This window comes from Paroedura picta, chromosome 4 (genome assembly GCF_049243985.1).
Source record: "Paroedura picta isolate Pp20150507F chromosome 4, Ppicta_v3.0, whole genome shotgun sequence".
Lineage (NCBI taxonomy): Eukaryota > Metazoa > Chordata > Lepidosauria > Squamata > Gekkonidae > Paroedura > Paroedura picta.
The window spans coordinates 87787455-88026844 of NC_135372.1; the positions used below are offsets into that span (position 1 = coordinate 87787455).

At 43.8% G+C, this 239390-nt stretch overlaps 2 protein-coding genes across 5 annotated transcripts; both read left to right on the forward strand.

Annotated features, from left to right (window-relative positions):
* Positions 1 to 1728: 1728 nt before the first annotated feature.
* Positions 1729 to 139958, forward strand: EIF2B3 (eukaryotic translation initiation factor 2B subunit gamma). Of its 2 annotated transcripts, none has more exons than XM_077333936.1 (12): positions 1729 to 1897; positions 3947 to 4103; positions 15412 to 15551; positions 35030 to 35189; positions 39819 to 39930; positions 72650 to 72739; positions 102897 to 103027; positions 105625 to 105815; positions 108568 to 108645; positions 109363 to 109511; positions 132450 to 132553; positions 139754 to 139958. In XM_077333936.1, exons 2-12 carry the CDS (start codon positions 3956 to 3958, stop codon positions 139804 to 139806), a joined length of 1356 nt encoding a protein of 451 aa, XP_077190051.1. In that variant the 5' UTR covers positions 1729 to 1897; positions 3947 to 3955; the 3' UTR covers positions 139807 to 139958. The 2 variants fall into 2 exon arrangements, with proteins under 2 accessions (XP_077190051.1, XP_077190052.1); XM_077333937.1 differs by having other exon boundaries at positions 1765 to 1890.
* Positions 139959 to 176050: 36092 nt separating this feature from the next.
* PTCH2 (patched 2) lies at positions 176051 to 238949 on the forward strand. 3 transcript variants are annotated; one of them, XM_077333938.1, is made up of 23 exons: positions 176051 to 176635; positions 177704 to 177896; positions 208052 to 208241; positions 208512 to 208581; positions 210104 to 210195; positions 218460 to 218655; positions 222145 to 222266; positions 223602 to 223749; positions 224407 to 224538; positions 224645 to 224800; positions 225369 to 225461; positions 225570 to 225695; positions 226549 to 226661; positions 227015 to 227423; positions 228181 to 228493; positions 229016 to 229158; positions 229383 to 229563; positions 229774 to 230057; positions 231270 to 231407; positions 231654 to 231796; positions 232508 to 232607; positions 232908 to 233156; positions 233732 to 238949. In XM_077333938.1, the coding sequence occupies exons 1-23, from the start codon at positions 176489 to 176491 to the stop codon at positions 234143 to 234145; spliced, it is 4152 nt and encodes a 1383-aa protein (XP_077190053.1). In that variant the 5' UTR covers positions 176051 to 176488; the 3' UTR covers positions 234146 to 238949. The 3 variants fall into 3 exon arrangements, with proteins under 3 accessions (XP_077190053.1, XP_077190054.1, XP_077190055.1); XM_077333939.1 differs by lacking the exon at positions 176051 to 176635 and adding an exon at positions 176920 to 177008; XM_077333940.1 differs by lacking the exons at positions 176051 to 176635; positions 177704 to 177896 and adding an exon at positions 194377 to 194458.
* Positions 238950 to 239390: the final 441 nt, after the last annotated feature.

Below are 239390 nucleotides of genomic sequence, written 5' to 3' on the forward strand. Positions count from 1 at the left end.
AGGTGAACCTCAAAAGGAGAGACATTCTGCGGGAAAGGTACCATCACTGAAAAAGCCCTGTCACTGGTCATCAGCCCAGGAAAGCCTGCTTCTGTGTAATCAAGACTATGAAACTATAGTAAATATTGCTTCCAAATTGGGGGGGGGGGACCACTGATAATTAATTCATTTTTTGAAGATTTCCTCTAAGTCAAATTTATTCCTCTAGAATAAATCTTTGTTGGCCTTAAAGGTGATGTTGGACTCTATTTTGGTTGTGCTACTTCAGACTAACATGGCTACTCACATGAAATTATTGCCTTAAAGAACTTGTTACTATTATTAGGTCCACTGTAGAAGCCACCTTGCAAAACGGGGAACTACTGGATCCTCATTTGAACTTCAGTTGAAACTACCCTGTTGAATTGTGGCCTGAATTATTTGTTGTATCACATTTGTTGAATTGTGTTATTATACACAAATTTACAATATTGTTTGGCTATTATGATTGCCTTTATGATACTTCATGAATGACTATTTTGCACTTTTGGAAGCATCATTTACCATAGTAAGTCAGTTTGGTGTAGTGGCTAGGAGTGTGGACTTCTAATCTGGAATGCCAGGTTTGATTTTGCACTCCCCCGCATGCAGCCAGCTGGGTGACCTTGGGCTCGCCAAGCTATTCTGACGGAGCAGTGATATCAGGACTCTCTCAGCCTCACCCACCTTACAGGGTGTCTCTTGTGGGGAGAGGAAAGGGAAGGCGACTGTAAGCCACTTTGAGCCTCCTTTGGGTAGAGAAAAGCAGCATGTAAGAACCAACAATTCTTCTAATTTCAGAGTCATGATTACACAGCTCTCTTTTTTCCTGATATTTTCCATTTACTGTATACCTGTTTTTGTTTGTTGAAATCTCAGAGACTAAGCAGGGTTGGCCCTGGCTAGCATTTGGAAGATCTACCTTCATCTGCCACAACTACTTTTCATTAGATGTAACTTCCAAGTTCAGTGCTCAGAATTCCCAGGCACACAGGGTCCAATTTGGATCAGTACTGCAGCCGGTAAGCAGTAGAGATTTAGGCCTTCCCTGCCGTGCCGTTTCTCCAGCGACCCCAGGAAGCCATTATGTTGGCCAATTCTTATTGATTTTATCATATGGCATGTGTGCACTGTAGCCAGGAGATTCTAGGATTGTCTGGAAGTCAGGCAAGAGACGTTCAGAGGTGGCTTGCCTGCCTCCGCCATAACCCTAGTGTTCCTTGGAGGATCTCCCATCCAATTCGTTTCCAGGGTCGACCCTGCTTTCCCACTGGGGAAATCTACTGTAAGGACATCCAGGTTCTTCTCCCGATTTTTGTGGTAGTCACCCCCTGCACCCAGGAACCTTAAGGCTTCACATTTTTCTCCAGCTCCTCTTTGGTTGGCAATGCTAAAAAGCCTATGAATAAAGCTCTCGGTAACTTTAGTAATACAACAATTTATTTTCCTTTCTTGTAGGCTCAAAGCTTTCTTTTTATGGTATACTTTTTGGTGATAGAAGTGCCAATGATACCTGCCCTGTCTGAACCCAGCCTGGCTTAAAAAACCCCGCACAAGAACTCAAATCCATAACGGCGACATACAACTGGAGCAAATGCCCACCCAAAGACCGCCGCAGGAGCAAGCGGAATCAGATGACAGGGATAAGCGATCGATCGCTCCGGGTTCTGCTTCGTGCACTTAACAGGCAGGATCGATAGACCAGCGCTCCAGTGCTAGCTTATTCTCCACGGGAAAGGTAGGATTGGTTGTTCGGCGTTCTCCTCCAGGCTGCCCATCGACTCTCTCCAGGAGCGCCCTCAATTCCTCGTCAGCGCAAGCGTGGAAGCCCTTCTGGGGCACTGGCTTCTTGTCACAGTGTTTGGGCTTGAGGTAACAGGTAGGAAAGGGCGGGTTCTGAGGCGGGAGGGGGTTTCAGTGGGAGGCGAAGGCCGCCCCCTGCCTCGCGAGGGTGCCAGTTTGCCCTGCTTGGGGGAGGGTGACTCAGTCATCGTCAGATTCCAGCATAAAAGGGGCATCGCCCCGTCCATTTCTCCAGGGTATGCTAAACGCCTCGCCTGCTTTTGGGGTAGGGAGCTGCACTCTCTGGGCTGTGCTAGCAGAGCTTTCGTTTTTCGCTTGGTTTGATGACAGCTTCTGTTTTTAGTTGTTCGACTTTATAATCTGCCCTTTTCTAAAGGCTTTTAAGACTAAAATCCTAAACATATTTATTTGGAAATCTGCCCCACTGAGCTCCGAGGGTCTGACTCCAGAATAAATAATTTTAGGATCCCCAAGTAATAAATAAACTAAATAGGAAGTAATAAAGGGTTCCAGAGTTGTAGCCGTGTTATTGTTGCAACCAAAACTAATCGTTGTGGCACAGGTTGATGGCATGAGTACTCACATGTGCTAACATATCAGAAATTGATTTAGAACAAAAGTTCCTCAGCCCTTGTCCCCAAATGCTTTTCCTCTATTTGAGGTACAACAATGTTGGGCTTCCATCTGGACCCATGGAAAGGAAGTCCATGAAAACAACTTCAACACCATCTGGTCCTAGATCAGTCCAGGCAATAGGTTCATTTTGTGAACACTGTTGTGCAGATACACATGGGCACATAAGCACCATTTTATACCAGATGCCCATTGCACTGATCTATATGTTTCCAGTTATTAACCAGAGCCCACTGTGCAATTCACTGTTTCCTGCCAAGCTCTAAAATCAGCTAGATTTGCTACACTTCCTTGGACAGAGATGCTCACTAGAATAATTGACATAAAGTGGCCTTAAAACTATTAATGAAGTAAAGCAATGGATTAACAAGGCCAATAGGCATGGAGTAGCCAAGAATAACCTACTACAAGGCTGGTAATAGAAAACCGGTTGTAATCCCCATCACCCAACTCAAATCCCTCATGTATCACAGTCCTTTCTAGACTACAGCCATACCATCAGGAGGTCATTCATCTGCTCATTTTCCAGCATAATTTATACCATAAACTTTCAACAAGGCAATTCTGTCTGTATGAGAATGTTTCTAAGCAAAAAATAAATGGATATAGTCAGATGTCAACATGGTAGGATACTTCAGTCTATCATAACACTACTGCAGACCTAAAAGTTGCAGTTGTGCAATAAAAGGAGATTCCAGCATGAAACATCTGAGTTTAGTGTTTATCAGGAGACCTGACACTGTTGCATAAGGTCTATGATAATGGATTGCTATCATGTTATTACGATCAACTTCTCATGTCTGTAAAGATTGTGTTGCCACTTATGACTGCTTTTGTGAATAGTCACTTTTATCTAAAAATTTGCATAGAAATGTCAGACTGTACCCCTTGAATTTCATTGCTTTATGATGCCACTATTTAGATTTTTTAAAATCCAGTTTGTATGTATCTTTCCTTTGAGGAGATACTTTGTACATTTGCTAAAGTGGAGTAGTCCTGAGCCATATGGAAGGGTGCTATAAAAATCTAATAAATAAATAAAAATAAAACTTGTTACAATATATGTTACTTTAAGAAGTCTGAAGCTACCTATTTTAGTAAAGAAGAATCTTTGAACATGTGAAGAATGTCTTCCTCAACATTGACTGATCACATCTAGTCACTTCCCAGCTGGCTTGAACTGCTTTTCTAAATGTCGTCATTGTTCTTCAGGTCTCTCAAATACTGAATGTAAAGTGACAGGGACATCCTGTGGTTAGCAGCATATTCACTTTGGGAGTGAGTAAATGGTCCCACACCCAGTAAAGAGGAGCTTATATTGATATTGTTCATATTGAGTGCAGGGATAGTTGTTTCTAGGTACATTAAAGGCTGACTGTGCCTTTGGAAATCGTAAACTCTATACTTCCTTCTTTTAAGGGACTTTAGTGGGGAATGACATTGTTTGCTTGCTGATTTTGTTTTTGAATTGTTCTTGGTTTTATCTTTCCAGGTTTTTACCATGGAGTTCCAGGCAGTGGTGATGGCAGTTGGTGGTGGATCCCGTATGATGGATCTGACCTCAAGCATCCCTAAAGCTCTTCTGCCTGTGGGCAACAAGCCTTTAATATGGTATCCCCTCAATTTGCTGGAACAAGTTGGTTTTGAAGGTGAGCAACAGATGTGGTTTAACCTCTTAGGGAAAAAAATTGCTTAACCTGTAAGTCCCTGCCAGTTATTGCGCCAGTTCACATCTGGCATTTCTAGGGAAGGTGTTTGAATGGGCAGCCACAGATCAGCTACAAGCATTCCTGGAGGAAGTGTCCATTCCGGATCCCTTCCAGTCCAGATTCCGGCTTGGTCATAGGTTGGAGACAGCATTGGTCACCCTGGCAGATGACCTCTAAAGACAGCTGGAGTGAGGCAGGCTGGCACTGCTTATGTTGTTAGACATCACGGCAGTGTTCCACATAGTAGATCACAATCGTTTAGCTCACTGCTTCATTGACTTTGGGATGCAGGGGTCAGGTTTACAGTACTGGTCTCCTTTCTTCAAGAATGAGGACAGAGGGTAGCTGTTGGGGAGGAACAGTTGGACCATTTTGGACTCAAACGTGGGGTACCTCAGGGTGCACTTTTCTCCCCGATGTTATTTAACGTCTTTATGTGACCTCTAGTGCAGCTGATCTGGGGGTTTGGCCTGGATTCTCATCAATATGCTGATAACGCCCAGCTCTACCTGCTTATGGAGGGATAGCCAAATGCACCTCTTGGATCAGATGCTTGGAGATGGTAGTGGCAGGGTTCCAGCAGAGCTGCTTGAAGCTAAACTCCCAAAAGTTGGAGGTCCTGTGACTGGGTAGGAAGGGATTAGGATACTGTGAAGGACCCATATTTGACCTGTTCTCCAGCATCTGCATTGGTTGCCAGTTGAATCCCAGATTAGGTTAAAGGTTCTGGTTCTGACCTTCAAGGCCATACACGGTCTGTGCCCTTCGTATCTGAGGGACTGCCTCTTGCAATATGCACCCAGAAGAGAACTCAAGTCCAATATGCTATCGATCCCCAATTCAAAAGAAGGGTGGCTGGTCCCAGCCTGGTGGAATATGCTGCCAGCAGAGATCCATGCCCTGAAGGAACTGCCAAAGTTTTGCAGGCAACCCAAGAAAGGACCATTTTGGCCATAACACCAACCTCCAGCAGTTCCTCTCCAAGGAAATGCATTTGTGTGTGTGTCCCCACAATTGTCTTCCATTAGCTGATTAAGACTTTTTTGTTTTCTTTCATGTTCCTTTATTGATTCTCCTTCCCATTTGTTTTAATTGATGTTTTGCATGTTATGTATTTTAAAGTCTTTTAACTGTTGGCCATCTTGAGGGCCCTAACTGAGTGGAAAGGCGGGATATGGATGTTTTAAATAAAATTAATATATAATCAAATGTCTGCTAGGATAGTGGTCCGCAGGAGTGCCGTGCATGCGCGGGAGTGCAGTGCATGCGTGTTTGTGGCCACGCATGCGCGGCCCTGCTTCCCTCTCTCCCCCCCTCCCACAAAAAGAAGCTTGCTGGGCCGCAAGCTAATCGGCTGCTTTTGCGGACGATTTGCTTGCGGCCTGGGAAGTTTCTTACTGGGGAGGGGGCGGGGAGAGGGAGCCGCGGCCCGGTGCCAGGGCCTTCGCGGCCCGGCACGGGGCTGCGGCCCGGTGGTTGGGGACCACCATGCTAGGATATTTGCATTTTAGTGATTACCTTGGACTGTTTGTTTATCTGCTTCATTTATATACTGCCTTTTTCCCCAGTGGGAACCAACAAAACCAACTCAATTAACATTAGCCAAAGGAGTCACGTTCACTTTCATCTGTGGCATGAAGCATTCACAACTTACCTGTTGCTCTGGTAGCAGCTGTTTTATGGTGAGAGGCAGTTGCCAGTCACAAGCCCCATCAGGCAAGGGCATTGCCCACTTTCCTGAAAGATGGGGCAGATGTTCAAAGAAGCCACACATGACTTCTGAGTGACTGAGCATCACTGAATTATTGCTTGCTTTTATTCCAAATACTGGAAGGCTGTTAGCATGTGCTGTTTTCAAGGCCCGATTCTAACAGCGACTACTGTTCTGTGGGTCTGTGTTGCAGTACTTACATGAGTCTTGTTTTCTGCTATCATAACTGGTAACTTTTTACGGTCGCAAAGAAACCTGAAAGAAACATGCGTACAGCTACCATACCTCAACTCTCTATAAACACAAAGCTGCACTGTGGCATCTTTGTTTCTGGAACAGCAGGTAGCTGCCTGCTGGGGGATTTCTAAAATGTGACTCATAATAAGCCACTTGCTTCTCGCTTAGAAATACCAGAAGTGCAGATCAAGAATATAACTTTTATTTCTTCCTCCTCTAATTTCATTGGTAGCAAGTATTATTTATTTCCTGCTTTGAGGCCTTCTTTCTTTTGTGGTACGTTTTGGTATTTGTTGGTTTATTTTATTGGTGTAATGTTGCATGTTTTTAATTCCTATTGTTCCTTACATTGAGTCTCACATGTGTGGGAGAAAGGTGGGGTATAATATTGCTGTCCAGACATTGCTGAGTTTAGTGACAAACAGGGTTTCTTTAAAAAAAATGATTACCTGCCACTTTTCATATCTGTAACCACTCGGTGAGCGGTATAATATTTGGTTAAGGGCCTGGGGGGGGGGTGGAGAGTGGGGGGGGGCTGATCCGGGTGAGTTCTAGCTAGTTGGGTGAGGGCCCAATCAGAAGGCGTGAAGCACTCACCAGGACAGGACAGAGTTCTAGCCAGTCGGGAGGGTGGGCTCGCCTGCGGGGAGAGCTGACAACCCTGTTGGTGCTTTCTCAGTTTTGCAGGGCCAGGTCTTTAGTAGAGGCCAGGGATGTTTGATTTAGCAACCCTCCCCCCTCGATCTGGCAAGAACATCAGCCTACCCCACCAGCTGTCCCCTGAGGCGTGGGACAGTGGATAGTCATTGAGCGAGGAGGGGATAGATCAGTTTTTTGCTACCAGGGAGGGATAATTTTTCATAAATATTGTTTTATGGGGTTTTATTGTGGAATTTTTGTCATGTTACCCACTACGAGCCATCCTGTCTGGGAGTGGCAGGCTATACATTTGGAGATGGATAGATGGATAGATAGAAAAAATAAAATAAATGAAAAGGGTAAAAGAGAACAAAACCACTAAGCATTCACACCTTTGCACTTGGGACAGCCCTGCTCAGTTATTGTTTGGACACCCTTCACCCACTTCACAGTCTTCCCTTTCCCATGCAGGCAATTAGGCATGACTGACCTAAAAAGCACGTGCATTGCCTGCAGGGCACCACCTGGAACTCTGGATTGTCACAGAAAAACATACTGCAGAACCTCACATGACTCCCTCAAGCACAGGAATGCCTTGCTGCCTGAGTTGTTTGTTTAGAAGAACTTGATCTGCTTGGGCAACTTGAGTCTATCTGCTCTACCCTGGCTCCACAGTTTCCACTCAGAATAAATAGGCGAAAGCAAAGCAGCAGTTAGATTTTGAGACTGGGGTATTTATTACCCCTGTGGCTCAGCAAAGAAGTCCAGAAGGGGCTTCTGAATCTGTACCACAGTGAGATGATTTTCAGTTGGATCTCCAAAGAGATAGTCAAGAGATCCTACAACTACACTCACCTTCAGTTCCATAAAGGTACTGAACTGAAAAAAATTAAGGTTTCTAGGCATGGACTTGTAATAATTTTGGAACCCGATTTTTAATATGGCTCTAGTTTTTGTTGGTTGTTGCATTTTGTTTTGGGGGGTGGGGATAGGTGGGAGTGTTGTTACTTGTTGAGGATTTTTTTTCAGGTATTTTTTCAGTTCCTGTGGCAGTATGTGGTTTTCCTAATTCCCACCTTTCATTTTTTTTGTAAGTTACATTTTTTTAAAATGTAAGTATCTAGCTCCTTTGAGGTTTCTACTCCAGGAGAATCTACTCCTTTTGTCAAATAGCACTGCATACTTTGGTAGGTTGTTCTGATCATTGTTGATTACTGAGAAGAAGAGTTGATTCTTATATGCTGATTTTCTCTACTTGAAGGAATCTCAAAGAGGCTTAGAATCATAGAATCATAGAATCATAGAGTTGGAAGGGGCCATACAGGCCATCTAGTCCAACCCCCTGCTCAATGCAGGATTAGCCCTAAGCATCCTAAAGCATCCAAGAAAAGTGTGTATCCAACCTTTGCTTGAAGACTTCCAGTGAGGGGGCTCCTTAGGCAGCCTATTCCACTGCTGAACTACTCTGACTGTGAAAAACTTTTTCCTGATATCTAGCCTATATTGTTGTACTTGAAGTTTAAACCCATTACTGCGTGTCCTTTCCTCTGCAGCCAGCAGAAACAGCATCCTGCCCTCCTCCAAGTGACAACCTTTCAAATACTTAAAGAGGGCTATCATGTCCCCTCTCAACCTCCTTTTCTCCAGGCTGAACATTCCCAAGTCCCTCAACCTATCTTCATAGGGCTTGGTCCCTTGGCCCCAGATCATCTTCGTCGCTCTCCTCTGTACCCTTTCAATTTTATCGATGTCCTTCTTGAAGTGAGGCCTCCAGAACTGCACACAGTACTCCAGGTGTGGTCTGACCAGTGCCGTATACAATGGGACTATGACATCTTGTGATTTTGATGTGATGCCTCTGTTGATACAGCCCAAAATGGCATTTGCCTTTTTTACCGCTGCATCACACTGCCTGCTCATGTTTAGTTTACAATCCACAAGTACCCCAAGGTCTCGTTCACACACAGTGCTACCTAGAAGCGTATCCCCCATCCAGTAGGCATGCTTTTCATTTTTCTGACCCAGATACAGAACTTTACACTTATCTTTATTAAATTGCATCTTGTTCTCATTTGCCCATTTTTCCATTGTGTTCAGATCTCGTTGAACTCTGTCTCTATCTTCCGGAGTATTTGCCAGTCCTCCCAATTTGGTGTCATCTGCAAACTTGATGAGTAGTCCCTCCACCCCCTCATCTAGATCATTAATAAATATGTTAAAAAGTACCGGGCCGAGCACCGAACCCTGAGGTACCCCGCTACTCACCTCTCTCCAGTCTGATGAAACACCATTGACAACAACTCTTTGAGTGCGGTTCTCTAACCAATTCCCTATCCACCTAACGATCTGAAAATCCAGATTGCAGTCCTTCAACTTATCCATCAGAACATAATGGGGAACCTTGTCAAAAGCTTTACTAAAATCCAAGTAAATGACATCAACCAAATTTCCCCGATCCAGCAAACCTGTTACTTGGTCAAAAAAGGAAACTAGGTTGGTCTGGCAGGACCTGTTGGAGACAAATCCATGCTGACTTCCTTGGATCACCAAATTGTCCTTCAGATGTTTGCAGATCGCTCCCTTTAATATCTGCTCCATTATCTTCCCCACAACAGAGGTCAGACTCACTGGTCTGTAGTTTCCCGGGTCATCCTTCCTCCCTTTTTTGAAGATCGGAATAACGTTTGCTCTTTTCCAGTCCTCCGGGACATCTCCAGTCCTTAAAGAGGTTCCGAAGATGATGGACAAGGGCTGTGCAAGTTCTCTGGAAAGTTCTTTGAGTACTCTCGGGTGCATTTCATCCGGACCAGGGGATTTGAACTCATCCAGTGCAGCTAAATGCCTCTCGACAACCTCTCTATCCATGTTAACCTGCCACCCAGACACTATCCTTTGGCTACAGCCATCTCTAGATGTGCCTAAACACTTTGACCTGTGGGAAAAAACAGATGTAAAATAGGCACTAAGCCTTTCTGCTTTCTCTGCATCTTTCGTTAGAGTTTGTCCATCCGCACCCAACAGCGGGCCTATTGCCTCCTTTACTTTACGTTTGCTCCTCACGTAACTGAAAAATCTTTTCTTGTTACAGTGGGCTTCCCTGGCCAATCTTAGCTCACTCTCAGCTTTGGCCTTTCTGATAATTGATCTACAGTGCCTAGTAACCTGTAGGTACTCTTCTTTAGAGCTCTGTCCTTCCCTCCATTTCCTGAACATTTTCCTTTTCTTTCTTAGTTCCTCTTGAAGTTCTCTGTTCATCCAATAGGCTTCTTAGAGCTCCTGCAGTGTTTTCGTATTTCTGGAATAGTCATTGATTGAGCATGCAATAGCTCTTGTTTGAGTAGCGCCCACCCTTCACATGCTCCCTTCCTTTCCAGCATTCTCGTCCATGGTATGACACTCATCATGTCTCTGAGTTTATTAAAGTTTGCCCTACGAAAATCCAACATCCTTCATTCACCTTCATTCACCTTCCCTTTCCTTTTCCCATAAAAGACACCCTGTGAGAACCTTGATATTACCACTAGCTCAGAACAGCTTTATCAGTGTTGTGGCAAGCCAAGGTCACCCAGGTGGAGAAGTGGGGAATCAAATCTGGCTTGCCAGGGGTGTGGCTAAAGATGTCGTCCTGAGAGGGTGGCAGGGCATCTGCTCTGCTATCTCTGAAGCCTGACAGGGGTCAATTGTGCAAGCAATTGGCAGAAAAGAGGAGGGGTACGCAAACCCCACCTCACCTTTCTACCCAGGAAGTTCTTGGGGCCGTCTCCAATCCTTTAGGGAGTATATCTCCCTGGATTATAGGCTGTCAGCGTTCCAGGTCCAGAGGACGACTGCCATTTTCTACCTCGGACTTTCTTTTCTTTCTTCAATCTTAAAGTATCTGTTTCAACCCTACATGATGATTTACCACAAATGAACGCTTTGAACTGAGGGGAGGACATCGGCTGAGTTCCAAAACATCATTTACTGCAAGTATCTCTCGTGTTTTTTTTTCTTCGTCTTTCTTCTTGCATCAAAGCCCTTTGTTTCCCCCCTCCTCTTACTCTGCTCTGCCTGAAGCCACCTCGTTAAGAGGCAGGCCAATTCTCCTAACTAAGCAGAAGAAGAACTCAAATCAACTAGAATTAATTGGCAAAAGCTCTTATTGTAATTGTTTTGGTTTTCGAAGATAAGAAGATAAGAGCTGTGAATGGGAAAATCTCACGAGAACTCTGTGCCAGTACGAGAATCTCTGCCTTAACTCACTTCAATACGTCACATGCCTGTGCCGGAACATCAGAGGATAAAACAGAGGACCTCTACTGGCCACTTGTAAAACTGTTTGAGGCCGGGTTTTTTTTAAGTCAAAATCATGTCTATGTTAAAAAGATTGGCTCATCTAATAGAGATACAAACCCAAGATTACAAAGTATTCTTAGATGGATTGATCAAAAATATCTCCAAGGAGATCCAAGATGGCAAGGAAGAAGTCTTCAATAGGAATGATGGATTAATAACAGTGACTGATGACAGCTTTAAACAAGGTGGAAAACCAACAGCAGAAGAGAAATCTGAAATTCATATCTTCAAGGAGATCCAAGATGCCAAGGAAGATGTCTTTAACAGGAATAATGGATCAATAACAGTGGCTGATGACAGCTCTAAACAAGGTGGAAAACCAACAGTAGAAGAGAAATCTGAAATTCTGGAGACGGAAAATGGGATGCCGGAGTTCTGCAGCCCAGATAAGGACACCCTTTTTAAAAAGACATACAGCCATCTCAAAGCAACAGTGTACAAAAATCAATCAAAAGAAATATGGATCTGCAGTGAAAGTAACCGATTTAAAGGATCTCTCTGGGGAAAAAATTGTATTGATACTGGAGTCCAGGAGGTGCAACGGCCTCAAGATTTATCGATGCATACTCTGCGGGAAAGAGTACAACTGCACTTTCTACGCCAAAGGCCAATGGAACAGAATATAATTTTACGGGAACGACAAGATGTAGCAAGCCTCGAGATGAGACCCCCTTAAGAAGACCGAAAGCTCATATTGTTTTATGTTTAACTAGTAAACATGCCCATTGTATTCCAAATACAATGGGCCCTAGCAGGGGGGGGGAGAGCGAGGGACTGGCGAGGGCAGGGTGAGGAAAGGTAGCTTACCGGTGAGAGGGCTGTAGCGACGTCGGGCAGCTCCTTGGGTGGCTCCTTCTCGGCGGGCAGCTCCTTTGCGGTGGGCAGCTCCTTCGGCGGGCGGCTCCCTGGCGCGGTCTTCTTGCCGGCGGCCATCTTCTTGTGCCGGCGATGCGTTTTTAGAGGCCGGGGGCTCCCTGGGCGGCGGCTTGAATCGGCGAGAGGCCGCGCGGCCCGATCCACGGGCGTGGCCCGCGGGCGCGGCCCGCAGGCGTGGCCCGATCCGCGGGCGCGGCCCACGGGCGCGGCCCGATGCGTGGGCGCGGCCCCCGCGGGGGCAGCCCCCACGGGCGCGGCCCGATGCCCTGCCGGTCCCCAGCCTAATAAAGGTTGGGGACCACTGGCTTAGAGGTTCTTAGAGGCTGGCTGGCTTGGAGCAACTGCGAGCTGCGCTACGCGCGGCTCGCAGTTGTTCCGGCAAGGAATCGGAGGGACCAATCGGCAGGCGCTTCGCGCCTGCCGATTGGTCCCTCCGATAGTCTGTCATGAGGAAGGGGCCAATCGGCACCCTTCCTCATCCCGGACACAGCCCGCCTTCCAAGGGCTTACTGTTTTATTTAGTCCGTGGCGCCCACGGCGCCACGGGCGGTGTAAAGATGTTATACTGTATTCTATATTTCCATTTTTATGAAAAAGGGGAAGCAGTGTCTCTTTCTCTCTTGTTTTTTTTGTCTCTTTTCTTTTGTAGGCATATAGGTAATATAATCATTAGTGCTGAAAATGTAAAATGGGGTTCTCCCCCCTTATTTTTTCTTTCTTCTATTAGTGTATTGTCCTAGGACTAAAGCCTACACTGACTTGTAGAAAATGTTTAATGTTAAGCTTTCAACTTAAATCTGAAAATATATCTGTTAGGATGGTTCTTAGAATGGGTCAAGCATAAATTGTTTTGTAGATGTATCAGAACCAAGGATAAGGAGAAGCTATAGAAGACTGAAAGCTTATATTGTTTTATGTTTAATGTTAAGCATTTAATCTAAACCTGGAAATCTTATTATTCTCTGTATTAACAACATATACTGTATTCTACATTGCTATTTTTATGAAAAAGGGGAAGCAGTGCCTTTTTTCTCTCTTGTTTCTTTTTCTTAGTAGGCATATAGGTAATATAATCGTTAGCGTTAGAAATATAAAATGGGGCTTTCCCCCCTTATTATTATTTTTTTTATTGGTGTATTGTTATAGGGCCAAAGCCCATATTGATCTGTAGAAAATGCAAAGCTCTCAACTTATACCTGTCAGGATGGCTCTTAGAATGGGTCAAGTATAAATGGTTTGTAGATGTATCTGTATTAAGGATAAGGAGAAATTATGAAATCCTTTTGTAATTTTTTTTCTTTGTACATCTTTAAGGCAAAGCCCTACTTTCCTCTCCCTTCATCAGGGTATTGATACACGGCCAAAACTCATACTGTGCTATAAGAAATGTTTAATGTTAAGCATCTAACTCAAACCTAGAAATATCTGCTAGGATAGCTCTTAGATTGTATCAAGCAGTTAATGTGAGGTCTACGATCTCTCAAGTAAGTTGACTAATAATAACTTTTCTTTTGTATATCTAAACAGGCCTTTTTTTATTTTTTAATGTAGTGGAAATGTGGACGGCTCTTAGACTCATGGCTCTTAGAGTTTTGGGCAAAAGTTTATATCACTGTGGAGTCAATGTGGGGTCGTATATTCTCAAATGATGATTATATTTCTATCTTTATGAAAATAAAAAAATCATTATATTAAATCTGGCTTGCCAGATTAGAAGTCCACGCTCCTAACTACTACACCAAGCTGGCTTTTGGTGTGGCAGCTAGTGGTACAGAAGTATGTCTTGGAGGTGGACCAAGAATGTGCACTTGTATCTAAGGGAGATACTCCAGTAGTGGAAGCCCCATGGAGGTTATCACAAGGGAGAGTGATCTACAAGCAAAGTATAGAGCAGTGGTCCCCAACCTTTTTGAGGCTGGGGACCGGCAGGGCAACTGCCGCTCCGCGCATGCCACGCATCGCGCCTGCACAGCTGTGCAAGCGCACATGCACCATGCACGGCCGAAATAGCGCATGCGCGGCACTTTTGCGCATGCACAAAAGTGCAACGCATGTGTGATTTTGGCCGCGCATATGCGATGCGCGGGCGCGGCCCTGATTCCCTCTCCCACCCCCTCCAGCAGTAAGAAGCTTCCCGGGCCGCAAGCTTGCGGTCTGGGAAGTTTTTTACTGCGGGGGGGGGAGCCGCGGCCCGGCGCCAAGGCCTTCGCGGCCCGGCACCGGGCCGCGGCCCGCGGGTTGGGGACCACTGGTATAGAGGACTATTGTGGACAAATGTATAAGGTAAGAAGACCAATCAATTACAGCTAGCAAAATTTCTAATTACTGAAAAGTACTCATAGGAACTGAAACATGTGAACTCGTGAGGGGCATAGACATCTCTGAATCTTAAAGATGGATGGTAAGCATATCCCCCAGACCATGACAACAGCCATTGCATAATCTGATGCTCTGTGTGCCTTAGTGAAGGACTTGGAGGTGAACTTACAGTAGGCAATGGCTGCTCAGATAGTGCACCCAGAGTGCTTCATTTGTGTTATGTATGAGAGAACACCCTGTACAGTAGCAAGCCAACTAGGCCTAGGAAGAAAAGCATACCCTTTCTAGTTTGAGATGTTCCATGTGGTCCCAGTTTAGAAAAGAGTCATCATTGTTAAGTACAAGGTAGCCTTCAAAGTTTTGTAGTTGAGCAATCTGATATGGGCATCTACCATCTGCAAAATATTCTGGGAGGTGGTGTGTAGGATTAATAAACTTCTTCCACAGTCACTTATTAAAGTGAACCATGAGGACACTTCCAAAGAGTTTCAGGTTTCCTGTATCACGGTGCAGTCAACCAGTGGGTAAGGAAGCCGGTGAGGTTTAGCCCCATAATCAACTGCTGCAGAGGTTTTGCACAGAAGGGGGAGGGTAAAGGCAGAACAAACCAGAACTGAGCGACTGTGAGTCGAGTCCTGATTTCACCAAGCTATCTGCTGTTAAAATGAAATGCCTTTCCATTAGGCTGAACTGAGCCTTATGTTTAGTATCTAGCTGGCTTATTAATTTCATGGAATGCCAGACTGATCACAACCATCACTATTTCTTATTGTACTTTTGCTATCCTTTTCCTCATACTTCAGTTGTTTTGTCTTTAGAGCAAGAATTTTCTTTTTAATATCTGGTCTCATTTTGCACTAATATGAAAATAAAATGTTATAAAATATTTAACTACAGGGAATTTTAATCATATGTCTCTTGTACTTTCTGAATTTAAAAAAATCATTATGAAGTGACAGTATGTAGCTCTTTCAATATTCATCATTAATAAAAATCTTGGAGACCTGAGCAACGCAGTCTAATTACTAAACTACTGGTTATAGCTGTGGAGAGCCGGTTCAGGTAGCAAGCAGACTAAGGCATAATTGTTTCCATATTTTTACTGACCGTAGCTTTTCTTTTTCACCTCAGAGGTCATTGTGGTTACCACAAAAGAAGTTCAGAAGATGCTAAATTTGGAGACAAAGCTTAAGCTGGATATAGTGTGTATTACTGATGATGCAGATATGGGAACAGCAGACTCTTTACGGTATATTCATCAGAAAATAAAGGTAAAGCGTATGTCTTTTTAACAGCTTTTCAAAATACTCATTTTCAGTATCCCATGATTAATTATCAATAGCATTTTTGTTGTTGTTAGGTGCGAAGTCGTGTCCGACCCATCACGACCCCATGGACAATGATCCTCCAGGCCTTCCTGTCCTCTACCATTCCCCAGAGTCCATTTAAGTTCACACCCACTGCTTCAGTGACTCCATCCAGCCACCTCATTCTCTGTCGTCCCCTTTTTCTTTTGCCCTCAATCGCTCCCAGCATTAGGCTCTTCTCCAGGGAGTCCTTCCTTCTCATGAGGTGGCAAAGTATTTGAGTTTCATCTTCAGGATCTGGCCTTCTAAGGAGCAGGCAGGGCTGATCTCCTCTAGGACTGACCGGTTTGTTTGCCTTGTAGTCCAAGGGACTCGCAAGAGTCTTCTCCAGCACCAGAGTTCAAAAGCCTCAATTTTTTGACGCTCGGCCTTCCTTATGGTCCAACTTTCACAGCCATACATTGCAACTGGGAATACCATAGCCTTGACTAAATGCACATTTGTTGGCAGGGTGATGTCTCTGCTTTTTAGGATGCTGTCTAGATTTGCCATAGTATTCCTCCCCAGGAGCAAGCGTCTTTTAATTTCTTTGCTGCAGTCCCCATCTGCAGTGATCTTGGAGCCCAGGAAAATAAAATCTGTCACTATCTCCATTTCTTCCCCATCTATTTGCCAGGAATTGAGAGGGCCGGATGCCATGATCTTCGTTTTCTTGATGTTGAGTTTCAAGCCAATTTTTACCCTCTTCTCCTTCACCCGCATCAACAGGCTCTTTAGTTCCTCTTCACGTTCTGCCATTAGAGTGGTATCATCTACATATCTGAGGTTGTTGATAATTCTCCCTGCAATCTTTATCTCAATTTGTGACTTATCTAACCCCACCTTTCTCATGATGTGCTCCGCATACAAGTTAAATAGGCAAGGCAACAGTATGCAGCCTTGCTGAACTCCTTGCTGAACACGAGAGCCAGTTTGGTGTAGTGGTTAGGAGTGTGGATTTCTAATCTGGCATGCCGGGTTCGATTCTGCACTCCCCCACATGCAACCAGCTGGGTGATCTTGGGCTCGCCACGGCACTGATAAAACTGTTCTGACCGAGCAGTGATATCAGGGCTCTCTCAGCCTCACCCACCTCACAGGGTGTCTGTTGTGGGGAGAGGAATGGGAAGGCGACTGTAAGCCGCTTTGAGCCTCCTTCGGGTAGGGAAAAGCGGCATATAAGAACCAACTCTTCCTCCTCTTCTTCTTCTTTCTCAATTTTGAATCAATCAGTGATTCCATGCCCAGTTCTCACTGTTCTTCTTGACCTGCATGGGCACTCAAGAGACAGATAAGATGCTCTGGTATTCCCATCTCTTTAAGAACTTGCCACAATTTGTTGTTCTTCACATCAATAGCATACATATCAATTATAAGAAGAAAGTATACATGTAAGAGTTCAATAAAGAGGACATAAAGCAAACAAAATCAATTCAAGAATGTGAAAAATAAAAGCGTTTGAAATAATGAAGTTTAAACTTCATTATTACCGCTGAGTTATTGCTCTTAAGTTTCCTCTGTGGCATAAGTAGCTGCTTCAGGACAGGAGAAGGACGTGAGAGGAGCAACCCCTTCTCCTGGTGTGCCCAATCCAAATCGGTCCTGCGTTGGCCTGGAGAATGAGTTCTCAGAGGGGAACTCCAGATGTACAATTCATAGAAAGGATTTTATAATGTGTGAATGGGCCCTCAAGTAAGTCAGTCTTATAATTTTAGCACAGGCTTGGTAAAGCCATTCTTTGTGTTCATGGCACTTTTTCTCGTGCATTAGGGAAAGGTTTTTTTGCACCAAGGAACATCCCCCATGAACTACTTGTGGAATGGATCTGTGGGCTCATCCATTATTTCTAAAGTATCTAGCAACTGAAATCTTAGTTCCACTCCACAAAAGTGCTGTTCACTCCTGTTCATCATTGAACACAGAATATGTAGACTAAACGGCTCATTAGTACCATTATATATTTTTGACAAACAAAAACCTTATTTCAAAATCTACAGGATAAATTTACTTTCTGTGCCAACAATCTCTTTTAAGGGATTGGATCATTTTGAACCATAGCAACAAAAAGTCTTGAAAGCTTAGACTTTGAAAATGTTGATGGTCTCTAAGGTATTATGGACTCAAATCTTGTACTGGAGACTAACATGAATGTCCTCAGAAACAAAATTTTAAAATCCATTTAGATTTTATAAGTTTTCCATGATACGCATGGACAATTTTAAAATGGAGTGCCTTTCAAGTTTTTGCAAGGCAAAAGTCTATATTTCAGATTTTATACTTAACCTTCAGGCTGTTTAATGTCTTGTTTTTCTATTTCTTGTGAAAGTATTTTAGTAGGTTTTTTGTTTTAAAAATGTAACCATAGCCAACCTTGTCATTGGCAGCTTAAAGTACTGGTTAAAATGGTTGTCTAACCCAGCTTTATCTTGTTTCCTAACATAAAATAATTGATTTTGATTAATTATATTCCCGTAGCATCTTTATATGTTGCTTTTGCCAATGATGGACAACGGCTACCTCCCAATCACCAATATGAGAAACAACCCTCTGTGATGTTTTCCTGTGAAAACTTCAATGAGATGGATAGGAGCTATGCAAGGGTATCATCTGATATAGGACATGAGATTTACTTTAATCTCCATTCTGCTTCTGTTAAAATCTGCTTTAGGCAGCTGTTTCACTCCACCATATTGCAAAGTCACAGCCATAGATCAGATCATCCATCCCAATCTGACTTCCTTTCGAACAGAAATTTTGTAGGACTCAAGATGTTCTAGAGCTGATCCAATGCCCTAAATTATAGAGCCTTGTATCCTGAGCAGTGCAAGTGGAATTCATTGCCTTTCCCCTTGGATTGCAGCCTTCTATAACTTCCAGAATTATACTCTTGAGGGTTATTGTAACTCTGGGAACAATGTGGAAGTTCTCAGGGGGAACAGAAATCAGCAAACTATCATTTTTTTCTGTGCAAATGGAGTTGTTCTGTTGGAGGAGTTGCTGTTGTAGAGATGGAGCAGTCATTTCAAATCCAGCCAGCCAGTGGGGCAGCTATTTCAAATCCAAACACTTGTAAAATAGCTTTGTTCAGTTTGTTGAATTTGTACATGGCCAGTATGGCAGCTTTTGACAAAATGACTAACAAGCACCAATAAAGGCAACCTGAAATGTCAGTTTAAGAAGTCTAATTAAAATTAAAGCTAGTCCATTTCAAATTAAAAACTATGGAGTTAAAATGCCTTCAACTCTTTAATTTGTAATAAAAATGCAGGTATATTTTGTGTGATTTCTGTTCAAGGTCTGATAACAGACTGTAGCTGTTTCTGAACATTTTACCTTTCTTTATTAGTTGACCCAGCTGCAGAATTTAATATTTGAGTGATTGTAGTGCCATCTTTAATATGGCTTTTTGTAATGGTTGGAGGATGATTTGGTAGACAGCTACTCCATAGATAGTCTACTACCAGTATCTTGGAATTTACAAAGGTAGGTAAGATGGAAGTACGTAAGAAAGAAATGTTAATTTTGAAGTTTGGCACACTTATTGGTGCAATTCAGCCTGTCCATGATAGTCTCACTTGATGTAATTTTCGAGTTTTAAAGATAAGTGTTTCATCTGTTCATAGCAGATTGCTGTTTGTGATTTTTTAAAACAATTTTAGAACATTGGCTCTCATAGAATTCTAGTAGAATTGACTAAGGAGTGAAATCAGTTGTGCTTCTGTTAAAGGGAACAGGTTTTGTTTTCATACATTTCATTGTAGTCATGCTAGACAAAAGATAACAACAGCATCTTAATGCAGCTATTTTCCTGGTGGTTCTGTGGTGTTTCACTAGAGACATTTCATTATTTTATGAATTGTTTATTTAAATCTTTCCATGTCTGTCCTAGTCCTTTCTTTAACTTCCCTTCAGAGGCTTGGGGAGGAGCCACTAAAGGGAACAAGTATACTTATAAAGAGACAAATGGGAAGAAGGGGAGAAGTTCCAAAAGTGCCCTGCCACTTGTTGGTAATATGGTTCTGACAGCAATTTCTTGAATGTCTTCTCAACCTCTGCAACTAAGGTCGACACATCACTCTGGTTGTGACCCTGTTCAAATGGGACACCTGAGAAAGCTGCTGCTTATTATGGATTTTGACGGCATTACTTAGGAATCTAAATGAACAGATTCATGCACTTTGTTTGCCTGTATTTAAAAAAATAGTTCAGAGTTTTTGCCAATAATTTTGGTTAGGTAGTGGTTTAGGAAAAGGAAGGTTGGAAATCATGAGAGGTAGTGAAGAAGCCATAAGAAGGAATTGGCAACCACACTAAATGTATTTGCATGTTGTAAGGTGCTTTGAGCCCTCGAGGAAGGGCAACATAGAAATTTGAAACATAAATACATAAATATAAGTAAATATCGTTAAAGTATTTTTAACAAACCACAATGGCTCAAAGTGATGTACAAAGGCCTGCCCCAACACTGCAAAGGAGGGGAATTTGGGGAACATGTCTTCCAGTTGTTTAAAGTTTGGGTTGAGGGTTCTGTTTTGTGTTTGATTGCTGGTATTTAAGCTTGGGCATTGTAAGAGGCATGAAAGCTGAAGAACCCTTAGCTTGTAGCCTTCAGCCTTGGCACTGTATGGGCCAACTATGCGGATCCAAGACCAGACTAGGGTATGGCTTAGGGTTTTTTTGGGGGGGGGTGTTGAAAGGGGGTGCATATTCATATTAAATATTTTTGTTTATTGAAATGGTAAATTTACTTAAACTGTTTTTTATGCAGTAAACCCATAAATTAAAACAAATCAAAACTAGACTATTTCTCCAGTGCCAAACTCTCCATAATCTTTACAGTACAATAGAAAACACCCTTCTAAGATCATTGACATGAGTGGATTTAGAAAGGTGTAACTCTCCTTGGGAATAACTCTCCTTGGGAACAAATTGGGAATTGCTTTAGGATGCTTAGGGCTAATCCTGCGTTGAGCAGGGGGTTGGACTAGATGGCCTGTATGGCCCCTTCCAACTCTATGATTCTATGATTCTATATGATTGTAATTCACTGGCAGTCGTCTGCCAAATACCCTTCTGAATAGCACAGCCTTGCATCACTTCCAAAAGCAAGCTAATGTAGGGGTGGTTCATGCATGCTTTAGGAGAGTGTTCTGAAGGGCCAGTGCTGAGAGAGAACAAATCCAGGCAGTGGTCAATGAAACAATGTTAAGGAAAGCTTCTGCTAGGAGGATAAGATGATACACAGGCTTATAACAAGAGCGGGAGTCCTTTGAGCAGAGAACTTAGTTTCCTCTTGCATTTAAAAGAAGAAGAAGAGTTGGTTCTTATATGCCGCTTTTCGCTACCCGAAGGAGGCTCAAAGCGGCTTACAGTCGCCTTCCCTTTCCTCTCCGCACAACAGACACCCTGTGAGGTGGGTGAGGCTGAGAGAGCCTTGATATCACTGCTCGGTCAGAACAGTTTTTACCAGCACCCAAGGTCACCCAGCTGGCTGCATGTGGTGGAGTGCAGAATCAAACCCAGCATGCCAGATTAGAAGTCCGCACTCCTAACCACTACACCAAACTGGCTCTCTCACCAAACTGGCTCTCATATAAAAGTAACTATATGACTTTTCTGGTATCACAATACAATACAATACAAGATTGTTTAGATATGCAGAAAATACGAATATTGTTGACATGCACAGCATTTAGTTGATTATTGTTATTTCTTTCCCTGTCCTTTAAAAAAAAACTTAAGCTATTTTCTAGAATTTGCACCTTGTTTGCGTTTCTGTTTGACTAATGATCGTGCAGGCTGTAGTTGCAGCATCATGTCAGGTTGTGGGATGCTAGACTTTTCCTCTTGATTTTATTGGCAGGTGTTGAAAAGTTGTGTGTAAATATTTCAACATCCTTCTATGATCCTTTTCAAGGCAGCATGGCTAAACCCGAATGGCTCAGCTGGATTCAGTAGTTAAAAACCATTGACTCTGTATTGTTGATAATTAAGTGTGGCCACAAAATGTTTTCCAACTTGCTATTTCTTCATTGTGTGCATTGATTGCTCATTCACATACATGGAAATAGTTCAGAATGACCTAGTGTTATTTTAGTTAGGTGAATATTGGAATGTTAGTTCATAGGAGGTATAGCTTTTCCTTTGTTTTTGTCAAGGAATTCAAGACTTTGAACCATAAACTAAGAGTCGTTGCCAACATACCCAGATGCATGGGTCTGTGTGCTCATGCTTTGTAACCTTTTCAAGCATAGGAGGAGAAAGGGGCATTCAGTATCAGCCTGCATGAAAGGTTGGCAGGCAGGATGAAGCCTCTAGTTGGCCCTGGTATCAGTATTAGGAGTTTGGCCTTCCCTCTTTTCATGCTTAACGGAACAGTAATTCCTTCCTGCTACCATCCAGCCTCCAGTTTCAACAAATGGACTCTGTGATGCGAAGAATCATTTCTTCTTGGGGAAGTCACAGCAAAGTAATAGTGTGTGATAATGGGAGTGGTCCATTTGACCTTGACAATTTACCAATTGCCCAAGAATAATTCAATAGACAGTACAAGTTGCACTTCTAATATAGGAACACTAGAAGGAGCAAATATACACAGACAGGTGTGGGCCACTGCTACATTATGACCCACTCAATCCTACGTAATTCTGTATGGAGGGTACAAAATCAGTTAGATGGACCATAATAGATCTTGAATGGGGCTATGTAGGATGCCCCATGATGGGGATGAGAATGCTGAGTTAGGCTCATCTGGGAAAGGGGTTCAGCCATGGATCACACAACATAGCTATACTGGACTAAATCCAGGAAAATCCAAGGTCATGTGGAGGGAGTCCATCACAGAGCTGCTTCTTGTGTCAGCATTGCTCCTCCTGGGAATAGGAGCAATACTTGCATGACAAGGAATCCCATATCACCTCAGATATTATTGAGTAGGATACTACATTGTAGTTGTTTTCATGCCATTGAAGATGATGTTGAGAGAGGGGGCCTTTTTTCTATGTATTATGAGCTACAATGACATAGAATCTAGATGTGACCAAGAAATGCTCCTTAATAAAATAGTATTGTTAGTTTTATTCACTGTAAGATTTAGTCTACCAAAAATAACTGCCATCTTGAAACTATCTGTTCTGGTATATCAGTAATTTAATGGGACACTAAGATGTTTACGTTTTGATGCATACGTGGGTGAGATTCAGAGAGCATCTTGCATGAGCAAAATGTATTTCTGCTTGCATGGGTTGTGTGTGTATAATCCTCTGATTTTTTCAGTTCTCCCCTTACAATTGCAGCTTCTTATGGCCCATTGCCGAGGGTCCCCTAACCATTTGTAAGAGGGACATAATGGTCTACTTTGGGAAAAAGAAAAATTATTTTGAATGAGTAAAGCTCTGCTTGTATTTCTCTATATCTTACCCACTATATCCTGCCCCATATATCAAAATTTTGTCTTTTGTAAGTATTTTTCCTGCTGTTAGATTTTCCTCTGTCTTGTGCCATTGACTATAATGGATTGAGTATCAGCATTAGAACGCCAGTGAAACAATTGTACATTCTCCATCCTTGATGAGCTTTCAGTTGGGTCAATGAAAGCCTTTCCTGAGCCAGACTACATAATATAATTGTTAGTAAGATTTAACATATGAAATAATAATACCTGGAATGGCCCATCTGGTTTCTTCAAGTTTCTTTAAACTGATTTTTAAAAGGTTTGAACTAAAGATCCTTGCAAAAAAAATGGAGAGAAAAAAATAATTCCTTAGAACAGCTAAACAAAGACTGAGACTCTAGATCATATTTGGTATGTGCATCTTTTGGAGCCACATTATGGAAAGTGTGATGTCACAGCGGTGGTCTGTATGCTGCTGAGGGTCACTGATCCATGTAGTCTTGGACGGGGTGGCTTAGCGCTTCACTTCCTCTGTTGAAAAATCTCCTCTCCAAACACATGATGTAAGAAAGTTCACTGTAACGGCTGGAAGACTAAAATCTGAATCCTCATACAGTTGAAGAGAACTTGGTGACCATGGAAAGAAAAACTTCTGCACATACATATATAATATTTAGACTGTCAGAAGATTTTAAGTACTGTTAAATTCATCTAAAAGGAGACGAATGAGACCTTTCCCTCCCTCATTTAAGAGTTAATTTTGAAATAGATAAACAGAGCATTTTGTTTTCTTTTAAAAGCATATTACCAGACTCCTTTTGTGACGATGAAAGGATGTTCTCTGTATTTTTAGGGCCAGAATACGTCTCTCTGAAATACAAATAAAAACAATTTTGCTTCATTTACTCTTTTGATGGCTCCAAGGAGACTCTTATGCTTTGCATGTATTGTTAACACATTGTGAAAAAACGAAAGATAGATGGATAAATGGATGGTTGGATAGATATAGAGAGTAATGGATGGGGGTTAGGGTAATGCAATAGATTAAATTATTTATCAGAAATGCCCCTATTTAGAGCTGGTTCTAACCGAGGACCACACATGAAAGCCACTCACCGAGAATATAAGTTCCATGGACAGAAACAGGCAGAAATCTATCTCTTTGCAGATTTTACTTCTTGCATTTTCTCTTACTTTTTAACACTGGAATTAGCACATAGCAGTCAATTGCAATGTATAATTATTGAGTGGCCATCTAGGGGCTTAGTTGAACATTGGTTGATGATTGGTCAAACATTGATTTATGAGTCTCCTATGGTTCCCATGTTACTTGAATTGTGTTAATGTTTAACATTGATTTTAAATATTTATATCATGTCTCTGTAAAATTACAGTTCACAGAGAATATAAATTAATTGAATCCCAATATAAAATACCACACATAAAATCCAGTTGCAGTTCAGTGGTAGCTATCATTACAATAGTGGTAGCACCAGTCTAAAAGTGAATGGGTAATTTAAACAGTTGGGTCTTACTTGGGGGAGGGGGGGCGAATGAACAAAAATGTATGTTGACGTAGCTTGTTCCATACCATTGGGGAAAGGCTACAAGGACTTTGCTGCTAATAGATCTTATGAGACAGAAGGATATATGCAGGATCTCTCTATGAAATACGGAGGTCAAGTTCAAGTGTTGCCATGCTAATCCAGTTTTCCTTCATGAATTCTATTTTCTTTTATGGACCATTGAAAATAATACAGAAGTTCCCATCATATGTTTGCTGGGATGCGCAGTTGTTTATCTAGCTATGGGTCAGTATGTGCATTTTATCCTTCCTTCCCCAGCTATTGGCAGGGGGTTGGAGCAGAAGGGCTGACACATTCTGCCCTTTATCAGATGATGCTGAGGACCATTGGTTACATGTTAATTGTCCAGGGAGGAATGGTTGAGGCCATACTTCATAGAAGTAAAGCATGTTTTTTGTTACTGCTGTGAATCAGGGGAAACCTGAATGGTGGAAATGCATCCTTGAAGGCTGCCCTTAGAGCTCTTTATATGTCACACATATTTATTTTAGCTTTTGTCTTGCCCTATCATTAGGTCATAGATTGAACATTGAAAAACCTAACAGTGTGGCTTGTTAAGGTTGAAGGAGGAGGTAGTAGCCACCTCGAGCCTTCGGGGGGAGGCGGGGTATAAATAAAATAATAATAATAATAATAATAATAATAATAATAATAATAATAATAATAATAGTATTCATAATCAGCATTGCACAATGTACAATGTAATGTAAAAGATGGGAGGCAGCATGAGAGAAACATAGAATCATAGATTTGGAAGGTGTCTCCAAGGTTATCTAGTCCAACCCCCTGCACAGTGCAAAGAAGACTGAATGTGGTTTTACTTGTGAAATTGTAGATCACTTTTGGCTGTGGAAATAGCTGTATTAAGGATAAGGTCAAAGTTAAGCCTCACTGGCACACCAGTAAAGGTAAAGGTAAAGGTATCCCCTATGCAAGCACCGGGTCATGTCTGACCCTTGGGGTGACGCCCTCCAGCGTTTTCATGGCAGACTCAATACGGGGTGGTTTGCCAGTGCCTTCCCCAGTCATTACCGTTTACCCCCCAGCAAGCTGGGTACTCGTTTTACCAACCTTGGAAGGATGGAAGGCTGAGTCAACCTTGAGCCGGCTGCTGGGATTGAACCCCCAGCCTCATGGGCAGAGCTTCAGACTGCATGTCTGCTGCCTTACCACTCTGTGCCACAAGAGGCTCTCCAACTCATTAAGCAGAGGAGAAATGTGGGGGGGAAAGGCCCATTTCTAAAGTGCTAAGAGCATAGCAATTTACCAGAGCCCATAACAACCATTCTGCAACCTGCCAATCAAGGAGTAGTGTGCTGACTGCTCCCCTGTGACAGGCAAATGACAGGTGGAAGCAGCTAACCAGTACTCCACTCCCCCCCTCTCAACATTGTGCTGCTATCACTCACACAGAGAACACAAGAAGAGAGGTAGAAAAGGAAACAGCACCCTCCTTGGGAAGAAAGTCTGTGTTTTGACTGAGCGGAGCATGGGAGTTTTACAGACCCTTCAGGCATGGGTTCATGCTCCTTCTCAACCATGTTCCCCTTTGTCAGGCATGCACATAGGAAAGGAAGCAGGGCCAGTCCAGCCATAGAACTCATGTGGTTCTGCAGCGTGAAGGCGATCCTAATACAACATTGAAGTAGACCTTTCCCATAAGAGAGTTCAGGTCTTGGGATGCAGGAGCAACCAGTGGTAATACAGACATTGAACAATAGCAAGGGAACACACAAGCTCACATTAATAGAAGACATTATTTTCAGCTCCTCCATTCCATTATTAGGAAAAAGCACACATGCATCAATTGCAGGTCATGGGCTTGGATCTCACTAAAGGGAATTCTGACAAGAAAATAAAGCTCACCTTTTGAGTGGCAACAAGGGTGTACAGCAGCATAAAGGAAGGAAGAGACCAAGTTTCACACACTCTAGCGGAGTTTTGTAACCACATACCCAAGAAGACACACACTACAGTCTTTAGGAATTTCACAATGCATTACCGTTGATACCAGTCAATATGTAACCTGGGTTAGGAATGACTGCAAGGAATGGCATAGCACACCTAGGATCCCTGATACAAGCCTTACGTGTGACTGGAAAGCCCTAAATGCACTCCCAGCTACACCTGGGATTGTGTACCATTGGATACAATCATTTGGGATGGGCTGCTTCTGCTGACTGACTGCCTCACAAGCCTGACAGTAATTACTCATGCACCATCTCCCAACCATCAACTCCCATATATCTCAGCAACCATTGTTCTCTATCCATTCCCCCCCCCTCTATTATGTAGACTACATAGCTTTTTAACTGATTCCAGCAGTAATCTGGAAAAGTGTACTTGTCCCACTATCATAAGGTGTGCAACACTGGGGACATTTGTTTGTAAGCAAGTCAAATAATTGTAGGGTTGCCAGCTCTCTTGTTCTGATAGTGCTCCTTCCTGTGCAAGTTGCACTGGTGTACCACTGGTAGACCTGTCCCTATCACTTATTCAGTGAGAAGGACAGACATTCTGGTTGAGCAATGGTGCAAGAGCTAGGCTACAGGAGAGCTGTCAATCCCACAGGGGAGCATCTGGAAGCCCTGTGATCATTGTGGGCATTTGTTGTATTGTAGATTGGTAAATGATTGTCACTATACTGTAAAAGCATTCCATCCTAGCCTCTCTTCCTCTCGAAGAGCTGGCTGCAGAGTCCAATGAAACAAAAGAACAGCAATGCATAATACTGAGCAATAGCAATAAGTAAGAAATTGGGCCCCTACAGTAGTGTACATGGTGCTTCTTCAGTCTTTCTAGCTCCCCCTTCCTCCTTGGGTGGGTTGCATTTCTGAGGTGACATAGTATAGCCATTGTTCCCATAATTACCCATCCCTTGTTGGATATTGCTGTGAAACTCTTTCTGCACTGTCTTTTATAAGGAAACAAGCAACACAGATGCTTAGCCAGCAGTAGTAAAAATTTAAAGTGACATGACTGATCATCTAGGTTTGTATTTGTACAGAGTAGATGAATGTGAAAGGCAAGGAGAAACAGTTGCAACACATATTGAGACCGGAATTCCTTCCCCCTTGTTCACCTGCGTGGGCTGTGAAATGGAGAATCTGTAATCGATCTGAGCAGAGCTGTGTTAGCACTATACTACGATAGTGTTTCTTCTCCCTGCCTTTTTGTATAGCGCCCCCCCCCCATGCATGTTCTACAAGTGTGTAGCCCCATGCCACTAACCTTATCGTCTTGAGATATGGGTGTGCAGTGATTGGCTTAATACTGTAATCCTGGGGTTACAACTGAGGCCCTGAAAGGGTTTCCCGAATGGGTGGGAATTAATTTCTTTTAAAATATTATTTAAAAATTGTTAAACATTTATTGGATGATGTGCCCATATATAGTTATGTTGATCTGCCATCCTAAACTGCTCAGAGTGGGGACTTAGGATAGTGACCTTTGTGGTCCAGACAGTAGCATCAGCCTGGATAGTGAATCTAGGGAAAATGCCAAGTAGAGCTGAAGAAAGGAGAAATGGAACATGGGGAAACTCTCTGAAATCTTAATTTTAGCTTTGAAAGGCTCTGTGTACCCATATAAACATATGATTATAGAGATCAAGTGATTTCTCTAATATGTTTATTTGCTTAATTTATACCCCACCTTTCTTCCCGTGGGATCCCAAAGCATCATTCTCCTCTCCTCCGTTTTATCCTCTCAACAACACTGTGAGGAAGATTAGGCTTAGAGGGTGTGACTGGTGCATGGTCTCCCATAAACTTTCATGGTAAAGTGAGGATGCAAAGCAGGACCTCTCGGGATCCCAGTCCACCCTCTAAGCACTACACCACACTGGCCCCTCTACTATAGGATTCAGCAGCAAAGGTGCTTCTTCTTACTGTCCCATCTACCAATTTATTATGTGTGGCACTTCAAGAGCTGGTTAAGAGCGACAACCTTTAGTCTGGAAAACTGGTTTGATTTCCCACTCCTCTACATTAAGCCAATTGGGTGACCTTGGGCCACTCACAGTTAGTTCTCTGAGAGCTCTCTCAGCCTCACCTATCTTACAGGATGTCTGTTGTAGGGACAGGAAGGATAGGTGATCATAAGCTGTTTTGAGGCTCCTTTAGGGGCACAAAAAGTGGGGTACAAAAAACATCTCTCGTTATTGTCTGCATACAGACTTCTTCCCACCCAGAATCATCTACTCTAGGGAAAATCTGAAGAATTTGTATTTCATGTTGAATCAAAAACTCAGGAATGGACCCCTGCCCTTTCATTCATTAGCGTTCTGCTTCTATAGGACTCTGTCTTCTTTAGAATGCTCTTCTTACTTTACTACATAAAATGTCACTTTTCCAGTTGAGTCGACACACAGCTAATGGGACAGGGCTGCAGCAAGGAGGGAAATAGGGCAGAATTACCTCCTTCCTTCTTGTGTCAATGGAAAAGCTGGCAGCATCCAACCCTTAGTAAGCCGGTGGACACAACCTATGTGACGTTTAACGCCTAATGTGTTTTAGGTACTCTCAGAAATAAAAGGAATGTCTGCTTGCACAGAAGAAGACTTTTGTGTCTTCTTAATTGGGAGAGCAATTAACAGTTTAGACATTTAGCTGGCCAGTCTTCACACCAGTGCATCTTGATGTTTCTTGTTTTAATATCAGTTACCGTACATACTCGTGTATAAGCCGAGTTTTTCAGCACAGTATTCACAGTGAAAAAGTGCTCCTCGGTCTATATGCGGGTATATATGGTAATTGAAATAACAGCCTGCTCCCAGCCAACCTATCTTACATTGCTTCTGCAAGCCTCCTGCAAGCTGAAGCTTGCTTACTCTGGCTGCCTGTAGGACAGCAGTGGCTTGAGTGAAGGACTCTGATCTTTTTTTTCCTTTTGGCTTCACTTCTTCCAAACTATTCTTTTGGTTTCTGTGGGTGGGGTGGGGTGAAGTGGGTTTTGGGGGTGCTTTGGGATTTACTGCTTCTCCTAATGTTTATTTCTTCTTTCTTCTGAGGGGCAGCATTGTTTGCCTTTTCTTCTTGGGGTTGTGTTTCTTTTAAAAGTTGATTTTTACAGTTCTTTCTTTCAGTGTTGAGTTTTACAGTTCTTTATTTCAGTGTTTTGTTCTGCGGGGGGGGGGCACTGTAGCTGTAGTCCATTCTCCCAGTTTGGTAGCTGTTGTACTTGTTGTAATAGGTTGCCAACTTTGGGTAATGTTGTTCTGCTCTGGTTTGCTGGCCTTCTTTTGCACTTACAGAGCCAGTTTACTGTTTTTTCTTTGAAATAAGTATTTAAAAAGATTGAACCTACTGGTGCCGCAATTAATGTAAATTTACTAGTAACTGCTGCATTTTCCACCCTCCGCTTATATGAGAGTCAATAAGTTTGCCCATATTTTGTGGTAAAATTAGGTGCCTTGGCTTATATGCGGGTCAGCTTATATGTGAGTATATACGGTCATTTCCATCAACCTTCACATGTTCAATGTTTACAAGCTTTTGAGATTTGATTATCTGTTTTTGAAACTGTTTTGAAAGATACAATATACTGCTTTTCATATAAATGCTGATATGGTGAAAAAAGAAAAAATATATATATAAGTGTGTGTGATCTGGGAGGTCCAAAGTTTGTCCTAGGGCCATTCTCTGGGGCATCTCATGTTTGCATGGTTCTTTTGATGTTTTGAACTGGATCCCAAAGTTTATACTGCATATAATGTTTTTCCCTTCTCCAAATGGTGTAATAAATGTTATGAAATTACAATTGTTTTTGCATGATTTTTATCTCTACTTGCACTGACTAAACCTGAGGTATGTACATAAGTATGCACATACTTCAGACCATGTTGATTCTTATCATATACTTTTTAATAACTGGGGAGTGCCGCAATCATTATTGCTGCATACATTTAATTAAGATGTGCTTTATCTTTTTCATTTGCATATATTATGAAACACAGCAGGGTTACATTCCTGTCCCCCCCTTTTTTGTCACATGGACTTATTCTCTGTGTGTTGTCTCCATCAGTGGCTCATCATGAAGGTGTGCTAGCCTTACAGAGTACATATCTTTAAAAGCAAAGGCTGTACCATTTATTTTCTTTTTACAACCCCAGCCATAGAAAGTAAAGGAAAATACACCCTTCTGCTAGGTTGCTGGTGTGGTTTATTTTTTCATTCAGCCATTAGTTTATTCTTTCAGGGGTTCCACACTGGAAAAGGGGCATCCATCAGACAGTAAGGGCTTTATTTATGAGGGTGTTGGTGTTTCAAAGGGGAGGCTGTTGAGTCCCCAAAGAGCCTTTCATGGTATACTCTCAGCGTGCATCTGAGGCCGCTGCTCTGTTCATCAGGAGGAGAGGCAGAAATGTGGGCTTCACTTAGCAACCATGTGTTTCACTGGTCCCTGTGCTCTCTGACGTTTATTTACATATTGAGAGAGTAAATGGGTAGAACAGATGGCAACCAGACATTTGGTGGTTCTGTTCCCTTACACTCCTCGGGGGTCTTGCATTCAGTCTTTGCCAAAGTTCGTCCTAAAACAAGAAGCCTGTTCGCAATTATGAAGCCTTGTTGGCAGTTCACTAGGGCGACAGATTAAAGTACATAGTTAAATAATTACAAGACTGAGTTTATAAGTCCAGATAGTTGTTTCTAAAGCCCCATCCATGGGTCTGATGTGGATTTTGCCATTGATGTAAATGTGTTTCCGTTGTGAAGTTTCCTATTGGAAAAGGAACAATTTGTTATTTAAAAAGCAATTAAACTGCAATCTTTTTACTAATGCATTTTTAAAAATTGTTTTTATTAAAGATTTTCATTAATAAAATAGCAGAGTGAAACAAGGTCTTGGAAAAGAAAAAGAAACAAAATAAAGGACAAAATAGTAGCAATGAAAATTCAGTTTTCTGCAAGAGCATTATACCATAATTGTTTTCCATTATCTCCTCTGTTTTCCAGTAATACAGTACTTTAAAACATTTATATTATCTAGTTAAACTTATTAAACTTAATTTTCAAAGCCTTCAGTTAGTAAGTCACTTTTGTCTTTCTATTGCAAAAATTCCAATAGGAACTTCCAGTCTTGTATAAATAGGGCTACTGAGTTTTCTTTCAGTAAAGTAGTCAATTTTGCCATTTCAGCAAGCTCTCCTAGTTTAGGTATTTGTGGAGCTTTCCATTTCTTAACAGAAACAATCCTTGCTGCTGTTACCATAATGTTCTATATTTCTTGTCCATTTCTTCTTCCATTAATCCTAGTAATATAACTTCTGGTTTAAATTGGAATTTTAGATTTAGAATAGTTTGGATTCTGTCATAAATCTGTATCCAGAGTTTTTAAGCTTTGTCACAAGATCACCAGAGATGGACGAAAGTACCTGGAATGTCTTTACACTTCCAGCAAATATTTGTCATTCCCTTATGGATTTTGCTTAAAGTCACAGGTGTCAAATACCATCTGTACATCATCTTGTAGAAGTTTCACCAAAGCATTTTGAACAGATTTTATGTTGTCATGATGAACTTGTCAGATACAACTTTGAAAGTTTCTGGGATCCCATGTGTGCTTCAACTTGCTTAAAATTATTGACTCATTTTCATTTTCTGCTTGACATAAAACCCCAGTTACGCTGGGGTGGGGTTGCTCTGATGTTGTTGATATTTTATCTGTTATTTCCTTAGTTTGGGGAAACCATGAGGCATATTATGTTCAAGAAGTTGGACTAGAGGGGCATGTGGGTGATGTTTTCAACTTTGAAAATGTTTTATCAGTAAATAAATGTTTTTTGCACTGGAACTGGTACTGCTGGATGTGTTCCTGCTTTCATATATATCACAACAAGAGAATATAATTTACTATTAAATCAATTATTGATTTATTAGGGGAATGAAAATTCTTTATTCCTTAACTAAATGGAATAGAGCCTCTTGTGGCGCAGAGTGGTAAGGCAGCCGTCTGAAAGCTTTGCCCATAAGGCTGGGAGTTCAATCCCAGCAGCCGGCTCAAGGTTGACTCAGCCTTCCATCCTTCCGAGGTCAGTCAAATGAGTACCCAGCTTGCTGCTGGGGGGTAAACGGTCATGACTGGGGAAGGCACTGGCAAACCACCCCGTATTGAGTCTGCCATGAAAACGCTAGAGGGTGTCACCCCAAGGGTCAGACACGACTCGGTGCTTGCACAGGGGATACCTTTACCTTTACCTTAAATGGAATTCTGAACAGGATGGAAATATTTTAGTGTTTATATTAACTGGTAATAACTTACTGCTGTTTTAAAAGAGAGATATTAAAATTATGAGTTTAAAGTATTTTGTTTAAGACAAAAACTAACAATGGAGTTGTGAACATGCTAATATGATGTGAGTCTGTAGTGAAACTGAATGGGGGTGAAGTGCATTAACACACTTAAGTAAACTTCCTGTAATTATTTGTTTTATTTCTTCTAATTTTAATTGAGTTAATTTCAGTCTACTCAGAAACAAAAGGTGACCCCCTTTACCAGCTGCCCATTTATTTCTAGACACAAATCCAAGTCTTGCTTCTTACCTTTAACTGCCTAAATGTCTTAGGGCCAGGGTATTTGATGGACTGCCTCCTCCCATATTATCCAGCCCACTAGTTGAAATATGCCCACAAACTCTGTTAGATGAGTGGCAGCCAAAAAAGGGACTTTTTCAATAGTGATACTTTGCCTATGGAATGAGTATTTCCTTAAGTCTCCCTTGGCACCCATGATATTATCTTTTAATCTGAATGGAGGTTTTACTATTAGAGGTGGACAATATTCAAGGATTCCCTGTTCTCAAAGAATTTGCTTATGCTCTGGGGGAAGAATTGAGACTATAGCACATATTATATTTGATTTCCTATTGAAAGCTGAAGCTAGGAAAGGAATTCCTCCCATCATCCCTCTCCGTCTTTATTTATGGTACAGACTATGGGCAAAGCCTCTTGCATACATATGGGCAAAGCCATTGCATTGCAATGGGCACTAGATTGGGGAGTGGGGTGGAAGAACTCTGCGAATGGCCTCCCCCCTCTCCCGAACTGGAAAAGCTGCAGGCTGGAGACTCCCGGGAGGGGAAATCACCAGCAGGGGCAGCTCTCACACAGCAGGGATATGCAGCCTCCGATCCTCAGAGGCAAGTGGAAGGAGGAAGGGGTGGTCAGGGGTGGGGGACGGAACAGACACGCAACCCTGTTAGAGGAGGAGGCACTTAGAGGTGTGACAGCCGCCCTGAGTGGGTGTTAAGCGCTGAGTGGCACTTAAGCCATGAGACCAGTTTCTCCTCCAAGCCCTTACCAGAAATATTAAGTGGAACTGATGAGGTTTTCCAGAGTTTTCAGTTTTTATGTTGTAAAAATTCTGAAGACATCCCCCAGTGGTATTATCACCTCTCACAGTAGTTTTCAGTGACTCTTAGATTGATGGGGTGGAGAGAAGACATTCTTTCATATGATGGTGAAAGAGCAAATGCTAAATAAATATGTATAAACACACAGACTTTATATCTTAGTTCTACATGATTTTCCTAGAGGTTTCCCATTCAGATTTATGATGAGCTGTATCCAGGCTTAATTTCTGCAGTCATTATAGTATAAGGCAGTGGTCCCCAACCTTTCTGAGGTTGGGGACCGGCAGGGCATCGGGGCGCGGCCCGTGGCCCGCGCGGGCCGCGCCCACGCATCGGCTGCGCCCGCTGGCCGCACCCACGGGCCGCGCCCACGCATCGGGCCACGCCCCGCTGGCCGCGCCCGCACATCGGCCGCACCTGTGGTCCGCGCCCGCACATCGGGCCACGCCCGTTGGTCGCGCCCACACATCGGGCCGCGCCCGCACATCGGGCGCGGCCCGGCCCTGATTCCCTCTCCCCGCCCTGCCGCAGTAAGAAGCTTCCCGGGCCGCAAGCTTGCGGCCTGGGAAGTTTTTTACTGCGGGGGGGCGGGGAGAGGGAGCCGCGGCCCGGCGCCATGGCCTTAGCGGCCCGGCACCGGGCCGCGGCCCGCAGGTTGGGGACCACTGGTATAAGGTGTTCCTAGACAACATTAATATCCTCCCCCTTCTGATATCACTCAGTCCCATTAAGCTACAGGAGAAGTAAAATGGTGGATTTGTTATGTCTTCGTGCCTTGCTGATATGTCATGCTCATTTCTATAATATATGAAGTTAATGCCAGCATTTCTGCAATAGACTGCATACAGTGCTAATGTTGTCAAAACCCATGCACAAGGCTTAAGTTCTATTTATTTGACCCATTCTAGAGTCTGTGTTAACAGAACAAGAAAAATGTCTTGGTGAAATGACCCATATCGTAGATAAGAATGCTTTATAATAGCTGTTGGAAAGCCTTCCCATATTGATTTCATTTCATTTGCATTTCTGAAAAATATGTGTTATTCATAATATGTTATTTTCTGTTTGATAGACAGATGTGTTGGTGTTAAGTTGTGATCTAATCACAAACATTGCTCTTCATGAAGTAGTGGACTTATTCCGGGCTCATGATGCCACATTGGCCATGCTGATGAAGAAAGCTTCTGAACCAGCGGAGGTGGTACCAGGACAAAAAGGGAAGAAAAAGCTGGGTAAGCAAAAACTCTCAGATTCTGACTATAGAAATACTATAGAAATTGGGAACTAGGACACAATTTGGCAGTTTTCTAGAAATTCAGGTGGAATATGCTAATCAAAATGGTATTCCAGATAGCTTTCTGTGTTTTCCAAAAACAAAGTGTATTGTCCGTGTATTGTCCTGATAACTATCCAGTATCCAAACATAGAGGGACAGAACAAGATTCAAATTACACAAAAAGCCAAAATCAATAATAAATCCTCCAGTAAATACAGAACTCTTGCGTGTGCTATGCTTTAGTTGCAGAACCTTATGGTTTTACTATCTGAATTTGTATTCCTAATTGCAGAATGATGGAACTTTTTGAATTGTAGAATGTATAATGTTGGAACATTCATATGAACCTGATTATAGAACTCAGAGAAGGAAATATTTAAATACCAGATGTCAACTCTGTCCGTCCGTCTACGCATCCAGAGATGTGTATTTGTATTTTGCCTTGTGCTTGTGAACATGTGATTTAAAATATAATTGCTGTCCACAATGGTAGCTTAGTTCCTTACACCTATGTTGACTGTTTTTGAGCTCCTGTTGCTTAAATTTCTCTCCTTTCCTTCTTGGACTAAGAGTAAACACATGCCCTCCTGAACTAAACTGCTTCTTGCCCTGTTACTTATTTCTTCCTGTTTGCTGTGACATGGAGCAGATGCAGTCTGTCAGAAAGCTGGGTAAACTGTATCGTGCAAGATTTAAATGTGCATTGGAACTCCCACTTTCAAGGAGACCTCACTATATTTATTTAGTTTTACATTTGTATTCTACCCTTCCCAGAAGACTCAGGCTGGATCACATAAACAAAAGTACAGATCCAATAAATAATAAAAAGTAAACATTTTACAATCCTGAAATTAAACAACAATTAAAACTGGTTTACCTAAAAACCTCCTACTTCTCATGGGAAAAGGGGGGAAATAACAATAATATTATAATAATATTTAATTTCTATACTGCCCCTCCCTATATGTGCTTGGGATGGTTCACAACAATAAACTACATATGATATATATTGTGATGGTTGATCAGGTTGAGTTTGGGCAGAGAGGCCAACAGGCTGAATTGAAGTCCTCCAAGACTATCAGCCTGCGAAACTGTAAGACTCACCCATCCAGCAGCAGGGCATTTGCTGATGTATTCAGTGGTCAGTACATCAAATATTGTGATGAGCAGGGGGTTGGACTAGATGGCCTGTATGGCCCCTTCCAACTCTATGATTCTATGATTCTATGATTCAAATGGCCAGACTCGCCACTGTGTTTCTCATCAAACCTACATATTCAGTGTCCGGATGCCCTAAAGCAGCGGTGTGCAACCTTTTTCCGGTTGCGGACCGTTGCCAAGGGGTGGGGGAGAGAGTGACCCGGGGCCAGCACATGCGCAGACCTGCCGCGAATGTGCATTTGTGCTTGGCAGGGCCGCAAACACACACAAGTAGGAGTTTCGTGCATGTGTGGATCTTCCACACATGCGTGTTTGCACTCCTGGAGGGGGCGCAAATGCGCATGCGAGTTGGCTCTGTGCATGCGTGAAACTGCTGTGTGCGTGTTTGTGCCCCCATCAGGCGCAAACGCGCATGCAGGACAGGCCCGCGTTTGCGCCGCCGGCATGTCGCCGGCCACGCTTCCCTCTCCCCTCCCCTGCAGCAAGAAGCTTGCAGGGCTGCAAGCTAATCGGCCGCTTCGGCAGCCACTTTGCTTGCGGCCTAACAACGAGCTTCTCGCTGCGGGGGCGGGCGGGGAGAGGGAGCCGCAGCCAGCTGCCGAGGGGGTTGGGGAATACTGCCCTAAAGTATAAAGACTCATGGACAAGCATCACAACTCCTTCCCCCGACCTTTTGTCCAGAATTGAGGGAAGTCCAAGAAACTGGGTGGAGCCAGTTCTTTCAGGGTGATAGTTCTGCCCTCTAATGCCTAGATCTGTGAGTGTCCTGTATAGTGCAGGGGGTTGGACTAGATCCCTTCCAACTCTATGATTCTATGGTTCTATCTGTAACACATACCTGGTCCATGTTTTGCTTTATAAAAAGTTCTGTAGAACAGTAGTCTTGTTCTTTATGGACCTGGAGTTACAAAACACCAAGGGAAAAGCTATTACCCCTACCCTACCATATAATTGTCCTGGGATAGGACGAAGGTTAGACAGGATGCAAGCATTACCATATCTTCCACCACTTTGTTTACTGGGAGTGTTAGAGCTGGGGAAGACATGGTTGGGAAAGTACAAAGTTAGAGTCCAATGGCACCTTTCAAACAAAGATACAGTAACATGGAATGGAAGTAATCAGTTCATACTTATAGGCAAAGTGTCCAGATTAAGAAAAGAATGTACAAATAGATAATCAGTTGCTGACAGTAGTTAACTGACACCTTGCTTTTCGACCTCCTGCCTGTCCTCTAGCATGGAAGCATCATGGGATATCATCTTCTTTGAAGTAGAGCATTGGGCTGTCTCCGTTTGCAGATCAGAGAAAAGCATATATATATATATATATATATATATATATATATATATATATATATATATATATATGTATGTATGTATGTATGTATGTATGTATGTATGTATGTATGTATGTATATGTATATGTATATGTATATGTATATGTATATGTATATATATATATATATATATATATATATATATATATATACCATCCAAAGTACATTGCAGTAGACTTGTTATAGTCATGTTACAATCTCCTTGTTCAAATCAATTATTCCAATTAAGAGATAAACAAAAATACAAAGGATATTTGGCCCTTATGAGGGATTGTTAAGAATGTAGGTCAGCATATGTAGTGAAAGAAAGAAATCAATATCTTTCTTAAAGTTACTGTACAATATATTGCTCAAATCAATTCTTTCAAATAAGAGATAAATTAAAATATAGAGGATATTTACTCTCTATTAAAATACAGAATACTGAGGAAGAATTAGTGGCATGGTCAGGAAAGGCCATTGAGCGTATATATATGTATGTATAGAATCATAGAATCATAGAGTTGGAAGGGGCCATACAGGCCATCTAGTCCAACCCCCTGCTCAACGCAGGATCAGCCCAAAGCATCCTAAAGCATCCAAGAAAAGTGTGCATCCAACCTTTGCTTGAAGACTGCTAGTGAGGGGGAGCTCACCACCTCCTTAGGCAGCCTATTCCACTGCTGAACTACTCTGACTGTGAAAATTTTTTTCCTGATATCTAGCCTATATCATTGTACTTGCAGTTTAAACCCATTTTCCTTGGATCACCAAATTGTTCTCCAGATGTTTGCAGATCGCTCCCTTTAATATCTGCTCCATTATCTTCCCCACAACAGAGGACAGACTCACTGGTCTGTAGTTTCCTGGGTCATCCTTCCTCCCTTTTTTGAAGATCGGGATAACGTTTGCTCTCTTCCAGTCCTGTGGGAGATCTCCAGTCCTTAAAGAGGTCCCGAAGATGATGGACAAGGGTTCTGCAAGTTCTCCAGAAAGTTCTTTGAGCACTCTCAGGTGCATTTCATCCGGCCCAGGGGATTTGAACTCATCCAGTGCAGCTAAATGCCTCTCAACAACCTCTCTGTCCATGTCAACCTGCCACCCAGACACTATCCTTTGGCTACTGCCATCTCTAGATGTGCCTAAATCCTTTGACCTGTGGGAAAAAACAGATGTAAAATAGGCGCTGAGCCTTTCTGCTTTCTCTGCATCCTCCATTAGAGTTTGTCCATCCGTACCCAACAGTGGGCCTATTGCCTCCTTTACTTTACGTTTGCTCCTCACATAACTGAAAAATCTTTTCTTGTTACAGTGGGCTTCCCTGGCCAATCTTAGCTCACTCTCAGCTTTGGCCTTTCTGATGATTGATCTATAGTGCCTAGTAAAGAAGTGTAGGCAACATATTGTGTTTTAAATTTGCAGTAGACCTAACACCAGGATAGAGGTGTGTATTCATATATGTGTGAGGGGGAGGCACTAGGGATGTGGCCTGGGAACCAAGGGAGCAGAAAACCAAAAACATTGAAGAACCACTGGTTTAAACTATCTTCTCCCATCATCAGACTTTTCACATCCCCAATTATGGAGATCCCCAGTCCCTTGATGGCCTAGTTTTGGCAATTTCTTCTGGAAATCACAGCACATTAATACCAGTTAATGTTAATGAATATTCTTGTATGAAAAAATGAACCTTTCCACAACGATAAAATAAGGTTTGTAAAAAATAATTGGTTTTTTTTCTGTGCGATAGAAGGAGCAATTAGAGATGACTTCCTCATGATCATTGGTTCTTAAGAATGCAGATGTAAAGCAATAATACTGATACAGCATAAGGCATATGAAGAATTCTGTAATTCACCAGGTGTTCTGGGGCTTCCATTCGTCTTCTGTCACTTCCAGGTACAGGTAGCTGCAGCGGCCCCAAAAATATTTCTTCACCTTTCTTTGGTTCCTCCTCTGAATAGTATTTGAGAATTTTAAGGAATACTTTAAACTTTAATGAGCAAACTTAATTGACATTTATATGTTCTTGGCTGATTAGCCCTACTCTTGTTAGATTGCATTAATATAGGGCTGTAAAATAATTGTGTTATAACTTTTTATTTTAGTTGAGCAACGTGATTTCATTGGAGTGGATAGCATGGGAAAGAGGTTGCTCTTCATGGCCAATGAAGCAGATTTGGATGAAGAAATTGTCATTAAGAGATCCATCCTGCAGAAGTAAGTTTTGGTGTTCCATTTAGGTTAATTAATTTGGTTTAGAACTATGTAATCAAGAGTGCTAAAACAAATAGCTTTTTAAACAAGAAAAACAGGCAAGAAATCATTTTCCAAATTTGAAGGGTCATTTTTGTATGGCATAATTTGTTCTGTAGTTCTTGCTCGTTTGCATGATTTATTCTGGTTTTAGTAGTCAAGGAATGGCAAATGCCACTTTCTGTCACTAAAAATATTATTTAGCCCCATTCTTGCTTTCAAGGATTTCTTCAGGTATCTGGATCACAGCATAAAATTTTGCTATTTTAAAATAGAAACTGAGATTCTCCAAGAAGCTGAATTCTGTGCCCATCTCCATCCCATGATCTTGAACAACTGCACAGAATATGCAATCTTCCACAAAATCAAGAAATCTCAAAATATTTGTGGGTGTGGTCATGCAGTGAACATTGAATCTGTTGTTTTTAATCCAGGGCAAAATAATCAGATACTAATATAATAAAATAAGACTTCTTATTTCCTTGTGACAAACTATATGGGTGACTACCCCTCTGGTTTTTTTAACCTATAATATCTGCTTCCATAAGGCAAACCACTATCGTGAGAGACCAGATTTCCTCTTCAAAACTTTGTTTTAGAGACTTATGGAGAACAAGCTGCCTTATATTAATAGTTTCCAGTGTGAAGACAGCTTCCATATGGAGAGATTAAAGATGTCTTTATGTGGTAGGTATTGTGGCCACCATCTTTTAAAGACATGAAGAACAAGGCTTTGAATTTTATGACAGGAAATCATTTAAAGTCAGAAACCTAGAGTGGGGGTGGGGTGCTGGTGTGAGCTTCAGAAACTTTACTCACAGTACTTGAAATTCTTGGGACTGATGTCTCCTAGTATGCTGAGGTGGAAGACAGGTGCAATAACAGAATTGCACCTGGAGCACAGATAATGGCAGACCCCCACTGCTCAAGTGACAGAGAAGGGAGGAGGCAACTCCTTGCTGTGGAGCGGGGCTCATTTGGTCCCTCTCATCAGGACATTTAGAAGGCTTCTCTGCATGCTCATTTCTCAATCTTGAGGGAGGGCAGAAAAAGTGTCTGGGAATGTAAAGGAGGGCTCACACCTCAGAGAGCACAGTATCACTTTTGTAATACTTCTCAGGGCAAACCTGAAATCAACCTGTTTCCTCCTTTGCCATCATCTCAGAGGTTAGAGAGCAGTGGCAACTGGAGCAATCTTTAATTTTGAGAATGGTTGTAATAGATACACCTATGGGGACTCAAGGGGGGAGGGATCCTATTTCCTTCCCCACTGGCTCCTCCTTCTGTTTGCCCCTAAAACAGGGAAGGTCCAATTTCCAGTGTTCACTAGTGCATCCACCATCCACTTCTAGTTTTTTCTCCATTTTTTCTCCTTCCCACAAACTTCATCTTTTTTTCTTTCTACTTTCTACTTCCCCCATAAACTGCTACCACTTATCTTTCCTCCTCCTCCTCTCCCCTTCTCATATTCTTGCATGGCCCCATTGTGTGGTTTTTTTTATCTGTCTTCTTGGGCCAGAATTAGATATATGACATCAGCACTGAATTGCTAACATTTGGAGTAGATTGTCCAAATGGGGTAGGGCATCAGTAGCAAGTTCTGTATTCACTGCTGCCATTCACAGACTGGGTAGGGCAGGGGTAGTAGAACTATAGCCAACAGAGGATATTATGTGTTATTTTCCGTATAAAATTTAGTTGAAGTCTGAAGTAATTTGTAGTCTGATGCTGAGGCATGGATTCATGTTGATCTTCAGTCTTACAAATTCTCCCACTTCTTGCAGCTGTCATGTGCTAACTTGAGTGCGGATATCAGATATCATTCCCTTCTTACTTAATATGGTAACATCACCACTTTAACTCTTTAAAGCTCAGATGCTGGTAAAGAAGTTTTCTTTTGAACATTACAATATGTTGAGGAGGTGATTGTGTAGCCAGTGTTCCAAAAGCCACTTGTTTTGTTTATTGACCTGGTGTAGTGGTTAAAAGCAGCATCTCAACTGCTAAGCCGGGTTTGATTTCCTGTTCCTCCACATGCAGCCAGGTGGGTGACCTTGGGCTCGTCATGGTCCTGATAATGCTGTTCTGATTGAGCAGTCCTGTCAGAGTTTTCTCAGCCCCACCTACCTCACAGGGTGTTGTGGGTAGAGGAAGGGGCAGTGATTGTAAGCCACTTTGAGTTCCTTTTGGTAGCAGGAGGCGGAGTATAAAAACCAACTCTTCTTCTGTTTGTCTGCTTCATCTTGTGTTCATTTAGCCCCACAAAGGTCACACTTGATTCTCTTAGCATGTGACACTCATTTAAATGTAAAGATATAGTAGCACAGTCATCCTTAGATATTTACAAGCAGGAGAGAATCAAAGATTTATGGGGGGGGGGCATTTCATGTATTCTCCCTCTGTTTTCTCTTTCCCTTCCCTGAAAGCCCACTTATTCCCCCCTCCTTTCCTGCTTCCCTCTCTCCTTCCCATCCATTAGCCCTACCCTACCTTTATTCCTTCCCCATCTTCTCCTGGTAGCTTTTGGGAAAACTGTGGTGCCAGCTGCTGGGTTATCCGAAGCCCAATTGTGCAATGATAGGAACCCTCAAGTACTTTTATGGGGACTATACTTTCCTGTGTACCCTCTTCCCACACTATTTACTCTTTTCCCCCTCCTAACAGTCCTGATTCCTTTTCTCTTTCCAATCAACCAAACAACCTTTTATTTGTCACCCATCTTCTGCTATACATATTATTTTCTTCATTTTTACCCCACCTTTCTTCACAGCAAAGACCCAGAGGCCAGACAATGACATCATGAAATGTTGGCCTCTCCACATGAAACATCCACCCACAGAGACCTTTCCAAACTCTGACAAACCCCATAGGGAGACAACATTAAGAGGTGGTTTTTAATGAAGAATTGTTGTTCTATTGTTTACTGTTTTATATCATGATGTATGTTTTTAAAATGTTGTCAACTGCCCCAAGCTAACAGGGATGCAGAATACAAATGCAATATTTATTTATTTAAAGAAGCTTATTCTCTTTCATTTTATCCTCACAACAACTCTGCAGGGTAGTTCAGGCTGAGATTGTCCCAAGGTCATCCAGGAATATTCTGTGGCAGAGTGAGGATTCAGACCTGGGTCTCCCAGATTCTAGTCCAACACTATAAGCACTATACCATGCTTGTCCTCTTTCCATTACATGCAGACTGCAAAAAGCAATGTGACATACTATTTACACTTCTGGACCTTCTGTTCAGTCTTATTTCTTCCTTGGGGTCTTTCTCCAAGCAGCTTGCTGAGACTTTGTAAGCCACAGTGTTCACAATGCCAAAGAGGATGGAGAGAATACTTAGAAAAATTTGGAAAAAGGTTTTACCTGTTGGAAAGATTAATGATTTGGTGATGACCTTAATACAGAGGGTAGCACTAGGAGAGAGTTCATCAAGCCACCACCAGCTTGCATGTGGAGTCCCTCAGGGAGCAGTTCTCTCTCCAATCCTATTCAACATCTTTATGCGCCCTCTTGCTCAACTGGTACAGAGGTTTGGGCTGGGTTGTCACCAATATGCTGATGACACCCAGCTCTTCCTCCTGATGGATGGTCACCCTGATTCTCCCCTAGAAGCATTAGCCAGCGAGGTGGCTCAAGCAGAGTTGTCTGAAGCTCAACCCTTCAAAGACAGAGGTCCTGTGGTTGGGCTGAAGTGTCCAAGTGAGGAAGCGCGCTTACCCAACCTGGATGGAGTGCAGCTATCAGTGGCTCACTCCACCAGGAACCTGGGCATGATTCTCGATGCTTCCCATTCAATGGAGGCTCAGGTCACAAAAGTAGCATGGTGATAACCTTTGGAAGGCCAAACTACTTGACCCTACTTGGCCCCAGAACCTCTGGTTGGTCACCTCTGGGCTGGACTTCTGCAACTCTCTCTATGCAGGCCTGCCCTTAACCTTGATCTGGAACTACAGGTGGTCCAGAATGCAGCAGTCAGGATCCTCACAGAAACACTATGGAGGTCCCATATTTGGCTCATTCTTCAACAGCTACGCTGGCTTCCAGTTGAATTCCAGATCAGACTTAAGGTTCTGGTAATTACCTTTAAGGCCATATGTGGTCTGAGCCCAGTGTACCTGAGGGACTGCCTTTCTGCTCACACCCCTCAAAGAGCTTTATGCTCCGCTAACTCCAAATGTCTCGAGATCCTTGGCCCCAAGGAAGCTTGCTTGACCTCAACCAGGACCAGAGCTTTTTCCGTCCTGGTCCCTACCTTGTGGAACGAGCTCCCAGTAGAGATCAGGGTGCTAACAGAATTTGAACAATTCCACAGGCCTGCAAAAGGGATTTCCTCTGCCAGGCATTTGGTTGAGGTCGACCTGAACCAACACCTTCCACCATATAAGGTACACTGAGTTATCTGTACTGTTCCCTGTTCTGCTAAGAAAGGAAGGAAGGAAGGAAGGAAACTAAACATGCTAAATTAAAGTTTTTAAATTTCAAGAAAGTTGCATGCTTGGGGGGCAAGCTTTGTTTTAAATAGATGTAGTTGATATTTGCAGGTTTAGCTTATTCATTTTCTAACTAAATAAATAGATTGAATTGAAATATTTGCAGATTTATTGGATCTCAGTAGTATGTAGGATTAGTAACTGAGCAAAGAAATAGTATTTCAAACTGAATTATCCATATCCAAATAATCCAGAATTTCTGAATCTGAAAACAATATTTGTGCAGTGTTCAGACATAGTTCCAAAGGAAAACTTGGTCCCATATTTATACTGGTGATATTTATGTCTGTAGTTTATGTCTGTAGTTACTTGCTCAGTTTTAGATGAATACCTTAGTCTGCAGATCACAATGACTGTATCTTGGTTAATTGCCACAAAGATGTAATTTGTGCCAGCAGAGAAGAGCTGAGTATCGGAGTGAGATGGATGTTTGGGTCTGAGCAGTTAGTACAAACTTTGAAGCTTTACTTCCCCATATTTCTTCTCTTTAACCACTTGACAAGTCATATATTTAGAAAAATTATCCCTTTGCCCCCCCAGTCGCTTCAAGAGTGAGAGCTGATGTATTTGTTCTTTAGAAGTGATTACTACAGGCACGGAATTGTTTGGCTCACCTTAGACGTTTATGGTTGCACAAAGCAAGACAGTAAAAGACACCTGTTGGAGCAGGTCTAAAGTTAGAGCATTTCCTTTTTAAAATGCTGTGGGTTGTTTGAGGATGAGTTGCCCCTAATAAACCACTAGTCTTCGTGGGTGTTCCATCTGTGCAAATGCAGGTGCAGGACTGCTTGCCGAGGATATGCTAATAAATCACAGTGACAATCCAGCCTGCTCATTACCTCATTCTGAAAGGAATACCTCTTATATAAATGTATGGGCTAATTGCAAGATGGCTTTGAAGTATCAATGAAGTTTGACTTTGAAGGACTGTATTTTTACATTTTAAAAAGTATTTTTTTCTCCCTCTTCCCTTGACTCACAATTTTAAAAAAATAGTCCTCCAAAAATTCTAATTGGGTGGAGGGGCGGGAAATGCATTCAGGAGCAACTGAAATTAAAAACCAACATGTTTGGGGGCTTCCCTAAAGCACTAAAAAAAAAGCCATATTAGCTTACTTGGAACCTCTGTTTTTGTTGCCAAGATCTCTTTAAATTTCCCCTATGAATGGCAGCTTGAATCCTATTGCATATTATAATTCCTTAAGAGTGTAGATCCTATAAAATACAATTTCCAAGATAATTTTGGGGTTTATATTAGCGTTTTTACAGTTTCCTCTGATGTGCTGTAAATCACTGCAGTTGGAAAAGGGAAGATACATTAAACAGCTCAGAGAATTTTCTCTTGTCGAGACTGACTGAATCCCCCCACCCGCTACCCCATATTACTATAAGTATTATATAGAAGGAACTCTCCTTGCTGTCAGTCTAACTGTTGACTGTACAGATATTATTTTGCCTGCCAGTGTATTTATTTTATTACATTTATATACCGCTCAGTGAAAATTCATGGTACAATACAAGGAAACATCATCATAAAGAACATATAATAGTTCTAACAGTAGAACTTGTAACAGTGGAATATTTAACATTTATTATAACATAAGTTTACAACTCAGCAATTGTATATTTATCACTGCACTGTGTTTTGATATTAATATTAATATTGCCAGTATTAGAAGCAACTGCATGGTGAAATTGCTTGGATCAATTCAGTTTGCTTATTCCGGCTGGTGTAGTAGTTTTGTCATACAGGCTACAATGAAAAGCTACTATTAAAATTGTAGTATTAAAATCTCATCCTTGGGGATGAGATTCTCAGATGAGCTAGATCTAAGCATGATTGAGGAATGTCTGGCTGCTTTCCATTGTTCTACTGGTTGCGCTGTCAGTTTGAACAGAATTAGTCAGAAAAACATTTACTTCTGCTTCATTGACTATGTTAAAGCCTTTGATTGTGTGGAGCACAACAAATTGTGGCAAGTTCTTAAAGAGATGGGAATACCAGAGCATCTTATCTGTCTCTTGAGAAACCCATATGCAGGTCAAGACGTAACAGTGAGAACTGGGCATGGAATCACTGATTGGTTGAAAATTGAGAAAGGAGTTCGGCAAGGCTGTATATTGTCACCTTGCCTATTTAACTTGTATGCGGAGCACATCATGAGAAAGGCGTGGTTAGTTCAGTCACAGATTGGGATCAAGATTGCAGGGAGAAATATCAACAACCTCAGATATGCAGATGATACCACTCTAATGGCAGAAAGCGAAGAGGAACTAAAGAGCTTTTTGATGCAGGTGAAGGAGGAAAGTGGAAAAGTTGGCTTGAAACTCAACATCAAGAAAACGAAGATCATGGCATCCGGCCCTCTCAGTTCCTGGCAAATAGATGGGGGAGAAATGGAGGTAGTGACAGATTTTATTTTCCTGGGCTCCAAGATCACTGCAGATGGGGACTGCAGCAAAGAAATTAAAAGATGCTTGCTCCTGTGCGTCTAGTCAAGGCTATGGTCTTCCCAGTTGCAATGTATGGCTGTGAACGTTGGACCATAAGGAAGGCCGAGCGTCAAAGAATCGAGGCTTTTGAACTCTGGGGCTGGAGAAGACTCTTGCGAGTCCCTTGGACTGCAAGGCGAACAAACCGGTCAGTCCTAGAGGAGATCAGCCCTGACTGCTCCTTAGAAGGCCAGATCCTGAAGATGAAACTCAAATACTTTGGCCACCTCATGAGAAGGAAGGACTCCCTGGAGAAGAGCCTAATGCTGGGAGCAATTGAGGGCAAAAGAAAAAGGGGACAACAGAGAATGAGGTGGCTGAATGGAGTCACTGAATCAGTAGGTGCAAACTTAAATGGACTTCAAGGAATGGTAGAGGACAAGAAGGCCTGGAGGATCATTGTCCAAGGGGTCGCGATGGGTCGGACATGACTTCGACAACAACAACTATGGAAACATTTTCTGAAGAGATATACTTAAAATCTTCCTTTACCTCTGCTTATGCATTAATTTTGTAAACAAATGTTGTTGGGTTTAATTATTTGTTCTGTGATTCTGTGATCAAGCCTGCTCATTTTGATTAGTTTTGTAATTATCTTTAAAGAAAATTTGGTCTAGTACAGCCTTTTTCAATCTTTTGATAGTGGAGGAACACCTGAAATATTTTTCAGGCTTCAATGAGCCACGGAAGTGATTTCAGCTGGCCTCGTCCTTTGCCACACCTCTGGACACAGATTTAAAAAATAAAATTTGCAAATAAAAATAAAAGCCAGCCCCCATCTTCTCACACCACCACATTTTTAAAAATGCATTTTATTTATTATTTAAATTTATATACCACCGTTCCTGATAGGGCTCACGGCGGTTCACACAATAAAAGAATAAAAATACAATAAAACCCATAAAACCCTGTAATTACAATTACTAAGGTAACAAGACAGCATGCAAAAAACCTAACTAAACCCTCTCGACCAGCCAGGGCCAGCCTTCTGACTGTCTTACTGTCTTACTGGTGAGAGCCTACAATACCCCATAAAAATTTAAAATAAAACAAAATTATGCCTCCCCCTACTCAAGGCAACCCTAACACCCAAAATAAGACCCACTGAGCCAACTTACCCCATCCACAGGGGAAGGAGCAGCGCTGCTGGATGGTGGCTGCCAGCTCTGTGCAATCACCACCTTAGAATTCATGCTGTGTTACATCTGAGGGGCTCTCAAGGTACACTGATGTACCCCAGTACACTGGTTGAGAAATCTTGATCTAGTATTTAATCTACATTTAGAAGCTTAAGTTCTGTGGTTAGAAAGCAGTAAGAGTGAGCTTGTCTTGACTTAAGGCTAAGACTATGAGTTAGATTACAACTAACTCATTATAGGATTATTAACTATTTTATTGACAATTGGTAAACCAGAAAAATACTTTTACCTCATTTCAAAACTTAATAGGTAACAGCTCATTTTAAATCCCATATAACTCCAAACTAAAGCAAGTGGACCGGTGTGCAGATAAGCACGGTGAAAATCTTTTCATAGACTTTCAAAGATAGAATGTTAATTATGTTATTAGTAAGTTAAAAAGGTAAAGGTATCCCCTGTGCAAGCACCGAGTCATGTCTGACCCTTGGGGTGACGCCCTCTAGCGTTTTCATGGCAGACTCAATACGGGGTGGTTTGCCAGTGCCTTCCCCAGTCATTACCGTTTTAGTACCCCAAACTATATTACGGTATGCCATGATATCTGCATGCTCACCACAAGAACAGTGGGATGGTCACTGCTAACTTGGGAGAGGGTAGAATAAGTTACAAGAGCAACCTGGGGTAAAAATAGTTGAGAAACACTGTATTAACTTACTTGATCACTTATTAAACCACAAGTCAGGGCCAAGAAGATTCACTATAAAATCAGAAATAAAACAATAAATTCATTGAACAGTTTGAAATAGAATTGTAATATATAACTTATAACCAAACTAGTAATATAGCCCGCTGTACCTTGGATACAGCGGGCGCTAGCGGTGGTGCGGGGGGCTCCGCGTCATCAGGGCGGTGGTGAGGCGGCGGCGAGGGAGCACCTGGCTCCGAGTTGTCTGGGCGACGGCGAGGGAGCACCCGGCTCCGAGTCGTCAGGGCAGCGGCGAGGCGGTGGCGAGGGAGCACCTAGTTCTGAGTCTTCAGGGCGGCGGCGAGAGAGCACCCGCCAGCTGTGCTGCGCGCAGCTGGCTGGTTGCTCCCTGGCTGCCGGCCTGACACGTCGGAGGCGCTTTGCGCCTCCCAACACGTCAGGGCACTGGCAAGGGAGCAACTGCGAGCTGCGCTGCACGCAGCTCGCAATTGCTCCCTTGGCAGCATGGCGGCAATCGCAGAGGCCAATCGGCAGGCACAAAGCACCTGCCGATTGGCCCTGCGATTGTCAGTCCGGAGGAAGGGGCCAATCGGGCCCCTTCCTCATCACGAACAAAGCCCGCCCTAACTCCTCCCCCCCCAGGCCTTAGCGAATTATGCCGCGGGCGTGTTAAGGATAATAATATGAACAGACAGTTCAAAACATCAGCTGACAGTTAATAAAAACACTCCCTGTCAAAAAGAGTAGCCTTACAGGCCTTCTTGAGGGCCACCAAGATGGCCAAGCTCATGACCACTATTGGCAGACTGTTCTCTTAGATAGTGGCCATTTCTGAGCAAACTTAAGGGCCGTTCCGCATTCGTCCAAAATAGCACAATGGTTACTAATTGAAATCGCTACAGTTTTGCCGTTATGCACAACGTCGTTGACAATCTGCAACACTCCTGAAACCGATCCGCAAAAAGCACTTCGTTGTAGCGCTTTCAGGGAAATCCCAAAAAGTGGATTCACCCTCCGGAAAGCGCTACACTCCTGCAACCAATCTGCAACACTAGCGGGAAAGTTCTGTGTGTTACCATTGTTGCAGTTTCTGCAAAGTCCCTCCCCCTGGCTCTCTCCTCTGATCTTCCGGCGAAGCGATCGCCATTTTTTTTTCTCCGAGCGAGCGGAGATCAACGCACCGGCAAGCCTTCGTTTACCCAGTGAGTCTTCCCCGGCTGCAGTCCCTCTGTTTAAAGTCACCAAGCACAAGCAACACAGAGGCCCGTTTGCTGGTTTATTTTCACTTTATTTTTCACACTGTTTTCGGCCGAAAATCGCGCCCATGAGGGGGGGGGGATTTTTTTTTTCACTCGGGGGGGGGGAGCGTGGCAACGATGAAATGGCAGCTCAAACATCACCTGCTAGCTGGATGGGTCTCTCCGTTGCAACGAATCAACACATATTCGTTGCAACGGGTGTTTTTTTTTTTTTAAACCTTCCTTAAAGGGAAAGGGGCTGTTTGGGAGCATGATAACGGCCGCCCATTGGCTGCTTGATGGCCAGGGGCGGGACACAGCTCAGCAATAGCACTTCCTTTCTAGCGATTTTTGCTGAGACCGGAACTCTGTGGGAAACGATAGAAACGCAACTGGATTCCACTACAAAGGCAGGTATGCATAACGACGAATTCCACTATTTAAAATGGCGATTTTTTGTTCAGCAAACAATTTGCTACATGGATCCCGGTGCAGAATGGCCCTAAGAGTTGACTCAGGCCAGCCTGACCTTGGGTGTTCGTGCTGTGCTGATACAGCACAGGAACATACTGACCACTAGTAGAGAACTGATCATAGGCCAGGTAGTTGTGCTGGAGTAAAGAGCTTTGTCCCAAAGTCCAGGAGGTCGGGAGCCGGGAGAGACAGAGTTCATAGACATGTGGAGTGGGGAGCAAAGTCAAACTGAGCTGTAGTCAAAACCAGAGAGAGCGGAACAAAGGCAAAATGCACAATGGAATCAGGAACGGAGTTGAAAGCCAAAAGAGCCAAGGGGTCAGAGCAGGAACATCAGATAAACTAGAGGTAGAACAGCTGGGACAGGAAGATCAGAAAAGCCAGAGGTCGAAGACCCGGGAATTGCAGGAACAAAGCGTCACTGTGGTAAACCAGAACAGGAGTCTCATGAGCCAAGCAGGATAATGCACATGCTGACCCCACAAAGAGCCTTGCCTCAAGGCTCCGCTGAAATAGCTAGAAACCAGGTGGGGCAGCCCTCAGACAGAGAGCATGCAGCTGGAACTAATCCTCATCAGAGGAAGGAGCTGCAGCTGGACCCCATCTACCCTGACAGTGAGCTGCCCAATGTGTCAGGGTAGGTCGCCTCCTCCGACACTGCCATTCAGGGCTTGCTGGGACCTTTACCAGTGATCTCTGAAGATGCTTCTCCGGCGAGTCCTCTAGGCTGGAAGTTGCCTTGTCTGATGGTTTAACATAATAAATCTGGGTTTCAGCCTGGTTGGGTCCAGGCTGCTCAACCTCAGGGGAAACAGACAGGTCTCCCAGCAGCCCCCAGGGTGACCCATGGCTCTGGATTGATGGGTACGGGTATAACAATAGATTTATGCTAAAACTTATGGCAAAGCCCGTTCGTAAGAACAGGCTTTGAAAGGGTCTCACCCGGGGAGCAGCGAGGCCTTTGCAGGCCTTAGGGAAGCGCTCCCTTCCCCCCACCCTCCCTTGGCTGGATGGCTTCCCAAAGGCCTTGAAAGCACACCTGGGCCCTCTGCAAGGTCTTTCCAGGACTTTGGGAAGCGCCCCTTCTCCCCCCCACCCGCCTTCAGCCGGATGGCTTCCCAAAAGCCTTGATAGCACACCCGGGGCCTTTGCAAGGCCATTCCAAGCCTTTGGGAAGTGCTCCACCCCCACCCCCACCCCCCAGGCGGGCCTCTTACCTGGGGCCCTGCAAGTAGAGCGGAGGAGTCACTGACTGTCTGGCTGTAGCAGCCAGGCATGTCTGTGAGGCAAGAGGTGAGGGGAGGGTGGGAGCTGTAGGGGCAGGGCCAATCAGGGTGCAGCTAGCTGCACTCTGATCGGGCCTGGAGAGGCCGGACAGTACGTCCCCCAAGGTTGTTTCACAATTATTAAGAGGCACCAAATGGATAAGATATATATTTGTTAGTATACAGTGAAGACTCTAAGGCAGGGGTAATCAACCTGTGGTCCTCCAGATGTTCATGGACTATATTTCCCATGAGCCCCTGCCAGCAAATGCTGGCAGGGGCTCGTGGGAATTGTAGTCCATGAACATCTGGAGGACCACAGGTTGACTACCTCTGCTCTAAGGCACCCAACATGGCACCTGTGGGTGCCACGATGCCCGCCATTTTTTTTCTTGAAGCCTGACAAGTATTTATAGAAAGTGGGTGGGATTAGCTTAGGCTTTCGCCCAGGAAGGTTTTTGATTAGCTATCGAAGAATTGATTGGGGGTACAGTTTTTTTTTTAAATGTTGCTTTGGCAGCAACTGCCCCACAGTACAAGAATATTCAATGTGTGACCCAAGGTAAGCAGCATCAGCCATTTTGTGGCTGCCTATACCTTCTGTGGCAGCCATTTTGTTGCTGCTCCCACAACACTGTACCAGAATTTCAAAGGTGCCTACAGGTTCAAAAAGGATAGGAACTTGACAGGGGTAGTCAACCTGTGAGAATTGTAGTCCGTGAACATCTGGAGGACCACAGGTTGACTACCCCTGCTCTAAGAGATACAATTTGTTAATTGCATGTTTTAATATTGGTGGTTCTTAGATACTAGAATACTAGATACTTAGCAACTAGAATAAAAATGAAAAATCCTCTGTTCACATCAGTACCCTTACAGTATCTAAGTTCTCTTATCGTAATACAGTAAATAAAATTAAAGGGATCTACATGCAGGTACTCAATGTTTAGAAATATTTCTAGACTAATAACACTATTAGTAGTGTGTTACATTTTCCAGAAATTATCTGCCTTTCTAAATATAACACACTTAAAACAGCTTGCAAAGAGATATTAAAGCAGTAAAACCATAGTGGCATGTTCTCGTCTTCATTAACCTCTTCTCCTTCTTTGGACCAATGTCCATTATGTAGAAAAGGAGGCTGTTGGGATGGGTCCCAAGCAGACACTGTTGGATTCCCTTATCTATCTGTCTATCTATCTATCTGTCTGTCTATCTATCTATCTATCTATCTATCTATCTATCTATCTATCTATCTATCTATCTATCTATCTATCTATCTATCTATCTATCTATCTATCTATCTATCTATCTATCTATCTATCTATCTATCTATCTATCTATCTATCTATCTATCTATCTATCTATCTATCTATCTATCTATCTATCTATCTATCTATCTATCTATCTATCTATCTATCATATACCGCCCTCCCCGGAGGCCTCCCTGCTACCGCCCACGGAAGAGTTAGATCAATTAGATCAATAAAACACTGAAACAATTTCTATAAATTATAATAGCGTGATTCGGGGGAAATCCACAGCATTCTGTAAACAATTAATAAAATCTATCTTGTCTAATGGAAAGACAGGTTGAGGCCATACCATTTACTGATGTGAATTTTAATGCTAATAATTCTGAATATACTTGAGCCCCACTTTGGAAAATGTTGGTGACGTAAATGCTTGTGTGGGTATGCTAAGTATATATTATCTGCTGAAGTTGTGCAGAATCATTCTTCTTGGGCCATTCTTAAAACTGTAGAATCATTTCTGTGCTGTAGCAATGGCATAGAAGGGTGTGTATGAGGTCAGAGAAGTTATCCATGGTTGTTTGAACACAGTCTGAATGTTCTTTGCCACATGTTAGACATATGTTACTCATCAATGGACTATGGAACTCTATGACGCAAAGCAGACTGGAATGTAGACTCAGTTAACACCCCTGTCCTGGTCAGAAATGTATCGACAAATGTAAGGGAATGCAATGGAGAAAGAAATATTATATGAAGCACTGCAAGGGTAGCATGTGGAGTGTGGTTGTTTCTTCTGTAGTTCCAAATTCTAGTTCTTGCTCTAGCTTTCTTTACTGTTAAGTGAATCATGAAATTTTTCCTTTAACAGGGCATTATCCAACTAGCTACAGGGAAATACCTGTGGGATTTTTGCAGACAACTTGTGATTCGTCTCTTTCCAAAGGAACCTTGAAGAGCTGTTATTGAAATCTCATTACTTAGTTTTCAGATGCATTGAACTTTGAAAAAAATATAAAACTGAGTTCATTGTTTTTAAAATCAGCTACGTTTGGTATTGATTGAATCAGATAATGCCAGTTCAGTACACTTACTTTGTTGACTGCTGATGGAATGGTTCAATATACACTTTGGCACAACTTGACACCAACAAGTAGGGTGAAATATTTTAAACCCTCTATAGTAGACAAAGACCCAATATAAATATTTAAAAAGAATAAAGTAAATTAAAATATTAGCAAGAAGCATTGTATACTTTCCATCCTTAATTCTGCCATTATTCTCCTTGATGGCTGCCATCTTAATATTTCATGGAATTTTAATAGTCAGATAGTATAATCCAAAAGAAAATTTTGCCCAGTAGTTAAATGTACTACCTCTGTAATGTGAAAGTCTTATGAACCTTCGCAGTTGTCTGGATCTAGGCTAGTCATTTTGAGCCCAAACCTACACTACAGTAGTCTGAGCATAAAGAAGCCCTCAGCCTCTGGAAAAGGGCAGGGAATAATGCAATAATCTTTAAACCGCCTGCGGCACCGTGGACTAAATAAAGCAGTAAGGGCTGGTGGGGAGGAGTTGGGGCGGGCTCTGTCCGGGAAAAAAACTCGGAGGAGTGAATCAGGAGCCGCGAAGTGCCCTCCGAGTGGCACTCCAGGGCCAAGTGTCCAATAGGGAGGGGCCTACCCATTGGACACTTGGCCCATCTCGAGAACAGCCCACTGCTAACTCCACACTCCTCCCGAGCCGCCATCCTGCCTGGATGGCTGTCAGGGAGGAGGCTCGCCCCACTTCCCTGGCCGAGGGAAAAATAGCTTCCCCTCGGCCCAGCGACTGCCCTTCCCCGCCGACGGACCTGCCGCTGCCGCCGCCCTTCCCACCCCCTCCCTCCCCAACACCAATGATCCCCACCATCCAGTGACCACCGCCACCGCCCGCACTTCCCCCCACCAACCCACCCCCCGGAATATCGCCTCGCAGCTTCCCCGCCTGGCCCCGACCTTCCCCGCCGCCGCCGCACACACGCCCCGACATCTCACGGCCCCTTACCCGCTTGCCCTCCTCTCACGCAACTTCGCCGCCGACGTTCCGCCCCGCCCTCCGCGATTCACGCTGACACCAGGTCGCCAGTCGGGAACTGCTGCATGCTGTACACGGTCACCGCAGACTACAGGAGGCCTCCAAAATGTCCGCCGAAACCACGCAGCCCAGGACAAGCCGACGCCCACGCTCCGACATCGCCGCACCAACAGTAAGCTCCCCTCCCTCGCGCTGCCCTCGCCTCTTCTCCAGAGCCCTGCCAGCACCCAAGCAGACCCTGCTAGCGCCCATTGTATTTTGGGTACAATGGGCTTTATTCCTAGTAAATAAAATAATTTTGTTGTGCCATCTTACAATCTGAGGAGCTTCTGCTTTAGGTTCTACACCCTGCTGCTGTTTTAGGTTCTATAAAGATTCCCACAAATCTAGTTAGTATCCATCATTAGTAAGGAATATTTGCCTAACTGGTGAGGTAGTGCAATCAAATGGAAAGGAATGCTGAAACCTGGATCAAGTGAAAACAGAAATCAAGTACAAATATCTAACCTAGGAAATATCAAACATCCAGAGATATTAACCTCTGTCTCTTCTACTGAAACCAAACCAAGACTGCATGAGTTGAATCCTGTTTATCTGTGCCTCTGCCTTCTCCTTTCTCTTTGTTGTCTTCCTTGTCTTGAATTTTAGATTGTAAGTTTCTTGAGGCAGGAGCCTATCTTCTTGTGCTTTGTGAAGTGTCTTCAACATATGAGAGATATGTATACCATTATGTGCATTACAGATGCATGTAAGGAAAAGCTACTGGGCACATGCAAGAGCTTTCTGCTTCCAAACTTTCTTCCTCGCCTCCCTGTGTGAGTAATCTGAGTCCCATGAGGTACCTGAAAAGATGAATAATTGAGGCCTTGTGAACCTGCTTTCATTATGAAAAAGTAGAGTCGGATTTCTATAAAAATTATTAATATAATAGCAAAAGGACAATCTTTTTGGATACTTTGTATAGCTTCTGCTATTCATGCTAAAGATGATGCCATGCTTGTTAGGTAAGCTGCTTCTTGCTATAGCCAATTAAACAGATCATTGCTAAAAATCTGTAAATTCCCCACTTGAAACTTGGAGCCTAAGCCAGGTAGAATAATAATAACCCAAATCAGGTCAAAGTTGCTATAAATTCACCTGGAATTTAGGAATGGAAAATGCCAATTTCTTTTTGCATTTTTATAAATGCTATTTATGTAGGAAAGGTCTTTCAGGAAGCTTGAATATTTTTCATAAGGTCTTTGTCCTCTGTTCTTGCAATAGAAAGGGTTAGGGCTGCAGTTGGAAAATTTCACCCAAAGATCAACTCCCAGATAAAATGGCTAAAACCCCTTTGAGAACAGGGCCTCTTCAGACTACTTCTTTCTGCAGCCTTTGCTTTTAAGAGCACTTGAAAAATATTGTTCCTCAGGTAATGTCGTGCACTGTGCTTGGTCTGTGTCTTAGCATTTCAGTGAGCACCTTTTTCCCAGGCCAAGCAGCTATTGAAATTTTTTAAAGCTCTTCAGGAGGGAAAGTATGTGAGCACATATTTAGCAGCACCAGACACTATTGAAAGAAGAATGGATTCTTCCCACATTCAACTCCATTCTTATCCTAATGGCTGGACCACTGGATCTGGTTATGTCCGGATGATTTTATTTCTGTGTTTGGGTCTTACTTTACACTTACTCCTTCCACCCCAGTATTTTTTAACGGGATCTTTATTTCTCATTTTTAAATGTATTTTGCAATACCTTTTTATCTGTTTAAGTAGAGATTATTCTGTGATCTTTACACTCTTAATAATTATGTGGTATCTCTCCATGCAGAAAAATGTTTTTTCTCTCTCCCACTTGATGTATTAGTACAGTAGTTATTGAACTTATTTGCATTGCTATATGAAGGTTAAGAATGGAAACGTTTATGGAGTATGCTTGCATGATTCATGTTGCAGAAAAGAGGTAACAGAGAACAAAACCTAACAAGCACTGAGTGCTTGGAATTCAGTGTGAACTAGACATAAAGGACGAGGGAAATATCCCTTAATGTTCTGCCCTGATATCTCTACCTGTATGAAAGATGTATGAAAATCTTGCTGCCACTGAAACTTCCCATCAGAAATTCAACTGTTCCCTTACTTTTGAAAATCCACTCAATTTACCAAAAGGTTTTTGCCTGTGGAGTTATTGTAAACAATCACTGGAGTGAAGATGTGTTTTTGCATATTTGATCTTCCAAGCAATACTGGATGCATTACAGAATACAGGCTAATTCACGCTGCTTGCATTTGTATATGTCTGTTGTGTGTGCTGGGTCTACACTTGTGTGTATGCTCTAGGATCTGGCTCTGCTTCAGTCCTAGATGGTGCTGCATTACACTGAGTAAAAAATGCAATATCTGCAGTTTTTGTTAAGATCTGAGAATCATAGCATAATTATCTTTAAAAAAGGAAAGTATTATTCCTTGTAGGTGTTTGAAAGACTGATCTTGAAATCTGCAGATATGTGTTTAAAAAACCAGGTATTGGATGAAAAATATGAGGAATCTTTGAGCCTTAAGATTTCTAAGTGCATTTTAAAAATATTTATAAAAGTATTTTTATGTTGTTGTTAGGTGCGAAGTCATGTCCAACCCATCGCAACCCCATGGACAATAATCTTCCAGGCCTACCTGTCCTCAACCATTCCCCATAGTCCATTTAAGTTTGCACCGACTGCTTTAGTGACTCCATCCAGCCACCTCATTCTCTGTCATCCCCTTCTTTTGCCCTCAATCGCTCCCAGAATTAGGCTCTTCTCCAGGGAGTCCTTCCTTCTCATAAGGTGGCCAAAGTATTTGAGTTTCATCTTCAGCAACTGGCCTTCTAAGGAGCAGTCAGGGCTGATCTCCTCTAGGAATGACCGGTTTGCTCACCTTGCAGTTCAAGGGACTTGCAAGAGTCTTCTCCAGCACCAGAGTTCAAAAGCCTCAATTCTTTGACACTCGGCCTTACTTATGGTCCAACTTCCACAGCCATACATTGTAGCTGGGAAGACCATAGCTTTGACTAGACGCACTTTCATTGGCAGAGTGATGTCTCTGCTTTTTAGGATGCTGTCTAGATTTGCCATAGCTTTCCTCCCCAAGACCAAGCGTCTTTTAATTTCTTTGCTGCAGTCCCCATGTGCAGTGATTTTGGAGCCTAGGAAAATAAAATCTGTCATTACCTCCATTTCTCCCCCATCTATTTACCAGGAATTGAGAGGGCCGGATGCCATGATCTTCGTTTTCTTTCAAGCCAACTTTTACACTCTCCTCCTTCACCCGCATCAGCAGGCTCTTTAGTTCCTCTTCGCTTTCTGCCATTAGAGTGGTATCATCTACATATCTGAGGTTGTTGATATTTCTCCCTGCAATCTTGATCCCAATCTGTGACTCATCTAACCCCGCCTTTTTCATGATGTGCTCCGCATACAAATTAAATAGGCAAGGCGACAGTATACAGCCTTGCCGAACTCCTTTCTCAATTTTGAACCAATCAGTAATTCCATGCCCGGTTCTCACTGTTGCTTCTTGACCTGCATATAGGTTTCTCAAAAGACAGATAAGATTCTCTGGTATTCACATCTGTTTAAGAACTTGCCACAATTTGTTGTGCTCCACATAATCAAAGGCTTTAGCATAGTCAATGAAGCAGAAGTAAATGTTCTTCTGGAACTCCCTAGCTTTCTCCATGATCCAGCATATGTTGGCAATTTGATCTCTAGTTCCTCTGCCTCTTCGAAATCCAGCCTGTACTTCTGGAAGTTCTCGATCCACATATTGCTGAAGCCTAGCTTTTAGGATTTTAAGCATAACTTTGCTAGCATGAGACATGAGTGCAATGGTTTGGTAGTTTGAACATTCTTTGGCATTGCCCTTCTTTGCAATTGGAATATAAACTGACCTTTTCAATCCTGTGGCCACTGTTGGGTTTTCCAAATTTGCTGGCATATTGAGTGTAGCACTTTTATTGCATCGTCTTTTAAGAGTTTGAATAGTTCAACTGGAATGTTGTCACCTCCACTAGCTTTATTGTTGCTCAGACTTCCTAAGGCCCATTTGACTTCACATTCCAGGATGTCTGGCTCCAGGTCAGTGACTACCCCCTCGTGGTTATCAGGAATGTTAAGCTTGCTCTTGTATAGTTCTTCTGTTTTGCCACCTTTTTAAAAACTCTTCTGCTTCTGTTAGGTCCCTACCATTTTGGTCCTTTATCATATCCAGCTTCACATGAAATGTTCTCTTCAAATCTCCAATTTTTTTGAAGAGATCTCTGGTCCTCCCTATTCTATTGTTTTCTTCTGTTTGTTTGCACTGTTCATTTAAGAAGGCATTCTTATCTTTTCTAGCTATTCTCTGGAATTCAGCATTCAGTTGTGTGTATCTTTCTCTTTCTCCTTTGCCTTTCACTTCCCTTCTCTCCTGAGCTATTTGTAAAGCTTCCTCAGACAGCCATTTTGCTTTCTTGCATTTCTTTTTCTTTGGGATGGTTTTAGTTGTTACCTCTTGTATAATGTTGCGAACCTCCGTCCATAGTTCAGAGACTCTGTCTATCAGATCTAATTCCTTAAATCTATTTGTCACCTCTACTGTATATTCATCAGGGATATGATTTAGTTCATACCTGAGTGGCCTAGTGCTTTTCCCTACTTCAATTTTGCAACAATTTTGCAACAAGAAGTTGATGATCTGAACCACAACCGGCTCCTGATCTTGTTTTTACTGACTGTATAGAACTTCTCCATCTATGGCCGCAAAGCACATAGTCAATCTGATTTCTGTGTTGACCGACTGGTGTTATCCATGTGTAGAGTCGTCTCTTGGGTTGTTGGAAAAGAGTGTTTGCTATGATCATTGTATTCTCTTGACAAAATTCTACCAGCCTGTGCCCTGCTTCATTTTGTACTCCAAGGCCAAACTTGCCTGTTATCCCGGTTATCTTTTGGCTTCCTACTTTAGCATTCCAATCCCCCATGATGATAAGTACATCATTTTTTTGGCATTGCTTCTAGAAGGTGTTGTAGGGCTTCATAGAACTGGTCAACTTCATCCTCTTCAGCAGCAGTGGTTGGGGCATAGACCTGTGATGTTGAATGGTTTGCCTTGGATTCGAACTGAGATCATTCTGTCATTTTGGGGATTGTATCTGAAGACTGCTTTTCCTACTCTTTTATTGATTATGAAGGCTACTTCATTTCTTCTGAGAGATTCTTGCCCACAGTAGTAAACCTGATGGTCATCTGAATTAAATTCAGCCATTCCTGCCCATTTGAATTCACTGATTCCTAAAATGTCGATGTTCAGTCTTGTCATGTCTTGTTTAACCACGTCCAGCTTGCCTTGATTCATGGATCTGATGTTCCAAGTTCCTATGGAATAAAAGTCTTTACAGCATCGGACTGTCTTTTCGCCACCAGTTCCCTCCACAACTGAGCGTCCTTTCGGCTTTGGCCCAGTCGCTTCATTCATTCTGGTGCTACTCGTACTAGCCGTCTGCTCATCCCCAGTAGCGTATTGGACACCTTCCGACCTGAGGGGCTCATTTTCCGGCCTCATATTGTTTTGCCTTCTGAACCTGTCCATAGAGTTTTCATGGCAAAGATACTGGAGTGGTTTGCCATTTCCTTCTCCAGTGGGTCAACTTTTGTCAGAGCTCTCAGCTATGACCTGTCTGTCTTGGGTGGCCCTGCACGGTATAGCTCATAGCTTCACCGAGCTACGCAAGCCCCTTCGCCACGACAAGGCAGCGATCCTTGAAGGGGAATTTTTATATGCAGACTTAACTATTCTAAGATCTATTATAGCTTGCTATCTAAAACAGTCCTTTAAAATTAAGTTATAGAAACTTCTTATTTGGGCAGCATGGGGCTGTCAAAAGCTCTAAGTAATTCCGTTATAATATAGTTTCCTGTATCAATTCTCTATTTTCACAGAGTCATCGTGCATCATTAAGCCAGTGAAACAAAGAAGCAGGTAGTGATACTTAATATTCAGGTGGAAGACTTTCTGTTGGCAGGTGAATCATTTGTAGTACTGGTATGCATTGGGTATTCACTGCAAAATGATTAAAGCCATCTTGCAGTAGTTGATATATTTAGATTGATAATCTATTAATTTAATTTCAAGAAGACTCTGATGAGGTAACAGAATTTCTCTTAATAAATACATGAAATGCCTACAGAATGCCCTGAGCCCCCAGGGAGGGTGGCAAAATAAATGAATAAACAAACAAACATGCATTCATTTCCATAGCCACTCTCTCTTATGCATGTTCAACTTTGTCTAATCGAAGACTGGCTTCAACTGTGACATGGAAGTGCCAAAACAAACTTTGTATCCTTATGGAAATGTGCAGGTCTCTATTTTGACTGTTACCCACGGGTGTGGAATGCATATACACTCTTTAGTGCTATAATGTTTGAAGTAACTGAAAGAAGTAATGTCTAGTTAGCAGGGTCAGAGAGTAGTTCTGTGTCTTTAACCTAGAGATGCCTTTATTCCTTTGTAATTTTTTCTTCTTCACTTAATATGGATCTTCTGCCTGTCTTCCATTTGGTAGTTTTTATATTTAAGGACCAATTTCAACTTATTAAGGAATCTCTTGATAGAGTATAAGGTCATGCTCACAATAGCTAAACTTAGCTATTTTTAATTATAAAAACTGTCCCTTGAAAAAGCTGTAAGGCGAAACGCAACGGGACTTGTGTGAAATAATAAGAATAAAAGAATTACTGAAGAGAGAAGACTCTATATAAGTCCAATTTGGATATTTTATTGCCGTATTGGTTTCCCAGTGCATCTATATATATTTCTATATTTGTTTCTTCACTAGGACCCACCCTTCCCATTATTTTTGCTTCTTACTACATATGGCAAAATAACAGTTCCTGTTTAAAAACCTGAATTTTCAGCCTTGGCTCAAACATTTCAGTGAGCCTTCAAAACATCCAGATGCTTTACTCACTGGTTTATTATATACGAGTATGTTCCATGCTAGTGTGTTATTATAATTAGTACAATGTGTGTGTAATCTCCTCTTGAATTATTCTTGTATGTGCTGAATGTTCACAATAAAACTTCAAAGATGCTGTGTGAAAAACAGCAGCACTGCCTAAAAATTGGTAGCTCTTGATCTACGCCTAGCCATCTTAATATTTGATTATAGTTTGAATGGATGGCATTTTCAAAGGGTGCCTTAAACTCTAGGGCTTGGATTCTGTGGTGCTGTTCTGTCAGTGCAGCAGCAGTTCCTCCAATGGAACTTTTCATGTACAGAACAGGGAAGATGTTTTTTGCTGAAATCCCTCCTACTGCTATGGACCACCAGATCCCCCAAGCCGAAGAGCATAATTCTAGCAGACAAATAAGGCTACAGAGTGGTTGGCATCATAAGGTATGTCAAAATGCAAAACCAGATATACTCTTGAGTCAGAGTGAATGAAAGTTCTTCCATGTATGCCAGGTGAGGCAGCTAGCACCTTATCTCTCGGAGCTGGATCTAGCCAGAGTGATCCATGTGATGGTCACATTTAGATTAGCAACTCGCTTTATGCAGGGCTTCCTTTGAGACTGCTCCAGAAACTCCAACTGGTTCAAAATGCAAAGGGATTTTGACAGGGACCCAGTGGCAAGCACAGATTTAACACCAGTGCTCGCTCAGCTGCATTAGCTCCAGATCAGAGACCAAATCAGGTTCAAGGTGCTGTTCTTAACATATAAAGCCCTAAACGGTCTGGAACCAGTGTACCTACAGGACCACGTTTTCTTTTATACCCTTCAAGAGCACTACTACCTTCAAACCAACATCTCCTTGGGGACCCAAGCTGAAAAGTGGTGAAGTTGGCCTTGACCAGGACCAGTGCCTTTTCGACCCTGGCTCCAGACTGGTGGAATACGCTCCTGAGACCAAAATCAATTCCACAGACGCCTGTAAGATGGAGCTGTTCCACCAGGCTTATGGCAGAGGCCTAAAATAACATCCACCGCTGTAGAAGGAAGTGAGTAGGAAAACTGGCTCCTCACAACATCCCCCACCTGGGATCTGGGAAATTTTAGCTGGGGCATTAGGAAAAAATGTTTTTATATATAATTTTTATTTTTCCAAAAAGATAGAAATAGCATAGATACATATAATAAACATTAGCGAAGCAATTGTTTAGAATCTAAGCATATTAGAACCCGCTCCTTTCCCATCTGATTTACTTTTTTAGATAGTTCAGATAAGGAGCCCATTGTTCCTGAAAGGCTTCTTCTGATTTTCCATTAACCATTAATGTCAATTTAGCCATCTTGGCGAGATCTGCCAATTTGCTCAGCCAGTCTTCTATTGACGGTAGCTCATCCGTTTTCCAGAGTTCCTAAGAGCCTCTTGTGGCGCAGAGTGGTAAGGCAGCAGTCTGAAAGCTCTGCCCATGAGGCTGGGAGTTCGATCCCAGCAGCCGGCTGGGGAAGGCACTGGCAAACCACCCCGTATTGAGTCTGCCATGAAAACGCTAGAGGCCGTCACCCCAAGGGTCAGACATGACCCGGTGCTTGCACAGGGGATACCTTTACCTTTTACATGCGTTTTCCATTTTCTAGCCAGCACTAATCTTGCTGCCGTCGTCGCATAGAAGAATAAACTTCTTGTGTGTGTTGGGAGGCACTGCGGTGGTAAACTTAGTAGCATATATTCAGGCTTCATAGAAAAGTTCAACTCCCACATCTTCTGCATTATTGTATGAACCTTATACATTTTTTCACATTTCCACCACATGTAATAGAAAGAACCTACTTTATCTGCACATGTCCAACACTTATTATCACAACTTTTTGCAATTGCAGCAATCACTTTTGGTGTTACATACCACCTATAAAACATTTTATACCAGTTTTCTCTAAGAATTTGACTGTTAGTAAGCTTTGGAATTCTAGTCCATATGTGTTCCCATTGTTCTAAGGTCACTTGGGTCTCTAAGTTTTGCGTCCATTTGATCATGCATGATTTTATCTGTTCCGTCTCAGTTTCATATTTCAATAAGAGTTTATATATTAGTCCTTGTAGGTGTGGTTTTTCTTGGATTAATAGGTTTTCAAATTCTGGTATTGGAGCCTCTAAGTTTAATGGATGCTGGAATTCTGCTTTGAACCTAGATAGGAGTTGGCTATATTCCAGCCATTGGATTTCCACTTCTTCTTTCTCTAAAACTTGTCTTTTTTTGAACTTGCCGAATTTTGTTAAAAGTTCTTTGTATCATAGACAAGTCAATCTTTTTTGTTGTGTTTTGCTGAAATGAGCTTCGATCGGTGATTTTAATATTGATGGCGTCGGAGATAGTCTGATACCATACTTTGTCCAAATTTTTAACAATCCGTCAATCCAAGAGTTCCCAGGTGTCTTTTGTTTTTGCGTTCCTGTTGGCCAAAGTCTTTCATGAAACTGTTGCCTAAGGCCTCTTTTTCAAATATCAATTCTCTTAATTGCGGCTCTGGTAGCCAATCCACTATGTACGTAAGTGCCGCTGCGTGATAAAATAATATGGGTTGGGTCCACAAAAATGTGAGAAGAGCGGAGCTGACTGAATGTGATTTTTGCCATCTTCTTATTCATGAGGCAGATCCTGAATCACCCAAAAGCCAACCCTGAATTTTTGGGAATTTATGTGAATAGTACAATGTTCAGGGGAAGTTGTAATTGGCAGAAATCAGACTCCTTTCTGTCAGTTAATAGAAATGCCATTCTCCTTGTGGGTGCAGGATGAGAGGGTTGGCCCCAACTCTGTATACTCTCTTACCAGTACATGATGGTTTCTTTCTGTGAAATTTACACCACGCTTCTTTGAGGGTGCTCCAGGTGGAATCTGTTATGTTACCTTGCTTCATGTTATCACAACAAACCTGTGAGCTGGGTTAAGTTCAGTGATATGGTGACTGGCTCAAGGTTACCCAGCCCACGTCTGCCATGCTACTCAATACAACACACTTGTTCTCTATTTGTCTGTCTCATAGTCCCCTTCATCCTGCTCATTATGTCTTGTACCTTTCTTCAGGATTGTCAGACCTTTAAGAGAAAAATCTGACCATACTACATAATCTCCAATTTTCTCCTCATTCCCTCAGTGCTTTGCAGGCTTTCTTGTCTCCAAACCTGCACAAATCTTGGCTGCTTTACAGGCCCAAAAATAGCCTACCACCCGTCTTACTAAGAATTGGCTACCTCAGGCTAATAAGCAGAGACATTTTAACAACAACCACCCTCAACTGGGGAGGAACAAAGTCTTAAGCCTTCTCTCCCTCCTAAATCCTCAAGAGAAAAGGGCATACATATAGGTGGTGCTTCACAGGAACAAAAGCAGCAAAGAAATGTTTAGTGCTATAGTGGACGGTGGCCTCTTGCTCATACTGAAAAGATGTTGCTTGTTCATTGAATGCAGCCCCCTTGTTGCTTTTTAAACTGAGTCTCTATATTTTATGGGAATTTAATTTTTATCAGTTAGTTATGTAGTTACTCTAGATGAGTTTCATTGCTATAGATCAAACAGAAGAGGGAAACTGAAAATTTAGACTGTAATTAAGAGGTCTGAATGTTGTTCAATTAATATTTATTTGTAATATGTTCAAGCCTAGATTTAGCCTCCAACTCTGAGGATACATATTTGTTTGAACTCCATGGGGCGATATTTTTTTAATCCTGCTACTGCTGGATTTGTTTTAACACGGAATGCTGTCTTTGTTGCCAGAAACAGAGTTGCAGTGCTGCAGGGGTTGTACTTCCAAAAAATCCTTTCATGACTTTTAATTTGTATTTGATTGTTGGCAAGGTTGCAAGATTATATGATCTGATTGACTGAGTAATTTTTAAATTAAATATAGCTTGAATGCATCTCAAACATTTAGGATTTGCTTGTAAAGAGGTTTAAAATGAGTTTGAAATCTCTTCCTCGCGCTCCGTCACCTTTAAATAGTTGAGCAAGCAGTTAACGTTTATGACTCCATTTTAATAAATGTGTTGGAGGTCTTTTAACACAAACAAAATGTGCAATGCAGGCTAATTAAATCAATATTACCATGTAGGAACTTGCAGTTTCTGGAATTGGTCTTTTAAAGCTTAGATATAAACAAAAACCTCATTATTTTGTGGTGTGTAACTTAATACAAGGGAGAGATGTTTCCTGCTTTATTCTTTTAGGAGTCTGTATATGGGATTATGATTAAAGTGTGATGTATATCTGCACTGGGCTTGAACAGAGCTATGTGGATTGGCAGTGTATGAAAATGTCAGGTTCTCCATCATATTATCTCCAGATTACAGGCGTGAACCATAGATTCCTCTTCTAAGAGTCCTCTCCCAGTATGGGTAGATTTCCAGACTTGGCTGATACGCTAGGAGACATACTTTGAACATCAGTGTAAGAGTAAGCCGTAAATAACTCAAAATTATCTAAATAGAAGACAAAATTCCACATCATGGCTCTTATCCAAAATCCCCATCTCATGTGGAAGCGACACTTCAGGCTGTCCCCGCCTCTAAAGTGAACAGGAGAACCCTTGCATACACTGACTTCCAATTGCTTATTGAAACCTCTTCACATACAAGCTGTCCCTGGATTGAATTTACTCCCTGTATTCAGATGTCATGATAAACTCTAATGTGCTGAGATTGGGCACAAGCACAGTTTATTTCCTGTATTTGTACTCCCCTCGTAATCTTTCTTTCATTGAACACTTCCTTGTTTAAGCATGTTCTAGTGTGCCATGAAATCCTAATGAAGGCACCCTGACAAATTAGTGTGCCCCCCCCGATTATTGTTTGTTGTTTATGTTTATTTGGTCAATTGACCCATATAAATGATACATCTGCAGGAAAAAAACTCCGATTATAAATTGAGGTTTAATTGAGGTTTAGAATTCCAGTTTGTGGAGGGAGAAAACTCCGATTTATTGAAGCATCCGCATTCAAGCATTATGATAAATTGAACCCTGATCAAACTGGAAAGCGTTCAAACAAGATATGCATCTGAGAGGAGGTTAAATGTTGGAGTGAAGGAAATGTTCGAGCATATTAAAGAACTCTGTTTATGCATGAGGATGAGAAAACGGTTAAATTAGAGTTTGTTGTGATGTGTGAATACCATCTAAATCATGCAGTTTTGTAGATGATGAAGTAGACTTTGCTCATGGATATAAGTAGCAGAACTGGATTATTCTTTCCCTTTAACATGCTTTTATTTTGTTCTATTTTAAACCCTCCTTCTTGATACACTGTGTCATTGTGGCTCCATTGTGGTACTTATAAATCTAAGTCCGCATCCATGCCAATACTGTTTTTCTTAACATGCAAAAGACAGAGCTGGCATGAAACAATATGTAATATTGTACTTGTGTTTTGTCTTCCTGAGCTTGTGGGCTGTTTCAGAAGCTAGTAATATAGTAGCCACAGGCAAAAGGAAATGTGTCCAGAAACCTGGGTTATTTAATGAGTGCTAATAAACAACCAGTATTTAAATACAATTCTTCCTTTTAAAAAAATTCCTGTAAGTCCCAATGCATTTGAAACTCAGTACCCTAGAGACAGCTGAGAATACTGTAACCGGGCCACAAGGAAGGGTTTGGTGTCTTTGATGCTTTCAAGGGAATAGAAATTACATGGTTTTAATAAGATTTTAAATTGCCAAGCAGAATTTGATAAATTCTGAAGTTCTTAGATTTGCAGTCAGTGATTCAAGATGAGACTTCATCTGGGGCTCTGATACAGCATTTGTTGCAACCCTGGGCTTTAACACGAAGTACACCCCTCAGAAATCTCTACACTAAATACAGGTGGTTTGTTATCTGTAACATTTACTCAACTTGTGGTGTTAAGAAAAGTTCCACGTTTTTGTTGTCTTCCTGGACTTATCATGACCTGTAGCTGTCAGACTGTGTGAAGGTCTGATAACCCAGAAGAAACAGAAAGACAATCTAAGCCTTGAGCCTTTTCTCTCCCTGGCCATACACTGCTTGCTACACAACCTTTCTTTTGAACAGCATGGCTGACTTCAGATACAATTTTCAATTATATGATCGGTTGGGGTGGGGGAGTTTTCCCAACCAGTATTCTCACTGCTAAAAGGTCTACAGAGAAGAACATTACATAGTGGTTCCTTTTGTTCAGGGAGAAACATATGTCCCAGAGGATTTTAAGGGTCTTCAAGATTATATTAAAGCAAATTTAGTAATAGTACTATGTGACGTATCTCAATGGTCTGCATTTTTAAAAAATAAAAAATAAAATGGAGAAGAGGCATTACTCCTTAGTTACCTGTGTTAAGAAACTATATAGAAACTATTTGATCATCTTTTTCACTTAATACTTTTTAAACCTCTTGATAATTCCTCAAATTAAAGATAAATGCTGCTTTATCTCTGGTTATTATGCCCTCAGTATGCTTCCATGCAGTATGGATTTCTCTTAAATTCTGCATTAATCTATGAATTTAGTGCCTTGTTCTCCAAAAAAGCTTTTTTCCTTTTACAATACTGTATATTCCCTGGAAATGTATAGTTTTGACCTCAGAATAGTACTGCTTAGCTGTCTAGAAGAGTGGGAGCCAGACTAACCTTTAAGCTTTTGTTAGTTATTCATGACTGAAATGACGACTGAAAGATTTTCAAAGGATAATTTGAATTACCAGTCATTCCGTTCTGCTGTATGAGTGTGTGGGCGGGTGGGCAGGGTGTATGATGATGAGTTTTTGTTACTGGATTTTCAAAATGGCAGAATTAAAATAACAGTTTTAATTTTTTATAAAATCTTAAGGCTGTAATGCAAGGGAAATATTTGGGAAATGAGAAAAAAGGTAGCAGGAAACCTGAAGATTATATTACATCTCATTGTATGGCTGTATATGCAAAAGTCATCTGGAATAGTTTCCAAGAGCCATTCCGCACAGATTCTTTGTAGCAGGAGTGTGGCAAATTGAAATCGCTACAAAAATGCGGTTATGCACAACGTCGTTGACAATCTGCCACACTCCTGAAACCGATCCGCAAAAAGCGCTTCATTGTAGCACTTTCAGGGAAATCCCAAAAATTGGATTCACCCTCCGGAAAGCGCTACACTCTTGCAACCAATCTGCAACACTAGCGGAAAAGTTCTGTGCGTTACCATTGTTGCGGTTCCTGCAAAGTCCCTCCCCCTGGCTCTCTCCTCTGATCTTCCGGCGAAGCGATCGCCATTTTTTTTTCTCGGAGCGAGCGGAGATCAACGCAGCGGCGAGCCTTCGTTTATCCAGCGAGGCTTCCCCAGCTGCAGTCCCTCCCCAGAGCTGTTTTAAGTCACCAAGCACCACACAGCCCCATTTGCTGGTTTATTTTCCCTTTATTTTTCACTTTATTTTCGGCTGAAAATCGCGCCCGTGCAGGGGGGGGTATTTTTTTTTCACTCGGGGGGAGCGTGGCAACGATGAAATGGCAGCTCAAACACCACCTGCTAGCTAGATTGGTCTCTCTGTTGCAACGAATCAACGCAGATTCGTTCCAACGTGTGTGTGTTTTTTTTAAACCTTCCTTAAAGGGAAAGGGGCTTTTGGGGAGCATGATAACGGCCACCCATTGGCTGCTTGACAGCCAAGGGCGGGACAAAGCTCGGCAATATCGCTTCCTGGCTAGCAATTTTTGCCGAGACCGGAAACCTGTGGGAAACGATAGAAACGCAACTGGATTCCACTACAAAGGCAGGTATGCATAACAACGAATTCCACTATTTAAAATGGCGTTTTTTCGTTCCGCAACCAGTTTGCAACATAGATCCTGGTGCGGAATGGCCCCAAATGTCTAGGCAGCTGATAGCCTTTAGACCTACACAAACTCAGAGGTTTTGGGTTCCAGGAAGGGTACTGACCAAGGCCTTGTAAAGACTCAAGCAAACAAATTAGGATAAAATCCACCAGAGACATGATAGAGTCCAGGGAGAAGCAATCATAGGGGGAAGGTGCTGTGCTAGGGAGCTTAGAGTGTTAAAGCACAGTAGGTCCTCAAGATCAAATTACTAAACACAAATTGAAACAATGAAGGCAGCTCTTGTTATAGGGGCTCAACAATAATATTAACAAAACTTGGATTTTCATGGGGCTGAGAGAGGAAAAAAGTAGTTCAGTTGATGTCAAGAAGCAAGCCCCTGCATTGGCTTGTATAGGAGAACCCTTAAATCAAGAAAGAGGTGTGTCTAGGAGTTGCTTTCCAATGGACAAAGTACAGAAGGTTATGGCATCTTGTGGAATAGCCACAAATTACAGGCTGAGACCAAACTGAGACAAGATGACAGAGTATGTGCAATAAGAGCACCTTTATTGGATTGAAAGGCTGAGAATAATAATCATGGAGGCCAACAGTAATCTTTGGGCTTTTCTTTTTTCCTAAACAATGCCTTTCCATGATTGAGCTAAGTGGCCATTTTATTTCTTTATCAAAGTTCAGTCGGATAAATTCTGTCTCCTGCCTGTTTTCCTGGCTGCTATAGCCTCCTTTGTATTCCACATGCATCTTCCAACTGAAGCTTCAGTAAACCATCCCAGGTCAGGATGGACTTTTTAAAGATGGCAGGTCAGGTAGGCTGGTTACAAACCAGACCACAAAATTTAGACACAATGGTCATTGCAAAATTCTTAAGGAGGTTATGATACATGGGGCCTCTGAATACACTACCAGATTTCAGGCACACCAGGTGATCAGCAAAAAAGCAAGACAGATATTTAATCCTGATCTAAGGGTGTCTTTACTATGGAGGGGGGGGGGTTAAAGATCTGATGTTTCTCAGTACAGCTGTTAGATGCAAATTACCTGGCAATGAAAGCTACATTTACCCTTTCTACCAAGATGATTCTCATGGCAAAATTAAACCTGATGCTTAGCTAAGCTTGATTCTTTTCCAGCAAAATGTATCTTTACATCTATAAAAGAGCAAGGCAAAACCCTAGGATGAGAGCAGAAAATGAAATAGCAAATAGGACTCAACTCTGTGTTTATGTTATAGAGCAGGTATGACCAATGTTGGGCCCAACTGCCGAAAATTGCAGTATCTACCTGTGAAAATGTTGATGTACCAGCAAGCAAAAGGTGTATATGGGGGTGTAGTGTTATACTTGGAGGCACACTTGGAAAACGACAAGTCCCATCAGTGCTACAAACATCTCAGACATCCGTTTGGGACTTGGCTGGGGGCTGTGCAGCTCTGGCAGGCATCACACATTCTTCTGCACTGTTGGCCCTAGTGGAGCTGCTAGTGCCTTGGTTACTTAAGCACAGATCTAGCCCTCAGCATCAGGTAACATAGTCTGATGTGCTGTCATCATTGTGCATCTTATAGAGTCAAGAATGCCCTCAAGGCAGCAATTGGCAGAGAAAGAAAATGACCATGGGAACATTCTACTCTGGGAACACATGCTAACTTTTCTGATTAGAATGTACCCCCAAGGAGATTATCAAATAAGTCCCTTGTTTCCTCATCTGTACTCTTGCCCCACCCGCCTCATTCAGCTCCTAAAAATAGTCAGTAAGGCATCAGAATGTGGTCATTTCTAGATACTACTGAGTATTGTTATTTTTAGCAATCAGATGAGTTACATTTAAAATATCAAGGAGCAGGAGGAATCAGTATGAGTTTTGACTAATTTATTTCTGAGTATCTATGCTCAGGAGAATGTAAAGGAGCATATTAACCCCACTAGAGTTAGTGGTGAGAAGCTGGAAGGGAAAACCAAAGGGTGGGTAGGGCATATTTTAGGACTTCACTTGCAAACCTTATTCTACGCTGGCAAGTTAGGTTGGGGCTTTTTAGAAATTTTCACAAGTGACCTACAGCCTTTCCTTCTTTTAATGAGGCTTTAAATCTCCTGCTGCAATTAGCTTACTGTTTCATTTTAGTAGAGACAGAGTGTTTCTGGGTTTGCTTGCAGAGATAATTACCATGTTTGAGAAGGGATAACAGCTTTTTGTTTTCTCCGCATAATATTATGCAGAGTACACCAACTCATGGTTAGCACAATGTTTTTGGCATGCTGCAGTTCACAAGGTTTATTATGCTATATATAGAATCTATCCACTTGTGTTTGCCTCTGTTGTAGATTAAAATGGCAATAAGTAAAAAGATAATTGCCTGTGAGTTTGGTTCTTGAAATGTCTCTGTACATTTCTACACTGTGTCCCATTTAGGGATCACACTTAGCAGAAACTGAGTGTAGATTAGCTTTTTTGAGATATTAATTAAACTCAAGTAAGCAAGGTCCTAGTACTTACAGAGATACAGCTATAGGGCATGTATAAAACAGTCCTGAAGGAGACACATGGTAGTAGGTAAATGTATTCTGTGTGAAATGGAATCAACAGAAAATTCAATTAGTAGGTGTGTGTTCGTTGGCACACTATAGTTGTGGAAGCCATCACAATTCACCTCCATTAGTAAAGACATAGCAACACAGATCTCTCTTATAAAGTTTTACCATCCAATAATTTTAAAGTGGAGCTATTAAAATCGTTATGGAATATAAAGTTGAGTGACTTCACTATTTTATTCCCCTCCAAGGCATTCCAGAATGCACATCAGGACAGGACTGATGGACGCTCATCTGTATTGCTTGAAGAAATACGTGGTAGACTTCCTTGTAGAAAACAGGTAAGTAAAGCCGCTAACATAACATGTGTTGTTGAAAGTGCTATAATTATAACTCCAGAATTTTCTCCATCACTACATTTTCCTTCAGGAAAAGTCACCCCTCTCTTGGAAGATGGCCCATACTAGCTTCTGACTAGTGTCTGATGTAATCTTCTCATACCCTACAGGTATCCTTCTAGCATAGTGTGCAGTTTTAAATTGTGTGACATTTGTAGGATTTCTTTTCCATTTTCTGCTCCAGAACTTGAACACTGTTAGAGGTTGAGAGAAAATATACTTTCAAAATCTACTCCTGCTTCAGTATAATTCCTCTCCTTCATTCATGAAAGTTGTGTCTTCTGATGTTCACTGTCTACTCATTTTTGAATTGTCAAGGACTAGAGGTTGACAGGGCTCAGAAGTAGGAACTCTTAAACAATGGGACTGGGAAATGTTGTAGCTGCTGAATTAGGAAAGAAAAGGAAGTTTTGTTAATTTTATTTCAGGAGAGGGCATCAGTAAAACATCCTCTGCTGCAGATAGTTTGCCTGTGCGAACGACAGCAACCAGGCAGTATGTTAGATGCACATGTATTAATCCGGATAGCAATTTGCTCTTCTCCCTCCCTACCCCCTTTAAACAATGAAACCGCAACTAGTAGAGAGCCTTTAATTGCACACAACAGATGTACTACAGCTAACATAAGGGACCTGGTGCTTTTGAAGCTCAATTTCTGGATCTTTCCACAGCCTCTACATGTTCCTTGCAGGCTTCAGGAGTAGAAGATGCAAAGGGCTTAAGGAGACCCTAGTTCTGAATAGGTAGTTCAAACCACTTCATATACAGTGAGTTAGATCCAAGGGCTCTGCTTGCAGAACAGACCTTTCTTCCTGCTGCAGCCCATTGTTCTCCCTGAAATGCTGCCACTGAGGTTAAGGCACTCTTGGAACAATATGGAGTGTGGTGTGACTGTTTGCAGTGACAGAGGGGAAATTGCCTGCCTCCCACTAGTGGAAGACAACTTTGGGAACCCTTGCCAGCTTCAACGTCATTAACCATGCCAGCTTTTTATTATGAATTTTTTTGCATACATCATGTTTTTAGTGCTACAATTACGACCTTACAGAGATTTTTCTTCATGAAGCAGCAGCTTCATAGTTAAGACAAGCTTTTCAATTTGGTATGTGTTGTGTAGACTCTGTAGAGCGCTTAGTTAATGAACTGATTTCTCCTATGGACAATTGAGGGGGATTGAAGGAAGAGGCTGAGTGAAACTCCAAAAGAGCTCTGGTTGGGCATCCAACAGATATTTCCAGTGTGATTTTGTCTGTTAGTAACTAGCACATAGAGACTGTTTGGGCAGAAAAGGTTCTGTGGCTTCTGCCAGCAGCATTGCCCAAAGCCTCTGCTGTTTCAGCTCAATCTTCCACTTGGACTGGACAAGGAGATGAAGGACTTTTTAAGGGAGTACGTTGCTGTGGGCTGTCTCTAGGTGGTTAATGGTAGGAAAGATTGTCTCAGTTCTTCACCAATTTGAATCTAGAGAAGAGTGAAATCCAACCTATACTGGAAGCTTGTGTGAAGGGAGCAGAATAACTGTATTAGGAACCAATTGACCAGACATGAACTGAGGAGCCAACTTTAAGAAGCAGTTTAGCCAGCATATAATAGGAGAGGAAGGGGAAATGGCAGCTCAGGCTATACACATGAGAACATCTTCCCTTTTCTTTCTGCTAGCACTTTATCCAGCCTCAGTACTACAGGAGAGCTTCATTTCCCCCTGAATCTTTTATCGTTCCCAGAGGGATGGGTTATTGAGGTGAATGGAGATTCATGGGGAGATCTGAAATGCCTCCAAAGGCAGTTTCAGGAGTGGGTTATTCTCTGAGATTACTCACTTTATGATTTGTGGATTTCTTAGTCTTGATAATTCTATTGTAGGGAATTGTATATTAATGTTTTATGGGTTTTTATGGGGTATGTTTTTATTGTAAGCTGCCGCAAGACGGCTCAGTCAAGAGAGGTGGGGTGTAAATTAACTTACAAATATAATAAAAAATAAAATGAGGCATTTGAACAGAGTGTGCAGCATCAGTGAACTGAAGAAACTACCCACTCTTGAGAGTGTTCCTTTTCACATGTATGTGCCTTGTTTGTTTGTTTGTTTATTTATTTATTTATTCGTATTTATATACTGCCCTCCCCGAAAGCTCAGGGTTTACATAGAACTGAAACTATACAAGGAACCTTATATATAATAATTACTAGAAATATAGCCCATTGCAGATTGAAATGCAATGGGCGCTAGCAGTTTCCCCCCCCCCCCGCTCCGTGGAGCAGCCTACCTCCGTGGAGCAGCAGAAGCGGCTGTACTGTTGGGCTGACGGCCCCACCGGCTTCGGGGCGGTCAGCGACTCGGCGGCGGGCTGCGGGGCTCGTTGGCCGCGTCAGGCAGGGAGTCCCCGGCGTTTCCCCCCCCCCCGCTCCGTGGAGCAGCCTACCTCCGTGGAGCAGCGGAAGCGGCTGTACTGTTGGGCTGACGGCCCCAGCGGCTTCGGGGCGGTCAGCGACTCGGCGGCGGGCTGCGGGGCTCGTTGGCCGCGTCAGGCAGGGAGTCCCCGGCGTTTCCCCCCCCCCGCCCCGTGGAGCAGCCTACCTCCGTGGAGCAGCGGAAGCGGCTGTACTGTTGGGCTGACGGCCCCAGCGGCTTCGGGGCGGTCAGCGACTCGGCGGCGGGCTGCGGGGCTCGTTGGCCGCGTCAGGCAGGGAGTCCCCGGCGTTTCCCCCCCCCCCCGCTCCGTGGAGCAGCCTACCTCCGTGGAGCAGCAGAAGCGGCTGTACTGTTGGGCTGACGGCCCCAGCGGCTTCGGGGCGGTCAGCGACTCGGCGGCGGGCTGCGGGGCTCGTTGGCCGCGTCAGGCAGGGAGTCCCCGGCAGTCGCGCTGTGCGCGGCTGCCGGGGACTCCCTGCCCGGAGGCTTGACGCGGCGAGAGGCGCGAAGCGTCAGGCCTCCGGGCAGGGAGCCCCCGGCAGCCGCGCACAGCGCGACTGCCGGGGGCTCCCTCAGGCGTCAGGTCGGGAGCAACTGAGAGCCGCGCTGTTCCTGGGGCTGGGAATCGGAGGGACCAATCGGCAGGCGCTTCGCGCCTGCCGATTGGTCCCTCCGATTGTCTGTCATGAGGAAGGGTCCAATCTGGACCCTTCCTCATCCCGGACTCATCCCGCCCCAGGACCCCTTACTGCTTTATTTAGACCGTGGCGCCCGCGGCGCCACGGGCGGTTTACAGATAACATTCATATTATTAACTGATATAACCGGGTAACAGTATAACATAGAACAATATTGATTCAAACAGGTCCAGGAGTCTAGTGGGTTTCAGAGGGGGGGGGGGCAGGGGCCCTGCAGATGGTGATTGGTTGTGCCTGGCCTCAGCCAGATGCCTGGTGGAAGAGCTCCATTTTGCAGGCCCTGCGGAACTGTTTTAGTTCCGTCAGGGCCCTGATCTCCTCTGGGAGCCCATTTCACCAGGTGGGGGTCAGGACAGAGAAGGCTCTGGCCCTGGTCGAGGCCAGGTGAACTTCTTTAGGGCCAGGGACCATTAGCTGGTTGGTGGCAGTGGAGCATAAGGCTCTTTTGGGGGCATAGGCAGGAAGGAGGTCCCTCAGGTACACTGGGCCCTGACCATGTATGGCCTTGAAGGTAATTACCAGAACCTTTAACCTGATCCAGAATTCAACTGGTAACCATTGCAGTTGATGGAGGATCAGCCGGATGAGGGCTCTCCACGGTGTCGCTGTGAGAATCCTGGCTGCTGCGTTTTGGACCAGCTGTCGTTTCCAGGTCAAGGCTAAGGGCAGGCCTGCATAGAGTGAGTTACAGAAATCCAGCCTGGAGGTGACCGTTGCATGGATCACTGTGGCTAGATGTTCCAGGGCTAGATAGGGCACTAGTAGCTTGGCTTGGCAGAGATGGAAGAATGCCAGCCATGCTACCTTTGTGACCTGGGCTTCCATTGTGAGGGAAGCATCCATAATCACACCCAGGTTCCTGGCGGAGTGAGCCGTAGTGAGCTCTACGCCATCCAGGGTGGGCAGACGCACTTCCTCACATACTCCTTAACACATATAACAAATAGATTTGTTTTAAATGCACTCTAGAAACAAATTACCTGACTTTTTCATCTTTCTTACACATCTCTACTTAAGGAAGAGCCTGGTCCTCTTGGTTGGTGGATGCTGACAATTGGAGATTGTTACTTCTATTCTGCCTGCCTATCCAAAAGCCATGGAAGGTTGATGTGAGTTTAGAAATGCATTTCCTTCCATAGATATCAGGGTTTTTTTAATGAATGGATGGAAAACACATTTAAAATGACTTTTTAAATGACTTGAAGTCACACGTGTAACATTGGTCAGAGGAGCCTTTAGTGCTCAGTGCTCAGCTGGTTTTAATTGATGGATTACCAGACAATTTAACACTCATTGTCAAGATCAAAGCAAGGTCTTTAAACCCAAAACTCCAATCCTGCTTTATAAAAATAATGTAACTGTTAACTCCCCACCCAACAGCAGCTGCAGTGGAAGGTGGAAGGTTACAAGGCTGCATCAATAATCTTGCTGCCTTAACAGGTTTCTCTATACAGGTCTGTGGTTTTGCTTCCTATCTACTGGGGTTTCCTTGTTTTGTAGTGAGGAACTCATTTTTATTCATTTTGGGTTTTGGCCTTTATGTGCACTTTTGTTTTGTCCATCTGCAAATCCCTCTACTTCCCACCCCCAGCCATGCAAGTGGGCTATCTTTGCCACATCCTGTGTTTTTAACTTATGGTATTCCTACTATGAAGTGTAGACCACCCACTGAGGGGAAGAAAAACATCCATTTATGGAAGAAGTTCTAATGCTGTGCGGGAAAAACGTTAGCATATTTACCAGGAGTGGTCCACAGTTGAGCCCAAGGACATGGATTTCAGTGCTACCTGCTATACCTGCTGCAGTTACTGAAACTGATTCAGTGCTTTAGAGTAGTGATCCCCAGGGGGAGGGGGGTAGTCTTTTGCCATGGGACGTCGCCGCCTGAGCCCCTGCTCCGCTTGCTTTCTAACCAGCGCCCCTGACTTCCCACCGCCCACTGGAGGGTGCTGCCAGCAGCAGTTGCACAGTGCCACAGCAAGGGGGAGCCCCAGCTATGGCGGCCCCTGGAGAGCAGCAAAGGTGAGCCGGCGGCAGAGTGGCAGGGTAGCCCCCGAGGCAGCAACCAGGGAGGAGGACTAAGAGAAGCTGCTGCCCGGTACCGGATGATCTACGGACCGGTCCCGGTCCCCGGACCGGGGGTTGGGGACCACTGCTTTAGAGAACACTCCTAAACAGGTCTACTGAGATGAATGCCCCAATTTATTCTATGGGCTTACTGTCAAGAAAGCATTCTTGGGATTGCAGCTGGGGCAGTACAGTGCAGTGGGCCACGTCTGCCCACGTGGGTGACCACCAGCACTGCTGTGGCACCTCTAGTCCACTCCCCTTTGGGTTCTGGCGGAGACCAGGAGACAGCAAAAAGACCACAGTGCAGTTCCATATGGGCCACAATACCACTGGTATCCCTAGCAACCACACTTTTGCTAATCAAGTCATGGAGTGAAACAGCAAGGGTTGTGATGGACAGAACAGTGAAAACCTCTCACTGCTTGCCAGGAATGGGAATGCAACCCACCACACCTCACAAGTGAGGGATAGCAAAGGGGAAAGCCATGGACTGTGGGGCCATTTCCACAGCATACCCACTCACCTCTAGTAAATGCATACTCAGCAGTAAGATCAAGTTATGTGATTTGTTTTCTTATGATGTTTGGTTTAGGTCTGTGTGGTGTGAAAGGCAGAGGAAAAGCTGCTTTGTTGTTCTCATGGCATTTTGAGTTGTTCCAGAGGGGTAGCTGGGTTTAGTCTGTTGCAGCAAAAATAAATTTTCATGGACTACAATCTACTACATCATATGTACAAGGTTATAGAGGATGGAGTTGAAATCACCAGGGTCAAAGAGCCACAAAATGCAAAAAGTATGGGGTATGACATAGTTTTGGGAAATTCCAGTGTAATAAAAAAGTACTACAACAACAAAAGGAAGTACAACAACTCTTGCCTGACCAACAGGCAAGAGTTGGTGGATGAGGTGAAGGAGGTGGGGACCCTAGGGGGAAGTGACCATGTCCTCATAGATTTCCTTTTGAGATGGGGGGGGGGGCAAGGAAGCTTGTAGCCAGACACGGAAGTGGGATTTTCGTAAGGCAGACTTTAATAAACTCAGAGACATGATGAATATCATACCATGGACAAGAATGCTGGAAGGGAAGGGAGCATGTGAAGGTTGGGTGCTACTCAAACAACAACTATTGCATGCTCAATCAATGACTATCCCAGAAAGACGAAAACACTGCAGGAGCTTTAAGAAGCCTATTTGGATGAACAGAGATCTTCAAGAGGAACTAAGAAAGAAAAGGGAAATGTTCAGGAAAAAGAGGGAAGGACAGAGCTCTAAAGAACAGTACCTACAGGTTACTAGGCACTGTAGATCAATCATAAGAAAGGCCAAAGCTGAGAGCGAGCTAAGATTGGCCAGTGAAGCCCACTGTAACAAGAAACGATTTTTCAGTTATGTGAGGAGCAAACATAAAGTAAAGGAGGCAATAGGCCCACTGTTCGGTGTGGATGGACAAACTCTAATGGAGGATGCAGAGAAATCAGAAAGGTTCAGCGCCTATTTTACATCTGTTTTCTCCCACAGGTCAAAGGGTTTAGGCAGTAGCCAAGGGATAGTGTCTGGGTGGCAGGCTGACATGGACGGAGAGGTTGTCGAGAGGCATTTAGCTGCACTGGATGAGTTCAAATCCCCTGGGTCGGATGAAATGCACCAGAGAGTGCTCAAAGAACTTTCTGGAGAACTTGCAGAACCCTTGTCCTTCATCTTCGGGACCTCTTTAAGGACTGGAGATCTCCCACAGGACTGGAAGAGAGCAAACGTTATCCCGATCTTCAAAAAAGGGAGGAAGGATGACCCGGGAAACTACAGACCAGTGAGTCTGATCTCTGTTGTGGGAAAGATAATGGAGCAGATATTAAAGGGAACTATCTGCAAACATCTGGAGGACAATTTGGTGATCCTTGGATCAGTCAGCATGGATTTGTCTCCAACAGGTCCTGTCAGACCAACCTGGTTTCCTTTTTTGACCAACTATCAGGTTTGCTGGATCATGGAAATTCTGTTGATATCGTTTACTTGGATTTTAGTAAAGCTTTTGATAAGGTTCCCCATAATGTTCTGATGGATAAATTGAAGGACTGGAATCTGGATTTTCAGATAGTTAGGTGGATAGGGAATTGGTTAAAGAACCGCACTCAAAGAGTTGTTGTCAATGGTGTTTCATTAGACTGGAGGGAGGTGAGTAGTGGGGTACCTCAGGGCTCGGGGCTCGGTCCGGTACTTTTAAACATATTTATTAATGATCTAGATGAGAGGGTGGAAGGACTACTCATCAAGTTTGCAGATGACACCAAATTGGGAGGACTGGCAAATACTCCAGAAGATAGAGACAGAGTTCAACGAGATCTGAACACAATGGAAAAATTGGCAAATGAGAACAAGATGCAATTTAATAAAGATAAGTGTAAAGTTCTGCATCTGGATCAGAAAAATGAAAAGCATGCCTACTGGATGGGGGATACGCTTCTAGGCAACACTGTGTGTGAACGAGACCTCGGGATACTTGTGGATTGTAAGCTAAACACGAACAGCCAGTGTGATGCAGCGGTAAAAAAGGCAAATGTCATTTTGGGCTGTATCAACAGGGGCATCACATCAGAATGACAAGATGTCATAGTCCCATTATATACGATACTGGCCAGATCACACCTAGAGTACTGTGTGCAGTTCTGGAGGCCTCACTTCAAGAAGGACGTAGATAAAATTGAAAGGGTACAGAGGAGAGTGACGAGGATGATCTGGGGCCAAGGGACCAAGCCCTATGAAGATAGGTTGAGGGACATGGGAATGTTCAGCCTGGAGAAACGGAGGTTTAGAGGGGACATGATAGCCCTCTTTAAGTATTTGAAAGGTTGTCATTTGGAGGAGGGCAGGATTCTGTTCCCATTGGCTGCAGAGGAAAGGACGCGCAGTAATGGGTTTAAACTACAAGTACGATATAAGTTAGATATCAGGAAAAAAAATTTCACAGTCAGAGTAGTTCAGCAGTGGAATAAGTTGCCTAAGGAGGTGGTGAACTCCCCCTCACTGGCAGTCTTCAAGCAAAGGTTGGATACACACTTTTATTGGATGCTTTAGGATGCTTTGGGCTGATCCTGCACTGAGCAGGGGGTTGGACTAGATGGCCTGTATGGCCCCTTCCAACTCTATGATTCTATGATTCTAATTTGCAAGAGCAGTAATAGGTGATAACACAAACTGCCTAGTGTTATAAAAATGATTAACACCTGTAATAGCTCAAGAATCCAAGATCCTTGTAAACGTCATGAGAAACTGAGTTTCTGTTGAGCAATTTCATGCTGGAATTTGCCTTTGAACTTCTGTCACTGGAGAATGGTGACTTTTAGAGTTACCACAGAGTATCCTGGCAAATTGACATTTTCTTCTTTTGGTTTCTGGATATTGCCTTTTTAATGACAGGCTTGAGTTCATTTTTTTTTCCCATAGTGATAAAGGAGTATTGTCCCTTGTAGAGATGAGAGAGAGATTTGTTGATGTGTGTGCGTTAGTACAATGAAGTCACTTCTAACTTATGGTGATGCTATGAATTGTTGTTGTTGTTGTTATGTGCGAAGTCGTGTCCGACCCATCGCGACCCCATGGACAATGATCCTCCAGGCCTTCCTGTCCTCTACCATTCCCCGGAGTCCATTTAAGTTTGCACCTACTGCTTCAGTGACTCCATCCAGCCACCTCATTCTCTGTCGTCCCCTTCTTCTTTTGCCCTCGATCGCTCCCAGCATTAGGCTCTTCTCCAGGGAGTCCTTCCTTCTCATGAGGTGGCCAAAGTATTTGAGTTTCATCCTCAGCATCTGGCCTTCTAAAGAGCAGTCAGGGCTGATCTCCTCTAGGACTGACCGGTTTGTTCGCCTTGCAGTCCAAGGGACTCGCAAGAGCCTTCTCCAGCACCAGAGTTCAAAAGCCTCAATTCTTTGACGCTCGGCCTTCCTTATGGTCCAACTCTCGCAGCCATACATTGCAACTGGGAAGACCATAGCCTTGACTAAACGCACTTTTGTTGGCAGGGTGATGTCTCTGCTTTTTAGGATGCTGTCTAGATTTGCCATAGCTTTCCTCCCCAGGAGCAAGCGTCTTTTAATTTCTTTGCTGCAGTCCCCATCTGCAGTGATCTTGGAGCCCAGGAAAATAAAATCTGTCACTATCTCCATTTCTTCCCCATCTATTTCCCAGGAATTGAGAGGGCCGGATGCCATGATCTTTGTTTTCTTGATGTTGAGTTTCAAGCCAACTTTTGCACTCTCCTCCTTCACCCGCATCAACAGGCTCTTTAGTTCCTCTTCACTTTCTGCCATTAGAGTGGTATCATCTGCATATCTGAGGTTGTTGATATTTCTCCCTGCAATCTTGATCCCAATTTGTGACTCCTCTAATCCCGCATTTCTCATGATGTGCTCTGCATACAAGTTAAATAGGCAAGGCGACAGTATACAGCCTTGCCGAACTCCTTTCTCAATTTTGAACCAGTCAGTGATTCCATGTTCAGTTCTCACTGTTGCTTCTTGACCTACATATAAATTTCTCAAGAGACAAATAAGATGCTCTGGTATTCCCATCTCTTTAAGAACTTGCCACAATTTGTTGTGCTCCACACAATCAAAGGCTTTAGCATAGTCAATGAAGCAGAAGTAGACGTTCTTCTGGTACTCCCTAGCTTTCTCCATGATCCAGCGTATGTTGGCAATTTGATCTCTAGTTCCTCTGCCTCTTCGAAATCCTGCCTGTACTTCTGGAAGTTCTCGTTCCACATATTGCTGGAGCCTAGCTTGTAGGATTTTGAGCATAACTTTGCTAGCATGAGAAATTAGTGCAATGGTGCGGTAGTTTGAACATTCTTTGGCATTGCCCTTCTTTGGGATTGGAATGTAAACTGACCTTTTCCAATCCTGTGGCCATTGTTGAGTTTTCCAAATTTGCTGGCATATTGAGTGTAGCACTTTTACTGCATCGTCCTTTAAGATTTTGAATAGTTCAACTGGAATGCTGTCACCACCACTAGCTTTATTGTTGCTCAGACTTCCTAAGGCCCATTTGACTTCACATTCCAGGATGTCTGGCTCCAGGTCAGTAACTACCCCACTGTGGTCATCAGGGATGTTAAGCTCGCTCTTGTATAGTTGTTCTGTATAATTTTGCCACCTTTGTTTAATCTCTTCTGCTTCTGTGAGGTCCCTACCATTTTGGTCCCTTATCATACCCAACTTTGCATGAAATGTTCTCTTCATATCTCCAATTTTCTTGAAAAGATCTCTGGTCCTCCCCATTCTATTGTTTTCTTCTATTTGTTTGCACTGTTCATTTAAGAAGGCATTCTTATCTCTTCTAGCTTTTCTCTGGAATTCTGCATTCAGTTGGGTGTATCTTTCTCTTTCTCCCTTGCCTTTCACTTCCCTTCTCTCCTTAGCTATTTGTAAAGCTTCCTCAGACAGCCATTTTGATTTCTTGCATTTCTTTTTCTTTGGGATGGTTTTAGTTGCTACCTCTTGTACAATGTTGCGAACCTCCGTCCATAGTTCTTCAGGCACTCTGTCTATCAGATCTAATTCCTTAAATCTATTTGTCACCTCTACTGTGTATTCGTCGGGGATATGATTTAGTTCATACCTGAGTGGCCTAGTGCTTTTCCCTACTTTCTTCAATTTAAGCCTAAATTTTGCAACAAGAAGCTCATGATCTGAACCACAATCAGCTCCTGGTCTTGTTTTTATTGACTGGATAGAACTTTTCCATCTTTGGCTGCAGAGCACATAGTCAATCTGATTTCTGTGTTGACCATCTGGTGATGTCCATGTGTAGAGTCGTCTCTTGGGTTGTTGGAAAAGAGTGTTTGCTATGACCATTGTATTCTCTTGACAAAATTCTACCAGCCTGTGCCCTGCTTCATTTTGTACTCCAAGGCCAAACCTGCCTGTTATCCCGGTTATCTTTTGGCTTCCTACTTTAGCATTCCAATCCCCCATGATGATAAGCACATCATTTTTTGGCGTTGCTTCTAGAAGGTGTTGTAGGGCTTCATAGAACTGATCAACTTCATCCTCTTCAGCAGCAGTGGTTGGGGCATAGACCTGGATCACTGTGATGTTGAATGGTTTGCCTTGGATTCGAACTGAGATCATTCTGTCATTTTGGGGATTGTATCCCAAGACTGCTTTTCCTACTCTCTTATTGATTATGAAGGCTACTCCATTTCTTCTGCGAGATTCTTGTCCACAGTAGTATACCTGATGGTCATCTGAATTAAATTCACCCATTCCTGTCCATTTTAGTTCACTGATTCCTAAAATGTCGATGTTCAGTCTTGTCATTTCTTGTTTGACGACGTCCAGCTTACCTTGATTCATGGATCTGACGTTCCAGGTTCCTATGGAATAAAAATCTTTACAGCATCGGACTGTCTTTTCGCCACCAGTTACTTCCACAACTGAGCGTCCTTTCGGCTTTGGCCCAGTCGCTTCATTCATTCTGGCGCTACTCGTACTAGCCGTCTGCTCATCCCCAGTAGCACATTGGACACCTTCCGACCTGAGGGGCTCATCTTCCAGCGTCATATCGTTATGCCTATTGGAACTGTCCATAGAGTTTTCATGGCAAAGATACTGGAGTGGTTTGCCATTTCCTTCTCCAGTGGATCACCTTTTGTCAGAGCTCTCAGCTATGACCTGTCCGTCTTGGGTGGCCCTGCACGGCATAGCTCATAGCTTCACTGAACTATGCAAGCCCCCTTGCCACAACAAGGCAGCGATCCTTGAAGGGGGTGCTATGAATTAATTATGTCTAAAACATCCTAATGTTAACAGCCTTGCACCAGATCTTGCAAACAGAAGTCTGTGAGTTCCTTGATTGAATCAGTGAATCTCATGTTGGGTCGTCTTCTTTTTGTGCTGCCTTCAACTTTTCATAGCATTATGTTGTTTTCCAATGATTCTTGACTTCCAAAGTTTGATCTTGGTTGCCAGTGACACAACCTGTCACTTAAGAATCTTCTCTAATTCCTTCATGGTAGGCCTTCCCAGTTTGTCTCCTGATGTCTTGGTTGCAAGCTCCCGTTTAGTCAATGATGGAGCTGAGGAATAAAAAATCTTGAACAATTTCAGTTTTTTATTGGAATGATATGGTCTCTGCAACCCATTCCAGTCAGTGCTCTGGCTGCCACATTCTGTATCAATTGCGGCTTATGGACAATCTTCAATGGGATTAGGCTGGAAGAAATCTGGATCTCCTTACCTGGGACAAGTCAGATGTCCAATTTAAATATGCATTGTGTACATGCCGTTTCTCATGAAAAGGGTGCAAAGAACAAAAAGTCTATGCAACTGTATTTCATTTTGTTCCATTCCCAGAGGCAAGAGAGAAAAGGAGGCTTCCTTCCAAGTTGCTATAACAGTTTTTCTATCCACACAGGCTGCACTTCACCATCCTCCACACCCCCAGCCTATTTAGAATTCAAGCATGGATTAGTGTGTTCTTACATAGTAAATTATCCTGAGATTACAACTGAAATGAAGTAAGAGGATTTGATTATCATTTGACTTGTATTTATTTTTTTAGCAATGTCAATTTCAAATTTCCTCTTGATTGTGTTGAAGCAAGTTAAGGAACAAGCCTCTAAAAATTAAAATTGAGGTTTTCATAAAAATTAATTTCCCCAAGAGGTATTTCTGGCACAATCCCGATTGATTTTTAGAAGGATAGTTGAAACTTTTCCCTTCAGGCTTTCTCTTTGGTTTACTTATCCCTCCTTTTGGTTTACTTAATCCTGAATTGAGGTACATCTGGACTGCCATGGCTCTTTGATTATTCATACTTATTCTTTCTTTTAAAAGAAAAGGTTATTCTTTTTAAGTTATTTTCAGAATTTTCTGGGTTGATTACTCAGTGCAATGTTTGTTGAGGCCTTGGTGTTGTGTGTTCCTGACTATACATAAATTGCATATATATAAAAATATTTTTATTATGCAAGACATTAAATAATTGATACTATACCAAAAAGCTATATAGAGATATTTTAATAAATCTATATGTTAATATGAAAGGAAACTGCCCCCCCCAAAAAATTGATCCTTAGGATAGGTCTGTTTACATTTTTATTCCAAGTCAGATTCTCGGCAAACATTGAAAATATCAATTATTAGTATACTTCTGAGTTTTGTACAAAAATGTCCCTAAGTTTTCAAGTTGACCCTCATCTATCTTAACACAGGGGACTAAATAAAAGGGTAAGGCCTTGGAAGGCGGGATGTGTCCATGATGAGGAAGGGTGCCAATTGGCCCCTTCCTCTGGACAGACTCTTGGAGGGTCCCTCCAATTCCCGCTGAAGCAACTGTGAGCCACGCGCAGTGGCGGCCTGACGCGGCGAGAGGCACAAAGCGCCTCTCGCTGCGTCAGGCCGCAGCCCAAGGGAGCCCCCAGCAGCCGTGTTCTGCGCGACTGCCGGGGGCTCCCATGCCTACCGCCCGCCGCATCGCGGCCGCATCTCCTCTTCATTCCCCGCCCATTGGATTAGTCGCCTTCGGGGATCCGCCGACCCACCCGCACACAGAACAGCTCCGTGGGACGCAAGGTAGGCCGTGCCACCGGGACACGCCCCACAGCCCAAGCCGCCCCACCGCGCCTCCCCAGCCCCACTAGCGCCCACTGCATTAAGCCTGCAGCGGGCTTATTTACTAGTATGCATATATATCTACTGTGAGAAATCACATTGTGCATGATGAAGTCAGTTCTAGCTAATGAAAGCTTAACCTTTAATAAATGTTAGAAGAAGAAGAAGAAGAAGAAGAGTTGGTTCTTATATGCCGCTTCTCCCTACCCGAAGAAGGCTCAAAGCGGCTTACAGTCGCCTTCCCATTCCTCTCCCCACAACAGACACCCTGTGGGGTGGGTGAGGCTGAGAGAGCCCTGATATCACTGCCCAGTCAGAACAGTTTTATCAGTGCTGTGATTCGCCCAAGGTCACCCAGCTGGTTGCATGTGGAGGAGTGCAGAATCGAACCTGGCATGCCAGATTAGAAGTCTGCACTCCTAACCACTACACCAAGCTGTTTAAGGTACCACAAAACTCCTTTTTGTTTTAAATCACAGAGGAGCAGTACATTTAACATCAAACATCTGAATTCATATGTTTTACGGTTAATTTTTAAGGCCTGAAATTTAGCCTTGGACTTTCTCTGAGAGAGAATGCCTTAGTTAAGAAGCCAGTATAAAGAGCCAGTTAAATGCACTAGATCAGCGGTCCGCAAGCTTTCTCCCGCTGCAGACCGCTGCGGCGTAGTTGGGGGAGAGGGCGGCCCGGGGGCCCGCGCACGCTAAAGCGGCCGATTAGCTTGCGGCTCGGCAAGCTTCTCTTCCCTCCCGCTTTGGCGGCCGATTTGCTCGCGGCCTGGTGAGCTTCTGCTTCGGGGGGGGGAGAAGGAGCCGCGGCCCGGCGCCGGGCCGCGGCCCGCGGGTTGGGGACCACTGCACTAGATGTCCACATCATCAAGGCATACTTGGGCAGTTCCACAGGAATCTTCATATTCTTGTTGCTGTTCTTAGGTGCGAAGTCATGTCCAACCCATCACAACCCCATGGACAATAATCCTCAAGGCCTTCCTGTCCTCTACCATTCCCTGGAGTCCGTTTAAGTTTGCACCTACTGCTTCAGTGACTCCATCCAGCCACCTCATTCTCTGTCATCCCCTTCTTCTTTTGCCATCAATCGCTCCCAGCATTAGGCTCTTCTCCAGTTAGACTTTATGTCCAAAAAATATGACAAATTTGTTTTTCTGTCGTCAACTTCTCTCACCCCCCATCCTATTGCTCAAAAGGCAAAACCCGAAATACTTATAGAAAGGTAACATACAGCATAGTCATTCGTAGGCCTCTCTCATGTATTGATCTATTCACTATTGTGTATGCTGAAAACTAAAGCAGTTATAATTTTCAAACCAAGAAATACAACAAATAGTAAGTTATAAACGATGAGTTGGATCCAGTGCACCATTTCTGTGATGCAAGGATCTTTCTTCCTGTAGCAAATGCCTGAAATGCCCCTAAAATCCTGCTCCTGAGGGAACCAGGAAATGGGCAGGTGGGTTCAGAGTTGTGCTCCCATGTCTTTGTACCCATGGAAATGCTGCTCTGGATGCAACATGGTGCATTTTATGGTGTTGAAGCTATAAAATAACATTGATTTGAAAAAATATTGCATATATTTCAGTTTCTCTCAATGTTGCCTTTTTCCCCTAGAAACAATGTCCCACCCACCCCCACCCCCGGCTTCAAAATTTAAAGACACTTAACATCTGTAGCTAGAACTGAAGAGGATCCATCATCTCTCTTTTTAAAAGTCTTCACCCGTCAGTCCCAGCAACCATGGAATAATATCCCAAGCAGAGAATCTGCAATCTGCTTTGCAGGAAACTTGTCACATTCACACTGAGACTCTGATTAGCTTGTGTTCAGTGTAGCTGAATGACACCTTTAGCACTGCTGAAAGAAGCAGGAACGCAAGTCTGTGGGAGGCTGAAGAAGATACAAGCCTTTGATAAACTATTCCTCTGCAGTTCCCTTTCCTTGTCCCTTCACCTTTCAGGGTCTCCAGATTGACCTTTTCTGAAAAACTGGTCTAGAAAAGATAAGTTCTCCCACCTGAGCTGAAGATTGAAATCCGTCCCACAAAGAAAGAGGTGAATTATATCCTCTACCTCCTATTGAAAGTATCAAGAATAGCAGGGGTCAGAAGCTCTGCTTCAGTTGATGAGGGTGTATTTTGTTCACAGACTTCTGCTTGATTTGCTGTGTGGTATGCTGTACACAGAGGCCCCTGCAGGTTTACATTAAGATGCTGCCCAGACTAAACTAGTGCGTGGTTTTGCTTTCCCCTCTCAATGCCTTTTTATCATTCACACTGTCACCTGTGTTTCCTGGCAGGGCCTACAGACTGTGAGGGAGGTCTGGCAGAGGCAAACTCTTAGCTTAATGCAAGCTTTCTCTCTCCCTCTCTCTTCTTGCCCACTGAAAAGATGACTGCAAAACAGAGCTTGCTCTGTAGGCACCTCGGAGAGAACATATCAGCCTTATGGCTGGAATGTATTTTTCTATCCTAACAGACTGGGTTATATAATGAACATTTCCCCTGTGATTGATGCATGGAAAAAACAATTTGTGATCTTCCTAATGATTAAAATACAAAAAAGTCTAATGTGACTAATATAATAAAATTGGAAACTGAGAAACATCCATTTTAAAATAAGGATTATTGAAATTTGCTCACATTATCAAGAGCTGGGGGTGGAATAAAGGTTTTACAGCTGTCACAGAACTTTATAAGTTTAAAAAAGAGTTCTTAGTTTATACAATCTTTCCCTATGGAGGCAAATATATCATGCAATGAAACTTATTATTGTTGTTATTGTTGTTGTTGTTGTTATTAGTCCTGCCCCATTAAAATACCCATTAAAAGACTTTAAAAATCCCAACATGGTGGAGCAGCAGGAAAAAAGGAGGGAATGATGTGACTTCTATTCCCGGGGGGGGGGGGGCGGCAATGGGTCTTATTCGCTAACCCCAGCCTCAACCAGAAGCCTGGTGGAAGACCTCCATTTTACAGGCCCTGCGGAAAGCTGGTAAATCCCGCAGGGCCTGCAGCTCACCCAGGAGCTCATTCCACCAGGTAGGGGCCAGGACCGAAAAGGCCCTGACCCTGGTTGAGGCTAGACGTGCTTCCTTAGGGCCGGGAATGACCAATACATTCAGCCATTTAAACAGGTTTATATGGCTGCAGCTGTTTCAACCTATCAGTGAGGTGGGTCCACCTGTCAGATGTAAGGTGGAAATGCCTTGCAGCCATTTTACCAGTCTGTTTCCTGCCCCGCCCCCCCCCCTCCCACATACACACACTTCAAAATGAGGGGGAGCAAAATTGACTGGTGAAATGGCTCACAGCTATTTAAACCGAGCAGTTCAGTTGTAAACACCATGTCAGTCAGCTGTCCAGTAAATTCTTGGAGAATGCACCTTCCATAAACATCAGTTCTGGAGCTCCAAACCAGCCCCAGTTTTTGCCGAATTTTGTCTGAAACCCAGTTCATGTCCATCTCTATGTGATAGTCCTATATACTCAGTGTGCATATGGTATGTATTATCTGTGAAGCCATATCCAGTAGAAACTTCCTAAAATGTGACTATGCAATAAGAAACCTGTGTGTGTAGGATTGTTATATTGGAGAAACTACATGTAGCTTATCTGCATATTTGCATGTAGTTCTAGACTCTTCAGTACAGTAATAACTGTACTGGCAACATTGCCAACTGTGACATAATTGCAGCTAACCCAGTAGTTCACATCACATGTACAACTGCTATTCGGGATCTTTGGAAACTCTAGTTTGCTATGAGAAAGCATATCCAAAGACATAATTTAGAAAGCTTTCTTCAAAAGCAGAGTAGCCTTATTATTTTTCTTTTTGATGAGGGGGTATGATCTTCCAATTCAGGATTTTTCAGAAATTCGGGGGGGGGGGGAATTGAGTCCAGTAGACCCAAACCTGAAAAAATGGGGGGAATTATATATCATAAATTATATTTATGATATAGTGGGAGTTCTGCATTTCTTACACATCCGTGCACTCATCTCATTTGCTCCACATAACAAAGTTTGTCTAATCCTCTTTTCAAACCACCTGGCAGCGAATTCCACATCTTAATCACTTGTTGATTAAAGAAATATTTCCTTTTTGCCATCATGATTGTACTACCCATCACCTTCATTAGATTTCCTCAGGTTCTAATATTTTGGGAGAGACACAAAAAGCTCTCTCCACCCACTCTTCCTACCCAGAGCACAATTTTATAAACCCTTAATACTCCTAGGAAAGGTATTTGCCAATCAAATTGAAGCTGCAAGTATTTTACCTTTCCAGTGTTGTTTTTAAGGTACTGTATACAGTATTCTAAATGTGGCTGTACCATATATAGAATCATAGAGTTGGAAGGGGCCATACAGGCCATCTAGTCCAACCCCCTGCTCAACGCAGGATCAGCCCAAAGCATCCTAAATCCTACTCTGACTGTGAAAATCTTTTTCCTGATATCTAGCCTATATCATTGTACTTGTAGTTTAAACCCATTACTGCATGCCCTTTCCTCTGCAGCCAATGGGAACAGCATCCTGCCCTCCTCCAAATGACTACCTTTCAAATACTTAAAGAGGGCTCATGTTTAGTTTACAATCCACAAGTACCCCAAGGTCTCGTTCACACACAGTGTTACTTAGAAGCGTATCCCCCATCCAGTAGACATGCTTTTCATTTTTCTGACCCAGATGCAGAACTTTACACTTATCTTTATTAAATTGCATCTTGAGCTATTACAGGTGTTAATCATTTTCACAACACTAGGCAGTTTGTGTTATCACCTATTACTGCTCTTGCAAATTAAAATCATAGAATCATAGAGTTGGAAGGGGCCATACAGGCCATCTAGTCCAACCCCCTGCTCAATGCAGGATCAGCCCAAAGCACCCTAAAGCATCCAATAAAAGTGAGTATCCAACCTTTGCTTGAAGACTGCCAGTGAGGGGGAGTTCACCACCTCCTTAGGCAACTTATTCCACTGCTGAACTACTCTGACTGTGAAATTTTGTCCCCTGATATCTAACTTATATCGTACTTGTAGTTTAAACCCATTACTGCGCGTCCTTTCCTCTGCAGCCAATGGGAACAGAATCCTGCCCTCCTCCAAATGACAACCTTTCAAATACTTAAAGAGGGCTATCATGTCCCCTCTAAACCTCCGTTTCTCCAGGCTGAACATTCCCAAGTCCCTCAACCTATCTTCATAGGGCTTGGTCCCTTGGCCCCAGATCATCCTCGTCACTCTCCTCTGTACCCTTTCAATTTTATCTACGTCCTTCTTGAAGTGAGGCCTCCAGAACTGCACACAGTACCCTAGGTGTGATCTGGCCAGTGCCGTATATAATGGGAATATGACATCTTGTGATTCTGATGTGATGCCCCTGTTGATACAGCCCAAAATGACATTTGCCTTTTTTACCGCTGCATCACACTGGCTGCTCATGTTTAGCTTACAATCCACAAGTACCCCGAGGTCTTGTTAACACACAGTGTTACCTAGAAGCGTATCCCCCATCCAGTAGGCATGCTTTTCATTTTTCTGACCCAGATGCAGAACTTTACACTTATTTTTATTAAATTGCATCTTGTTCTCATTTGCCCATTTTTCCATTGTGTTCAGATCTCGTTGAACTCTGTCTCTATCTTCCGGAGTATTTGCCAGTCCTCCCAATTTGGTGTCATCTGCAAACTTGATGAGTAGTCCCTCCACCCCCTCATCTAGACCATTAATAAATATGTTAAAAAGTACCGGACCGAGCCCTGAGCCCTGAGGTATCCCGCTATTCACCTCCCTCCACTCTGATGAAACACCATTGACAACAACTCTTTGAGTGTGGTTCTCTAACCAATTCCCTATCCACCTAACTGTCTGAAAATCCAGATTGCAGTCCTTCAATTTATCCATCAGAATATCATGGGAAACCTTATCAAAAGCTTTACTAAAATCCAAGTAAACGACATCAACAGAATTTCCATGATCCAGCCTGTTACTTGGTCAAAAAAGGAAACCAGGTTGGTCTGACAGGACCTGTTGGAGACAAATCCATGCAGACTTCCTTGGATCACCAAATTGTTCTCCAGATGTTTGCAGATCGCTCCCTTTAATATCTGCTCCATTATCTTCCCCACAACAGAGGACAGACTCACTGGTCTGTAGTTTCGTGGGTCATCCTTCCTCCCTTTTTTGAAGATCGGGATAACGTTTGCTCTCTTCCAGTCCTGTGGGAGATCTCCAGTCCTTAAAGAGGTCCCGAAGATGATGGACAAGGGTTCTGCAAGTTCTCCAGAAAGTTCTTTGAGCACTCTCTGGTGCATTTCATCCGGCCCAGGGGATTTGAACTCATCCAGTACAGCTAAATGCCTCTCGACAACCTCTCTGTCCATGTCAACCTGACACCCAGTCACTATCTCTTGGCTACTGCCATCTCTAGATGTGCCTAAACCCTTTGACCTGTGGGAAAAAACAGATGCAAAATAGGCGCTAAGCCTTTCTGATTTCCCTGCATCTTCTGTTAGAGTTTGTCCATCTGCACCCAACAGTGGGCCTATTGCCTCCTTTACGTTTGCTCACGTAACTGAAAAATCTTTTCTTGTTACAGTGGGCTTCTCTGGCCAATCTTAGCTCACTCTCAGCTTTGGCCTTTCTGGTGATTGATCTACAGTGCCTAGTAGCCTGTAGGTACTCTTGTTTAGAGCTTTGTCCTTCCCTCCATTTCCTAAACATTTCCCTTTTCTTTCTTAGTTCCTCTTGAAGTTCTCTGTTCATCCAAATAGGCTTCTTAGAGCTCCTGCAGTGTTTTCGTCTTTCTGGGATAGTCATTGATTGAGCATGCAATAGCTCTTGTTTGAGTAGTGCCCACATGCTCCCTTCCCATCCAGCATTCTCGTCCATGGTATGATATTCATCATGTCTCTGAGTTTATTAAAGTTTGCCCTACGAAAATCTAACATCCGCGTCTGGCTACAAGCTTCCTTGCCTCCCCATCTCAAAAGGAATTCTATGAGGACATGGTCACTTCCCCCTAGGGTCCCCACCTCCTTCACCTCATCCACCAACTCATCAGCATGAGAAAGAGACATATCTCTACAGAGGTATTATACAATTGGCCATTTTATTTTCAGTCCCTTTTCTAATAATCACCAGCATAGAGTTTGCTTTTCATTCTTCTGTGGCACACTGGATTGACACTTTAATTGTGCTCTCTGCTATGACCCCAAGGTTTCTTTTCCTCTCAGTCTCAGCAAATTCAGACCACCTTGGAATATCATAGAATCAAGGAGTTGGAAAGGGCCAACTGGCTACTAGCAATGAAGGGAATCTGGGAGGAGGACACCATATGGAAAGGTAGTATCACACCCCCTGCTGCTGCCTCCTGGCTCCCCGGGGTTGCCAGAGCAACCAGGGTCAACAACCCAGCCAGATCGGAGTGATGAGATGGACCCGGGAGAGGGATGTTCCCGGCAGCTGGCAGATAACAGACTTCAACAGGAGTCTACCTCAGACTCAGATTCAGAGGAAGTGGCTGTACATCTCAGACGAAGCCAAAGGGTGGGGATGACAGAACGCAGAAGGAGCCAGAGGTTGCAGGCGAGCTGTCAGAAGCAATGGGGTTCAGCTGGACTCACGCAGGAGAGGAGGGCTGAGTCATCCTGCAGGTGCAGCTCATTAGATGGGCTGCATTTAGGGAGACAGAAACAGCTAGCCAGCGTGGAAGCAATTTATGCGACTACCCTCTGGACCGGCTCTGCTATCGTGACCTGCTGCTTAATCCTTGACACCCTGGCTTCGGACCTGACGACGGCTTTTGGTAAAGTGCTTTGGCTTGGTTGACTCTCGGATTTTCTGGACTCAGACCTTTGGACTGTTTGACTACTCTTTGCCTGGCTCTACGTTGTCCTTATTAACTCCCGGTGACTTGGACTGAACGTTATCTCCATCTGGGCTGGCCGCCCAGGCCTCACCGAGGCAGCTGCTACTGGGTGTGGCCAGCTAGGGCAGCATAGGTAGGGTGCTGTAGGCAAAGGTATGAGATTGTTTCCTGAAAGCTTAAGAAGGTCTGCCAGACTCCCTGGATGGCGCTCCTGTCATGGATGCAGTTATTAAACTTTTGGCGTTACCATGTCAGAACTATTTTTGTCCAGGTTTTTCATCTCATATCAAAGATTGCCTGTGCACAGGCAAGTGAAGTCATTTTGGGTGGCTGCAGCTTTACCTTTGAACATGTTTATAGTAGTTATTTTTAAGGAGACTTGTTTGTTTTCAGCCAGAAGCAACAGATATTTGGAAAAAGAAGTGTTCTGGTATAAGGAAGTCTAAGATGTGGTAAAACTGTTAATGTGGCACTCTAGGTCTACTTGAACCATGGTGAAGAATTGTGCCTGGCCCCAGAGAAGCAGGCCTGGCCTCAGCCAGGGCCCGGACATTTTTTGGTTCTAGCCCCAACCTGGTGGAATGAGCTCCCAGGAGAGCTGAGGGCCCTAACAGAGCTTTCCTAGTTCTGCAGGGCCTGCAAAACGAAGCTCTTCCACCAGGTCTTTGATTGAGGCTGGGACCAGGTACAATTAGGACCCCTCCTCCTGCCAACATGATACCATTCTGCAAACCTCTACCCTGTGATGATTGACTGTAGAATGGGGGAGGAATGGGGGCTATGCTACGTCTTGTGTGTTTTATGATAATAGGGGTTGTGACTGTCTTACTGGGGTTTTACTTGGTTTTATGTAACTTGCCACGACTCCACGGAGAGCAGCGGGATATAAATTGAAATAATAATAAATCATAGGAACCTCAAACTGAAGTTCCTGCTCTGTGGACAAGTTGCTGGACACAAACTCTGATTGCTAATAATGTTACAGGTACAAGGCAATAAATATTACTTCATTCCTTTTCAAATAACCATAAAAGTTCTAGTTGGCAGACAAAATGTTTTTTGCACCGTCAGAACATTACAGTTTGTGTGCCAAGGTTTGATTCTCCCAAAATAGAGATGTGATCTGGAAGATTTCTAGATCTATTGCAAAACCTATTATACATTTTTTAAAAGCTATGGACAGGCACATAGATGTTAACTGCCCCAACCTTCTGTATTACTGTAGGCACTGACATGAAGCCAGAAAGTGAAGATGGATCCCACAGACTACTTACCTTGCAAATACATGTTTATTAATAATTGCCAATCAAATTGAAGCTGCAAGTAGATCTCCCACAGCTTTCAAGCTCAATTCCATCAAACCTAGACTAATGATTTGGTACCTTATATTGGGGTACATTGTTTAAATCACCATAGTCATTTAACAAGTAGCCTTACATCGACTAATACCTGGCCAGATAAAAGCAGCTTTTAATATACGGTGTGAGCCATATGCACAGTAGCAGGTAACAGATATATTTAACAGAACAATAATAAATGCTTCAGTGCATTTTTTTACATTTCCAAAATATGTATTGGAGATTAGAGATTAAAAGCTTTCTCTGTAACTGGAAGGCAATTATAAACTTGTTGTTCTTCTAGCCATCTGATGAGGGTTCAAGGGGGTGGCAGGTTACGTTGGATGAGAGATAGGGTTGTGAGTGTCCTGCATAGTGCAGGGGGTTGGACTAGAAGACCCAGGAGGTCCCTTCCAACTCTATGATTCTATGATGCAGTTGTGAAGTGTTGCAGCCAAATCGCAAGAAGACAGACATGTTAACTCAGAGTCATTATTCTGTTAGCAAGGCTCAGTGTTAAGGAACTGCTTAGTAATTTATAGGTCCACCTGGCTTTCTCTGCATTTCCATGTAGTAGGTTAAAATTAGATTTTGCTTTGAGAAAGAAGAGATACGGAGGGGGACAATCTTGTCTTCAACCTGTCCAGCTAGGCTTTTAAATTCAAGTCTTTCTCCCCCACTATTGCCCGTAACATACAAGCGCTATCATTGCATTCTTTGCATGTCTCTTAAATTCCCAACTTTTAAAGCAGTAAATAAGTAAAAAGAAAGTAAAAATGTTCATAATGGATTCTTCTATTGTGCTCACTAAAGCCATATTGTGGGAAATCAGCCCAACCCCTGTCTTTTAAGGAATGTTGAGTCGGAGGCAGGTGGTATTAACTGGGGGTTGCATTAACTCTTTTCAAATCTCTTTCCTGTTTCCTTGAAGAGACATGCTTGGTGTGTATATATGGTAGGGGCTGTTTGACCGCCTCTAGCATTGACATTTTAATTTGGTCCATGATATAAATATCATTTCCCTAATCCTCCTTTCTTAGCATTGTTTTGTCTTTTTTCTTCAAAGTGAGTTGACTTTTTTTCTTTAAAGCAGTGGGGATGGGAAAGGAGAATGGGGACTGGTTGCTCCACTTTGGAGCATTAGAGATCTGGGAAAAACCTCCAAGTAACTGTTGTTTCATTATTCGTATTCACATGGAAATTTTTAATCTCCATCAAAGGATCAGGAGAAAATAATGTTAAGATCCAACAAGAGTGCGCCTGGCTTACATGGCATTTTTAAACGTTATTTGGCTTTATCCCTTAAAACGATGAGAACCATGAACTATGTACCTACAGGGCTCATAATTAACTTTTCTCTTTCTTCTGTCCCCTTTTCCCCTTTCCTTTTTCGTCTCTTCCTTCCGTTTCCCCCCTTGCATGTCTGTTGTGAGCCTGCAATACTCATCATGTCTGTGAGGATCATTTTCTTATTTAATTAACATCGGTCTCTGTGTTTAAATATCCTGTGCCCCCTGGAATGATTAGTTTAAGTCTGAACAAAGCAATAACTGCTTAATAATTATAGAGACAGGAATCTAAAGTCTCTTCCTTTGTTATAGCCAGGTATTGTAGCACAGTGCTGTAAAACAGTGGTCCGCAACCTTTTTAAGGCTGCAGACTGGTGGGGGGGAGGGCGATCTGGCGGCCACGCATGCATCAGTTTTGCACATGCACGCATTTGTGGGAGTGCCGTGCATGCACGTTTGTGGCCTCTCCCCCCCCCCGCAAAAAGAAGCTTGCCGGGTCGCAAGTTAATCGGCCTGGGAAGTTTCTGACGGGGGGGGGGGGGAGAGGGAGCCGCAGCCCGGCACTGGGGCCTTCGCAGCCCGGCACCAGGCCACGGCCTGGTGGTTGGGGACCACTGCTGTAAAAGACGTAGCATGCTACAGGGCAGGTAAACTTCTCTTAGGAGGCACAGCTAGCTGGTATAGGGAACAAAGATACATCATGGAAGGAAAGGGCTAGCAATGGACGTGGGAGGGGAGATACAGTAGATATTGAAAATGATCCTTTGTTTAAAAGTCTCAGAAAAGTAATTTAAAATAGTTATTTAGACCATTACTCAGTATGTTAATTAGTTACTAAGTATTTTATGATTTTTTTCTATCGTCCAATGAACTTTCAAATAAAATTATTAGTGTCTGTGGAGGGGGAGATTCTGAGATTTAGGAAAATATTTTTTTTCTCTGTGACTATTGTTTAGTGTTACCATTTTACCTGAGAAAATGTGTGGTAAAGTTACTTTTAATGAGAAATGCAATTTTCCTATCCTGTAACTAACTTTTAAGAAAGGAGGCCAATTTCACAGGTGGAAGCTTACATTACAACAATAGAAGATTTCATGCTTCATCACGGATCAGTAAAACCAAGGGAGCTATTAAAATGCTAATACTCATTAATACAGTTTTCTGGTGTTTAACTTTAAACATAGAAAATAAAGATGAGTGACAGCCAGTAAAATGGGAATGACACTTGTAGTAGAAACATCTCAAGCAAGCAAGAAGCATTGGAGAGAAGTATAAGCACCGGCTGCTTCCATACCTGCTGGGGGTCAGGCCAAAGAACATCCTTTGCTCACCGGTAGTTAATGTGTTTACGGGTAACAAGGTAAAGAAGAGCCATAAAAAATGGAACAGTATGTCTTTCAATTTTGCAGTAATTAGATATATTGCATCATGACACTGGAATTATATGGTTGTTAAAATCTTGTCGGGTATTTGGAGGATTTACAGTGCTGGAATCCTGTTTCTGCTGGGGTTGGCATCATGGCTTCTTATGCACGGCCGCTGAAACAGTGGCATGGACAACGAGGAGGCGGAAGAAGCTAAGCAAACCGCTTATGCGCGGGACGGGATGCAATGGTGACAAAACCCAGAGTTGCCGATTATACATATGGCCAAACCGGAGCCACTTCTGGTTGTGCCCTGGGCGCCCGGGAAGCTCCACTTTCTTCCGCATCTCACTAATGCAGCTTTTTTGGCGGCATACATCAACTCTGCACCCGGCTGCCACCTGCGACGTGCATAATTGGTGGTTTTAGCCGCCGCCATTCCACCTCAAATGTGGACCTTCCCCTCCGTGCATAATGGGCCCATTTTCCACACAAAGGACCATTTACTGTTGATTGGCATGTTCTGTTAGGATAGCAGCAATACCATCCCATTTGTGATCAGTTGATACCCATAGTCCTAGTGTCCTAGTATTAAAATCCCTCAGATGAAACTCCTTCATTCAAATAATACCTTCCAAAAGCACAGGCTTTGGAAAAATCCCAAACATAACCTGTTTAACCAGGAATCAATGACCAACATTCGGATTTGGGTTCTTTTGCAAAGTATTTAGTAATATGGAAGTAGTCAGATACTGTCATTCAACAGATTTGTCAGGGGATTGTCAATACATTTTTATTGGGACTATGTGACACTAGGTGGATGTCAGAAGAATGAAAGTGTTTGTCAAACTAAGAAAACATTTTTTACAACTGGGTACAAGTCTAATGCCTTTCAGTTTCCAATTCTTTCATTCACTCCTAGACTATGGTGTTCATTGCATCAGGCTATAGAGACCTTTGCCAAATACTGAGATTTTATATGTAATGGATCCCATAAATGTCCTGGCCAGCTTCTATGGGAAATATAACACTGTCGGTTTTAGACACAGCATAAAACCCAAGCAGGAAATCATTCCTGAATGGCACAGCTGCATGCAAACATTTTAAGCTAGTAAACTACCCATCTTAAATCTTAAATTAGCTATAATTCATGACATTAAGGACAGAATGCAAAATACAATACATAAAGGAGGTAAAATAATGAAAAAATAATGAGATTATACTTGGGATACATCAAATTGCTCTACATGCTATACCTAAAAATTTATAGGGTACAATTATGAAACTTCAGTTGAAAACCTCAGGAGTACCCATGCCAGGAAAATGCTGGGTTTAATCTTTACAGTAGGTTAGGGGATCAAAGCTGAAATATCCCATGAAAGTCTTGAGATGGAAAAAAAAATACTACTTCTGTCTTTAAATATTCAGGGGTTTGTTTTTCAGGGCTATTTTGCACGTAACTTTTTTTAAACACAGAGGTCAGTTTCTGAGTATAAAAACAGCCCTTCTGGATCAGATCAGTAGTCCATCTAGTACAGCATCCTGTCACATACCTTATCCAACCAGTTCCTCTGGAGATCCACAAACAGGGCATAGGGGCTGAGGCCTTCCCCTGATGTTGCCTCCTGACAGTGGTATTCAGTGGTTTACTACCTGTGAATATGGAGGTTCCCTTTAGTCACTGTGGCTTCCATTCACAGGAAGTTTCCCATATTATTCACTCTCTGTGTAAAGAATGATTTCCTTTTGTTCATCCTGAATCTAGTGAATCTTCAGGTGCTTTGTGAAGATGGTCTCATGTACCATCAGCAGGCTAATACAGCCCGGGCTATCTGATACATATGCCTGAGATGACAATGACATTCTTCACACACACACCATTCTGTATACCCAGGAACTAACAATTTCAAATAAGCAGAGTTAGCCTAAAGATATTAGCTTGACTTCTCTTACGTGCCTCATTTTATGAAACAAACAAATTGGCACCTCTGTCTGATTCAAGAAGGCAGCAACTCAGGTATCCTGAGTGAAAAAATGTCAAGTCCTTCAAGACAAGTGAGAAGCACTGGCAATTTGTTCTTGCTTTCCTTTGCAGAGTCTTCCATGGGTCTCCCTTTCAAGTTTCAACCTTGCTTGGCTTCTGAGATTTGACAAGATTGGGCTATATCATGCAGCTTTCTCTCCTGGGCGCAGAAATATAATGAGAAACAAACACTTCTGAAGTCTCTTTTAATTCTTGCACAATATAACGACTTACTTATCTGATACTATCAAGATGCTAGTAGCCCTTTCAATACCTGACTATGTAGATTTTTAAAACTCATTTTTCAGGCACATTCTTTGTGAAGAGCTCTGTGAATTCCCACAGTTAGATTCTCCATCTGAACAGAGTATCTCCAGGATCTTCTAGAGCTCTGAGAAGGGAGCTAGAGATCTCGTCCATTCCCTGAAGAAGAGAGAAATAGCTTCTGTGCACTTATTGTGAGAGTTCGGGAGAATGTCTTTCTGTACATTTGTCTTCTGTGTCACCACAAAAGCAGCATTACAGAAAACTTGTTCGCATTCATGCCTTGTTTGTCGGGTGTCCTCAACAACTAGTTTGCACTATGTGAAACAGGATGCTTGAATAGTTGGACCACTGATGTGATCCAAGAGGGCTGTTCTCATAGTAAAGGTAAATAATAATGGTGATGACATTGCTGCTTCAGTCAAAGTGGGTACAATAGAATCAACATACAACAATATTTTGAAGTTACGCACCTATCTCCAGCCCTGATATCAGTCCTAATACGATGCTCTTTTCTCAGCGTATATCTCATGATTCAACGAATAGAGCAGGAGACAGCTTTATCTTATTTCTCAGCATAGCAGGAATGCTAGAAAACAATTTACATTTACCAGTAAAGATGTTCTTGGTTCATTATAAAACTGTCTTACCAGATTTCACAAGTGTTTCTTCAAACCTGTGGTAATTTAGTGCATTCAAATACATGTTTCCACTCAACTCAATCATATGCCTTTTCAGCATCAGGAAAATGATTTTTTACGTTACTTTCATAAATTGTTAACTCACTTCCTAGTATTGTCTTATTACAAGTAATAAATCCAGTTTGATCTAGATTAGTATATTTTGCTATAAGCTTATATTGTGTTAGTCTGTTCTTGTTTTTAAGAAATATTGGAGGTATTTATTTTCTTACATTCTCACAAAAGGATGAATAACAATTTATTAACTATGTTAGCTTGCTTTGTAAAGTTTAAGGATTGTTCTCTGAGTGGCTCATAAGGTTTAAGGAGTTTAAGGAATTTTCTAGGTTCAGTAGTATTTTATGATTCGATAAATTCCTGTAATGGTAAGTACCTGTGCAACATCTACATTACGCTCTGCGGAGGCTACCCTGTTGGTCATTCCCGGCCCCAAGGAAGCTCGCCTGGCCTCAACAAGGGCCAGGGCCTTTTCGGTCCTGGCCCTGACTTGGTGGAATGAGCTCCCGGAAGAGCTGCGGGCCCTGCGGGAACTTTCAACATTCTGCCTGCAAGACAGAGCTCTTCTGCCAGGCTTTTAGTTGAGGCCGGGCAGCATGGGTGATCTGCCCCCTCCTCACAAATGTGGCGGTTGCGTGTGCCATCAGCCCCCCCTTTCTCCCCCCTTCCTTTTAGTGGTGTTATGGAAATTGGGTTAGTTGCATGAACCTGGCCACCATTCTTGTCTTGCCTTGTTGTGATTGGTGTACTGTGTTTTATTGTTCTTGTTACTTTTTTAGGGGATATAAATTAAATGATGATGATGATGATGATAATAATAATAATAATGGCTCCTGTCTCTGGAATTCACAAGTTTGGTGCCTCTGAATGTGGAGGTTCCCCTCAGCTACCATGGCTAGTAGCCACTGATCCATGGATCTATCTAAACCCCTTTTAAAGTGTTTATTCCTATGGCTATCATTATATCCTCTGGAAGCAAATTCACTTTGAATGGTCATCTGTGCTGTCATACAGTCTTTCCTCACAAATAGTTTATCTGAAGGATCTGTGTAGCAAACAATGCTTTGCTTTTAATGGGTATGCATGGAGGACAGGAATTGGATACAGTGGAGCATTTCTGCAGCTGGAAGGATTTGTGTCTGCAAAATGCAACTCTCTCCCTCCTTCCCTATCTGCTATTCCTGGAGGATAGGAAACCCCCGGCAGAAGGAGGGATTCCGGGAGATCATGCTTTGTGGGTGGAGGTTCAATATGCAGTGAATCCAAGCACATTTTTGCCCAAGAAGACCATCTGAAACTTCCACACCCTGACTGAATCTCTATAGACTTTTAGAAGGTGCAGGATTGCATTGTGTCACTTTCCAAATGGTCACGTGAACACCAGTTAACAGATTATCATCTGCCCTTCCTAAATATGCTGGGATTGATCTCTCTGTTTGTTTTTCCCCAGATCATTCACATCAATCAGGAGTGAGCTGATTCCATATCTAGTAAGGAAGCAATTCTCCTCACCAGCACCTTTGCAACAAGGGCAAAGCAACAAGGAGCAGGATGAAAAGAAAAAGGATCAGAAGTCATTAGGTTAGTGAAAGATACAGAATTTTAGAAAGCCTATGTGAGGAAGGAATCTGAAGCATACGGAGCAGATATAAACTGAAATTGTGTTTGGACAAATCACATTGATAATATGGCTTGGATCCTGCAGATTATTTCTGATGATGATGGAAGGGATCCCCCCCCCCCCCGAAATGCTGCTGCTGGGAGACAGGAAATTCCCAGAAAGAGCATGAAGCAGGAGTTGGGAGTCTATAGGGGGAGGAGGAATTTGCAACCATTGCCCAAATTGTGTTAAAGAAAAAACACTACATGATTTAAACCAGCCTTTTTCAATCTTTTGATTGTGGAAGTACACCTGAAATATTCTTCAGGCTTCAAGATACCCCAGAACTGATGTCAGCTGGTTATGCCTCCCTGACACAGTCAAGATCCAGGGTACTGCTTGTTGCTGCCCCACCCTCCGCCACCTTGCGTGGGGGCCAAGCACAAAGGAAGGAGACTCATTTGAGAGGAGTGCTTGGTCTCAGAATGGGGGTTGCCACTGACTGCAAGTCCTTGGCTTTTCTCATGGGCCAGCAATACTTAACCTCACTATCAGGCCTGCTTCCTCCCCAACCTCCGAATTTCACTTCTCTGAAGCGAATTCTCACTTCCAATGCCCACTGCCTCACCCCCCAAGCACTCAAGGGATCTCTCCGCTCGCCTTCTACCTTCCCACTAGCTTCTAGACTCCAAGCCCTTTCCAGGGGCCACGCCTGACCCGAGCCATTGTTCTACCTGCTGTTGGTGGCCGTTCTCTGCCAAGCTTGGTTTCTGGCCATCTGCTCTGGCCTGGCCTGCCACCTCCGAGGATTTGTTTGCTATGGCTCCTCTTGGCGGTCAGCGCTGCCCATGGTTTCTCAGGACACGGGGGTGGGGGTGGGTAGAAGTCAACGTTGCAGGTGCCGCAACCTGGAGTCAAGGCTGTTGCGGGGTGTCACTGCCTCCTGGGTGGGAGGGAACTTGGGAGAGTTGGGGCAGCCTGTCCCCTACAGCCACCCACCCCAGGAGTCACATGTTGCCTGGCAACATTAGCCAGACATGCCTGCCGAATGTGAGTAGCCACTCCCACTGCCCCATTACAGGAAGTGATGTTGCCAGGCTTCCCTCTCTCCTCCTCCCGAAAAAAAGTTCTCACTTGTTTCCCATGTGCATGGCCTCGGTAATAAAATAGAATGCTTGTTAAATAATAAATTATTTTCATTTTTGTGTGTTCAGTATGCTTGACTGAGCTGAACAGGGAAACATTCATCAGTCATAAAGCCCACCATGCAAAGTAGCAATTCTCCTCAGAGAAAGTGGTCTTTGTGATTCTGAGATCACTTGTAACTTTGGGAGATCTCCAGGCACCCCCAGGAGTTTAGAAATCCTAGCAAGGCCTGAGAATATATTTTCCCAGGTTCGGAAATGACTGCCAAGGCAAGGAGAAACCTTGGAAGATAGGAATCCTTGTGCGGGCTGGGCACAGCCCTTGCATTGGATCCAGGCCTTTATCTGTAGTAGCTCTCAACTAGAGATGCCGGCCTCCAGGTGGGGTGTGAAGATCCCCCGGAATTATAGCTCATCTCCAGATTTCAGAGATCAGTTCTTCTGAAGAAAATGACTGCTTTGAGGGTAGACTCTGTGGCATTGTACACTGCCGAGGTCCCTGTCCTCCTCAGGGCTCATCCTGAAATCTCCAGGAGTTTCCCAAGCTGGATCTGGCCACTCTACATCTCCATCCCCTGCCTGAAGCCAGGAGAGACTTAGCAATCTTAGGAGGGTGACGTTGTCAGATCCAGGCGGGGAGCTCCTGAGATTTGGGGATGGAGCTTGGGGAGAATAGAGACCTCAGTGGGGTACAGTGCCATAGAATCCATCCTTAAAGCATCTACCCACCCATCAAGCCCCAGAACTGCCCAGGGCCCTGCCTGGCCTCACACTTCTGCTGGCCTCACAGTCTGAAATCTGGGCCCTGAGAGCAGCTGGGAGCTAGGCCTAGACAGGCAACTCTCCATCCCACCTACCCCACAAAAAAAATCCCAAAGACCCTACAACTCAAGAACCAGCCCCAAGGACCTCGCTTGACTTCAGGTGCCGCCAAATGAAAGGTTAGGATAGCTGGGGAGGGGGGCACCCTCTTCTCATCCCTTCCAAGCCAATCATTGGCCATTTTGGGAGGGGGCAGATTGAAAATACTTATGTGGAAACAAATTAAAATTTGACATTCGAATGCAAGGACTGGTAGCTACATGAACTTCTGGGGTAGGCTGTGTCACTCCTGGGGAGCGCTCACATCACCCCAGGGTGACACGTCACTCCAGATGAGAATCCCTGAGTAGATCTATGCTTCTAGTGTAGTGCTTGCCTGCTATTTTGTAATTTATGCAAGGTTTGGGTCAGTAATATAATGCAGAGGCATCTGAATGCTGTGTCTTTATACCAAGGCCATAAAGTTCCACAGTTATTTTCTCCAAATCCAGTGTAGCCTGTACAGCACAAGGTATACATGCAGAAATATGCCATCCCATATCCCAGCTATTCTTTTAAAATAGCCTACAATGATGCACCATCTAATCTCACTTTTATGTGTATTTTTATAGATATCTATAGCTTCATGAAGGATGATAATCTGTTTGACTTGGATACAGAAAACTTTTGGTGGAATAATCACAGAGGAGATATGAATGAAGCATTCCATGGAGGGAAAGTTCGTTGCTATGTTCATATCATGGAAGAGGGGCTATGCTACCGAGTAAATACTCTTGGACAGTACATTGAAGCTAACAGACAGGTGAGGGCAAGAACACTTGCATACTTGGTTTTGTTTTTTTGGGGGCAATTCTGAAATTTAGCATGGCTTGACAAAGGTGAAGGGAGGTATATGCATGCAGTTACCCTGTTTTATGGTCATAGATACACAAATCCAGAGAATTGCTTTATTCTTCCTGTGAGTAACCACATAATCAGTCTGAAATCTTAAGATTTGGAGACCACTAATTATTTCCAGTCCAACAGGCTATGGTCATAGTGAGGAGCTGAGAAGTTGGATTAGAGTTTCAGGGACCATTTCCGCAAGAGGAATCTGTTCCCCCCTCCACATGACGTCGCCTGCATCCTGAGGCTGTCTAGTAGCTGGGTCAAGTCTTGGCTATTTTAAACTTGTGATTTTAGGAATTGCCAAAACTGAATTTACATCTCTAAATTGCACATTCCATCAGTGAGCAACCAGGAATAAGCCTGTATGGAGGGGGAAATGCATGATAGCTGCTTTGTCCCGCCCTCACACCCTCCCTCCCCTCTCCATTTCCTGTTCTGGATAATTTTTTTTAATGGCACAGTCTGTTGCAACATTACCGGAAACCTACATTGTCAAACCTACATTTTATTAACAATGCATCTGTGTTGTGCTATTACCGCATAGCACCTTTAAAGTGTCAACAGTCTTTTTGGGATCAGCTTGGCAAAACACAGCCCCTTTTCTGTTTTCTGGAGGTGGGGAATGAGCTGGAAAAGGGGGGGGGCAGGTGATCAGGCAGATTTCTCCCAGTCATACAAGGGTCAGAGCACCTTGTTTTTAAGCCAACCATTTACACAAAATGTCTTTTTGGGCTCCAGGGACCATATGAAGCCTTCTTACAACTCAGGCAGGCAAAACACAGCCCCATTTCTGTTTTCTGGAGATGGGAAATAAGCTGGGAAAGGGGGGGGGGGTGATTGGGCAACCTTCTCCCAACCATACAGAGGTCTGAGCACCTTTTTTTAAGCCAACCATTTATACAAAATGTTGTTTTGGGCTTCAGGAACCATGTTCAGCATCTCAGAAATCCACCCAGACAGAAATAAAGTGCAAAAGAACATTAATTACAAAAAAGGGGGAGAATGCTATATCATTCTGGCATTTCTTCATATCAATGTGACAGTGTTGATTTTTTATTAAAAATGCATCTGTGTTGTGTTATTACCGTATAGCAACGTGGAAGTGCCTTTTAAAATGTATATGTTAATTTCGGGGCTCAGGCAGGAAAAAAAGTTTCACTCCATGAGAGAACTGCTGTGCTGTGTTTGGTGGCTTGCTGTGATTGACAAGCCATGGAGCGGAGGGAACAGTTCATGTTGCTTTCCCTTGCAGCCTCATCAGGAGGAAAAAAGCTGCAACGGGGCAGAGGGAAAACTCGGAAAACTCAGGAGGAGTCTCCCCATGAGAAGGGCTGCAAATGCGAGATTTTCCATCCTGCATTTGCAAGCAGGAAGTCACTCATGTTTTACCCCTCTGTGCGGAAATGGTCAGGAGATTCATGTGCAAGAGAAGCAGTACTTGCTGCATTGTGTGTCTGTTTAATAAAGTTGCAAGAGTGAGCCAGTAACAAATGGTTGGTTTTCTGTTTTTTTTTTTCACAAACTGCCTAAATGGTTGAAGCATTTAGAGGCAGTATGGAAAAAGTGTTTGCACCTAGGTGGGTAATCCCACCTAATCTGTAAATTCTCAGAAAAGTCTTGGTGGTCAGAGAAGATATTCCTTGAATATTTAACTTTCTGGGATGGTAAGGAAACTCTGCTGAGGGGAAATGCCACAGCAAAAGTCAGTGAGTCTTTAAAAAGAGATTGCTTATTTGTGATATTCTGGAGCTTTTTCTTTTTTACTTCCAATGTAGGCAATTGCTTACATTTTAGTGTTGGGGAATTAAGGGTAAGATATAGTGCTTTGCGTTTAGGACTGAGTCAAATTATATGTGATGGGCAATTCCATGATTTTTCTGTCCATTTTTTAAAAGTGAAAAACTACTAGGAGAGGCTGAAATCAAGAAGAAGACTGGTAGGAAGAACTATTCCAGTGCTTTCCTACCATTTTTCTGTTGAAAATCACTGCATCCCATACTGATTTTTGGTATGCTTGGAAAACCCCACATCCTTTTGGTCAGAAATAGATGGTACAATATTGAGTAGATAGACAGGCCCAAAGGGATAGAGGTAAGCAGCTGGTCACCTGCTTCTGATTAATGGCACAATGTCAGTATTAAACAGCTGCTGCGAAGAACAGTCCTGGAATTGCCCACCATGTGATGTTTGGCCATGAGCTAATATTTGAATCCAGGTTTACTTTAGTCGTATAGTTTCTTACTTGTAATGTATATTGTTTACTGTGTGCAGTTAAACAGTATTCAGATTATGTTTGGAAGGGCTTCTAATTGCTGTCCTGCAGAATCTCCTGGAATCTGCCTGATTGCAGCTTATTAAAGGGTATAACAAAGTTTGAGTCCGGTGGCACCTTTAAGACTTTAATAAAGTTTAATTCTGGATATAAGCTTTTTGTGTATATGCACACTACTTCAGACACAGGATAGTCCAACATGGACTCATTGGTGCAGTTTGTGTCTTATAGATTAACCAGTGCAATTCAACTCTCTGTCTTCTTTGACTATCTGTTGATAATAATTAGTTTTCAGTGTTAGATCCAATCAATTGAGGCTCACTGTAATTTTTTATAACACATAATAGGCATAATTATCCATGGTTTACTAGTGACGTGGGATTTCATTTTCTAGGTTCCTAAATTGCTGCCTTTACTTTGTCCAGAAGAACCTCTGGTTCACAGCACTGCACAAATAATGGACAAATACTCGGTAAGTATTAACTTCTGCACATACAGGATGGCAAGACAAATTTGCACTGGGTGTTCTGCACTTTGTTTTTATTTCTATCCTCACATTAAGAGCTCGCATAATAAAATGAAATCTGTTGCTATGTCCCTTGGGATTACCCCCAAACACATTTCTGATGCTGACAGGCTTGATATGCATCTCCATTTTTATACAACTGCCATAGTCTAATGGAAGAAATTACCATTTACACCATGATGGACTGGAATTACAGTATGATGGATTTCTCATTCCTCTTGCTCTCCTTTATGGTTATTTATTATATTATTGCCAGACATTTTGTCCATTTGAATGCCTTTGTGTGGCAGCTGTAATGCAAAGGCTCCCCAGTTCTCTTCAGTGCCTCATAACTTACTTTGCAGTGAAGGGGATAAAGCAGTAATTGCTTGTATAGAAAAAAACCCTTGAAGTTTTCAATGCTTTATGGTTGTAATGGAGGATGAGACAAATAGCACATGTGGTGCTTTGTCAGAAGTCAAAGCTCTGCCTTTGTTCACACACCTAGTTCAGCTCTCAATGATCTCTCTTCAAATCTGCCCTTTCAGCATTCATCTGAATATACCTGGATCTGACTCATCTTCTCTGTATCCATCTCTCTGCTATACTAAAGTAAATAGGAAAAGGCAACTGGGGGACTTCTTTAAGCTCTGCCAATCTGACTGTTTTTATGTTCCTCTCTAGGTTGGAACTGATAGCATCGTGGGTGCATCTACACAGTGTGGAGAAAAGATTGCAATTAAACATTCGGTCATTGGCTCTGCATGCATGATCAAAGATAAAGTTAAAATCACTAACTGCATCATCATGAACTCTGTCAGAATTGAAGAGGGGTAGGTCTTCTCTCAAAATCTATGTGGTTTGCAGATATACATTGCTAGACTATCACAGGCATGCCTGATCTAGGGTGAAACCTGTTTCTCCAGTGGCCCAGGGTGGGGCAGTCCCTACATCTGGGAAGAAGCTCCTTCATGGAGGCAGAAGACAATACAGAGGGAACTCTCAGAAGAGATAACAGGAACACAAAAACAGCACTGGGATCTATTATGCACGACTGCAGCCACACCAGGCACTGAGCTTTTGTTTGGACACTTAATTCAATATCTTGCCTCTGTCAGAAGGCAGTCCTGACTGTTTTAGATTAAATATTTATTTACTTATTTGCATTATTTATAGTCCACCTTTTTCACAGGGACTCAAAGTAGGCTACACATTGCAAGTCAGCACAATTTACAAAATGGGATATTCAGTAAGCAATACATTAGGATTGTGTATGACTGTAAAGTGCCATCAAAGAATCATAGAGTTGGAAGGGGCCACACAGACCATCTAGTCCAAACCCCTGCTCAATGCAGGATCAGCCCAAAGCAACCAGGGTAAGTATCTGTCCAGCTGTTGCTTGGAGACTGCCAGTGAGGGGAAACTCACCACCTTCTTAGGCAATTGATTCCACTGCTGAACTACCCTGAATTTTTTTTTCTGATATCTAGCCAATATCGTTCTACATGTAGTTTAAACCCATTACTGCGGGTCCTATCCTCTGCTGCCAACAATCCTCTGCTGCCAACAAAAACCATAAAGACACCTATCATCTCCCTTCTCAACTTCCTCTTCTCCAGGCTGAACATTTCCAAGTCCCTCAGCCTTTCCTCATAGGGCTTGATCCTCAGACCCTGGATCATTCTCATCACTCTCCTCTGAACCCTCTCAATTTAGTCCATATGCTTTTTGAAGTGAGGCCTCCAGAACTCCAGGTGGGGTCTGACCAATGTGGTATACAGTAGGACTATGACATCTTGTGATTTTGATGTGATTCCTCTGTGATGCCCAAGACTGTATTTGCTGCTCATATTTAGCTTACAGTTCATAAGTACCCCAAGATCATACACACTGCTACCCAGAAATGTATTTCCCATCCAGTATGCATGCTTTTCATTTTTGTAACCCAGATGTAGAACTCTACACTCCTGCTTAGTGAATTGCACCTTGTTCTCATTTGCCCACTTTTCCAGCATGTTCAGATCTTTTTGAACTCTATCTTTATCTTTTGGGGTGTTCGCTACTCCTCCCAATTTGGTGTCGTCCACAGGAGTCCCCCTATCCCCTCATCCAGATCATAATTACATAATAAGATCCTACTTACAGTAGCCCAGATTTTCTCAGCAGGGTTTTCATTTACAAACACTCTTTGGGTGTGATCTGCCAACCAGTTCTTGATCCACCTAAGAGTAATAGGATCCATACTGCACTTTACCAATATCATATGGAGCCTTATCAAAAGCCTTATTGAAATCAAGGTAAAAAATGTCCACAGCAGTCTCGTGATCTAACAAGGTAGTAACTTTCTCAAAAAAAGAGAGATAAGTTTAGTCTGACATGATTTGTTTTTGAGAAAGCCATACTGACTCTTAGTAATTACAGCCATCTGTGCTAGCTGCTCAAGGAGATATCAAGCTGATAGGTTGGCAGTTACCCAGATCCTCTTTTTTCTCCTTCTTGAAGATGGGGACAACATTTGCCTGCTTCCAATCTTCTGACACTTTACTTCTTCTCCAAGAATTGTCAAGAATAATGGACAGAGGCTCAGAAATTATGTATGCATGTTCTTTTAGTACCCTTGGATGGAAACAATTCATCTGACCCAAAGGATTTGGTTTCATTTAAAGAAACTAGGTGTTTATTGTGATCCTAGGCCAAAACTCCCATCACTCACGTGAAACGATTTTGCCACATTGAGCTTGATTCCCCTCACATGAGAAGACTGAGGAGAAATCAGAATTGAGCAGTTCAGCCCTCTCTTCATTACCTGTTACAATGACACTTTCTTGTCCCCACAATAGTCCTTTCATGTCACTGTTGTTTTACTTACTTTGAATATAACTAAAGAACCCTTTTTTGTTGTTTTTAGCCATTCTTGCTAGGCTAAGTTCATACTGAGCTTTAGTATTTCTAACACTCTCCCTACATGCATTGGTTATTGTAGGTCTACTATTTTTCAATTTTCATGGGACTTCATTTTTGTATATGGATTACTGTGGAGTTCATGTTTTTGATAATATATTGTACCTCTGATAGCCACACCTGATTTTGTATTCTCAGAACGATTCCACATGAGGTGGAAAGGCTGGGCTGCACTTGCATGGCAGTGGGGCTAATCCATGCTTACGTACAACAGTGGTGCTGGCCACACCCCCTCCCAGCCCTGGCCTGCTTTAGAAAAAGAAGACAGAGGGCCATTCCGCACAAGGACCAATGTTGCCAATTGCTTTCACAAAGCGGAAACGCTATTTTAAATAGTGGAATCTTGGCGTTCCTCATACCTTCATTTGGAGTGGAATCCAGTAGCGTTTCATTCATTCCCCACAGGTTTTCGGTCTCGCAGGAATCGCTAGAAAGGAAGCGATTTTTTTCTGTGCTTGTTCCCGCCCCTGGCCGTCAATCAAACGGAACAGCCAATGGGCGGTTGTTATCATGCTCCCGAAAAGCCCCTTTCCCTTTAAGCACAGGTTTAAAACACACACACACATGTTGCAACAAATATGCAATGATTCGTTGCAACGGAGAGACCCATCTAGCTGGCAATTCATTGTTACCACGCTCCCCCGAGTAGAAAAAAGATCCCCCCCCCGCACGGGCGCGATTTTTGGCCGAAATTAAAGGGAACTGGCGAACAGGGGGCTGTGTTGTGCTTGGGGACTTAGGGGAGCTTTAAAGCACTTCTGGGGAGGGACTGTAGCCAGAGAAGCCTCGCTGGGTGAATGAAGCCTCGCTGGTTCGCTGCTTTCCCCGCTCCAAGGGGAAAAAATGGCAATCACTTAACCGGAAGTTCGGAGGAGAGAGCCAGGGGGAGGGACTTTGTTGCAACCGCTACATTGAGAACGCACAGGTCTTTTTTGCAAGTGTTGCAGGTTGTTGTCAAGAGTGTAGCGATTTTCTGAGGGTGAATCCACTTTTCCCGATTCCCCGAAAATCGCTACAACAAAGCGATTTTGGCGCTAGTGCTGCAGGAGTGTTGCAGATTGCTCACAATGTCATGCATAACGCAGTTCTAGTGGCGAAAACAAAATGTAAGACTAGAATATTTTTTTATATACAAGTTTTTTTATTTTCATAAAGATAGAAATATAGAATACAGTATAAGTTATTAATACAAAGAATAGTAAAATATTGAAAATGTACGACCCCACATTAACTACACAATGATATAAACTTTTGCCCAAAGCTTATAAACTTGTTCACATTTGAGTCTAAGAGCCATCCACTTTTCCACTACATTTAAGAAAAGAGGCCTAGTTAATTATACCAAAGAAAAGGAGGCACCTAATGGAGGAGATGTAAATGTAAATGTAACCAATGAAGACTTTATTCTATCATTTTTTGTATTAACCCAGAATATTAACAGGAGTCTTCTGCAGTGAGCATATAAAACCACTACTATATCATCTACATTGGCTTCCTGTTTATTTCTGGGTCCAGTTCAAAGTGCTACCTTGAAAACCCTGTCTTGGCTCCAAAGAAGGACTGTGGGAGCCTAAAATTTGGTTTTAATTGATAGTATATTTTTGTGACACTGTGAGTGGCCTTGGCCATTTTTTATATGGCCAGACATTATAGGACTTCTTTACATAATTAAAAATATTCCGTAGTGCCTGTATTCTCACATGTTCATAATCAATCACAATAAAAAATGTGGAGGTATTTGGAACTTTGTACAGTGTCTGCACATATTGTGATTGATGTTGCTGTGGTAGAGTTGATTATTTTATCCCTCAGTGCAAGGTAGTTGTCCTTTACATTGAGACTAGTTTACTAATATGAGTGCAAATGACCCTTAATCAAAAGATTGAAACCCAAGCCAGACTGACAATTGTCTCCTTAATGCATTTCCTACTGCTCTGCTTGTTCTTCCTTTTCAGATGACAAACTAATGCATGTTCCACAATCAGGAAGTAACCAAGCTACAGAAATACAGTTGCCAAGTAGTCTGTACGAGTGTATGTAGCCCAGTAGCCAAATGGACTCCTTCAGTCTCTATAGCGGCTGGTTTTGAGCCCTGGCTTTGTTACTTTGGTTGAGGTACAGAAAACAGTGGTCAAATGATTTATGCTCCTGAGACCCTCATGCTAAAGTCATTTGTTTTAGGCCACTTGCAACGTAAACAGCTATGACCTCTGTCAATGACTGAAGGGAGTATATTGAAGGGGGAATGTCCTGGTATAAATGCCTTATAGCTGCCTCCATTCAGCTCCCCTTGATTAGAATGTAACCAATTGACGAAATGTAGGTTACACTAACTATGTTCACTAAAGTTGTTTCACTGTACCTTATGTAGCAGTCAGAATCTTAGGACTAAACTCAGTTCTGAAAATAAGGTTTGGTTCCCTCCTCACACATAACAGAGAATTCTTAGGACAGCACTACTCATTGCATGCAACTCCGTTATCCTTTTGTACCTTAAAAAAAGGACAGATGTTATGTTAAAATATGGGTAGACAGTTTGTACCCATCCATAATCTAGAGGGAGGGTATCTAATTGTTTCCCCAGCACACTCCTCATGCTAGAAATTGCTTTGCCTCAGTGAAGCATGAAAACGAAGGGTTAAAAACTTAATAAGCCAGATTTTTTTTGGGGGGGGGGCGTCTGATGTTCAGCTGCTTTTTAATATAAAAAATACACTGGGAAAAATCTTACCTCGTTTGTCACTTTATTGTTAAATATCATGATTAAATATCATGATAAGGTGGAAACAACATTATAGCATCTGAGTGGCAAGAAAAGTATCCCTCCCTAATATAGTGTTTGTTCATATTCCCAACCTTGTCAGGTTTAGACAATGGGCTGTTCAGCAGATTTTGTCTGCAAGGGGTTCCATAATTAGTTAGGAACTTTTCTTTCTGAATTGTCTTTGGGAGTTAATCTTATATTCCTGGTCATCTTTTGTTATTGTTGTTAACTATCTGCTCTCTATTGTTCTGTATATTTTGATTATTTTTATGTTTTAGCTGAATTTTGAATTTGAATGATTGTTTTAATATAGTCATCTGCTACTTTGAAAACATTTTTAAACCCTCTAGGTAGACGCCACTTTTCTCTCCATAGTGGACCCAAAGCTTCTTAATTTGTTTTCCTCTCCTCCTTTTTATCCTCACAACAGTCCTATGAGTTAGGCTGAGTGAGTTCAGTTAGGCTGGGTCTGGCCCAGCAAACTTTCGTGGCAGAGCAGAAATATGAATCAGAACCTCCCAGCTCATAGCCTTATATAACCACACTGGCTCTCGTATATAAATGCAGCAAATAAATTACTAGAAAGATCTCAATTGTAGCTATATAATATGATTAAAGATCATATATAAAGTGTTCAAATACAATATCAGTTAAATAGGATTGGGTTTCCTGGAAGTTTTGAAGTCACAAACTAAAAACATTACAATTTTTAACATATAAATGCACATGTACAGCAAACAAATCTGGGATAGTAATTTGTATATCATCAATGCATTGTTTAGTAGTATTTATGCATTGTTGTATTTACTACTAACTAGTACTCTTTAGAACTGTTTAGTAGTAACAGTTTACTATTTACTACTGTTCAATAGTATTCATTTATTATAAAATAAATACATAATAAAATATATAATTAAAACATATAAATATAATAAATAATAAAATAGTCATATGTTCAATCATGTTCTTTAAAGAGGATTTGGTTGCTATATACTATGGTGTGTAGTATCACTACAATCCTTTTATGTTTTAAAATCTTATCATTTAGAATATTCTGTCCAGTACTTATAAAATGGGCAAATAGCACTGATATTTAATTGAGAATTTACAGCCAAGTTTGCATACCACGGAGCTGGCTTTGCATGTCTTGTGGCATGCACATATGAGAAGCACCCTTACCAGATGACAAATTCAAAGTAGCAGTGGATGCCATCAGAGTAAAACTGATGTCATTTGCAGCAAGAACATGTTTGGCAGGTTCCTTGCTTTCATTGGATGCGTTAATCGGTTTTAATTTGAGCATATTACCAAATGCTGAAAGTGCTTAGTTGTATTCTCATAAGCAGTTGGTCTGCATTTGAATACAAATGCCTCTAGGCCTCATGATGGTTCCATTTGAATGGAGACATTAAAGGACAAATTGGACCAGCAAAGAGCACTCTGGATAAGTTTATGATAAGTGAAGACCTCAGCTGGCATATGCGTGTTAGAGTAAATTGCTCTGAAAACCTAGAATTGGATGACCACATCCAAGGGGGGATTTTGTGTTTTCAAACCAGCCTTGAGAGCCCAAGATGGATCACATTGTTGTACTGAAGACCAGCAGCCAACATTCTAATTCACTCAGAACCCCCTCTCCTTCCTGGCAGTAGATTGCGGATGAATTCCTCCTCCACCATCACCTGTCTCCACCTAAATTCATAAGGTGGTAGAAGTGGCAGCTGTTGCATTTCTGGGAATGGCAGTATAGTAATTAATTAATTAAAGGAAAAGCTTTTGCAAGCCCCTGCCATCCATATATCTCTCAAAGAAGGTGCCATGAACAAATTCACATCAGTGAAGAGACCAGCAAAAGCAGAGAAAAATGAGAAAAGGGGAAAGTAGAGACTAACTCTTTGTTGATACTTTGGAGACTAACAGTGTCATGCTTAATGACAGCACCTGTTTGTGTCTGTTTCATGCAGTTTTCTCCCACCTCTTTCTTGGCACAGAAATCTCATTAATGGAATCCCGCATGTGAGTAATGTCACTGAGGAGTTATTTCTGGTTCACTCTAGAGACGATATTGAAAGATAGCAATGGTTTTTCGGTGCCATCCATTTGTGTTACATCCTTCTAAGTCCACTGAAGACAATGAATTTAGAAGGGTATAACTCTGTTCAGTGGTGCTGTTAGCCTCCATTATATCAGCCAAGGGTTATTCTGCTTTCCATTCTATTTTTTTTCTTTCACTCTCTTGCTTGTCTTCTCACTGTACACTTTTTAAGATGGCACTTCTCCACTACAAGCACAATATTATTTATTTATTGACTGCCACTTCTGGGCCAAGCCAGCATGTGGCGGTTTACAGTAAAACCCCAATAAAACATCAGTAAATAATACAATTATTAAAAAAAAAATCCGTGGTAGCATAACCCCATTCTACTCCCTCCCAACTGACCAGTCCAGCGCAGGCCGGAGTAGCCCTCCCTCTACACATACCATCGGGCAACCTCAGGGGGCCACTTCCTGCCCTAGGTTTTCAGGCCCTCATATCTTCCACAGCCTGGCCTCAACCAAATGCCTGGTGGAAGAGCTCCATCTTGTAGGCCCTGTGGAACTGTGATAGCTCCATCAGGGCCCTCAGCTCTTCCGGGAGCTCATTTAACCAGGTCGTGGCCAGGACTGAAAAGAATGGTTGGATAAGGAAGCTAAGGTGGAAAAGCCTGGTTTTGAAAATTTTGAGTGCTTTGACTCATTTGGGAAGAATAAGGAGCAGCATTTATGCACAGCCTGGATGAGATATTTGAAATTAGTTGCCAGCAAAGCGGTATGGACTTGGACACTTTTTGTTAAGTCATATATCAGAAATCCATTGCTATGTAATGTGTTTTCTAATCTTATGTTCTAGTGTACCTGTGGATGGTGCAGATGCATTTACTATTGTTCAGGCTGCAAGCCTATGTGGGAGAGAGGGAGAGCACATGTGTCTAGTTAAACCCTACTGCTGCCTACCACATGTCTCCAATTTAATGCTCTGTTCTATGAGAATATATTCATGGAACAAAACAACCAGAAAGGCAAGAGGAACTGGCCACTAACTGCAGATTGATTGTGAAGTTTATGGGTTATTTCCTCAGTAGTGCCAAATCAGCACCTGATGTACATAGTTGTGAGTGATCTGAAGAAAGTTCTAATTAGGCCTACGGTGGTATTTGGGATTTATAGGCATATAGCACAGAAGCTTTCTACCACCCTCCACCTTGTTTAACATGTACAAGAGAGCAAGTCTGCTGCCAAGGCAATATTTGTGTGGCATCATAAAATATATTTTACAATGCAGCCCCTCATGAGAAGGAATGAGAAAATGAAGTTGTTTCCAACCTCATAGTTTGCAAAGCTGCAAATAATATGGTACTCATGTGATGATCAAACATTTTATATTGCGGTGGTCTGCTTTTTGTGCATAAATGTTCACATGAGTACTGCCCCCTCCCCCAGTGTTATTCCAGCATGTTCCTTGGGCGTCTAGCCCTGTGATGATCCTGTTCTCATACAGGCCACAGTAATGTAAGCTAGTTTAGTGTGATGTTAAATGGTAGCAGTAGGATGGCTTGCAGTTTGCCAAGCAGCATGGCTCAAAGAAAATGCTTAGTCTGTAGAGTGAAAGATGATATGCTGGAGGAGTCTACATTTAGAGGTAACTGTTAGGCTGCGTAATTCGTTGTGGAGGGAATCTGCCATTTAAAAAATACAGAAAATATTCTACATATAAAATTTAAACTCAAAACAGCTTTTCCCAAGGAAAGTCAAAAAACAACCGGCAAGAGGCTTGCTTTGGCATTGAGCCTGGCCAGTTATGCCTCTGGAGCTCCAGGATGAGCTCTGCACTGCATTACAGTAACAGAGAATGCTGCTCCTTGACACCTTGCGTGTCCTTCACCATTATGGATGATCCAAGTCAGCAGACCACCCAGAAATGTTGCATAATGGCTTATAAACTCGTGGGAATTCCTATTGGAATAGGCTATTTTTGTGTGTGACATTTTCTATTACTGAGCTCTGCCAAAACATCAGGTTACAGATTGACTAGTTGAGTAATTTGGATCAGTTACCCTCATCTTTCATTTATGTAAATAGTTTAATTGTTTCAATTTTTCTTGGCCCGTTTCAAATAGAGTTCAGCACCATCTGTGTAACAGAAACTGCCCAGGTCACTTTGACAGAGAGCCCATGCTGAGAGAATGGAGGGTGCAGCACTGTCTTGTTGATTCCCCTGGATCAATCAGTGGCTTTTGATACCACTAGTCATGATCTCCTAGGGTGGGAAGATAACTGGGCTCGGGTAGGGTTCAGAAAGTAGAATCATAGAATCATAGAGTCATAGAGTTGGAAGGGGCCATACAGGCCATCTAGTCCAACCCCCTGCTCAATGCAGGATCAGCCCTAAGCATCCTAAAGCATCCAAGAAAAGTGTGTATCCAACCTTTGCTTGAAGACTGCCAGTGAGGGGGAGCTCACCACCTCCTTAGGCAGCCTATTCCACTGCTGAACTATTCTGACTGTGAAAACGTTTTTCCTGATATCTAGCCTATATCGTTGTACTTGAAGTTTAAACCCATTACTGTGTGTCCTCTCCTCTGCAGCCAACAGAAACAGCATCCTGCCCTCCTCCAAGTGACAACCTTTCAAATACTTAAAGAGGGCTATCATGTCCCCTCTCAACCTCCTTTTCTCCAGGCTGAACATTCCCAAGTCCCTCAACCTATCTTCATAGGGCTTGGTCCCTTGGCCCCAGATCATCTTCGTCGCTCTCCTCTGTACCCTTTCAATTTTATCGATGTCCTTCTTGAAGTGAGGCCTCCAGAACTGCACACAGTACTCCAGGTGTGGTCTGACCAGTGCCGTATACAATGGGACTATAACATCTTGTGATTTTGATGTGATGCCCCTGTTGATACAGCCCAAAATGGCATTTGCCTTTTTACCGCTGCATCACACTGCCTGCTCATGTTTAGTTTATAATCCACAAGTACCCCAAGGTCTCGTTCACACACAGTGTTACCTAGAAGCGTATCCCCCATCCAGTAGGCATGCTTTTTTTCTGACCCAGATGCAGTATTTCTCAGAAACTTTAGTTCTGCCCCACAACAAAGGCCTTGTGAGATTCTCTAGGGCTGTACTTTATCACCCAATATATTTAACATCTGCATGAAACCATTGGCACGTTTCTTCAGAGATATGAAGTACCCTTGTTATACTGAACCCAGTTCTGTTTCTCCTTTTCATGTCAGTCAAATAGGGCAGTGGATGTGCCTGAAAGTAGTAATGAGCCGGATGAGAGTGAATGAACTGAAACTCAATTCAAATAAGACTGTGATGCTCTTAGTTAAGAGTCGTCAGTGCTGATTGTTCTGAGTGGAGTGGTAATCCTTCCTTAAGAGAGCAGATGTGCAATTAGGAAATGCATTATCTTTGAATGATATTTTGCTAACTTCAGCAGTCTGCTAAAAAGGGATCTATTAGACTTACTCTACAAAAGTAAGCATCTGGTTACATGCAACATAAGGTGTGCATATAAAATTCCTTTCCGTCACTTACAAGGATTGCAGATAATTTGTTCCAGGGTCACATACTTGGTTTATGATAGATATGTGGCTGAATTAAATTATACATAAGTATACAGGTCCATATATAGAGAACATAAGATGTATAGGTCCTTCATGGTGGCTAGCCATGGTGGCTAAAGGTAACTTCCACATAAGACCTGTGAATGCTAATGCTAGGAGACATAATTGAGGAAGGCCTTGGACTCTGTGCCCTGTTTGTTGGCCCTCTCTAGTTGGCCAACAACTAGTTGATCCCTGTGTGAAACATTGCTAGTTGATCCCTGTGTGAAACGTTGCTAGATTAGATGGACCACTAGTCTAATCTAGCAGGATTCTCATTTTGTTCTTATAAGTCTGTTATATTAGTGAATAAATTAACTAGGCATGCTTCATATGCATAAATGCAGTAGCGACAAGCAGACTCTTCAGATATCTGTGGCTTGGATTCTGCTTCAGTAGCAGCGTATGTAGCGTTTTTTCCCCGTATAAACTTTGTACATAAATGTTATCAAGTGGCAACTGACTTATGGTGACATCAGCTAAGGGCTTTCAAAGCAAGTGAGAAGCAGATGTGGTTTGCCATTGCCTTCCTCTGCAGAGTCTTTCTTGGTGGCCTTCCAGCCAAGTACCAGCCTTCCTTAGTTTCCAAGATCAGATGAGAATGGGCTATACCATCCCCCCCAATCTACAATGTGCTTATCAAAAACTCACAGGGAGCTTCAAAAGTCATAACTGAACAAGACTGTATAAATGCTCAAAACAACTCTCCAGTCAGTGCCCTTGTTAAAACAAAAGGGGGAAAAGGTAGTAGTAATAGTCGTTGTTGTTACAGTACCAAGAGCCTTCAAGTGGGCTGTCATTTGCCTGTAGTCAGATTCAGCCAGTTTCCTATCACATGCTTTCTGTAATCCTATCTGCATCTTTACCCACTGCTCCCCAATAAACTAGGAACTTGTAAGGTTTTGTTGTGGGGAGGTGGCTAAGGATCAATCCTATTAACAGATAACAATCTTGAGGTTCCAGAAATTGGTCCAGTCTTTGACAGGAGGACTACTTTTGGAAACCGATAAAACGTACAGAATCCTTTTACGCAATCCATCTGTTCAAAGGTTAACCGTTCCTCAGATTCATGCCAGTACAAGGTAGTCAGTAGTGACATCTGTCTTGCTACACTGGTTGTGCTGTCAGTGTATTTGTTGAACCCCATTATTGGCATGGCAGCCTTGAAGACTTGAGCCAAAAGATGTTGGGCTTTTATAGGGGACATCAATATCATCCCTGAGACAGGTCAGCCCCTAAAATGAAATGTATACAATTAATATAATTGAGAGACTATGCTGGTTGTCCTGATATCTGGTGCCAGCTGGACTGGGGTGGTTCAGCCATCCTCGTACTTTTAGATCTGTCAGTTGCATTTGATGCCGTCAACCACGAGCTGTTGGCCCACCGCCTCGCCAACACCAGGATTAGGGGGACCGCACTGAAATGGCTGGCCTCCTTTTTCCAGAGCCGAACACAGAGGGTTGCTGTGGGGGAGGAGTTGTCAGCCCCCTTCATTTTCCACAGGGGGCGATTCCCCACACTTTTCAACATCTGTATGCACCCTCTGGCCCAGCTGGTCTGGGACTTTGGACAAGGTTGTCACCAACATGTGGATGACACCCAACTCTACCTCCTAATGGACGGCCGGATATCCAGAATCTCCCCCGGAAACATTTGCCAGTTGTTTGGAAGCAGTGGCTGGATGGCTCAGGCAAAGTCATCTGAAACTCAGCCCCTCCAAGACAGAGGTCCTGTGGCTGGGCAGAAGGGGACAGGATCAGGCAGCATGCTTCCTATGCCTGGACGGTGTACAATTAACACCTGCACCGGCTGCCAGGAATTTGGGAGTGATCCTTGATGCCTCCCTTCTATGGAGGCTCAGATCACTAGAGCAGTCCAAACAGCATTTTTCCATCTGTGCTAAGCATAGCTACAAGTGCCTTACCTGTACTCCATGCAGTGGTCCCTTCCAGACTAGACTTCTGTAACTCACTGTACGCGGACCTACCCTTGGCTTTTTTGCCCTGGAAATTGCAACTGGTGCAAATTGCGGCTGTAATGGTCCTCACTAGGACGTCTTGGAGGGCTCACATCCAGCTAGTGCTGTGGCAGCTGCATTGGTTACCGGTTTGCTTCCGGATCAAGTTAAAGGTCTTAGTTTTGACCTTTAAGGCTATATGTGGCCTGGATCCTGCCTATCTGAGGACCGCTTATATGCCTATGCCCCCCGTAGGGCCCTTTGCTCTGCGGGTATGAATTTGCTGGTGGTCCCAGCCTCCTCAGGACATCCACCTGGCCTCAACCAGGGCCAGGGCTTTTTCAGCCCTGGCCTCAACCTGGTGGATTGAGCTCCTGGAAGAGCTAAGGGCCCTGACAGGACTAGCCAGGTTCTGCAGGGCCTGTAAGACAGAGCTCTTCCACCAGGCATATGGTTAAGGCTGGGAAGGGGGATGACCAGGATTAAGATAACTGTGTCCCATCCTATGTTGCCCTACGGCAAACCAGTGAATTCATATTGGTGTGACTCCTGTGAGGCCATGCCATCAGCCAGGCTGGAACAGCAGAGTTGGGTTTTTGGGCCAGTAGCGTTATACCGCCATCGGGATATTCCGCACATTATTGCTTTTGTAGTTTTGTGTATTTTGTATTGTGTATACAATACTGAATTGCATTTTAGGGATTTTAATTTTTTATGGGGATTTTGTGATTGTGTTTTTTATTGTAACCCGCTGCGAGGTGACATTGTTCTGATCAGCGGGGTATAAATAAATAAATGATATCTGCCATAATTTTCTATAGTGTACAATGGGTAGGAGGAAAGTCTTCGCCATGCACCCCTTTCTCTGACTGCTTCTTTTAGTTGGTTCATGGTCATCCCTGTATCAGCTTTGATCGTGTCGAGCCAGCGGATCCTTTGGTGACCATGTTCCTTTTGCCGCTGACCATGCTGAGCATTAATGATTTTTCTAGCGAGTTTGATCCCATGATGTGTCCATAGTACATGATCTTTAGCCGTAATATCTTCTCTTCTAATGACATAGTTGGCTTGCTCCTCTCTAAAACTATCTTGTTGGTAACTTTGGCTGTCCATGGTATTTGCAGCATTCGTCTCCAACACCATAATTCGAAAGCATCTATTCTCCTGTTTTCCTTGAAGTCCTACTGTATTCCTCAACGTGGTGAGGGGGTGAACTGTGGAGCTCCCAGCCCGGAGGCCAATTGCAGAAGCACGGGGAAGGAACTGGCAAGCCACCCCGTTTTTCTTGCCAAGAAAATTCTATGGAAAGCAAACAGATAATATGGTCTAAATGTAGTGATATATCTAAAGTCCCTTTCCGAACCATTCTTAGTATATCATTACTTTAACAGAAAATCCCTCCTGAACAACTGTATTTTGCATAGTGTCTAGAATGACAAAAGCATGAAACCCCTCCCAGCATCCTCAGGCAGGCCGTTTCACAAGGTGGAGTCACAAGAGAGAAAGCACTTGTGTAGGCAGTTGTCCTTGCCCATTTGCAAGGTGGTACTTCCAGAAAGCTCTGAACTGATGAGCAAAAACATTGTGGTGGAACATGTGCCCACATACTAGTCTCATCCAATACCATATGATGGCTAGCTATTGATTTGCTAATCATCAGCCAGGCATTTAAAAGAACCAACTAAAGGTATGGATCTGTTATGCCCTTCCAGGGTGGCTGCAGAGCAAGTATGTGTCTTTTATTTCTGGCTTGGTGAGTCTTAGGCCAGGGCTCTACTTGAGGACTTGACCTCAGTCATCTAAGCTCCTTTTCCTCCATGACCATTCATTATTTTAATTATTTTAATCACCAAGTCCTAAATAATCAGAGGGTAGCCAGAAATTATGGGCTGTGTTTTGGATTTCTGTGGACTGTTCCTTGTGTGCTGAACACTGCAGATTTTGATCTCCCTTTCATGTCACTCCCTGCTCTCCATAGTATGTTTGATTTCACTCATTTGTGTTTTCTGGGGCTAAGAAAGAATAGAATACCGCAATTCCTTGGCACTCTTGCTGCCTTAGGTGGTGGTGGCTTGGCTTTTTTTTTCTACTTAAGTATAGGGTTAACTTCCCTCGGCACACTTGATTTATAGACAGATAGCAAGCTTTGAAAGTCGGCAGTTCTGGCACTGTGTAAATCAGCCTCCCTTATTTATAGTTTCAACAGGAAAAGGAATTATTTCCCAATTCTTTACATTTCTTTCCGAAACAACCGACCACCCTGTCCTTTGGTTTAGAGCTGTGTAGCTTTACCACAAAATGGGGTGGGGGTAGGGGTGGAATGAGTCCTGGGATTGCTCTACTATAAAAACCTCCAGATTGTGTGTTCTTGGACATCGCCTTTAAACAGCTTCCTTTAAGCCCACACAAGAGATGGCCTATGTCTTTAGCTTCCTTCCCCCTCCCCTTTCAAACAATCTCTGACCTCTTAGAAAAATAAATAAAAGATAAAGCAAGGCCTGGAATGCTGCAAAATGAGTGTACATTTTACTCTGTTGTTTTCTGCTGGGATTAGTTGTTTACAATGGAGGCATGGGGGAGGGGAGGGGTGAGTGGCGGCTTTACTGAAATTAGTAGCATTTCAGAGTCATCTTGTTAGGTGGTCTGCACTTTAAAGACTTAAATCCTTGTAATCTACACTCCTCCCCCCATGCCTTCTTGGTCATCATTTTTCTCCTCCATGGTTCTCCCCCCTTTTTAAAAGTCAGTCTATCAAACCCTGTTTCTTCCTATTGCAACATGATATCTTAGCATCCTTACAGCTACCTTTATGTAAGTATCACAATGTAGGACTTGTAAAATCATTCTTTTCATAGCATGTAGCAGCACACTCACTCAGCTGTTGGACATTGTTCAGTTACAGACAAATTTAGGTGGAAATTCCAGTCATGAAATTCTTCCTCAATGTTTTTAATGCTACTTTTAAATTTTATTTACATTACTTATAGTCTGCCATTCTCACTAAGCTTTAAGGCAGGTTATAGAAGAAGAAAGAAGAAAGAAGAAGAAGAAGAAGAAGAAGAAGAAGAAGAGGAAGAAGAAGAAGAAGAAGAGGAAGAGGAAGAGGAAGAAGAGGAAGAAGAGTTGGTTCTTATATGCCGCTTTTCCCTACCCGAAGGAGGCTCTCCCCACAACAGACACCCTGTGGGGGTGGGTGAGGCTGAGAGAGCCCTGATCAGAACAGTTTTATCAGTGCCGTGGCGAGCCCAAGATCACCCAGCTGGTTGCATGTGGGGGAGCGCAGAATCGAACCTGGCATGCCAGATTAGAAGTCCGCACTCCTAACCACTACACCAAACTGGTGTGGATTACATACCATCAACAGTATATCCAATAAACAAAGCAATACGGTAGATTGCAGAAATCTGAAAATGGAGTTGAAACAATGCAGAAAGTGTTATCATGGCAGATTAAATTATGCAGAAATTACATAGTATGACCATTGTTATATTATGTAGTATACACAGTAATATAGTCCATAGTCCCTTCCCCTTTATCAAAGCACCTTCCTTAAGCATTTTGTTGCAGTACAGCCCTAACCCCTTTAAAAAAATCTCTCCTGAATAATTCAGTTTTACATCATTTTCAGAAACCTAGGAGGTGGGAGCCTTCCTTACCTCATCAAACAGGGCATTCTATAAGATAGGGGGCACAACGGAGAATACACCTGTGCAGGCAGTTACTGATCTTGCCCATTTTCAGGATGGCCCTGCTACAGTGAGCACATCTGTCTTGGTGGAGCAGGAGGCAGATGGTCCCGAGATATGAGGACCAAGGCCATGAATGGCTTTGCATGTGATAATCAATGCCTTGAATTGGACCCAGTCACTAATGGGCAGTCAGTGAAGTGATGCAACATGGGAGTAATATCTATGCTCCAACTAGCTCCTGATAATAATTGAACTGCAGTGTTCTGCACCAATTGGAGTTCCCAAGTTGACTTTAAGGGAGGCCTCTATAAAGTGCATTACAGTAGTCTAAATTCATGTGAGGTGTGGATCCGGGTGGCCAGGTCAACCCTGCCAAGGTAAGGGGCCATGTTGTAAAAAAGTGTTTTTTTGCATCCGCAGTAACTTGCTTCTGCAGCAGCAGTGCTGCAGCAGATCTTGCAAACGTTGAAGTCCTGTAAGTGTATGGCCGCAATTTTTTTATACACAATTTTTTTTCTTTTCTTTCTCTTATTTTCAACACTTATCTTCTCTTGTATTTATTCATCTCTCCTCCTTTTTCACTCCCTAACTTATTTTTGAGGTCTCAACTCTGTCTTATCCATCCTGGTGGGCGTCTTAGAATGTATCTATAATAGTAATATAGCAGAAGAGGGGAGTTAATATTTTCCCATGATGTATCAAAGTGGTCAAAGAATGCTTTCTACCATCCACCTTTTACATGCATTTTAATGGAATGTTAATCTGCTTTAGTGGTTATAAATGAGGAACAGAAGTTAGAATTTAGCTTCAATTGCAAAATAGGAGTGGGCAGCCGGGTACATTGAGTTAACCTGGGCCAGGATATTCTGGTTCCTTTCATTTTGGGCCCTGGAACTCCAACTATCATCCTGAAGCCAGTGGAAAATATTCATGTTTCCTAGTTTTGCAACAAATGAACAGATTGATGGATATGCAGATTTATTATTATTATTATTATTATTATTATTATTATTATTATTATTATTATTATTATTATTATTATTACTGATGTGTGGTAACAACCAACCATGTGGTTTATTTTGGATTTGGATAAAGGTCATATGGAGGGAAGTGAAATCTTTGCCCATGGGGGCTCTCAGCAGCCCTACCCACACTGGAGGTAGCTGTTCTCCACTGCCTACTCTGTGAGTCCAGTCCACAAGGAATGATTTAAATTAGTCCAAGGCACACACTCCAAAACTTATTTCTGCCCCAAACATCTCAACAGGATGTCATGATCTCTGAATCAAAGGCTGTGGGTAAATCCAGTAGGAGCAACAAAGAAGTGCAGCCTTTGTCTGCGTTCAGACAGAGGTCATCAGCTGAAGCCACCAGGGCCATCTCTGTACCATACTCTGGTCTCAAACCAGACTGAAAAGTCCAGAATACATCAATTATCCAAGAAGACCTAGGGATTGTTGTTATTGTTGTTGTTGTTCGATTGATAAACTGCTCCCCCCCCCCAGATGGGCTTGAATCACTATTGTTGCTCAATAACTTTTCTCATGATCAGCAGATTAGAGACCAGGTAATAATTAGCTAGATTTTTCTATAGTGGTAGGTTTTTAGTATTAGATAGATAACCACCTCTTTAAGTGGCTGAGCTAGTGACTAGTTTATGATGGACATCAAAGGTTCATTATTGTGGTTCTTACATGACTTTTAACAGCTAGGATTGGCAATGATCTATTACACAAGGATCCTGTCAACTTCCATCACTGTAAGTGAGTCAAAATCGTCCATAAGCAGAACAGATGAAATATTATGCATTTCTTCTGCCTGGTCTGTATTATAGGCAGCATGCAGATCAGAGTACATTTATTTTATCAGCAAAATAAGTTTTCAGCATATCACATCTAATTGTTCCTGAGACAATAAAAGCTCACCTGTAAGAGTCAATAGATGTCAGGATATCTTAATGAATTGGGCTGGTTATGAGCTAGCTGATGCAGTGATTGCAAAGAAATGAAATTTCTTTTCCACTGTCCTCACCACTTCATAGGTCTTCCAGTGGCCCGTATAACACATTTTGTCAGACCTGGTACAAGTTTTTTGCATCTTTCTGGATATCTTCCAACCCTTTTAAGGTCACTGAGCTCATTGGTAAACTACAAGGCTGGATTCTATCCATAGGCAGGAGAGGTCAGCATCCTGCTCATCAAGTTGGAAGCAAGTACCAGGTTCCAACAGGTCTCTGAGCAAAGGTTGTAGTATTTCAGTCCAAAGTCATAGACCAAGGTCAAGTAGCAAAGTTCCAAGAGCTTAAATAAGGCAGGTAAGTGCAGGGTTGATCCCACACTGGCTTATACAGAGAGTTTCCATACAGGTCTTGCTGAGTTTCATGTTAGGCTTCTCCTCACAAGCTGAGTCAGCTCCTCTACTCATGAGAAGTACTGTGGCCCATATCCTTTGGTGACTTCTGTCCCTTCTAGCATTTCTTTATCAAAGGGGAGCCCTTAAACTGCCAGGCATGAACTTCTGCACCTGGTCCGTGTTCTAGCCCATCACTTCCTTTGCTTGCAGGGTGCTTTGGGAGATTGTGGTTGTTGTTATTATTATTATTATTTCCCGCCACAAGCCATTTGGGAGTTACGATGTCTTAAAAACCTCATTAAAACTCCTATTAAAAGACTTAAAACCATCACGACATAGCGGAGCAAAAAATCCTCTTTCTACCCATCATGGGCTGGTCCATGTTGGGGCTTCCAGGTCTGTAGGTCCTGCTTACTCAGGGGCAATGTCAGTGTGGTCTCAAGAGTTCTTTCACAGAGACACTGGAAAGTCTGTTTAACTGGAACAGTCTACCAAGGCGAGGCTTGGGGCAGGTTGTCCTCTTCCTCCAAGGACTCCTCTTCCCATTCTAACCCAGGGTGAATCTTGTCAATAGCTTCAAGGAGCTTAACATTCAAAGCTCTCCCTACACTAACAGAGAATGTGTTCGGAATCTTAAAACTGAATTACACATGGCAGTAATTCAATCTATATGTAACCAGGGTATATATCACAGTGTTCAGATCTTTTCTATCTAGAAAAGGCCAAAGTTAGTAAAAATCACTTTGGCACAGCTGCCACTTACTTATTCAGCAACCGGCCAGGGTTCCAAATGTACCCCAGACAACAAAACATTGGGCAGGAAGGCAGAATTACTGAGGGAGTGCAAAAGGAAACAAAAAAGTCTTCACCCACTGGCAGAAGAAAGAAATATAAAAGCTACCTGTTCCTTCAAGGGGAATGTAACCGTCTCCAGAACAGGTGACACCTAAAATCCTGAGTCAAACCTTCTGCTCACCACAAATAACACTTCTGTCTTGTCCGAACTAAATTATGGCCATTTCCATATTCTTAACATTTTGTAAATTTCCAATAAGATGTGCTCAACAAAATTTAAGATTCAGAGATAATCCCTTTAATAGTGCTTGAAAATATCCAAGTGTTTATCATTTCTGAACAATAATTAAAAAAATAATAATGATTCGATTTAGAAACCTTTCTCTCCAGTACACACACTTTACTGCTATAAAGGATTAATCAAATGCAATAGTTGTGGTTGTTATAGGGGAGCAAGACTGAAAACAGAAAAACAGGCTACCATGAAATGTGATGAAAAGAAAATACGCCTCCTTGTAGAACTTTGCACTGGATTGTGGGGTGGAGGTAGAGCTTGAAATTAAATAAACACAAAATTCTTCTGTTGGCAGCCTTTATGGTTTGATTTTTAAAATGCACACACAAAAAGCATTTGTAAGTAATTTCCAAATGGCTGTATTACATCTGTCAGTGAATGGAAGGAACACCCACAAAATATGTTTTAGCTCTTCAAATATTTTTCCACTCCTGTGGTAAAAGCTAGCCCAACTGTTCTATTGTGTGGCAGGAGACATTGTGAGAGCTTAGAATTGTCCACATGAGTTTGAAATCCTGAATATATAGACTGGATTCTAAAACATTACCAGACTTGGTATGCTTTTGTCACCCCATAGCCAGAGAATACATTTCCCTATTTTGCTGACATCTGGCATCCCAAATGACACCGAGTCTTTTAACCTAACAATAATGTTTAAACAGAATTTCTTATCCAAATAAAACTAACAGGAAGAGTATCATAATACCACCTGTATTATGACTAATTTTAAAAATCTTAAAATGATGAGCTAGCTTTCAAGATTCACAATTTTTTTCCTTAAATTCCAGGGGGGGGGGGATATTGTATGGAATCCCTTTACACGCAAATTATGTTGTGTACAGAGAAGCAATAACCACTGTCCCTTTTGAAATATAAAAGCCTTAGTAAGTATATTCTAAATTCCAGTGTTAATCTGCTGCAGCAAAAATAAGCAAGAGTATAGTTGTGCCTTAAAGACAAATAAGATTTTATTTCGGCATAAGCTTTCATGGTCTTAGAGCCCACATGCTAACCAAGTGGAAGCTAGTTTAGAGGCTTGCAGCAAGCCATCCGCCAGCCTGATAGAAAGCACTGGTTCTTTCTACCCATGACATTTGTGCTGAAGTCAGTGCTAGCCAAGCTGCTGAGAACCTTTTGGGAGAAGTGCCCTGCAGAGCATGGGCAGATATTGTTTCCAGTGCCCTGGCCTAATAAAGCAGGTAGGAATAGCTTTTGAGTATCACTACTCTGTGCCTGAGGAAGGAGCAAAAACATGTGGGGTTCCTTGTGGGTCCTAGCAGCCATTTCTTTTTTTTTATCCTGCCGTCTAAGGGAGGGTGGTTAGTCTTTATGCTATCTTTGCTATGCATTAAATGGAGCTGTTGAAAAGGAAGCAGCTGTGACAGTGCAGCAGGAATAGGGAGCAAAGGGCCAGAGCTGTCTATACAGCCTTTCCCCATTAACATCTCAATAAGAGGCCTTGCCAAGGCAACCTGAGCTAGATGACTCCATCATATATAACCCTGCCGCTTTCCTGTGTTAGAGGGGGAGGCAGTTGGGCAAGGAGAGGCTTGCCTGTTCAAAATGTCTCCTTTTTCATCATATAGACCTGCTCCTCTACAAACCCTATGTTGTTTTAGAGAGGGAGTTAAATTCTTTTTAACAAGAGGATTGTCAACTCAGCTTTGACTGCAGAAGCTCTGCTTCTGATTGTGTGACTGAGATGGGAGTCTGTCTCCTTAGCAACCCAGGACATTATTATTGTATCCCTGCGAATTTTCATTAAGTCCAGTCAGGGTCTCTCTTGCTAGTTGAATTCCTCTGTATGCCATTGGCTCAGCAGTGGAATAATGACTGTGGCAACCAATAGGGGGAAGACTTTCCCAGGAGCTGCATCTACCCTGTGTAAGCTTTAAAAATAGATGGAAAAATCTAGAGCTCCTAAATGTCCCAGTTTAGAGAAGTAAAATTAAAAACCTTTGGGTTCACTTATTCAGATTATACTGGCTAATTCTACAGTCAGAAACCACAAATATGTCCTATATTTGCAACATTTTAAAAAGCCAAATTTATCTTAGTTGCAAAATTTGGAATTGTGGGATTTTATGCCAAAAACTAGAATGAAGGAAAGAAATACAGCACTGTGTCTCAGTGAAGAGAAAAGGCTGGGTGCTCAGAAATCCCAGCACCTGGGAGCCATGTGTGAAATACCCTTTTGCCTCTATAGTTATTCATTTATTTACATTATTTATAGTCCACCTTTCTCACTTGAGGCAGATTTAAGGTGGATTACACAAATGGAACCTTTAGCATTAGGATTTTAGACATCTGCAACCAACAGAAAGAACCAAAGACAGCATAACTATTAACATAACACATTAAGTAGCACAAAAATTGCACAGTAGTATCCTACTTAAAATAAGCTGTACAACGCAGTATAAACTAATAATTTATCCAAGAAAGTTTATGAACAATTTTGTACAGTGCAGCTCTATTACCTGTGAGGAAAAACCCTCTTGAATAATTCAGTTTTGCATAGTTTGCAGAAAGCCAGGAAAGTGGGAGCTTTCCTGACCTCCTCAGAGAGGCCATTCCATCAGCTGGGAGCCACAACGGAGAAAGCACATTTCTGGGCAGTTGCAGAGTTTGCCCAGTTGTGGGTTGGCACCCAAAGAAGCTCCCACTGACGTGAGTGAAGTTGGCATAGCCACACATTGGAGGAGAGACAGCGCCACAAATAAGACAGGCCAAAGCCATTAAAAGCCTTGTATACGATATCCACCTGGAGAACTATGTGCTACCCTTTCTCTGTATTGGCTATGTCCTTGTTATTCTAGAAAGCACAGTGTACAAGGTTGCGTCCATTGGGAATCTATGAACCAGAGAGCATTCCAGGCTTTATTCCCATGGCTTTTGTTGGTTTAACATTGCAGGGTATTTGTGTGCACATGAATACAAAGACATGTAATATTTACCCTAATTTTAAAAAACAGGGGGGGGGAGCTATGCAAATAGAAAAGTATCTTGGATATGAAAGGTGGCAATTGTCTTTGTCCTTTTGTGTGCATCCTTTGTGACATCTGACAGTAGAACTGTCATAGCAACTAAGCACGAAAGTTGGGAAACGAGGAGGTTCGGATTCAGAGAAAAGCAGGTTTTATATTGTAGGTCCTCCCCATGCAGAAACACACATCATACAGTTCAACGCATATCAGCGTTTAACCTGATATCCTTGACTGTTATGGTCCTGGTTGGTTTGAGTAGCTGCTACTGTGCTTGATCTAATTTCCAGTTGCATTTTAAATTCCCACATATGTTTATATTACAGGTGTATTCTACAGAATTGTGTCGTGTGCCAAAATGCAGTGATAGAGAAAGGAGCTGACATCAAGGACTGTCTGATTGGAAACAGCCAGCACCTGGAACCCAAATGTAAGCGAAGTGAATGTTTGTTTTACCCAGCTGGTGGTAGTCCAAAAGCCTGGTATTCCTAACCCGATATCTGTTCCAGAATTTCATTTACCCATTCTCAAATATATGCAAGTGAACTCAAGAGAAGATATGTGGATTTAATTGGTCAGAGTGGTTGTAAAAGTATCTTTTTGAAATAAGGATGGTATACAGATGAATCTTTCTCTAAGTGAAGACAGCACCAAAGCTTCCATTGGCTGTTGTGGAGAGGTAACATTGAACAGATATAGCAAGGAGCTGTCAGTTAACTGTGGCTATCATCACACACCCCAAACCATCACTGGTCTAGTCAGAGCAAATATGGTTGGTGGAATGCATATTGATCAGATGTGCAGCATAGCAGTGGGTGTGGTGGAGAGTCATTTACATAGAATGTCCACCACATGTTGCCCTGTCAGGTTTCGGGCTATTTAAGTTACATTTTATATTGTTCTTTGCCCAGGGATCAGTGTGACATATATGCCCACCCTTCTTTATTGCCACAACAACCCTGTGAAGTTGATTAGGGTATGGATACTGACCTAATCACCCACTGAGCTTCATGGCTTGAGTGGGTATTTGAACCTGGATCTCCTTGTTCCTAGAATGGGATCTTGAATTGGCATCAGTATGGGACCAATTTCAGCTATGTGAAAGTATCTGCTGCCATTTAGGCACATATGCATGTTTATCAAAAGCTTGTCTTCTGGACACAGGCAGCTTGAAGAATTGTACAATGCAGCCCAGAGCCTCTGAGGTCTTTGAAAGTGTTGCTATAAGAGACTACCAGAGTAACATGCTGCTTTCTGCCTGGAATCAGGAAAAATACAGTGATACCAAGGTGAAGCAGCACAGAGGTATGAAGTAAAAAACAGCCCCCATCAACCTCATTGGGAGTATGAGGGCTGGGCTGTAGAGAGAAATTTATTCTACAGATTAATCAGAACAGAAGAACCCAATCTTAACAACAGACAGACTGACTGACAATTTGCTCTCAACCCAGATCTTCATGATTAATATCTGTTAAGGAGGTTTCATGGTTTGTTGTTTTGAGTGCTGTTTTTGTAAGCATTGTATTAAGTTGTTTGTTTTGTGGAGAGAATGGCTGGCTTGTGCTCTTTTTTCCTCCCTCTTTCAAGCTCTGTGATTTTTAGGTCTTACCTGTATCCCTGTATACAATGGACAGGCTAGCAAGCTTCAGATATACAGTTTATATCTCTAATTGCACAAGTACTTATATTTTTTCTTTTAGTTTGGGTATGAATCATGATAGTGAATGAGCACTCTGCAGACTCTCCGGTTATTAGTATTTCTTCATTATTTCATTCATGTTTTTATCTAATTCTATCCCCTCAAAATTTGGGGTGGGTAACTTTTAAAAATAAATAATTAGTCTTCTCAGATTAAAAGAATATCATGCCCATCTCTTGCTGCAGCATGTTTGGGGGGGGTGGGGGCACCAGCATGGAGAGCAGACCCCAAGAATGTGTCTTGCTGTTCTTTAACTCCTGATATTTTAATATTTCTACTTCACTCAGATCAGAAAGGATCTCACGAGCAATCTAATTTTACCAAGTCTGCTCACACTGACCAGTACTTAAATTTAACATACCCAAACAAACCTGCACATAAACTTAATATGGCTCTGCTAATGTACCATGACCTGCAGATGTTCTAAATAGCATTCATAAGCAGTTCCTCATAGTCTCCTGATGCTTAACCATAGAGTCTTTCTGCAAATTCAACTCATTCTAACAGTCTAACTTTTTCATATTACAAATTCTAACTCAGATTCATTCTAAACTTTACAATTCTTCTTGATAGTGCTGCAACAGTTTGAGAGGATTGTCTTGGGCCCAGTTACTCTGAACTAGGGATTTAGATGTACCTTTCATTTGCTAATAGTCTTAGACACAAAGGAACTAGACCAGTGGTCCCAACCCCCGGGCTGTAGCCCGGTGCCAGGCCGCGAAGGCCTCGGCGCTGGGCTGCGGCTCCCTCTTCCCGCCCCCCCACAACGAGAAGCTCGCCAGGCTGCGAGCAAATCGGCCGCCAAAGCAGCCGATCAGCTTGCGGCCTGGCAAGCCTCTTGCTTTGGGAGGGGGCGGGAAGAAAAGCTTGCCGGGCCCCAAGCTAATCGGCCGCTTCGGCGGCCGATTTCCTTGCGGCCTGGAGGGGCGGGGAGAGGGAGTACTGGCCGCCGGCATGCCGGGGTCCCAGGTCACCCTCTCCCCACACCCCGGCACAGCGGTCTGCAGCCTAACAAAGATTGCGGACCACTGAACTAGACCTTTCAAGACATGCAAATTATAGCTTCCCATTGCCCATTTTGGCATGTACTATTATTTATGGATGTGGAAGTATTTGTGACAGTCAGCTTATTAGATGATATTGAATAATCCTGAATGTTCTGATTTCCTTGGCCTATAAAATGTGTAACCTACGTCGCTGATTTGCCACAACCCAGAGTTGGCAGTGGCCTCATGGTCCAATTTTACTTTCTCCTGAGGAAGCCAGAGGTTTTAATTCAAAGATTCTAATATGTCTCTTAGCTCTTCTGTACTAAAAATCATAGTTTGTAAAGAGGCAAAGAGACCAGATTCTGAATACAGAGTTCTATCCTGGACTTGAATTTACCACCACAACAAATGGCATTTTTGTAGCCTGATGTTTTTTGTAAATCATTTGTGAGTCAGAGAACCTGTTGTTAATTTTCCACATCATCACGTGATATTTGTGTAACAGCAACTATGCATATGGAAGACTAGGAAGTTTAACTCTTAGGAGCTGGCAAGAGGGCTTTGTACCTGCCTCTAGCAGGGGCATTTGTACCTGTATGGCCCTGCAGCAATGTAAGGAAAACTTACTATACAAGAGTTTGCATTCTTATTAGTCACCTAGACTGACTTCATCCTCATCCTCCTCCTCCCTTAGAAGTAGGCCCAGGAGTCCTTGAAATCTGCCTCTCACATATGAGAATATTAACAGTTAGAACATAACTCTTTCCATCCTCCCAGGACTTAGGGCCAAAACAGAGGTGACACTGAGAGATCCATATCTGGCTCTTCCCAGCATTTAAGAAGAAGGTTAAATAGCTGTCCTTTGAACCCCAAGGTCAGGGCCATATCACCAGGAGGGAACTGACACAAGGGATTTAACCCTTTTACCCATGCAATTACCAATCTCAACTGCCACAGTCTCCCCCCTTCATTATTAGCCTGTTCTCTCCAGGACAAAAAGGGAGTTGGATCTGATAAGCAAAGAGTATAAGGATAGAAAGATTAAACTGAGGGTTCCACACTGTATGCCTTTTGAAAGCCCTGGGACTAAATCAGAGTTTTCCTAATATCATATCTCTTTGGGCCATTAATTGAGGGACATTGGCATATTGTGACCAGCCAGAATTTATAGTTCCAGAAAGGTAATAATATATTACAGCAAAAAACAAACTCACTTCTTCCAGGGCTTGAGGCAGTTCTTCAGAAACAGATGGGCATATTTTATAGATGAAGAAAGTGGTAAACAGAAAGCTCAAAAGGCCATGAAACGCAAGACTTAACAGTGTGGCATATGCCATTCAAATGTTCTTGATTCTAGTTTCCAAAAATACAATGAAATATCTGGATGAATTCTCATTGTGTAGTTTTTATACTGCATTCTCCCTTTGAAGTTCATTTAGTTGAAAAATAAGTCAACAACTGTGTGTCCTGGAAAACTGAATCCCCTCCATGGTTTCTGCTTTTTACCTTTTAATGTCAGATGTGTTTCCATTTATTCTTTTGCATGGACATTGACCTGTTTGTCTTGGGTAGAAAGCAGAAGGGCAATGCTGACAGACAAGCAATGAGCCCTGATGGAGCCCTGATGGAGTGGCTGATAGTCCTGATCTCTAACATTTCCCCTGAGTAGATACAGACACCCGCCATTTGCTCATCCTCTTGTTTTGAACCTGCACTGATTTTTAATAAGGCATCTGTGATAGCCAAGGATGGTTTTTACCAACTTAATTTGTTGCCTGGGCTCTTGCCCTTCTTAAACACAGGATACTTTGCTTGTACAGAGGGGACCCAAGTCAAACTACTGGACCTGACTACTATAATGACATTTACTATAAAGGCAAAAGTAATCATCTTTACAGAACACAGAGGGTGAAGGGGAAAGAAAAAACCGTTCTATTTCACCAGCATATTCCACTGATAATGCACAGGACAATCCAACCTTAAAACAAGTAAGACTGTTTCCACAGTCGTGAAAAATGCCACTCTGGTCTTCCTAAAGCCCTACAGAATAACAGACCTTTTACACAAAAATCCAGCTCTTAAGGAGCAGATCCAAATGTAATCTCTGTTTGCCCCATGGTTCGAGAATCTTCAGAAATCTTCAATTTCTCCCTCTCCCTTTGGAAGGCCATTCGCGGTTATCCAATGATGAAGCTTGGGACTGAGTCTGCTTCCTCCTCTATTCCTGCATCCAGTGTTGTCTTAAATTCATATCATTTCCCCCCTACTACCTGCCTCCCTCCTGCTTTCCCCCATCTCCTCTCCTTTTATTTTTTTCATATTTTGAGCATGATCGCATTACAATGTGAATTTGCAATAACAATAGTATCCACTTCCTGGGAACACTCCAGAAAGTTGGCCTAAATAGTTTGTTTTATTTTTCTGCTAATTTTTCTCAGCAATTAATATGAGAAAGTTTCTTCATGAGATCACCTGCGTTTGTAGTTGCAAGGCTGTCAAGAAATAGAACTACACATTCCTCCTCTGCCTCCCCCTCTAAACACTTTCATGATTTAAGGCACAACGGGACACTTTGTAACTTTCATGCTGATACACATTTGTGTAATGCCAGCCAACATGCTGGCTTGGGTGATTCGAGTGCCACAGGAATCGAGGGATGAGGGTGGCTGTGATAAGTCAGTCTTGCCTCATGCTGGAAGGGAACAAAAAGCAATCACAACACAAAGTTACACTTCAAGCATGGGGGCTCACAACCTGTGCAAGTCAACATGCTAAATTGCTGCGGCTGACATTTTTAATTCTGCTATGGTGTGACTGCATTATTAAAATGTGCTACTGCCCCCCCCCAAAAAAAGAGGGGGGCATAATGGGGCCACCCACTCTCCCGGCAAAAATGCAAAACACATGCCATGATTGGAGTCCTGACCAGTGATGGGAGATGATCACAGACACAGAATGCCAGGCACAAATTCGAAGTCTACATTTAGAATCGGATTCAGTGAAAACACCCTGGCAAATTTTAACCAGCACCCAAAGGCTGCTCTTGCCAACACATGAAACTTCATCTCTAAGTGGAGAATTGCATTCTGGGAGCTGCACTATACAGTTCTGTCCCAGGGCCATCCTGTAACTGTCTAAATAAAGCCTGGGAGGAATAGAACAAGTATTCACTAGAAGATCCCACTCATCCTCCCAACATAAACAAGCCAGCCCCACCACCTGTTTCCCCTCTCTCTCACCACATGGATCTTCCAGAGCTATCCTGCCTCCTGACCTCTTGCTGCAGCTGCTCCCTGAGTACTGAAACCTTGGTGGGCATCCCGTCCATTCCAGCTCACATCCATTAAGCCCGTTTGGGGGAGAAGGGTTGCTCTTTCTCTCCTAGGGAAGCACCAGCCAGAGCCACCCACAGTGTGTGTTTGTGTATACATTTCTTGCAATCTCATTTCCACCCTCCCTTTCCTTGTTCCCTTTAAAAAAATATTATTATTATTATTATTATTTAAACTATCTCCAGCTTTTAAAGAGTGCAAATGCACAGCACAGTCTTTCATCATTGGTATATAATAGAGCAGTAATTCTGTGCCAGAGACTGTTTTCTATTTTATTTTAAAGGGTTTATAAAACAGTGTATGTAATTGAATAAGTAAACCGGATGTTTTCTGGAGACCCTTAGGGCTGAAACTTCGTGGTGGTCCTGAGGTTTCACCATAACCCCTTGTCTCCTGGCCTTCCTCCTCCTCCTCCTCCTCCTCCTCCTCTCCAGTTCAGCCCTGCCACCACTACTAGCAATCTGTCTGAAGCTAATTGAGCAAACAACAACGAGATGCTTTCATATTCCTCCCGAAGGCAGGGCTCTCAAAGAGAAAGACTGCCAGCAAACATCTGCTGTCAGGTGGAGGAAAAGACTTTGTCATTCATGCCCATACTACTGTGGAGGGTTGGTTTGGTTGGGGGGGGGATTGGTTTTTTTTTAAGGGGGGTTGCTGCAGCAGAGTCATCTCTGTGCCTGCATTTGTTCAATTGACAATTTATTTGTCACAGAAGCTCAGTAGCCTGCTAGGTCCCAAGCTTTCTGCCAAGCTCTCTCAGCCTGTGTTTTCCAAGGAGCTTGCTGCTTGTAGCATCCATCAGTTCCCACCAGAAATTCCTGTGTAACAAGTAACACCATTCTCCGAGCCATTCAAGATGGAGCACCCAGAACAAATGGGCCAGGCACTGCTCCCTCACCAAGTGCTAATCAGAAATTTTGATGTGCGCTCTGGATCTGCTTGGCACAGATGCTTGTAGTCAGAAACAATTGTGCCAAGTGGAGTCCAAATTCTGGGACCCTTTTGAAAAGTACCTTCTTTAATCCCTCTCTTTTCTTTGTGGGTTGAATGCATCTGTAACCCTGCCAATGGCAAATAAAAGACAGCCTGGTAAGACATTTCTGGGGAGGTGGAGAATTTGCAAAAGCCTATCTGGATACTGAAAAAAGGGGTAAAGCCCAGTGAAAAGAACTGCCTCTCGACCTGGGACTGAAGTCTCCTAGATAGCCCTTTATTTCTGGTAAATCTGAGCATAGTTCAGAAGATGGCTAACACAGAAGTCTCAGCTCCTTGCCAACAGGGAGTTGAAGAGGGGGAGGCAGGCTGAGCTCTGCTCTCGTTTCCACAGGACTACCTTTCTTTGGTCCTGTGAGGTTCCACGGTAGTGCCGTTGTATGCGCCTGTTAGCCACAGCTGCTGGTTCCTCTGTGCCATTGTTTAGTGGCAGTGACATAGGTTTGTAAACAGTTACATTAGCATCACTTTCGGCTGTTTGATCAGTTGTCTCTGGGGGAATAAACAGGTTTGTTGTAGCACAGCAATCTATTCCCACCCCCATGTCCTATCCTACATATAATTTGAAAAGGCATTGGTTGTAACTCACAACTTCTGTTCCCTTTTCTCTCTTGCAGCTAAACACCTTAATGAGATTATTATGGGTACCGAACAGCTGATGGAAATCTGAGTTTGGTGGATTTGGGGGTTGATATTCTAGCCATGTGAGGTACAGCACAACTAGATATTCTTCTTCATGAGCTCTTTCCTGGCAGCATTTACACCGGTGCCCTATCCTGCCTCAGTTTTCCACTTACACCTCAATAAAGAAATGTTTACAGAGATGTCTTTCTGTCTTTTCTGTTTGGCTCTTCTTGGATTCCTCCCCTCATTGACATGCGTGCTGCTTTGCAGAGGGTGATACTGGTTCCTGCAAATTCAGTGAATGCACTGAGTTGCCAGCCAAACTAACAGCAGGGACCACACAGATTGTGTTCAGTCAAAAGAACAGCTTAGCTGATCTCACTGTGATGAAAGTGCCAGCTTTCTGGTTCCAGTACTGTTGAAAAGTACACGATACTACAAGATAGTTCAGACTAAGGCTAACTACAAGATGTTACAAAACTATCACATGACAGTTGGAGAAAATGTTGAAATGGCACACTTGGTTCAAGGGGATCCATGTTTAAAAAATAACAAAAAATCCACTTTTATTCTGAATTAGCTGCTCTTCCCACACAAGGATATCCCCAAATCTGTGCCTGTAGTCTCTGAAAACAGCACAGTGTGAAGCAATCCCAACTAAGCAAGCAGAGAGGGAAGGAGGGAAAATTCTATAGAAAATGTGCCTAGATAGATATTTATCATTGCCACCTCCTCCCCCATAAGTGCACAAGGACACTTTGTTTGGGGGGGGAGGTCCTAAAGCTTGTTCCCTAAACTAGTCCCAAGGCAGCATCTATTAATTACTAATATTGATGGAAAGCCAAAGAGCTTCCAGATCTCACATTGCTCTTCAGCATTAGAGGCACATGCTTGCAGATATGTAGATGTATTTCAAAAGATAATAAGTTGCTGCAGAAGATCCATAGACCAAAAGTGGTTCAATCCATTAACAAATGGATTGAATCATTCACTGTTGTTCAGTCCAACTTGTTTGGACAGATATTCATACAAAGAGAGGGCACTCAACGCACCACATCTTATCATTTATCAGCTAGATATCAGGAGGGAAATTTTCATAGAGTAGTTCAACAATGTAACCAACTGCCTAAGAAGGTGCTGAGCTCCCCCTCACTGGCAGTCTTCAAGCAGCAACTGGACAGTTACTTATCCTGGACCCTTTAGGCTGGTCCTGCATTGAACAGAGGGTTGGACTAGATGACCTGTATGGCCCCTTGCAACTCTATGATTCTGTGATTCTATCTGTCTCTTGATCTCCAGTTGCTGTTTTTGGTTAGTAATATAAGCTGAAAATTTGGCTACATTTTGGTGTTCTGTTTCAAGGTGTTCCCACCACCACCTGTTTTGGGGACAGAATATGGCTGAATGGATGTAATTCACTACATTTAATATTTATTAAAGAACAAGTTTAAAACCTTGTGTCAACAGTTTCAGGAGCAGGAAGCTCACAAGTGCATATATAGGAGATGCACAACATTTAATTGAGCAGTTAAATGTAAAATGAAAAAGCTGAAAGGGAGTTTCTGCTACTCTGAGTTGCTCTGTTACATTTGCAAGGTAACTGCACTGATGGGCTTGGATATTAACCTCAGCATCTTGCTATAGGTGCAGGAGAGACCACAGAAAAACAAAACCAGGGTCAAGTCTACACTTTGCTTTTTATCCTCTCCCAGTCCCCTCTGCACTATATTCAATTTCCATTTTGATTTGGAGAGCTTTAAATTTTCCCTCTGCAACATCCATGATAAATCTGCAGTGACCCAACCTTTCCCCTGTGATATCCAGGAGCAGATATAAGTTGTTGTATTTGAAGAACCGGCTTTTAAAGCCCCCAATATAAGTGTAGATGTTCTGCATTTTGCAGATTAACTTCCTGCCATGCCTGCAACACTGGCGTAGCAAAGCAGTCGCCCTAATTGGCCAGGGCACCAGTCCAAAGACTTTCTGGTTCCCAGTTATAAGACTTCCCTCCCAATTTTTGCCCTCATTTTGGGATCTCCAGAAGCCCATACTTCTCTCAGCAGAGATTTGCCTCTTGGATATATTTTCCCCTCCTCGTTCTCTGTGAGGCTGCTGTTTCCAATCCTCTCTTCCCTCCCCTCGTTCAGGAAAAGAAAGAGCCTCCTGCTGCACTTGGCTCCCCTCCCCGCTCTGAGCTTCCCCAATCAAGTTCAGAAACCTTTCTGCTTCAATTCGGGGGGGGGGGGGAGGAAAGAGGAAGACCCAAGTTCAGATCGATCTGAAATCGGCAGAATCGACAACAGAAAAAACAAAGTAAGTGCAGGATCAACCCAGGCTCAAATTCCTAATCCCCTTTTAAGGACAAGTATCTTTAATATAGGAAGGTTACCCCAGATTCAAGCTACATATACTATACCAACATCTCAATCGCAAAGCAAATTGCAGGGCAGTGTTTATATAATATTATGACAGTTTTTAAATTGCCTTTGCAAAGTGTAAAATACAAATCTTGTGAGTTAGAGGGGAGGTCTTCTCCATAAAATGTTTGTTTGCAAATATCTAATAGGTTTTCCCAAGATGTACATCTGTATCAGGCTGCTTAATGTCTTGAAACGCTTCCAGCTATTGGCCCTGAGGAGTATTGATTCATTTTCATTAGGAAGGTGATAAACATGTTCCTGATCTTTTATCTCAGAAGAATATTGTTTTTCATTTTATCCAGAGCTACAAAATTATCATCCAGCCCTGCCCAAACTTTCATATAAGAAAAATAAACCACATTAAAGAATTGGCTCCGATTGAGAAAATGGAGAGCAGCAGCTGGCTCAGATGAAAGCTTGCTTACCTCTCTGCATGCATCCTCATGCTTTCCTCTCAGTACTCTGACTTGGCCCAAATTGCCCCCAGATCTGCCACATCTGGGCTACTCCTGTGTCCAATTGCTTGCTGTTTGTTAAATGTGAAAAAGAGACACCTCCAGAATATATTTCTGTAACTCGCTCTACGTGGGCCTACCCTTGTCCTTGATCCGGAGACTTCAGCTAGTGAAAATGCAGCTGCTAGGGTCCTCACTGGCACACCTTGGAGGGCCCACATCCAGCCTGTGCTGAGGCAGCTGCATTGGTTACAAATGGCTGTCTGGATCCGGTTCAAGGTTCTGGTCTTAACCTTTAAGGCCTTATGCGGGTTGGGACCCACATACTTGAGATACTGCCCTATGCCCCCTGCAGGGCCTTACGCTCTACAGGTGAAAATGTACTGGTCATTCCCGGCCCCAGGGAAGCGTGCCTAGCCTCAACCAGGGCCAGGGCCTTTTCGGTCCTGGCCCCAACCTGGTGGAATGAGCTTCCGGGTGAGCTGCGGGCCTTGTGGGATCTTCTGCCAGGTATATGGTTGAGGCTAGGATCAGCGAGTTAGGTCTACTGCCCCCCGCCCGGGGTTTTGTAGCTAACATCGCCGGGACCTCTTTCTCCACCCCTCTAGTAGTGGGGGTGGGAGTGGGGGTTTTCTTTTTCCGTCATGTTGGAGGTATTTTTATGTCTTTTAATGGGGTTTTAAGAAACTGTGACCTGCCACGAGCCGCAAGGGAATGGTGGGAAATAAATTTAATAATAATAATAATAACAACAACAACAATGGGGGGGCTGTTTATAGAAATCCAGGGAAAATTCAGTGCCCCATTCAAATTTTGCCATTTGTGCCAAGTGGCACCAGATCTCACCAAGGCATCCTTATATTGGGGTGCATAACCTGGAAGCATGTTTAGGATTTTTTTTAAATCCACAGCATAGTCAAAGGATCTAGTGGCTGGATGGCTTGAACAGAGTCGCCTGAAACTCAACCCCTCCAAGACTGAAGTCCTATGGCTGGGTAGGAGGAGGTCAGAACAGGAAGCATGCTTACCTATACTGGCCAGGGCACAACTAACCACCGCACCCCAGACCAAAAATTTGGGAGTGACCTTGGATGCCTCGCTGACCATGAAATCACAGGTCAGGAAAGTAGCTCGCCAGGCATTTTTCCATCTTCACCAGTCAAGGCTACTAGCGCCTTATCTGTCCTCTGAGCACTAGCTACAGTGATCCATGCAATGGTCACCTCCAGAATAATTTCTGTAACTTGCTCTACACACGCCTGCCATTGTCCCTGACCTGGAAATTGCCGCTGGTGCAGAATGTGTCTGCTAGGGTCCTCACAGGAACATCTTGGAGGGCCCATATCCAGCCTGTGCTGAGACAGCTGCACTGGTTGCCAGTTGTGGCTAGGATCTGGTTCAAGGTTCTGTATTTAACCTTTAAGGCCCTTCACAGTCTAGGACCCACCTAACTGAGGGATTGCCTGTCACCCTATGCCCCCCGCAGGGCTTTGCGCTCTGCAGGTACCAACTTGTTGGTCATTCCCAGCCCCAGGGAAGCTTGTGTGCCCTTGGCCAGGGCCAGGGCCTTTTTGGTGGAATAAGCTCCTGGGAGAACTTCAGGTCCTGTGGGAGCTGTTGGCTTGTAAGATGGAGCTCTTCTGCCAGGTCTATGGTTGAGGTTGGTGCAAGAGGAAGATCTGGACACTTCCCCCCCACCCCAGGAAGATACACCACCTGTTTGGAACATTGCGCGTGATGACCGGCTGACATAGCCCTCTACCGCCCCAGTGCATTATGGGAAAGGATTGATTTTTACCTCTATGTTGCAACACACCATGAGCCAATGTGCCAAGAGTGGCAGGTAAGAAATTCAAATAATAATAATAACAATAATAATAATAGTCATGTATATGGACATGATGGCAGGACAGGCTGTGAAATCCATCTTCATTTCAGAATGTGGAGCACTGGATAGGACACAGAAGGCATCAGTAGTCCATTTTTAAATATCTAGAGTCTAATTAATTGTCCCTTTATTTTATTCATCTTATGTCTCAGGCTCCCAGCCTTGCTTTATGCCACATCTTGGGAGGGATATATATCATGTTTGCCATATGATTTAGAGATCATTCTTCTTTCTTCTTTTTATCCTTTGGCTGGCGATTGGTAAAGCAGGTTGTCCTCTCAGCCAATGCTGCTCTAGGTGCCGATGTTTTTTTTTGCCTTGTTTATAATATGTTTCCACTCTTGGTGATTGGTGGCTGTAGTTTTGGCCATATGGATAAATGTATGTTCTCCACATTATCTGAAAATGTTGCACATAGAAATTTCTGGTTTCCTTTGTGAAATACACAGAAACAATAATTGGGAAAGGATGCCCCCATAATATTCTCTCTGAGAAGGAATGATTACAACAAAGCGACTTTTCAACAAGCACAAGATGCTTCCACGTCACACTTTGGCGTGCTCAAATGCTCAAGCACACACACACTATGTAAAGTGAGAAGTGACCCTAAATAGTGTCTTCCCCTATGACGACTCCACTTCTGAGACATTCATGCCCCGTCTTCATACTCTTTTTGGTTATCGTGATAAGAAGATGGGGAGCTGTGGTGTGCGAACTGGAACTGGGGGCCCTGAATCCATGTTTTGCTTGCGTTTTTGCCTGCTGAAGGAACAGACTTTTCCTTTTGCCTTTTATGACCTGCAGGTGTTTGGGGCAAGATAAAAGTAGATTATCAAAGCAAAAGCTTGCTCTTGATGTAGTCATCGTGTGTGGCAGTGCTGCAATTATGAAGAATAATTTCAAAATAGTGGTTCCTCCAGCAATCACAAGATAAATGCTATGAATTTAACTCTCCAGTTGATCTGGCAGTGAGGATCTGGGGGGCTAATATGAACAAGGTGCATTAAAATTCCCCCCACACCTTCACAAACAGGTGCTGTGGCCTCTGAGAGCAAGATATGGTAGCTCTGTTCTGTAGCTCTTAGGCCCTCCTAAGGAGGCAGAGCAGTTTCCTGTTCTTTTTTCAGGATTAAACCATCAACTCTTGAGTCTTGCCTTCTGGATTTAGTGAAGCAGTGGACTGACTGTCATTCAGTCATCACCAGTGTAGCTGCCTGTTTATCCGCAGGAATGAATGATGACAGTGTAATTGTTTGCTTAGTAAAAGTGTTTTATATGTTATCATGCAAATAAAAACCTTTCCATCACTTGTTCACACACACATACACAAGACACCCCACCCACATAGGCTACAAGCCGCTGCTACAAAGGGAATAAGAGAGAGGCTTCCCCTCTTCACTACTGCCACACCGCAATGTTGTAAACTATGGTGAGGGAAGAGAACTTTCCTTCCACCAGCAGGACATGGTCCAAACTAGTCTTATCTGCTGCCTTGCATCCTGGTCATATGAATGAGGAAGAAAGATTTTCTTTTTTGTCCACAGCCTCACGCTGAACAAGGGAATGCTGTCCTGGAGTGTGGAGTATGGGCCCATTCACACAACATAGTCTCCTTAGTTGCCACGATGACTTTGGATCTCATTGCTTCCCAGGGGCCTGATTATGATAGGGACCACATGAGGAAGTGGCTTCAGCCTCCTCCCTTACCACTTTCCTGACCAAAATGGCCCCAGGTAGCATTTCAGGGGGGAGGCTGAAATTCCTTCTCCATGTATGCTGTTATCATGTACAGATCATTGTTTGGTGGTATTTTATCAAGGATTCAGAACCTCTGTAGTGGTGGAAGAACAGTAAGGTTGGCCCTGGATAGCCCAAGCTAGCCTGATCTCATCAGATTTTGGAAGCGAAGTATGGGAGACCACCAAGGGAGCCCAGAGTTGGGACACAGAAGCAGGCAATGATGGACCATTTCTAATGTCAAGTCCACCACTTGTTTTCTCAACCCCGACTAATGAAATCCTGACTAATGAGATCAGCCTGAGAAGGACTGGTCTTCTGATTTCAGGTAGGCAGTGTAAAACCTGAACCCAGTACTTTGAGACAATAAATGGCTTTAGGTTTTAAAAAAACCTTGAAACTTTATCCTGAAAAAATGTTGACTAGCGCAGATTTGGGAATAGGTATGCAACCTTTTACTAGAATGTTTAACCAGTTGCAACTCATATCACATGTGACTGTGTGGCATCCCTGGGTAACATTCTAGGAGGGGGAACTTTGAAGAACCTCTAGAAACATCAGCTGGTACACATTTTTTTCATTTTCTGTGACCCACCATGATAACATCCAGATTGTGAGATTGGCTTCAGTAATTCTGGCAGTTGGGATTCAAGCAGGGATCCATAGGTCAAATTTACCTTCAGTTTCCAATGAAGGCCATTCCTGATCTGCATATTTGTATCCTTTGCCAATCTGGGGGCAAAGGAGGACCCAGCCAAGAACCAAGAATTTGTACCAAGAACCAGCACCGTGTACCAAGAACCAAGAACCAGCACCATGTGTTCCTAGTGCCTAATTCTAATTCAGATCACTGAGGGCCAGAAGCAGGCAATAGAACACATCCTTCTTCCTCTCTCTCTCTCTCTCTCTCTCTGTCTTGCTCACATCAAGCACACTGAACCAGCCCTAGCACAAATAAGGAAGTGCTGCCATTTGAACTCCACTCTAATGATACGGGTTGGAGCACATTTAAATCTCTTCACCTTTGGCAGTAATACATGTGAAGTCCCTCTGCTCTAGTGTTGTACCTTGGAGTGTGGTAAAATTAGTATGACCTAGTCTTAAAACAGGCGCACCATCTTTCCACCCACTATTAAGCGGCCACAAAACATGGCAGTTAAGCTTGTTTTATTGGCTAATTTACTCTTTATGGGACACTTTTACTAATATCCAGTTTAGGCCTACTTTCCTGCAACCAGATTGTTTCTTCTTGTCCTTTTGTGGATGAAAGTGAGAGGCTACATTTTGTTTTATTCAACAGACACAGTTCTTTTAAATGTTTTTCATGGGATCTAAATTTGTCTGCGTTGCCAACTCAGTTCTCTGCAGTTTCTTGACACTGATCTCCAAATGGGGCTATCAATCTGGAATTTGGACATATTCATATGTCATGATATGAATCCCAGCCACTGGGGAAGTAGACACATATTGCGTGCCTGTTTTTCTTCTTTACCAGGGCTTAAAGCAGCCTGGGCAAGCTTTTCCTACTGGGGAAACTATGTCAAGAGAGTCCAGCCCCTTCCCTGAGACCTGCAGACCGATCCATTTTGCCTCCTCCCCTCCACAGTTGTTTTTCAAGGCCCAATAACAAGTTTGTTCCCGTCACAGAATACCAAAGCCACATGTCATTTTGTCCGTATGTTAATGGGTTAATGCAACAGGCACGATATAAGTACCTGTCTTTTTTCTTGCCAGGGCATAAAGCAACCTTGAGAAGGCTTATTTTTAACACATACACCTTTTAGGGTTGCCAGCTCTGGGTTGGCAAATACCTGTAGATTTGAGAGGTGAAGCCTAAGAAGGGCAGAGTTTGAGAAGGGGAGTCCACCTTCCGAAGCAGCCATTTTCTCCATGTGAACTGATCTCTGCCACCTGGAGATCAGTTATAATCCCAGGAAAGTTTCAGCTACCACCTGGAAGATGGAGAGTACACCACAAAAAGAGGACGGTTTGAAATGAATATGATAACAGAAGAAAGAACCTACCCTAGGCTATAATAAACATTTAAACAATTTAACAATAAATACAAATAGAAATGTCTTATCTCTTAAGACATTATAGCCTAGGGTAGGTTCTTTCTTCTGTTACCACCTGGAAGATGGCAGCCTAGCCCCATTTCCCAGTCCCTACCAGTCCACACTCACCTCTCACTCATTCACTGAGAGAGAGAAAGAGCGAGAGAGATGCAGCTCCAACATCATGTGTAATTTGGTTCCCTGTCCTTTTCTAAGGACCTCCATGGAAAAAATTGTAGGCCTCTAATTTCATTAGCATTACCTTTACAGGCCAAGAGAATAGTGGTGGCCTGTCCCCAGATGCCAGTGCTTTTAGCACTATAAAAGGAAGATGATTTTAACTGTGGTGGCTCATAGACCATGGATCACAGGGTACACCACTTAGCCTTGGGGCAAGGTGAGGGAAAAGACTTGACTCTGTGGTTTAATATTATGATTACAGAGCCCCATCTCCAGCCTGCTAGTCATCGGCATGTTGTCTAAAACCTGTGTTAAACATAGTTAAGAAAGATTAGCTATGCTCCCCTTTGGCAACTGGGTCTGTGTAATTCATATATTTATCGTATATTTATCAGTGCATCATGGGAAGTGCCCATTTTCCAGCCTGAAAAACTAGCTGATAAATTCATGCTGGAACACAACACCAATTTTTAGATGTAATTTTAAGACTTAATCTGAGACAATCTTATGAGTATGCTTTTGGCCACACAGGTGTGTGGCCAAAAGTAGCAACATAGCCAATCCATGACTCTAATTTTGTCATGATGAAATAGTATTTTCCTAAGCACTCTAATTGCTGGGGAGTTGTGATTTTATTTCTTTCTTCATTTTAATGACAAGATTGTTATAGCTGGAGGTCTAGAACTTTTTATCACTTCAATCACACCATCTATGCCTTATAGGTAAGGTTGCCAACTCTGGGTTGAGAATTACCTGGAGATTTTGGGGGTGGAGCTTTGGGAAGGGGAGGGACTCAATAGATATAATGCTGCCTTTCAAGCAACCATGTTCTCCAGGTGAACTGATCTCGGTCACCCAGTTGCAATAGCAGGAGGTCTGCAGCCTCCACCTGGAGGTTGGCAACTCACTTATAGGGTTTATGGACATGTCTGAGAATTTCTAATCTCTTTTTAAAAAGCCAGTTTCAAGTCTTCATTATAGTGGGGGAAATATTTAAAATATTTAAATAGAGGTTTGGGGGCTTTCCATGCGTACGGAATAAGAACCCAGCCGTATGTGTCCTTCCCTATTTCTTTCTTCTGCACATGGCTAGCCTGTGTACAGTACTGCTCTCCAGTGCTCTCTTAATTCCTTGCCCTCTTTCACCTTAATCTTTGACAAGATGTACCCTCGGGAATTTTAAAACACGCACATGTCAATAAATTTGCAGAACCCACATATGCCGCTTCCAGCCTTGAAGACGAAGGTTTTGTACATTCGTTCCAGATATATTTAGGAGACATGTATCTATCAGTATTTATTTTGCAGTCTTAGACCAATAAAATACAAAAGTAAAATGAGACATAATAGCAGTAAGACAATTAAAATATCTAAACTAAATACAAGATTAAGAAACACACCATAAAAGCTACAATATATAAAAGATAGACTTAGAACAACAAAGTTAGCCTCATGGCCTCCACCCTTTGTGACTCTGTAGGCCAGGGGTAGACAAACTGCGGCTCTCCAGATGTCCATTCGCTGGCAGGGGCTCATGGGAATTGTAGTCCATGGACATCTGGAGGGCTGCAGTTTTTGACTACCCCTGCTGTAGGCGTTGCATTACACATTAGACCCACTTAAGCCGGTATGTGCAGCGGCTTCCTTACTTCCTACCCCAACACGTGGGAACATCGGATGTCAGCTGCACAAAAGCAGGACACTGGAGAGAGAGAGCATCTGAATGTCCCTCATTCATTTATTTCAATTACACATCACTTTCTCCCTAGTTGGTTCCCAAAGTGGCTTACATCCTTTTCTGTTTTAACCTCACAGCAAACCTATGAGATAAGTTAGGCTGAGAACGTGTGGCTGGACCAAGGTCACCCTGTGAACTTCCATGGCAGAGTAGGGATTTGAGCCTGAGCCTCCCAGATCCCAGTCTGAGACTCTGACCCCTCTGCCACATGGGCTTGAAGGGAAGTGAGATCAGCCCTGCAGAACAAGCTCCTGGAACACTTTGGGCAGCATGACCTTGTGGCTACTCTTCTGTTTCCTAGACAGAAGCACAAGCAAGTAGCCCTGGGGAAAGGAATTCTGGCATGTGTTTCAGCACACAGCCCCTTTGGACTTCCTCTCATTCCAGGCCTATAACACAGCTGCCAAACCACATTTCAAATGAAAGCGATTGTCAAGGTCTCAAGAGAGGAAGCACCTGCATATACTTTATGAAGGATCTTGCTGCTCTTCGGTGCTGTTAATTCAGATTAGGAACACAGTTAATGCAACATAAGAAGAGCCTTGCTGGGTCAGACCAATGGACCATCTTGTTCAGCCTGTGGTTTCCAACAGTGGCCAAGATAGCCCCTCCCTCCACTTGCCTTCACTAGCAGAACTTCCAAGTTTCCTCTGTTACTGTTGCATGAAGAAAACTATTTACACATCGATAGCAAACACATGCATCTTCGTGATGCGTGTAGCCGTATCTGTGAGGTGTAGGGGAAAGTGGGAGGAATCATCTTGCAGTTGCCTTGGCCCTGTCTGCAGCCTCTCAGCTATGGTGAAGCAGCCATTCCATTAGGGAATAGAGGTTAGCTACAGATTTGGAGAGTATAACTGATGATTACTGAGTGGGAATCAGCGGGCGGGAAAACAAGTATCTGCAAAATGCTGCTGTCACAACAGTACAATGGCTGCGTGAAATGCTATTTGCTCCAAGACTTCTAACTGGATAATCTTTTCCAGCAAAATCCCAGTTTTAAACCTACCAAAACTTCTGGATGTCACAAGCAAGGCAGTTTCACACTATAAAGATAAGAAAGCAGTGAGTTTGTGAGGCCAAAATCCGAGGACAGCTGAGGAGCCTAGTTGGGCCTTTATCATTCAAGGAAAACTGGAGGGTTTAGGGGATTTTCTTGGCTTTTGTTTTTTAGTGGAAAGTAAAAGATCTGCCCCCTAGTTCCTTGCCCCCACCCCCCTTCCGCCCCCCAACCAAAGGGACTAGCGTCTGGCCTTGTATGCATAAGCTAATCCTTTGTGCAACATCTAAATGGTTAATTGTGTTTGAGGAAGACATACAGGCACATGGGGGGGAGACCACCCAGCATGAAACAGACAAGAAAGAGCAATCTTTGCAATGTTTAACCAGGGAGAGAGCAAAGTTGTTTAAAAATATTTAATTTACAACATTCCACTCTGCTGATTATAAGCCAGGCAGCCAAGAAAACGCCACTGCGTGTGGGGAACCATGCAGGAAGTTTGCAAAAAATTCCTCAGATTGTTTTTAATCTTCCTGGGTCGGGCGTTTTTTAACCCAACCAGTGCTACAGTGTGGTGGCCAGAGGCCAGTATACTAGAACCCAGCCCAATCCTTCGTTTTCCGGAGGGGACACACACACCCAAATAGGAAATAGATTGCGTTTTATATTTACATGTCAGTCTTTTAAATCTTGAGATGTGCAGGAAACATGCTGATTTTGAGAGGACTCTTACTGCCTTGGACATGGTTGCCAGTCTCCAGGTGGTGGCTGGAGATCTCTTGGGATTACAACTGAGCTCCAAGTGACAGAGATCTGTTCCCTCTGGAGAAAATGGCTGCTTTGGAAGGTGAACTCTATGACATTGCACCCCACTGAAGTCCCTCCCCTCCACAAACTCCACCCTCCTCCGGCTCCACCCCCCAAAAATCTCCAGTTATTTCCAAGCCCAGATCTGGCCACCCTAGCCTTGGGCCAAATGCTTGATTCTTTTCTCTGAAGATATTGGCTATCTTTGACCCTGAAGATACTATTTTGTAATGCTAAAAGATGGTAGCAGTTATTCAGTGTTGTTATGTTGCTACAAGGTGCCATTTCAAGGTACAGCAAAGCTTCTCCCCCCATCCCATAGTAGTCTACATGCAGCTTTCTGGGTTGTAGGATTGGTATGTCTACTGATCTGGGTATCTTTTCTCGCATAATGAATGCAGAGCAAGCTAAAAGGAGCAGAGGCGCATCCAGGTGCTCTGCCCAGAGGTGTGTTTTCTGAATCAAAACTTTGGTAATAGATAAAGTCATGCTTAGAGACAGGACCCAATATTTCCATGTGGCCTGATTCCTTTCAGCATTTCTTCATTCCACCTCTGTGTTTCTTTCCAGCTCCTGTTCTGCACATGAGCAGGTTGTCTCTGCTCTGTCTTGTCCCCCGCTTTCCAGTCCGCAAGGCTGGTACCTCATAATGGGTGAGAAGATATTTCAGGGGAAAGGTTTCTCTGAGTACTTTCTGCTGTTTCTCTGAGTACTTTCTACATTTCTGGTTGTATGCTGTGTATGTCACTGGAACCAGTCCTAGAAGATGACCAGATATAAAATGGGCCATAAACCAGGGCCATTCCGCACTTGTTCAAAATTGCACAATGGTTGCAAATTGAAATCGCTACTGTTTTGCTGTTATGCACAATGTCATTGACAATCTGCAACACTCCTGAAACCGATCCGCAAAAAGCGCTTCATTGTAGCGCTTTCAGGGAAATCCCAAAAAGTGGATTCACCCTCCGGAAAGCACTACACTCTTGCAACCAATCTGCAACACTAGCAGGAAAGTTCTGTGCGTTACCATTGTTGCGGTTTCTGCAAAGTATTCTGATCTTCCAGCGAAGCGATCGCCATTTTTTTTTCTCGGAGCAAGCAGAGATCAACGCACCAGCAAGCTTTCGTTTACCCAGCGAGGCTTCCCTGGCTGTAGTCCCTCCCCAGAGCTGTTTTAATTCACCAAGCACGAAGCACCACACAGCCCCGTTTGCTGGTTTATTTTCCCTTTATTTTTCACTGTATTTTCGGCCGGGGGGGGGTATTTTTTTTTCACTCGGGGGGAGCGTGGCAACGATGAAACGGCAGCTCAAACACCACCTGCTAGCTAGATGGGTCTCTCCATTGCAACAAATCAACGCAGATTTGTTGCAACGTGTGTGTGTGTGTTTTTTTAAACCTTCCTTAAAGGGAAAGGGGCTTTTTGGGAGCATGATAACAGCCGCCCATTGGCTGCTTGATGGCCAGGGGCGGGACAAAGCTTGGCAATATCGCTTCCTTGCTAGCGATTTTTGATGAGACCGGAAACCTGTGGGAAACGATAGAAACGCAACTGGATTCCACTACAAAGGCAGGTATGCATAACGACGAATTCCACTATTTAAAATGGCGTGTTTTCATTCCGCAACCAATTTGCTACATAGATCCTGGTGTGGAATGGCCCCCGATGATCCATGGCACGGTTGCCATAGTGTAAAAGCAAGTTCTGCTGGCCAGATAGTCTAATGGGCTTACTCTACCAGTAACAGAAGGTTCTCTATAAAAGCTTTATCCTGCAGTTCACTTCCCTAAAGAAGCATCCATCCATAGCTGGTTGCTGCCAGGGGCAGGATCAGGAGATGGGAAAAATCTTAGTCAGACACTTCATTATGTTCCTGGTGAAGCTCCCCCAAGGTGAGTCTGGGCTAGTGATTTTTATTTGTTGTTTGGTTTGACTCACTGAATCAGATCTTTCTGCAAGACGATGCCTCTTACGGATTCTTCTGAGGATAGCCTTGGAGCAAGAAGCATCACAGTTGTATCCAGGTAAGGCTTGGACCAGTATGTATCAGGGTCGTGGTATTGGAAGATGAGAGTTAACTCTTCCCATCCTGTGTAGTTTCCCTAAGTCAAGGGCCTCCAAGCTTTTTAATCCTATTGGAATTTTGAAAGGAAGCAGTGAGTGCCACCCCAAAATGGCTGCCACAGGAGGTGGAGAAAAATTGAATACTTCACTCTTTACCACCCCCTGGGAAGGAGGAAATCTTGAAGGGAGAACAGAACCAGGCACTGACTGAGGAAAGCCCAGGTGCTTACCTGTCCTTCTCATCCTGCTTTGGGGAACCCTTTCATGTGACTAAGGACAGCCAATCACAAGCCCTGCCTCACAATGGCCAGCGAATGAAAAGCTTGGCAGGCACTAGTAGGTGCCACAGTACTCACAATCCCCACACTGAGGCACCCCGCCCAGGGCGTTGAAGTCCCATAAGGAAAAGAGATAGCTACTAATGCAGGATCTGGTTTTTCCTACTAAAGCAAGCCAGGGAAGGACATCTTTAACTGGGGGAACTGTGAGTTAATGCACCCTTACCCAGCACCCTAACCCTGATCCATAGTGTCCCTCCTAGCCCATGATTGCTTCCAACAGCTAAATATTATGTCTGGACATCATAAATTCCCAACACAGCAACATTATTTGGCTCTTGTTGTAAATTTGAGTGTGAATTGTGATTAGATGGCCAAAGTATTTAGCACTCTCCCTGCTTATTCTTTTCTCCAGCCCTTTTCTTTCCTCACCTAAGCATGTTTTAGCTTATCTCTGATTCTCTGCTGCACCAGATTCTCTGCTGGATCCAGATAGCTCTTTCCAAGAGCTTTGCATCAACCCTTAATGTTGCCAGCTGATCCAATTGTCAACTCCTTTGGATCCAATCTTCAGCTCTACCTGTTGCCCAGGACTTTTGTGAAACATCCCAGTAAGAAACTGTTTGCAAGAACTTGCCAGCAACTCTGTGTATGTGTGTCATGGACCCTGGCTGTACGTTTTATCATAGAGCCTAGTTTGTGGAGTGGTAACCTGGGCTGACACTGCAGATTGCTTACTTGGCAGACCATAAAAGCACTTCTTGCTTTTTAATTAACTCCTGGTGGGAGCTAGAAGCTTCCTTGTTTCTGCTGGTGGCCTATTAAGAAGAGGGAGCCCTGGGGAGCCCTGGTGGGTTGGCCAGTTCTGTTCACCATGGCAAAGGAGCTGAGGTGAGTGCTGGGCTGTATAGAGGAGGCGAGCCAGCTTCAGTAGTTAGTAGGTAGAGCAAGACTTGGAACAACAAGGTTTCTGTCCTCATGCCAGGATTAAAATGCCTTGCCAGCCAACTCAAACCTCCATGCTTCCCATGATACAAGGTACCCGGGCCAATTTAATCATCTCAGCCTTCCCTTTTCAGTGTGGAAGCACAAGAGTTTTGTTTCTTCACTGAGAACAAAGGGAGCATACCCGAGGAAAGCTCTACACACGGCCATCCGTCCCCTATGATCTTGGTCAGCAGTGGCAGGCATTTCATTCCAACCATCCCACTCATATACCAGACACACATGCCAACAGGAAAGTCTGCTCCATATGGGCTTTCCCCTTTCCTTGGCTTTAGGTCTTTGCTGTCATCTCTGAGTTCCCATAAAGGAAAAAGGATCTGGCTAATTGTTTAGCACCACCTTCAAGTCAACTTTGCTTACTGTCCTGAGAGTCATGCTCTTTCTCTCAGTGATGCCAACTCTGGGTTGGGAAATACCTAGACATTTGGGGGGTGGGACCTGGGGAGGGGAGTGTTTGAGGAGGCGAGGGACCTCGATAGTATATAATGTCACAAAGCAGCCATCTTCTCCAGGGGAACTGGCCTTTGTAATCAGGAGATCAGCTGTAATTCTGGGAGGTCTCCAGGCCCTACCTGGAGGTTGGCAACCTCACACCTCAATGTTATTGTTCTCTCCTTATCCCAAACAACTGACTATGATCTTCCTGTTACTGCCTTTCTGTTTCGTACTTGCCCTTCTCACCCTTAAACATTTGGGAAGGTATTTCCCACAGGGCCCAAATACTAGATCAAATAGAATCATATTCCTTGTTGGGGGCGGGGGGGGGGGGGTGAGCTACAAAGCTATGAGCCTGAGACGGCACAGATAGCCTTCAGTCCTTTTGTGAGATACTGAGCATTAGCAGGGCAGTCTGCAGGTTTGTCCTCCTGGTGCCCATGTTCTGAGGATTCTATGTTGATAGAGGCAAATGAAGGAGGAGAGGAAGGGGGACAATCCTACCCTTCTAACAGGCTACTGACAGCTGAAGACCATCTGAGCTGAGTTAGTTTTGTCCTCTGCATGAAGATAGTTAGCTTGGATGTGGCCAGAGGTACCAGTCCTTTGCCGTGAGCCAAAATTCTGTACTTCACACCTTGGGAGCTTCATTAGGCAATATGACAAATTGTGTTTTGCTTGTTTAAATTTGTTGTTGTAATAGCACAATGGAATTTTCTGTAATTCTTGGGATTCCTTTGGAGAGAAAACTGACACAGAAATGCTCAAATAAATAAAAAAATAAATAAAATAAGATGACAAAGCACAGCCAGTCCCAAAAGAGAAGAGGATTTTAAAATATTTATGTAAGTGAACGACAATTCCAAGAGAATTCTGCAAGTAACCCCAAACAGGGAACCTCCCAATGATCTCAACCCCCAGCTGTTCCAATGCTTCCACCATACTATACTCTGCCTGGAGGCATCTAAGGTCTTACGTGAAAATTTCAAATACCATGACAAGGTAATGTAAACATTCGCACAAGTGATTTGCACCCTTGCTTGCTATGTGACATGCTCAGAGCTGGCCATAGACCAAAAAGAGGTACAAAACATGTAGATAAGTTGCCAATAATTTCCCTTTTATTTTCCAGGTCGCAACTTCAGTAGGCATGTATAAGTACAATGCCCACAAAGCCTTTTCTTTAGCAGACCAAGCCAAGTCCTTTACAATGGCATACTTGCCCTGGCTGGCATATTCCGTCTTTTATCATTTTCTCTTACCTGAACAAGGAGCTTAAGGCGGTGTTAATGGTTTCACTGCCTCACATAAAACTGTAAAGTAGGTTTTTCTGACAGGGTGGCTAACCCAATATTATCTAGTAAACTTCATATCTAAGTGGGAATTTAACTCATATCTCTGTGATCCTAAGCACACATTCTAATCACTAAGGGTCCATCGTATGCTAGTCCACCACAGGGCCTGGCAGCCATCACTGCAGCTGCAAGTCCCTCGTGGGCTTGCTGTTTAAAAGTGCCATGGGGACCCAATTCAGATCAGGATCCTGATGCAGGGGGAAGAGAGGCTCCTGCTTCCCCTGTGACATTTTCCAAGGCCCAAACACTACCAAAGCTGCTGTTTGCTCCATTAGTGTCCAGTGCATGTGGACCTCCCATAAAGAGGCCAGTTAGAGCTCCCTGGCACCATTTTGGCTTGGGAAAATCATGCGAAGGGAGAGCAGTTCTCCCTCCTTCTCACTCACTGAGTTCCTCATCTGAATCAGGCCTCTGCAACACTTTAAAATTGAGTTCCCATTAGGAACTCCCAGCTACGATAAGGCTGCAAGTCCCCAATATTCATGTGCATATAACATGTAGTTTTCTCTAAGCTCCAGTGACTATTAAAGATAACGCATTTGGAGATTTTCTAACAAGAAACTGGCACATTCCTCATTCTCAGTGCAGCTGAGGAGTACGTTGAACTGTTACTCAGCACGAAGACAGACCTTCATTCCAAAGTATATAGTGAATGGGGTTTGAACAAATTCACTGCAATCTGAAACATTCCAGGGTAGAGAATGGGGGCTCAGATCCACCACCTTAAACATGTATCTGTCTTCACCTTGATACATGAGGTTTTCCTGTTTACTGTAGCTGGCAGGTGATGTTTAATAGTCATGTCAGAGTTCCGTATCACCATGTCACTGGGCACCATCTGCTCACGTGCCGCAGGACAGGAACGCCCAGTGAATCTCATGTGCTCCTGCCATAAATATTATTGTTGTAGAGGCTGCTTGTTAACATGTAAAAACTCCTCCTGAAGTGCAGTTAGCTAGCCCTGCTTTTTATTTCAAGCATACTTTATTCTGGATGATACGGATTAATCTGTAAAGTGGTTGACAGGTGGGATGGATGAATGTCATTTGAGGGAAGAGTTCATACTTTAATTTCCGGTGATGTTACACAAATGGCAAAACCCCAGAAACCAGTATTCAGAACTCCTAAAGACCGATGAAAGGAGGATACCAAAGACAGTTGCCTACCCACTCTCTGCTCAGCGCCGGGTGGATGGATGGATGACAAAATCTGATGCTAAGATATGGTAATGTTGCTAATAGGATCAGGCAAAGGCTGCAGAGCAAAATACTTTTTTCTTGACCCAAGAGTTCATTGTTCGTGGCCAAGTCAACGTTAGGCTGCCCAACCATCTTTTGCATTGGACCTAGGACTGTTGAATCTTCTTGTCTCATCTCCTGTCCTCTTCACTCATCTGCATAATCCCTTTTCCACCTACCAGTCTGGACTCTGATGTCACAGACACTTAGTCTGATCTGCAAACATCTTGGGGCTGGCACCTTGTTAAACACTGGGGGGGGGGGGTCATGCTTCCAGGGTTTTTATAGACCTGCTTTCTTTTTTTGTTCATTGCAAAGTTTCAGTTGGCAGGCAGTCCCCTTGTGCTATTAGGGTCTTTCAAGGAACAAGGAACCCAGATCACTTACAAATTAATTTGGAGTTAAAACTACAGAAAATTAGGAACATGTTGCTTCACAAGAGACATGACTTGGCTGGCCCTCAAGAAAAATACATGGAAAAGCCCTTCATTTGTGAAGTTGCTGTGTGCATAAAGGGGTGGGAGCATTTAAGCATTCCTGCTTCCTTTCTCTCAACTGTTGTCAGAGGCCTTCAGCAGCTGTTCAGTGATCTGAGTCCTTACCTCCCAAGGAAAACTGAAGCAAACAAACAAAACACAGGAACTGTTTTTAGGGGCCCATGATGCTGAAGAAAGGGCAGGTTTCAGACAGTCTGTGATGGAGAGCTCAATCTGAAATGCTTCAGCAGTTAGTTTTTCTTGAAGGTCCCTGGAGACACTGGGGTTTGGAGGGGAGCAAACAGTCCTTCCTTATATTCCTCTCCCAAATTCCCACAAAGAGGCCCAATAGCAAGTCCTGATTCTACAGCCATCACTTCCCCCTTACGCCTCTGTTGCTTTTATATTGAATTCTGTTCTGTGGGTAATTGCATCAACAAATGCAGGTTCAAGACTGGTACCATTTAACTGACATACTTAGCCTTTTCACATGTTCAGTACAGTTGCATTCAACTTGTGTTCAAATACAAATAGTCCGTGTGCGTATAGACAGTGAACCATTTTCAGAACTGTACACATGCTCATTCAGTACATACAGATGAGTACACACATCTGAACCTTGACATTTTCAGAGTCCTGATCCTAGGGTAGAAAATCAAAATTAATATGCAGACAGAATTAATCCAAACAAGGCATGCAACATAACATGTGAAAAGCCGTATTGTTATCACCTGTGGCAGAAAACAAGCACTATTGCGTGCATCATGGTTGAAATTCTTGCAATATTTTGTCTTCCTGAATCCACCAAGTCATTATAGGGCTGATGCAGCTGAGCGCATCTACATGCCTCATATAGTACATTTCCTCAGGCTTTACAGTGGTCTGGGGAAATGTACCATATGGAGCATGCACATGTACTTCAATTTCCCTTTCTGGTCATTAGAAATATTTTAATAATCAGTGCTCAATTGCTGGCCAGTACAATGCCAAATCCTATGCAGGGAATAAAGTAGACAAGATTACCTGCATCAGGCCATGTTTTTTTTATCCTGCTATTATAAGGAACTTTTCACTGCTGAGTAAGACAAATCCCTTATTTATCCACCCAATGTAGCACTCATACTGCCTGCTGAATGTGATGCAGTCGATGAAATCCCCTGTCGTTTTTATTTATTTATTGTTTTGATGAGCATAAAACCTAGAGGACCTGCACAGCTAAAGCTTACTCATGGGTGTGGGGGTGTGTGTGCAAACAACAGGGAGAATAATGCATGTTCTTTGGTGTGTGCAGGTCTATGCTATGAGTCTAAGTGGATGAGTTCACTGCTCCTGCTGTCCTGTCCCTCCTCCTCTCTCCCCCCTCCCCAGTTCAATGCCCTGCTGCAAAGATCTACACCCCCATTGTTTCTCTCATGCAGATTTTTTTTAGTGTGAGGAGAGGAGGGGTGAGAAGGGAAGAGCAGGGACAAGATAAAAGCTTTGCACTGGGCTGATGAGGCAGAGGCAGAGCCCACCCAGGTTTCAAGGAGTTTGCCTGGGTGTCTGACCTCTGTGCCTTTGCATGGCGCTCTCTTACTTTTTCTCCTGTGCTTCTGAATCACAACCAATTTCCTCCCTCATAAACAGGCCTTGGCATGAAAGGGACGACTGGGAGACATTCCAGACTCTCCTTCACAGGGCTATTTGTCTGTCTGTTGAAGAAGATGCAAGGGGTGGGGGGGTGGGAGTGAGATTTAAGGCCAATGCAGAAACTAGGCTGGAGTTCTGGTCTTGTCGTGTTCTTTTGCCAACTCAGAAGCCATCCTAGTGTCTTTCCCAGGCTTTGAATTCTCCCCCAGAGGCTTCTGAGCCTAGTGCTGCATTAACACTGCCTTTCTGACAGGTGGATCCCTACATCTTGTTGTCCAAGAGAATGCAAGATGCAAAATAAAAAGGGCTTCCTGACACCGTTTGTATGTTGCCCTTCAGCCAAAATGGGCAGAGTAATCAAAATACTTTTCTGGACCTGAAATATCTGTCCACTTGCCGTCTCTTACCCATCTTGCCAACAGCTCTTTTGTGAAATCCTAAATGCTGGAAATCTGATCCTATTGCAGAGGGAAAATGCTGAACACACCTGATGAAACGAATATTTTCCCTCACCTAGCCTGGACTCAGTGGGAAGGTCAGATTTTCAAAGCACCACTAGTAAAATGGTAGGCACCTGGAGCATATAACCTGATAACATGCTAAATTCAGAATTTACTCAGCCTAGTTTCCTTAGTCCTGATACTCCAGCCTAGAATGGTTTTCATAGTAGCTGCTAGACTTTGTTTTCACTCAAGAAAGGCTAAAAGATTCACTGATCCAAACCTCAATGGCTGAAAATGTTGTGCTGCCTACAGACTGAGTAAGCTGATTCACTATTCTTTCATCCAAATGACAAATAATTTAATAGGATCATTGGTAGCTCTTCCAGGAATTCTTCTCCCAAAGCAGTTTAGCCCTTAGTGTTCTGTGGAAACTGCCATTTTCATGTGAAATGTTTGTTCTTGCATGAAATGAAGAAGCTTTCTTCATGGGCTTCCTTAAATTTATATTCTTTCTTCCATTTTCCTTATATTCATATGGTGTCCCACCATAGCCTCAAAGCAAAACCATTTCTTTCTTTCTTTCTTTCTTTCTTTCTTTCTTTCTTTCTTTCTTTCTTTCGCATTTCCTGCACTTTGTATTGTTCTTTGAACCCTGAATGTACTCCCAGAAGCACTATCAGTGATGCTGGAGTCTGTCACATGAGAACTGGCACAGATTCTAGCACTGACCAAACTGGACTGGCTGCTGTAGGCTCTGGTGTAAACTGAGGGTTTCTAGAAATCCTTTATTTAAACTGAAGGATCATCCTCATTGCCTTATTAAGTCATATGCCCCTGAAATCAGGTCACCCCATCTTTCTGCACACGAGATAGATAGTCCCTCCAGGCTAGCGTCCTGTTTCACGCAGCGCCATCTAGATACCCTCAGAAATGAGACATGGGTGGGCGGGGAGTGTCAACGTACCTCGTGTTGATGTCCTTTAGCTCTAGTTTTCAAGATTGGAATTCAGAGGTTCGAGTTAGCCATCTTGACTAATAGCTATAAATGAATTTGTCTTGTTATGTTGTTGTTAGGTGCGAAGTCGTGTCCGACCCATCGCGACCCCATGGACAATGATCCTCCAGGCCTTCCTGTCCTCCACCATTCCCCGGAGACCATTTAAGTTTGCACCGACTGCTTCAGTGACTCCATCCAGCCACCTCATTCTCTGTCATCCCCTTCTTCTTTTGCCCTCAATCGCTCCCAGCATTAGGCTCTTCTCCAGGGAGTCCTTCCTTCTCATGAGGTGGCCAAAGTATCATGAGGTGGCCAAAGTACTGGAGAAGGAAATGGCAAACCACTCCAGTATCTTTGCCATGAAAACCCAATGGAGAAGTTCAAAAGAATTTGTCTACTCTCATTTTAAGCTACATAAATTAGTGGCCATCACTATATTCTATGGCAGTGGATTCCTGCCTGGGGCTTTTCCATGGATATTCCACTCTAATTCCACAGTCACTGGAACGGCTGTGAAGGGCCTGGCAGTGTGTTTGCCTGGAATTTGTAGGGCCAGGAGATGCTGATCCAGACTCCGGCTTCCTGTGGCATGTATTACCTCCCAAAGCAAGCACCATCCACTGTATTCTGGGGAAAGGGGCAGACAGAAGCAAGGCAGTGTGGCCTGTTGGAAGGGGCAAGCTTCCTTTGCTGGGTTGACAAGAAAAGGTAATGTTCAAGCTGGCAATGGCAAAAAACTTTATTCAAACAATAGAACGAGTTCCTAGGTACAATTAGCCTCTTTTTCGTTTTACTCCATCAGTGAACTGATTATTATAGTGTAGTGTTTCTTAATTGGTTTTTCCAAGGATACTAACAAAGTTAGTCTTCAACACACTACCTTATATTTAAAAACATATATCTGGGGTCTACTAGCATCAAAGGTCCACCAAGGGAAGTGACCCTAGAGGATGATTGCTTTTGTGGACCTTTGATACTAGTAGACCCCAGATATATGTTTTTAAATATAAGGTAGAATCAGAATCAGAATACCTTTGGTGGCATAAAATATAAGGTAGTGTGTTAATTGTACCTAGGAACTTGTTCTGTTGTTTGAATAAAGTTTTTGCAATTGCCACCTTGAACATTACTTTTTCTTGTCTACTCATCTTCGGCTGACGGGTTGTCTCTGCTACTTCATTGGGTTGACAACTCTAGTTTCAGAAATTCCTGGAGATTTGTGGGTAGAGCCTGGGGAGGGACCTCAGCCCCAAATTTCCTAGCCTTTCCTTGTTGGGAAGTTTTCCAAACTCTTAATGATGTTGATTGCTCTTTTTTGGTGCTACAGTATCCTTTTGAGATATGACAAATGGAACTGTACACAGCATTCCAAAAATCCACACACGGCTATTTTAACGTTCCTTTAACGTTCCGCAGGGCCTGCAAGACGGAGCTCTTCCGCCAGGTCTATGGTTGAGGCTGGGGCTGCCAGGGTACATCGACTGCTCTCCCCCGGGTTTCTTGAACATCATTGACCTCCTTCTCCTCCCCCCCCCTTTTTTTAGGAAGGGGGATAGGAAGGGGATCTTATTATTGTGCTGCCATGTTGTGACATTTTAAAGTCTTTTAATGGGAGTTTTAATGGGTTTTTTAAGACATTGTAACCCGCCGCGAGCCATTTGGGAGTGGCGGGAAATAAATCGAAATAATAATAATAATAATAATGATGATGATGATGATGATGATGATGATGATGATGATGATGATGATGATAATAATAATAATAATAATACAATGCTGTGTTTTAAAATTCTCAGCCCCTTTCCTAATAATCTCAAGCATATAATTTGCCCTTTTGGCTTTTACTGCTGCTACATACTGAGTGGACATTTTAACTGAGCTAACTGCTGTGACCCAAGAGTGATTTCCTAATCAGTCTCTGCCAGTTCAGACCCTATTAGTTTGTACCCTTTGGGATTTCCTCCCCCATCTCTCCTTTGTGGATCACTTTACTCTGTAGCCATGGATGGAGCAGATTTTAGGCAGGCCTCTATCCAAGTGAGCATCCAGGACTGATTGCCTGCATTGAAAGAGAAGACGAGTCCCATTCCATGCGAGGCATGTGAGCAAGAAGATGATTCTCTCTAAATCTTCCACAAGGAAGGAAGGAAGGAAGGAAGGAGGGGAGGAAGGAGGGGAGGAAGGAGGGGAGGAAGGAAGGAGGGGAGGAAGGAGGGGAGGAAGGGAGGAAGGAGGGAAGGAAGGAAGGAAGGAAGGAGGGAGGGGAGGAAGGAGGGGAGGAAGGAAGGAAGGAAGGAAGGAAGGAGGGGAGGAAGGAGGGGAGGAAGGAAGGAAGGAAGGAAGGAAGGAGGGAGGGGAGGAAGGAGGGGAGGAAGGAAGGAAGGAAGGAAGGAAGGAAGGAAGGAGGGGAGGAAGGAAGGAAGGAAGGAAGGAAGGAAGGAAGGAAGGAAGGAAGGAAGGAAGGAAGGAAGGAAGGAAGGAAGGAAGGAGGGGAGGAAGGAAGGAAGGAAGGAGGGGAGGAAGGAGGGGAGGAAGGAAGGCAGGCAGGAAGTTTCTCTGTCTCCGTCGTCACTACAAGTGCCACGAAACTAACTGAGGAGCTTCCCTGTTCTGCTCTGCCTCCCTGCATCCTGAACCAGCCCCCCCCCATAAAAAACCCACAGGAAAAGAAAAGCCCCCAAAGAAGACAAAAGAGCCTGTTTTGGCCGTACCACCTGCTATCCCCTATGCTACAATACCGCCTTAAAAACTGAATAAACAAAAGGCCTTAAAATCTTAAAGGGGCCCATTCATTAGGGTGACAAAGGGGGAAAGAAATACATTATCATAATTAATCCTGTGGCTGGCCGTGGGTGGCGAGGAGGCCCTCTGTCTCCCAAGGTGGCAGCGGTGATCATGTCATCTAGTCCTGCGCTGATGTCCGCTGGGTAGGCAGGGATGAGAGCAAGGGCAGGCTTCTCTCTGCCAGCCTCCCCCCCACACACACACACACACACTCCAGTCCCCAATTTTCCCTCATTGGTCAGGGTGGATTTCTACCCAAATTTTTGCCCTCTTGTTACCTGCCAAGTTATCCTTCCCGTTTTGCAGGACTGACACAGTTTCTCTAAGTCTCATTCCTCACGTGAGTGGACACCATCCAGATTCTGCTATGCAGTCATAGCTTTCAGTGAGGTGAGGGAATTTTTCTCACATTATCTGGCTTCTTAGCTGTGCTTGCAGCGGAGAGATGAGGCATCTTGCTTGGATCCCCCCCCCCATTTGCAAATAAAAGCTGATACATTTAAATGCCTTCAAACCAGCATCCTATCTCTGGCTGTAGCCCAGACCTTAAACAAGCATCCCCAATACATTGCACTAACTGAAGTGAAGGCATTGCACTAACTGAAGTGAATTCTGTTTCTAAACGCAGAAATTCATATTTGATCTCTGTAAAGAATTTGTACACAAAACCATCAAACCTGCCTGGAAACCCACACTCTACAAAGGCAACCTATCCCCTAATCTTGTACATGTGAGGTCCAATGGTGATTACCTGGTGGTGAAAAGCACTCTGCGCTTTCTCTGAGTTACTGTCTTCTCGAGCTATGTACAATAGAGCCAGCTTGGTGTAGTGGTTAGGAGTGTGGACTTCTCATCTCTGGCGAGCTGGGTTTGTTTCCCCACTCTTTCACATGCAGCCAGCTTGGTGACCTTGAGCTCACCACAGCACTGATAAAGTTGTTTTGACCGAGCAGTGATATCATGGCTCTCTCAGCCTCACCCACCTCACAGGGTGTCTGTTGTGGGGACAGGAAAGGGAAGGCGACGTTAAGCCACTTTGAGATTCCTTCAGGTAGACCGTTTATGCACTGGATGTTTCATGCCGGGCTGTAGGGTAGAGTTTTAGTCGTGGCAGGTTGCCCCACCTCTTCCTGCATCCACATGGGGGAGCATTTGGCCTGGTGCACCTCATCCGCCCCCGATTTGTGTTCCTGCACGGGAGCTCGGGCAGTGAAGTTCCCCGTGCATAAACGGTCGTAGAGAGAAGCGGCATATAAGAACCAAGTCTTCTTCTTTTAATGCATGATATAGGAAATAGCCCCAATCAAGCATCCACCTCACTGATGAAATCTACAAGAACAACTTCTTAATGGGTAGATTTCTTGTCGCTCACTATGATTTTGAAAATTCTACATCCAGTAATACCCCGTATTAATTTTTTCATAATCAATGGTGCGTGCCACTATTTCCTCAGAACCTGATGATGTCTTTAGAAAGGGGGGGGCACTGTAAATTAAAGTCTGTTACAGGCTGCCTTCATTCAAAAGAAAGGGTTATCCGTAGCAGCCACAGCCACTGAAGGAATAGGACCTGGGTTTTCCCTAGACAGTGTGTGGTTCAAGTCCCACTTCAGGCTTTCTTTCCTTTTACTCGCCTTTTTCCCTTCCACCTCCTTTCAATGTTTTCTTTTCTTTTTCTCTACTTTCCCCCTCCAGCTTTCCTAATAAACAGGGACCAGAACTCTTTCAGATCCCATTGATACAGATTCATAGCTGAAGGACAATCCAGGAATCTATTTTAGATCAGCAGAAACGGAGTCTTGGAAGCCAGTCAGATGAATGGAGTTGCCAGTTCTCTTGGTGGAGCAAGGCAACTGTGCCTTTGAAAGCTATGTCAACACAAGTCAAGCTATCCCTGTCACTGTATGCCCATTACCTTCATAGGCCAAACAACTATTGAGCAGTTTGCAGTGGATCTTGACAAGGACACAAAAAACAGGCAACCCCAGAACAGAGCAGTGAGGTTCACATTAGTCATTGGAGCTGTTGGTCAGGTTGTAGGCTGAGCTGATGGTTGGCTTTACATTGTGAGTGAGGTTGTCCTTGCCTCCATCTGTGTTGGAGAACTGCCTGGAAAGAGGCAAGAGAGTCACAGGGGCAATATCAGTAACATGAGCTCAGTCATATTGTACATGTGAGAATCACCACTTGTGTGCTTCATCCCCCCCCCCACTCCCTCAACACTTTCATCTTTTTGGGAACATTGGACAGTCTTCACCCTTGTCCTGTGGACACTGCATTGGAACACCATCTCTAATTTTTGGGTTTGTGTTGTTCCACTTAGTAAGGCTGCAATTCTGCAAGATAGAGGGGATCGTGAGTGTTTAGCTACTAGTGCTAATGGACCAGAATGGTTAGGGGCTTTCCGCACCAGGATCCTTGTAGCAAATTGTTTGCTGAACGAAAAATCGGCATTTAAAATAGTGGAATTCGTCATTATGCATACCTGCCTTTGTAGTGGAATCCAGTTGCGTTTTGTATCGTTTCCCACAGGCTTCCGGTCTCGGCAAAAATCGCTAGAAAGGAAGCGCTATTGCCAAGCTTGTCCCGCCTCTGGCTGTCAAGCAGCCAATGGGTGGCCGTTAGCATGCTCCCAAACAGCCCCTTTCCCTTTAAGAAAGGTTTAAAAAAAAAAAAAAACACACCCGTTGCAACGAATCTGTGTTGATTCGTTGCAACGGAGAGACCCATCCAGCTTGCAGGTGTGTTTGAGCTGTCGTTTCATCGTTGCCACGCTCCCCCCGAGTGAAAAAAAAATCCCCCCCCCACGGGCCCGATTTTCGGCCGAAAACAGTGTAAAAAATAAAGGGAAAATACATCAGCAAACGGGCTTCTCTGTTGTTTGTGCTTAGTGACTGTAAAGAGCTCTGGGGAGGGACTGCAGCCGGGGAAGCCTCACTGGGTAAACGAAGGCTTGCCGGTGCGTTGATCTCCGCTTGCTTGGAGAAAAAAAAATGGCGATCGCTTCGCCGGAAGATCAGAGGAGAGAGCCAGGGGGAGGGACTTTGTAGAAACCACAACAATGGTAACGCACAGAACTTTCCCGCTAGTGTTGCAGATTGGTTGCAGAAGTGTAGCGCTTTCCGGAGGGTGAATCCACTTTTGGGGATTTCCCTGAAAGCGCTACAAGGAAGCGCTTTTTGCGGATCGGTTTCAGGTGTGTGGCAGATTGTCAACGATGTTGTGCATAATGGCAAAACTGTAGTGATTTCAATTGGCAACCATTGTGCGATTTTGAAGGAGTGCGGAAAGCCCCTTAGTATTCACCCAGAAATATAGCTGTGCTTCTTGTTTCCTCTAGATGCATGTGTGGTTGTATTGACATGACATCACAGCCACACCAGAGTTATTTTGGCATGACATCATATTTTATTTATTCATTCATTTATTTAATTTATATACCACTCTCCCCATACAGGCTCAGGGTGGAGAATAACAGTAAAAAAAGGTCACACGCCTTGTTGCATTCTTGTTACACTCTTCCCCTCTGGGCAGTTTCCATGTTCTCCTTCATGTTATCTTCATAATCCTTAGGTTGCAAGAAAGTAACGGGCCCAGGCTCCCTAAGTTTGCTTCATGGTAGGGAGGAGGCAGCCTGAACTTGGGTCTATTGCTTGGGGTACCCAAAGGCCTAAGCCAGACTGTCCCTTAAAGAAAACCAATCTTCTCCACCCTGCTTCCTCTCACTCTGTTTCTTCTATTTCTGAGAGCAGCCTGACACTTTCTTTGCTAGTTTGTCCAGAGGGCCCAAGGGAAAAGCTGGTAAATTTGGGGGAGGCTCAGTTTACTTTTCTTTGCTTTACTTAGAAAGGATTATGACAAATTCAAGACTCCCTCCACTAAATGAAGATGAATTACACTTTACTCTCCATTATTTTAGCTCTGTTTTAAATTAAAACACATTCTGCACATATATCACATCTTTTTTTGTCATACTGGTGTCAAGTCAAAAATATTTATGCATCCTGATGTTGATAATATCACAATGCATAATTATTTGGCTAGCAAATTAATTATTGCATCGCCTTTGGTGGCCACCTCATAACCAGCCCCTTCTCATTCCCTCCCATCTAGGCTGTAACTGAAATAGAGATAAACTTACTGCCAAGTATTTCTCCTATATTCACATATACTTCAGAGGGTACCATGTATTGTCTTCTATATCTTTGCTCACCTTTATCAGCATGTATACTCATGGACACAACAGCCATCTCTATGTTAACATTATTGAATTGTTCCTGTTGATGATGTAAATAGGGCTGATCTACAACCAAGGCCCAGACTCTTATCTTTGAACCATTCCCATTATCATTAGCTGTTCTATGGCTGGAACTGGAGGTCAAGGCAGTTGGTTGACGAGGCAGCCCTCCAGTGGATCACAATTATTAATACCAAATAAATATCAGAATGGCTGGACCTTGTACATGTGGAGAAAAGTTGGGGACAGAGGAGGGGGTTATGCGTATTTTTTTTAAGAACTCAGGGACAAAGAGGTAGGAGGGAATGTAATAAAATGGAGATGGTAGGAGGTGGCATGACAGAGGAGTATAGAGTTTGTGGAGGAAATGGGACAGTTCAGAAAAACTGAAAAGAATTGTAAAGGTTTTAGGGAAAAATACTAGTAATTGTTTTAATATAGTATAAGAAGGATGGGGAAACCTGAACTTTTCAGCATCTAGCTATCTTTTGTTAGGCTCTGACTGGTTGTGTCTATTCCACCAAACTTCTCTATGTAAAACCTGATGTTCTTTTATCCTGTTTTCCCAGACAGAACTTTAATCTCACGGCAGCTAATGGGGATAAAAGAACAGTGAGTACAAATGATGTGAAAGATGACTCTTCCATCGGGAGGAGATTCTCAGCTGAGGAGGATCCAAACAAGTGGGAGTGGGGTCTGTTTGGGTGTCCTCTGGATGGCTCTAGTGGTGGCAGAGGAAACTGGATAAGGGGAGGAAGGCTGGCTGGAGCTGGAACCTGGCATGATGGAGGAGTGGCACATAATATGTTGTGTTACTTGACTGAAGGTCAGAAACAAAGCTAACGTGGGTCCAGCACCTGTGCATCCCTGCAATGCACTGATTTAGTGAATGCTCAGGGGGAGTACAGTGTTTGCAGCAACAACCTGTGGGTATGCTAGGCTAAAACGAAAATAATCTTTTTTGCTTAGCAGAGACTGCTGCCAGTCATTCACAACAAATCTCACTTTCCATTTTGACTCCTCTCCCCCATGTACACCAGACCAGCCTATTGCCCCCCCCCCCCAATGCCCACACCAGCTTCACAGAATCAGGTCAGGCCAGGCAAGCTGTATGAGGATGCTGGTCTAAAGCAGTGTCCCACATGCCTAGTACTTTTGAAAACTAGCTTGGGAGCTCTGTCATCCTCAAATTTCTAGAGCATTACATCTTTTATGACTTTCAGTCGGATAAAATTTGTAGATAGTTCTGATTAAAAAAAAATTAAACATATTTTAACACCCCCCCCAAAGTAACAAAACAGTAAAAAACAAACAAGCAGGCATTGCAAGTTCCCACTCTCAGCTAGGTATTCAGTTGTGGGAAAAGAGAAGGAAGTAAGAGAAATCCTTATTCCTTGATGCACTGAAACATACTTTTCTTTCCACCACCCCCCTTTTGTACTGTACATTTAGCCTGGAGAAAGCTGTGGGGAATTTGAATGTTTGCTCACTATTTTGTACTGTTTTTGTTGGTCCTAACAGATGGTGTTACACTACTGTGCTGCTTTTGGATAACTCCTAGTGTCTCCCTAGCCACAGTCTTAAAACTCTAAATGCATCCCACTCTTAAAAACACAGGCGCCAGAAGCTTCCTCTGAAAGCTCAGTGTCAGGTCATTCCTCCTGATTCACAAACTGTAAACAGTTCAATTTCTGACAACTTTCATTAGCTGAGTGGGAGAGCTCTTCTCTCTGTTACAAGAAATCTGCTCCCAGTGCTGCCTTACTCATTTATGCGGCGGGAAGGGGGGGGCGCTACACAGCTGCAGGGGCAGTTAGTTCCACTACAGTCCACTAGGGGTGTTCTTGCTCCTTCTTTCATTGCCTCCTTATTAGAACACAGTTGGAGTCCGGTGGCACCTTTAAGACCAACAAAGTTTAATTCTAGGTAGAAAACAGAAGCTGTTTTCCTCAGTTCTGAGTATAAGCAGAAACAGTTTTCGTCAAGCCATACATATAGTTTGGGGGCAGGAGGAGTGGGTCTTTATTGACCAACTGAAGAAGTGGAGCCATGAAACAGCTGCAGACCACACCAGGCCTGACATATTTCAGATCCTAATGTTAACAGCCTCTAATGTAAGAGCCTCTTGTGGCGCAGAGTGGTAAGGCAGCCGCCTGAAAGCTTTGCCCATGAGGCTGGGAGTTCGATCCCAGCAGCCGGCTCAAGGTTGACTCAGCCTTCCATCCTTCCGAGGTCGGTAAAATGAGTACCCAGCTTGCTGGGGGGTAAACGGTAATGACTGGGGAAGGCACTGGCAAACCACCCCGTATTGAGTCTGCCATGAAAACGCTAGAGGGCGCCACCCCAAGGGTCAGACATGACTCGGTGCTTGCACAGGGGATACCTTTACCTTTACCTTTAATGTTAACAGATCTACAATTAATATACTAACATATTACGTCATAGAAAACACCCATTGATAGATATCAGCCTTTCTCAACTATTTTACTATTGAGAGCCCCCTGAAACATTCTTCATGGTTCAAGAAATTCTAGAAGTGGCATAAACAGGCTGAATGTGGCTGGGAAGCATAGCTGTGCACAGACCCACATGGGGCCCCTCACCACACCCTCCAAGCCCATCAATGGCTATTTTGGGAGAGTGGAGTGGATGGACATGATCATATATGGTCATATCACCCAATAAATGTTTAACGACAATGATATATAAAATTAACACCTATTCATTTGGGAAACCTTCCAGGGCCATCAAGAAACCCAGGCTCATGGGAATAGTAGTCCATGGACATCTAGAGAGACAGAGTTTGGCCACCCCTGCCCTACACCAATCTTCCCATTGCCTCATAAACTCCACTGGTGAGAACGACCAACTGAATGGAAGATCCAATGACTGACACCAAAAAAAAAACATGGCTTAAACAGATCAAAGACCTTAGAAACCAGCGATTGATTATCCATATGGCCAAAACTACAGCCACTGATCGCCAAGAGTGGAAACATTTTATAAACAAGGCAAAAACACCATCAGCACCTAGATCAGCATATTAGCTGAGAGGACAACCCGCTCCACCAATCGCCAGCTAAAGGATAAAAAAATGGAAAAAATCTTCCCACTCAGAGTTTGATGCCTTCCTGGTGGCAACTTATCATCTAGATGTTTGATGTAACATCTGACATTATCATCTGCACTAGCAGCAGTTTTTTCTGTTGAAGATGACAATTTAGGTAGAGTTAGTCACAGGACAGGGTAATACTGGTGCTTGTGTTTCTGTGACCGATTATGCATGGGGCAGAAAGGCTGGGCTGGCGGTGGCATGACAGCAGGGCAAATTCCTGCTTGTGCATGATGTTGCCACCAGCATGGCCCCCTCCTGGCCCTGGCCCATGGTTTCCAATGGCCCATTTTTGCTGATGCCATCATCAGAGGCCAGGCGGGCCAGGCCTGTGCATACAGGAAGAGCCAGGCTGTCCAGGCCTGGCTCCTCCCTACCACCTATGGTGTCCCTGTCTTGATCAGTTTCATGGTGCTATGGAGCCGAATGGGGTGTTTCTACACCCCCCACGATGGTGGGATAGCGGCATGCCACTATTCCACCATTGTGCAGTAGGACTCCCGCTCCACACACCCACCCCCTTCTGCCACCGCAAGGTGTGGTGGAACCTTCTAGTCCCAGAGTTCTGCATGTGCACGGACAACTCCAGGGTGGACCTTGTGCACCAGGGGATTTTGTCTTCCATGTGTATACTGAAAGTGACATCCATGGGAAAAGCCTGGAGGCCTTCATGTTAAATGGTCATATCAAATAGACAGGCAGCCAATAAATGATTAATTGCTCCTATTATTATCCTTGCTGTTTGGGTGGGTGGGGGAAGCAATTCAGAGTATATACTTGGGGCAGAATAGAATGACCAGAGAGAGCACAGAATGGTATCAGAGCCTGTATGCCGATACACTCTGCACATTGTGGATGTGCTGTGCAATATGTGTTGTGCAATACATTGGTCGAAGAAAAAGGCCACCTGTAGGTCATGCCAAATTTCCAAACTTGATGTCCTGGGGGTTCATCCAAGTGTTCCCCATACCTAGAATGGAACAGTTATTACAGAGGACAATTAAGAGAGGCAGTCCATTTTGTCACTCACACTTCTCAGGGAAGCAAGGTAAGGTGGAAGATTTGGAAAGAGACAACTTGTTTGTCTTGAAATGTAAAGATAGTGAATGCTGGCCCAGGTCTTGTGAGGCCACCCACCCAAACCTTCAAGTCAATTTTGGGGGAAAAATGACTTGCTTTGAAATCTCCTCCAGTGGGTTACTTCTGAATTCATAAAACGCAATGTTCCAGTCTTGCAATGGTGCCAGTTCCAAATGCATGACTCCAATAACCACAATGTACACATGGCCACATCTCTAAACACCTTGGGAGGCACAGTACAGTGTATATATACATTGTGTGTACATACAAAGTACTATCAAGTCACTGCCAACTTATGGTGACCCCAGTAAGTGAGAAGCAGAGGTGGTTTGCCATTGCCTTCATCTGGGGCCTTCCATGGAGGTCTCCCATCCAAGTACTAACCAGGGCTGATGCTGCTTAGCCTCCAAGATCTGATGCCACTTCCTTCCCATATATAAACTGTCATGCATATTAATGAATTCTAGCACCATACAGTCTCTCATATGCACTTATTCTTTCTCCCCACCACCCAGACTCTCTATTAAGGCACTCCTAAGATCAGCTCTATCATTATGGCCTGAAGACCAGAACTTTCAATCAAAGGAGAGCAATAGAAATGCAATGAAAAAGTCTGCACCAACTTGTTTTATTTATGTGGGTTCTCCAAATTCACCATCACTTCAAACTCAGCTGGGCTGAGGGAGTCAAATAGGCTCTTAATTTGCAACTAGAATCTGGGCTTCTTGTTGGCTACCGGTCAGCTCCTCTTCCTCCCATTCCCTCTGAAAAGACAAACACAACAGCTGTCCTGAGGGGCTGAGAACAGAGGTAGGAGCAGAATTTTCCCTGGCTGCATCCCCAAAAGAAGACAGGATGTCTGAACCATTTAGATTGCTCTTCTGCTTTCTACATTTGCACTGCACCTGGGCTAAATGTTTGGACCACGTTTCCCTGCCTAGAGCAGCCACCTCTCCCTGAAAGATATTAAGATCATTGTCCTAACAAGGGGTGTAACTGTTATTTAGTTCCCCAATCTTTGTTATTTAAAATGGAAATATTGACTGGGAGTAGAAAAGAAGAGCTGTTTTTTTATACCCTGCTTTTCATTACCTGAAGGAGTCCCAAAGTGACTTACAAATACTTTTCCCCTCTCCCTATAACAGATGCACTGTGAGGTAGGTGGGGCCAAGAGCTCTGAGAGAACTGTTCTCCGGTCCCGTCCCCCCACTGTCTGCATGTGGAGGAGCAGGGCATCAAACCTGGTTCTCCAGATTAAGAGTCTACCACTCTTAGCCTCTGTACCACACTGGCTCTCATCTTGCACTGTTACACTTTCTGTAGGGAGAGGGTGTCTTGCTAAGTTATTCATAATATATATATAAACTGAGCACAAGGTTTGCGGTGGTACGACTCACCGTCCCTTGTGATCAGCATAGTTTGGGGTTCTCAGTATTTGAAAACGAGGCAGTGACTTTGCAGCTTGCTTTGTGTTGCCTAAATGTCTTGGGGGTCTGCCCATAAACTTCTCAGATGAAAAATGTGGGGTTTCAACCCTGCTTGGATACCACCCTGACAAGTATCTTGTCTCCTCCCCTAACCTGAATGATATTGTCCTTAATGCTTCAGGGGTAGGGTGGGGGTTACTCTGCACATGGTCAGAAGCTATTCCTTTGAAGACTGAGTCATGCCTGGCTTACTTTCTGATGGGGCCCAGCTCAAATTAAACTCTTAGCTTTCTGAATAGCAATTATTTCAATTTTAGGGAAATAATTATTTGTTTGGGAGAGGAAAAAAGGCACCAGGATATATCCAGATGAAGTATCCTTTTAAACAATCATGTGTTTTTGGATCACCAATGCAATCCTGAGCAGCAATACACCTTTCTAAGCCCATTGACTGCAATGAATTTACATGGATATAACCTAGGTTGGTTTATCCATGGAGCACAGGTAGCATGTGCCCCGGGGCCGCAACCTCTCTCCTCTCCCCTTTTCCCTCTTTAGTCATTTGGGGTGACACCCCTGTCCATGGGGGGAGGCCCTCTGCCCCCAGTTTGGCTGCTCCCACCAAAATTGTACTCTAAACTGGCTCTGGTGCTACGGGCCTCACAAATCTTTAAACCACTCCTTGGTATAACTCTGCTTAGGACGTCACATAATGTGTTCCTCCATAATGCATGAATTCAAGGCTGCGTCTCATGTAAGCTGGCTCAGATTCAAAACGAGAGGTGCTGCAGCCCAGTTTCGCCTGGAAGTCATGCTACTGCCATTTCTCCCCTCTATGGAAATGTAGGGACAAGGTGTTGTCTGTGCCAGACCATGGCAGGCTGCACATGTTTAAAGGTGCTCTTTCTTTCCTAAATGCTGTGCAAGCTCTGGTGTCAGCAAGAAAGAGACCTTTCAGGCCTCAAGCCCCCCCCCCCAGCTCAAGAAAGAAAGAAAGAAAGAATCCCCAGATGTGGGGTCGAGGTGCCTGTCCCTCTGGGGGTGCCAGGGATGCCAGCTTGAGCTCTCCTTTTCATACCTAGAGAGCAGTCAATCCCACACACACTTCTCCAAAGACACAGGATTCCCTTTTTCTTCCTTCCCCAAATCCTTTGCGCAGTTCACTTTTCTGTCCCCCTTGCAAAGTTTGCAGCTGTCCTGATGCATAGCTACCTCCGTTTGTAATAATAAATAAAAGAGCCGGTGGGGGGGGCATTTGGGAGGGGGCAGCGGGCAGCATTTGAAAATCTGTGGAGCAGAATTCCTGTGTGGAAGGCAAGGCAAGGCAAGGCAAGCCTCCCTCCTTCGCTCCCTCCCTCTGCCCTCATTGATTTGAGGCGGGGAGGGGGAGGCGCTGCCTGGGTGGTCTCTTCTCTCTCCACTTTGGTGAGCTGTTGCTTAGCAGCTAATAATAGGAGATGTTTGCGGAGTAATTTGCCTCTTCCTCGGCCAATGGGAACCGGGGCACTTTCTCATCAAACCAAACCTTCCTCCCCCCGCTCCTCTTTTCAGGATCTCGAAGGCGCTTGTTTGTTCCAAATGTTGGTGGGACGGGATCCGAGGCGCACTGCACCGCCGGGCACCCGGGCGCCTCTCGTCTGCGGGGCTGTGTGAGAGCTCGATCCCCGCCTCCTGCCGCGCGTCGAAGGGGCCACGCTGGGAGGCGCCAAGGGCGCATGGGGCGCGCTTGGATGGCCCTGGATTCGCCCCCATGATGTTCCCATGGGATCCCCGCAGCAGCCAGCCTGAGCCCTCGGAGCCCGCGCCCCTCCGCTCTGGATTACCGCGCCTGGGAAGCTGCCTGCGCCCGCTTGCCTCCCCCCCGCGCCGTCCTCGTTCGACCTCGGAGCATGGCTTCGGATCGGCCGGGCCCTGGGGCCGGGGGCATCTTGGGAGAACTCCCGCCGCCCTACGCGGCGGCGGCGGCGGCCAGCTCGGATCTGCTCCGGAGACCCAGCTACTGCCACGCTGCCTTCGCCCTCAGACAGATCTCCAAGGTGAAGAGGACGGCCAGGAGGCGCTTCGCCGGGGCTGTGAGGGGAGAGGAGAGGACCACGTCGGGCTGAGCCCACCCCGCGGGCCAGCCGCCACAAAGGCGCAGAAGTGGCTCCTCCGGGGTCCGGCGCGCCGTGCCGAGCGAGGGCTGGAGGTCGGGATCCTCCTGGAGTCCCGCGGCTTCTTGGGAGGGAGGGTGGGAGGGAGGGAGGGAGGGGCAGGCTCTCGCAGGCGTGCTCCAAGCGGAGCCCGCTCCCTGCTCCCGGGAGTTTGTTTATGGGAAGGGGAGACGCGATGGAGCCGTCCAGGAAGGACTGCCTGTAAATGGGGCGCTGGGGAGAGGCCGGCTGGGGCTCGGAGCTGCCGGCGGATGGGGTGGGTTGAGGCGCGAGGTACAAGGGCTCGGCTGTGGGGAGTGTCGGGGTCTGCGGGGCTGTTTGTAGAGGGACGGGAAAAGGAGAAGGCGACTGGGTGGCAGGCAGGAAGGGAGAGAGAGAACGGGGATGGAGAGAAAATGAGCGAGTCTGAGGCCGCCAAAGTACACACCTGAGGAAAGGGGAGGCATAGAGCGCAGGCACACACACGTAGCTGGGAACTTGACACTGGGCCTTCTTCACAACTTTGTCTGCTGCTGTGGAAACTCTGCAGACTCTTTGCCCACATGGCACTTCAGCCCTGGGGATTCCCTGGGGACAAGAAGCTGAAGGTAATTGGGCAGTAAAGGGCAATATCCTATACTAGCTCTCCTGCCTAGGACATTTCCTGTTGCATGAGCTTTCGTGGTGGAGCATGAAGCGGCTCATGCTTTGAACATCCAGCGTAGGAGCAGTGATTCGCATATCTCTTGAGATGTCACTTGCTCACTAGCTCTTCTCCACAAATGAGAAAGGGGGAGGCAGCCCTGCGGAGGAGAGCAGTCGAGGTTCAGAGACACAGCCATGCCCCTGAAGCTTTGAAGAGGTTCTTACTTTTGAGGTCAGCCTGAATCCTGATGCCAGTTGCCCTGGGGCAGGATGTTGCTACTCCCTGTAGCAACAGTGCCTTGGCTAACTCCTTGTTTCTCTTCTCAGGGTAAGGCTGTGGGCCAGAAAGCCCCGCTGTGGCTGAGGGCCCAGTTCCAAGCCCTGCTGTTTACACTGGGCTGCTGGATCCAGCGTCACTGTGGCAAAGTACTGTTTGTGGGGCTGCTGGTCTTTGGGGCTCTGGCTGTAGGACTCCGAGTGGCCTCCATCGAGACGGATATCGAGCAGCTGTGGGTGGAAGGTAAGCCTCTTTCTGGGCGGCAGCATGGCTGCTGGGCAAACTGTATCATGCCTGGGGCGTGTTGGGGATGGCGGAGGAGTTGTACAGCACTGTGGAAGTCAAAGGAATTTGAGTCTCACACTGGATAGGCCTTTTAAATGGTGACGTTGGCAATGGGCCCAATCTCTAAAGCCCACACATGTGTGTAAATCCAGATTTGTCCATAGTTTTTGCAGACTTGGTTTTAACGCCTCGTCTTTTGCGGGAGGGCCCAGGTAACAAGCAGGAGACCTATTTTCACTATATTCCATATTTTAAAAAAATGTCTAGCTTGGGGAACTCCCAAGTCTAGCTGTAAAATAGTGTGTCTCCCCGATGTAACTTTCCCTGTAATTAAGGCTGAGTTTCTAGCACAGAAGAACAGATTGAAAATGTGACTGTCAAATGTGCTGCAAGGTCTCCAAAAGCCAATTGGCAAAGATATAATGAGGCTAAGAACAGTCATACAGAGTTGGAAGAGAACACATGTTTGCCCTGGTGTAAGGCTCTTCAAGTTGATAGGACTTCCTTGAGAAAAGTGTTTAATTCTTTGGAATCTCTGACCCTCTATGATGTGCAAAGGGACTCTCCTTATACCTGCATTTTCATCTTCATGTAGACTTGAGGGATGTCAAGAAAGAGGCAGGAAAATCTGGGGTTGTTTGATTATTTTGCACTTAATTGCCAAGGGTCATGATTTGGGTCTAGACCACTCTGCAGTTTTGGCATTGGAAACTTTCATAATGTCACAGCCATGACAACCAAAAAATTACTGAAAGTTCTGGGTTCTTGGGAAGCAGATGCATAGATTTCAAATTGTTTTATTAGCTGCACTACCACCCTACTGTTCCTCTGAGGAGATCTGGTTGGTTTACCTGTGGTTTCTAGATCCTGGTACCTTCTAGGGCCAGAAATGACAGTGTCCAGAATACATCTTGTACCTTCAGACCTTTTCTAGTGAGAAAGTGATGGTGGTGATCTTCTTGATGGATTTCCTGTCTGTATCAAGTAAGACGCTCCTCTCTTCTTTTTTGACCTAGACACACCATTTTTGTAATGCTTAGCTCAATTTGTAGGGAACTTTAATTTTAAAAAAAGCAAATATTGGGAAAATACCTGATCACAGTCCAAGGGCTAACATCTTATCCTGCTTAGTTTCTTCTCAGCATTTTTCCCTTGGAGGATATGTGCATGTAAGTCCTTCCTGGGTTGTTCTGCATGTGTGTGCCTAGGCAGGCCATGTGAATGTGTGCAATCCAGATCTTTATCTGTGCAAATACATGCCTTCACATAGACAAATGTAATTAAATTCTTTTCTCTATGTTGGAAGAGATGGTTTTTCTTGCCACCGGGCCCTGCTTGGTACATTACTGATATTAAAATCTTAAATTACCTTTCTGAGGGTGGTGCTGAAGGAGAAGATAATTACTGTCTATGACAGAACTGTCAGTTGAAGTTTGGCTTGGGTCACATGCATCTGCCAGCTGAGAATGGAACTGGGTTGAATACAAACAGCCGAAAGCAAGAAAGGGGTCACCCGAGAGAAAATCCTAATTTCCTACTGGAAACATTTGATAAAAGTGATGCCTTTGTTATTAATAAGTTCAGCATGCTCCTTTCCCCCTCCTCTGCACTACTGTTGGTCCATAGCCCAGAGTTTGCTCCTTGCTTTCCACCTCCTGTTATTGCAGCCTCCTCTCCCCCCCCCCCCCCAACACCAGGTTGCTGTGCTGAGTTTTCACACCCTGGGATTTTTATTTTTATTTTTTTTTTGCAAGCAGCCTGGGAGCTTTCCAAGAGCAGATGTTTCTCTGTGATGACTGTCAGAGATCTCTGGCGTTCCACACCTCCTCCCCCTGCTCAGCCCCAGCTCCATGTGTGGTCCTAAACTACTCTTGGATTTTGTTCAACAATAGAAGCAACTTTACTCTTCCACCCTCCCACTCCCTTTTAAATAAAACCCACACTCACATGAATGCCAGTAAAGTTTACCCACCTGTTTCACACACTGAAGGGGGGACTGGAAAGGGAAAAGAAATGCTTCAACCTTAGCCTTCACCCCTCCCTCCCTCCCCACCCCTTCTCCTTGCCTCTGCCTTACAGAGGCTCATAGCAAAAAAGATCCATCAAAACCCCGCAGCTGTTAAACATTTAAAGAAGGGAAATCCCCCTTTTGTAACCAACCCATCTTAACCCAAATCAAGAACATCCCCTGAGAACCTGCACGGTTGGGCTTGTACTTATTTATTGCTTTTGATGCTGACATTTGCTCAGCCTTAAAAAAGGGAGCAGGGAGAAGAGAAAGATTTCTTTGCTGCCTATTCCATGCTGGCTTGTGAAATAAAGCAGGAGGAAGTCAGGATTTAGGAGTACCAATATGCAAAAGAGGATACATATCATTCGCTCATCTTATTTTGCTTTATTTGAAAATATATGATATGATGATTTGGTGAAAAATATTGTTAGATTTTTGTACACTGCAGCAAACAGTTTGAGTAGTAATGGACTAATTTTGTCTTTTGCAATGCACTTTTTCAGTATGGTGTGTGTTGGGAGAGCTAGATGGGAAAAGGTCACCATAAGTCAGCTGTGACTTGACAGCAACAACAACCAGAAAAATGTGGATATAAGATGGATGGGAAATCATGGTTGTATATTTCCATGCATGGGCATAGCTACTTCCCTTCACTTTCTGTCAATTAAAATGCAGCTGTAGTTGCTTGATTGTTGTGATGCAGGTTTCTTTAGCTGGAAAACCAGCAGTGCTCTGTGGGTGCTACTGAAAAATTGGCCCCATCCCCTTTTTAATCCTAATTCACAAATTACTTGATGTTGGGATTTTAACGTTTAGATCTGAAATTCCTCAGATCAGATCACATCCTTTTGCCTCTATCACTGATCATGTGCAGGTAATGAACCAGTTGAATATACCTGCACATTGTCTATAGGTCAAGCCACATTATGTGGTGAATGATGGCTATTTCTCTATGACTTTGTACATGCCATGCCATGCCATGCTCCTTGCTACTTGTTTTAAATGTGGACCTACATGCATGGCACTGGAGTGAGATCCCCTTTAGCATTCAATAACCAAGATTTATTTCCCTCCAAGGGTGCCTCCCACAGGTTTGGATGAGACAAATTCAGAGAAGTTAGACAGATAGAAAGAACAGCTGCCAGTTGCTCCCCCCTCCCCCCCCAGTCAAATCTTATTGGTGCTGTTTGGCACTTCACATTCTCCTACCATTCTTTTCCATGAACTAACATCTGTGGCAGTTTCTCACACTCCTAGATCAGCATGGAAGTATGCATGCACTTACGTGGGAAAAATCCCTTTAAAAGGTAGATATTTAGCCCACGCAAATTAAAAAGCTACCTGTACAGACTGCCCTGGGGACCAGCAAGGGACAGTGAAGTATCCTTTCCTTCTGTACAGTGGAGCAAACAGCCCATCTGATTCCCTTAATGCAGAGGGAATTCTGGTTTGAGCACCAAAATAATTACAATGCACAATGTTCCTTTTTTTTAAAGCCCTTCTACTAATTCTGTATGTTTGTAATATTATTTCTAATCACAGGTGAGAGCTACACTCTTTCCATGGCTTCATTGATTTTTTTATACTATGATCTCCCTCTGAAGTTCTATTCAGGTCTCCAGGCTACACTTTCCTACTTCATAACTGAACACTTTGGAAAGCCTATACTTGATTAAGAGGTAGAGAAATGCATGTTAATGAAGAAATAGGCTTCTGTGGCCATTTTTAAAGGCAGATGGCTTCTTCCCTGAGTTCTTCTAGATGCTCCATTTGTGTCAGAGAGAGGAACTTGGATGATGTCACTGGTAGACTTTTTCTATGGCTTTGAACTCTTATCAAAGATGCACTCAGGTTTCACACTGTAGTTCAAGTGGGGAGAAGAAGCACAAGAACTGTTCTAAGAGTTTTTTGTCCTAAGTGCTGAAAGTTCCCTCATGCTGGTATCCTAATTTTCAGATCAGAACCGCCCAGAGCCGTAGGGAAGGGAGGTATAAAAATCTAAATAAATAAATAATAAGATACTGGCCATGTTTCATCTGCATCAAGAAACTCCAGAATACCCCCCATCCAGGGAATTGTGCTGTGCAGCAAAGGACCGGTCCCATGGATGTCAGTCAGGCATTATTAGGATTGACATCTTATTACTGCAAATGTTGAGATAAAGTCAGAGTGCTGACATTTGCAAATACTTTGGAGTAAAATGTACAAGCTAATCCTATATCCCACCACTATTCTGTGTAGTATTTTAAATGGTATACCCACAGTTTTGTAGCCCACACAGCTTTTATTTTAAAGCACAATTAATATATACATTGTATGGATAATCGGCAAATGTCCAGAGACTGTTTCATAGTTGTTCAGTCCACTTGGCCTCATACCACAATCATTCATTATATTTCCTAGTAAAGAGGGAAGTTCTAAATTCTTTAACTTGTAGGTGTTCCTGTAAATCAGTGGATCACTGGAACATGGATCATTTTCATGTTTCCTCCAGGGCAGTTTGTCCTTCTCTTAAACTTGCAAGCAGCAGATTGAAGGTGGCCAACATGCACCACTTCTTAGTACAGCTGGGACCTATCAAGATTTTTAAAAGAAACCATCCAGATAGCAGGGGAAGGAAAGCCCCTTTCCCTCACTTCAAATTCTGCGTGTGGCAGGCTTTTGTTTTCTATGGAGGAACAGTCATGTGAGTCCAGGCCTGCAATGTGAAATGGTACAGCCAGAAATAGGCTTGCCACCTCAGCTGTTGTTTATGTGAATGAGGCCTCAGGCAGGGGTCTCCAACCTTTCTGAGCCTTGGGTCTCTTTTGGAGTTCTGACACAGGGTGGTGGGCACAACCACAAAATGTCAAGGAGGGAGGTTGTGCATAATTCTTCAACATGTTAGACAGAAGCTCTGTGTAACAGGATGTTTTTAAAATGAACATACTGTTTTGTTTTATTTTTGCATATATACAGTTTGCCTTCAATCTCACCATAAACGTCCATCACACAGAACATTCCTTGAACTGTGGTGGCAGCGGCTGGCAAAGCATCTTTTTAAAAAGCCATGCTGCCAATCAGAAGCCCTGCTGGGCAAAAGCCTCATCTGGCCATGCCCACTTTCTAACAAAAAAAGTGGGGTGACAGGAAAGATGTCTGGTCATGATGGCACTCACAGGGGCCACACTGAGGATCCCTGGCCTAGGGAGCGAAAATTAAGTTCCCCTTTCCCACTCCAATAAGAGCATCCTGACACCTTGTTTAGAATGCTTTGTTTCCCAGTTAGGTCCTAGCTGGACTGCAGATTTCAACTAATCTATGTATTTTGCCATAAGGGAATCAACCTTTGATTACAAAAGATGGGGAGAGTTATTTTGTTAAGCTTTATGTTTGTTTGTTTAGATCTGGATTTATATGACTGCCCCTCCTAGCAAACTGGCTCAGAGTGGATAACAGCATAATAATGGAATACAAAACAACATTAAGAACAATTCATGAGTTATAAAGAGGAAGCACTTGGAGATCAATAATCTCTGTGACAGATTTACAATAGCTGATGATACTGGCGCGGGTCTTTCTTGCAACCTAGGAGAAAAATGCTAAGTGTTGATGTCAACATGGAGTGATCTTAGGTACCTGAGTGTAGGATTCTCTATGGGCATTTGCTCCTTGGCTTCCTTGAGGCCAGGGTAGACTCCTTGGTGGAAATTAAACCTAAAGCCTGGGAGCTGAAAGAAAACCAGCATTTGGGAGGCAAAAGGTCATGGCTGATTTATAGGCTAAGGGGTGACCTCAAAGGAAGGCAAGTTTAATCTTTAACTAGGATATTTTAGTTTAGCTATGTGGCTGCAGGGGCTTTTTAAAGGTCTGCTACTGATGGCCATAGCTCCAGAGGAAATGCTTTTATCTCTGAATTCCTGAGTGCATAGGGAAAGTGAAAGAAATTTTGGAGAATATTTTGCTCACTCATACTGGAGCATTCATGTATTGGAAGAGATGAAGAATTTGGTGGATAATTCTTTGGACAGAGGAAGGCAGACCCTAACAAGCTGACAAGATCTGGAGAAGCACTGAGTGCCCTGGGAATGTGGCAAAAAATTAAAAACTAGTGCCCAGCAAATTTGGTTGCAAACATACTTGTCCATTGAAGGAGGTAGCCAAGATTCTCCTGTCTTTTATCAGGTTTCTATATCTTGAATATGGTGAGAAAGTTAAAGTGGGTTATTGTGGCTTGTTTTCAGAATATAGGTTTAAAATATGTCCTCTTGCTACAAGGGGTGAGATGTCTTTCTGGATGTCTCCTGAACACAATCATGCACTATGTAGATAGGACTAGGGGTATTCCTCCCACCAGGAGTCAGAAAAGAAATTCATTTGCCAGCACAATACTTAGACCAGCGGTTCTCAGCCTGTTCTTCGCTGTGACCCCAACTTTGGTGGCAGCTGGTGCAGCAGCAGCAGTGCATGCACTTTGGGGTGGAGTGTGCACGCGGGGGTGGTACAGCCATTACCATCCTTCTGCCCACCTCCGACGGCTGCCACCTCTGCCAGCCGCCATCACCACTGGTGCCTGCTGCGACCACCGTGGGCAACCTGGCAACCCCGGGGAAGGGCCCAGGCGACCCCAAATGGGATCCCGACCCCAGGGTTGAGAACCACTGACTTAGACAGTCTATTCCTGACTTGCTGCTTGAAATATGTTGTGATTGGCAGTTCTGTGTTATAGATGGGTGTTATAGATAGGGGGGATAAGAGATCCCAAATCTAACTCAGTTTGGAGAAAGGGGCAGAATCAAGACTTGATATAGGAGAATGTAACTTGTGAGCCTCAGCTCAATCCCAGGTTGATTTGATTTTTAAAACACTTCTTGTATTCTGAAGGTTTGTTGATCAGATAAAATTGAGGGGGAAATTATGTAAGCTGCTTTGGGTTCCCATTGGTAAGAAATATGGAACATAAATCAAATAAATGAAGTGTTTGAAGTGTTAGAAGGCTGTACAGACAGCATTGAGATAGAGATGGTTAGCATTTTTTAATTCCTTGTGAAACCTGAGGCCCATTATGTTCACAAATTTCGCTTGATATCTGTGCATGGATATGTAAAGGCATCCTTAAATTGTGTCAGGCATCTGGGAGTGTGAGACTGGTGATGATTCCCAAAAAGGCAGGCCATGCAAGGAATGCATTAAAGTCCAGCATCTGTTCAATGAGGTTTTTTTACTCTAAAGCCTACTTCCTCACCAATAAATAAACTGTGGATGTGAGGTCTACATACCTCACTCATAAGAGCAAATAAACAAGCCCTTAAGGCTGCTGAATACAGAGGCCAAGGGGGCTCCAGTGTGTGTGTCTGTAAGATTCTTGGGTGGCCAGCAGTATAGGTGGGTGGCCTGGTGGCTAGAAGAAAGCTCTGAAGTGGTCTTGGTGCTGATAAGAGGGGAGGGAGGCTCTGGAAAGGTTGAGAGCAATGGGGGAGATGGGTAAAATGGACTGGCCTGAAATAAGCTTCCCAGAGTGTTCAACATCTGCATTCCTTAAGGCAAAGAAAGCTGGAAACAGAAGAATTAAGAATTAGGGGTGACTACAAGGATAGTATATGGTCTTGCAAAAGAAGCATGAAGGCTGAACTATCATTCCTCCAGCCATGTCTGTCAGTAGGACAGCAAAATGGGGACTCCCCAGGCATGCTGCAAAAGAACTCTGTAAATGGGGAAAAAACCCTACTCCCCCTGACCTGATGAGGAATGAGCATTTTCTTAGAATGGTGAATACTAAGCACGGTTAAGCATTGCTTAAAGGGGGAATCAATAAAAGGAAAACAGGAGTCAAATGGGGAAATTGGCCTGTTGTTTAAGCTCACAGTAGCTAGTACTCAGGAAGGGGAGATTTGTGTGGGTGGGCAATTTCAAATAATTTTTAAAAAATCTTTCTTTGCTCCTTGTGTGGGCAAATGGGGATTCCAGAATGTTGTGATGCAAAGAATGTGGCTCAAGCAGCCAAAGGCAAAAAGAGGCAAGGTATGAACCCGAGACCTATAGGATTCATTCCATAAGAAGATGCATTGCACTTTACCAGGACACACAGTTTCCGGTCATATTTGTTTGAGTATGCCATAGCATCTTTTCATGGTGTCCTCCAAAATCCTTCAAACATTTCTTGTTTCCAAGAAAGGAACCAACATAGATGTTTCTTCATCTGGTGGGAACTTCTGCAGATATGTCCTTTGACGATGCAGATTTGGCTAACAGGGCATGGTGTTGCACATTCTACTGTGAAAGTGATGCCACTGTGGATTAGATGAGCCTCCTGTCATGGAAGTTTTAAAAAACAGGATCTAGGCTTGGACAACCCATTTCCAGGATTCTTCCTTAACCAGTTTCCCCCTTCTCTTTCCTCTCTTTCACTGGGTTGATGGGGATGAGCACAGAACTTGGAGACACAGGTGGGAAGAAAGACATTTGAATTCAGGACACTGAGATTAAAAATTTTAGGGGGAGCTCATTAACAGTTTTTTCAGATAATTTTTGTTCCCTGTGTTATTCACCAAGTCAGTTTTTGCTTCACTGGTATAGAAGTAGATAAGACTGGTGGAAATTAAATTTAGTTGGTTATATAACCCCTATCAGTGGTGTGTGATGGAAAAGCCATTAAAATATTTTCATGTGCAACATAGATTTTGTTGCTACTGCTAATAATTGCTGTCGTGGTTGTTCATGTGAACACTGCTGTCAGTAGCTAATGACATCTATGGTATAAAAGTGTTCTAACCTGTCAAAATTCTTAATACATTTTCCCATTAGGATATCCCTTCTAAAGTGTGTGTGTGTGTGCGCACATTCACACTCACACACACACACAGGGCTTTGCCCATTATCCTTTAAATCTGCTTTGTTTTCTGCCTCTGCTTTGACATTTGCTCTAAGAGGCATCTTCTACTGTGACCATGGCCGGCTTTGAAAGGATCTTTCTTTTCTCAGACTAGCTCAAACTTGCTAGAGTTGCCACTCAGGCTGTTTCAGTTTCCCAAAGAATTGAAGGGTTGGGGGAGGAAAGAGCTCCTTTTGTTGGGGGGGGGGGAGTGGACAAGAGAAGAGAGAGAGGAAGGATACTTCTGTATAAAGATGGAGTCTTCCCAGCTCACTGAGTTGGTTGTACACACTAAGATTTCATTTTTAAATGATAAGTAAAAGATGCCAGGTCTTGTCTTAGAGATTTTATTTGACTTTGTATTTTATTGCCAAGAATTGTGAGTAGGGGACAGAAAGTGGAGAGAGGGAGAAGGAGAGAGTGTTATTCTCTGGTCCATCCCCCCTGGCTTGGAAAAGTGGTCTGGGTTCAAAAAATTCATTTCTTGCCTGAATGAAGGCAGCAATGTGGAAAAATTTCGCCATTCAGAGGGGGATGAATGTATGTTTCAACCGCACATTAAGTCACATTAGCAGGCAGTGGAGTGCTTAATGTGGGCATTTTTCACAGCGGCCAACAGAGGGGATGATTAGCATAATTAGTCCAGGCAACTCTATACATATGGAAATGCCAAATGCGTAAATGCCAACACCAGTGGAAATTTATGTCAATGCTGACAGGAGTCTTAGTGGTGAATGGCTCCCAACTGAATCTCTTTTAGCCTCCTTTTTCGGGGGGTCGGTCTCTCCCTCGTCTTTGGCCAAGTCTCCTTCGTGCTGTTCCTCTCCCTACCCGCCCCCTCCACACTGGGAACCTGAGCCTTTCGAATTTCTGGTAAATAAAGACATTAATTTAGGTCTGGGATAAACAAAAGGCCAGGCCAGGCCTGGGGAATGGGGACTAGGCCTCAAGTGGGCCTTTCAGTGCTTTCCTTAAAGCCCGCTTCCCTCCCCCCCCCCACCTTGTTTATTTAGAAAGCAGCTTGGCGTCTCTGTCTTTGTCAGACTAGTTTTGTTAGAGAACAAGCACGAAGGGACACAGTGCTGCACATCTCCCCCTACCCAGGCCCTGGGCAATGTTTAGCCCCAGGGTGTCAGTTTAATGGGGTGCCTGGGCTCCCTTCCTTCTTGATGGAGCTAGCTTCTTTTCCACGGTGAACAGGATCCTGGTTGGATGTGTTTTGACAGCCACAGGCCAGCTAGCGGCTGGCAGGCCTTTCAGAGCAGCCAGGACAGGTAAAAATGGCTCTTTTAGCATGCCCCCAGCAAGACTTCCTCCCAAGCAGCATGGCTCCTTTCACAGCCTTCCTAATCCAGCTAATCCGTCCCCCAACACTTTGAAGGTGGCCCACGGCATGTGCATGCAGCACTGTGTTGAGGACGCTGCACGAAATCAGATTCAGCTGCGGCTGCCACTGCCACAAGGGTGTGAGTAAATGTGTGTGTGTGTGTGCGTGCACACACACACATGTATATGTAGGTCTGTGAGGGGTGGGTGCCTATTACCCTCCACTGCACCATTCTTCTTTCTTCACTGTCTTGAGTCTGTCAGGAAATTAGATTCTTGCATGGCTAGGGACATAACGGTCCCATTGCGTTCCATTTTAGCTTCATTACTGAATTTGTTGCAGATGGGAAAAGAAATGGGTTATATAAAGTTAGGCTCAATTATATATTCATATAAATTATATTTATAAAGATTATAAATATATATATAATCTTCCTGAAATTTTGACAGCAAAGTATAAATTCTGACCTTTTAATACTTTTATAGCACTAAAAACATGGAGTTCACAATGTTAGCCATTATGTACTTAAATCAACAACAAAAAAATCCTAGACTCTTTTAAGGTTGCAAGGACAATAAAGAGCAAGAACATTTGTTCTTATAAAAATAACAGTTATCATAGAGAACAAGCTTGCTTTAATTATTAATATCTAATGTAAATTTTTTTGCTCCTTGCTATTATTTTGTTATTAAGCCCATAGGGTTTTCAAGAAAAGGGATGTTCAGAGATGGGTTTCCACTGCCTCCCTCCATGTCATGGCCCTCCTATTCCTTGCTCGATTCCATTCCAAATACTGTCTTTTATAATCTGATGATATCATGAAGCCTGCGCTATTTAGGTCAGGGCCCTTGTTATATCATGACAGTCATTATTTTTCAGGAGCATGGTATGTGAAAATCTAGAAGGACAGTACAGACATATACTCTACCTTTTGTGGAAACAACTCATTTTGGTCAGATCTGTTCTTGTAGAATTGAATTTAGGAGAACGTAGTTTATCAAGCCTCCAATGGATTATATAATTTGGTCTGTGTTTGGCGTGCTGAGTCACAATGGGACCGTGCCTCACAGTCACTGGGAGCTTTGAGGGGGAGGACATTGGATTGCGGATGTCATGTGTACCATGACATCACTCCAAGGATAAACTGAATATGACATCATGTTGCTCTAGGGAACTCTGTGGTAAATCCATAGTCTCCGGTAATTTCTAGAGAGCACTGAAAGTTATTCTAGGTTTTCTCTGGAACACTCAATTGCACGGCACCTGCTTTAAAAAAAAGTCTCTCAACACTGCTCAGAGCAGCAGCAATTTCTCAATCCAAAAAGTTAAGAACTATTAAATTTTTGATATTAAACCAGAAGCTAGAATTACATTTGCTAGATATTGGAAGTCAAACAATATTATGCCAATGGAAGAATGGATTCTGGAATGTAAAGAAACCTTTTTATTAAATTGACATTCTTAAATAGATGGAACAATATATCTCAATTTCATATAGTTCGGCAAACTTTATTTTCAAGAGTTGCTCGGTTGATGTAATTAAGCATACAAAGATTTCAGTGGAATGTTACCTCAAATATTCTTAAATTTATAATTATCATGCAATCTTGTCAAGTAAGAATTATTTTTGTTAGTCTTTAAGGTTTTACTGGACTCTTATTTAATTTTGCTATAACAGACTAACACAGTCACTACTCTGAAAGTTATGTGATAAACACTTTCATATCCCACTAGTGTTCACAGGATCCTTAGATTATTACAGTAGCTAGGGCTAGACAACAAGTTCAGGATTATACCATTTTCCATTTATTTATCCACAAACAGCATCTGTTCTCAGTGGATTGGTTTGGATGGCACAGGAGACAGGAATAACAAATGACTCAAACTGTTGTACAGCTCACCTTTTGTGTCATCCCAGACTGTATGGGATGTTGTGATTATATTGATGCATGAAGTTCCTCTGTGGTTGGTTGTAGAAGATAGTATTTGTTAGGACCCCCTCCTCACTATCTCTTTTGAGAATCTTGCTTAAGATCCTTATTCATTCCATTTTGCAGAAAGTCCAAGATGTAGTGGACGTAAGCTTTGCAAGACAAATACTAGAAGTTGACACCAGGACACCAAAATTCTTTAAGTAACTGCTTAAATTATCTTTGTGAACGTGCATACTCTGTCACAAGATACTACCTTGCTGGAATGCCTAGTGAGTTCCCAGTTTAGGCAACATATCAGGCACTCAAAAAATAGATTTGTATAGTCACTGAGTACTGTGGATAGGGGAATAAGAGGGTAGGGTGGCCAGATCCAGGTTAGGAAACTGCTGATGACTGGAGGATGGAGCCTGGCAAGGACAGTGACCTTAGTGGGGGATGATATGATCCAGCTGAAGGGGTGGAGGAACTCCTCATGAAATTTGCAGATGACACCCAACTGGGAGGAGTAGTGAGCATCCCAGAAGATAGAGATAGAGTTTGATGAGATCTGAACACACTGGAAAAATAGGCAAATGAGAACAACATATAATTCAGTAAGGAGAAATACAAAGTTCTACATCAGAGTCACCAAAATGAGAAGCATGCATACTGGATGGGAGATACACTTCTGGGTAGCTGTGTGTGTGTGAACGTGATTTTGGGGTACTTCTGGACTGTAAGCTAAATATGAGCAGCCGTGTGATGTGGCGGTAAAGAAGGCAAATGCAGTTTTGGGCATCACATCAAAATCACAAGATGTCATAGTCCCACTGTGTACCACATTGGTCAGACCCCACCTGGAGTACTGTTTGCAGTTCTGGAGGCCTCACTTCAAAAAGGACATGGACAAAATTGAGAGGGTTCAGAGGAAAGTGATGAGAATGATCCAGGGCCCAGGCCCTATGCAGAAAGGCAGAGGGACTTGGTAATGTTCATCTTGGAGCAGAGGAGGTTGAGAGGGGACATGATTGCTCTCTTTTAGTATTTGAAACATGGTCACAGAGGAGGCCAGAGAAAGGTTCCTGTTGGCAGCAGAGGATAGGACCCACAGCAATGGGTTTAAACTATACATAGAATGAGATTGGCTAGATATCAGGAAAAAAATTCTCAGAGTAGTTCAGCAGAGGAATTGGCTGCCTAAGGAGGTAGTGAGCTTCCCCTCAATGACAGTCTTCCAGCAGTGGCTGGACAGATACTTATCTTGGATGTTTTAGGCTGATCCTGCAATGAACAGGGGGTTGGTCTGTGTGGCCCCTTCTAACTCTATGATTCCATGCACTGTCCCAAGCTTCCATTTTCTTCAGGGGAACAGATCTCTGCAGACCGGAGATGATCCCCAGGAACTACATGGAGGTTAGCATCCCTAAGTGGAGTGTGTCCAAATTGGTTTGGTGGTTCAGAGGGGTGACCACACTAAACTTCACCAGTTTGGAAAATGACAGTCTCACAAGGCTAATTTGGGATGATTAAGATCCTATGTCTTATTATGCAATTTGCCTTACTATCAATAGAGCAGAAAGCATGCAAGAACCAATTTTGAGGTCATTCAAATCTAATTAAAATAAATAGTTAAAAGTACAAAAAAGCAAAAACATTTGCAGCAGTCACACTGAAATAAGTCCTTTAAAAATGATAACATGGCATGTTAAAAACTTGCATAAACAGGACAAACTTAACTTGGTAGTAAATATCATGGAAAACAAACTTGCTTTAGGAGGGAATTCGACAAGCAGTGCATCCCTGGAGAAACATCCTTTTCTCTGTTAGAATTCTTGTGGCCTATGGATGTTTGCAGTTGCCTAGCAGACTGTCAATAGCAGGGTCTCCATGCAAAGGGATCACCATCTGACAGAGTTGTTTAAGTGTTTTAGTCTAAAATGACTTGCTTCTTTTGGAACAAGAAAAATGCCTGTACAGAGCTGCCTGGTCTCCTGCTAGCAGTCCTTGTTCCCTGCTTCCTCTCGGTAGGCTGGGGGGATCAGTAAAAATGAGCATTGAGTCAATAGCATGACATCATTTTCAGGAGGGACTTGGTAAAACTACAGCTTCTCCTTCAGTGGGGCTGAAGTCATCCAGGCTGGTTAGGTCATGCCTCTGCTTGCTCAGGTAGGGCATTCAAATGTAAATTTTTTCAGGGGCTGCCTTCCTGAGCGACCTGAGCCTGACTAGCCAGTCTGGATTGTCCTACTGCTTAGGTAGGAAGCAGTCGAGCCCTGCTCTTCAGCCTCATTCCCTACATTCATGCGACATTATTGCATAGACCAGGCAGCCTCGGACAAGGCTTCATTCGGCCAACAGGTGCTCATAAATGCAACCTGGACCTGAGGTCTTCAGCCCATCTTGATGAGACGCTCAGGTACAGCTAACCAGCCCGGATGACTTCAGCCCCACTGAAGGAGAACGAAACATTGGACTCACCTGAAGGTTTCTTCTCTTCAGTGGGGGTGAAGTCATCCACATCCCACCCATGGGAACACACTGATAACAAGGCACGCTGACAACCTGGTGCGCGTTGCATTTGTCGCAGAGAATGGCTTGGTGGAAACTCGGAAATCATAGGACGATAGTAAAATTGTATATGTATATATATATGAGCAGCAGGGCTTGGATAAGACTGGCTAGTCAGGCTCAGGTTGCTCAGGAAGGTGGCCCCTGAAAAAATTTACATTTGAATGCCCTACCTGAGCGAGCAGAGGCATGACCTAACCAACCTGGATGACTTCGCCCCGGTGAAGAGAAGAAACCTTCAGGTGAGCCCAATGTTTCGATTTCTGCTAAATTCTAGAGTGATGTGACATCGGTTCTGAGTTCACCCCAGAAATGATGTTATGCTGTTCCTGCAACAGCACCCCATCTCTCCCTCCCCCATCTCCTGCTGAGTGCCAGCCATTGGTTGGCTACCGTCTGCAGAATATTTCACACCTGTTCTACAACTTCTAATGATAAGAGTTTGTGGTAGGGCTGGTTTATCCAAGTAGCACATGCTACGGGCCCCGCACTTCCAGGAGCCACACACAATGACTCCCCCCATGGATCAGGGCCATACCCTCCATCGTCCCCCCTTTTTCCTCATTAAGGATACTCATAGTGACACCCCCTTTCACTGTGGTGTGGGCCCTCCGCCCCCAGTTTGGCTCTTCCTGCCGAAATTGTATTCTACTAGGGCTCCACAAATCCTTAAGTTGGCTCTGATGCCATGGGCTCTGCAACTCCTTAAACCACTTCTAGTATGTGGACAGCTTCTTCCTTCTGCTGTCACTGAGTCTTGGATTACCGGTACTCCCTGATTGGTTCCTGAAACTTGAGTATATTAAGATATGGTTCATACTTTGTTCCATATATCTCAGAAGAGTCATTTCTATTGTGCTTCCTGTTGTTGGTTTGACAATCAAAGGAACAGCTTTGCTTTGTAGCTTTTGTGGTCTCTGCCCCACTTAGGATGGGACCTGCTAGGTATGAGTATTGGTAGATAGAGGGACAAAAGGTCTACCCTAGTGACTGTGAAGAAGAAAGACTTTAGAAGTCCTAAAGGAAGAGCTGTTGTTTCTTTTTTTACTGTTTATAGTTCCTTCAGTTTCTCTTTTTAATATGTCAAACCAAAAAGATATACTTTATATGGAGGAGTGGGGTGGAATCAGTGATCTAGAATCTGAACGCCAGTAGATTCTCAACCAATGCTTAAGTGTTTTCTCATAACAAAAATTGAATCCAATAGCACCTTTAATACCAACAAAGATTTATTAAAGGTGTGAGCTTTCATGTACATTTTGTCTGAGGAGATGTGTCTGCACATAAAAGCTCATGCCTTGAATAAATCTTTATTAGTCTTAAAGGGATCTGATAGCCATCTTCAAGTATTTAAAAGGGTGCCATGTTGAAGATGGAGCAGAGTTGTTCTCTCTTGCTCTGGAGGGACAGAAGAGAACCAATGGGATGAAATTAATGCTAAAGAAATTCAGTCTTAACATCCAGAAAAAGTTCCTGACAGAGCGGTTTCTCAGTGGAACAGGCTTCCTCTGGAGGTGGTAGGTTCTCCATCTTTGGAAATTTTTAAACAGAGGCTAGATAGCCATGGAGAGTCTGATTCTGTGAAGGCTCAAGAGGGTGGCAGGTTTCAGTGGATGAGCGATATGGTTGTGAGTGTCCTGCATAGGGCAGGGGGTTGGACTAGATGACCCAGGAGGTCCCTTCCAACCCTATGATTCTATGAAGGTGCTATTGGACTCCATTTTTGTTGTGCTACTTCAGACCAACACAGCTACCCACTTGAATCTGTTTTCTCACAGGCTGACATGAATCTGAGTACCAGTCCTGCCCATATTCATGCTCAAAACATGTTAACTGCAGAGAAGAATCCAGGTAAAATTTCCATGAATCCATTTTCACCATGGCACTGAAGACTTCTCTTACCAGTGCAACTGAGCCTGCCTAGGTGTTGGAATCTGCAGCCTTTCCTCTAACGAAGTTACTGCCTGGAGTGGGGGGAGTGGCAGCATATATGGTTTTCCCCTTAGCTCTGGTTGGCAAGTCAGATGTTTCATGCAAAAATGAATCCTGCTGCTTGGGAACCTGACATCCACAAGTATGAAACAGACAAAAGAATGTTTCAAACCACGGGGGAAAGAGCTGAGTGAAACACAACACACTGACTGGGGAGATCAGTTCAAATCTCCTTCAGCCACAAAAGTTGTTGGGTGACCTTGAGCCATCATACTGCCCAGGATTTAGCAGAAATGCCATAGTTTTTCAAAAGAGTTTCTGCTCAGTCCTAGAGCAACACTGTGTCATTTCCAGGTTTCCTCTGAAAATTATGTAATGCTGTCAACACAACCGTGATTTTGCTTTATTTGCCTTATATATCCCCCCACCCCACTTGCCTCTTGCTTCCCCGTATGCAGGAATGAAACATGGTATATATCCTCCTTTAAGCCACTCCCTTTAGCCACTTTATTTATTTATTTATTAAATTTATATCCTGCCTTCCTCCTTGGACTCAAGGTGGGTTACAAAGAATAAATGTCCCCATAAAAACCCCACCCTAAAATATTTTTCCACAAAGCTAAGATGGAAAAATCCCTCCTACCTCACATAGTCATCAGACAAGGGGGTGCACTAGATGTAATTGGCCCATTTGATCTTATAAACCCTGCCTCAATCATAGACCTGGTGGAAGAGCTCCCTTTTACAGGCCCTGCAGAACTTTGTCGGCTCCATCAGGGCCCTCAGTTCTCCTGGGAGCTCATTCCACCAGGCTGGGGCCAGGACCAAAGAGGCCAGGGATCACCAATAGATTAGTACCCACAGAGTGAAGCACCCTGCAGGGAGTATAAGAAGACAAGTGGTTCCTAAGATAAGCTGGGACCAAACTGCGTATGGCCTTAAAGGTCAAACCCAAGACCTTGAACTTGATCTGGGCCAAGACTGGTAAACAGTGCAGCTGCTTCAGTACTAGTTGGGTATGGATCCTCCAAGATGAACCAGTAAGGACTCTAGCAGCTTGCTAATGCCTCACAGCCAAGAGCCAATTGACTACTATTTTGGTGCTCTTCCTCCAGAGTAGTCAAGGATCAAACTACCCTAAATACTTGGTCCAGGTGAGAACTTGCAGATGTAATAGAGGCAGCATAAAACTCTCATTTAGCCATGCTAACGCCACTCATACGCCCTCACAAGCATGCGGTAAGATGCTCTTGTGCCTTTGTTGCGAGATTTCTGCCACACTCGCTCTAGCTGTCTCACTTCCCTATTTCTCTCCCTTAGCTCCCACATATGCCAGGGGGCCAGTTTGAGGCGAGGGAACAGAGGGTGCTTGGGAGTGATCTCATCAATGGTGGCAGTCAGCTGGGAGGCATCGGTACCCGCAGAGTGCTCAGGAATCCTGACGGATCCATAAGTCTTTGTGGGTGGGCTAAAATATGCCTGCTGCCCACATGGGGGGTGTATCCTGAGCTGGGCCTTCATGGCATGGTGGTTGGACCATGGAACGGGGTCAACCATTACCTGATCCATCTCTACCCCTGATCCACCTCTACCAAAGACCATATTCTGTACATTCATGTAAGCCACTGAAGCATCCTGAAAATCGTGTATGTTCTCATGTATGTACTGTGCCGACTTAATAGGCAGAGAGTATATATACATTCTTACTCTCTTTGTCGCTTGCACACAAAAAAATATGCACCGGTAATACAACCTACCTGATTTCTGTATCTACATGCATGGCAAGACAGACATGCTGTGTGATTTCATCTCCCAATATTGCCAGCATGCTCTGAATTTGAAATATTTTAGTACTAGAAAGAAAGCCCATTGCAAACAGGAATGCAATGGGCACTAGGCCCCAGGGGACACCGGCAGGTGCAGATCTCCCCCCCCCCCCGTCACAACAGGAGCCATAGCATGTAATCATGGCTGGTTTGCAGTTTGGCAGGGCTCTCTGTATCTCTGTGTCTCTCTCTCATGCGCTGACTCCTGCAGCATCTGAGTCCAGGGAGGGAGGACGGGAGCTGTAGGTGCAGGTCCAATCTGGGTACAGCCAGCTTTGCCATATTCCAACTCGGACAGCCAGGACACTCTCCACCCTCAGGGCTGTTTCACAAATATTAAGAGGAACAATGGATAAGAATTTGGAGAATTGCATTTTGAATGGTGGAGCTGACTAGATGACAGAAGGATCTTTCCAATATAAGGCCTGGAAATAAATATGACTGGGTTAGAAGTCCATCATTACTGCTGGTGGGGTGGGGGGCATTTAAAGGAGAAATATGTGTCAGCCAGAGAGCTGGGATGGGGTAACAGGCGGACAAAGCTTGGAGGCCGTAAGAACTGGTGCAGAGGAGCAAACTCCTGGGCAGGAAGCTGAAGGGCCTCTAAAGGAGGCCAAGGGGCAGGATTCCTGGGGCAACCTTTGCCCTGATAAGCATTGGTGTCAGGAGCCCTGAAGTAGTGGTTGCTGAGTTGACAGACTTTAGTGGCAGGGGATAGATTGTTGGAGCTCAGGGAGAGCTACAAGTGCTGTGTGCAGGAGCCATAGGCCCCCCAAAGAAGGCCTGGAGGCCAGCTGGCTCAGAGGGATGAGAGAAGGCACACAGAAGGTGAAGGCACCCTGGTGGGAAGAGTCCATAAGGGGCCATGGACTTCAGAGGGACAATAAAGTCAGGGGCAAGGGGTTGCCTCCAAGGACCTAGTAAGAACCTGAAGGAACCTCCCTGTAACACTGGGGTGGAGTATTTTGTCTGAGGCCTCAGTGAACGCTTCTCAAACGGTTTACCAATTTCTGTCACAGAAATTAAAGAGTGTTTAAATGTTTTTGATGCTCATGCATTTGTGGCCATCATTTTTGTTGTTCAAAACATCCTTTGTATTTATTATTACCCCCCTTTGTTAGTTGATCACTTTCATAATTTATTGCTTGCCTCTCCCCCCCTCCCCCATACTTACTGTGTGGGCTAGACTGGGATTGTGCCAGAACTGCCTGGCATTAATAACATCAGACCTCCTGGGACTGTGTTTCCCCAGACAACTCAAGCGGCAGGACTGCAGAGCCATTAGAAGGAATGTCCAAAGTGCCTGGGGAGGAGGGCAGAGACACTGTGTGCTTTCTGCCACTTCCCAACTTGAGCTGACCTTGCTAGGCCAGCAGTAGCCCCACAATAAGATGCAGTCCCATTTTGCACAGTTAGCAGGGACTGCTCTCTGCCCACTAGGACATGCAGGTTCCCTCTCTTCTACCCCTTCTCAGAAATCAGTGAACTCAACCACAGGCTACCAGGGGCCAGAATGAGAACCAAAAATAAATTAATATGATGAGTATTTTTAAATCCACTAGTTTCATTATAAATGAATATTTTTAAATGAATATACGTGACTCTGTTTATTAGTTAGTATATATAATTCTTATGTGTTATATATAAGAACACAAAAAGAGCCCTGCTGATTCAGTGAACCATCTAGTCTAGCTTCCTGTAACACAATGGCCACCCAATTCCTCTGGAGGGTATAGAGACCAGGTCCTTCCTCTGCTGTTACCTCCTGGCACTGCTCTTAAGTGGTTTACAGAATATATGTCCCTGTGTAAAACAAGGATACCTTTTCTCCTGTGAATCTGACTACAATCTGTTGGCCTATTTCAACTGTGAGCACCTTTAAAGGTTTGATTTCTTTTCCAATGATTGCCTTTTTTTGCACTCAGAATGTTGCAGCCTGCTTACCTGGAAACCCCCCCCCCCCCTTCAGTATCCCTGGTGTAATGCACACTGGAGTTGAATGCAGCCTGGAGTGGGGTAAGGACAGCTCAGGAAGTATGTCTCTGTAGCCTGAATGCTCCATATGCTACATCTCAAGTTATCTTCTTGTCCAAACACCGTCACTGCATGTAGCACTAACGACTAAAATTTGGAGTGTGATATTAGTTGTCATCAGTACTTCAGGAGTCATAGAATCATTCAGAGCAATAAATCCACAAGGCCCATTTGTTGTGGGATGTAGACACCTTACCTTAGGGAGGAGTTTGGATTCTGAAGATGTTATGTATTCCCAGCACAAACTGCAGGACCATTGCAATTTGAAATCTGGTGTGATGGTATCATTAAAATACTGGGAGGGGTTGACTTTATGATACTGACCAGTACAATTCTTCAACTCTCCAAGCAAGAAAACAGGGATGTAATTTTTGTTTTTAAAAGCATTACTTATTTTTTGTTTGTTAAATGTTTAAATATTAACAATATCACCTTGGCTTTCTTCTTAACTCCCCCCGCCCTGCCTTTCATGGCTGCCGTGCTCCATCTTCTCCTTTCCCCTCCATTGCATAATGGAGTGAAGGGGAAATTTCAGATCCCCAAATATTTACCAGATCTGAATACCATACCAACACTGGGATTTGGGAATATTAGGAGTTCCAATATTTTTCACGTTAAATATTCCCAAACCTAAAAAATACCGGGGGTGGGTGGGTTAGCCACCCCTAGTTGCTGTTCTCCAGTACAGTTGGATAGAACAGGGGAGGGTCACAGCTTGTACCCCCTGTTATCGATCTTCAGTCAATGTTATTGATTGAGACAGGATGCTGGACCAGATGGATCATTGCTCTGATCCAACAGGGCTTTTCTTAGGCATGACTATTGCTGAGTTGTGCCTGGTGTGATATAGTGCTTTGGAGAAGTGAGTGGTTAATTCACTTGGATAGCCCTATTACTCCCCTGATGATTTACTGAGGCTGGTTTTTAAAATGTTAGCCATTCTTGGCCAGCTAGGCTGGGTCATTCTTTGGTATGGATTATATAACCCTCAGTGAAGAAACAAACAAATGTGCCGAAGGTCATGGATGTCTGTACATCTGTAAAAGGCAAAGGTCCTATGTAGCTCCGCTTCAGAGCAGGTGGCATGGAGAGAAGCATTTTGACCCCTTGACTTCCCTGTTTTGCTAACAGAAACCAGGTTTCCTGCGCTTATTAGCTTACAAGAAAAAAAGATGAGTTTTTAAAGGAGCATGTCCCTCTTGTTGCTGCTGCTGCTGTTGTTAGAATGCAAATAACAGAGCAGGTGCTCCATCTCAATCAGGGAGATCAGGCAGGTTGTGGAAGGGTTAGTTCCTCCTTGGTCCTCCCTGTGTGGCCTCAGTCTGAATCAGGTCAGCATCCATATGTGCATGCCATTTCTCTTCTGTCTGTGATCTCTCCTTGTGCTTTGACTTCAGATTTCTTATATTGCATGGATTTCAGAAGAGCATGTTGCAACACAGGAGGAAGGGCAGCGAAATATTTCTATTTGTGGTGGTAATGCCAACAGTCTAGGCCAGAGATGGGCAAACTGTAACCCTCCAGATGTCCATGGAATGCTGGCAGGGGCTTATGGGAATTGTAGTCCATGGACATCTGGAGGGCCACAGTTTGCCCACCCCTGGTCTAGGCCTTAGGGTGATCTGGCAGGATTGATACTATGAATGGAGAATAGTGGCTGGTTGATTAATTATGCAATGGTTTCTTACTGTCTTTCAACCACTGCATCCCTGGAGCACCTCAGGTTATGGATCTCTTGTCTCCCCTGTGTAATATAATCCAGACCAGTTGCTCCCATTTTTGAAGGACCCAGCTGAAGCTGCTGATGTTTACATCCAAGCCAAACTGCAGGTTATTTCTATACCCAAAATAAATTGGATGAAATCCAAAGCAGGTACCGTTAAGGTTGTACACCAATAGTCCAGTGCAGGGGTGGCCAAACTGTGGCTCCCCAGATGTCCATGGACTACAATTCCCATGAACCCCTGCCAGCATTTGCAGCATATGCTGCAATGAAGTCTCTCTCCACATGGGTGTCACATCTGGAAGTCATAGAGCCATATGCGGTGTTGTTCTAAGTTCCACACCCATCTTTGTATGATATCTGTTCACAAGATAGTTGCCATAAGGTGATGGTGGGGGGGGGGGCAAAGCTTTTTTTTAAAAAAAATGTTTTCTCTAAGTAACATTGCTTGATATTGAGCAAGGCCAGTTTCTTATCCTGATATCTTCACCCTGGTGCACTTTTTATCCCAGATTTGCTTCTCAGGCAAGAAAAATCCCACACTAAATATTGGCATTTTCATCCTTGGAAAACATGGGGACTGGGGAAAACCAGTTTTGGTGAATCTTTACAAATTCAGGATGAGTTCACTTTTACCCGTTTGCCAGATAGGTTTCAGACAGCTTCCCTCAGGGTATTTCTGCTTCAGAGATCTAATGCCTTCCTAGTACTCAAAACAATAAGGTTTATGGGGGAGAAAATTATATTCTTCCACCAGATAGTTTATTCCTTACTGCTGAGAGTATAATGTGGAACAAAAGGGCATGGGAGTCACAAACACATGGGATGTATACATTACAACACCTCTATCCCACATTTTATTTGTACATTTGTTTGTTACTTGTTCAGAGTTAGGGCACTCTCTTACTGATCTGCAGCACCATGGTCACAGGAAATACATGCAAGGTGCTCTTCCCTTTGCTGCAGTATTTCATTATTTCATAAATACTTTGCCTTTTGAAATTTATTTCATTGGCTTTCATCTAGCATGAACCTTGTACATGTACACTCACACCCACGCAAAACAGCCCATTGAAATCTCTAAAAGTTCTGCTCATTTTGGTCATCAGCAGAATAGAGAACAAAGTAGGAGTCTACAGATGGTGGATTCTATGAAAATTACTCCTGCACCATTGTTGAGTGAGCACTTCCATGGTAGCAAAGGATGGTAGGTTACAAGCTATTCGTAATTCTGTTTTGTCCTTGGAAGACAGTGTGCTTCCCAATACTACCTAGATTTTATTTCTCGTAAGTAGAAAATTATAGTCTCCAGGCTCAAAAAGCAGCAAGGCCCTATGGCAGCCATCTATTTTTTGGAGACAAAGTTGTGCAGCTATTGCTGATAAGGGCTTCCATTGAAAGTAGCATTGTAAATAAGACTAAGGTGCTTTATTATATGGAAAGGCTTTGAGAAGGGATTTTCTCAAGAACACATTCCTCCCTGGGAAAGGACAGGCCAGTGAGTCTGACCTCAATTGCAGGGAAGATAATGGAGCAAATTTTAAAGGGGTGATCTACAATAATATGGAGAACAATTTGTTGATGCAGGGAAGTCAGCATGGATTTGTTTCCAACAGGTCATGTCAGACCAATCTGGTTTCCTTCTCTAACCGAGTGACAGGCTTATTAGATTGTGGGAACTGTTTATCTAGATTTCAGTAAGGTCCCCCTGGATGTTCTGATGGGTAAACTGGAGGACAGTAGACTGGATTTCCGGATGGTTAGGTGGGTAGGGAACTGGCTAGAAAACTGCACCCGAAGAGTGGTTGTCAGTGGTATTTCATCAGAGTGGAGGGAGGTGAGCAGCTGAGTGCAACAGGGCTGGGTACTGGGTCTGGTACTTTTCAACATTTTTATCAGTGATCTGGATGAAGGGGTAGGGGGACTCCTCATTAAATGTGCGGATGACACCAAATTGGGGGGAACACCCCAGAAGATGGAGTTAGAGTTCAGTGGGATCTCAGCATGCTGGGAAAGTGGGCAAATGAGAACAAGATGCACTTCAATAAGGAGAAGTGTAGAGTTCTACATCAGGGTCATAAAAATAAGAAGTATGCATTCTGGATGGGAGATATACTTCTGGGTAGTGTGTGTGTGAACATGATCTTGGGGTACTTCTGGACTGTAAGGTAAATGTGAGCAGACAGTGTGATGTGGCGGTAAAGAAGGCAAATGCAGTCTTGGGCTGTATCAACAGAGGCATAACATCAAAATCACAAGTTGTTATAGCCTATATAGTATATTGGTCAGACCCCACCTGGAGTACTGTGTGCAGTTCTGGAGGCCTCACTTAAAAACAAAATGTGGACAAAATTGAGAGGGTTCAGAGGAGAGTGGTGAGAATGATCCGGGGCCTGGGGACCAAGTCCTATGCGGAAAGGATGTGGGAAATGTTCAGCCTGGAGAAGAGGAGGTTGAGAAGGGACATGATTGCTCTCTTTAAGTATTTGAAAGATTATCACTTAGACCATTTATGCACTGGAGGTTTCTTGCTGAGCTGCAGGCTGGAGTTTTAGTTGTGGCAGGTTGCCCCACCTCTTCCTGCACCCACATGGGGGAGCATTTGGCCTGGTGCACCTCATCCACCCCCGATTTGTGCTCCTGCACAGGAGCTGGGGCAGTGAAGTTCCCAGTGCACAAACGGTCTTAGAGGAGGGCAGGGAACAGTTCCTGCTGGCAGAAGAGGATAGGACCCACAGTAATGGGTTTAAACTATGCATAGAATGAGATTGGCTATATATCGGAGGGGGGGGGGGAATTTCACAGAGTACAGCAGTGGAATCCACTGCCTTAAGGAGGTGGTGAACTCCCCCTTACTGACAGTCTTCAAGCAGCTGCTGGTCAGATACGTTTCCTGGGTGCTTTAGGCTGATTGAGCAGGGGGTTGGACTAGATGGCCTCTATGTCCCATTCCAATTCTATGATTCTATGGTCACCCTTTCTATACTGTCTACTCTGTCCATTATATTCCTGTTCTTTCTCTACCCCTGTTATGTGCATGGAGTAACTCTGGTCACATTGCCTTTCTGGGACTGAGTTTCACTGCCTTTATATTAGTCCGAACATTCTTCTCTTTGAGACAAAAAATGCACCCTGCTTCAGGCCCTCACTGGAACTGCTTCTTTGGTTTCTGCCATAAATATACATACTGATAACTATGAAGGTTAAGAGATTATGCCATTGTGGAAGAGAAATTGATGGTGGTGGTGCGGATTTTACTGCTTTTTTATTTTTTGAGGAGAGGACAACATTTATTGTCCAAACAGTTTCCCCGAAGCCAGGTGGGCCATTAATAGTGGAGCCCTTCCTTGCCCTTTTGATTGAAGCACACTTGGGCCTCCCAGCTGGTGTGGAAATGGGGGGGGGGCATTTGGGTGGCCCAGCTGGGAGAGAGGAGTGCCCAGCCCTGCAATTTATCTAAGAGGCTGTAATTATGGGTATAATTTGGAAGGCCTGTTCCACTGCCTGGGAAGCAGCTGAAGAGGGTGGAAGGAGGGAAAGAGAAAAGGTCAGATGATGTCAGCATGTGCAACACAAGCCAGAGACATTGTTTTTGTCAACACCAGGTAATTGATCTCCCCAACTTCCACAATTGCCCATTTCTCAGCTGGGTTGAGAGGCAGAGCCTCTTGTTTTGGCTTGCCAGGAAGCTGTGCAGCTGAGAGTGGGGCCTTAGCATCCGGGAGTCTGTTAGGGCACTGCAGAGAATATCCATAGAATATCACTTCCCCTGTGAGTTCTAGGGTGCAGCCTGAAATATCTTCCAAAGAAAGATAAATTATTGCAGGATAGATTTACCCCAGTCTGTCCTGTTGGCAGGAGTGTGTGCATGTGTGTGTAAGAGAAAGAAATGCTGTCAAGTTGCTTCCAACTTATGGTGACCCTATGAATTAATGATCTTCAAATGTCTGATGGTGCTCAGGTCTTGCAGAAGGAGAGCCCTGGCTCCTTTGGTGGTTGAGAATAGCTCAAAGCAAGTTCTTGCCGTAGCCCTGCAACTTGGGCTGATTTTGCAGAAGCAGATTGGCTAGGCCTTCCAGTTTCCATCCAGCTCTTCCCCAGGGCATGTTCTGCTGGACGTGTTGCATGGATGTTCTTAGATCCCAGTTAGTGTTAGTGCCCAGCAAGCTGTACCACTTGGGATGGGGTGGGGGAAAGTGGAGAGAGCTGAGGGAGTTTGGAAGCATGAGAGAAGGGTGTCTCCTAGGGCAAAGACCCTTGCTATGCAAGAAGTGTCCTCCCAATTGACTTCTCAGTGCTGGTAGGCAGGAGGGACCCACATGGTGCAAGGGCCCATTGATGAGAAGAGCCCTGACTGGCAGCAACTTGGAGATCTGCAGCACCGGAGGACCTCCCAGCATTTGCAGGGCCATGGCCCAGTGTTTGCCTCCTTACCCTTAAGGAGATATTTGAATGCTCTTGGGGAGTCTGTGGGAACCGTCCATGGTATCACTGGAGTGTATGTGTGTGCAGTGTATGTGGGGTGGAAGGGGGGATAATCCAATCTAACACTTCAAGCCAAAGCAGCAGTACAATCGGGGGTTTGATCAGGAGGGAGAGAGACCTTTTGCATGAAAAAGGAGAGGGCTTCCTTTGTTAATTGGAGTAAAAAAGAATTTGCATAGGGCTCCTCATTAACATACTGTTGCTACCTCTCTGTATCCCAGAGTCCCCTCCCCCAGCTCTGTATCAAACAATGCTGCTCTCTCAGTGCAAGGGAAAGGTGGGGTGAGCCTGAACAGCATGTGGGGGAAGGAGCTGTGGCGTACAGAGCAAGGGTACCTCGTTTAATCCCCCACCCCCATACAAGTGAGCTCCCCATGTAAACCATTCTTGGCAGCCTCTCTCATTTTGCCTTGTCTTTTCATGTTGCTCCCTGGTTAATTAGGGTGTTGGAATTTGAGGCTTCCTCATTCCCCTTTGAAGCTTCAGATTGTCCTGTTCCAAATTAACCCTAATTACAAGGAATATCTCCCTCTCTCTTCCTTTCTTCACAACACTTGCATATGCACTGTCATTTCTGTTCCAAAAGTTGCTAATACAGAAATACATGCCTCCACCATCCACCTCACTATTGTTCACCCTAAGCTGGGCAAAGGTTGTTGAGAGGATAGAGCCTTGAAGCACTTTCAAGTTTAGCTGAAGGGGCTCCTGGAGGCCAGGAGTGGGTTAAGGCTGTGGTCCCCAACCTTTTTATTACCGGGGACCGGTCAATACTTGACAATTTTACTGAGGCCTGGGGGGGGGAGTCTTTTGCTGAGGGACGTCACCGCCACTTGAGCCCCTGCTCTGCTTGCTTTCCCACCTGCGCCACTGACTTCCTGCTGCCCACTGGGGGGTGCTGCTAGAAACAGCTGCGCAGTGCCGCGCCGAGGGGAAACCCCAGCCATGGCGGCCGCCGGAGAACACCAAAGGTGAGCCAGCATCAGAGTGGCAGGGCAGCCCCTGAGAAAGCAGCTGAGGAGGAGGATGAGGAGGAGCCGCGGCCCAATACTGGTCTCCGGACCGGGGGTTGGGGACCACTGGGTTAAGAGTTTGTGGGGCCTATAGCACCAAAGCTAGTTTAAGGATTCGTGGGGCTCTAATAGAGTAAAATTGCAGTGGAAGCAGCCAGATTGGGGGCAAAGGTACCCCCCACAGTGGAAAAGGTGTCACTCTGAGTGTCCTTAAATAGGGGAAAGGGGGAGGAGGGAACAGCCGTGTTCCGTGGGGAGGGGAGGCACAGTGCAGGGGCCCTGAAAGCACAGGGCCCGTAGCACATGCTACATGGATAAACCAGCCCCGCTAGAGGCACAGTTGTCAGCAAGGTTTTCTGACTTGCCAAGTTAGGGCATGTGCTCTTTGCAAAGTTCTCTGCCCTGGACAGCTTATGGCACAAAGCCACTCCTCCCCACTCCTGCATATGTTAACTGGGCTGTGGGCTTTAAGATAGCTTGATGTAGGACTCCTCCAATTTAAAGGATTCATCTTTGCCTGTGGTTTCAAAGTTTGGGCCGAATGCGTTCCCCACCCTTCCTTCACATTCTGGTTGTTGGTATGGTTTCTCTCCTGGGTGGCCTAGTCAAGATCAGCACAGCTCAGCATGACTCCTGGTGCCTGGCCTCCCAATGGTTTGGATTCAGTCTCTGAGAGGACATTCCCCTCCCAGCTCCCCTCATCTCAGATGCACAGTGTATGTCCCTCTCTGTGTACTTTGGCAGGGCCTCCTCCCTCATTGGCATCCCAGCTGTTCCTTGGGAGAGAGCAGGATGGAAATAAAAAGTATATCTGTCAGTCAGCTTTTTTTCTTTCTTATTTTTTCAGCAACCACAAATATTAGAATTAGAATTTATACTTACAAAATTGCACAAAATAACAGGCCAGAGAAGAATAAACTTAAAATATTTGTTCTTAGCATGGAGTTCTTAGTAAAAACTGAAGTGCAAAGAAAAACGGATGTGATAAGAAATAGTCAATGCAATTCTTAGCACAGTTACACCCTTCTGATCTCATTTACCTCAATGGACTTACAAGGGTAAAATTCTGCTTAGGATAGCCCTGTTCTAGGTGAGACACTCTAGGTGAGACACCTAGAACAAGCGAACACCAGTAAGCAATAGAATTATTAGACTGAGGGTTTTCTTTTTCACATCCTAATTTTCTGTTTCTGAGTTTAAAAATAAGGTGAACCATGGAGGTTTTGACATTACAGGAAGAGAGTACAGTTACATGCTCAGTAGTGTTTTAAAAAGATGTGTACAGCAGTTGATTGAATATGAACCATTATTGGAATCCTATCTGCTGCTATGTAGTGGTTGGAATGTTCGACAAGGATCAGAGAGACCCAGGTTCGACTCAGTCACGGAAGTTTTCTGGGTGATATGATTGCCAACTCTGGGTTGTAAAATTCTTGGATATTTTTTCAGGGGGGTAGAGAACTTGGAATAGAAGGGTTTGGGGAAAGGAGATGCCTCAGTGGGCTATAATATCATAGAGTCCACTTTGCAAATCAGCCATTTTTCCAGTGGTACTGATCTCTGCAGTCAGGGGTTCAGTTGTAATTCTGAGAGATCCCCAGGCCTGGTGTGGGGGTTGGGAGTCCTATGGGAGGCCCAGGAAGGCTGAACAATGCTTCGGTCCCTAGAATATGTTCCAGAATCTTTTGTCATGTATAGAAGTTGCCATAGAATAAGTCTCAGGATCCTTTATCGTGCACAAAATATCCACAGCAGATATACAGTGACCCTGGAGCAGACAAAGATGACATAGAAAATCTTTTTCAGCAGTCCTTGCTGGTAGCGGGGTGGAATTGATGGGAGTCATTACCCGCCTCAGGAAAACTTGTCTTTGAGAGGAGTTGGTGCTGGAAAAATTAACTCATCCAATTAGATTAGCAAAAAATCAAGTGCATATGTTCTGCCAATCAGCACTCAACTTTCAGCTTCCACCTAGTACCAGGAACATTTTCATTTTCCCCCTCTTAATTCTTGTTTGTTTTTGGTTTTCGTATTTGCTATATGTTGTTAATATGAATAGTACAATTAAAATAATTGTACAAATGTGGTTGGGTACAGAACTTTATCTTTAATCCAATTTTTAGGCTGAAATTCTATTCATACTTATACTTGTGAATAAGCCCTACTGATTAAAGGACTTAATTCTGTGTAAATAAGCATTTGAATTAGTCAACTAATCTATGCTAGATAATTCACTCAACAATCTTATTAAAATAGTGAGGATTTGCATCCTTGTGGATGTGAGGAAAACTCTGTTTTAAGGATAACTAATATGTATGACATGATCCTTTCCCAGTTCTAGCATTTCTTATGCCGATGCTCTGGGATGTCCATAAAGGGCCCAAGATAAATGTGGTATGGTAACTCTAGGGCCTCTCCTTTTCTCTCTCTACAGAGGGCAGCCGTGTCAGCCAGGAGCTCCGTTATACGAAAGAGAAGCTAGGAGAAGAATCTCTCTACACATCCCAGATGCTGATACAAACTCCCAAACAGGAAGGAGAAAACATCCTGAACCCAGAGGCCTTAGAAATGCATCTTGAAGCTGCTCTGGCTGCTAGCAAAGTACAAGTCTTACTGTATGGAAAGTGAGTAAAAAATTGAAAACTGTACTAAAGAAATAAAAACATAAAAGATTTCCATCTAGTCTAGCAGTCTGCTACCAACTGTAGCCAGCCAGGTTTATTTGGGCACTCAGGGGTACATGAAGGTTCCCCCACTTTTTGAACCCAGCATCTAATATTCAAAGATATGTTGGTTTGTTACATTGTATTATCTTACACTTCTCACTGATCCAGACCTTACTTTAGGAACTCCTGCAAAGTTCTGATGTTCATAATTTCTGCTTCTTCTCTCAGGTCTTGGGATCTCAACAAAATCTGCTACAAGTCTGGAGTCCCCATAATTGAGAATGGGATGATTGCGCGGGTGAGTCACCAAGGGCATGTATGGGACAGGGGTAGATTTGAGGGAAATGAGCTTTTGAGAGTCAAAGCTCCTTTTATCATATGGATCAGCTGGAGAAATTCTGTTTGATAGCATACTAATTCCCTGGGGATGTGCTGATTAGCTGGAGAATGGGGTGGGCTCTGGAGAATGGGGTGGGCTATGGAGAGGATATCCAAGTTGCTATGGGGATAGGAAGCAGTCTTCTAAACAGGAATGCTGTCACAATGGAGCAGCTTCCCAAAGCATATTACTGGGTGCAGAGACCTTAGTGTTTCTGCACAGAGGGGACATATTCCTTGTCGTTGGACTTCTCACGCTTGGTAACAATCATTCCTGCATAGCAAAGATAACAGTTAACTGTGAGGCTTCCTCTCTTTTCTAGCTATGTCCTTGGGGAGTAGGAAGGGGGGGAGCCTATTTGATCTTTGTCCACTTTCAGGAGAACCTGCCCTTTGGTGATAAGGGATTCCCACTTTGCGTGCTAGGATCAGACAAGACCAGCACTGACAGCTCTTCAGAATCCTTTTATTTAGTCAGCAAGGAAATCCTCCCTTGGATTAGGCTAGTGCCCTCAAGGCCAGTCTAAATGTGGATGGTGTCCTTGTGTTTGATCTGGGGATGCCGCTGCCATTTTACACGTAAAATGGGAGATTTAAATCTGTTGCCAGGCCCCAGTTGTGATCCTTATGCCTTTTTGAGTGCCGGAATGGGCACCCCACCCTGCAGCTTTTTGGCACTTGAAAAGGTGCAGGGGGAGGAGTTCCTTATCCCTTGCAGCATTTTAAAATTACCCTTTGTAGATTTTAAAATAGTGGTGGCATCCCTATGTCAGAGACACCATCATGTGTGCCTTGGCCCTCACTTGCCTGGATTAGCTCATTTAGCCTGCATGTGGTTTCCAGACCTTCCCTGTTTGACATGAAAAGTTTGCATTGGGGATGGTGCTTTTGTGGATCCAAGAGCAGTTCACTACTCCAAAAGACTGCAAGAAATAGAAACAGGAACTATAAAATGTGTGTTGATTAGGACTGAGTTACAGTAGGACGTGATTTGCAGAGAAGATGTGCCTATAGTGAAATTAGGTGTAAGTTTGGGCAGTCAAAGAAGGGGACAGTCGCAGTGAGATGAAGAGGACTGTGAAAGAGAGTTTTTGCAGGGCTATTCAGGGCTACTGAAAGCCCCCAGGCAACTATTACCATGGGATTTTCCCTCACACAAACCTAATTTAAACATAAAAATTTTAAAAATCACACAACTTGGTGTAGCAGTTCAGAGCAGCAACCTCTAATCTGGAGAAGCAGTTTTGATTCCTCACTCCTCCAGCTGGGAGACCTTGGGCTACTCACAGTTATCTCAGCCTCACCTATCTCACAGGGCATCTGTTGTGGGGAGAGGAAGGATGTTTCAAATAGTAAAAAGTGGGGTACAAAAAGACAGCTGTTCTTCTTGTACTTGAGTCTGTGGCTTTTCTTCATGACTGTTTCTCTGTTGTCACCCTCAGATGATTGAGAAGCTCTTTCCCTGTGTTATTGTAACCCCATTGGACTGCTTCTGGGATGGGGCCAAGCTGCAAGGGGGTTCTGCTTACCTTCCGTGAGTACCTGTTTTTCTGACAGATTTTTCTGCCCTCGTATGAGTGCCTTATGAGGCAAATATTTGTTTAGGAGGGTGTGTGTTGTGGTTTAAGCAGCCAGCACAAGAACTGGAACTTTATAGTACCCCTGTGCAGTTCCACTGGAAACATCTGAAGGCATTGGTTGCCTCCTCTGTCTCTCCCACAAGACATACTGCTATCCCAGTCATTTACCCCCAGTCTTGGGACCCTTATTATTTTATTATAGTTAATAAGAGGCACTACTATGAGATGTTAAGTAATAGTTGGAGTGGTAATTTATAGCACTTTCCCTACATGCCTAAAGCAATTCACTTGTGTAATTGCAGGAATCTGTATAACAAACTTGTAAGATGTGATATTGTGCTCTTTCCACATTAAAGAGAGCAGTGCTGAGGCTTAGAGAAAGGTTCTTGCTTGAGGTCTCATGTTGAGTTCATTTATAAATTGATTTGGGATTTTCATGTCATGCTCTCAAGAAGTCATTATGGTATGTCAGCTCTTGTATATTATGCAGCATGCAACAAGGAAAAAGGCACCTGAACATGACAGGAAGGCTTGGTTGCCATTACTGGGCAGGTTGGGAAGTGGGGATCATGCTTAGGAGTATGCCTTTCTGATCAGTCTGGTGACCCCTGAAACTTCCCTTATCTTTGCCAAAGACCATGAAGTCAGAGCTGGATTAACCTGTGTGCCTTTCATGTTTGGCTAGGTTGGCCTCTTGTTACATTCTTGAAGATGTTGGAGGTAGGTCTCTACTAAGAGACATCTCAAAAAGCATTTGGCAAAACTTAAGTATTGCTGTGCAGATAGTACAAGAAGAAGAAGAAGAGTTGGTTCTTATATGCCGCTTTTCCCTACCCGAAGGAGGCTCAAAGCGGCTTACAGTCGCCTTCCCATTCCTCTCCCCACAACAGACACCCTGTTGTAACCGGACCTTGTTGGGTGTCTGGGTTCATGGTCTCTTTGGGCAAGGTTACTTTTTACCCAGTGCTTTCAGGATCTTTTGCCAGACACTCGGTGCGTATTTAGCATTATTACTATATGTTTGGGAAACCAGAGGCCGATAACACTGGACTGCCGCAAGGTAATTTGTAAGAGAGATGAGGGCAATGACTCCTGCTGTACTCAAGAGAAAGTTTTTCTTTGGCATCTTTTCTAGGAGGTTGGTGTGGTACATGAGGATGTTACAATATTGCTCCAGAACAGTAGAAGTTAGTACCACTATGTTGGCTCATGGCTCTCCTTCTTCCCATTCCTTCATCATGTAGCCAGAGAGAATACTTCCAGCCTTGCACCCCCCACCTCCATTCTGCAAGGCCAAACTTAGGAAGGGTTTGCACCAAGCAGTGGGTGGCATGACAGTGTTGCACCCTCCAGCCTGCCCCACAGAATCTGGGGAAACGGTCCACAGCCTCAGTCTTTACTTCCTGCCTTGTTTCCAAATCAGAGGAGAAACACTTTCCCTCCTAGTCCACCCCTCCTTGAAGTTTCTACTTTCAGGCCAATTGCTTTGTTTTGTTGCTCCTGCCGCCTCGTAATTATGTTTCTATTAAGGTGTACAAAATGGGGAGTGGAGGGGGAGAGAGGGTAAAGATGTGGGGACCAGCCCCTCCGGAGGCACTGGGGGAGGGAGGGCTAGGAACAATAGCCAGCATTCTTTCTGTTTACAAGTGTGTTTGTCCATAAGGGGCCCTGGAGACTTATGCTTTGTCAGCAAACGGCAACACCATGTATTCTCATGCTAATGATACTTTGAAAGCTCCAAGTTGTCCAACAAATGGAATAGTAGCTTTATTCAGCCTGCTGCTGAGAGAAAGGGGACAGTGAGGGAGGGAGGAGAAAATGGATTTCTTGAAAATAAAAAGGGAGGGATTTTAATATCAGGTAGCAATGAATTGGTTTCCCCTTGAACTCAGTGATAGCACAAATCCAAGGTGTGAGGTTTTTACCAGGAAAGTACCCTTGTATCGCCAAGTTATACTGCATGACTGTTAGGTTTATGTGTCAGGGATTTACTGAAGAGTCAGGGGGATTTCCCCTTGCTCCCAAAGCATTAAAAAGTTTAAAAATAAAAAAAAGAAATTGGGAGCAGAGTTTGCTGCTTTGTGGCCTATCCTATCACTGTCTTCCTGAGCCACCTTTTAAAAACCAGATGAGGTGTGGGGTTTTAAGAATAATTTTGCATAACAACTCTGGTTCCTGTGCAGCTAGGGCTGATGGCAAGGAAGTCAGGTTTTCTTGCTCTTTCTAGAGCCTCCTCCCAAACAAACTTCAGCTGCTTGTGATTTCTCTGTTACCTCTGCACCCAGTCTCCTGGGTTCTGCGTTTATTTGTAATGTCTCAGATCTACCACTCCACCAAAATTTCACACACATCCCAAAGTTTGCTTGTGAATGGCTGGAATGGGGGAGTCCTTCCCCCAGGCCCAGCTTCCGCTTCAGTTCAGCTGAGGGTCTCTCTTCCCCCTCCCTCCTTTTAATGCAAAGGGAGCGAAAACTTGGGAGAACAAAGGGCAGCAATCTATGGAAAAACAAAAGGGCCCGACTTGGCTCAGTGAAGCAAGAAACAGCAGATAAAAGAAGCTCTCTTTGGGAGCAGGAACTGGGCTGTTTGGAATGTGGGAATCGGGCAAGCAGGAACCTTCTGGGGACCTGGAGCTTCATGAATGATTGGAGTGATTCTGCCCCAAGCATGACAAGACTTTCTCTGCCGTGTGCAGCTTTCCTGGTCTTGGGAGTTTTGCTTTTTTCCTTCCTTTAAAAAAAGGAAACAGTAAGAAAACCCTAGGCTTTGCTCGTGGTTCATGCTGAAGACAAAATGTTGCATACCTCTTCTTCATACCATTCAGTAGTTCGTCCATTCACTTGGTTAATAAACTAAACTTGCAGCTATGTGGGAAGCAACCCCCTGCAGGCTCATTTGCTCCCTAGAAAGAGCACCCAGCAGAGTCGCAAAGGGAAACTTTGTCCATCAAGACCTCCAGGGGTTTGACAGCTTTTGAGGATAGCGTAGAGACAGATGTCAAGAAAAAGAGTCTCCTGTTTCTCAGGAATGAGCCCACATTGACAAGTCAACCTGTGTGAGGTTACCATTTTATGACACAAAGTGAAGGCTTGTTACTTCCATAGTTGCACGGCAGGAAGTTCTTAGCCAAGAGGAGAGTTTTGATATTGGGGGTGGGGAGGAATCATCCCTGTCAAACTGTTCCCTGTCACAGAGCTATTACATGCACAGAAGTTCAAGATTTAGTTGTGTCAGTTCGGCATGAGTAGGATTGTTGCTCCTCAGCCCTTGGGAAGAAGTTGTAAAGGGATAACCTTGATTTTGTTGGAAAGGAAGGAAGATTGCTGAAGCCTGTAAGCACTCCGAGTGCTGAAAGGTGCAGCTGCTGGGCCTCCTGTCCTATTATTCTTGTACTTCCTTGTTCTTTCTTCTTCCTTGCTGTTGCCAGTGGAGCACAAATATTACCCCATTGGAGGCAAGAAGATAAAGGTGGACAAGTGCATCAGTGGTGGGGTCAGGTGGGAGGACTAGTGGGACTATGCCTCTGTGGTTTACAGCATTTAGCACTTGTAGGTAGGAAATGCTATTTAGAAGATGCTTGATTTTTGTTGAGGAGAAGCTTTTGAAAGGCAGTGGAGAAAGGAATTGCCAGATAGCAATTGTTTAATAAAATGAAATGCATGGATTTGTTTGGGTTGTAGCTACCATTTCAGTCCCAGAGAACAAGTTGCAAAGTGTTAAAGATCAGCTTCAACTTCATACTCTTGACCACTTGTTCCCTGGAAAGTATCAGAGCCACTGCACCTGCCAGCAGGTGTGGATACGGGCATAGTCATCAGTCTCTCTCAAGCCAAGAGGAAGATTGGCACACGGGAAATGCCACATTGCAGGAGTTAAGTTCTCTTTTATCAGAAAACTTAAAATTCTGTGGTTATTACTTTTATTCTGAAGTTTTTGTCAATTCTGCTTTAGGAATTAGAATTAATCCTTGAGCAAGTTGTATTACCTTGATTTACTTAGGAAGTTAGACCAATGTATGTTGTTTCTTCTTGTCTTTGAAACTATTGTTGTTGCCTCTCCTTTGACAAACGCTGGTAGAATTTTCCATGTGTCACCAAGTGCAACCTGTTCTTCCATTTTTTTATTGTACCTTCAACTAATTCTAGGTCAGTTCTTACGTTACGAGTCAAGGACTGCTGTCTCTCATAGGTCGTTCTTGAAGATGCTGTCTCTCAGGGGTTATTCTTGAAATATATGCTCTGTGTAATGGATACCTCCAACCCACTTCTCCATTCCTAGTCTCTCACAGGAATTCTTTGTGGTTTAAAATGGAAAAGGGAACGGTTGCAACTCTTTGCTGAACCACTCTACAATGCTGAGCTACTTTCCAGAAGCTTTCTCTGCATTGTCCCCACTGCCCATTCCGCTGGGTTACTCCTTTTTCTTTCCACATTTGCCCATTGAGACAATTGAGAAGAAGAAGAGTTGGTTCTTATATGCCACTTTTCTCTACCTGAAGGAGTCTCAAAGCGGCTTACAATCACCTTTCCTCTCCCCACAACAGACACCCTGTGAGGTGGGTGAAGCTGATATTACTGCTTGGTCAGAACAGCTTTATCAGTGCTGTGGCGAGCCCAAGATCACCCAGCTGGCCGTATGTGGAGGAGGAACAGGGAATCAAACCTGGCTTGCCAGATTAGAAGTCCGCACTCCTAACCACTACACCAAGCTGGCTCACATTTTGAATTTTGAAAGCCTACCCTTTTTTTCAAGCCAGAGCAAATTGCCTTTTCTTCCATCCTTCTTCAGAATGAGTTTATTATCCGTTCCCATATATGGAAATATTTATTTGTTTATTGTTTGTCTTTCTAATTGAAACTCAGGGTGGATTGTTACACAGTATAAATCAATGCAGCTAACAGAATAGGGCCCAATAAGCAAAGTAATATGAGAAATCTGAAAAAGCAGAACAATGTTTACCATGTCAAGAGGGAGGATTACATATATTACTACATAGTCAGAGAAAGATAAGACATATGGCAAACAGATAACATCCACTTATTATACAGATCAATGCAAGCTTCTGTCAATGTGTTCAACACTTCCCTACTACTTCTGAGATATACCATGGTGCCCCCATATTGATACATGACCTCAAGCTTGTGTGCGCATGCACACACATTTCTCTCTCACACACATACACATGTTTCCAGTCATGCTGGAGGAGGCGCTGTCTCGTTCACTGGGAGCTGGCACTCCAAGTCAGATGCCAAATGAAAGCAGCATGCTTGATCCTGTTATGCAGGGGGACAAAGGGAGTGAAGAACTATCTCACCACTTCACTCATGCCTCCCAGCCCTAAATACATCTTGTGCAGTCAGTCAGGGCAATCAGTGCTTCCGTGATAACATCTTGATAGAGCCGGGGCCTTGCATGTGCAGAAAGAGGCAGTACACTAAAATTTCCTTCTCACTTATCAGTATACAAAGAAGACCAAGGGAAACACACATTGTGATTGCATAGTATGATTAATAGCCAGACTTGGTCTTTAGGTATTGATGCATACTCAAGGAAATACATTATTCTTGGATAATGGTTTCTTTGCTCCGTGTATATGTGTGTATACATATATATAGCTATATTATGTCTCTGTAGAGGCTCATAATTGACTGAGGGCTCACAGTAGGTGGTGTCCATTGGCAGGACCAAGTTCAGCTATGCAAACAGGTTCAGAAAATGACTAGCCTATAAGAAAAAAATGACTACCCTTTCTACCAGCACACAAATTAAAAAAAAAAACCCAAACTCTTAAGCACTTTAGTACAGAGGCCAGCTGTCCTGACAGAAAACTTTTTAAAAGAAGTAAATTCAGATAGAAAAACAAAATATTTGGTGATTTAAAACAATGATAAACTATATTCAGGGGAGCACAAAGGGGTGATCCAAAGATCATGGCCAGTTTCTTGGTCCATAGACTTCCACTGTATGTTTCCTCATCACACATTTTAACTGAGGTTTGATTTAAACATGAGGCAGGCAAAGGAAAAAAAATAACGGTTGACTTTGCATGTGCCCAGCACAGGGATGCCAGCCTCCAGGGGGGACCTGGGGATCCCCCAGAATTAAAGTTCATTTGCAAACTACCGAGATCAGTTCCCCTGGTCTGTTTCCATAGCAGTGATTTGCCAGCATGTTCTCACTACATTGAATTCTGAATGCAGACTCCAAATTTGCACCTGATATTCTGCATTTGTGGTTTTCTGTCACCAGTCAGGAGGCCAGTCAGGAGCATGTGTTTTACATTTCCATTGGGAGAGTGGACAGTCCTGCCTCCCTCCGTCTTATTTTGGTCTGAGCATGCACAGTAATGTGATTGTGTCTTAATGCAAACAAAATAAAGAAAAATGTAAAAGCACACCCCTCAACCACCCCCCCAATTCCCCTGGCACTCAAATCACCCAAGTAAGCGGCAGGTTCTTGCATTGATGTGTGCTCAGTCATGCTGCATGCAGGAAGACAAAGCATGTTGGCCACCATTACACAAATGTTTTCCTGCATGAAATTTATAAACTGCCTCATTGCACCTTAAATCATAAGGTGCCTGTAGATGCTGGAGGGGGAGATGGGGGAGGCAGGTCAGTGTGTGGAGGCAACTTTCATCCTTCTGGTGACTCCTCAGGAAGGCGATGCTTATGCTTACTGCACATTAGCATTGTAATGCAATCCTGTTCAAAAGGGAAAAAATACAATGGAGAGGGGAGGGGAGGGGAGAGTGTGAGGAGAGGCAGACTTTGGTCAGGATTAATACATCATCATTTCAGGTGGGAAATGGAGGAGGAAACCAACTTGACTCTGGAGCTTCCTCATTTGGTGAACACGAATTCCCTCCCAGGAAGTAGGAGCAATCCAGTTTTAACAGCATTCGCAAAATGGACAGCAAACAGAGTGCATTCAGATCGACACCTGAACAGCGAGATTTCTGTGTGGAAACAGCCCTGGATAAAATGGATGCCTTGCAGCGTGGACTCTGTGGAATTGTAGCCCACTGAGGTCCCTGTCCTCCCCAGCCTCCATCCCTAGATCTCCCAAGAGTTTTCCAGCCTGGATCTTGCAACTCTACCCTCCCACCCCCCGCCAGTCACTGGAGGGGCATGGCAATACTAGTCCAGCATCTTGTTTAAACTGAGCCACTTTCTGTTCAAAGCAGTGACAGGTGCTTACTTAGACAACCAGCACAACACCCACCCAAGTTCCAGGTCTCCAGAACACAAACTCAGCATTTGTGGCTGCTCTGCATGCAAAACCACTCACTTTAAATGACTGGCTGGGCACATATAGAGTTGCACAAGGAAATTCTTTTGCCTCACCAGGCCTGACTGAAGACTTGTAAAAAAAAAAAATCTCAGTCAGAAAACCATTTATAACAAAATTGTGTATGATCTACTGGTATATCTTCTTCCTTCCCCTCCGTTTAATTTGAGCCAGTACTTCCTAGAAACTCAGAACAATAGCACACTAAGTAACATGTGTTCTCTGAGCATTAGTTATATGTCTCTTTGCCCATCCAGTCTTGCATAATTTTCAGTCTTCGTATGAAAGCCGTTTCCAGGCTTTTACACACGTGGAAGGCAGCTGCATTTTCTGCACCAAAAGTGGAGAGTTTTATTTTTGGTGCTACCTGAAGGCAAAGGCAAGATAAATAGAAAGAGACAGGAGCAGACTGTCAAGACCAAGGTCACACTCTTGATGGCATGAAATAAGGACTAAAAAAGCAGTGCTAAAAAAAACTCAGGAGGCTTCCAGTGGGGAAAGATAGACTTGCTAACAGATGGGAATTGAGTGAGCACTGTCCTGAGCAAATGGAATGGATTTTTAAAATTGCATTTAGAGGACTACGCCTATGCTGGGGAATATCCTGAAAATCAGGAACTTTGAGTCACCACCTGGGAGCAGTTTCTGGGCACTGCTGCTTACTAGGTAACTAACTGGACAACTTGTTAATCACTAGCCTGGTCAAGTTCTCCCCCCTCTTATCAAAGTTAAGAGCATCCCTTCCTCTGTACTAGTGTGGCAGGCAACAGGAAATGCATGTCAGGATCACTCTCTTGGTATTAAAAGTATAGCATTCGAGAACTGGAACGCACAAGGTGCAAGTTCTGTAACAAACAGTGAGAAGCAACGCTCTCTGGGTACTTCCCCAGCCCAACATTAATGGCAAGCATTTGTTGCATCTTTACAGGGGCCGACGGGATATCCAGTGGACCAACTTGGACCCTATTCAATTGATGGAGGAACTAGGTCAGTTTGCCTCACTGGAAGGATTCAAGGAAATGCTAGATAAGGCAGAAGTTGGCCAGGCCTATATGGAGCGACCCTGTCTTGACCCCTTTGACCCTGAGTGTCCTGACAGTGCCCCCAACAGCCAGAGCCAAAAGGTGAGTTTGAATGAGGAATATTTCCTAAATGTCATATATCTATGAAAAGAGAGAGGAGCCTTGTTCTCTCAAACAACGCATTAATTAGTAAATCTGTATCTCAACCGTACCGTTTCGTGCTAAAGGTGAGGCTCACATGATGGCATATTTCCTAATGAAAAAAAAGTTTAGTTAGTATAGTCTCTCCTGGGAGCAGGTCTTCTATGTGAAGATCTTTTTGGTGCAAAGGAGTTCTCCATTTAGTGAGTTTCACCACTCCTGCTGCTTGTGAGAACTTGGCTAGAGAGTTTCTTCTCATCTGAGAGTTTGTATTTGTATCTGTATGGAGGAAGCACAAGTCCCATTGAATCTCCCTCACACTCGTGCAGTCTCTGCCTTTCTTCTGCCTCTCTCCTGATAATGGATCTACTTGGGTGTCACACTAACAACAGCTATGCCGAGTCACCCCCCTTCCTTTGCTATTGGCTCTCTGATCTGATGTTACAATGGCCTGCTTGAACTTGGGGCAGATTAGTGATTTGGTGGCCATTTTTGCATCTTCAAAATCTGAGGACTGTGAACAACATATGCTATAAACACCTCTGTGCATGACAAAGGCTCCATGATGCATGAGTAACACGTTGTAAGCCCTTTGCATTCTTGTTCTTGAGGTTCTATCTGGGATTCTATTCCATGTATCTGCACTTGTCCATGTACATAGCTGCATGCAGGCTTCATAGATGAGCACCAATTTTGTAGGTGTAGACCTACACACATTTGTTTCACTTGCTGTGCAGCCTATGGAAGCACATTGGCACTCAAATCACCCCTGTAAGATGTTAGCCTACATGGAAAATGGTATTGGAATGATCATGATGCCTCACCATTTTGGGGAGCTACAAGGCAAGATCCATTGGCCTCTTTAGAGGTGATAGGCTGCCAGGCAGCTGGAAAAGTGTAAACCGCCTGTTTGTAAAGCCTTTTCTGGAAGTGACTGACCCGTGTGCATTTTGGGTACCTGAAAAAGATATTGCTTGGAATACATCAAATGCTACTTAGAAATGTGCACAATTCGAACACATTCTTTAATGACCCAGGTGATATTTTGCACCTCTAGTTTAAAAAAAAATGTCAAGAGACTAAAAGCTGCATTAAGATATGTTGGACATCTGCTGAGACTTGGCTGTAAAATCAGAAGAGGTGATGTTACAAAGTGCACTCATTAGGAATCCTGTATACTTTGCAGAATGGATACAAACTTTGCCATCTGGGCAAAGAATTTAGCGGATGACGAACATTAACTGGGGCAAGAAATTTACTGGCAAATTTAATTGATAAATGAGGCAAAAATATAAGAATGCTGTTAATTGCTCTTCAGACTACTCAAGAAAGAGGCAATTTTTCTACTATTCACAGCCTCTGCTTCAAGACAGTAGCCAAGGTACACACAAAGTACACTGACACAAGACTGACAGAGCCAAAAGAAGTTTTTTCTACAAAAAGTGGAGGGGATTCTCTGGCCTGGACTTTGTGGGGCGTGACGGTAGACTAGAACATCCATCGGCCTCCTTGGATTGTACCATCTGTGCTAGACAATAGGCCTGCTTCCTTCAGTCTTTTCGGGGCCAGGAGCCTCTTTGCAGGCATTGTGTGCCGAAGGACAGAACTATCTGTGAGTTCCTTAGTCTTGCGCTGTGTGTGTCTGTGAGGGTGGTGGACCTGGAATGCTGGCTCGGGGCCAGGAGGCTGAGGCTGGGCTGATGGTGCTGATCCAGGCAGACGCAGTGCAAGTGCTGGCCAGCAGGTGGTCATAGTCTGGAATGTTTCCCAGAACAGATGGCAGTTTAGAAGCTTTTGGGAAGGAGGGGGAGGGGGAGGGAGGCAGCAGTCCTTGCACACACACAGCACATATGACCGAGGGCAGGCACAGGCAGAGGGAGGGATGGGGTTGCAGTCATAATTCCACATTTCCTGGCTTGAAAGCCAGACTGTTATCATTATGGCTATCCAGTTTCTCTCGCTGCCACCACAGGAGCAGGAAGGAGCTGCCTTTAGGACTGAGGGGAACACCCAGTGTGCCTGTGGGCGGGCGCTCTCACACATAACTCTCACACACAAGAAATCTGTTGGCTCTTGCAGTCAGAGCAGATTCTGCAAATGCAGCCCCCTGACCAAAGGCTAGGAACTCCTCTCTGCTCATCTGCAGCCTTGACAAACCAAAATAGTTCTCTAATATCACAGCTAGAGAATATTGGGTATCTGTGGCTTTGCCTTTTGGTTTATGTGGGTAAATATCATCAAGGGTTGACTGTCTTGCATTCATCCATTTGACATTGTCCAAATGGGTTTGTTATTCTTGGTGCTGAATATATGGAAATATGCTAGGAGGTTATGTAACGTGAATATACACAGCAGTGAAAGATACGATCTGTGTACTTTTGGAAGCTGATGGAGATATGCTATATCTTAACAGATGTGTGTTTGGCTCTAAGACGTTTTCTGGTTTTTCTTATTGCTTGAGTATTTACTGGACTGCAGCTTCCTAGACATGGCTTGCATTGCTGCAATAAGGACTGACTAGTTAACTGGACATGGCAGGGTGATAGAACCACACTGATTTGTTGTTTTGTCTTGATTCTTTAAGAATGCCCAGATCGAGACAGAATTACATAGAAGACAGCATTTCCTGGCTCCCCTTGACTCTGTTTGCTGCCTGTGCATAGAAACAATGTGCTTTCCAGGCATTGCAGATCTATAGATAATGATAACAGTGAGTTTGTAAATCACTTTCCTCTATCTGGGACAAGCTAAAAGGCATCACTGTGTCCCAAATAGTGGTTGCATCCAGCAATCTGCAAGTGGAAAGTACTGCCAGATGCAAGCTATTGCCACAGCAGCTGTTTTGACACCTAGAAAGATGTCTCTGGGGGCCAAGGGACTTGCATAGACACACATCCACATGTGTCAATGGACTGCAGGGAGAATGGGGGATGGAGGTGAAATCCCCCGACTCTTCTACCAGCACATTTCTGCTGAACACTTGGTATCACTCTTTTCTTTTGAAAATGTGTGTCCTGCCTTTTAAAAAAGGAACACCATATTTGGGTTTCTTCAAGGCCAAAGTCACTTGAGTTGAAATAGGGACGTTGATTTCCATATTTGAATTTGCAGAGCAGAGGGCAGCCTGTATCCTCTCCAGAAAGAACCTCAAGTTCTCTCCCTCATTGTGAATAACTATTTGAATTCCTGTCACTTGTGACATTTGCAGGGGCCTTCATGCTGGATGTACCTGTGCAACTCCTGTGTGTGATCCTTTGAATTTTGTTTTACCGACCAGCTCATCTAAAGCCTAAAGCAAATAGTCGGTTATTCTGACTTTCTGTCCTTTTTTTGGCTGTAAATGTCTTTGTTAGTACAATGGATGGGAAACAGGAGTGTGCAGCGTGCTCTAGTTCTCAGCACCCACCCAAACTCCTCCTTACTGTTGCTTCATCTTGCTCCACTTCCCAGGCACCAGACATTCCCTCTGAGCTCACAGGTGGCTGCCATGGCTTCTCCCAAAAATACATGCCCTGGCAAGAGGAGCTGATCTTGGGGGGGACCGTGAAGGATTCCCAGGGCAAACTGCAGAGGTAAGTGTGGGTGTGGAGTGGACCAAGGCTTCGTGCCCAGCTGAGGTCTCGGACCATGAATAACCCCAAAGAGCTGAGGAATTCTTCCCAAAAGGGTGGGTGGCATTTCTCTGCAAGTTGGGCAGTTAATGATGACAAACAACATCAGTTTTATATGGGAACTGACTGGTCTCTCATTCCTCCTCTTTTTCATGATTGGGGCTGATGACAGACTGTGTCCTGAACCAGTGTGTAACTTGATGCCACTGAGGTTCATGTTTTTGAGTAGGCTGGGTGCCTGCTCATGACCTACCCGTAGCAGCAACTGTCAGGTGCCCCTGAGCTATGAGATTTAGAATGATTCCTGAAACTCTGACTGCTGGCACCCTTTGAATCCTGAAGCCACTTCCCTGCCTTCCGTTTGATAGGGATGCCATCCCACCGCACAGAGGCCTGCTCGTAGCAGCCCACCTCCTTGATCCTAGAGAGGCGCTCAGATGTGCTTATATTAGTATGAATTTTGGAACCAGGTGCATGAATATCTGCCCCGCGCTGTACACTGTTTGCTGCGATGAACCTTTGCTCAACTGTGATACAGATTACTGTAATTCACCACATGGTGAGGTGCATTCTGCGCACTGATGGAGCAAGTGTCATCATGGAGTTATCTTACACCACATCGGGCGGGAGTTATGCTTGGGAACTTCCTCTGAGTTTTTCATGCTCAGCATGGCAAAGAGTTGCAGAAAGTGGGAAATGAGCCTGGGAATAAGCGCTAGTTAAGGAATGCCCTTAATATGATGCTCATAGGTGTGATGTTGGAAGGTTCAGAAGCAAGAATGAGACACACTTGACTTTTGCAGTGTTATATTTCTAGCTGCCTCCATGAATTTTCACATTGGAACCACTTGGGGGGCTGCTTTCACAGTACATGTGTACTTTTCTTCTGCCCCAGGTTGAATGTGCAGGGGGTGAACCAGACGTGCAAATTAATTGCCAGTGGTGCAACCACTAAGCCATGTGGCTTCTCATGGTGCCCCTCAGCATTATATTTCCATAACACCTGATACATGCAGCACATGGTCCATTTCATGTGTATTTAGCTAAGGAGGAAAGTATCTGCCAGAGCCTTGAAAATGGACTTGTCAATCACTTGTGATCCAGCTGGTTTGATTTGGATCTGGGAGACTTGGGTTCGAATACCCACTGGTGCCATGAAAGCTCACTGGATGACCTTGGGCCAATTGGTTTTGCTCAGCCTAACCTATATATTGAGAGTTAAAAGGGGTCACATGTCCCTTCCCTGTACTGTGTGCAAGTGAAGATTTCCCTGAGTCAGCTTTCCCCCCCCCCCAGAGCTGAAGCCTTGCAGAGCATGTTCCTGTTGATGAGCCCGCGCCAGCTTTTTGAGCACTACCGGGATGATTATGAGATACATGACATCAACTGGAGTGAGGAGAAAGCAGCTGCTGTCCTGGAAGCCTGGCAGCGGGAATTTGTTGAGGTGAGATGAGGCAAGGAGCGGCAGACTAGCCTGTGGTGCCGGCATGGGGGCTCTGGAAGAGAGGGGGCCCAAAAGAGTGCAGAAATGCACAAAGGTCCAAGCCTGGGTAGAGCATGTAAATGAAATGGGAATGGGGAATGAGAGCATTAGAAGGGGGGAGAGGGTCACGTAGTACTGCTTGTACAAAGGCATTTGCGTTGGGAGGATGGGGAAATGATTCCAAAGCTGGGGTGGGTGGATCAGTTATACCCACAGGGCAGAACTCTGGTGCATTGTGAGAATAAGAAGCCTTAGATATCTTAGGACTCTTTGGGCTGCTGTCACCACATTGGTGACAAAAGGTCTCATGAACTTGAGTAGATCCTGCCCAATGCCATGGGTGGACAGGAGCAGAGGGCTGGCTGGAGGGGTACAGGAGAGAGCAGATGCTTCCCCGGAAGTTGTTCAGATACAATGGCCTTCGTGAGTGAAATCAGTGTTTATTGTAATTGGACTGGGTTGTAGGACAATGGGGAATTTATAAGTGGATTTTTCAGGATGTTACGGTGGGCTTGTAAGCTGATCTGGTGCATTTATGCGAGAGCATGAGTGGGAGCAAAGCTCTTTAGATTATGATGCTCCTCTCCCAGTTATCTCACATGCCTTGTTTCTTCCCAGTTGGCCCAGGAATCTCTCCCTGCAAATTCCTCCCAGGCTATCCATGCCTTCTCCACCACCACACTCAGTGACATCATGAAATCCTTCTCAGATGTGAGCGTCATCCGCGTTGCAGGCGGGTACCTCCTGATGGTGTGTAGCAGCCTTTTCCTTCCTGCCTTCCACCTCCTGTCCCTATTATGGACTATTGCATAGCTTTCTCCGTTCCCTTGGTAACTGTGATCTCATCTTTGTGCAGCTGGCATATGCCTGTGTCACCATGTTGCGCTGGGACTGTTCCAAATCGCAGGGTGCGGTGGGCCTAGCAGGAGTTCTTCTCGTAGCCCTTTCTGTGGCAGCAGGACTTGGACTGTGCTCCCTACTGAGAATCTCCTTCAATGCAGCGACCACTCAGGTATCTCCCTCATTGGCCCTGGAGAGGGCAACCTTCCCTTGGGATAAGTTCTTTGCTCTGCAGCAGGTCCCTCATGTTCTCTAAACAGCAGGGTGTTCCATCCATTCAGATTTCTCATCCTGTGGAATACAGAAGCTATATTCTGCCTCGTTGTCCTTTCCCAGGATTAAAGGATGTTGTTTAGTAGAAAGGAATGTTATGATGGAGCACTTTCTCTTCAGGCTCGGGGCTGTCTCTGAGATCCCAGCATGCCATCACAGTGTCTTCAGCTCAGAAACCAGAGGGTAGCCACAGGGTGGGCTCTCACCTCCCACTGCTTCAGGAGAAAGCAAAAGTCCAACAAGGACTCCAGCTAATCTGGCTTTGGAAAAATATGGGCATCATTGAGACCCTGAGCATAAATGTACAAGTTCAAACTTGTAGTGGCTCTGAAACTCCAAAGCCCTGTGCTCCTTTTTATTGGCACCATCTATAAATACTGCTTTCCCTGCATAGCCTGATGTTTGTATTTTGTGAGGCAATTCTTGACCATTCTTCTCTAACTGTTTTTCTCTCCATTTCCACGTAGGTGTTGCCTTTTTTGGCACTGGGTATTGGTGTGGATGACATGTTCCTCCTAGCACATGCCTTCACTGAAACCAGCCAACACATCCCTGTCAAGGTGAGAACATTTCCCTGGTCCTGTCTTAGTACTTGGGCTCCTGTGTACATGCTCAGTCCCCACCTTCTAGACTGTGCTAATTGTTTAATTGGCTTCTTTCCAACACAGGAGCGGACGGGTGAATGCTTACGGCGTAGTGGCACCAGTGTAGCCCTCACCTCTGTCAATAACATGATTGCCTTCTTCATGGCTGCCCTAGTGCCCATCCCAGCTCTGCGAGCCTTTTCTCTGCAGGTAAGCCCTTCCCACTGGCATAGAGGTGTGCTTACATCCTGTGCCTATATACAAGAACCTTGCCCTTACATCTCATGGCAGGCAAGTCCCACCTCTCCCTTCAGCAAGCATATGGGCTATTTAGACTTGGCTAGAAATCTGGATAATCTTTTGCTCTGAAGGATAAATAGGACTTTTCCTTGGAGTGTGTGTTAAAGCAAGTTCTAGCAGCTCAATGTGGGCTTTCCATCTAAGCACATTGTTCCCTGCCTCATAGCTGGCAGTGCTGCAGAATACAAGCTTGGCTTAGCATATTCTCCTCTTCACCCTGTAGAGGAGATGCCTTTGTGGAAGAGAAGGAGCCATGCTCTTCTCTCCCACCCATTAGCAGGCCTGGTCCAGGATCCTGATCAGGGGTTCATTGAAGGTGCTCAGCACCCCCATCACTGTCTCCCCTATCTGTTAGATTATTTTGATGTAGTCCTTTTAATGTGCAAAACATTTTACACAGTTTGTTCTCATGCAAAATAAATGGTTATTATTCCTATTTTACCACTGTTGGAACTGAGTTGTAAGAGCAAGTGGGTTGCTTGAGGCCACCTAGGGAGTCTACAGCAGTGCTTATTCTTTTCCTCCTAGAGAAATGGCCTAGTTTCAGTAGCTTATTTTTCCTGGATTAATTGTCAAAGTTGATGCCTCCCGGCTGATGAAATACCCCCAGTCTCTTTCTAAGCCCCTCACTAATATTGGCATCCCTGTACAAACAGTGCAGTTCTGGGCACTGGCAAGAGAGAAGCCCATCTCCACGACGAGTGCTTTGGTTATGCGTCTAACTGTCCATTTGTGGTATGTGTCATTTCCTTGTCTGCCAAAGGCTGCTGTGGTGGTGGTGTTCAACTTTGCGATGGTGCTGTTCATCTTTCCTGCCATCCTGAGCCTGGACCTTCGCAGACGTGAAAACAAGAGGCTTGACATTCTGTGCTGCTTCTACAGGTACTATTTGGGGACTGAGATGATGAAAGAGTTCCCTGATCCCTGGGACAGGCCTGTACTCTTCAGGACTAGCCAAGGTCCATCCTACAGGAGTTGGTGGCAATTGTTCAGGGAAGCCACAGTCCTTTAAGAGCACATGGGAAGAGGGGTTGGCATCCCCTCTCTGCTCCTCAAAAGCTGCCTTCACCTACAGAACAGGAGAATGGGATCCTTTTTATGATAGCTTTACCTAAGTGATGGGGTGGATCCAGCTCTGCATCCGAACTGAACTAGCACGAGAAGGCTTGTGGCATGCACAGATTGCCTGTTCTGCATGTCCCTTGCAGTTTCTCAGTGTCCTTTTCTACCTACAGCCTCTGCTCCTCCCGCGTCATCCAGATCCAGCCACAAGAATATGCTGATGCAAATGATAACCACGCTGCACCCACATTTCCACATGGACACCCAGCACTGGCGACCAGCACACGTATCACCACCACAGTGCAAGCTTTCACCCAGTGTGACCCTTCTGGGCGACATGTAGTTACCATCCTACCACCTACCCAGCACGTCTTCACCACTCCGTCCACTCTGCTTCCTGCCAACCCAATGGGTTCACAAGTCTTCACTCCTGCCAGCTCCACTCGGGATCTCTTGGCACAGCTGGATGAGAGCAAAGGTGCCCAAGAGTGTGTCCCGTTGCCCTTTTGCCGATGGAATCTCTCCAGTTTTGCCCGAGACAAATATGCACCTATTCTTCTGCAGAGCCACACCAAGGTAGGCAGCAAAGAGCTGCTCTGATGATTTTTCTAGAGTGCTGCAGTCTGTGACAGAAAAAAAGAGGAGCATGGTGCCCTAGGGAGCTAATTTATTAAGTCCACCTGTGTAAAGTCCATACCGTACAACAAATGAGACATAGAAAGTTCCCTTACTTGGAGATGAGGTCTGCGCTCTAAATGGCTTGTGTTAACTGTGCTCTCTGCGAATACTATGTTTTCCCCTTTGATTGTGCCCTGCCCATCGATCCAGAACAAGATTACAGCCAACCAGGAACAAAGATTTCATATCCAATGTCGTTTTAGCCAATCTGTGCAAATTCAGTCAGGCTCGGGGATTCCATGCCTTACTTAGGTAATCTGAGTGGAAGTCAGTCCCAGAAAATCCAGATAATCCCAAACTGGCACTTTCTTTGAAGAGAGGTGCTCAAGACTGGAGGTGGGAGAGCTGCATCTCCCTTAATTAATGAAAAGAAACATTGATCTGGTCCTGGCTATGGGACCAGGGCCATGGCCCTGCTTGTCAGTGTGTGTGTTCTCTGTCCCCAGAGTATGACCAATTGGGACATCAGCTCTGTTGGGGGTACACTTGCAATGGAGCTTATGGGGCCTGATAGTTACAGCAGCCAGAGCAGTTTGTTTCTTTGTTCAGGGAAGACCAGGCCTCTCGAGCAAACATGGAAAAAAGAAATTCTGCAAATTGGGGTGGGGAGCTGTTTGCACCAGCTCTGATTGCTCTGTTCTTCTTGCTTCCCCAGGGAATTGTGGTGGCCATATTCCTGGCACTGCTGGGCCTGAGTCTCTATGGCACAACCAGAGTTCACGATGGACTGTACCTGACAGACGTTGTCCCACGAGGCACAAAGGAACATGCCTTCATTTCAGCCCAGTTTAAATACTTCTCCTTTTATAACATGTTTGTGGTAACCAAGGGTAGCTTTGACTACCCCAGCTCACAAGAGGCCCTCTATGGCCTGCATCAGGCCTTCAACGCCATCCAGTATGTAGTGCGCGATGAGAACCGCCAGTTGCCTAAGATGTGGCTGCACTACTTCCGGGATTGGCTACAAGGTGAGTGAAGGACTTTGCCAACCCTCTCTTGGTTTGGTCTCTCTTTCTAAAGAAGCAGAATGGGAGGCCTTCTCCAAGGTCTTGGTACCAGAGCTGGATACTCTTGGTTTGAACTTGCTCATGGCTAGGGGATGTGTGGGAGTTCGTGCCACATGTTGCATCAGTCGTTTGTCAGGGAGAACAAGCAGCAGGCTGTAGGACATTATTTAGTTTCTCAGGATGAACTCACAAAGGCACAGCTTTCACATTCACACTTACAGGTATACAAAGGTTATTTGCATACAAGCATGAGGAGTGTGCGTGTACATATCTCCTCTACAGATGTCCTTCCAGTTTGTGGGAAGGCTAGCTCTGTTCCTATTTTTCTTTGGTAAGGTCAGGAACAATGTCTTTGAAGGTCTTTCTGTAATTTCTGCTAGGGATGAGGTTACCATGCTGAAGTACAGGGAAAGAAGCCCCTTGAAAAAGGATGACATGATCATAGCTATACAGTCACTTTACACTGCTTTCCCTGTTTGCCAGGTCTGCAGGCAGCCTTTGACCGAGACTGGGAAGCTGGACGTATCACCAGGGAGAATTACCGCAATGGGTCAGAGGATGGGGCCCTGGCTTACAAACTCCTCATCCAGACAGGCAGCAAAAAGGAGCCCTTCAATCTAAATCGAGTAAGTGTTGGGGGTCAATGACTCATTTTTACACAGACCTGTAAAAATCAATGATGAGTCCTTGATGAACCCGGAAGAAATGAGAAGACTCCTTCTGAAGCTGGACATGGGGGAGGGAATTGTCCTCCAGAGCTACTGGAGAGCCCTTTCGCCTGCGAGATGCTAGAGCCAGCACTGATCCAGATCTTTCATTGATTTCTCTCACTCTCCTATCTGCCCCACAGCTGAAAACTCATCGCCTGGTAGATGAGAATGGGATCATCCCCCCTGACATCTTCTACATCTGCTTGACAGTGTGGGTGAGCAATGACCCCCTTGGCTTTGCTGCCTCCCAGGCCAACTTCTATCCACCACCGCCAGAGTGGATCCATGACAAGTACGATGCCACCGGCGAGAACCTTCGAAGTGAGTGCAGGCCACAGCCTCATTCTCATTCAGCATTCTAACACATGCTCCTGTTTCAGTCCTTCCCCTCGTTCCATCGTCACACCACAGAGTATATACCCTCTTTCTCCATCATGAGAGGGCAGGATTGCAAGCATTGCCCTTGGGCTCTGAAGGTGGGAGTGAGGGCAGGAGGTGACTGTACCTGATGTCTGCTTCTCTTTCTGACAGTCCCGGCTGCACAGCCCCTGGAGTTTGCTCAGTTCCCCTTCTACCTCAATGGACTGCGGCAGACATCTGACTTCATCGCAGCTATCGAGAGCGTGCGTGCCATTTGTGATGAGGCAGCTCAGACGCATGGTGTGCTCAGCTACCCTAGTGGCTACCCTTTCCTCTTTTGGGAGCAGTACATTGGCCTTCGTCATTGGCTCTTGCAAGCCATCAGCATCGTGTTGGCCTGCACTTTTCTGGTGTGTACCCTACTGCTACTCAACCCTTGGACTGCCAGCATCATTGTGAGTATTCTCCTTCACAGTCAACAGAATCAGAAATCCAAATTCTGTACTAAACACAAAATACCCGTATAGCATATTCTTGCATGCAATTAATTTACTTGTACAATTTATTATTGATGCCATGTCTATTTTGGGGAAATTTCTTAAGTGGAAATGGGGAATATATATGCACATATATAATATTATAACTATGTTACCACCACTTCGGAGTGCGGACTTCTAATCTGGCAAGCTGGGTTTGCTTCCCCACTTCCCCACATGCAACTAGCTGGGTGTCCTTGGGCTCCCCACAGCACTGGTAAAGCTGTTATGACCGAGCAGTGATAGCAGGGCTCTCTCACCTCACCCACCTCACAGGGTGTCTGTTGTGGGGGGAGGGAAAAGAAGGAGATTGTAAGCCTCTTTGAGACTCCTTCAGGTAGAAAAAAGCAGCATATAAGAACCAACTCTTCTTCTTTCTGGTTTCTGGTCCTATAGACACCCACCTCAGTGGTAGAACCTCTGCTTGGCACGCAGAACGACCCAAATTCAATCCGCAGTGTCTCCAGTTTAGAGGATCAGACAGTAGGTGATAAGAAAGACTCTGCCTGAGACCTTGGAGAGCTGCTGCCAGTCTGAGTAGACAATGCTCACTTTGATGGATCAGCTGATTCAGTATAGCTGATTCAGCTGACAGCCAGTTTGGTGTAGTGGTTAGGAGTGCGGACTTCTAATCTGGCAAGCCAGGTTCGATTCTGCACTCCCCCACATGCAGCCAACTGGGTGACCTTGGGCTCGCCACGGAACTGGTAAAACAGTTCTGGCCGCGCAGTGATATCAGGGCTCTCTCAGCCTCACCCACCCCACAGGGTGTCTGTTGTGGCGAGAGGAATGGGAAGGCGACTGTAAGCCGCTTTGAGCCTCCTTTGGGTAGGGAAAAACGGCATATAAGAACCAACTCTTCTTCTTCTTCTTCATAAGGCAGCTTCATCTATTTATAAGGTTTAATAGTTAATAGTTTAAAAAAAACCCAGAAAAATCAGATTACCGGTAATAGAATTCTACATATACATGGCAGGCAGATTGCATCTGTATTAGCATCACCTCTTAGTGATTATACAGATCTGTAGATTTCCATTTATTGCTGTGTCATCATCAGCCTTTCCTTATAGCTCTTTTGTGACAGTCCCTTCTGCACAACACAGACTGACCTGACTTTTCTGTCTGATTTAGGTCTTTGTTCTGGCTATGATGACAGTTGAGCTCTTTGGTATCATGGGCCTGATGGGCATCAAACTGAGTGCTATCCCTGTGGTCATCCTCATTGCCTCGGTGGGCATTGGCGTGGAGTTCACTGTCCATGTAGCACTAGTAAGTAAGCAATCACACGAGCTTGGTACGTTATCCTGGGGCTAGCTCAGCTCCAGCAATAGGCGCCTGATTTAGTGTCCAAGGACAGATCTGGGCCTTTGGCTCTTGTCTTGTAGAGCCAAATACACTTTGAGGTTACATTTATCTGTTGATGCAAACTCCAGATATCATATGATGGCTGACCAATCTGTGAGTGCTTGCCTTGAAAAATCTCTTCTCATGTCTGTTCTATCCATGCTTCCTCAGGGCTTTCTCACAGCCATCGGCAACCGGAATCTGCGCTCAACTGTGGCTCTAGAGCACATGTTTGCCCCTGTGATAGATGGCGGTGTCTCCACTCTGCTGGGCGTTCTCATGCTGGCTGGTTCAGAATTTGACTTCATTTTGAGGTACCATTGTGTTACTTTCTTTTCTCCTTATATTCCTGTGAATGCTATACTGGACTGTTGCAGATTAAATTGCCGGTATTCGGTAGGCCATGCTCTAGGGCTGGACTGCTACAGTGTGCCACTTTCAGAGGGATGGGAAACCCCTTTCTCAGGAGAGCTAGAATGTCACTCTTTCGAGATATTTCAGAGTTGGGGAAAGTGCAGTGCAGTGACAAAATATATAAAAGGTAGGGATAGGAGATTTCAGATTAAAGAAATACTAATATTATATCAGAAGGAAAGTGGTTGTCAAAGTAATTAGTACAATATAGAATATGGGAAATGGGTAGACATATATATATATTTATTCATTAATTATTCATTAAGTCTGTTCTTGATATTTATACCTTTATCTGTCTGATCTTTTTCTCTTTATTCTTTCCCCCCTAAATTCCTGTATCTGTTAACTATCTTTTATATACTGAAAAACTTTAATAAAAATTAGTGCACATTCAGGTATTTATTTAAACAAGCATACATGTGTGCAATATGTATGCGGAATATAAATGAGCTAAAAGGCCTAATATGTACCGCCATCTAAATATAGACATGGTCATAGAACTTCTGTGTCTCTCCACTAAAGGGATGAGGAAATAAGGAATTATGTTGTCTTATGATGATAAGGGTCAGATGACTTACAGGCAATTATTGAATTTCCTTTCCCCTCTCAAGGTATTTCTTTGCTGTACTCACCATCCTGACAATTCTGGGGCTGCTAAATGGTCTGGTGTTACTGCCTGTCCTACTGTCTATTATTGGCCCACCAGCTGAGGTAAGTGAACACCCATTTCTGATCAGTTTGTTCCAAGAGAAGGGATAAAGGCATTGTACATCTCCTTGTCTAGTCTTTGCAATAGGTTAAGGCAGAGGGAAGTTGGTGAACCTGTTCCCATTTAATTGTATGGCTACTCTCAGCAGCGAGTAAAGAGGTTTGGTTTTCAACAACCATCAGTGGGTTCCAGAATCTACTATTTCAAATGGCATTTTGTATGTTTAGAATCTATATTTGAAAGCTGACGAAGACCCCTTCTTTGACATCCTGTTCTACGAACATCATATTTTCATTGTGTAGGTGACACCTGCCGATAATGGTAGCCGCCTGCCAACACCATCCCCTGTCCCCCCACCCATCAGTCACCACAGTTTTTATGTGCGCCAGCATGGTGGGGCCTTTACTGATTCCTCTGACTCAGAGTACTACTCAGAAAGCACTGGGGCATCAGATACTGGTGAAGATGATCGGAGCACCTATATCATCCCCCCAAGCCAGTCACAAATCTTGGTCAAGGCCAGCAAAAGCCCCAGCTTCCCCAAAATCACGGTAAGTGCCCACCAGTTACCAGGGGAGCTTTTTATTTGAGGATTTTCTTCTATGTTTTTCAAGTGAAAGCAGAAAATTTGGAGAGCATTAGGGGGGAAAAACTTCCTTTGAAATAGTAGGAGGACTTCCTTTAAGGCAAGACTTCAGTCACTCAGAATGTATATTATGAAAGTTGTGATGTAAGACTATAATAATGATTGTATAGAGGGTAGACATATACAACTTATTGTCAGGCATATATTTATTGTTTAGATATTATTATTTTTGTCCACAACTCTTACACTATAAATAGTTCTTTTAATGTTATAAAGTATAACTTGATATCCAACTGTGACACTAGCCCTACTGTGGCTTTGTGATATTGTTTCTCTCCAAGTATCGTATTTTTTTTTGTTTACTATAAAATGTACCTCTTCTATTTTAACTTTCATTTCTCCCCTGTTTCTCACATGGGAAAAACTATCTGTTTGTTTGTTTATGCCACCCTCCCCGGAATCACCCCATAACTTCAGAATTTCTGAAAAGCTTTGATCTGTACACATCACATTGTCATCAGTCTCTTTCTTCTTGGGCAGGTGGTGAAAAGCTACAAGACAAGCTTGGAGTCACCTCTGTCACTGTGTGGCCCAGACTGGACTCAAACCACAACCCCTGGAAGCCATTTAATATCATCCACCACAGATGTCAAGGAAGCTTCACAGCAGCAGGAGTGGCCAAACCACAGACTAGGGCCTCAGCATTCTCGGACTGCCCCCATTCCTCTTTGGACCGACCCCCATGTCCACAGTGCCAAAGTGCCACCTCTTGGGACTGGTGGCTCCTTCACCACAGTTACAGCCACTGCCTCTGTGATGCTGTCTTTGCACCCACCCCTACCCGGCTCCTGCCGAGGCTATACGCATGAGGGCTTTGAATCTGACAGCCCTGAGGAGCCCGGCCTAGTCCTACCTAACAGCTTGGAACTGCAAGACTTAGCCCAGAGACCTTAGCTTCTTACCTTCATCAGGACAAGACCCTGATTCTAGATTCCCACCTCAGGGATAGGATGTGCACAGCATCCCAGATGGGGGTGGGGGCCCAGGTTGTTCTCTCGCACACCACGGACTGTGAAGCTGAATGGATATATGGAAGCTCCAGCACAGTATCTAATCATCTTTAGACAGACAGTGCCTTTGTGAACTGGAACAAGAAGATGAGATGAGCTACTGCAGTATCTGTTCATTGAAATGATTGGTGGGTACTCCTAGCACCTGGTATTCCATTCCCCCGTACCTTGTTTCTGTAGGTGTATCTGCCACCAAAATGCATGCTGTGCCCCTTGGTTGCCAGAGCATCTGGCTCCAAAATGTTCCCAATTTGTGTCTTTATATTGGACTGATCAATATAGCGTTGGGTGTACTTACCTACTGACAGGAAAGTTCCAGCCCTTAATATGGGAAGTGGAAGTGACCATTCCCCTATGCTCCACGAAACATTTCATGGCTGTTACTGGGGTAGAGCATCAAAATTTTCTAGACACCTACCCTCCTGTGGACAGAAGAGGACTCAACTTATATGTGGGAAACTCGCCCACATTGTGCTGCTATTCTTTTATTTTTATTAATATTAATATTATTATTATTTTAAGCTGTATAAAAGAATCACAGTTCCCCTTTATAATTATAATTATTATTTTATTATTTTCACAGCTCCCTCATTAAAAAAAAGTGGCAGTATCCCTTTAAGGGGAACACCCGGCTGAGGTTGTAGTGGAGAGAGCACCTCCTGGGAATATGGGGTGGAGGGAGCATGCAATGGAGGGACACAATGTGTCTTAATATTCTATGCAAGCGGTGTGGGACAGGCTGTGCTTTGCTCCTCCCACCAGCACAACTGCCTGTGCCAGTACCTGTCCTGTGGCTGTTTAAAATTCATTCTCCTCCCTATCATACCCACATTCCCAAAACCTTCCTTTGTGTCCCACTCTTTAGCATGCTTGCATCTTTGTCAGCCCTAGATCGCTAAAATGTTCCCTAAGCATACTGGTTTGAAATATCTGTTGGAGCTTTTAGCTCCATCCTTCTCTAATAACATCAGCGTGACATCATTTGTGTCCAGTAGAAGAGGGAGGTCATCTAGGAAAAAGAGACTTCTGACTGTAAAATTTATTGTTCATAGAAATAAGAGCTAAGACTTCTACAAGGGGAATTTCTAGAGATGTGGATTACATCTATCTCCTTTCTAATTCTGTACTTCAGGAGGTGTTTTGCACGAAAGATTTGGTACTATGATGTTGGTGTCTGTGTACAAAATGTATGGTACTACACTGTTTTTGGAGTGGATGTTTCAGGTAGCTGGAGAGAACAGCATTTGTTTGCAAAAGTAGTGTGCCTTTGTGACAAATTCTACAGGTCACTGCCCTTCTTACTAAGGGTTTTTTTGGTGGATTACTTCGTATTCTCATTAGGTTGCTAATACCATTTTGTGTCATTTCATACACAGTGTTTTTCCCACCCCAAGATTATTGGTGTCCCAATCATGTATTTTGTAGCTCTAACAAACCTTCAAAATGATAACCTACAGATCCTTCTGTATACAGATGTTTTCTGTACCCCCAAAAAATCATGGGTGACATTATCTTTTGACTTGAGCCCAAGCAGGAGTTTTTAAGGCGACCAATGTCTCCCTTTCAGAAATGTCCGAGTAAGCCTATCAGAAGAAAGGTATTCTAAGAGACAAGAAAGGAGTGAGTAAAATGCTTTATTTCTTGCCCAGAAGAATGAATGCTGTGGTTGCAGTTTGTTTCAGAAGTCTGCCTTTCCAGTTCCACTTCATTGGCTGAAAATCCGGATATGAACTATCACTTGGCAGCAAGATTGGATCTAAAAGACTAATTCCATTTTCATCCAGTATGCTGTTTTCCCATAACCAAGTCAAAATTACTTTGTGAAAGCTTTCAGTTTTTTCCATTTTACTTCAGGATAGAAATCTGACTTTTGTATGAAATTTCAAGTGCTGTTTTCTGGCCAGCTCTGCCCTGGGCATTGCAAAATAATGGTTCACATCCTCTGTATTGAAACACAAGACTTTCTGGATTAAAAATCTCTATTATTATTTTTCTGGCCTGTTGTAAGGGAGAGGCAAGATGGCAGCTAGTGCAAAAGCCTTTATGGGCCACAATCCTTTACATGTTACCAACAGTGCTTTATTTAACTTCTGCACCTCCCTATTTTAGTTTGTATTCACTATATCTTTTTTTTTAATGTTCAGTTCTTTCATCTGCTGGTTTTTAGAGCTGCTGGAATGCTGCACTTTTCAGCAAGTATTTTGAGCAGAACAATACACTAGAAGTAAAGCCGAAATTCTGATAATTTCATTACCCGCAGAGTTGATCCAGTTGGGCAACTGCTTGGCAAACCCCTAAAAGGGGCGGGACACTGTTGTCCCCTAGAGAAAGAAACAGCCTCACAACCCCACTTACAACAAGATACAGGGACAGGCAGCAAAGCTCAATTTTAGCCCTAGCCTTAGGGCATGCCTTCTCAACCAGGGTTTCATGAGACCCTAGGGTTTCTTGATGGCTTTGGAAGGGTTTCCAAAAGGGGGGGGTTCATTAATTTTAATATATATTTAATTTGTTAAACATTTATCGGGTGATATGACCATATATGGTCATGTTGACCTGCCTCACCCCTCCCAAAATAGCCAGTGATGGGCCTGGAGGGGGTGGGAAGAGGAAGAGCCTCAGATGGGCGTATATACAACTTTGCTTCCCAACCATATTCTGCATGATCGCTCCACTTCTGGGGTTTCTCAAAGCCTGAATAATGTTTCAGGGGTTTCTCAATGGTAAAAAAAAAAGTTGAGAAAGGCTGTCCTAGGGTAACAAAATAGCTTAAGCCAGCCCTGATTAGAGATTTGAGGACTGTAGGCTTCAAGAAACCACCTCCAGTTACAGTTTTTGTTCAGCATCATTCTGCACAAATGCTAGACAGTGGTTGCCCTCTGACTGTTGTCGTAACAGTTTCACAGTGCATCATAGTTTCTCTTCAGAATTTAATGAAATAAGCTGTGCAGTTCACCTCAACTTCCTGCTGACATCACTGTTCCCCTGGGACTTTGTGTCAAATTTGGATAAAATGATGCACCTCCTTGGACTCCGAGGCATCACAGCCAACCAGCTGGCAAGAGAGTAGGACTAATTCACCCTGAAATCCATTTTCCCAGTGATGTCATTCCTTCTAAAGCCCAAGCACTTTAAGCCCCTTCTTTTGCCCAATAACTACTGTAGTTTCATTCAACAGATGACTCCAGATTCCTTATCCCTTGCTTTACTGTCAAGGGAGATTCCAGTGAAGTTTTCATATGTTGGTTATGTGAACTCTCCCTTGGCAGTCTCAGTGGTGTTAAAATAGGTGGAAATGATTTAACTGAAAGCTACCAGTGTTTTCTGGGGTCTGGAGGGGTTTCCCTTTACACAGTTTGCCACATTACATAGGTTGACCCACCTGTTTGAATTGGTTCAGTTTTCTTACCATAAAACTACTGTCAGAGTTAGGATCCAACAACTGACTTGTGTCCCCTCTTCTGTTCACCTCTACATTCACCCACTGCCTAAAACAGCAAAGTGCTTATAGGTAACCCTAATTAGAAATGGTGCTTCCCTCCCCACCCTATGACTGGGACCAGCAAAGCATAAGGGAATAGTGGAAACGGGGCAAGTTGTGTGTTTATTTGTGTGTGTGGGTGTGCATGTGAGTGTGTAGAGGCTTGCTGGAGACCTTTTAAGCTGAAATGTTGTCATGCCATCTAAATTATTTATATGGAAAAGAAAAAAAGATTTATTTTTGTAGTTTGTACAGACCTCTAGCCTTACAATGGAAGTTTTATTTTTAAAAGTAAATATATATTATATATAAACATATGTTCTGATGGTGCCCATGTGCTGTCTTTGGTCTTTACTGGGATGAGGGATTTGTAGTGTGTGTAGATTTATAGTCAGGAATGCACATACCTAGAGCTTAGGCTTGCTTCTTAAGGAAATATCTACTTGTGAAAAGTAGCAGTCTGTGTTTTTGTGTGTAATATGTATACACACGTACACAGCAAGCTATATTCTGCTCCCACAAAGACAATTTCTGAATGAAGAAAATGCAAATTCCACTTTATCTACATAAAATGAAAATTATTTTAGAAATACAACTTACATATTTTATTATGATTGCACTGTTTGAATCATGATGTAGAATATTTGACAGGCACAAAAAGGGGGGTGGGCAGTCCTCAAAACAAATGGTACAAGAGCAAGACAAAGGACCAAAGGGAAAATACAAACATGCATTGCAAGTGAAATGCAAAATCTGCTGGATAAATATTGCAAGATATTTAAAACATACAAAATCAGATAAGTGAATATCGTATATGTTAGTACATAGTGAGACTTTGGGTTAGGTATTTGTTTCAAATGTTACTCATATCTGCAGAAGAAATTTATTTACAGGACATTAATTGCTACAGGAAGCAGCTGAAGTCTACCAAGTGGTAAATCAGACATCTGCAACTGTGTCAAACTATGCTCCACAGGGCAGAAAATAAAATGAAAATTTAATCCAGTTTTGATTATCTTATTACTGGGACTTGTTTTCCCCACTGCTATATATTTGATCTCACACGAGGATTCAGCTACCTAGAGCAATTGATGGCTTACAAAGGGTGGGTTGTTTTACAAATCTGAAGAAGATTCTACATGAGTATATAATTTGGAGTCTTGTTATGTTTTGGCATTAATCATATAAACACTTCTTGGATTTTGTATATGGTTGAATATTTGTCAAGACCTGAGTGACAGAGAGTAAGCAAGGAACTAGAACATGAACTGGAGGGATATCAAAGCTGTCTTCAGCAAATATTGTATTCTCTTTAAAAAAAACTTATGTACCCTGAACATTAACTGTCTGAGCATTATCACAAGTAATGTCAAGACTGCTTTATAGTCTGAAATAAATTATTTGTGGATATTGTTGGGCTGAGACAGTAAAGAGCCAATTTACAACCAAATGTAAATTTCTATTGCATTTTCTCCTGCCCTTCTAGGGCAGCCTTTCTCAACATTTCTACCATTGAGAAACCTCTGAAACATTCTTGAGGCTTCGAGAAACCCCAGAAGTGGTGCAATCATGCAGATTATGATTCAGAAGCATAGCTGTGTACATGCCCACCTGGAGCCCTTCCCCTTCCCACCCCCTCCAGGACCAT

What these genes read in the sequence shown, in the direction of transcription:
- EIF2B3 (XM_077333936.1), top strand. Translation starts at nt 3,956, where the DNA reads ATGGAGTTCCAGGCAGTGGTGATGGCAGTTGGTGGTGGATCCCGTATG. An exon ending in AAAAGGGAAGAAAAAGCTGG is followed by an intron (nt 35,190 to 39,818) that starts GTAAGCAAAAAC and finishes TTTTTATTTTAG; the next exon opens with TTGAGCAACGTGATTTCATT. An exon ending in ACATTGAAGCTAACAGACAG is followed by an intron (nt 105,816 to 108,567) that starts GTGAGGGCAAGA and finishes TTCATTTTCTAG; the next exon opens with GTTCCTAAATTGCTGCCTTT.
- PTCH2 (XM_077333938.1), top strand. Translation starts at nt 176,489, where the DNA reads ATGGCTTCGGATCGGCCGGGCCCTGGGGCCGGGGGCATCTTGGGAGAA. An exon ending in CCCTCAGACAGATCTCCAAG is followed by an intron (nt 176,636 to 177,703) that starts GTGAAGAGGACG and finishes TTCTCTTCTCAG; the next exon opens with GGTAAGGCTGTGGGCCAGAA. An exon ending in CACCGGCGAGAACCTTCGAA is followed by an intron (nt 229,564 to 229,773) that starts GTGAGTGCAGGC and finishes TCTTTCTGACAG; the next exon opens with TCCCGGCTGCACAGCCCCTG.